This window comes from Mesoplodon mirus (genome assembly GCF_964341445.2).
Source record: "Mesoplodon mirus genome assembly, chromosome: 19".
NCBI classification, from domain to species: Eukaryota; Metazoa; Chordata; class Mammalia; order Artiodactyla; family Ziphiidae; genus Mesoplodon; species Mesoplodon mirus.
In genome coordinates, this window is record NC_138995.1 from 45,566,268 (window position 1) to 45,854,625 (window position 288,358).

Genomic DNA, 288,358 nt, shown 5'->3' on the forward strand with positions numbered 1-288,358 from the left:
GGAGACTCAACCTGGAACACTTCCTAGCTCCTCCCTACTGATCCATGACCAGCCTTCAGGATGAACCCTTTTTTTCTGTTCTTTAACAAAGCCTTTCAGAACCACACAGGTCTGTATCTCTCCTGCCTGACTCCTAATGTTTCAAATCTGCACCTTGGAGAACTTGCACCTTTGTTCGTATGTCTTCCTTTCACCGATTGCAGCCTAGAAGTTTATCTTTCCTCTCCAATCGTACCTACTTTAAATACAGAGTCTTAAGCACACTGAGAATGCCCAAGAAAGATGCTGAAATTATCCATTGGAGCAATCCTGGTGTTGGCAGGAAGAGAAAGTGCTGTTCCCAGCGTCCTGGAGGGACCGTAATCACCATGAGGACGACAGTCAATGCATTCCTAGCTCCTAGCACAGAGCCTCGTAGACCCTCAAAAATCATTGTAGAATAATGAATGGCACAGTCAGTGTCAGGGTGGGTGCTGTTGCTTGGTATCACCCAGTTTTTGTGCATCTAGAATCAACAGTCAGCCCGAGTTATCCTCAAGCCTTCCATTGCAAGCAGCCCAGTCTCATCCCTGCCACCACACACATCTTTTATATTTTCACCTCTGCAATATCCCATCTCCCCTGAGATGCATCCCACTTGGAATGCCCTCCCGTCTCACCACCTACCCAATATTCAAGGCCTGCATCACATCTCACATTCTCTAGTAGCCTGTCCTGTTGACCCTAGGCAACACATGTCTTCTCCCACTTGATGACCATAGAACGTTCTCTCATTGTCTGTACCACATAGCTTGACATTTGAAACATCAGCTTCAGCGTTTGCCACACTGCAGTGGAAAGTGCTGGAGCTAATTTCTTCATTTGTTCAAGAAATATGTATTGAGTCCTACTCTGTGCCAGGCACTGTTCCGGCCACTTGAACTATACCAGTCAACAAGATAACCCCCCAGACTCCCCCAGCCCCACAGATCCATCCTGAAACTTACACATAGTCAGATTGCATCCTAGCTCTACCACTTAGTAGCAATGTGTCTTTAGGCAAGTTATAAGACAGTTCAAAGGCTGAGTTTTATTAGCTATGTCAGGGAGCTGAGAGGGTGAATTTGTGGAGCTGGAGGAGTGGCCCTCACGGGAGCACCTTTGAAAACCAGCCCAGAAAGCCACGGGGTTCCTTTCCTTCCTCTCTTCCTCCCTTTCTTTCTCCTTCTGGTGCTGGGTGTTAATTCCAATACTGAATATCATTTTTTATGGGGTTTTTTCTTGCGGTACGCGGGCCTCTCACTGTTGTGGCCTCTCCCATTGCGGAGCACAGGCTCCGGACGCTCAGGCTCAGCGGCCATGGCTCACGGGCCCAGTCGCTCCGCGGCATGCGGGATCCTCCTGGACCGGGGCACGAACCCATGTCCCCTGCATCGGCAGGTGGACTCTCAACCACTGCGCCACCAGGGAAGCCCACGAATATCATTTTTAAAAAGGCTTTCCCGGCTAGCCAGCTTCTTGAGGATGATCATAAACTGGTAAATTATTTGCAATCACTTCTTGAGGCAATTGTACCTTCTGGAAATTAATTACATTTGTAACACATTTAGCTGGCTTTTGGCCTACCTGGAAAATACTGTGTGGATTGAGAGTACCATGAGGATTGTAAAGTATTTAAAATGCAGTATTGTAGCCCAACAAACATTTGTTAACATTATATAATAATCTATGATCAAAACATTAAAACTTGTCAACTCTTGGAGTCAGTTGCATTCTCACTCCATGACTGAAACTCATTTAAAAGCAAATGAAAGTCCAGAAGACGAGATTCAATTAAAATTAATTTCAAGTACAGAAAAAACGATTCCCAATGATATAAATCAGCACACTATTATTGCCCATTTTATCTTGTCCTATAAGGGACACTCTAAAAACAACCAAAAAAGAATCCTAAATGAGTGAAGGGAAAATTGTGTGCAAATAACATGACTTTGGCCACACGTATCTTGGGAAAAGATTTGAAAGGAGTTAAGATGCCCTTTTCCTCCTAGAGCCTCATCTAGCTATTTCCACCATTGCTACTTTTCTGGACTGAGGCGTAGCAGGAATCCAATTAAAAATCTTTCTTTCTTTTTTTTTTTTCTTCAGTTTTTGAGTATGCATGCAATGTCACTGATAGCAGGATCTCAGCAGAGAAATTAACTTCAATAATCTATGGATTACAAGACATATCAAACCTTCAAAGCAACCCAGTGTTAGATCTATTCTCAGAAGGGTTTAAATGACTTTAATAGTTAACAACAAATGATAGAATGCATTTTTCCAACTAAATCAAGACCAGTTGGCATTATTACTCTCCCATTCTCCAAGTCTCTTAACTATGGCAAGCACATTTTCCACCACTCATTGGAAAGCTCTTGAGGTGCTTGCCCCCGAGTGGTGCCTGGCATCTACCTCTGGGAGTAGCAGGCATGGCAGGCTCAAGGCTCTAGATAAGACTGTCCAGGCAGCCTTCCACAGGCCGTGGTCACTCACATCCTTTATTGTCAATTGAGCTATTGATCTTCAGCTTCACAGCCTGGAGAATTCATTCCCTGAATGAATTAACAAGTCTGTGTTTCAGGTAGCAGCATCCTGGAAGGGAGCCCCATCTGCCAGAGGAGTGGCTGTGGGCGTGGCGTCTGCACCGCTGCAGGGGTGGAGGCTCTCTTTAGGCGAGAGAGTGGAGAAGCCTAGAGCATGAACGGCTGCAAACCCTTTCTGACCTGTGTAGTCACCATTCAATTTGCAGCAGCCAGCATCAGTGCTGACTCTGCGGTTCACAAGGTCGAGGTGAAGTTGCTTCTGGAATTGGTGCATTAAAAAGGTCCTTCTGTTTGCTAACTTACTGCAGTTGGTCCATGCACGGCCTTGCCACTTGTGGCACTCTGCTTCCTCCTATGAGAATCCCACTAGATCTCATAGGCCCCAGCTGCAAAGTGCATTCAATCTTCATCCGGTAGCAACATGTGGCTTCCCAGGGAGCTCCCTCGGGTGGCAGCTGTGCCTTGAATTGCAGATGCACCTGCCAGGCTGGAGGTCAAATTGAGGCCTATCTTTACCAGCTCAGGCGGCCATCTGGGGCCATTCTGGCGGACAGCACCCTTGCAGAACAAGCAGGGTGTTCTGGCGCCTGACCTTGGTACCCCTTGCAGCAGTGGCAGGCCGGGCCCAACCCTGAGCCCATGACACTGATGCGGTCGTGCCTGCATCAATAGATGCTGAGTGTCCTGACCACAGTGGTCAGCGATAGGTCCAGGGCGATACCTGTGTGGGCCCAGATACCCCATTTAGGGAGGAGATTGACAAACTGGAGGTCAGGCAAAGGAGAGGAGCCACATGCAGTGTGTCCTGTGTGGGCACATGCCACTCACCGAGGACTCGGTAATAGTTTCAGATGACCCACAGCCTACAGAAATGTCAGGGGAGATGAATTCCCTTTTCAGTTCTCTCTGACCTTTCTGATTCAAACCAAGAAGAAAATATGGGTTTGGTGCTGCTCTGTCTTTAATACCTCCCCAACATTTACTAATTACAGTTTTTAACCCAGAAGGAGAGTGTCTTAGTCCCAGAGCCTTTTGAGCAATTGATTCTAGCTGGAATTGAGTAACGCGCTCCTGTTTTCATTGTTTCATTAATGTGACTATTTCCTAATTACGTCAAGTACTCCTGGGTTTCCATTTATGGTTCTGATAGGAAGCTTCCTTTTAAAATAAATGTAAAGAGTAAAAAGAGCCAGTTTTATTTTTTTTTCAAAAAAAAAAAAAGAAGTAAGGAAATGCTAGTACAAGCGATAGGAGAATATGGCTAGAGTCACAGAGGCATTGTGACAACAGGCGCAGTTTGGGAGCCGTGATGGGAGGTGCAGCTGTAGGAACAGGGCTATTCAAGGACCCACTGAGGTGCTTAGCTTGGTGGTAGGCGCGGGGTTGGTTCTGGACGTGCTGGAGTCCCCAGGAGACCTCAGAACGGGGCCGGGTGGAAGTTGGAGGATACCACATATAGGTTCAGAATAGGAAGGGACCTTAGCCCCTTCCCACTCGGGAGGATGCTTCGATGCTGCTGTGTGGAGGGCTGTTTGCAGAGGCAGCACTGCCTGGAGGGAGGGCTCAGACCCACCCCAGGACCCTGCTGAGCCCGGGGTGCTGTGCAGTTCTGCTCTGTTGCTCTTGCAGACCACGAGGGGTCATGATGCTGACTCTTCCCATGGGAGATGGCAATTAGATTGGCACCTCCACTAAATAGGTCGCTTGAGCAATGAGCAATGAGACGTTTCCGTGACTTTCTTGCGAACTTGAGGGGGTCCAACCACAACTCTTGTTTTGCTTTGACTGTCGTTGCTGTTGAAAGAACTGGTTCTGATATCAAATATCTCCTTCTAGGGACTGTCCCCAGGTTGTGGATGTCTGAGAGTTTAGTACCAGTGGTTTATTTGGGATGATCTCGGGAAGAACAGGTAGGGGTGTGGGGAAGTGAGGCAAGGAAGGGAAGGGAATAAAAAAGGGTATATTCTCAAGCCGGTTACTATGGTAGCCAACTGGAGTTCCACCGGGGGACAGCAAAGGACAATGAGAATGGGCCTCAGAGTTTTCCCAGTTGAGAAGCCAGGAAGCTGGGGCATTTAACCCCTGACTCTCCATTCCCCATTAGCTGGGGGTTTCTTCAAGGGGAATGAACCCTCTGGCACTTCCAGCCAGCCCTGAAGGTAGGCTACACCTGTTTCCATGTCCTGAAAAATGCCTTCTGACAGCAATTCCTGGGCGTCCGTCCCAGCAGCCTTTGGTGGCAGAGGTGCGTGTGGAGTGGAGTCTGGGTAGGGTGCTGTCAGCCGCTGCCACAAAGGATCTTCTTTTAAGACAGTGAAAAGTTGACTATATTTAGAGCCAGCCCTCTGGATCCATCCAGGTGACCCACTTTTGAGGGCTGGGAGAGTCAACCCTGCCTCTTCTCCTCTTCACCCGGTCGGTGCCGACTTGGGGCATGCCCGTGGCATTCTTCACGGGCCCTTTGATCTGCTGCTTGCAGACTGTGACACCCTCAATGAATGCTGGAGTGTTTTCCTCTCTTCCTGGTGACTCGTGGTAGGGGTGAGCTTGACAGTGTCCTCATAGTGAAGCTTGTTCCTCTGGAGCCCTCTTCCCAGGACTCTTGGTCCCTGATGTCTTGGGACACAGAGAATGGGTGACATGCAAATCTTTCTGTGGTGCCAATTGCCTTTCCGTATGGCTCTTTTGGACTTCAAAGCCTTTGCTTTGCCTCTGGTTTCAGGAAGATAAGAGCTCTTATGTTTTCTTTTCCTATCATCTCCCTGAAAATGGTCCTAGAGTGGATTTTAAACCTTTCCTGCCCTGTCCATGCAGTCAGCTGGTACTACAGTCTACAATCCCCTTGTAGAGCTGGTATAGGCACCACTCTTTCTCCTGGATATTGCAACCCCAGAAAGAGCGGAAACATGGTCCAGAAGACTTGGGCTTAGGTGTCACCGTATCAGCTACCTCCAGAGCCCCTCCACCCTCTAGGGCCAGTTTCCCCAGCTGCAGAGTGCGTGGTGTGGATGCGAGTGCCTCAGAGGACCCTTCCACGTCTAGGGTTTGTCCTCTGTAGTTTTACGAAGCCGGCACTTACAAAGAAAGCCTCTGTGATGGCCAGCTCCTTGAGGGAAGGCTGGCCATAGGGAAGAATGACTGAAAACCTTCCCAGGTAGCAGGGAACTGCCAAGTGGCAAGGGGCTGCCTGCAGGAGGATGGAAAAGACCCAGGGCTTCTGGTGTGTCCTGAGCCACCCTGCCCTGTGCAGGTCCCAGCTGTGCACAGAGGGGAGAGCCTGGCACTACTAGGCCTGCTTCCCAGTTAGTGGGATCAGTGCTGACAGACAACTGACAATTCACGGAGGAAAGGCAAAGACACATGCCCCCACCTGTCTGGTGGCAGAGAGTTCAGAGCAGAAGCAGATAACACCAGAGGAGAAATGGCCATTCCTCTTGCAAAAGCAGCGGTCAGGTTTGAGATGCCAGGGCAGGTGTCTGGGGTGTTCTCATGGCTCACGCTCTGCAGAATTGCCACTTTCTTCCCTCCTGCACTCCCTCAGCCACCCCATTCAACTGTCCCATACCGACTCACCCCTCCAAGTCACAGCCAGCTTTGATGGGTCACTGGAGCAACTTGGGAAGGGACGAGAGCCTGTCCTGAGCTTTCCATCACAAACTGTAATTTTATTAAAAATATAAGAGAAACACATCCCTTGGAGAGGGGCCCTGCCCTTCAGAATTTGTTTCCAACATTCACAAAGGTGGCTTTGGAAAACTTTCCCAGCGCGGTTTGGAAAGCTTAGTACTTCCTGAGCAGGTACGGTGCGGTGCATTTTCCTGCACTTTGGAAATCATTTGCATATTTATAAATTTAAGTATTTATTTTCATATTAAAGTTAAAGCTCGATTGTCTTGCAACTAACGTGTCTTGTTCTGCCACTCCACCAAACCTTCTCTGGTGTGATAACCTTTATTTATAGATGGCAATAAGCATATTTAGCAATATTATTATTCATGACCCTTGCACTAAATATCATAATCAGAATACAGATGTGCAGGGTAATTTCCATGCACAAGTCACTATGTATCAAATTCTTGCAAAGCAAAAATAGCATCCATTTTGAGATAAATTATCCACTGGTGTTGCATCAAGGTGTCAAGGGGGCACAAAAGGTTTCAAGGAGTAGAACTTGGAAAGACTGTTTAAGCCAAGGGGTGCCCAACACCTGGGGAATGAGGCGGGATTCTCCTATTTCCCCCTTCTGGTAACTTGTTTGATTGCCTCCTTTTCTTGGGCCCATTTTTAGGATGCGGAATGAAAGTGGGTCAGGCAAGTGGGTGTCTGGATACGAAGTGTGGCGGAATCAAGGCATCCCGCAACCCATTCCCCGTCTCTTTGAATATCTTCTTTACTTTTGGCAGACTAAAGATGCAGATTATCGGGTAAACAGCACACTCCGGCTCAGCTCACTAATTGACTGAACAAGACGCGGTCACACTTTACACACCATTCCATAATGGATTTTCATGTTTGTGAATCCTAACTGGCTGTGGAAATGAAAAGCAAATGTCTCATAATCACAAATATCTTCTGTTTTTTTTTCTAAACCCAAAGATTAAATCAACTTTACCCCTCATTTGCCAGCAAGTTCATGGTTATAGAAGGATGATAAATGATTGGGTGATGGACACATCCGTTGTGCTACTGTTTAGCAAATTCTTATAAGTGATTGCTAGATATAACACATTTCTCAGTTAGGTGTTACATGAATAATTGGTATATTAAAGAAAGTGTGAAATAAACAGGTATAAAGCTTGAAATGCGCTTATTATTTGCTGAGGTTTTTCACATTCATACCACTTAGAAGCCATCGTGAGGTTCAGTATCTTCTCCCATATCTCTGGAGCAGAACCCTTCATTAAACCTGTTGTAAAAAGATCCTTTCCTGCAAATGTTATCAAGTATTTATAACTACAGCCTGGTGGATCAGAGAGAAGATGCTGTGTGAAAACCACGTGGCATAAAACCACTCAGAATACCTGCATCTGTCAGTGTGAGGGTGGGAACAAGTGGAGGGTTGTCCAAATGGATCCATGGGGCCTCCCTGCTCTCTTCCCCTTTCCCAGTGCTTGCTGGGCTTCTGTTCCTTGGTGTTGGATCCAGTTCCAGGCCAATCCCAGTTTTACTGGGCTCTCCCTTGGAGTAACTGCCACTTCCTTGAAAACTCCAGGGAGGATCCTGCTGGTCCGTTAGGCAGTCAGGAAGGATCGTCATGAGGAGAACTCCTGTGAGCCATGACAAAAAGGCCATCTGCTGCCCTGTAGCTGAGTCACCCAGTATTCCAGATGGGGGTAGACCTGGGACAGGTTCCCCAAGCCTTCTGTATGGATGGCCCCATGAACTCTTGTCCATGCTTCTGCAGATAGCCCAGCCCTGGCCAGCATCCCAAAGGTACCATATCTCACGAATGGTTTCCACTTTCTGAAATGGAGCATTTCCTGAAAAGGTAGGCAGGCAGAGCAAATATGGTTGTGACTCTTTGGCAAAGCAAAACACTTCTCGTCTTTGGCAAGGCCAGTCTTGGCTCTGACCCCAGCTGGCAGGTTTGCAGGCAATGGAGTTTTGCTGTCCTTTGTCTTTCCCATCACTCCCCCACCCTCACTTGAGACTCCAAGACTCTAAGAAGGGAGATGAGAAGTCAGTCAAGGGTCAATCATTTGCCCACCTTGCAGTGACCTCCCAGGTAGCCTTGGGCTTGAGATCTGGGTCTGCTGGCCTGGCAAGACTTCAGAGCATTTGGAGGGCATGAGGTAGCTGGGTAGAGCGAACCCTTCAAAGCAGAGCCCTGGAGTTTCCGATAAGAAAAAGAGAAAAAGGCTAGACTTAAAGATATCAACTGCCCCATGGCCCCGTCTTTCAGTCTCATCCTCTCAGCCTTACAAGCTGTGTCTATACCAAATGCACCATCTTCCACGGGGCTACCATGCACTAAAATTGTCCAAGACCAAAGCCCAATCAGTGATCCCGAGCCCTTTCTCTACGTTTCTCCAGACGGGCAATGAATATGGAGGAGGCCATAGGGAGGAGTGTTCAGAGCACTGCTTGCTGTGGAGCTCGTCTTTCCCCACGGCTGTCCATGCCCAGCACATGAGCTTGTCTGACCCAGCCTCCCAGCCTGACCCAGGATCTGTTCACACAACACTAGCAGCTGTGCTCCTTAATGCATATGGGTACCCCATGGGAGCCTCTGCAGAAAGGCAGGGGTCAGGCCTCAGGGCCCATCCCAGCCTGGTCTCCAAGGCTGCCTCCGGGCCATGACCTGGGCAGACGTCTGTGGGCCTAGCTAGGTCGCCACCCTTTCCTTGCCTTCTCAGGCTTGGCCCAGCTCTCAGGATGAACCCAGAGGCCTGCCTGCCACCTTCCTCCTCAGCTTCCTCCATCACTGGCTGTTGCCTCTTTTGCATAACTGGTAACAAATTGCTTGACCCACGTCGTGACACTGACTGTGACAGCTCAAACAGCTGCCTGGACCAGATCTTTAGGCCCTTAGCCCCAGGATGCCCGGTGGAGCCTGCTAGAGGCTTGCTCAGGCGGTCCCTGGCTGGGGTCCTGCTCCACCCCCTGTGGCAGTGACCTGGCCTCTCCTGCTTCTTCACCTCCTGATTTCTTCTTCCTCTTCTGTCTTTCCCAGGAGAGAAACTTACAATTCAATTTAGTGAAAACTGAAGCCAGTATCTGAGTCAGCCTGGCCCAGGGGAGCAGTCTAGATGGACTTGGGTATGGATTTGAGCAGTGGGATGTGAGGCACCCCAGGACCACTTCCAATTTTCCCCAGGAAACCTCTCTCCCCCGGTGCCCTGTAGCCCACGCCGAGGAGCCTCAAGTGTGTGCTCAGGGTTGCCCACAGCAGGCGGGCTCCTCCAGGGTTGGTCTCCTGTGTCACATGCTTCCAGCTAGGGCCCTGGGTGCAGGCGGTGTGGCGGACACAGCAGAGAAACGGTTCCCCAAGCAGGGCCAGTGAACCACAGAGGCAAAATGCAGTTGGGCCGGCCCTGCCTGAGGAGTTGGGTTGGTCTGAATTGCAGGCGTGACCTCTGCTTTCTGACTGAGATCTGAGGGCTGGGTTTCCCCACATGTGATGAGACAATGGGCACGGCCCTCTAAGTGGCCATCCCTCAGGACCTGATGATGGTGGCAGGACCCCCATTCTTGATGGACTGTGTGTATTTGTCCCTCCGATTGCCTTCTCCAGGTGGTTTTTGTGAATCAAATCTTCTCTCTGGCTCTTTCAAACTCCCAAATCTGCAGGGCGTCATCGACTTCTGTGGTCCTGCTGGAGGTGCCTGCCTAGGGCCTACCCCGACTGGCTGCTGTCCTTTCCAGGCAACTGCCTGCGTTACTGGGTGGGAGGAGACCTGTCTTCTTTGGGGTTCAGTGTTCCCTGGGACAAACGTTGGGGGGAAGGAGACAGGAGAGAGGGGAAAGGAAGCACGGGGTCCCGGGGGATGATGAGAGGACCCCTGGGGGGGAGTTTCTCCGAGGGTCACACTTTCAAGGAAGTCCCAGTGACCACTCACTTTCGGGGTGCAGAGCCTCGGGGAAGATTTGTTCTTTGCCTTCTTTACCACGGGCTAATTCCCACCAGGACCAGAGCAAAGACCCTCTGTGGGACATACTGTTCTTTCTTCTTATAGTCCTAATGTGGCTGAGCTATTTTGGGCAACCATTTAAATAAAAGCCAATTTGACTAAAGAGCAAAATATATTCCACCGAATGACGGCAAAAGGGCAGAGCTTGGAAAGGGAAAGGACAAAAAAATAATAATAACAGAGAGAGGGAGAGGGAAGAAAAAAGAAAATGCAAGGCATTCATTTTTCCTTTGTACTTTTTAATAAAAGAAATTCTCTGGCTGCTTAAAGTGACACATTAAAAGATGTATGTATCGTGGCTTTTAAAAACACAATTAGATAACACCTTGTCAAATACTTATATTCTCTGTTGACAGCCTGGAGCAGAGACACAATCCAGGCACAGCCATTGGGGCAGGTGTCTCCCCTGACACGCTGGCAGCCGAGTCAGCCATTTTACAGAAATGTTACTGTTTACCACTTTAATCATCAATCCACATCTAGTCACAACAATAAGTCAGAAGGAGCAGTAAATTATACTTGTTCAGCCCTGATGAGTTTGAACTGTTTTGCTGAAATTAACTGAAGTAATTATCTATTTTTCTAAAGCTGCAAAAAGAAAAAAAAAAAAAAGTAATGTTCCATGGGGGGGAAGAGGCTCTGCAAGTCGTCGGCCGTGCAATATTTAAGGAAACTTTTTTTTTTGGTCTGATGACCACATAGGTTTGATGAGGCTGTGAAATGAGGCAGATTTCATATGCTATATTCTCTCTCTCTTTTTTAAGCTTAAAAAAAATCTCCCTGAAGAAGAAGACTCTCCCATTATTGGACTGGTTTCTCCATCCACCTGATTTGGCCTTTGTGATGAGCCCATTACATTTTGGGGCTGTTTCCTCTTGTAATGCAAAGAGCAAATCCTCAAGAGCAGAAGCTTTCTGCTTTCTGTGATCTTATGTAAAAGAGGCGGGGACATTTGCATTGTGATGGGATCCCCCACATTTCCTCGGCCAGTCGGTCTGGGTCTTTAGTCTTGGAAGACCCCTGTCCCTGGACCAGTCACATGGGTGGTGGAGCCCGCCAGGGTCAGGGAGCAATCCCCACATCCCCCAACCCAGGGCTTGGAGTTCACGGTCCGGCTGACTTTTGTAATGTGGTCTCCCTTGGTCCCTAGCTGCTGCTCTTTCTTCGGTCTCTTCTTCTCAAGTTCACCACAGGACGCACGGGGCTTTTGTCCACTCGTGTTATTAGCAGCACACACTTTGGAAACAGATGGAATGCACGGCCTTGACCAGCTTGGGTTTCTCCTTCTAGAAAACGGGGCCAGTAGCAACCTGGCAGGGTTATTTCAAGGGGTACATGGGATTTTATGAGATGATGGGAGTGAAGGCGACAATGCAAGGCTTGGTCCCTGGGTGATGCTCAATAACTCTGAATTTACCTTGTCTTTGGTTATGCGAGGGAAGGTAACATAGGGTAGTGGTCAAGAGCCTAGGTGCTGGGGTCAGACGCCCGCACCTGACACCTGGCTCCTCTGTGATCTTGGGTGACGTTGCTCACTGCTGTCTTTGTTTCTAAATTAGAGATAATAGTTACCTTCGTGAGTTGAATGGAACCACATCTGTAAAATACACAGTAATGCCGTTGCAGTTGTTATCGTGGTGCACTCGTGCATGCAATACTCAGAACTGGTATGGATACATAGTAGGCATGCCTCATTGATAGAGCTGGCGAAATTCCCACTAGTTTTCTGCAGTTTAGCTGTAACATGACTCAGGTCAGGAAGACCTGAAGGAAGACATAGGTGCCCAAGTACCCATCCTGGGAGACTCACTACAGAGACCCCTGGGACCATGCAAACACCTCCATTCAGAGCCCCATAAGGACTTCTGAAAACCCCTGTTAAAGCCACACCAAGTATATATCCTTGTCTAGATTATTCCAAAACCTAGGGACTCCACTTTCTTCTTAATTTTCTGGGTAATGAAGGCAAAATGAAAGGAAAGCAAATGGTTAGGTGTGGCGGAGGGAGAATGAAGCGTAATTACCACTCCATCTAGCCAGGCGACTCCCAGCCACAGAAAAATTGTTCACTCTGCCATGTTTGGATCTGAGTAAACATGATGATTATCCAGTGGGACGTTATTTTCTATGACTCATTGTGATATACCAGCAAAACTCTAATCGGAAGTTCTAATTTAAAAATACTATATTTTCTATTTAAACTTAGGGATAGCGGTGGTTTGTATTCTTAGTTTACTAGTCAATTTTCTTGGAAAACAGGTTCTTCCCTCCCTCCCTCCCTTCCTTCTGACTTTGCTTATTCATTCCTTTATCCACTCAGTAAACTTTTGCCGATTGACCCTGGCCCGCAGACCGTAACCTAGAAAATGGACGGATCCAGTTCTTCACACTTGGGCCATTTGCATCCCTTCACAGGACAAGGCAGAAATTGTATATTCTTTTCTAATTGTATGAAAAATGAGAGTTACAAGTGAAGCATTGAATTTGGACAACAATGGCAGGACAGACGAGGACCTGATGAGGTTCTGTAAGTTTCACAAAGCATATTTGTCTTCCTTTTCCCTGGCAACCTTGAGGCATTTTGCCCTATTCACGGGCTGTTTTGTGGACTAATGGGACTTGCATCTTTTGGTTTCCCTAAAAGCCATTGGGTTCCCTTAATAATTGTGACAAATCCCCACTCTGGATTTTATTCTTGGCCTTGTGCGTGTCATGTTTAAAATGTAACAATTTTCATCAAGTGTCACTGGAAGAAAAGTGACCCTGGGCCTGTATTCTACTCCAAAATGTTCCGAGCTGTTTACTGATCTTCGTGGGTTTTTTTTTTGTTTTTTGGGTTTTTTTTTTTTTGCGGTACGCAGGCCTCTCACCGCTGTGGCCTCTCCCGTTACGGAGCACAGGCTCCGGACGCGCAAGCTCAGCGGCCATGGCTCACGGGCCCAGCCGCTCCGCAGCATGTGGGATCTTCCTGGACCGGGGCACGAACCCGTGTCCCCTGCATCGGCAGGTGGACTCTCAACCACTGCACCACCAGGGAAGCCCACTGATCTTAGGTTTTACAAACTGCAAACCTAAATGTGATCTGAGGTGCTGTTTGAGGTCAGAGCTGAGGAAACAGGATCAGAGTCCCATCACTCCTTGAATGCATCTAGGATGTTCCTTTGGGTCCAGGCATTCCTCCTCCAGCCCCCATTTGTCCTTCCCCACATACTGAACATGCACTGCTGAAGCTCATAAGAGGAGGAAGAAGGCCCAGCATGTTGCAGGTCGGCAAGCAGAGCCCTGGATGAGGACACAGCCTGGCCAGGAGCCCCAGCAGGCTGAGGTGCCCAGTGTCCTGGGTGCTCGAAACTTCTGGTGTGTGTCCCGTTCCGTATCCCCACTGTCCCTCCGTAGCTAGTAACAGACTCAGATGGGATTGACTTTGTAGAGGCCTTCTCCAAAAAGATGGACACCAGACACCTCAGCTTGAAGTTTGTCCACCGCATTGAGTGTGGACCTATGAAAAAGAGCTCTTTTGTAAAGTGAAATGTTGCTTTATTTGTTGTTGATTGAGCGACTACTTTCTGACTTTTATTTATGGAGTTTTCTTGAAGTTGGGTACAGATGGTATTTAGACCCTGTGTTCTGGGGAAAGTCTTTGGCTAAAAAGTCAGACCAGGCTGAGGGAATAGTTGAGCCAGAAGGGGGCTCTTCCCCAGATTTTCCATGTTCCTTGGGTGAGGACACTGGAACCCAAAATATAAACTTTGGGAGCTGGAATTTACCAGAGAGCTCATCTAAACCTAAGCTTTTATTTGACATATAGGGAAACTGAGGCATGAGAGATAAAGTGAGCTACCTGTGACTTTATTCTCCACTCATTCCAGCAATATTTTCTGAGTTTCGATCGGGTGCCAGGCATCATTCTAGGTGCTGGGAACATACGAACCCATGGCTCTTTGCAAGATTACATTGGGGTTGCAGTCTACAAAGTCACATGCCAGAGTATGTGGGCAGAAGATTGATGCTACAATAGGACCCTCTTCCTCAGCTTGTTGGACACAACCCCTGGGAAGAGGACCGGGTCAAGGTATCTGAACCACCTGAGGAAAGCCCATGCCTGGTTTCAGGGACTGCGGGAACCCCTCAATTGAAGCCATATTGGAATATGGGCATCTCTGTAATGAGAAAGAAAACCACAGATGCCATTGGGTCCTCAGATGGACCCGTGACTCCCAAAAGGAGTTCAAACTAATTCCTGGCATCCATCCCTGAGAAACACAAAGCAATGTGGGAACCTTGTTCTCTGAGTGAGAGTGGGCAGCCATGGGTATAAGTACAGGAGACCCAGAAGGCTGTGGTCAAGCTGCCTTGGTGGGAAAGGGTCTGGGGCAAGGAGTGTTTGCTGAAGGAACTTGTTCTCCCAAGTTCTGCAGTTTGGTTGTGTGATGCTGAGAGGAGGTGGTGATGCAGTGAAGTGGAGAGAGGGTGGTAAGCCTCTGAAGAGCTCAGAAACTCCACTCTAGAGCTCTCTAGCCAGAGGTGAGAACTTCCTTGGCCCAAAGAAGGAAAATGGAGGGTGTTGAAAATACCATGTCTCTGTGGTCATCAGGAAGTGGAGTCCATTCATCCCCAACTCACCTTGGAGCACGTGATTAAAGCTTTATGCATGCAAAGTGCTGTTGGAAAGCTTCAGTCCACCCACAACTTTTATCTGCAGTGGTTACAGGATTGGGGTGGACGGTGGGGCCCTGGGTGCTCACGTATGCGATGATGAGGTGCAGGAAGACCAGTGGATATTAACATACGCTCAGGGGTTTAGTGTTTATATTCATTCTTTCCTCAAAGATATGGAGTGTCTGCTCTATGCCAGGCTCTGTTCAAGTCAGTGGAGACAAAATGGGGAGCAAGGCAGCTGAAGTCCCTGTTCTTGTGCAGCACCATTCTTGGGTGCTATGTGGCATGCTGATACAGCGCAAATACATTTCGTCATACTCAGAAGCTACATTTAGAGCCCTTGGCAACCAAATTCCCGTGGATGTCAGAAGTCATGACTGGGTGAGTGTTAATTGTTCTCCCTGTGAAAATTAGCTTGTGCAAAGATGTTCAGTCAGTGATGGTGAAAACTCAGGGGCCCCATGGTGCCACCAAGCCTGTGTACATACCTTCATCTTGCTTGAATTTAGGGACTTGGTCCAAAGGAGCCAGGCTACTGACTGAACAGTCCCAGGGTTCCAAGAGCAGGTTGGTAGAGGAACCCAGTTAGGAGCACCCTAATCAATATACAGTTCTGTGCAACGTGGGGAGGAGGACTGTGGACTGTGCATGGACTGTGGCTGCTGTGACCCGGGTCCAGGGAGCAAGCTACTGGCTGGGTGCTCTCGTGAGATTTTAATCCTGCCTTTGAAAAGCAGCTTAAAAATAATACTGCTAAATAAATCTTCACACTGGATGGAACAAGCTAGGCAACCATCCCTTAACCCAGACAAGCAAAGAGCGGTTGGAAGCAGTGGTAAGATGTGGCGTGAGGTGGCATTGGCAGTGCGGCCTGCCAGCTGTGCCTGGGCCAGTCCTCCTGCTCTCAGCTCTCCTGCCGTCCTGGGATTCTGCTCTCACTCACACACTCAGGCATCATTGTGATCACACAGGTGTTTGTGGTACAGACACGTTTGATGTCTGCCAAGTGCTCTGGACTGGAGGCTGCAGGAGGATGGCCTGTGCCCGCTTTGGTCATCCCTGAATCCCATGGCCCAGCACAGTGCCTGAAATAGAGGAGAGGCATTCAACAGACACTCACTGAGAACAATAGATGGATGGATGGATGGATGGATGGATGGATGGATGGATGGATGGATGGGTGGATAGATGGATGGATGAAAGAAAACATGGATGGATGGATGGACAAATAGCAGAATTTTGTGACTATAGGGATTGTCAGACCTTCCGGTGCTCAACCTGTCTTCTCTAACTCCACAGGCCCTGTAGAGGTAGCACAGATGGCTTGCACTTATCAAGTCATTTTAAATGAACAAATAAAAGCCATGTGCTTACCTATAAAAATACTGTGGATTCTGTTTTTTGAGCCAGGTGAAGAGTATCTAGATATTCATTTTATTGCTATCATAATCTTATTGATCAGCTTGGATATTATTTTGTATATATTAAATATATAATTTAAAAATTAATTGAAAAAAGAAACACAAGGAGATGCCACTACTCTTGTATGCTGATGATGGGAGTAGAGTTTGGTTTATTATTTAAAAAGGGGGATTTCATAAGGTGATACTGCACAGAGTGAAATCTCTTTTTAAAAAAAGTACACGTGGGCTTCCCTGGTGGCACAGTGGTTGGGAGTCCGCCTGCCGATGCAGGGGACACGGGTTCGTGCCCCGGTCCGGGAAGATCCCACATGCCGCGGAGCGGCTGGGCCCGTAAGCCATGGCCTCTGAGCCTGTGCATCCGGGACCTGTGCTCCGCAATGGGAGAGGCCACAACAGTGAGAGGCCCGCGTACTGCAAAAAAAAAAAAAAAAAAAAAGTATATGTGATTGGAAGCATCAATTTCATTTCTAGAACTGAAAACTAAGTAAATAATTAAATACGTGCCCAGAGTAAGCCACAGGGATGTTCAACACACTGCTGGGTGCAAGAGCAGAAGAATGGAAACAGCCCAGATGTCCAGGGATAGCAGCGTGTTGAATAATTGGTAAAGCACTAAAGTGATAAAATACATTTCTGTGGATAAATATGAAAGTCTGCCAATAATATGTTATTAGGTTTTTTAAAAAGTTACAGAAAATATACATCATAAAGTTCACTTTTGTAAAAATATGTACATTTATCACATTTATATATGCACGGAAACATTTTGAAGTCTATATTACACATTATCTTATATACTTGAGTATTATTTTATATTTTTATAATGAGTATATATTAAATTTATAAGAAGAAGAATTTTTTTTTATTTGGAAAATATAAAATAAACTAACAATGTAACTTTAAAAAGAAGGCTGCTGAACTTCACTAAAATGTCAAATGTTTTTGGTGAGAATTCTATCAGCTCCACTGGTTTCTTCCTTCTTATCACAGGCACTCATTGGTCACCACAACTGCCTTTGATGAGTTAGCTTGGGAAAATGAACTAGTTATTACACAACAGGTTAACTTTTTCTTGGTAGAAACAATCTATCAACAAATTGAGTTTGTGGGGCTTGGGGAATGAATCAAAGGCAATGTTGCTAATTTAAAAGTAGCAAATTGGGGACTCCCTGGTGGTGCAGTGGTTAAGAATCTGCCTGCCAACGCAGGAGACAGAGGTTTGATCCCCAGTCCAGGAGGATCCCACATGCCACACAACTGCTGAGCCTGAAAGAAAGCTAAGGTAATTAAATCAACACTTCATTATTATATGCAGAAACTGAGATTCAGAGAGGGTGAGTGACTGGCCTGAGGTTGCTCAGCAAGCCTGGGGCAGAGCTAGGAATCCTGGTCCCCAGCCCTCCATGTGAGAATGGATTTGCCCAGTGGGGCTTCTGGACAAGGAATACAACCAGAGACAGCAGGCTCCCAAGGCAGGAGTCCACGCATTCAGAGCAGCTCATGATACTGGAGCACTTGATACTCCTTATCTTATTGAATCTTCACTGTTGCTCTGTTGGGTAAGGACTCTGATTATCCCCATTTTACAGGTGAGGAAACTTACTCTTCACTGGGGGGTAGTTACACAGCCTGGCTGTTGATGCTGTGGGATGCCTGGAGGATGCTTTTGGACATCAGAGTCCCTAGCCGACTGGTGGGACAAACTGCTTCTACCACCCGACAGATTCCTCTCCTACTTCTATGGCTGGAACACCCCCCACCCCTCCACCACGACTCCATTCTCTCTTTTTTTCCCATAAGAGGACAAGTATAAAATGATTTCATACAGATTCTGGTGGCTTCATGTTTCAGTGGAGTCAAATTGCTATTCAAGAGGAAAAAGAAGTTGGCTGTTTGAAAAGCCGTGAGTTGGGGGAGAGGAACGAAGTCTCTGAGTAACAGCCCTTCTCTGGGATCCAGAGCTGAGATCATGTCCAGGTTGCCAGCAAACTGACAGAGCATATGTTACTAGGAAAATGTGCCTACAAGGACGCACATATCTCTCGGGGCCTTTAAAAGGTGCCCTCTTCTTTTCAGGCACCAAATGCCTTCTTCTGGGGCCGCTGGGTCTTCATGGCCACACGGTGTGGGCCCTGGGCTGCCGAGGGCTGCCTGGCTGGAGTGGAAGGTTTGCCCTGAGGGCATGGGTGGTGCTGAGACCCCTGCAGTCAGCATTGTTTACCCCACCATCAAGAGACCACATCTTCCTGCCTCTCCCAATGCCTAGTCTAGGGTGGGGGACACCTCACCTGGCAGAATTTCGGTCAAGACTATCTGAAGGCAAGGCGGTTGTCTCCTTTTTCACATAGATCCTCGAGGGAAAGGCAAGACTCAGTGAAGAGTGAAGTGAAGACACCGGGAGGAATGGACCCGAGTGTGAATGGAATTGAAGCCCGTGCACATGGGGAGGGTGGAAGCAGCTTGGGCTCTGCAGGCCAACCTTGTGGATTCCCATCCAGCTAGAACCCTCTCCAGCTCTGTGATCTTGAGAAAGTCAGCCTCTCCACACCTCAGTTTCCTCTTCTGTAAAAAGAAGGTTGCGTGATTACCTGCATGGAAGAAGTGGCTGGGTGGGAGGAGGGTCTGTATAAAGTGCTGGCTGGCTGTGCCAGTCTAGCCAGTGCATCACACACTGGGGGTAGATGTCGGTGAAAGGCCCAGAAACAACTGGGGGAGGTGCCAGAGTGGAGCCACAGGCTGGCACAGAAAAATGAAAGGAAAATGGATGTTAGAGTGGGTGCTTAGGCTGACTCAGGTGTCCCCCAGGGTGACACAGGGCACGCTGACCAGGGCATGGGGCACACCGGCCCCAGGCCAAGCCATCGCCCCACTCTCTGCACAGCGCTTAACCTCCTGGACCAAGTTTCTTCATCATCTGCAAACTGAGTAACTTACATCAAAAGATCCTTTCGCTTCCTTGAAGCTCCACAGTAGAACGATTTTTTTCAAATTTATTTACCAAAGATTCCTGAGTTGAAGACACCGCAAAACACCATTAGATCCTTTTCCATGCTTTTTTGTGTGTGTGACTGAATGCAGCTATAACCTGCTCTCAAATGATTTTTAAAAATTATGTGCCATTTGCTTTGTTTTAGAAAGTACAGAATGAAGCTTTTTTATTGATACTTTGTGAGGAAGATTTTTTATGATTATTTTCATTGTGAAGTTTAGTTAAGCTCTCCTTTGTTCATCAAGATTTTCTTTCCCATCCCCTTTACTTAAATAATTATATTTTTTAAAAAAGTAACATATGCTATCAGAAAAAATTTTTCCTATGCGTATGTATATAATACAGTAGAAATACATATGTTTTGTATTACTGTATAGTCTTACTCTTTTTTTGTAAATATGATCATACAATAATCATAAAATAGATATTTTCTACAATTTGCTTTTTTTTTTTTTTACAATTTGCTTTTTTCACTTAAAAAGAATGAGGTAGATGTAGAAGTATTGACTTTAGTTTCAAGTTATATTGTTACTAGTTGCATAGTATTTTATTATATTACGTGCAATAATTTATTTAACCAGCCCTGTACTGATGCCCATTCACAGAGGATATTAGCTTGTTGTGCGTATCTGTTATTTCAAATAATACCATACCAAGTATCTTTTGTGTACTTTTGTATTTGTTCAATAAATTCATAGAAGAGAAATGACAATTGATTTTTTAAATGGATTTGTTTGGAATAATATTTACAGAATCTTAAATGGTACGACTCACACGAAAATGGACTTTTTCATCAAGTGCTAGACCAGAAGGAAACTTGAAATCTGACAAAGGTAATTATGGGCAGACAAAATGGATTTCTAGGAAGTGGTTACCTGGACCGTTTTTTGCAGGTAAACATGTCCTGGAGGAATGAGGAGGTGAACGCTTGGCTTGGGCATCTGCAGGTGCGGGAAACCCAGGAGGGTTGCCTGGGGTGATCTGATGTGCATTAGAATGAGAGTTTGCTGGAGAGAAATCAACTCTGGACCTTCAAAAGAGTCAGTCAGGGCTCTGGTCCTGCTGGAGCATTTACAAGATGTGAACTGTTTACCCAGCTGTAGGCTAGGTGATTGCAAAATGTGATTTAGAATGAGCCATGCTGGGTAGTGGTCCAGGGGGCTTTAGAAGACGCTGATGCAATACATAGTCAAGTCAGGTGTGGTTTCTGGCTCTAAGGAACTGGGTCCTGGCAGCTTGGGGACCAGGAATCTTGATCACCACAGTTCTCTCTGTGGCTTTCTGAGGGGCCTGAACAGATGGTTTGGCTGAGCTTCTGTTATGGAAAGGCCCCTGTGATCCTCTCTAAAGAAGATGCAGGACCTTCGATCCCCTGACATCGTGACCAGTTTCCTTGATACCTAAGGAATGTGCATCCCAGTCAGAATGTGGCCTCGGAACTGTGAACAGAGAGTAAAACTGTTGTGTGGCCGTGGGAGATGTGTTGACACCCATCCCAAAGCCAGGAGGCAGCCCCAGAAGAGGAGAGGGCCAGGTGATAAAAGGCCCTGTCCACACCTGGCCTCCTCTTGGTTTGCTCACTGTAGCATGGTGGCTGCTTGCTGAGTTTGATGGATAGGGCGACCAGGAAAGAGACCACTTCTGGACAATAAGAGTGTAATTGAATTTTTACTTTTCTCTTCCATTGGTTTCCTCCTCACACATCATAACCCCCTGCTTCAGCCCAGCTCTAAGAAAAGAATTAAGGCAGCTTACAAAATTAAAACAAGATTTTTTGCCCTCCAAGAGGTAGGCTACCGATCAGGAACTGACCCTTCTGGCAGTCAATGTAAAAATGGAAATATTATCAAGTATATGAGTCACCAAGACCTAACAAAATACATCTCGTCCTCTTCCTATGCGATTCCTAATTACTTTTTAGGGGTTCGTCTGTAAGGAGCTTCAAATGTATTTTTGTGTATCTAAGTTCTATTCCTGACTGCATCTTAAGATCTGTGTGACTAGGCCTTAACATATTTAAATCTCAGTTTTCACAGCCGTCAAAGGGCATGACAATTCTTGCCAAGCGTCTCTGACAGAGCTATTGTGAGCATCCAAAGAGACGCAGTCAAGGAAAGTGTTTTCTTTTGAAAATGATTAAGAGGTTTTGAAAATGATTAAGAGGTTCATAGTCATGGCCTGAAATGAGGCTTGTACTTTTAGGTTGGCCAAGAGCTATGATAACTGTAGAACTGGTTTTGCTACACTGCCAGGTAACTCGGGCCTCAAGGTGTTCATTCATTCATTCATTCGCTCATTCATTCATTCATTCATCCATTGATCCACCTATTCATACCACAGATATTTACTCAACACCTACTATGTGCTAGGCATTGTGAATACAAAGATGAAAGACAGAGCACACTCCCAGCCCCTCTTAGTTGTCTTTCTAGTGCAGAGACAAACAGAGTGGCCATTTACAACACATTTTCTCCTTTTTTTAACTAAAAAGAAAAAACTATGTTTCTAATTTATGTAGATCTGAAAAAATGGACCTAAATAATTTGGGGGGACAGGCAACCATATTTATTCCCACTTGGCAGGGCAGTTCCAAGAGGCTGGGGAGGCTGGTCCTCCCTTACCCCTGGGGCTGGGCTGGCCCCCTCCCTCACAGAGACCCCCTCAGTGGCCTGCTGGGACACCCATCACTGTGAGTCTCTCCACCTCAGGGGCAGGGGAAGCGGGGGTGTCTATAGATGGCTGCTTTGTCACCCCTCGGCTGATCTGGTGGATGAAGTATTTCTGTGTAGTTTCTCTCTGAATGAGGAGCAGACTGGAAGCTTGGTTGTTGAAACAAAAGGAAACAGAGCTTCATGTTATCTCAAGCTTTTAAGACAAACTCAGTTTCTGGACCTGCTTCCCTTATGACACCCCTTCTCCAGTGGCCACCTGTTTAGTTTGCCCCTTTGAGGGCTGGATGTTTTCCGTGAACCAAGGGAAGGTCTGTCTGCCCGCTGTCATTGTTGCAGTGGGTGGAGGGGCTGAAGGGGGCTCACCTATGCAAGGCCACACCCAGAGAGAGCTGCACCCAGCTCTGAGAAGGAACAGCATGCCTAAGTTGTTGTATTTGAAACTTATCAAAAATTAGGCTCTACGAAATGCAGCGTCATTTCTCGAAAAGTCTCTATTATTTATTCTCACTGTATTTGCCGACCTGGAAGAGACTGGCAATCATTCATCCATTTACTGTATCTTTATTGAGGGCCTACTGTATATATCCCATGCTCTGCCTTTCTGCCTTTTAAGGCATAGGCCACTCATGCAAAATAGAACTATCATTGCTAGGACAGGGTTAGGAGAAGGGGAGGACAGGGGACCCCTGGAGTCACTGGGAGCCATTCCAAACTCTTGTTGGGTGCAATAAGCTACCTGGCCATTTGACACTGCAAGAAATCTCTCTTCCAAGGGGATGGGAAGCAGCATTAGCTCCTGGAGGCGCCTTTGCTCGCCCTCCCCTTACACTCACGCAACTGCCACTAAGGTAGTAGCAACGTATTCAACTGCAGCAGAAATCTGAAGTGTGGGGAGCATGGACTCGGAGGACCTCAAGGCCATTCAGTTTACAAACAGGCATCACAGAGAAGCTGCCCTTGGGCCCCTCTTACACTTCTCATTACAGTGCATTAGAACCTCTGCTCTGTTTAGTTGACAAAGTCAGAAATAAAAAGGGTCCATTCGAAAATGCAGTCGTATAAACCGTGTTTGTATACTTACCACATAATCCTTAATTACGTCCATACTTTTATGTATAAAGAGCTTTGACCGCATTTCTGGATTCTTAGTAAACTGAATAAATCCGAAATTATTCCTCTGTCTAAATTTGGGCAATCTGTGCAGGGGAGGTTTAGCTTTAAGGTTGGTGGCGTGGTGTGTATTATTTCTGAATAAATTTCCTTGGAGTCATTGATCCACTGAGTGTCAAATAAAATGTGATACCCACAAAATTCATGTATGACCCTGACATTTTTCCAGTACTTAAAGTAATTGCCCTTCTGTTTAATAACAGTGTTTATAAAATTACTTTCTGATTGGCTAGGTCTATGGCACACTCGTGTCAATAATCTGCTGCAAATATATGCCCGTGGCCTTTGGCCTTGGTTTTCAAAATAATTTTCATCTCTTAAGCGTGAACCGGTGGCAGCCCTGGGAGCTAGGAGTCAAGGCTCCAATGCACCAACCTTCTTTTGCTCTTTGGTGCTGAGCATTTTGGAATGCTCAATTCAGATTCCTGGCTTTGCACACTGAATCGAGGATGGGTCTCATGTACTCGGTGATTGCTGTAGCCTCCGAAAGGGATTTGAGATCATGAAACGAGCATCCCATCTTAAGGATTCAGTGCTTTCAGGAGGACTCCTTTAAGCTTTTATTTTCCAGATTTTACAGATTGAGAAATGGGAAACTGTGAATGGCTGAGTTACTTTCCAAGACTGCTGAAGTGGGAAGGAGATGGTTTTAGGATCTTCCCTGTTCTCCAAACCCAACAGGATATTGAAACTCATGCCTATGAGTATGTAGATTTAAGGCAAGGGCTCAAACAGACCCCTGAGGCTACACACCCAACATTTCTATTCCCCAGGGACTTGACTAATTTTTTTTTTTTCCCCCCCTAAGGGACCAATTGTCTCTTTGTCAACCAGAGAAAAGGGGCCCCTCCTTTCACCCCACTGAGATCTCTGGGTATGGCCTTCTCATCTGACAGTGAGGCCCAACTAGTCCCAGGATTTTCCATTGTGATTTAATGACATTGACTGTCAACTATCTTGTATCTTTCATTGCTCATCCCAGTGGGACTTCCAGAAAGAATTTGTTTAAATTATTTAAAAAATTTTTTACCTTCAAATAATTTCAGACTTACAAAAAGAGTTGTAAAAATAGTATAGAGTTCTCTAAATGCTAACATCGTACATTTCCTTGGTTTGATTATCAAAACCAGGCAATTAACTTTGATACAAAATTATTAACTAATCTACAGACCTTATTCAAATCTCCCCAATGTCCCACTGATATCCTTTTTCTGGGCCAGGATCCAATCCAGGACCCCACATTGCATGTAGTTGTCATGTGTCTCCTCCAATCTGGGACGTTCCTCAGTCATGGTTTGTCTTTTGTGGCCTGAATACTTCTAAAGAGTGCTGGCCATCTATTTTGTAGAACATCCCTCAATTTGGGTTTGTCTGCTATTTTGTCATGATTAGATGGACCTTATGCATTTTAGACAAGAATGTCATGGGGGCGATATTTTGTGCCCTCAACGCATCATATTAGGAGGGCTGTGAGCCCCACATACCTATTTACTAGTAATGTTAACTTCTGATCACTTAGTTAAGATGGTATCTCCTTAGCTGTGGAATTATTATTTTTTCCTTTGTAATGAAAAAGCATCATGTGGAAATACTTTGAGACAAAGCTAATGTCATTTTTATTTTCATGCTTTTGCCCACTAATTTTTATATCCATTAGTGAATCTGGCCTATAACAATTATTGCCATGATGTTCTAATTATGATTTTTAAAATTTCCCTCACTCCTCCTACATTTCTTAAATTGGAATTATTTTATAAGGTAAAGCTATTCCTTCTCTCCCATTGAATTTCTTTTTATCATATGGACTCAATGATACTTATTTTATTCTATGGGTTATAAATCCATTACTATTATTATTTTCTTGTTCAAATTGTTGGAGTTTTGGCCATTGGGAGCATCCTCAAATTAGTCCCTGTGTCCTTTTGACATGACTCCATCATTTTTTGAGCACTCAAGAAGGGCTTTTTATTTGTTTTAATACATGTACATAAAACTCAAACTGTACCAAAGAATATACCTGTATAATGAGAATTGAATTTTCCCCTTACCCCAAACTCTTAGCCTAACTCCATTGATAACCACCATAAATAGTTAATGTACATATTTCAACATATTGTCTATGCAAATATATATGAGTACATGTATTAATTTTTAAACACAAAATGAAACATACTATGTACACTATTTTATGCCTTGCTTTGTTCCTTAATCAATATATCACACATATTTTTCCACATCTTCCATATTTTTGTTAATGATTGCACAGAGTTCTTAGTTCTTTTATAGAGATTTACCATAATTTACATAAATAGTCCCCTGTTGATGAATAATTATATACATATGTGTGTATATATGTCTAATATATAATATATATCTACCTAAAATCTATATCTATCTATCTATCTATCTAATTTTTGTTTTATAACTGGTCACCTTAGATGAGAAAGAGAGAGAGAATGAATGAGATTCCTATAAGACAAATTCTAAGAAGTAGAACTGCTCAAGTCAAAGATGCAAACCTTTGCCCATCTGATAGGTTTCCCACTCTTTTTATTTGCATGTCTTTAATTATTAGTGACAATGAACATCTTTCCATATGTTTATAAGTCACTTATATTTCTTCCTCTGTGAATTGGTTTTTCATATCATTTTCCCTTTTTTTTTTTCTATTGAATGATTGATATATTTCTCACTGATGTGCAAGAGCTTATTATATGTTAAGGGAATTAGCCCTTTTCTGTCATTTGTGTTATAAATATTTTTCCCACTTTGTCATGTGTCTTTTGATCTTTTTAATAATTTTTTTATCTTAGTGAGGTTTTAGATTTTTTATACTTAGATTTATCTGTCATATTACAGCTTCTGTGACTTACTAACTCTTAGATTTTATATTACTCTCCATGTTATCTTTGATAATCATTATTATTTTTTGCCTTTAAATCCTTAATCATCTTGATTTTATTTTGGTGTAGGAAGAGAATTAGTTCCAGTGTTACTTTTTTATCTTCCCCCTAATCCAGTGGCCAGCCAGTTGACTAAATACCATTTATTAAATAATTCTTCTTTCTTTCACTGATTAAAAAAGGCACCTTCATCATTTACTAAATTCTCAAATGCATTTACATCCATTTCTATACTCTCCATTTACTCAATTGACCAGCCTACTATTTCTGCACCTGTTCCAAATTGTATTAATGACTATATGTATAATTTAATGTAGTATCTGGTAAGGCTTTCTCTTTTTCAAAATTTCACCATATAGTTTTATGTTTGTTTTACATGAGTTTTAGTCTTAAAATACTCTGGAGAATATTTTTTTTGGAAGGGGGGATGAGGAAATACAATAAACATATGAATGTATAGGGAGAATTACCATTGTTAGGACTTAGAGTCTTATACCCAGGAGAAAAACGAGGCTTTCCATTTGTGTTGCTCAGTCATTGGAAACAATTGTTTGTTTTTATTTATTTATATAGGCCCTAAATTTTATATTTAGGTTTATTTCTAGGTATTCTCTCTCCTCTCTCTTTCTTTCTCTTCCTCACCTTGCATTGCATTGTAAATCAAATCTTTTCTTCAGTTATGTTTTTCTAATTGATTATTGTTTGAGTTAATAGAAAATTCTGATATTTGAATATTCATTTTACAACCAGCCACCTTGCTGAATTGTCCTATTGTTTCTAATACTTTTTTTAGCAGTTTCTCTTAAGTATTCTTATATGGCATCATATTACCTACAAATGATAATAATCTTTCCTTTTTTAAACAAATTTAGAACTTATACTTCTTTTTCCTTCTCCGTTGCAATGACTGACATGTTTGAGAAAAATGTTCATTAATGGTGTGCAGTGGACAGCCTGTTCCTATTGCAGAGTGCATGATTTGAGCATTTCAGCATCAAGCATCTTGTTATATGTATGTTCCAAAAACACCCTGTATGACTATTTGTTGATTATTTATTTTAATCAGGGATTTGTGTTTAAATTCATAAATACCTCTTATGGATTTGTGGAGATGATAAAACATTTTTTCTCTGTTTGATAGAATATTAAAATATTAAAATTGTGGGTCATATTAATTGATTCCCTAATAGTAAAACACCTTTAAATTATTGAATCAACTCTCTTTGATTGAGGCCTGTTGTCCTTTTTAATGTACTACTGCAGAAATCTACTTTTAAAAACATTATTTAGAATTTCTTGCATTGCTATTGAAAGGTATGATTGATTTATGGTTTTCTTGTTTTTTATACCTCTGTCAGGTTTTGATGTCAGTGTTATGACACTTTTGAAAAAGAATTAGGAGATTTTCCTTCTCTCTTTAAGCCCTTAAACAGTTAAAATAGCACTGGTATCATTTGTTTTTTGAGGGCTTGATAGAATTAACCTGTGAAAACATCTGGGCCTCTTGCATTTTTGAGATAGCGCTCTGACAATTCTCTCAATGTTTTTCCTCATGGAAATTGACCTAAGTTCTTTTTCTCTTCTGTTGTTAACTTTGGTAATTTCTACTTTCATAAAAATATATTTATTTTATCTACTTAAAATTATTTGCACAAAATGAAATAATGTATTATTTTCTATATGGTTTAGTACTTCTTTTTTCCTGTGTTTATATCCATATTTTTATTTCTAATTTTGAAAATTTGTGCTTTCTTTCCTTTGTCTTTATTAAGATAGCTCAGAGTTTTTCAACCTCCACATCATTGACATTTTAGCGGGTAATTCTTTGCCTTTGGATTGTCCTGGGCACTATAGGATGTTTAGCAGCATCCCTGGCCTCTACCCATGAGGTGCCCAAGCAGCTCCCTAACTGTGACAACCAAAAAATATCTCCAGACATTGCCAAATGTCACTTGGGGGAACAGACCTTTCCTAGTTGAGAACCACTGAGATAGCTAGAGATTTATCTATTTTATTGTGTTTTCCCTTACAAAGATATATATATTCATTAGATGTTTTTCATTAATGTCTTCTGTCACTCTAATAATTCTTTTTGCTTTAGTAAGATATATTTAGTTCCTCTTTTTCTTCATTGTAAATTGAATGCTTGGTTCACTTATTTCCTTGCTTTCTTACTGAATAACCTAGGTTTTAAAGGTTATGATTTCCCCCCTATTATATCTTTAATTCCCTTGATATGCAACAATTTTTTTTAAAAGAGATTCTGCAATTTTCCTTTTAACTTTTACTTTATTCCAAGTAATTTTCATCTTTAAAAGGCTTTCAATGTACTTTTTTTGTTGTGGTTTTGCTATGTTTTCTGTTTTAGGTATTAATATCTAGATTCATATACATACTGCTCAGACACTGTGATCTATCTCAGGTTTTGGCGATGCATCAAATTTCCCTGTCACTGATTGCTCCGTTCATGTTCTATAGGCATTTGGAAAGAGTGTATGTTTTCTATTTTAAGAGAATGGAGTTTGACAGATGTCTATTAGATTTACTGTGTCAGTTATGCTACTTATATTTTTTACGTCCTTCCTAATTTTTATCTACCTGACGTGTGATGGATGAGTTAAAGTTTTCTATTACTATTTTGTTTTGGTAATTTTTGCTTTTTTAAAAAATTCTTTTGTTGTTATTCTGTTTTTTGGTTTTTGCTTTGTGAATATTTTGGAGCACAATGACCTAACTAGATCTTTGTGTGTCTTCTTCAACTGATAATTATGAAGTGCTTCACTGGTCTGGTTAAATACTTTTACTTTAAACTTAAATTTACCTGATAAAATTATCAAAATCCTACTTTCTTTTACAGTATGTGTTCATATTATATCTTTACCAATCATCATAATTTTAATCTTTCTGAGTCACTTTGCTTCAAATGAGTCCAATATGCAGCATATTTTGTTTTCCTTTTTTGAAAGTTTGTTTTCTCTTAATAGGTAAGATTAGCCCATTTATACTTATTGATGCAAACAGTACATTTGGTTGTAGTACTATGATTTTACTTCAACTTTTCTTCTGTCTTTATTTTGTTTCCTATTTTCTGCTGTATTATCTGAGCTTTCTTTGTTTTGTTGTGTGCGTGATTGTATTTTTTTTTCACCAATAGTATGGAAAAGAAGTATTTTAAATATTGTAATGATTTTACCTTTATATAACTTTATATATCTTAATAATATTCTCAAACCTTTTTGTTGATTTTTTATTTTTGTTTTATATGTTTGTTTACTTTTTATTGTTTTAATATGGGATAGATAAGGTTCCTTTTTTTAATTCTTGAAATCTAAAATGCATCAGGATTTCCTAAGACTTGAGTGCTATTTCCAGCCAAAGATTCCATTCCTTTATTTGAGGAGAGTTTTCTTTTATTAAATCTCTGATTTGGGTGTTACTGTAAAAATATTCTTTTCTTCACTTACACCAGTTATACGCATGCTGAATTTCCTTTGTCTTGCCTATCATTAACTTTAGTTCTTGACTTTCTGGACTTTATTTTGCTTGATTTTCTCAAGCCCTTCCATATCTCTGTGTTGTCAGCAGTGTCGATTTAACTTATTCTGCTTCTAATGAGACTTTTATTTCTAAAGAATGGCTTTATTTTATTTTATTCTTTATTTTGGAAAAGTGGCATTTTTTTTCTTCCATCCCTGTCTAAGTCCTTCTCTTGTTTGATCATCTACATTTTGATTCTTTGTATCTCTTCTTTATACTCTGTGTCAAAGACCTTCTATTTCAATTATTGTACATGCAAGTTGAGCATTATTGCATGTTATGTTCCAACATGTTCTTATCCTTTCCTGGAGAAATTTCTCTCTTGATATATATTCTCTATCTCTTTCTCTTTTTTGTTTATGGTTATGGTTATGGTTATGGTTCTGATGCCTTTTTTTTTCTGGGGTCAGCATTAGCAGAGGCATTTGATGAGGTGACTGACTAGAGGAAATGGAATAGGGGATATTGGGTTGGAAAGAGGCTGAGGCCTTGAATGAAGAATGAGAAACCTTGACTGCATCTTGCTGAGTGTGAGTCAAGGACAGGAGGTGAGTGGAGCAGTGAAGAAACGGGGGGACCACCAGTGCACCTCACATTCTGGTTGCAGGTAATGACTTCCTCTTTGAACTTCGGGTACCACTTTTTTTCAACCTCTTTTATGATGCTCAGTACTTTTTACTTTTATGAGAGTAGTTTATATATTTGCCTCATCCCCAGATTAGATTCAGCTCATGGATGGCAGGGACTCCACTTCCCCCATGGTACCAAGTGGAGGACCCAGGTCCCTGAAGCAGCTCAATGTATATTCTTCATTAGGACCAGTGTGCATGGCCTTTAGTCAGTGCTATTGTCTATCAGAGAAGTTAGAGGTAGGTGTGGGAGAAGGTGGTCATGGAAGACTTCCTGCAGGAGATTTGGTAGGGGTCACAGAGGCAGAAAGAGCAAAGCCCAGAGCTCACAAACTCAAATGCACGTTCAAAGTTGCTATCCACTCCACATACTCCCAGTATTCTTTTCCTACTCCAATTTTGCTCTTCAGCATCTTTCACTTTCTATCATGCATATGAATCCTTTATTTCTCATGTGTATGTATTTTTAATGTCCCACCCTTCCCTGCAGTGAGGCAAGCTCCATGAGGAAGAAAGTTTTGTTTGTTTTGCTAGCTGATATTCCTGGTATCTAGAGCAGTGCCTGGCACATAGTAGGTGCTCAATAAATATTTGTTGAATGAATAAATGCCCAGAGGTGCCAGGCAAGTGACATAAATGAGTGACCTGGGCTTGATATTTACAGCTATACCTATTGGGATTGCCTTTAATTTCACAAAGAAGGGTCCTTTGTTGTATGTTACTTAAAGCATGCTGCTTCACCTCTGCCTTTTCTTCTTCTTTTTAATCCTTTTTTTAAAGTAACAGTATAGGTAAAAAGAAATGTTTCTTTACTATAATAAAAAGAACACTCCAAATGTAAGGATAAATGCTGGCTGACACTTAGTTTCAATGACAAGTCACAACACGGATTGGTGGGTACTGTGGAAAACTGGAGAGCATATGCCCCGCCTAAAGGGGCAGCTTCCACTCTGCTGCTCCAGTGTCACCAGAAGGGAAAGTTGTGGCAGTGTTGCCACAGCTGCCAATTTTTAAAATGAAGCCAGACATCTGGATCATTTGTGAAATTTCATTATTGCTAAATGTTAACCCTCCAAAATAGAATACTATGTGGTCCAAACCAAACAAAGCACACTGGGTCCCAGAAGGGCCAGTGGAGCTGCTTGGTTGTAACTCCTGTTCAGTCAGTGGACAGAACACTTGCAGGTACCAGGTGAGCCTCTGCTTTTCCTCTGCCATCCTGGGATCTGTGTGCACACTCCCTACTCCAAGACTGCTTCTTCCCTGTGCCACTGTGCAAAGTCTAAATGTCATCCACACATAGAGCAGTGGTGGCTCCAGAACCATCGTGGTGAGCTGTCTGAAGGGGTGTCAACTCATTGGACAGGGTATAATTTCAGTCAGTGTGTTCTTGTCGTATTTTAGTTCAACATCATTTCCCAGTTGCAAACCATTTGAATGACACACGAAATGCAAAACAACATAAAAGGTCCTCCCTGAGGCAGATCTGTGTCCATGTAGAACTTTAATTATTCTTTTTGAATCCTCATCATAATGTGCTACCCCAATTCTGGCAACAAAAAAAAAATTAAAAAGTCTGATGGGAAAGATTTGTGTCACCTGTACTAGGATTTTATTTTATTTTTTATAATAGTCTTTATATTTTTAGAAGCACTGAATAAAAGGAAGGGGCTTTCTAATCAAGAGTATTCTTTAGATACAGAGCATCAGACAATATTTGTGATAAATAGAAAATAACTGCTCTTATAGTCTTCTGCGGTGACATTTAGAATATCACGTTTGTCTTTTGAAAGTATTTTTAGTTAAGGTTTGAAGAACAACATCTCACATACTTGTTGGGTGGGGGAGGGAGAGGGGAAGGAGGATCATTTTAGGATACTAGGTTAGGGGCTTCCCTGGTGGCACAGTGGTTGAGAGTCCGCCTGCCGATGTGGGGAACACAGGTTCGTGCCTTGGTCCGGGAGGATCCCACATGCCATGGAGCGGCTGGGCCCATGGGCCATGGCCGCTGAGCCTGCGCATCCGGAGCCTGTGCTCCACAGCGGGTGAGGCCACAACAGTGAGAGGTCCATGTACCGCAAAAAAAAAAAAAAAAAAAAAAAAAAGATACTAGATTAAAAAGCAAAATTTTCACCAAGAGTGAAGCAGCTAGATTTGGCTAGATTATTTCCTTTATAGATCATTACAGATGATTCGAAGGCCTTTCTGGGGGAATTGACCAGGCCTCCCATCTCAAAGTTTCAGGAAGGGGCTGCTGGGGACAATGCTCGGCCTCTCCCTGTTATGAGCAGGGTGTGTGGAGCCCCGTTCCTCAGTGGGGGCACCCAGAGGCCAAAATCAAGTATCCTTTTCCCTCACCAGACTCATCAAACAGTCCATATGAGATGAAATGTGAGCTCAAGAGAGCTCCATTTTCTTTGAAAGCTATCCAGGGTGGCCTCTAAACGCCAGACCTAAAAACAATATCTTTACAACCGTCAGCCGTAATTCAGTGCGATAATGTAACTATGTTTTTGTTTTAAACCTGACAGCATGTGAAGTTATGACAGACATAAAGCCGGGGTGGAGAGCGGCCGAGAGTGGGAGTACGGGTGCCCAGGCTGGGTGGACAGTTGGGGGCTGGGGCCGGGACCCTTCTCCTCGACTGATTTGTGTTGTAAACTAAAGCACTTTGTTTGAAGCGGTCCCCTAGCTGGTGTGCGGTGCTGCCCTCCGATTCATATCCACGCCCTCAAACAGAAGATTGTAAATAAGTTTCTGGCTTCTGCATTTAAATGGAAACCTTTAGTAACCAAAGCTCACCACGGACTTCTCGGCTTGAGACGTCCATTTCTCCTGCAGATGCAAGTGAGAGAGTCAGTTATTGCCATTTGCTTTCAACTGACCCTTACGCAGACGGGAAGAATAGATTCCCTGTTAGTTATTTGGGTGTTTTTGGCAATTTGCTGTATATAAAAGCTGTAAGTACAGCAGCAGCTGTACTTTCCCAAAGAAGGGGCTAATAATGCAGATTTAAATGGTGTTTAGCAGGAGCAAAAGCTCAGAGACATCAGCAAAGTTCACCTTAATTCAGAGTCTATGAACCAACTGTGTTTAGAAGAGTTCAATTTTCCCTTCGTTTGCTTGGACAGCCTAATTCGCAAAGCTCCATCATTTCCCCCTTGGGGCCACGCTTGGCTTAGGGCCAAGAGCAGGCAGGACCTCCTGCCCACCGGTGAACCAGAAGTGCCCCCTCCGTGTCAGTTGTTAGAAAACCAAAGATATGGTGCTTTGCTGGAGAAATATAATAGACAGCTTCACTTTCACACCTCTTAAAAATCTTTTTAAAAATAGTCCCTCCAGCAGGAGGCTTTTTTGGGATGCAGTGCTTTACACCTCTATATTTTCAGACTGTTTGGGGAAGATTTTTATATTTGTTGTTCCATTGGCTACCCTGCTGTTGGAGTCACCAGGCAGGCCGAGGAGGCCTGTTTTACAGGATGCCTGGGGCTGGAGGGTCAGCAAACCGGGGTGGCATTTTGCATTTCTTTTCTGAGAAATTCTTCAGGGGCCTTCCGCTCATCTGCGGGCCCGGATGGGACATTAGCCCTCTGTGATTTCAGGGCCCCAAATGCCTCTGCCTCTCCCTCCCCACAGGCCACAGGACAACACCTAAGAGGCTCCTCCCTGTTTCGTCAGCCCCGCCCCCAGCCTTCCCAGGCTGGATCATCTAGGAAAGCTCCCCCTTTGATCTCTGTTCCCAATGTGAGTCCTGGCCCTGGCCCTGGAATCTAGGGCCTTTCTCTGAGCCTCAGGGTCCTCCCCACACCTCGCCAGGGAATCGGAACCAAAGCCCCAATGATCCTATAGTGCTGGGAGAGCACTTAGTATATAGAGTGATGGTTTCCTAGGTGGTAGCATTCTTTTTTTTTTTTTATTGAAGTATAGCTGATTTATAATGTTGTGTTAATTTCTGCTGTACAGCAAAGTGATTCACTTATACAAGTATATACATTCTTTTTCATATGATTTTTCCATTATGGTTTATCACAGGATATTGAATATAATTCCCTGTGCTCTACAGTAGGACCTTGTAACTTTGCATCTCAGTAGCATTATTTATTTTTTATTTTTTATTTTTTTGCGGTACGCAGGCCTCTCACTGTTATGGCCTCTCCCACTGTGGAGCACAGGCTCCGGATGCGCAGGCTCAGCAGCCATGGCTCACGGGCCCAGCCGCTCCACGGCATGTGGGATCTTCCCGGACCAGGGCACGAACCCGTGTCGCCTGCATCGGCAGGCGGACTCTCAACCACTGTGCCACCAGGGAAGCCCTCAGTAGCATTCTTATTATCACAGGTTCTTATCATTCTTGACTTTGAGATACTATCAGCTATACAGTGGGCCATCTTCTGAGGGAAACCATAAATAAGCCCAATATCTACTGTAAGTTGCATTATTACTTCGGACGTGTTCAGTTTTGAATGTCTGTGAGTCTTAGCACTGAGGAAGCGCAGCATTATGGGTTTGTTAAGGAGCAGAACTGATGGCCCAGCCATCTGGAAGGCAGCCTGGCCCAGCGAGCCCTCCAGTGAGTGCTTGGGATGGGGCCAGAGCTCAGGTTGGGTTCAAGGTGAGTGCAGGTGGCTGGGCACAGGTGAGCTCTGCCCATGATGTGATAAGGGACTGTCGTGGCCCTCAGAGTATGATCCTCTGGGCACCACTGTGACCTAGCCCTGCAGGCAGAGTCATTACTCACTTGACCAATGGATGCACAAGAACTGATTGATCTCAAAACTCATGTGTTTGGATTTTCCAAGTGATAACATCTTTCCAGACTGGGCTTAAGAGGAAAGTCAGTCAACCTGCACCGGCCCTATTATACATCACAGCCAGGAGAAATGATTATAATTATTGTAAACAATTAGAAGATTATCATTACAAACTGTATTATTATCTTATATAGCATACATTATATTACTATTATAACAATTCTTATCACAAATATTAGAAACAACCATTTAGGAAATGTTTCCTTTGTTCAGGGAATTGGGTTGGAAATTTGATGTTATCTGAATTACCTCGCTCCTCATAATAACTGGGTAGTTGGCATGAGCGTACCCACCTTGCTAGTGAGGAGACAGTCTCAGGCAGGTTTAAACTTCTGTTCTAGGTCATACAGCTGAGAGGTGGGGAAACAAGATTCAAAATTGCCTTCTCCCCACTGTACCGCATTTAGGGAGCCCCCAAGTCAGCTTAAACTGTTTCTAGGCAGAAATGTGCTCTGGACCTGAGATCTTCCTGTGTTCCGATTATTTCTGCACCCTTGCAGCCACGCAACGGCCGTGTGCTGGAGAATGGCATGACCTCTGGGAGTGGGGGCTGAGGAGGGTCTCCTGACATAGATTAAACACCATGTCTTAGGACATTCTTGATTTTTTTTTTGAAAGAATAGCAGCTGTGCTAGGGAATTGAAAGGATGGAAGTGGCTAAAATCTTTTTAAATGCTTTTTTCCGCATATAGGCAAGAGGTTATATTGCAAGTTCAATGCTAATTACAGTTATTTACCAAGGAAAAGAATATCCATGTGAAAGAGAAGGAAATTTGGTTCCGAAAGATGCACGCTTGTTTGTGCCGCCCAGCGTGGTCCGTGTCCGCTGAGGGAGCGGGCAGGAGACGTCTCTGGCTGGTGCACAGGGGCGCTAAATAATTCACAGGTGTCAGACACACAAAAGAATTACGCCTGTCTGACCTATGAGGGGATAAATCCTGCGTCTCTGCTTATGGCCAAGAGATGTGTCTTTAAGTGTCATAAAAATTCAGCATTTTTTCCTCCTAATTGTCTTCTGTAATTTTGCTAGATTTATTAAAGTAAGATTTTCTGGGGGGTGACTTTTTTTCTTTTCACTGGTAGAATGTACTCTTTAGTATCATTTTACATAATTTAATACAATTTGTTCCATCCATTGATTTTCATGGGGATACAAGCTGTTCGTTTGTGAGAAAGCTGGCATGGGCGTGAGCGTTGGCAAGGAGACCCGTCGAGGAGTTGATCCTGATTTCAAAGTTCTGGGGGCGCTTCGGCCATTTTGAGGCTGGTTCCGTGGAGCTGGGGCTCCCAGGCCTCTCGCATCCCCCTCGGAGACGCGGGAGGGAGGCCACGGGCTGCCCTGTGGGCTTGCAGGGGACGGCGGGCCCCTACCTGGCGCAGGGGGGCTTTCCTCAAACGTGATGCCTGACCGAGAAACACAGGTGTTCCTTAATTACTTGTGCAGAAGGGAAGGTAACGCCGGGCGGATGTGCCGGGACCCCGCGCTCCGTCCCCAGCAGCCCAGCCAGCGCCTGCCTCCCGGGGCGCCCAGCTGGCTCTGCAGCCTGAAGCCTCATCTTCACGGCCTCCCCTCTTCCCATTGTTCTTTTGTGAAATCAGCCGTGGATATTTAACGAATCAGCCAAACTCTTGAAATGTGGGAAGAGAGGCAACATAATCAGGCTGGTGGTAATTCGTCAAGGCACGTTGGGCCCCCAGGTCGTGGAGGCTCAGCTAGTGCTTTCATCTCGGTGGGGCCCCTCCCTGGGCCCACCTAGGCCCCCTCCTGAGGGAGGGACCTGGGAGCCCGGGGCCCCTCCCCCACCCAACTCCCTGTCGGTCCCTCTGACCATTCTATGCTTCTGGGGATAGATCCCAGGTGACACAGGGACATACGTAGGAAGGTTCTAGGCTGGAAGACAAGAGAACTGGGTTCCAGTCTGCCTCCATTTTGCTGTGTGACCTTGGACAGTTTACTTCACCTCTCTGGGCTGTAGCACCCCACTTAAATTCTGCCTCTCAGGCCCTGTGTACCCTAAAGGGGGTGTCTACAGTCCTTTGGACTCTCAGGTTCTGTGAAGCTCTGAGCTGTCCAAGACCTGAGCTGACAGAGACCAGGGCTTCTGAACAGCCCTGCCCGAGACAGGCAGGAGAAACAGGAGGAGAGTGGGTGGAGTGGGAGCCTTATTGCACAGACACGACCCCGCTCCCCTGTCAGGCGGTTGAGCCCTGCTGCAGGAAGCACACATTCCTGTCCTCGCTGCTGCTTTTCTGAGTGGCCGTCACACCTCCACCCCAAACCAGTGTCACCCTAGCCGCCTTGGCTTCCTGTGGGGAGGCCCTGGGGACCGTGGCTGTCATGTCACACAGACTGACAGGGACACAGCCCCCTCTTGGGTGGAAGCCTCTGTGCACAAGGGTGCCCCAGACAGTGATGAATCATCTCCTCCCCGCACCCCCGGGGAAAGCTAAGTAGGCCAAATGAAATGATCTGAGCTGGCCGCTGGCCAGGGCGGCAGGGCTAATCCTTGCCTTTGTGGGAGAGCCTGGGGCCGGGGGGTCTGCCACCAGTCACAGCCGCCTGTTATGGCGCTGGCCCAGGGGCCCCGCCACCACCCCAGGGGCCTCCGAGGCCTCCTGCTCGCCCCAGCGCTGCCTCTCCTAATCCCTGCGCTCCTGAGCCCTCACAGAGACCGCAGCTGCCTCCGCCTGCACCGAGGAAGTGGAGAACATGACACCGCGTAGCTCCTGTCCATCCAGGAGTCACTATGGGGCACCTACTGAATGCCCATTCCTGTGGGAGAGGTTGTTATCAGAGAAAGAGGGGAGACTGGGGCCCTCTGCAGCTGCCGAGTGGACACTTAGTGCCTGGAACAGGGAGGGCACCAGGTAAGTGTGAGCAGTTCTCACAGTGCCAGGCACCGGGCTGAGCACTCGACAGGGCTTTCCTTCCAGATCATTACAGCAACCCTATGAAGTGGGCATCCTTATTATCTCCGTTTTATAAATGAAAGGTTGAAGCTCAGAGAGGTCAAGTAAGTTGCCCAAGGTTACAGAGCTGGTGAACAAGGCAGCCCTCCTAGGCTTTGGCCCTGCTTGTGGCCCGGAATCTGCTGGGAGTCTCTGTCCACCGGACACTCCTGCACCACTCATCAACCAATGCTCTTATCCAGCCCAGGGCTGGGCAGGCATATGCCAAGGCCAAGGGGAATGAGAGACCCTCCCTGCGCAGGAGCTCACAGTGACCCAAGCACAGTGGACCCTGCTCGGCCCAGACCCAACAGATCTGAGCAACCCGGCCCCAGTCCAAAACCGAAGAGAATGCCAGTTAGTGAGCAGACACCAGGGCACTGTGCCGAGGAGGAGGGCCTGGCTCAGCCTGAACTGTGAGGAAGTGCTGACCTGGAAAATGCACTTTGGGGTGGGGGGTCATTGTCCTTACAAGTTCATCTGTTGAGGTAGAGTGTGAGAGGCACCGTGGGCCTGCCTGAGAGCACCTGGGGCTGCAGCTGCTACCCATGCTGGGCTGGGCAGGTGGGAGAGACTGCAACATTCATTCACTTATTCATTCAGCAAACACCGCATCCTTACTGATGCCCAGCACTGGGCCAGGCAGGGTACACTCCAAGGTGACCTGGGCAGGCAAGGGCCCTGCTCTGATGAAGCTTATATTCAGATGAGGGGAGATGGACCATGAACTCGTAAATGAACATGCAAACGAGGTCATTTCAAATAGTATTGTGTGTATGAAGAAAACAAACAAGGGAATAGGGTTAGTAAAGATCTTAGTCATTTATTCATTCACATATTCATTGAACAATGTTTATTGAGCACCTTGTATATCTCAAGCACTTTCCAGATGTGAGGTACCTCGGTAAATAAAACAGCCAAAAGCCATGCTCCCAATGAGGTGTCCTGCGTGTGTCTGTGTGTGCGTGTGTGTAGTTTGTGTGCACATGTCTGCCTTGGCAAGGCTGTGTGCCTGGGCACACAAGAACATGGGTTTACTGGAAGAAAAAGGAGACCCCAGGCGGGAACAAGAGTGGGGCTCAGCTTCCCTTTCAGCCCTGGCCTGCAGACCCTGCCAGCAGCTTCTGCTGAGAGGGAGCTTTGAAAAATCCTCTGTTCTCCAGAAAGCATTCCTTGCCATAGGCCTGGTCTTCCTATCGGAGGGCTGCTCCCACCTTCCATCATAGCCTAGGTCATTGTCAGGACTTGCCACTGGGCCAAGGTCATCACAATCCATCCCAGGGCTGCAAGTTAGGCTGGCCTAGGCACCACAGGGAGGCTCCTTTTTATTGCTCACCCAGCCACTTGCTGAAAAACTAATTTGCAAATGAATCACATTTACTGAGACCTTCTGGATCAGATAACAGATGCAGCCTGGCCTGTTCCAGAAGACCATCCAGAGAAGAAATCCTAAAAGCTAAAAGCTTCCGTGGACAAAGGGCTCCTGCTGGCCTGGCCGAGCTTCACTCCCGGTGTGAGCTCCTCACTCGAGGTGTGCTGCTGGATATTTGGAAGCCTTTCCTGGAAACAGAGACTACGGGCTCCAGCCCTGCAAGTGCTTCTGGAGTGGAGGCTGGGCGAGGCAGCCGGGCACTCCCGGCCGGCTCTCCGGATTAGTTCTCCTGGAGCCCCTCGGAAGCAACCAGGAGCCGGCTCTCCCCTCCCTGACCATCTGCTTGAAGCATCTGGTGATCAGGTGCAAGCCCCACACTGGAGCATTCAAGCTGAAATGTGCAGTCACCTTGCCACCCACACTGGCTTTTGTTACACCGCCAGGCTGCCCCTCTTTGTGTTGGGGAGAACGGTTTTGGGCTGGAAATCTGACTGCCGGTGCTGGGAGTTCGCCATGGCTGCGCTGAGATCCTGCAGCCCGTGGCAGGTCCAGCCTCCAGGCCTGAGTCTCCCCTCCTGCCAGGGTCTGTGGACATGTCTTCAGCGAAAGGCTGGGACTTTTGACAGCGGAACAAAGATTGTTCTTTGATGTTCCCTTTACCCAGCTGGTTAGAGCCAGTCGCAAATATTTGGATCCTCTTGTAGAGGAGAAAGGCCCATCAGCTTTCTCTGGTCCACCTTTATTGAATAAAGAAAGAGTGGGGGCCTCCCTGGTGGCGCAGTGGTTGAGAGTCCGCCTGCCGATGCAGGGGATACGGGTTCGTGCCCCGGTCTGGGAGGATCCCATATGCCGCGGAGCGGCTGGGCCCGTGAGCCATGGCCGCTGAGCCTGTGCGTCCGGAGCCTGTGCTCCGCAACGGGAGAGGCCACAACAGTGAGAGGCCCGCGTACTGCAAAAAAAAAAAAAAAAAAAAAAAGAAAGAGTGGGTCACTCCCATTGCCACTGCTAGTCTTGAGTGAACTGTGACTCTTTAGGGGATGATTCTCTGGGGCCACAGGTGAGGGGGGTCAGGGGAGAAGGCTCCAGACCTGCTCCTGAACTCACTTCCTTCTGCTGTGCTAACCCGGGTATCCTGAGGGCCACGCAGGTGTCTGCATTGCTGAAAACATCCTTCACCTCAGCTAGAGCTCCACCAGTGGAGCACTCAAGAAATAATGGGGGGCAATTCTCCTCAAGAGAGAACATTTCCCTTTCTGAGCCACTGAGGACTCAGCTGATAGCTGGAGACTCACTGTGAGAAGAGGAGCTTTTGTTTGCTTTTTGGGCTTGTAAAACATGGCCCCAAATGCCACTTCCCAAGGCAACAGGTGGGCCTTCCTCAGGGGTGCCAGAGCCCACGGGCTCTGCATTTACAGGCACCCCTCCTGGAGAGGGTCCAAGGTGAAAGGTCTTGGAAGACCTTACAGAGAAGAGAATGAGCCTCTGTTTGAAATTATTAAGCTGTGAGTAGTAGCTTTTGGAAACCGTCTCCTTCTTTTGGATTTTTAATTGTTTGGTGTGATAGTAAAGATGATAGTGATGTCCTAATATTTGTTGGGGATGCATTTTCTATTCCTCTTTCTAGATTAGCCATGTGCATCACTCTGGAATGTTCTTACAGGAAGACATGATTCTATGAAAACAAGAAGCCCTGCCCAGGCCCCAATCTATGTGTGTTCACTCCTTCCAAGGAGCTTTGCCAATGCTAATCATAACAATCAGTTGCTGAAGCCCCTGCCTGCTGAAATTAGTGTGAGATTTTGTTCTTGAAAGGTACAGAGAAAAAAAAAGAAAGAAGTCAAAATCTCAGTCAGGTTCCATCAGTTGGTCTCAATCCCAAGGTATTTTCAGTAGAAGATGGGGAAGTTGAGTGCATGGGTGTGGGGCTAGGATGTGGTGGGAGACAGGAAGAGGACCAGAAATGAAAGGCCAGCCCAATCATGTCACAGGCCCTGTGATTCCTGAATGACCCATGACTACCACCTGCCGCTATTCGGCCAGCCACCCTTTTGCTTCCAGACACTTTCCAATAAGGTGATCAAAGAGAAAAATGGTCAATTTTAAGGGTGAATTTTTAGAAACTTTAAAAATTTCACAATTAGTTCACTTCCATAGTGGGAAAATACAACAAGAAAATCTTCCATTTTAGATACTGGACTGAAAACTGACATTGTTCAAAGGTAGAGAAGAAGCTGATGCTAGTTTCAGACATAACCTAGCTTTTAAACGTTTCCATATTATGGCTTCAGTATGTCAATAGTAGATTTTAAACACACCCAAGGATCTCTGATTTTAAAGAGGTAACTTTTCCCCCCTTTTAACCAGCACATGCGTGTAACATGTGGTGCCATAAAGCACTGCCATCCTGCACACATGTGCCCTGCTGACATTCCCCTGCCCCTACCCCACCATAGCCCCTTCCCAGGAGCAGGTGCTGCAGGAAGGTCAATTCTGCTTCATCCTTGTGCTAGCTCGGCAGTCTACCTCTACTGGCATCAGAGTCTTAAACATCTTTTTCTCCCACATCTTGGTTGAGCATAAAGACGAGGTCCCACTGACTTAAGGCGCGGTGCTGGCTTTCTCTGATGGTTGTGCCGTAACTTAGCAGGATAAGTTTGACAGTAATTTAATTTTCATTGACAAATGCTGTCATAATATTGAGAAAAAAGTGATATATTGTATCAACAGTAGTGGTCGACGCTCAGCCAGTCATATGGACTGGGCGAGCACCATATGCTTCTTCCAAACTCGCCTTGGAAAGCTCTGGCTAAGAACTTGACAAGCTTAAGATACCAGTCAGGAAAAACGATTACCCTTGAGAGGTTCTTGCCACGTTTCCAGTTTCCTCATTTCCTAGGGGAAAGGAGGGACCATTTCCTGGGGCAGCCACATACTTACCATCATGGGCATCAGCAAGGCTCCGCTCTACCCCCGGTAGCTCCTCTCGCGCATCCCAAAGGCGTTAGCCAAGGAGTGTCTCCCATGCACCAGGGCCAGTGGCAGACAAGCAGATTCCCTGCCGACAACTGGAATAGCCCAGGGTCTTGCAATGAGGAAACACCATTGATTTCCTGTTGGTGTGTGTTTGTCCCCTCTGCGGTTCCCTCCGCTTAATGCCAGTGGATGTGCGTCTGTGTGTGTGAATGAGGCCAGGACCCGAGTCTGGCCTGCATTACAAACTCAAACAATTGGACGAGAAAGGGGATAGGATTCTCATCCTGGGAATGCAACTCACCCTCTCCATATCTCCAAAGCCCCTTCTGGGCCCATCTCAAAAGCAAGTAGATTAAGTGTGAGTGTTTGTGTACCTGGTGCATGTGTGTCTGACAGAACTCTTGGCCAAAATTTCGGTTACATGATTCGAGCAAAAGTGTGATTAAGTCAGTCTCCATTTGCTCCATTTTCTTAGCACCGAACTTATTTTAGTTTGGTTACTGTTCTCAGAACAAGCAATTGATGGGCAAAGTTACAAACAGCCTGGAAAAGAAGAACAGAGCGTGTGTGTACGTGTGTGTGTGTGTGTGTGTGTGTGTGCGCGCGCGCGCGCCTGCATTCAGGGACACAGCATCCCTGTGCACGTTCGGTTGGTGTCCTTGTCTGACTTGCCAAACACGTGGGGACCTTCCATTCTCTGAAGGATTCCCATCCCAAACGGGACTAAGTAAAGAAACAGGCATGTGGTGTGTATTGGACATGGCTCAGTGTTGGCACGGGCCGTCCACCGTGGTGAACAGGTATCTGGAAAAGACGACAGTCCCATCCTGCTCTCCTCTTGTCATTTATGGGGCTTTGGTTGTTGCTGTTGTTGTTGTTTTGTGTTTATTATTATCTTAACAAAGGGAGGGAGAGTGTGCAGTTCAGAGCACTGGGCACCGGTACAACTGCTCTCCAAGATGGCTCCCTGCCGGGGCTGGAAGCTTCCCTCTCCGTCCACGTGGACGGGGTCTTGGATCCCAGGGGCTCCGGCTGGGAGCAAGGAGCGCCCCAAGAATCAGGGGGAGAGTCTAAGAGCGGATGGTTCTCTGAGGCAGTGTGAGTTCCTGGGTGTGGCTGAGGGCGTCCTTGGTCTCCAAAGAACGTGTGGACTTGAAAAAGCAGGCAGATTGGAGGAGCAGCTGCCCTCCTTGTGGATGGCAGCCGCTGGTGGCTGCGTGGAGAAGCGCTCCGGACTGCCTCCCATTACCATTTCATTATGAGACAGCAGAGATCCGTACACAGATCCATACGCTGCCTCTCGGATGGGGATTCCAAACACAGCAGGACACTGCAGAGAGAGCTCACCCCTCTTCTGCCTGCTGGACGCCCAGCTCCCTGCCATGTGGCGCTTTCTGAGCTGGCAGTTTCAGACTTACTCCGGGCAACCCGGCTGATGGGTGCAGCCCTTCTGTGGGCCTCTCACGAGCTGCAAGGTGCCAGAAGTGTTCCTGAGAGAAGGTATTAAGAACGGCCCAGCTTAAGTGCATTTTCTCACCCCAATACCTCTGGCCTTTGGAATGTTGCTCAGTGGGGTCACCCAACTTCAGGATGGTGGCCAGCCCCATAGGAATTGCGGGCTTGGCCACCATCATTTTAGAGATAAAGGAAATGAGATAATCTGGGTCACTAACACACAGAGAAGGCAAGTCGGGGCCCTGTTTGCTGAGTCTGTGATGGGTCGTCATCTTCCTCTGGTGGAGGTGGGACCAGATGGCTGCCCAGGCGCCACCATTCCTGAGTGCCGGCTCCCTCCTCCTTGGGCCTCCATCTCCTTGTGGATAAAACCAAAGGGTCAGGTTGCATTGCTTGTTAAAGGGTGATAATTCTGCATGTTCTTCAAGCAAGGAGCTTCCCTCTCTTTACCAACCAGCAGATTTCTTTCTTTCTTTTTTTTTTTTTTGTGGTACGCGGGCCTCTCACTGTTGCGGCCTCTCCCATTGTAGAGCACAGGCTCCGGACGCGCAGGCCCAGCGGCCATGGCTCACGGGCCCATTCGCTCTGTGGCATGTGGGATCTTCCCGGACCGGGGCACGAACCCGTGTCCCCTGCATCAGCAGGCGGACTCTCAACCACTGCGCCACCAGGGAAGCCCCCAGCACGTTTCTTGATCACCTCTATATTTAAAGAGAAAAGTCTACAAGGTGGAGGCAATGAATAACATTATTCTTTCTGCCTATTTAAACCCATTTTGTGGAGTTAGTTTTCCCCCACCCACGTAGGGTAAAATCTAGGAGAAGTCAGGGCTGGCTGTATGGCCATATTTCCCCTGGGCTGGGTGCTTTCTGGGGTTCTCTGCAGACTGTCTTGCATCTTCAGGGTTCGGTCACCTACGGTTTTAGAATGTTCTCTCTGCTGACTGCCAGCCCCTCAGATACTGAATTCCATAGTAAACATCCAGTCTCTTCCGATTGAGGTTGTCCTTCCAGTGGCTTCTGGGGCCAAGTCTTTTACAGTGGACTTTTGCAGGGGCTCCCTTTCATAGCGACCCACCTCTGGACCTTGAGAAACAACTTTTCATTTGTTCCAAATATCTTTGGAAGTGGAACCACTCCCCCACATGGCTCCTCCCCTCGGCCTGCCGTCTCTGCAGCCTCCAGCCTTTCGACTTTTCTAAGCTGGGTCCTGCAGTGGTCTCATGTGCCACTGATGCCAAGGGACACGGGACAGGCTCACTTTGAGGTTCCATTCACTAAGCTTGAAGGGGAGAAAGCAGCCCCTGTCCCTCCCCCATGGAAGGAGGGCTGATGACCAGACCATACCAGCAACATGCCCCAAGGAACTACTCTACTGTGCAGATCTCTGCCTTTTCAAAGTCAACCCTCCTAGAGACTCAATTTGGGGGCTGGTATGGGAGTTTGGACACTTCCTTGCCAGTAGACATCTCACTTTGGATAAAACAAGTGTTTATCCCTTTTGTTTTGTGGGTAGCCTTTTGGAGTTTCCATCTAAAGAGCAACAGAAATGCATATTTTAACATCCTGCTCACTTGATTATCAAGAAGCTCTTCTTAGAATCCAAAGTCAAATCTCTTCTTCTAGAATCTCAGGCCCTTTTCTCCTTTCAGATGCTTGGTGAGAGCAGCTTATTAGTTTCCACTTTCAGTGACCTTCTGGTATTAAAATTGATGAAGATTGTAACCTCTCAAACTGCTCTTCTGAGGAAGGCTGTGTCTTTCTTTGTGGTGAGGGTTAAACAAGGCAGCAAGGTATTTCCAAAGGTTCTGTGCAAGACCAGAGCTGTGTGGACAGAATGGAAGGCTTCTTCCCTCTGTCCTTTGCTTTTCTGCTGGATGTTTAGGACATCACAGAACAATATAAACATCCGGTGGCTTCCTCATGGACCACCCAGGAGTGGCCCAGCCAAGCCCTGAAGTCTCTTCCCGGAATGTTCCAGTGAGAAACCCTTGTGAGGCTGTAAGGCTGACCTGTTGATGCTGCTCCTGATCTCTGGGGAACATCAAGGCTAAACTTGATGGAAAGCCTGAAAGTCCTGGCCGGTGTGGCTGGTCCTCTCTAGGGCCTGGACCCTGACCCAGACCTCTGTTTGTTTTAGCATGTCTCCTACACCTGTCATGACGGCTTTTAGGGTTGTGGTATCCAGTATCGCTCGGCTCTCTGACCCTCTGAGAAGGAGATCTTGCGGGCTCCTGAGGGAATTGGAAGGTAGCCATGAGCCAGACTAGCACAAGTGCAAAACTTAAATTCTTTAGGGTCAAGAGCAGGGCACACCGGTGTACTTAACAATTGGAATCTTCTTCCAGTTAACGAATTCTTTCTTCAGGTATGTCAAAACTACCTACCTAGCTTTTAATTTTAGATAGTGTAGTTTTAATTCTAAAATTTTCACTTCATTTCTTTTCTAGATTCCAATTTTCTGCCAAAAATTCTTCACCTTGTCATCTGTTTTCTTAACTGTATTAATTACTGTTATTTTAAGGCCTGTAAAGTCTCTCTTTAATTCCATAGCTGTAGCTTCGGTGGGTCTGTTTCTATCACCTGCTGTCTCGTTTTTTAATCCCTATTTTTGTTCATTTGGTCTTATTTCATGGTGTGCCTGGTCATTTTTTTAATTAATTAATTTTTATTTTATTTATTTTTGGCTGCGTTGGGTCTTTGTTGCTGCGCGCGGGCTTCCTCTACTTGTGGTGAGTGGGGGCTACTCTCCGTTGTGGTGTGTGGACCTCTCACTGAGGTGGCCTCTCTTGTTACGGAGCATGGGCTCTCCAGGCACACAGGCTTCAGTCATTGTGGCTCGCGGGCTTCAGAGCACAGCCTCAGTAGTTGTGGTGCGCGGGCCTAGCTGCTCCGTGGCATGTGGGATCTTCCCGGACCGGGGCTTGAACCCATGTTCCCTGCATTGGCAGGTGGTTTCCCAACCACTGTGCCACCAGGGAAGGCCCTGCCTGGTAATTTTTTTATTAAATATCAAACACTGTGTTTAAAACTTTTAGAAAATTTTAGCCTCTAGATCAGCACTGCCAAATAGGAATAGAATGATAGCCACATATGTAATTTTAAATTTTACAGTAGTCACATTAAAGAAATACAAAGAAACAAGATATATTTTATTTAACATTAGTTGTCAAAAATATAATCATTTGAAAATGTAACCAACCTAAAAATATTTATGAGATATTTTATGATTTTTTGTACTAAGTCTTGGAAATCCTGTGAGTATTTTATACTCACAGCACATCTTAATTCTGACAAAGTCACATCCCAAGTGCTCAAAAGCCACTTGTGGCTTGTGACTACCATATTGGACAGCACAGCTGTAGATGATGTTGCATCCTTCTAGGGAAGATTTACTTTTGTTTCCAGAAGGCCATTAGTCTTGGAGAAGATCACCTTAAGTTAATCAGAAATTGGGTTTGTTTATTTTCTATCTGCCCTTTCTTCTAAGTGTGTCCCTGCAGGAGTCATAACTGAAAGCATTGGGTATATACTGGTACCTTCCACCTTGCCAGGCCCTGAATTCTAATTTTTGTCTCTTTGGTCCCTTGGAAAGCTCTGGGTAGCTTCCCAGTGTCTCAGCTGCCACTTGTAAATACACAACTGCCTCCAGGGGAAAAGAAATGCCAAAACCAGGCCCAGCTCTCCTGCTCCCTTCTTGCTAGAATCTGGGCCCCTCAAGTCCTGGCTTCTTGTATAACTTTCTTATGCCTTAAAATAATTTACACACACACACACACACAGACACACACACACAATTTTATGATGCAGTTTTTTCTATTTGTTCTCATTGGGACCATTGATTTGATACAAGCCTTTTGCCATAGCCAGAGTCGAAGTAAAATAACATGTTAATAAACAGAAACCAGATTTTTTTTTTTTCTGTTTGACAATCAGTACTGTTGAGCCTTTAAAAACAGACTTATTTCTCTCCCTCTGATTCAGCACACCCAAATCCCTAGGGAATAAGATTATTATTTTTCCCCCCAATTCTAAGGATTGGCAAATTGAGGCATAATGAGTTTATTGCTAGGAAGAGTCAGAGACAAGATCCAAACCCAGTCTGTCTTTGCTCTCAGCACAAGAGCTTCCCACCTGCTCCACCTTACCCACTTGCATGACGGGGGGCTTGCTGACCTGGCATTCCTCAGCGACTCCCAAATCTCCATCTCCGTGCAGGGCCTCCACTTGAGAACATAGAGAAGTGGCAGACTTGGTAGTTATTCTGGGCAAGACAGCAGGAGGCACACTCAAAGGACACTCGTTCCTCATGTAGCGTTTGTTGAGATATTGCTTTGTACCAGACCCTGTGCTAGGCCATGTGGGAGAGACAGGATGACGTCATTCACAGCCCTGCCACTGAGGGCATGTTGTTCACCTGCACAGGTCGGGTACCATGACCCTATCAGGAGCCTAGAAGCAGAGTTCTGGGAAACTTACCATCCTGTGAGGCTGCACACATTCCCATGTACGTGCAGCTCCTGTCCCAGCTTCAGTTTGGGTTAGTTACCTCTGCATTGGCAGCTGGGACCTGCCCACACTTAGGGCATAATGACATTTCAAGTATAAAATATTTAAATAAAGGATTTTATGAAGTGAGTGAACTAAGATCTTTGACATTAATAGAAATTTTTGTTTTTAACAATAAATATCAAAGTTAATTAAAACTTACTTTTAATTCACTGCTTTTAACCTGATATGTTTTCCTTTTTTAAAAAAGAAATCAACGTGTGTATTCTAGAAATAAGAGCAACCTTTACTTTTTTCTTGTCTGATTATTGAAAAATAGGAGAAAACATTCCCAGCCATTTCTCACTACATGAAGACTGCCACAGTTTGGGTTTATTTCCTTTCAGGTTTCTTCCTGTGCTATCTTTTACATAATTATAATCATACCGTACATATGACTTTGTACGGACTTAACATAAAAGGCCAGGACTTTTATGTAATATATATGTGTAATATGAACATTTTCTCAAATTATTAAAACTCTTTGAATGTACAAAGTTATGGTTGTAATAAAATATCCTATTTGGGATTTTATAGTCATTTCTCCTATTGTTGAATATTTAGGTCATTTCCTGTTTTTTTAGTTTTACAGATATAATGCAGGGAATGTCTTTGGACATAAAGGTAGCCCCCCTTAATCCCCCTGTGCCCTCACACTTTAGATTATTTTTCTAGAGCAGATTACTAGAAATGGAGTTACTGCATCAAATAATAGAATAGTTTTATGCTCTTTAACTTATTTTAAGCATTGAATATACTCCTCAAATGGGCAGTCACTTCACCCCAAATATCAGATATGGTGCGAGGCAGGAGGACTCGGGCAACTACTTGTGGCAGAGACCCAATGTCTGGCTGAAGGTGGGGCACCCCTAGAGAGCCCCGAGCTGTGAGTGGAAAGGGACCCCGATTGCCAAGGGTTAAGGGTAACATTAGTAAACCAACGGAAGGCCAGTGTGTTGAGAGTGAAGATAAGCATGGCGTGCGGGAAAACCTTTTGAGAAGAAAGTAAAATCAAGTCTGCGGGAGTACCTCACTCTTCCAATGACTGTATTGATGGGGGCTGTTGCTGATATGGTGTGTAAATTGAATTTTGGCAACCAAATCCCCTTTTAGAGGCACTGTGAGCTGCATCCTATTTTAGATTGGTGACTCATATAAGGAACCCTGTGGTGGCTCTATAAATCAGAAAATTCGTTTGCAATGCAAATCATCCTTTCCTGAGTAATCTTCAGCTCCTTAATTTTACAAATTGTATATTGTAAATTTTTTATTTTTGTATATTGGTTTCTGCAAAGTATACTTGGAGGTTGCTCAGGGTCCATTCCAGCCATGGGGTTTGTGGGTCTTCGTGGGAGAAAGTTCTATTGGATCAGTCCCTGAGGGATGGCAGCCTGCCCTCTACCTCTGGCTGTCAGTTGAGTCCCTACAATAATGGAATCAGTCCCAGGACCAGCGAATTGAGAAGGAAGTGCCCAAAAGGTTTGGAGGAGACTGACAGGTGTTAGGTGGCTAGAAGGTCAGGGAGACCAGGGAAAACTCAGCTCTGAGAGCCCTGAGCTCCCAGTACAAGGGGAAAGCCGAATGATCCTGAAGTGAGGCTGAAGTTTCAGAAGGAAACCTTGGTTATCACAAGTTCCTGCAGGGGGTTCAACTCTGACAACAGATTAGATCCCACTCAGAAAGAAAACGTGTGCTGCAGAATGTTCCAGTCTGGTTTGAGCTGATGATGCAGAGGGCTTTGTCTGAGGGTGAGGCAGATGAGCCAGCAAATGCCTTCTTTGACTCCTTCCGTGAGGGATCAAGCATCTGTAGACTGTATCTCTTTGCCAGAATGGGAGAGGTAGGGCTTCAGGGTACACTGCCCAGCTCCCTAAGGGACATGACTGAGGCCTGTGATTTACAGTAGCCTCAGCCCTGGGGTTTTCTTTTACCCTTTCATGTCAACACCAAGAAGCCATGGAGTTGGGTCTTAGAAATTCAACAAAGTGCAAAAAGATACATCTTAAATCATGATCATGTTTAAAATATTTCTAATGACTGCCTTGATTTCATAAGTAAAAGCAGCTTTGCATAAATTAATGAAATATTTGCACCGGGTAGCATGGTGATTTCCCAAGTTCTTGGGGACCCTGTGGCAAGGTGGGTGCTTCTTCTGCTGAGTTCACGAGTCTAACCTTTCAACTGAGGTTGTGTCCTTCTTACCAGCCTTGAATGCCGGAAACTGCTAAAATGTTACTGAACTTTGCAAGTTACTGTGTTTGCTGGGGCAAGGTCCAAACCTCCAAACCTAACTGGAAGTAGAAGTGGTAGAAAACCCCAAGACCCAAACTCAGCTTTGGGAAGATTTGGAAAGAGTCCCACGAGCCATGTCCCTGCTAGGGCTTGTTGAAGATTCACACGTGTATCAGTAATTATTTAACAATCAAGGTGTCCTAAACTTTTAAACAGTGTTTAATTTACATTGATATCTTCACTTTACATGTAGTAATTAATTTTGTCTTACTGACAGATGATTCTCAATGACTGATTTCAAGGGACATTCCTGACAGGTACTTTTTAACCCTTTGTTTTCCTTCGAAAGCCTTTTTCTACTCTGGGGTGCTGTCATGGGCAGCACAGGGATTTCTGGAAGGGGGCCTTCGGGGAACAGTTATGTGGAAGTGGGGGGTGTGAGGCGAGTTTTCATGTAGCTCATAGATCTATTTAGAGTCGCTTTGGGGTGGAGCATGCGGATCTGATCGGGGGTGCTTAGAGCTCCCCCAGTTAACTTTTTGCTCCATTTAAGAGTTGGCCCCTGCAGATACTGCCCTAGGCCATACTTGAATAGGCTCTAGGGTGTAAGAAGGATTTTCTAGCTTTAGAAGACAAAGTAGAAATCCCCAAATTTGCTTTGAATGAAAAACTGAAGGATTTAAAGACAATAATTAAGACGAGTATTTTTTTGGTTTCTGTTTATGCCTTTTCCCTTATAACGCATAAGAGTTATAAAAGTCTTCGTAGGGGGCTTCCCTGGTGGCGCAGTGGTTGAGAGTCTGCCTGCCGATGCAGGGGACACGGGTTCGTGCCCCGGTCCGGGAAGACCCCACATGCCGCGGAGCGGCTGGGCCCGTGAGCCATGGCCGCTGAGCCTGCGCGTCCGGAGCCTGTGCTCTGCAACAGGAGAGGCCACAACAGTGAGAGGCCCACATACCGCAAAAAAAAAAAAAAAAAAAAGTCTTTGTAGGGTGGAGAGAGCTGCAAAAATGACAATTACATGGCAGTGGAGCCCAGGTCCTAAGCCAGTCCTGTGTTCCAGTTTTATCTGGACAAGGAGTGCTTGTTCACGTCGGTTATTCTGGGCTAGGTTGGCAGAGGGCCCTTGATGCCAAAACAGGGCAGGTTTCAATTCTGCTATGTTCTTTTTTTTAAAAAAAATTTCCTTCTGTCTTTCATCCCTATTTTGTAGTCGCTGAATATTAATTCATAACTATTGTATTTAAGACATGGACATCTCCAGGGTAAGAATTACAAAAATGGAGAGGGAAGTTACAGTGGACACTTCTTTTTAAAATCTGATTTTTTTTTTTTTTTTTTTTTTTTTGCTGTATGCGGGCCTCTCACTGTTGTGGCCTCTCCCGTTGCGGAGCTCAGGCTCCGGACACACAGGCTCAGCGGCCATGGCTCACGGGCCCAGCCGCTCCACGGCATGTGGGATCTTCCCAGACCGGGGCACTAACCCGTGTCCCCTGCATCAGCAGGAGGACTCTCAACCACTGCGCCACCAGAGAAGCCCTAAAATCTGATTTTTGAATGAATGCTTTGCCCCTTTTCATTGCAGGAGATGACCATTGGGCAATATTTTTATTATTAATGACGGAGACATGTATCCTTCATTTTGTAACTTTCCTTTTCATCCTAAATGACCTTTTAAATTTGGATACTATCCAAGGCACATTTTAATATCAATGAATGATGGAAAAGGTAAATGAGGTTCAAAGTATTCTAACACTCACGTGTTAGAATCTATGTCTATAGCTATATCTTCTCCATAGGCTGGTCGTAACTTTATAACTAGGGAGGGAATTTTAACACCAACCCTGTAGATGAACCTTGTGTGTCGGTGGCTGCATCCCGCTCAGATGGCAGTCACTGCTCTGTAGCATGGAGCTTCCCATAAATACACATAGTTCTGACTCTTGGTCATTGCTCTGATCCTTAGTATTATTTCTGTGTTCCCAAGAATGAAGAAGCATTTGTTTGGCAAATACTAAGACATTTTTGGAGAGTTCCCCAGGACTTTGCCCAGCCTGGTTCTTCCCTGGGTCAGACTCAGGTCAGAGTTCTGAGGACAGCAAGTCCCAGATCTGGGTCACCATCTTCTTCCGGCTCCTGCTACCACATCTGCAGCTCTTCCCTGAGGGTGAGAGTTGGGCCCCTTTGGGGATTTCTGTCATTATCGTTCCTGAGTCCCGTGTCCCTCGATATTTCGTCAGAGAAGGTACTCAGATCTGGTTTGGCTTTTGTAGTAACAAAGGTCTTTTTGTGTCTCCTGGTCCCTCTGCTTCTCCTTTCATTCCCGTGGCATCTATTATTACAGTAATGTGACTAAGGGGGCCTTTTTCCCCAGTGTGCCTCCCAGTATTTCCAGGTGGAAAATAGTTAAGTTCTTCTTTTACACGTGCCATTTCCACCTACTTGTGCAGAACAGTCTCAGGATATGCCTGAGCACGTGCATGCATGTTTCACCACATGTGTGTGTACCCGTAGTGTGTTTGTGAAGGTGTGTAGCGGTATGTGTTGCGGGAACGTGTGCATCTTTGCAAGGCACGGGGTGTGTTAGAGTGTCCCTGTGTAATGTGTGAGTGTGGGTGTGGGTGTGTGGGCACCGGCCAGTGGAGGTGTGTGTGCGCCTGTGAAGGTGTGTCTGTGGCCATCAGGGGGCGCTGCTGTCGAGCCATCCAGATCACAGAGCTCAGACTCCTTAGTCATATCATAGCCTCCATCTTTATTTGTGTTCATTATTCACGGGGCAGTTAGTGGCTACGCCCCCTTGTTGGTCCAAAACCGTCTTATCGTATTTAGGAACAGTCATGTATTCCCCAAATGTCAACAAAATCCTTCCCAAGGCTGCTGTCCTTATAGCACGAACTGGCACCTGCCCTCCGATACTATACCTGCAGGAGGAATTCATCACATTTGGACACATTTCCTAAGCAAGGCTGCTGATGCGCTATGTTAAAAAAAATTAATTAAAAAAATTCAGATCTCGGGAAATTCCAGCAGTCAGTCTCCTCCCTTTATCCTAATCTCTTCATGGTAATGCTCACAAGTACCCTCGGTCCAGACAATCCTTCATTCATTCTCCACCCGCCACCACACTCATACCCAAACTCCCCACCGCTGGAGATTAGCCTTTTGTGAGGCAGTGCATCAAAAGCTTTCTTAAAGTCCCAGTAAATTATACCCCTGGTTTCCCTCTTCAATTCCTTTTTGTTACTTTTTCAAAATATTCTATTAGTTTTGTTACGTATGATCTCCCTTTTGTGAATCCATGCTGAATATCTTTAATTAAATCATAACTTTCCCTATTTTGTCCCTGATTAGTGTTTCCAATATCTTCCCCACCGCTCAAGTCAAGCTTACTGGTGTTTAATTTCCTAGATCTCTCTCAGAGTCGTTATTAAATATAGGTGTTGCATAAGGGCTCTCGTCCACTGCTGCTTCTCCAGTTTCCCAGGGTATTTTTAAAAGGTATTTGCTAATTGTTCCCCTGTTTCCTTGTCTCCTCTTGCACAAATTCTAAGATGGTTCCCATCTGGTCCCAGAGTTATCAGTCTTCAGACACTCTAATTTCTTTCTCACCTGTTCTGCTGTGATGCTGATTTCCTTCGGAAATGTTTTCCTCTCCTTGGGAAATGCTTGTCTGCTGCTGGCATCTGCTCTCGCCTTCCCTTTATGGACATGACGGCAAACCGTCTATTTTTCATTTTCCTTAGCAGTTGTCACCACTTATTTCAATAAACTATGCTCTGTGCTGCGCCTCCTAACATCTTTAGGAAAAGCATTGTAAATTCAGTTCCAGCACTACCTTGCTAAGCCCCCAACTCAGAAGTCAGTATTTCCCTTTCTAAGGGCTGATAGCATCAATAACTTGTAATTTGGGGCAGGGAGTGCTGACCCTTCGGTAGTTAAACTGTTTTTGATGCCCTCAGCTGTTCTAGCGGAAGCATGACGTCTGGAGGCCCCCCTGACAACCAGTACAAGAGGAACCTGGCTCCCACAGTGGCTTTTAGGTGGCTGTAAATTTTCCCACGTGTCATTTTGGAAATCTTCCCTCCCGAGTCAGCTTCAGCCTGGACGATCTCCTTTCCTTGCACCCTGAGCAGTGCTGCTGGCTTCCCCCGTACCTGATGGATGTGCTTCTGTGGCTCCCTCACTCCCAGGCTGTATTCTGGACTCACCTCATGGAATCGGCTTCCTTCTAGGCCTCTGGGACACAGGCTAAAGGGACACAGACTAAAGCACTGCCCCGTGAAGGGTGCACACCCGGTGGCTTTCAGGTACTGGTGCCAGCAGGTGCCCCTGTGAAGGGGTGGCCACAGGGAGGGGTTTCACACCTCTGAGCTGAGGACTGGGGAAGCCTCTTCAGATGCACTTATTCTCTCCTAGCTTGACCTCGTTTCCTTTTACAGCACATACAACCCAGATCTGCACACTGAAACATCGCACTCAGGTTGTAAATTCTACACCAAATCAGAAGGCCAAATCCTCCTGTAAACCCAAGGGCCGCTCGACCTACATAACACCAAAGAGTCTGGCACTGATGGCTATCGTGGGTGCTGTCGGGCAGGGGAAGCAGAGGTGTGAGGTCTGTGCCCTCCAGGGCAGGCTACAGGCCTGAATCAAGTTACAGAAACACCATCAGTCAAAAATTTCAACAAAGTAGGTATGAGTCATCAATAGTCCTTTTGACATTGTTGTATGTCAAAAGGCACACCGCCCATGTCCTGTGTCCCTCGTCATGCAAATGGCTGTAATTTGCACACACAGAGGGATTTGAAATTTTAAAAGCTTAATAAAGGCTGCGTATACACACACTCGAGCCAGTTTTTAAAAACTGCATTTAACTGAGTCAAATAGCGTGCTCCTTTGGGGAAAAATGAAGATCATTTAAACTTTTTTTTTTTTTTAGTTCAAATGTCTTCTTAAAAATCTGATTGTGTGGTGCAGACTGGTTGAGGATCTTGCCCAGATGCAGCGATGAAAAGTAGATGGGCAGGGACACCCCCAAAACTTTGGGCTTTCTTCTTCACCCCTACCATTGTTTCTCCGTCGAAAGGGGTCACTGTCCCTTTGCCTTGGGGCTATGGGACGGGATGTCCTGGGTCTGTAAATCTATAGTTCACCAAGATCCAGAGACCCGGGACCCAGACCCTTGATCCACCCACCTCACTGAGCAACAGACAGCTGCCTCCCCACAGGGTGCGCCATCCTGTGTCAGCCCCTGAGTGCCGTTCCAAAAGCAATTTATAGATGGAATTTGTAAGCGAAAATAAGAGACACAGGTGCTTCATAATAATTACTTGCACATTTACAGAATCGGACATTCTGTCATTTAATAGACCTAAAACTAAAAAGCTTTTGTCTGTGAAAGGTGACCAATAGAAAAAGGGTTTGGATTATATGATATCCCATAACTTAATCATATGGCTCTTAAGAGGTGGACATACACAGCTGTGTCTCGCTAATATGCATGCAATATGTGTAAACTGATACGCTTTAATTCTAAACTTGTTTTTAGCAGGAAGAAAAAAGCCTTTAGATGAGGAACATTAAGATTCAATATTAACCATTTTTTCCCCTTTGGGCAAAATTATTCATCACTTGATATTTATTAAAACAGCATTTTTTGATACAGTGAGATGCATCCTACTGAAAATTTTCCAAACATCCTCAAAGTTATGTGGCTAAGTGAAAAGGGGAAGAGAACAGACAGCAGTCTCCTTTTGGCCACAGAAAGACAATGGACTTGAAGGAGAGACACTTGCTCTTTTGAGGCTCAGAAGCCATCCTAACCCCCTAGACCTAGGGATGGGACAAAGTTTGGAGTCATTTAGGAGGGCTGTCCGGTTATCTGCCTCCCCTATTACGAATATTTGATTTGTCCATGTGCTCTGATGTTTTAATTGTTAGTTTGTACTGGTTTAATCTAAATTATTTAAGTATACTTGTTAAATAATCTTAACCAAAGGGGGGAAAAAAGGAAGAAAAGAAAAAAGAAACTAAGACAAAGGAATTGTAGATTAGAGACGTTATTTTCAGGGCAAAATGATACGGATAAGTGAACATCAACTGACCAGAAATTATTTGCTTCTGTCTGTTAGACACGTAATGGAGTCATTTAACTAGTCAAATTAGGAGCTGCAGAAATGCACCATGCTTCATTACTGAGTTCGAATGGGCACCATTTTACATTTACGTCAAAAATTATCTCATAGCAAATTAATGTTTTCATTGTGCCGAAAAGCTGAAGCTATGCAGTGTTAGCACCACCTAGAGGCTATTGCAAAAATACTTCAAAGGGATCTACACACAAGGACAAGATGATCATCAATAGATTAGTTTTAGGGAATAGAACCCTGACCCCGTTTTCAGGTAGGAACATAGTCATTGACCCTAACTGGCTGGACTTGGCTTATGATGTGAAGTTCTGAGGGTCCCATAAAGATTTCCCTAAACTTGACTTAATACTCAAAGTGTTGAAACGTTTCTGCAATTTTCCCACCCTCTTCGTGTTGCTCTTTAAGTCCTGAAGATATCTGTATGTTTGTTCTCACTTTGCCTGAGTTTTTTTTTCACCTGCGGACTCACATTATCATCATCTCAGATTTTAGCTGAATTAGCATTTCTATACATAAACAAGGACAGTTTTTTTCTCCCACGTTGTAAGTTGGCATCTTTATAATCTTTCTTTTGTTACAGGTAAACCTGCTATCTACAGAAAGAGGCAAAAACATGACATTGTTTCATCTTAAAAAATCCTGAAACTGGCAAATTCTCTGTTCAAACAGGTTATGAAGGTTGGTAGACTTCCTAAGAATGTTGGTCTCTGTTCAATTCAGGGATAAATCATTTAGGATAAAATAGCAAACCCCTCCCCGATAAAAAGTATTTATTAAAATGATGTGTGGGCACTCAGTGACTCTGGGAAACTGGAGCATACCCTCAGAGCAGAAGCAAAGGAAAGGGTAGAAGCATATAAATAGCACTGAGAACTTGAGAATATTGCAAGACAATATTGATGTCTAAAATATATGTGAATGACTGCGTAATGATCGAGGCAGACATATTTCAAAGTACAGTCAGAATCTGGCCTCCAACTCAGAGCTTTAAATTCTCCAAAAGACATCTGTTTTCTGAGAAAGCCTTACCAACAGCTGTTCCATATAAAGGGAGGAGCCCTGGACTAGGTCAGGAGATGGCAGGTACAGGACCCTCACGGTGTCAGGCATAGGACACCAGGAGGGCTACAGTCTACCCTCCCTCTGAGAATACAGCAGGTAGTATTGCTCTGGCCCCAGGTGAGGTAGGCACCTGTGTTTCCCAGAGCCAGGGATGGAACTTTGCCGTGTGTTCTTCTTTAGGGACCACCTCACTTTGCAGCATCTCTAAAGGGCGAGTTTGGTGGTGTACCTCTTAGCTACTGAAAGGAGGGTTGACTTCACCTCTCAGGCCCTAATGTTTGCCTGGCTGCTCTTCTCCTGATACTTTACTCTTTCAGCAAGCAAAAGCTGGGGGAAAACAAAGTGGCAGGTGTGATTTCTAAACAAAATAGAATGCTCTGAGTTAAAAAAAAAAAAAAAGAGGATAAGCGTATAGCACCCATTTTATTCTTAACTGTGATTCACAAATGACCAGTTTTAATTAAAATGCTGCCTGCCAACCTCCTTTGCAGACCAAAAAAGAAAATTTCCTCGGAATGTTATCAACTCTCCAGTTTCTGCAAAGATGCTGTATTTTCAGATTTCAAAGAGAGGATCTCCTTTTGAAAATAAATAATTGTTGATGATCATATGAGCCTGCTAAGTACAGTATTTTAAACCCATGCTGCGTTGAAAAGTTCAAGAATTTTGCAGTGACCTTTGGGCCACAGATAGGATAATGAAAGATGGAAAGATGAGGGCAGGGTCTGAAAGCGAGTTCTCTTTTGTTCTAACGGAAGCTTTTTGTGTGTGTGGCTTAAGCTTGTGGTTCAATAGAATTTCTTTGAAACAGAAACAAAAATGTGAAGAGCTGGTTACAAGTACTCTTCTCTGCTCTTGCCCTTAAAATGCAGGGAGAATTTTACCTCTTCTCATGAATCTTGTCTGCTGAAATGTCTCAGTCTTCATGTTATGTTTACCAAGGCCAGGCCAGAGGACCTGATAATTTATAACCATTCCTTTTGGGTTTTATGTAATAACTTTGGAACTCATATAAAGTAATGATCCACAAACTCTTTTAATGTTCATTATAAAATATGAAATATTTCTCAGAACCACTGCAATTATGTGACCAGACATAACTGTTTCACACATGAGTAAATATAGGGAGGTTTAACATAACTTTATTATCTTCCTGTCTTTTCTTCTCATTGATGTGATAATACCGTTTTAATATTTTTCTAAAGAAAAGTTAAGTAATTTTAGAATCTCTGCTGAGGCCCGCTTTATTGGCTTTTGTAATAGAACTCTCAAATCTAATTGTGTTTATGACTAGACTGACACCAGTAAATGTCGTGAATGAAAGGGAAATGCCCCCCAAGCTGTGTATTCTGTAATTATCGATAGATGTGTCTCTGCTGACAAGGGCTGGGGATTTGGGGAGAGTCGGAGAAGCAAAACCGAGACAGAGGCTCAGTCATCAGAGGCCCTGCAGATGCTGAGAGGTGCTTTTCCACGGGGCAGACGAGCCCGATCATGCTGTACTCACCACGAAACTTTTCCCCTTCACTGCGTTGTGTCTGCCCTCTCTGGGGTCTGGAGCCAGAAACTTCTCATACAATGGAAGGCTGATCTCCAAAGAGAATTTTTCCTGGGATTCTCGCCCTGGAGATTTGAGCCGAGTGGCATCGGTCTGGCTGCCTGACCTTTATCTGGGGTGTGACCTTGGAGGTCAGCTCTCCATGGTGTGAAGTGTCGTGCGTTGGTGGAAGGCAGCGGGGGTTTTTCTGTACCCCCTCTTCTTGCTCTCTGCCTGGGCAGCCTCTCCACAGAGACCCATGTCCTTATGACTACAGTGACTATTTCTAGTCTGGTATGTGGGAAAGATTTAACAAGAGGGTGGGTGGTGTGCTTGGGTCTCTGCATCTTCTGGAGAAAGGAGAGGGTTTCACACCTTTTGAACCCATTCCTCTTACTTAGCCTTAGACAAATGCTTCTCAAAGGCTAGTGTGCAAACCAATAGCCGTGGATCTTGTGACAATGCAGATTCTGATTCAGTGGGTCTGGGAAGGGTCCAGGAAACGGTCTTTCTTGTTCACTCCTGGCTAAAGCCCATGCTGTGGGTTCATAAGCCGTACCCTGGCCTGGATTCCTCGTCCACCTTCTCCTCACTGCTCACCCAGGGTGAGGTGAGGCCCTCTGAGTGGCTCAAGTAGGATAATGGGACTTAAAGTGTAGCCTGGGGGCTGGATCCAGCTCACAGATGTGTTTTGTTTGGCTTGTGTGATATTTATACTTTTGTCTTCAATTAATTGCAAACATTCTAAAACTGTGAGATTTTTACTTACAAACCCAGGTTTCCGGGTTCTCTGGAAAAAGTGGAATATCCAGGACAGGTGACACAGGGGGATGAGGGGCTTGCTTTAGGGAGGCGTGGCTCTCACTTCCCCATGGACCTTCCTGCCCTCGGCTTGCACTGCTCATCACAGGGCATTTGAGAGACGCGCACCAGGACACAGGGCCTGGCCCACACCGGGGGTCTTAGCGGCTGAGGCTGCTGGTCCTTCTCTGGAGTTTCAGGACGAGAACTTGTGCCCACATCAGAACCCAAACTCCTCCCAAGGGCTTTAGCTCTGCCGCGGGCAATTGCTCCTCCTGTTTCAGGAGCTGTTCGGGAGCTCCATTCTCCCAAGCAAGCTGCTGGAGAGCGGGAGATTCTCAGCTAATTAAATGTCTCGAGAACCACCCCCCCCCACCTTCCTGTGACCAACATCACATTTGAAACAAGCAGGCATGATGCAAAGGCTCCCCGGCAGCAGGTGAGATCCAAGGGCAGCTGCCCAGGCTGCAGGGCCTCCAGAGGGCACAGAGCCTGCCTTCCCCTGCCATCCAGTTTCCAGGTGGGCAGCTTGGGGGCTTGTCACAGAATCTGGAATGTTCATCCGTGCTTAGAAAAAAAAACTGTGATCATCTTCCCGCATGGTCCCCGTCAGTCACTCCCCATCCCCCATCCCATATTCACTCATACTCAGTCACCCCTGGAAACCAGTGAGCTGTGTTGGAGTTTGATGTGGCAACAAACAGCCAAAGTCAGCATGTGTGGTTGCTAAGACAAACAATGTGGAATACTTGCATCTAAAGTTTTCTCATGACTGCCACCGCTTGTGTGATGAAATTAAGGGAAAACCAAAAGGGTCTTCTGCTTCCCTGGGCAGTGGCCATCTCGGCCTCCCGTCCCTCTCACTGGGGATGGTCGCTGATGTTGCTACACTGACTGTGCTTGGTTTTCCCCCTGTGAGGACCAGGAGCCCAGCCTCTGCGTCCAAGTGAAAGGCCAAACCTGGCTCTGGCGGATTTGAGAGCTGGCCTCCGTGCAGGCCCTGCTGAGCTTGGAGCAGGCTCTTGGAGCGTCGACCTTTTTATCCCTGAGCAGAATTCAGGGGTAAAATCTCATGTATTTTTTTTTTTTAAACTGTTGAATGCTGGTTAGAGGCAGGGTCTTCCTGCTGCCGAACTCCTCAAGTCATCCTTTTGCAGTATCAACAAGTGAAGGCTTCCTCCACCTGCAACTGAGCTCTGTACATCCAGGGAGCCAGAAGGATTCACACGGGACACTCGGATTGTCAGTTGTCAGCGCTCAGTAGCTGGTTGAGTAAATCTCACTTGAATTAAAATTTCTGCTTTTGGGCTTCCCTGGTGGCGCAGTGGTTGGGAGTCCGCCTGCCGATGCAGGGGACGCGGGTTCGTGCCCCGGTCCGGGAAGATCCCACATGCCGCGGAGCGGCTGGGCCCGTGAGCCATGGCCGCTGAGCCTGTGCGTCCGGAGCCTGTGCTCCGCAACGGGAGAGGCCACAACAGTGAGAGGCCTGCATACCGCAAAAAGAAAAAAAAATTTTTTTCTGCTTTTTCTTCCTTTTACAAGATGGAGTAAAACAATCATTTCCTGGGTCACATATAGTTAGATTTTGGATGCTCAGTGACAGAGTGCATGGAAACAGCCAGCTGATGGCCAGAGGTTCCTGCTCTCTTATTCATCTTCTCAGAGGGTTCTGCTCAGTCCTGTTTGTGAATACGGACACTCAAAGAAAACAGCACCCAGGTGTTGCCACAGGCAAGAGGAATGCCATGCCAACCTCGGGGCGCACAGCTAGGCAAGGGGAGCTGGCAGCCAGGGGGTGGTGACGGGCTGGAGAAACGAGGGTGAAATCAGCCCTCACCCGAAAAGAGTTTGCAGTCTACTCGGGGAAATGAAACAATAGTATAAATATAAATATAAATCAGATGGATATCTGAGACAGTGAATGATAAAGTCAAAATAAATGGTGGGAAGGAAGTGAGGTCAGGGAGGTCCTGAGGAGCAGGATGGGATTGAACTTGGTCTTGAAAAATGGGGAGGCTTTGATACAAAAACTAGTGTTTTACAGCTTCATCCAAGGGAGGCATCAAGCAAGGATTTCCTCTTTCCTTTGGTGTCTTTTTCTCTTCCACCTTCACTCATGTCTGAAAGTATTTGGAACGGCTCAGAAACAAGGCAAGTCCTCTTAGCAGCAACAAGTCATGATGTTCTGGAGACATACCCGGGGGTTCCTCTCCAGTCTGTCCTTGGTATTACTGTACGGGACAATTGCCTGGTCTTCTGAATTGGGAACTACTTAAAATAAAATGATTGTGTTTTATATGATGAATTTAATTCTTTTCTAATGAATTTTATCAGACTGCTCTTCTGAGCACACATTGCGATATGGCAGTGCTGGACTCTTTTCTAACATAAGAAAATAAATGAATTTAGGATTTTTAATCACACTAAAACAATATTAAAACTCTGGCATGCTTTTTGCTAGCCCTTCGCTGGAGCACACTGCTCTGTGGCGGTAACAGCCCAGCCGGGAAATGCACTGTGGGCTGTCCCCGGATGCCCGGTGCACCATCGCTTGTGGAATTGGTGGCAGTGGCTCTTGTTGTGTGTGCACGGGAACAGTAAGCTAGCTCCTCTGTGACACATTCTCCAGAGTCAGGAGGTGTCATGCCATCTCAGCGGGGATGCAATCACACATCTGCTCTCTGGTCTGTGACACTCACGGCCCCTCTGGTCTGTCCCTCGACAGCGATGCCTGTCATCTTGTTACAAGGCTCCACAGAAAGTCGGGCTCACCCCTGACATGGCAGAGATGACACGGGGCTACCGAGCCAGGCTCATTAGATGCCCTGCACTTGGTGGCCTCAGTCTGATTCCTTACTCAAGGGAGCCTGCCTGCTTTAGATGGGATCTGCTTGAACAACGAAAATTGCAGGAGAGACATGAGGGGTGGGCACATGGTCTGACTGGGAAGCGAGAAGCTACTTTGAAGGCTTTCCTTTCCCTTAGCTTGTCTGCTTTGCAAAGCCTCCCTCTCCTGGAGTTAATTAACAGTTAGTCTGTGGCTGGCCCCGACGCAGTGTAGGGAAATATTCCACCTTAGGTACCATACAGATAGTGGCGATGCTGGTGTTAAAAACGCAGAAAGAATATTCAAAACATGTTCATAAGTCCTCCGAGTGGCACGTTTCGGCCATACTTGGCAGACTGGACTGTCAAATCCAGGAATGTCCTAGAAAGTAGAAAGCATATAAATAACAGAGTGGTCAAGAGCTAGTGACGGGTGCCTGATGGGTTCCAACTGGGATGCGATGCCAAGGAAGCCACTGAACCTCATCGAGCTTCTGTCTTCTTCTCTGTATGATGAGGATGGGAATAGAACCTACCCCAAAGGGCTCATCACTCTACAGAATTTCAGCATCCAGAGGCAACAAGTTTCCAGCGATATGAGAAGGCGGCAATGTCCAAGAGGGGCCGTGCCTTGAGTAGACCCCTCTGCCCTCCTGGCTTCTGTGAGACTCTTCACTCTGCATCTTCTTCTCCTTCACTGGCTTCCCCTTCTTGGTCCTTTTTGCTGACTCCTTCTCCTCTGTTTGCCCTCCTTGGGCTCCTTGTGACAGTCCTGGCTCTTCTTCCTTCTGCAGTCTCTTCCTGGGAGATCCCATCCTTATGTATAAATTCTACCACTTGTCTCCTGGTGGCTCTCAGACCCAAACCTTCAGCCCACTTCTCTCCTCCAGAATTTCTACTCTAGTTTTCTATGGGACCTCTCCATTTGGACATCTCAGAACATCAAACCAAGGAGTTAACCTTGATTTGTCCCTTTCCTCAGTATTCTCGTCCAATCCACCAGAAAGCCCTGTCAATTCTAGCTCCAAAATAAATCTAGAATCTCTCTTTCCTCCATCTTCACCCTTTCACTGTGGGTGACCATCATCTCTTAACTAGACCTTCCTCCAAACCATTTTATACTCTTAAGCTAGAGTGAGCTTCTAAAGACATAAATTCTTTTTAACACTTTTCAATGGCTTTCCATTCCCTTTTAATGAAAACTCAAGGCCCCTTAGCTACAAAGTCCAAATGATCAGGTCCCTACCCAACCTGCAACCTCAACTCTCAGGCTCTGCTCCGACTGCATGGATCTTCTCTCTGATCGTTAAACACTTCTGGCTCTCTGATACCTCAGGGTCTTTGAGTACACAGTTCTCGCTGCCTGGAAGGAATGACAACCTTTCCCTTCACATACACGCACACACGCACACGCACACACACACACTGGCTTTGCATGACCAACTCCTTCTCATTCATTAGGTCTCACTTGAAACATCGTACTCTCAAAGAGGCAATTTCTGACCATCCACTCAACAATGGCTCATCACTCTATTATTCCCTCTCTCAGTCCCTCACTTACTTCTTAGCAGTTATTTTAAAATGTGGGTGTTCAGTTTTTTCCATCATTTTCTTGGTCTATTCTCCCACCAAACTGAGAAGTCCAAGTTGTCAGAGACCTTGTCTGTTCTGCTCATGCTTTTGTCCTTCCGGGTACCATAATGTTCAACCCACAGAAGAGGTTCAATAAGTATTTCTTGAATGAGGGAATGAAAAAATATATACAGAGATATAAAATAAAAAGTACTTAAGGAAGCATCAGTTTTCACTCAAATCTGTGTCTTGTGTCCAGACAGTCATTTCTTAGGTGTGCCCATTAGGGATGTCAAAGCCTTCGTTCGGGGGAATCTAACCTTACCAATTGCATGGGGATTTTTCAGAGATTCTTCACAGTTGATAAGATCCTCTGAGCTCCTGGGGAAAGCCAGAAGTGATGCATGCAAGTGTGGCCTCCAGAATGAGCACCTGGAACAAACTTTTTGAAGAGTAGACTCAGACTCTGTCCCTGACCCCCTTCCCCAATTTGACACGGCGGGATGTGTGTATGTGTGTGTATGTGTCTGTGAGCATGGATGGTGATCCTCTTTGACAGATTATTGGTGATTTCAAAATCCATCTCTACCTCCTTTGAAAAAAGCCATAGATAAAAAATCTAAGGGATTTGTTAACAAATGGTAATGACAGACGTGGTCACTCCACTTCTCAGTGGAGATATGATTATTGGCTTTTTCTCTCTGCGTACCCATAGATCTGGTTACTTTTGAAGAGAAACTAGGAGAAGGAAGACCCACATGATACTGATAATTCAAGAGCCAGTGGATAGAATGCAGCTGTAATCCCATCACCCAAACCTCCCTTGCAAAAATGACTGCATTTTGGAGCATGCATATTTCTGAGAGGCCTTGTTTGACTAGTTTACCTGATAGTTGTCACAAAGAAGCTGTTTCTAATGTTGGGAAATGGTTCAACGTTGGCAATCCTGGATCATATGGATTTTTCTCCATCCTGCCATATACACTAAAAATATATGTATCCTTTCACCTTGGGGACTCTGATGTTAAAATATATAAATGAAAGAAATTGACTTTGGGCCTAAAAATAAATATATAATGCAGAAATAGCTGATAAACGAATAAATATCTATCACCATTATATTTCAAGATTTCCCAAAGATATCTGAAGAGCACTTAATTGTTACTGTGTAATCAATTATTCAATTAACCTTCTCATTGAATATATTTTTGATACAACTTTTTGAAGCCTCAGCTTTAAAAGATTCCTATCGATTGAAAGTTTCAAGGCCATATGGCCTGAATATTGGATTTGTGCCGTCATGACTGACAGTGGAGGCTGACCATCACATGCAAATATTTCAGATGGTGTGAGTTTCAATGATGAGGCTACAATGGTGTTGCTCATTTTGTAGATAAATATATTTATGTGCATGTGAGTGTACATATATATGTAGACATACACAAAATCTCTGCCTCTTGTGTGCACTTCCCTGGTCCTGTGCATACACACACAGCACCTGCTTCATTTAATACAAACGCTGACCAAATACAGGCCCCACTCCAGACGTGAGCCCAGTGTTCCGAAGAGTAACTGCGTCATCTCGGAGGCCACCTGGTGATTCAGTGATTCGAATTTTGGAGGTCTTCTATTTAAACAAGATAAGAGACTAGCAATGCTCTCGAATGCAAAAATTAAATTGCATGAGGCTTAAACTTGCAAGTTGAAAAAAATTATTTCCATTCAAAGGAAATCTTTTCTGCTCTGTTTTGTCTCTTTTATTTTTTCTAGAATCTTCTTAGGTAACCTTAGGTTTATAAGAGCCTGCACTGACTACTTCTCTTAATTTATTCTATCTCCCGACGATAGTTTTATGTGTGTGTGGAACTGAACAGTGGTCATGATAATCTTGTGTGATATGTCAGTAGATGCACAGCAGCGTTCAAGAAATCTTTGTGCTGTGTCGCTCGGGCAAAGGCTGAAGCTGGTGTAGTGGGTTCTGAGCCCATCCCTGGAAATATGTAGTCCTGTACACAGTTGTGGCACAAATGAATTTCAAGATCTCTGGAGGCCAAGGAAGAAACATATGTGTTAAATAGATATAAAATGTGCAACCCCTTTACCCAGAAATTCCACTTCTAGGCATTCATCCAAAGAAAATTACCTGATGTGTGGGGAAAGATTTTTCTTTAGACATAATAATTGTCACATCCCTTAGAACGGGGGAAACTTTGAAAACAACCCACACGCCCAAGAAGAGGGAAAAAGTTAAATAAATTAGGTGTCTCCACAGGAAGGGAACACCATGTCGCCATAAAATTATATTGCAGAGGAATAATTAATGACATGGAGAAATATCGACAGTACCTATAACATTTAGTGAAAAGCTGTATTTGACCCATAAATTTTGTGAAAACATATTATATAGTTCTGCATAGAAAAAAAAAAAAAAAGATGGGATGAATTTACATTTGGAATGCCCAGGGGTCATTTCTAGGTATTGAGATGATGGGAGATCATTATTCATTCTGTATTTAGGCTTTTCTTTATTTTCCACATCTTCTATATATTTTACTAATGAACCCCTGAAGATCTTGAAATTAGCACAGCTTAATAGCTCAGAGCTTAAATTATTTGATTCACCAAACTTTCATGAAAATGGTTTGTGATTGTGGAGTCTCTCCCAGCCCCATCTCGGGCCCCTGTTTCAGTGCTCCCCGCCCACCCGCCCCGGCCCCCATTTCACAGCATCTCTCTGGAAGCCACAGTGCTGAGCTGTGGGTGTTGAGATGGGCCCCCCAGAACACAGTCATAATCAAGATATTAGCAAAGAGTTTCTGTCCTGAAAAATACCATAAACAGGCTCGGTTTGACCTCCTTAATGCAGGAGCACTTTAGTAATCTGCGCCTAATGATTTTTTACATTAAGCCCCAGCTTGTGTTGGGCCCTTGTGAGGCGCAGTAATTTAAGAACAGTCATTTTGCACATTCCGATCCCATTATGTTACATTGTTACTGAATAAAGACTGGTATTATGTTGCTCCCATAAAGGGCAGAAGTGGCCTGAATTTTATCTGCTGAACGAATCAATCTGGATTATGTCAGCTGAAAAGAATTGCGGACTGCAGACTCTCCCGCAGATGGGGGGGAAAGGATTTTTTCTTTCTTTCTTTTTTTTTTTTTTAATGTATCTGTTAGTTCTGAATACATGAGCGAAGATAATACTTTGTGGTGACTGAAAAGTAGTTTTTCTCTCTTATTTTTCAGTGAGGAGTGTACCAATTATCATTTCAACATAACGTATTAGGAGATCAATTGGGGACTGAAAGCCATTTCCCCATGTTAATACTCTGCTGTATTTAAGCTGCCCTGACGGCCTGTCGGGGCTGTGGGAAAAAGATTGAGCAAATAATGAGGAAAGAGCTTAGAAAAAAGGCAGAGGGTGGGGCTTGGCAAGGGATGTGAACTATTCATCAACAACTCAACAAGGATGGTGGAAATAATAAGTTCCCCTTAAAGAAAAAGGGGAAAGTTTTTTTTTTTTTTTAAGAAATAGTTTCCCCTGGGGGGGGGGTGAGGGGAAGAAAAACACATTTAACCCTAACTTTGTCCTCCTTCTCCATGAACTGATTTTAAACTTCCTGAAATCAGCCAGGGCTTCCCTTTGAAATGGATAGCGCACATTTAAACAGGGTGCATTCTTTAGCAATCAGTTTAAGAAAACAGTGTCTAATTTCCTGTCCGTTTGTGCAAATTTCTTAGCATGTGGTAGTGTCATTTAATATCGAAGTACAGTAATGCGCTGCTTTAACTTAGGAAAATGCAGACAAATCCTTTGCGTGAAATGATTTGTGTGATCTTTGAACTGACCATGAATAAAATCAAGCTCTTACTATGTGCCCTTATGTATATGGTAGAGAAAACCTTTGAAACCTGAAACTCTTCAGGATATGGTATATGTATCCAGTAAGTTGCTTAAAATAATATAACTCTGTTGCATTTTATAAGTTTCCCCACACTCCTCTAGCCACCATTATGTAACCCCTTCCAAATATTTACCTTAGAAATGAATAGGCTTTTCTAATATTGTTGTGCTCAGAGTTGCTAAATTTCCATTCAGCAGACCTAATTCCGCCATCTGCAAAGTTCCAGATTTTATAATACTTATAAGCTGTTTCTAATCTATTTTTACTGCCCTGTTCTGTCCTGAAATGTCAAGGAGTGCAGAATAGGTCTTGGAATTAACATGACAGTTAAGAAACTTGGCAAGGTTTTACAGCAGATTGTGACATTAACAAAATATAAAGGAGAATGGTGAAATTAACATTAATGTATGCTTGCAGACACTATAAAAATCTATATGTCCATGATCAGGGAATTAAAAAATAGGCATGTTTTTAGGATGATGCTATTAAAGGCAGATCTTTACTATGAAAAGAAATTTCCATATGAAAAGCAACTTACTAAAAGTAATGCCTTAATCCCCTCTCTGGAATGAACAACAGGGTTATGGTCCTAGGTCAAGTAGGCATATGGCTGTCTCCGGTTGCCAATTTTTTTTTTTTTTTTTTTTTGGGGCTTCTTTAATCTGCGATAAAACTGCTTTGAAAGCACGAATAGCATTTTTTCACAGCTGTGAAGGAGATCCTATGATGGATATACCTAGAAGAGAAATCGTTTGTTTAGATTTACAGATTGAAAAAATAAATCACTTAAGGCCCACTTTTAATTTCATCATGGGAAGGTTTCAAACAGTGCTATCTGGAGGAATTCATATCTTCTCTCTCTCAATCTCTCTCTTTTTCTGCTGCTGCCAGAATCTGCCTGTTCTGGTTGTCCCTTGTTGATTGTAGTTGTATACACTGTAATAAATTTGACCTTGGGCTGCTGTTTTAGGAACACTCCGTGTTTCAGGAACATGGAGTCTTGGTGTTTGAATCGTGCCAGGATGCTTCCGAGGACAGGATGAATGTGCGGGCTCTGATCCCATCACTGGGACCAGACCCTGGCCTCACTCTTCTTGTCTGTGTGATCTCAGGCCAGCTACTTAACTTCTCTGAGCCTCAGATTCTTCATCCAAAACTGGGGGAAATAAGAACACCTATGTCCATGGGTAGTTGTCTTAGAACAGCATATATGTATGTAAAGTCCCTGCCACATAGTAACTGTGATTTATGCAGTTGTTTTTATTTGTTTTTGTTTTTAATCCAAGAGTGGGAAAACTCAGGGAGGGTGTGGGTGGGGGAGAAACTCCGGGCCTTTGAACACACTCTGCTCCCTGTGGAGTCGGTGCAGCTGGCATCAAAGAGTGCGTTCTGCTATAAAAGTCTCTGATCCTATGTGCCCTCTGGACACCTCCCAGCTGGGAGTGCTGAGCCCCGGGCTGCCGGCCCAGTCTTAGGCCCAGCAGCTCTTCCCTTAACCACTCCAGGACCCGCTTATCCACCTGTAAACAGGGCAGAAGAGTGCCTCCTGGGGGTGTTGGGGGAGCAAAGCCAGTTAATCAACAGGATATGTTTTTTTGGATCTCAAAAAACATATCAAATTTTTTAAAAGGAGAAAGTTTAAAGAACAGTAAGTAATGCAGTGTTTTCTGAGCTGTCTTAGGAGACTTTGCCCTGCTGCTCTGTGCAGGCCGTGGGGCAGGTCCTGGGAGGAATAACTCAGCCCAGCCTTGAGAAGCACGGTCCCGTGGGGGAGGAGTGCCATTGCTACCCACCCTCCCCTGCCTGCCTGGGCTTGGGGTTCTCCAGATCTCCTGGAGGAGATCCTAGCTGTCCAAAGGCCGTGTGCCTGGCCCAGGAATGGTAAACTCTGGATCTCACCTGGAGACTTGTTCTTCTGCTGGAGCATTGACATGGCACGCCAGCCCCAAGGAAACAAGTCAGGTGTTCCTCCAGCTAGACGAGGGCACTCCTGCAAAGCAGGTGAGGGATTGGCAGCCACGGGGAGCCCTTTGGGGCCCTGGTCTCTGGGGGGGCTCCTGGGCAGCAGGCAGGTTCACGTATGGTCAGAGGGCTGAGGGAAAAGGAGAGATCATCAACTAGAGACAGGCGTGCCTGTCTGTAAACATGTCACAGACACACGTGTGCATGCGTGCTCACTGGCTCCGTGTCTCCAGGAGACACTGTCCTCGGGCCGTGCCCCTCCCAGAAGCAGGTGCGGGCCTGCCTCCCTCTCCTCTCGTGGTCCCAGGGACTGATGCCTTAGCTGCTTCTCGTCCTCCATGCCTTGTGTGGCTCGGGCCCTTCTCTTGGGTTCCTTCCCCCCATCAGGTCCTGGCTAGGCTGGGCATCGTTCTCCTCCTCCTCTCCCTCCCCACCCTCCCCCTGATCCTTTCTGGGGATGCTGGCAGGCACTGGCTGCTCTCACCTTCTTCCACCAGCAGATGGCGGTCTCTGCGCAGCAATGAGGCTCACATGTCTCTTTAGGCTAAAATGCAATCTGTTCTGCTCCCTCTGGGCACCAGGCATTCTGAGCCTTAGTGTGGATGTTCCAGGAACAGCCCTGTGCCTTGGGAGGAGCAGAAGCCCCAGGAGCCCACACCTGCCTCAGAGCTGGGGCCCAGGGACTAGTTTTAGTTGCTCTATTTGTTTAAAAACAAACACACTTGCCCACATTTAAAATCCAAGGTATTGGGCTTCCCTGGTGGCACAGTGGTTGAGAGTCCGTCTGCCGATGCAGGGGACACGGGTTCGTGCCCCGGTCCGGGAAGATCCCACATGCCGCGGAGCGGCTGGGCCCGTGAGCCATGGCCGCTACAGAGCATAACAGACTATCTCTGAAAAAGTCAGAAGGTGTGGTGGCAGCAGACTCCTGTCCCCTGGGCCACAAGGCGCAGGCGCTGAGTGCCCTCTGCCCCTCAGGGCGGTCCAGGTGCTCTCAGAGAGACAGCAGTGAGCGGTCCTGAAGCGAGATCTTAGTTCCCTGCCCAGGAATTGAACCTGAGTAGCCTGGATGAAAACCAGGAATCCTAGCCGCTAGACCACCAGGCGCTAGAGGCTAGAAGCAAAGTGGCCCTAGTTCTTACCCCCGTTGAAAGCAAGAATGTTTCAAGGAGGCAAAAACTGTAAAAACAGGGGTAAAGTTCATTATGGAAGACACAGCACAACGTATGGGAGAGCACACAGAGAAGCAGTCTGTTTACTTAAGACAGAAGCAGGGGAGAGATGCATACCTAGAGAGAAAGGGTACGGGCGTCCTCTCTAATGAGCAGGAGCGCAGTGAAGTCAGAAGCGAGGCAGAGATACATACCTGGAGAGGAGTGCATGCGTCCTGAATGAGGGGCGCAGTAAAGACATGATGTAAATCACTTATATAGGACAGTCCTTCCGGGTCTTTGTTTACCTTTAGCCAATTATCTTGTTTCTTTTTTCACACCTGACTGGTCCTAGGACCCTCCCCAAGATGCGTGCGCAACTTTTTGCTAAAATGGATCTCGCCACAGAGGCCTGTGGGTGCATGTCCACCCATATTATGGAGTGGCGCCCCCTCCTTTTTTTACCCCCAAGGAACCTTCCTGCGCATGTGCAGACAGGGAAGTTTGCCTTGACCTTAGGAGCGGGCACCTTATCTCTTTACTTCAGCAGAGCTCAGCTGCTACCTCTCGCTCTGTCCTTGGAGGGTCTGGGTGAGGACAAAGCTTCAATTGTACTCCCCTTGACAAACGCCAGCTGTCTGGCCCAGGGGCCCATCTATCTCCTACCTTCAGGATGACCCACTTCTGACATGACTGTGGCCTGTCCTGTGAGTCGGGGACCTCATGTCAAGCTACCCTTGTTAGGGCCGTGCAAGATCATAACAGCAATGACTGTTCATTGGACGCCTGCTGTGTTCCAGGCCTCCTCAGCCTCCAGCACTGTCTCCATATTAGTTCATTTACTCCTCGGGCAGGTGTGATTATCCCCATTTCATGGAAAGGGAAACTGAGGTTCAGAGGTGCTGCGGCCTGACCCAGTAGCAGAGCAGGGACTTGTGCCCAGGGAACTCCAGGCCGTCGGGTGCGGGAGGGGCACCTGGACTGTGTGAGTGTGCCCTCCCCTCCAGGGGCTCTCCGCTCCTGTTTCCTGGCCCTGTGTCCATCAGTCTAGGAGGGCTTTTCCCTGCCAAAGCTGCCTGCCAGGGATGAGGTGGAGGTTTAGGAGACCCCAAGGTGACAAAGTGCCCCCGCAGACCTAAATCAAGGTTAATTGAAGTAACTGACGAAGACTGTATATAAAACAATGTCAGAAGATTAGCTTTTAGTTAGTTTTGTTTGTTTGTTTTTGAATAGCAAGAAATAAAATAATCCCAATTTTCAGGTTCCCAGACTACATGAATGCCTACCTGCTCCAGAAGCCTGGAGCATGTCAGGTTGTCTTAGTGGAAAGCGGCACATGAACACCTACCAGCCCACTTATGACAGTGGTAGTGGTAGCAGATTATAACAGTGAACAGTAGAGCATACGCAGCACGTCTTTAGGACCACAGTGTCCTAGGTACTGTGCTGTGAGCTTCACAAACAGTGGATTATATTATCCTCAAACCCTGTGAAGTATGAATTATTATTAGCCTCATTTCGCAAATAAGGAAATACAGGCTCAGAGAGGTTAAGTAACTTGTCTAAGGTCACACAGCTGGTAATCAGTAGAGTCAGATTTGAAATCATGTCTGCAGGGCACCATCATTTCAAGGCATTTTATTTCAATGGGCATGTAATTTGCCTCTGAAATGACTGTAGTGCTCTTTAGAAGAGCTAACTGCCCTGAGCTACCTGGATGCCTCTTGGATGTTAAACGCAATATTAGACAAAAATTTAATTCCTTGGTTCATGGTAATGGTCTTGGACACATTTTCTCCCTCTCCAGGAAACAGTTTTTGCAAAATTAGAATGCTTGCCCTAGAGATGCTCTTCCACGTTTGGCTGAGGGCCCCTAGAGTGACAGTTCCTGACCTTGACCCAAAGATCTAAATAGCTCTTCTCTGGGGGTTGAGGGTTGAGGTTGACTCTCCTTTTGCTACAGGATGGTTCCAGTATCTCTGGGCCAATGATGGGAACTTTCTAGACGTTTTTCCCCAACACACAGCATATCCTTGGCGAGGCTACAGCCACTTCTTGGTGTGTGGAGGTTTGGGGAGCACTTCCTGAGTATAGCCCTGGGGGTTCCATCCAGGATCCTGGGGTCCAGGTTGGAGGTCATTGCAGCCCCAAAATGGTCTAAGGAAAGGCAGCACTTAAGCTGCGTCCCAGTTCCTTGCTTTAGGGTTGACCTAAGTCTGTGCTGGGGTCTGGAGGCCGGCTTCCTCTTCTGCCCTCCCTCTTGCTGCTGATACTGCTCAGAGGCCGTGTGTGTCCCTTCTATAAGGTGGACTCACAGCTGCCCCCCCCACCACTTCCTGGCCATGTGAAGGGACGGCATGGGAGGGCCCAGCTCCTGGCCTGGGAGAAAGCCCTTAGCTGCCATCGTCATGGGGGCTGTCAGCATGCCCACCAAGCCCACCTCCTCAGCCCAGCTCAATTTCCTGAGGGCTTCCCGTGTGCCCGAGTCTTGCTGGTGCAAAGTGCAAGATATCTGAGGAGCTTCCATTTAATTCGGAAAAGGATCTCACCTTGAATGTCCAGAAGAAGAAGCCAGGTCCCTGAAGAGCAGGAGCTGACCACCATCTCAGCTCGGGGAGTGTAGGCTCTGCAACAGCAACAGCAACAGGAGGCTTTGGGGAGCACTTACGTGCTGGGGCATCATTGCCAAGGTAGTCCATGGAGTTATCAATGGGGCGGGCCTGAGGCTCCTTAGAGCCCCGCTAGACCGTTCCTGGGGTGGGGCAGTGCTCAGGCTGTCACTGGAGGTGATGCCCACGCTGGTGGGAGCAAGGGTCCAGTTTTGGAGAGGAACGACGAGCAATTTTGGGAAATGCCTCTTGTCCAGCCAGGTCCCCCCACTTCTGTTCCTCACTTGCTCCCCCAAACTGGACACCTGGCAGGCTGAGCTGAGCAGATGTGTTCCAAGGACCCTCTGAGTCGGCTGGCAGCCCAGAGTCCCCTGCTTGTGGGAGGGGCCACCCACACACCCACTCTCTCAGGGAGGCTGCCTGTCCGCCGTCGGCGTCCCTGAGGACTCAGCCTCAGTGTCCGGCCTGACTGAAGAAACAAGGGACAGGTCCCTGGAGAGTCTGGGCTGCAGGCCACTTGTGCAGGCAGGTGGGGAGGTCCAGACCTCTCGCTCTTCCTGTTCAAAGACGTGGTGCTGGGAATCCAAGTTGGCCACCAGAGGGCGCCCGAGGCACGCAGAAGGCATGGGCTCCCTTTTTTAGAAAACCTGGGTGACTGTTCTGTGAGAGGGGTTGTGAGGGGTAGGTGGGTTCAACTAATAAATAATCCATCACTGGGATGTTGGGAGAACATATGGGGCTAAAACTGCTCTTACTCTTGGAAACAATTAAAGGAGAAAAGACATCAGGTTAATCACTTTGTTCAATTATGTGTTCACGGAAACAAAGTGCATTTATGGATCATCTGCTGTGTACAAAGTTTGAGGGTATGATGAGGGCTAGAGAGAGCTGTCCCCTCCTCTCACAGAAGGCAGGAAAACAGGGTGATGAAAGAGCTGGGCCCAGTCTTCACACCATGTCCAGACCCACATCTGCCCAAAGCAGTGTCTCCGACTCTGGTCATTTTCCACAGGTGGGAAAGGGCTCAGATTCAAGGTGCCTTAGCCTTGGGCCTGGCCTGGGTTGAGTGCCTTGGCGTGGCAGGCTGGACCTACAGTTGGAGTCCCTCTCCATCCTTGGGATCCCCCCAACAAGGATGAAGGGCTTTTCAAGACAGGTGGGGTAGGAGGGAAGTTGGTGCATGCCCTCAGGGGTTGGGCTGCCTGAGTTCGAATCCCGTCCTTGTTAGCTGTGTGTCTTTGGAAGGCCACTGCACTCCTCTGGGCTGCAGTGTTCTGCCTGTAAAACTCGTAGGCTCTCAATTACTGCTCTAGCTTAGGACAGACATGGAGCTTGAGTGAGAAGATCCACGCAGAGAAGGCCTGATGCCTGGTACACAGTAAGAATTTTGCAACAGAGGCTATTATTATTGACATCGTTGTTGTACCCTAGGCCCTGCCAGGTGAGATGCTGGGAGATTCCGGAAGGCTGGTAGAGGCTAGTGGGTTATTCACAAAGAAGAGTTTTGCCTTGTTTTATTGGGGGAGCATCTTCAATACTCTGCCTGTGGAGTCAGGCCCCAGGAGAGCTTTCCGGAGTGGCCCCTGGTTCATCAGTGTCCCCATGGCAGTTCTGAAGGCAGGAGCCATCCGGGGTCCAGTCCCGCCAGCACGTGCAGGTGCGGAGGCGGCATCCGCCTGTCCTGCTGTATCCCTGGGGCTGGCTGCGGGGGCCGCGCACGGACACACATTCCATCAGTTCCTCCCATTTCACAGCCACATCCTGCTCCTCCAGCCTCCGTTCGTCTCCCCCATCACATCCCGCTCACCCTCAGGGCCCACCTCGCACCTCTTCTGAGGCCCCTTCCCTCACACTCACCCCCTTGTTCAATCATTCATCCATTTCTCATTCACTCAACACACATGCATGTCAGGCCCAGGACAGGCCCTGGCAAAATGAGGATGGACAAATCTTTGTTCCTGTCCACAAGGAGACAGTGTGTGCAGGTGTGTGAGTGTGTAAGAGGTACCCTTGGGCTGTGCCCCAGTGACATATATTCAGGCCCGAGATTGGGGAAGGGGGTCAAAGAAGTTTCCTGAAGGAAGTGCCAGCCTGTGTTCTGGAGGGATGAGCGAGGTGACGGTGACGGAGGGCGTCCCAGCTGAGGGCACAGCATGCAGTGAATGGCACAGCTCGGGGCTGACAGGTATGTCCTGGAGCTGAAGCAAGAGGACAGCTTAGCGGGTAGAGGCAGGGACAGGGGTCAGGGCTGCAGAGAGATGTCGGCCAGGTCATGGAGACCTTGTCAACCTAAAGATGATGCTCGTGGCCTCGTCTGAGCGGCTCTGGGATGTAGAGGGGTAGGGCAGGGATAATTGGGGGAGGAGGGAGAACAGGACAGGGTGGAGGTCCCAAGCATGGTGAGGACCTGGCCTCAAACTGGAGGGAGGTGGCTTGTCCTCAGTGACCAGATAGAAGGCGGAGGTGGGCGGTTTGCAGCGATGGTGGGGTGTGTCTAACTCATGAACACCTGCGCTGCCTCGTGAAGCACTAGGTATAAACAGACGTTCTGTAGACATTTGCTGCAGTGATGAACAAACAGCTAAGAGCATCCTTCCAGGTCTAATGCAGCAGGAAGGACCCTGGAAGGTCCTGTGGGCACCAGGCTGGGAAACAGGGCTGCCTTTCCAGCACCAGAGAGGCTGCCCATAACAAGCCTAGAAGTCCGTACTTCAGCAGGACTCTGAGGCCTGGGGTCTGTTGACCCCTGGGAACCCTACCCACCCAGCCAAGGCCACACCACTCACTGGGCCGTCCAGGTCTTCACTTGGGTCAAGAATATTTTATTTCCAAACAAGATTGATTACATGGCAGGAGAAATTGGACCTAGTCAGAGGGAAGCAACTTCCCTTTGTTCTGCAACTCAGAACTTCTGATGAATGATCACCAGTGGGCGCCACCTCCTCTGGAGATATCTGTGTGTCTGGAGAGGCCACAACTACCCTGAGACAGGGAGACTCAGGGTGCTGTGCCCCAGGGCGCACTAGGGCCACCACTGCCAAGCTCCGTCCCTGATATTCCCGACTTGTACCATCAAATGTAATATTTTATACATTAATACACATGTTTGCAGTAGTACAATGAACGAGCATATCTGCTAGGTGCTAAAAGAGTTTTGAGGGCTGGCCTGGCCATCAAGTTAGATGTGGGGCATTCTTTCTACAGAAAAGTGCATTTTGAAGGTTGTACAGAAAACAGGACCAAAGCTGAGAGGTGCAGCCCCCCCAAACTCCTCCGTATAGGTAATGATTTTACAGTCCTGGATCACTCAGTTCCTAGCTTGAGGATCTGTTAGAAAGAGCACTGGAGAGAAATGATAAGAAGCCCTGGCTTGAAAACAAACAAACAAGCAAACAAGTAAAACCAGCTGCCACTTATTACTGTGACCTTAGTCCTTTGCTTGGATTCTCGAAGAATCAGACTCTGAGACAAGGATTCCGGTCCAGGCAGTCTTTTCAGGAAACGGTCCCAGGGAGCCTGAGGCGGGGGTGGGGACATGAGGCAGGAAAGGGAAGGGCTGAGATGGGTGCATTTCGGAGCAGGTGGGGGACAGGGTCCCAGTCCTGCTGGGGACCCTCTGAGGACCCACATGAGGTGTGTGCCCAGGCTGTCCCACTGAGGACCACGGAAGCTGGGCATTTATAAACCCATCCCCATCCTTGCTTGATTGAGGGGACACCCTGGCACTTCAATCCAAGGTAATCTGTGGCTGGAAAGAAGCTTCGGAGACACCGGGAGCCTTTGGCATAAGTGGGAACACGTCCGTGACCCGTGGGAGCCTCACCTCTGGAGCCTCAGTTGCCTCAGTTCCCATCCTTCCAGGACCCTTCCAGGATGGTGCCTGGGACACAGGGGTAGAGATGAGCTGGGGCTGAGGCCGACACTTTGGAGGTGCAGCAGACATCCAGCTTCTTTCATTGTTTTTCTATGTGGTCCTTCTCTTCCCTGACTCAAGTACTCATCTTCCAGTTTATTTTCAAATCTCCATTCTCCCCAGGGGACAAACTTGGATGCCCCACACTGGGGTCCTAAACGCAACCAAGGTGTCCTCTTTGTCTCTTAGAAGCTGACTCTTGCAGCCTGGCCTCCCCACCCAGGTCCGCACAGCCACCACCAAAGCAACGCCCCGCCCTTGCATTGGCTACCTGGCAGGTCCAAACTCAATACAAGTGATGGTAAAAGAGACTCTTCCCAGCCAGCCTCGACCACCTTTCCTCCTCCTTGTGTCTCTGGCCGAGGGCGCTGGGCCCATCTCCTCCTGCCTCTGGGCTCACCCCTCCCACACCCTCACACAGCACACAGCCCTGACAGACACACCTCCCAATTTCAGGTTCCCCATGTTTATGGCTAAAATATTACTGGTGACCGACACACAGCCCCTTTCTCCTACGTTGTCATTTTATGTTAATTGAATGTTCGTGTTAATCTAATAGAGTTTAGATTTATGTTGGGTTCTGTAGCGTGTCATATTTTAATCAATACACATTCCAACGTTTAGATAGACAGATGAGAAAACCCGCTTCATCTCTGCACTTGGGTTCCATCAGCTGTCAATAATTCCTAATCTGAATCCTTCAGACAGTCAGATTTATGGGTTTGAGTATATTGCATTCATCACAGAAATTAACTTTGGGGGGAAATGATGGGAAGGGTCACATGACATCTCCAAGAGGCAGATATTGTGTTTCAGAGATGAAGTACTCTGAAATATTTATCTGGGAAAGGCGGGCTCACAGGGTAGCAGCAGGAGGGTTTGGGGGCCTGGGGATGGAGCTCTGTCAGGCGATGCTGCTTCTCAGTGAGAACTGGCATCACTGAGTCCTGGGAGGAGCAGCTGTCTGGAGTGGTGCTGGCGTCACTGTGCACAGGCCACCCGGGGATGGAGAGGGAGTGGGCAAAGTGTCAGGCGGAGTGGAAGCTATTAACATATACACACTGCTATATATAAAACAGATAACCAACAAGGACCTACTGTAGAGCACAGGGAATTCTACGCAATATTCTGTAATAACCTATATGGGAAAAGCATCTGAAACAGAATGGATCTATGTATATGTATAACCGAATCACTTTGCTGTACCCCTGAAGCTAACACAACATTGTAAATCAAGTGTACCCCCATATAAAATAAAAATTGAATTTTAAAAAAGTGGATGCCATTCACTTCAAGTAGAGGACTCTCTTCCTCTGGAATTCTGCTTCCCCTTCTCTCGCGGAGGTTTCTCCGGAATCAGAAACTGAGTTAAGGATTCACGTGGTGTGGGCTGGTGACCTGTAGGGAAGGGGTCAGAGAGTGCGTTATCAAGCCCCGGGGGGCAACTGGAGCTTTGGGGGAACACCCATCAGAGTCACTCCACGGAGGGGGGAACATGCTGGCCTTCAAATCGCCACCCACTGTGGGTTGAGGGCAACTTCTGGGGACATTCACTCTCGGGCACTTCCTGCTTGTCCTGCCTCCTGGCTAAGCCTGCCTCTGCAGCCAGGGAGAGAAGTGACCGAAGGCTCATGTGCTGTATCCGTGCTCGCAGGAGGTGGCTGTGGGCATTTAGAGCCGAGAGACAAGGAGACAGGGAGGGCACCCTCCAGCCATGCTCAGGGCCCAGGAGGAGATGACAGGTGGCTGCTGGGCACAGGGATGGACCCCCTGCCCACCTTCCTGCCTTGCCAAACCCCTTCCCCCTGAGAAACCATAGCAGCTGAAGGTGGCTGGGAGGCTGTGCTTTCAGGGGTCCCCAAGTGACACAGATAACAGTCCGAAGCCTCCTGGGGCTGTTTCCCTCTCTCGCCTCCTCTTTTACGGTTTTACTTCCTGTAGCATCTATAGGACATTGCCTATTAGTCTTGGAGTCCTTTTGTCCCACATCTGGGGAACTAGAGATGCCTTGAGTCGCTGGGTCCCGCCAGACCCCTGTGCAGAGGTTCATGTTGGGATCGGGACCGTTCATCTCCATTTCTGCTGTGTAGATAAGTAAATGAACTCGCCCTGGAGTTTGCTGACTCAAGTGTTCAAGGTTTAATGAGCCTAGAATCTCCACTGATGGACCCAAAGCAGGTTTCTGTAGCCTCATAGCCAGTGGGAGGAAGACTTGGAGAGGGCCCCGGGGGGAACAGACAGAGCCGGGCAGCTTCTTGACTGCATTCTCTGCTAGAGCCTTCGGTTTCCACTTGATTTTCAGAGGCAAAGGCAGTGAGTGCACTCTGAGTTCTGTGTTTCCTGGCACCCACAGGAAGGATGGGGCATTGGCTGACCTCTGTGGTCTAGCCGTTCTGCACCCAGAGGAGGTACATTCAGGGCTGGAGAGATTATAGTCCTCTGGGAGCTTCTCTCCACGATATGGGTATTCAGTAGTGAGCTCTCACACAGATACATGCTTGCTTTTAAACTCCAAACACTGTAACTGAAAAATTCAGAGCACTCGGGGTCTTCAGTGGTAGACCCTTGTGCTTGTGCGCTCACAGGAAATGGTGTCCTTCTCTCTGCTGTGCATTGATATGAACTTGAACTCTGTGCATAAAATCTTAAGTGTGCTGATTGGACTCCATGGCAATTTGTGGATATGTAAATAATGTGGCTTTCACCTGGCAAGTCCGCTCTCCTTGCCTTGTGCCAGGAAGTCACATGCCAACCAGGAGAGGGGAGTCTTTTCATTGACAGCATTATTTGGGAACATATCTGTATTTGCAAAAATCCACTATAGCCCCATTTTTGTTGGAGGTGCAGTTAATAAATGAAGGTAGCAAAAAATACGATTTTAAATCAGTTTAATAGAATTATTCAAGTAGATTTTTAAATCGTTTTTACAGTTGATTGAACATTTGTGACTGCTTTATAGATTATGATATAGGACGGTGTTTGTATCTTTGCAGTTTTATTCCAATTTAGAAACAGCACAAATATTAATTTTTGCTTCAATAATGGAGCCTGTGAGAATTAAACTTGTCTTTTCTCAACACACATTTTTTCTTTTTTTTTTTTTTTTTGCGGTAAGCGGGCCTCTCACTGCTGTGGCCTGTCCCGTTGCGGAGCACAGGCTCCGGACGCGCAGGCTCAGCGGCCATGGCTCATGGGCCCAGCCGCTCCGTGGCACGTGGGATCTTCCCGGACCGGGGCTCGAACCCGTGTCCCCTGCATCGGCAGGCGGACTCTCAACCACTGCGCCACCAGGGAAGCCCTCTCAACACACATTTTATGAAAATGACTTTAATATATTTTTGAGGAAACTCTTGCAGGAAGTCCTTTTAACAAGGACTTTAATGGAAGTCTCTTCTCCAAAGTTTCTTTTGAGGCAAAGGGAAACAGTTTTCAGGGAGCAGGGTTTGTGGGAGACAGCACCTGATGCTTTCTCTACAATTGAAGAAAGTTTTGAAGCTTCTAGAAATGGTTTCTTAAGGATTGGGAGCCCAATTAAGTAAACATTGATTGGTATCCTTGATCCCTCTGAGGCTGGGGGAGGCTGGGTCTGTGGAGAAACCAGACAACCGGCCGGTGCTGGGGGAGGTTTGGGCTTCACCGGCACAGCTCTGTTCTCACAGTCAGCTGGGGATTGTCCACTTCTCAGCTTTGTCTTAGTTTAGTAGACGTTGTATCAACAGCCAGGTGACCGGGGTGCAGGTGTTACGTGGGTCCTGTTAATTCGTCCTCTCAAAGGCTCCCGGTCAGCTCGTGATGAACCTACAGAGCAAATCACAGGGCAAGAATGGGGCACCGATCACTCACCTCCCTGGGGGGTCCACATGCGGCCATCGGGCTGTCCACACCAGCTGCGGCCACAGCGCTTCTAGCTTAGCGCAGATGATCATGGGGAGGGCGTCTGCTCTCTCCAGTGTGGGACGTGGCTCCTGGCCTTGTGTCTCGGTGGCAACAGCTTCCCTGGGAGCAGGAGAGTTGGCAGCATGCTGACCCCTTAGGGTCCTGTCTGAGCCTGACCCGTGGAAGCTGCAGAGAGATAACTGCACATTTTGTGAATTGTATATGACGGCAGAGACTTAGACAACCAACTTCTCCCATCGTATGTGAATTCTGTCTTCTTTGGCACCAGGAAATCCTTTTCAAAGCCCCCTAAGGACATGGGCACAAAGCCTGGATCCAAGGCAGGGCCCTTTGTGTAGGCCACCCTCTCTGTTTGGGGGGTATCTGGTGAACCCTGAGTGGGAGCAAAGACTCTTGGACAGGGCCTGGGGCTCCTGTCTCCTCTGGGCACAGGGCTCATGAGGTGGGGGCATGGGCGGCCTCTGGCATCACCCTGAGTCACCACGTTTTCTCCCCTGGGAGCGGAAGAGGCACAGTTTAGAGACCTCTCCCGGACGTGGTGGAGAGCGTCAAAAGCTTGAGCAGTCAATGAGAGTTTCTATTTAAGAAACAAAATGGGTCGAGAGGGCTTGAGGTGAGAAATCAGCCTGGGAGGGTCCACAAAATAACAGTATGTGGAGCATCTAGAAAGAATTAACAACTACCAAGAGAAGCCAAGGGAAGGTGTCTTCAGGGGCCCGCAGAGAACCTCGTGAGGATCTGCAGCTTTCTTCTGCAAAAGGCCAGGCCAGTTTCTGGTGATGAGTGGGAGGTGCTCAGGATGTGGTGCACGCTCAGCTCCAGGGCCTCAGGGACACTGGTAGGGGTCAGAGAGGCTCACGAGCTGTAAGGTTTCCCTCCCGAGGCCTCCATCTTGGCCTTGGCCAGAGGCCAGAGGAGCTGAGAGGAGAGCTGTCCAGCCCTTGACTCTGGCCATGGGCACAGCTGTGCACTAGGCTGGGTCCCCCCATCCCCAATTGGCCCTTCATACATCACGTCACCTCTTGGGAACAAGCTACCAGACCCAGTTCGGCTCACAGCCCCGGTGACTGTGGGAACCTGACACAAGAGGAAACCCAGTGCTTTTCAAACTGCAGGTCCTGAGCTGCAACCCCAGCCTCTGCACTGGCTGCTGGACCCTTGGGACGGGGCAGGGTGCTGGGAGACATCAGCATGTTCCCCAGCTGACCGAGCTAAGAGTCACCTCAGGGCTTGGGATACATCCTGAATCCTACCATCATCCTACAGCAATACTGATGCTGAGGGCCTAGGAATCTGCATTGCCAAGTCGGGGCCTCCCCTCCCCCACCAGGTGATTCTTCTGCTCAGGAGTTGGAAATAAGCTTGGAATGAGCTTTCTTCGGCGCCAAAGCCTGGAGGGTGTAACAGGGCCTGGGGCGGCCTGCTGTTCTGGAGCTTCTCCTGGGTTTCTGAGGCTCCCAGGTCTCCCCGCAACCTCCTCCACACACATTCCCTTACTGCCGAGAGATTATTTTTGCTTTCTGCTCTTCAGCAATCTGTCAATTAAATCCTCCTTCAGAACTAAGGGAGGGGCATGTTGTGGATCACGGAGGTCTGTGTTCAGGACTGAGCCAGCCCAGCGGGAGTGACTTCCTTTCCTGGCAACAGGTGATCTATGCTTCCCTGTAGAAGAAAGGGGTGGAATGGCATCTGAGCCCTAAATCCTGCTGCCAAGCGGCTGTGGAGGCCACTTCAATACAGGCTCAGGACTCCCTTTATCCGGGCACCAGACTGATGTTTTATTTTTGAAAGTTAATCCATCCATGAGGTTGATTATCAACAGCGCCTTCCCCTTAACAGCTGCTCTACAGTAATCTCAGAACGAACAGAGGGCAGTTTCGGTGGCTTTGGCTGGATTACTGAGGAGACGCCCAGGGCGAAGGAGAAAGGTGCAGATGGTAGGTGTTCTTGGCTGCGGCAGAAACAAAGCCTACTGGTGAGCACCAGGCCCACGGGTGGCCCGACGGGGCCTGGGGGGGCTCAAGGCTGTGTGGCTCCCTCAGGAGATGCCCCTTTGGAGCATACTTCCTGCACAGAGGATGCTGTCGGGGTATTCTGGCGGGGGCCCTGGGTGTGGACCAGCAGGGAGGGGATGGGAGGGCGTGGCTGAGTGTCAAGGTCAGGGATCACGCCCTGCCCGCAGGTGCAGTAGGAAGGTTACAGGCAGGTGTGTGTTGGATCCTGGTTGCTCTGCACACCCGGGTGGCTTGGCCCCCACAGAGCCTCTGAAAGCCTGGAATTGGTAGTTAACATTTAAAACTCAAGGGATTTCACATAAAAATCTGCATTTCTGGCTCCTCTGGAAAATTTAGAGGTATTGCAACCCTCAGCCTAATTTGCTGCAAGGCAGTGGTCAACCTGAGCTGGGCAGCTGCTGCCCCTTCGGACAGGGCTGGGGTCTCTGGGGTACCCACCACCGTTCCCCCTCCCCCGCCCCGCATCAGGAGCTGGAGTTACTTGCTTGGTGCACAGGTGAGCGGGTTTCCTTCCACTGGGTTACCTGGGCTCGGTTTACCCAAGGTCCCTGTCTCTACTGTGCATTCTCGCAAAGGCCCAGGCCCCTGCAGCAGGCAGGGAGGGACGGGGCCACAGGACAGGGCGGGGGTGGGTGGCACAGCTGAAGGGGGGACCATCCTGGCTCTGCTCTGACAGGAACTGGGAAGGGAGAGGCAGGGACCCATGTGAAGGGTGTGCCTCCTCCGCCCCCAACTTGTTCAGGCTACAATCATCATTTTACAGTTGTTGCGGAACACCTGCCAGGTATGCCCTCTACCCACCCCAAGAACATCCCCTCTTCCCACCCCAAACCTGTACATCTCCCAAGCTCTGCAACAGCCCCTGCCTGCTTTTCTGCACTCTCACTTGCTCTGGAATCCTCTACAGATTTGAAAAATCTATTTTCGAGATTGAGACCCATGGAGTGGGTCACTGCTCAGTTTGCCCTTGGCAAATAACCTAGAAGGGTCTTGATTCACCAGGCTTCAGGCAGAGCTGGGTGCCAGGCCTTTGCGTGGTGCTGAGGATGAAAGTGTAAGAAACAGGCAGCTGTGACGCTGTGTGTGTGCTCAGCGTGGAGGCAGAAGGAGCACAGTGGGCTGTAGAGCACCAGAGAGGGCTTCCCGGTGGAGGGAGCAACTGAGCTGGGAAGGTGGGGGGTCCCCAGCAGAAAGGGCAGCGAAAGGGAGAGCTCTTGTAACAAAATGGAACAAATTCTTTCTCAGTGTCTCTCACCTGCTTATGCCAGGGTGCTGGCCTGGAAGCAGCCTGGGGCCAAAGGGCCCTTCCTCCCAGCTCTGAGGGCAGCACCCCACCTGGCCCAGCAGGTACTGGTGGTGTTGAATGTTTTCTTTTATCTTACTCGCCTATTATCCTAATGTGGATTCCAGGAAGCCAGACTGCAGCCTGGTTTATGAGGTGGGAGACTGGTGCAAACCAGACTCATTTGATGGGTCCTAATTACTTAGGAACAGAGTGGCTGGAGCCCTCCTGTCCATTTCCACCTTCTGATCTCTCTGTACCCCCCTCCCCATCGCATCTCCACCATGTGAGAGAGAACAGCACCTCTGGAGGCCGCCATAGTGTCAGCCCAGCCAACGTGGGATACAACAGACGCTAATTGCGTCCCCGAGGAGGTTCCCTGAAGTTGGGGTCACTCCACTGTGTCTTTCCTAAGTGATTTGCGCATAATCGACAGCGTGAAAGGGAAGGGGAAAGACAGGGCAGTCTCGGCAAGCCAGGCGGGAGGGGAAAGAGGCCTCACTGCGGTAAGGGGCTTGAGGGTCCCAGGGCAGAAAAGCTGCCTCTTCAAATCCCCAAACCACTGGTATCACCTTGACTCTAAACCCCAACTCCTGAGACCAAGTTTGGGGTTTGTACATAGCCTGTCCCCAGTTGCCCCTAGTGTAAACCCACTCTGTGCTAAGGACGTTAGGACAGGTGTGCATTTCCTCAAGGTAGCAGTGATCTATTAAGAGGAATTATGAGATGTACAATCGGAATTGGTTTCTCTCCCAAAATATACATTCATGCTGGTTGTGCGCATACGCAAACACAGTATAATTCACACAGGCAAGCAAACCAGCCCCATCTAGATTCTTGGGAAACGACCAGCTCTCAGATGAAGCTGGCAGAGGGATACAATTCAGACATGACACCCATTTCTTTGGAAAGATGCCTTCCCCACCCCTAGCAAACGTGCCAATTGGGCATAACATTAAGTAACGTTGGCAGGGGGCACCTGGGGTCCCTCCCGGTCCTGCTTCTGGGGTCTGCAAAGATGGTGTCTTTCTTTCTTGCTCTCCCTCTCTGCCTCCTCTAGGCCCCAGGAAGAATGGCATGGGGAATAGGGGCGGTGGCACCCTCTTTCCCTCTGGCCACCATCCGGGCATCACCTCCAGCCCCTGAGATGCCCTGTCCCCAGGAGATGAAAGAATCACCTGTCTCTTTTTGGCACTAACACCCTCCTGAATGCCACGAGAAACTGGTGACCTTAACTCTGGTCTCCATGACGACAAGATGGTATATGTTTAATTAGTTCAGGCTTATTTTTGGACCAATTTTCTTTTATTTTAGGGCAACGCAAGCTATGATAACTGTAAGTATGTTTACGAGGCGCACGAGGCTTAGCTGAAATGTGCCAACAATTCTAGTCAAACAGATGGTGACCCCTGATTCAACTTGCCCTCTCATTCAATTATTCAGCTGTATTTAATTTTCCTCCGGGTGACTCACATGCCATGCTGCCATCTCTCCTCTAGGTGGCAGAAAAGACCACCTTTATGGCTGCAATAAAAGGTTGAAAGCCAGGTCTCGGGGACTTTTCCCAGCCAGGGCTTGGCTGCAGGAGAGGATAATGAATTTCAGCATTGGAACAATAGTTTCTGCCTAATATCAAATGATGTGAAAGGGTGGAAAAGAATTGGGTCAAATTGTATGTGATTTGGCCACAAGCTCTAAGTAATCTCCATTCTAATAAGAAATTTGAAAGACCTTCCAGGCTCAATACCCTCCCAAGTAATCTGTTTGGAGTTCAAGGAGTTTTACAGTGTTAGAGCTGTTTTTATAATTGTGGAAATGTTCTGTTTTCATTTTGAAAACCTCAGCTATTTAATTTTTAGTGGTTACCAGCCCACCTAGTCGGGCTGGGGTGGTCGGTGGGAGGGGGGAAGCTGAGCGGAATTTCTGCTCTTTTCCTCTCCATATTCTTTCCTTTCCTTTCGTGCTGTCAGGGCTTAGCATTTGGAGTTGAAAACTGGATGTCCCTGTAAAAAGAGGAATGGAATTGCTCACTAAGTATCTTTGCAAAGACATGACCTTTCTAAGGAAGGAAATGAAGAAGCATGTGGTCACAACCCATACTCACCACAGACTGGATCTTTTAGAACATTTGGAAGATGAAACAATCTACTCAATTACTGCCTACTCCACTCTGTCCCGCTCTCTCCCCAAATCCTACAGCAGGAAGGGTTGTACCCTGGACACATTGTACTGATGTTTCCTGTTAATGGACATAGCTGGGTTAATTAGAGCATGGAATTCATGCCTGTATTCATACCTCATTCAACTTAAGAATTCATACCTTTAACACTGTTTTTTTTTTAATTCATTAAGACAAGCTCATAGCATGTTACATATATATTTCCCCTCTGAGAATATCTCACTTTAGAAATCCTCTTGGAACATTGTTTATCTTCCCTGTCCTGCATTTGATCAAACCACAAGTAAAAGAACCATGTGTCCAACCAAAACCAAGCGGGATCCACATGTGCGTGAAAGTTATCGATGCAGAGACTGCTACCAAAGACAATAAATTGAATTTCCATGGATTAGTGGGAGAGGTTTCCATAGATATATTCATTCTACCTGAAAATGCTCAGTTTTCCTTTCTGCTTAAGGGCAAAATCCTGGTGATGGAGAGGTTAAAACCATGTGCATGGACTGTATTCCTGGAACTTCATTTTAAAGGCTTGGCTTTGGCTTGCTTTCATGCTTTATTTTATCCAGCCAGGGCTTGGTTCAGTCGTTCCGCATTAAAGGGTCTGCGTGTAAACCAGGAAATCTTTAGTTCAGGCAAGGGAGAGGGCTGTTGCGCTTCACAGGATGACTTCCTAGGGGGTGATGGATGCGGGGGAAGAGTTGTGTGCAGCAGCCGAGACCTGACCCTGCTGGCCCGGGAGGCGGCCTCACCCAGCCTTGGAGGGCAGGCACAGTTGCACCTTATTTATGTCTGGGACACTCACACTTAGCCTTGTGGGGCTATTTATGGTTTCAGCGCAGCTTCCAGGGGGTTAAGTCGGGGGATGGGGTGGGGGGGTCGCATCTCAATTACAGCTACTAAAGCCACACAAATTGACTTTATTTAACACCTTTGCCCTCTGATTAGGCTACCAGATTGGGCTCATCACCTTCCTTGTATTTCCAGAACCCCCTTATCCTTGACACCATTAGAGAACTTTGGGGGGCTTTCCCAGGCCCTCACAAAGAACTGCATAGAGCACCAAGAGGGTATGAGTGCATCCCATGTGATACTCCGGGGTCACTGGGTTCCCCACTCCTAGGGTAGGCATGGCATCTCTGTTTCCCATGTTTCACCCGCCTCCCACAGGGATGAAGGAACAGCGAGACGGGTGCTTTGGAATGAGTCTCTTAGAAGCACTATCACCTGCCCTCATGGTCACCCTATTTGAGCTTCTGGAGATGCCAGTTGGGCAGAGAAGCCCAGACATCTGGGGTCTCTTATGACTGGGAAGTGTTTTTGTTTGTGTGTGCCTGGTGTGTATGTACAGGCTCCCATACACAAGAATCCCTGCTGATTTGTAGGGAAATCGAACTCTGAGATCCCCATCCAGCTTGGCTCCTTGCAGACGACACGTGCAGCAGCATGGAGGCCACATCAAGGGGGAGAGGAAAGGGAGGGCAGCCCGGAGCGGGGGGGCGGGGAGGCAGGGGACATGTGTGGTAGCCAAGTTCGGTTTAAAAAAATAAGTACTGAAAAAATCCATGGCTTCCCTGGGCCTCTGGCTTCAGTCTGGGATTTGTCCATATTACATAATCGGCCACAAAGGTATTGTACGTTAAAGAAACGGGCCCCTGCAATTGCAGCAAAGGGAGGGGGGATGCAACGCCGCCCTGACCTCCATCACCGGCGGGGGACCCGCCACCTGCCCCACGGTCTTGCCATTTTGCTGAGCTCCCAAGTTACTCTGCCGCCCAGAACATCGCTTGTTTTTCTTTGTTCCGAAGACACGCTACATGAGCATTTGCGTGAGGCCATCTGTATCTTTACAGGGAAATAATGGAACAGGTAGAGAACGTGTGTCGGTGTTCAGGATCCTGACCCATGGCTGTGCTCCTGCGTGATGGGGCGAAAGCCAGAAGAAGTTCCTCTTTGGTGGGACACAGAACCCCGTCCGTGGGTCAGTGCAGGCGCCGCAGACCTCCCCTCCTCTCCTCTCCTCTCTCTGGCTTTGCCTCCCTCCTGCAGGCTCTCTTCCCCCCGACAGTCCCGGGGAGGGTCTCTGGGAGGGGGAGCTGTCTCTAGCCAGCTCTTCTGCAGCAGCCAGCCGCTCCCCCGACTCCCAGGGACTGCCCCCCCCTTTGTTTTGGAAAGGGCCACCTCTTTTTTTTTCCTGAAGGTGGCAGTGAAAGAAAAAAAATGACTCCTTTTGAAGGTTTAGGAATTTTATTACAAAACCGATGAAGCACGCATCCTCTTCGTCCCCATGTGCCCAGGGGCGCTGACAATGGAAATCCCAGCCCCACAAAGTGGTTCTCACCTGGGCCAGGCCACCCCTCTCCCCTCTTACTCCCTTGCCAGGATAATTGAGGATCATAATGCCGGGGAGGGAGCTCGGCTCGCGGGCTGTCAGGTACCTGAGCGTCTTCATGTCATCCGTCAGCATTGAGCCCCTCTGTCATCTCTCCTCAGCCTTCAGCGTCCTGCTTTCTCATCGTGTTCATTATCTCGGCTCAGACCGGCCCTCCCCCCCGCTCCCCCCATCCAGTAAATGCATCTTTGTGCAACTCTCAGTCTCCGATTATGAATCGATGATCATGTGGTATAAGAGAGATAGATGGCTTTTAGTTCCATCTTGTCTCCCCTAATTGTAAAATATTAGTTACATTACACTGTGTCTTTTGATTAATGGAACTTATTTGGAGTAGCCTATCTGAACCCTCCCCCTTCTAAAGTCCTCCACTGACTTTTGAGAATTGAGTGATTTCACTTAAAGCAGACAAATAGGCCCTTCAGCGGGGAGATAGTGAGGCTGTGCTACTGTGGGCAAGACAGGCTCCCCACATGAGCCGCCTGTGCTGGGAGAGGCTCCACCGGCCAGGCAAACACTGGGCTGCTAATACATGCCGCGAGAGGAACTGCCTTCCCTTCCGTATTTCACCCCCTTTTTGGCAAACCTAGCCCATCTTGCTGACTTGCAAAACAGGATGTGAAACCAAATTGAATTAAAATTAAATAAATTGCAGATTGCCACATTCCCACACTCAGCCTGCGAGAAGCCAGTCAAATCTGAACTTTGACGGATTTGCGCTCTCGCTGGCTGGCTCCCTTCTCCCTGCGCAGGGCAGGGCGGCCAGGAGCATTCTGCAGACCACAGCTGACACCGGGAGAAGACGTTTGTCCTTTAACGCAGAATTCACCTTATTTGGCACTATTTACTTAAATATGTCTGTCGATAAAGTCCTTGTCATACAAAAGGGAAGTCGGTGGCTAAATCCCTTATAAATAATCACTGCCTATCTTTTCAGTGTAAATTCAAGGACACGTTCACTTTCAACCTATCAGCTCAATTAAAAAGGTCTATTTACTGTCGATGTGTATAATGTCTATATCTCGGGGAAATAGGAAGACTGACTTCATAAACAAACTATCAGAAAAAGGCACCGCAGGTTAGGAATTCTAGAATGCATCTCGATAGGGGCACTTCCAGGACACATGCTGTATAAAATGCATGCAGATATTTCTCTCTATTTTTTTAGGACAGGCTTAGTATTTTATTCTGACCTTTGGACTTTTATTTTTACTTTTATTTGCATGATTCTTGTAGATACTGCCTATTATGTATTTTCTGGGGATATGCTATTTCATTTAATGTACTAGAGGCAGAAGATTGATTTTATTATGTGTATAGGAAGCTGGTAATGTTTTACTTTATTTTATTTTATTTTTTTGAGAGCATAACAATGTGTTTATGGCTGCCAGGAAAAGTGAAGGGAGCAAAACAACCGTGCCTGAGTATAAAATTCACCCTGAGGAGGAGATGCCCAGAAACGTGTCGATCACAGATTGGCAGGCTGAGCGCACGCCACTTCAGCCACCGCCTGCCTTCCACGCCCGTTTGCACGGGGGACCTTGCGGGCGTCTGGAGAACCAAGATACACGTCTGCTCTGGGTTATCACTCAGGTACCCAAAGCGCTACCCCTCCTATCACCCGAGCCTAGATTTCAGATTTTATTTATTTCACTTTTCTGTGTGTTTTGAGTCCTTGCTTTGGGGAAAACGTATGCTTGAGGATTCTTTGTTCTGAGTATCGAGGGACTTTTTAAAATGTCAGCTGAGTTTGGGCTGTTGTGTCTCATAAAACTCCTTAGGGCTTAAGATGTACTTTCTCCAAATTCTCATTAGCGGTGTCGTTCCGTTATGCACATCCGTCGTATTTGGAGAGTATTTTATAGAATATTCTTACTACAGCGTGTAAATGCATATTGACAATTGTTGGCACTTTTATATATTCCACGATACACTTTTATCTGTTATGGATCCATAATAACAAATGTGTAGTAAAAAGCTATATCAAAAGGCAGTTATCCCACATGCATAAAAGGCTCTGACTTGGTCTCTTTAATTTTCTTACTGCAGCTTCTGAAACCCTCACTTCATCCCGATGGACAGCAATCTTTCATTTAAGTAAAGTGCGTGCCTGCGAGGGAGTGATGGTGTTTCTAAGGCCAGCGGTGGCTCTTGTCTAGGGTAACCCCTGTGTCGGGGCTAAGAGCAGGGCATGAGGAGCTGCACACAGCCCTGGCCGCCTCCCCTCTGGCCACCTTCTGCTGGAGATGTGTCATCCCGGGGGACACGGGTTGGAGAGAAAGCAGGCAGGACCTTCAGGGACTGGGGAACAGCAGCCGACATTTATGGTCGAAGCAGCAGGCAACGTCTGTGCTGAACTCTGGGTGGGTGTCATCAGGTGGACCCTGCCATGCTCAGATGAGCCCCTGTGACAGATGAAGAAACGGAGGCTTGCAGATGTGCCGGAGCTCGTTCAAGGCCAGGCAGCTGTTAAGGGCTGGGGTCAGGCTGCATGCCTCCCAGACCAGGCTCTTCTTGTTCCTCAACCCTGTCTGTGTGTTTTGAGTAAGTCTGGGCTTTAACCGACTGCTGGATATCATCCTGTCTGTCGTTCTGAGGATTCAGTGAGATGATGATCCCCGTACAATCCCAACACGTAGTTAGACCTGAGACACCAAGAACACATGTGTGAGGGGTAGTGGTGTGAGAGGCAACTCACCCCCAAACAGAAACCGCTCCCTTTAGGGAACCCTCGTTTCTTCCTTCCCGTTCTGGTTTCCTGAATCATTTTCTGGAGGAGTTCGGAAGCTCAGTCCCTTGGGTAGGCTTTCGGAATGGTTGTGGTTACTGTTGTGACAGTGTGGTTGTCAGTCAGGAAATAAAAATTTGGAGATTTCCTCTAAAAGGAAGACAGCCAGGGCCTTAGGACCAGCAGGAGGTGGGATCATCTGCAGCCCTGACTTCCCCATGTGTCACGTGGGATGGTGGGTGTGGAAGCTCTCAGCCAACTGCAGAGCGTGATGCACGTGTAAGAGAAGAGAATGATAGCGGTGATGATGCAGAGGAAAGGAAAATGGGCAGGCATGCTCGTTGGTTGGGGCTGCAGAATGAGGGCTTGCTGCTAGAGACCAGAAAGTGAACATTTCAATGTGGCTCGCCGTTTGGCATCATGTATTTTGAGGAATAAAATAAACATCTGGTTGTTTGAATGCAAGTTAGATTCCCCTGCTTCCTTCCCTGCACGACCCGCCCCCCCGGCCAATTTCAGCCAAGCTGTGTGTGTAAACACAGCCTTTAATTGATATCAGGTTAGGGGAGTCTGGGAAACATGCTGCAATTCAGAACCCTGGGATGGACATCTTGAGATGTCTCCAGAAACCCAACAATAGGCGTTTATTTGCTGACCACCTACTATGTGCAGGGCTTTGTCAGAGATGGGCTGGCAGCAAATACCAACAAGACTGGGCCACTGTACTCAGGGAACCTCTGGCTGGCCGGGGAAAAAAGTCTCAGTGCGGGCCAATCCTGCCATGGAGGGGGGAGGTTGGGCCCCCTGGAGTGGGCAGGGGGCTCCAGGGAAGAAGCTCAGCGGAAGGGACTGGAACCCGGATAATTAAGCTTGAGATGAATTTGGTAACGAAGGCTCATTTAGTTCCCATTCAGCTCTAGTCTCCCTCTCTGTATAACGACACATCTACTTTGAGACTCAGGAAAGAAATGCTTCAATTTGCAAAGTAAATGTTTGTTTGATTGTTTATTAATAATCATGTAAAGTATTCCATTGGATCCTTTGGCGCTAAATGGCTGCCTCTCCAGTCTCATCCTTAAGGCAGGATCTTGGGGTCCTTTGATGGTTCAGAGAAGAGGGGTGTGGAGTCGGACCCCCTGGATTCAAACACTAGCTGCCCCGCTTCCTGCTTCACCTGGCCACGTCACTGATTGTCTTTACACCGTGGTTTCCACACCGATAAAGTGAGAGGACCTACTCATTGGGCTGTGTGAGGACTCTTTAGATGCGATGGTAAAGCCCGTACATGTGATCAGTGGCCCCAGGCTTAAAACAAGGGCAAGGAGTATCTGATAAAAAAATGCACCTGCTACTAACAAAAACGATATTTTTTTTTCTTTCGGTGATGCTTGGTTCTTCTTTCCCTTCCAGTTTGGTCAATCACTTTAGAAGGAATTTTGCAGCATGAGTAAAGATACTGGCTAATTATTATGAGTAATTTATGGCTTGGGGTCAGTGTGGCTACTTCAAACAGTCTGAGCGAGGAAAGGTAGAAGAACCTATTTCCAGGGGAGCAGATGGTTGGAGGTGGGGAGGGAAATCCATTTGCGAATAGTCTAAATTCCTCCAGAACAAAATCTAGAATATCTTCCCAAAGCGAACCAACCAGCCGACCAGTCCGTGGAAGAGGCAGAGATGATCAGGGTCCCTCTGTATTAAGAGTGGGGTCTGCTCTGGACCACCTCTTCCTCCCTGGTGGCCCAACCCCCTACAGACACATGTGAAAGAGACAGACTCTGCATCTGGGCCAGTTGTCCCAAAAGGTCTGTGGCCGGGGATGAGCCCGCCTCTGCCCGGATCCCAGGCCACGTGTAATAGGAAGATCCTGACAGTAAAAATCTTCTTGTCACTGAGACATTCCTCAACTGTTAGCAATCAGTTTGGAGGTGGGGAGGATGGGGGTGGGAAATACCAAAGGACATCAAAGAGGGTCTCACTCCCAGACTCTGTTTCAAGGCTCTGTAATTTGGGAAGGTTGTGTGCTAAATAATTTGTGAGCCTCCAAACACGCAGGTTATTGTTTGTGGACAGATGGTGTATCACGTTTTATCGCTTTTCCTTCTGTGGGTCCTCATATGTGGGACTGATGTGCATTCTGAAGTCTTTGTCTCCTTGCTAAAATCTCTAATCTGAAACAGGCAATCAAGCACAGAGGCAGGGCTTCAGAAGGCATAATCAGAGTTTTAAAAGCAAAGGGGAGGGGGAAAGCCAGAAATCCAAGTGCAGTTATGAGGCAGATGTGTTTGCAGAGAAGGCGAGAGGTTATTAGGGTATTAAAAGTGGACAAATGAAAGGGACTCTGCTGAGCAGAGGCAGAGGGAGAGCCAGGCCGTGGCGGCAGAGGCACCAGGGCGCGCCCGCCGGGGCTGGTCCCCCACCTTCCCCGGGAGCCCAGGAGCTGGGGCGATGGGGTCTTTGTCTCTGCAGGCGGCCGCGGCGGGGCCTGGGAGGCCCCATCTTGGAGCTGTGGCCGCCCTTAAGAGCTAAATCATGTTGATCTGCAGGAAGGAAATGAAAGAGACGAACTCGCTCCTCTCTTCTTCCTACGGATTTTTCTTTTTTATTCTGAAGATAGAATTACTGTTTGTAAGCATCTGAAAGTCATTAGAGGCCCTGCAGTCTGTCAGGTGCCGACACAAGAAACTGCTGAAACCGAACGGGTGCCTGCACCGAGGGCTGGGAATTTGTCATGTGCTGATGAGCAGTTATAATAATATATGAGCAAATCACAAGCATTCTGCAAATTAATCAAATTTTTTTCCCCTTCTCCCTTGTCTCTGGGAGAGTGGCTTTGCAGGCAGACGTAGGTGAAGCAGTTTTACTCACAGATGGTCGCTCTGGCATCAGATGGAATTTATATAACAGTAATTCTGATTTCCTGCCAAAGTAGCAGTGAACACACCAGGGAGATTGTAGAAGGCGAGTCATGTGGTTTTGCTGAGGTTGTTGTGGGAAGTTGAAGGGGGGAAATCTCAAATTTTCCTCTTTGCCTTTACTGTTTTTGCCTGAAGGGCCAGAAACGGAACGCCATTCTGCCATGGGCGAAATCCATCACATTTTTTCTTGTGACTTGTGCTGAAAGAGTGCTTCGCAGCTGTTGGGACTGCCGGCGGTGACAGAGCCCCAGGACTCCTGACCCTGACCCGCTCCTTACAAGACGGAAGGGGGAGCAGGTTCAGGAGGTAGTCGCACCGCAGGCTGCAAGGAGCCTTCGCTGATGCCTCGAGAGCCGCACTCACTTACCCTCCGCTCCCCGTGGCATTGCTAAACCTACAAGGGCTTTTCTTTTCAAGTGTTTTGTTAAATGAAGAGTCTAACAACCCTCACTTTAATTGCACACAGGCCCCGTGTATAATGCCGCTGGATTTACTCAAGTAGTTGAAAACGATGGTGCTGGTGATTAAACTGATGGTCCTAGTTTAGCAGCTCAAAAACCTGGGAATGTGTTAGTCTGTAAGTGTGCAGGCACGTGGGTGCCGGCCCTAGGTCCCGGGAGGGTCTCCCTGCGAGCTGACTCCCCCTTCTCCCCCTAAACTTCCCTCTCCTGGGGAAACCCTGTTCTGCCTGGGGTGAAAGGGGACGACACTTGACACTTTGGGGACCACGCTTGAGAGTGGATCTCACCGCAAGGTGCCTTCCCTGCAGAGGGGAAATGATACCAAGATGGCGTGTCGACTGCATTAGGCAACAAAGTCCTGCTGTTGTGGGGTTTTCTCCTAATGTAAAGCCCTGCCCATTTGTTTTGGTTTACGTGACTACAGAGAAATAAGTGGATTAGACGGAAACTTTAGCATGCTTCACTGCAGCTGGGTGCCGACATCTGTCATTCCTCAGCCGTATTCTGGATCATGCCAGCCAGAGAAAGCAAAGTCTGACACCTTTGATTTTATAGGGGGAGAAAAAGAGAAGAAAGGAGTAGCATTTCCTTTGTGACTTCATAGGAAAAGCCACCTCTCTCCTGTGCTTTATTTATTTTATTTTTGGCATGTGACAACAGTAGTGGCACTCAGAGAGCGCCGAACGTTGAAAAGTTTACGTTTCCATCTCTCTGTTGTAGTTTGTAATTTTCTATTGTTCACGGTACCAATTTGTTGAATTGGGCATGATAAAATGTAGCTCTTTAAAATATATCCAGGGACTTCCCTGGTGGCGCAGTGGTTAAGAGTCCGTCTGCCAACGCAGGGGACGTGGGTTCGAGCCCTGGTCTGGGAAGATCCCACATGCCTCGGAGCGACTAAGCCCATGCGCCCCAACTACTGAGGCTGTGCTCTAAAGCCTGTGCTCCGCAACAGGAGAGGCCACCGCAGTGAGAAGCCCGTGCACCCCAACGAAGAGTAGCCCCCCGCTTGCCACAACTAGAGAAAGCCTGCGCACAGCAACGAAGACCCAATGCAGCCAAAAATAAATAAATTAATTTAAAAAATATATAAAATAAAATATATCCAGTGTGCCCATCTATATGGATATATACTGTGGGTATGGATCGCAGGTGTCTGATCCATTTACGAAAAGAGGGATGTGTGATTCTCTCTCTCACATAAACTCACATTAATACAGTACAGCAGCACTGAAATTTGATGGCATATGACTGGCCCTGCTGCATTGTTTTTGGTGAGATATTCTACAATCCACAGGAGCCCACCTGCCTCCCTCCCCCAAACCATATGAGCTCCCACCCCAAGAAATGTACTGTGTTTACGAAAGATGTGAGTGGGTAGTGAAGTAGCCACAGATAACCTTGGATACCAGCTTTTAGAGGATCGGCTGTCTGTATACTTACAGCATTTTGTGTTGCGTGATTTTTTGGTTTGCCCCCTCCCCCCATTTCTTTTCTAGTGAGGCACGGTGCATACCACACCCTTGGCACATGCCAAGTTACAACATTGGCCCACCTCCCATAGTTAAATTGTATCATAAAACAGAACCTACAATTAAGGGCTGATGTGTTCATTTTAAGGGACACGATGGAAAACAGGAAACAAACCAGCAGAGACCACCCACTTGTTTATTTCACTGGGTGTGTGTGTACAGGAATGCAAGTTATCTGCCACATGAAAAACCACAGGAAGGCTTCACCCCGTGACCTTGCCTCACCTGGAAGGAGGTGAAGCTCTGGTTGTTGGCCTCAAGACAGTTCAAGGCAGAGGTTGAGAACTCAGGCCCCCTGGTGCCAGGCAGGTGGCTGCCTCTGGGGAGATCTTGCCAGACCTTCTGACTTTCCTAGATAAACTGGTAATCCATGTTTTTACATGAAATTTCTTTGTTCTGAAACATTGGCAATACCTTAAATCTTTTTAAATGTAGCGTTGGGGACAAAATAATAAAAATGTGTGCCTCCAGGTTGTGACTCCTGAGGAGGGTGGAAGCGTGTATGTCCATAGCAGTGATGGAATCCGTGGAGCTGGCCCTGTGGCCACCTGGGCTCTGGGCTCCCGGTCAGGTGGGGCGGTCCAGTCCCAGCACTGCACAGGAAGTGGTGTGGTTGAGGATGCTGGGGAGGGGGCATGGGGGGAGAAGGCCTATTCGTAGAGCTGCGATTGGGAGACTGAGACTCAAGGTGACCCAAGGTGCACCGGAAAATGGTCAAGCTCTCATGTGCCCTTAGTGGACTCTGGGAGGAGGAGTGTGGCAGCCAGGACTGGGGTCCCAAGGGGTCTCCAGAGCACAGAGCACTTGGGTTTTCCTGGTGGCGAAAACAGCAGGGCAGAGGGTATGGTCCAGGTAGGCAGCCAGCCCAGGCATGGGCAGTGTGCAGGGGAGGGTTCTGCAGGGTCACCTGTTGGGAGGTGGGGCTGGCTCTGAGGAAGAATGCCAAGCAGGGTGGAGGGAAGCAAGGTCAGGATATGTCCTCACAAGACCAGAAACTGGGACCAGACTGTTTAAGTCAGGGCTGCCCACCCCCCCGCCACAACCAGGGTGTCCCTAGGCCCCCGTGAAGGTGAGAACGTGGAGCTAGGCAGAGGGGTCACTCACCCAAGGCAGGGGCCAGAGCCTTTCCTAAGCAGCTGCCCAAGGGGAACAACTCCCAGCCTCTAGTATCCAGTCCCTACTCTGTGCATCGCAGGCCTCCTAAGGGAAGGGAGAGACCCACCAAGCCCGAGTCACAGGAGGCCATTAGTGAGCAGTGACTGGCAGAACAGTGAAGTGCCTACTTATGTAGGCCTTTGGTAAGTGCCCATGGGGCTCTGATGGCTGGGTCCCGAGGAAGCCTTCAAGGATGAGTTGAGGCTTGGTGGGGTCTGATTGGAAGGAGATTTGGGGGCTGGGGTGGGCAAATTCCTGGTGGCAATGGCAGTAAATATTAGGTAAGAAGGGACTGCAAGTTGCAAAGCCAGGCTAAGGAGGCAAGATGCCCTGGTAAGAAATAGGGAGCCATTGAAGGCTGGAGAGCAGGGATGGGCATAAGTACAGAGGGGATTTGGGGACTGGCGTGGGGTGTAGAGCATGCCCACTGCCTTTTGGTCTTTCTGGTGTCTTTCTCCTCTTCCTAGAGCCCTTGCTTTTTCTGGGGTGGGCTGTTGACCCAGTGAGTCTGGTGGTGCCCAGAGGTGGGTTTGCATGGAGCAGGGCTGGCTGTTACTGCATCTGCTAAATGCCTACCACCCACCTTATTGATACAGGAGCATCAGATAACCGTATTCAGTCCAATATTCCTAAGGAGTGAAGATATGGGTATCAAAAGTATGACTAGGTATCAAAAGTATGCTGCATTGGCTAATTTTAGAACCCTTCCTATTTTTGTCATCTCTTGAGTACCACCTTAATAATTTTACTTAATATTTATTAAAAGCTTTTTTAAAAAGGTAGATTTATTTTAGTGATACTATCCAACTTTAGTTCACTCTTTTTTTCCTAAGTCTGTTAACCTAAAAAGTGGTCAGCTCAGTTCTATCTAAAATCACCTCTGTTAGTGTGGTGTTCCAAGTACCTCCCTGCCCCAGAAATGCTGGGAGAGAGAAGAGAGTTTCAGGAGGGCGAGGTTTGCTGTGTGACACTGGGTGAGGTTCCAGCCCCTCTGTTCTCTGGCTCCCGCCTTGCACTGAAGGCAGTGTCCTCTCATTTTGGTCTCTCCCAGCATTTCTTTCAGGATTAAGTGAGCTCACCCAGCGACAAACACTGGGTATTGTTAGGGGATTATTATATTACACATCTAAAAATCTCCAAAAAGGAACGTAAGTTCATCCATCGACCCTTGGAAGGTTATTTAATGATAAACATAAATACTTTCATAAAATCTGGGGAATGATTTAAGATCTTGGATCAATAGTTGCCTGTGAGTGCCGGTAGCTGGGCCGGCGCTACAGTCTGGCCCTCCTGACCACCCAGGCAGGCTGGTGGCTTGCTGAGCACATAGGCAGCCTGGGGCAAAGAAATAAACAGGATTTAAGGCAAAATCTGCATGGCGTGGGCCAGAGCATGGGAATGAAGTCACCGAGGAAGGGACCACCGTGAGGTCAGGACCTCCTGAGGCTGCTACTTCTGAGGTCCTGGGCTGCGGGGAGAGGTGGGGAGAGGGCTGAGCTAGGAGGGTCTGGGGGACTCTGACACCCCTGCCAGGTGCTTTCTTCTACAGACATCTCCTGGAATCCAGCCTCATCTTCTCAGCTTTCACACTAACTGAACTTGAACCTGAAGCTGCAGAGAGGCAGCAAGACAGTGGGTTGAGCCCTGGCTGCAGGCTCAAAGGGAGCTGGTGCAAAGCTGGGTTTTCTGCCTTTCTCTGGCTTCGTGGCTCTGGACACACACTGAGCCTCTCAGGGCCTTGGTGTATTTAGCTGGCAAGTGGAGACCCTGACACCTGACTCTAGCATTGTCATTGGAATGACCATTCCAATACAAGACTCCCGTGCAACAGGCACTTAATAGAGCATTTGAATGTGCAAAACCATATCTAGCAAACGTTGATTTAACGCTTTTGATGTGCACACACTGTACTAAACATTTTACAGGCCTTTCCTCATTGAATCCCTGCAACCCTATGAGTGAGTACACCCATTTTAAAGATGAAACACCTGGGCCTCCCTGGTGGCGCAGTGGTTGAGAGTCCGCCTGCCGATGCAGGGGACACAGGTTCGTGCCCCGGTCCGGGAGGATCCCATATGCCGCGGAGCGGCTGGGCCCGTGAGCCATGGCCGCTGGGCCTGCGCGTCCGGAGCCTGTGCTCCGCAGCGGGAGAGGCCACAACAGTGAGAGGCCCGCGTACCGCAAAAAAAAAAAAAAAAAAAAAAAAAAAAAGATGAAACACCTGAGACTTAGAAAAGTGGACTAGCCAGCCCAAGAGTGTGTAAGCTGTAGAGACGGGTAAGGTTTGAATCCAGGTGTCCGGCTTGAGAGCCCATGCTCTTCACACTGTGCCTCAGTAATGCAAACACTGTCTATTGGTAGGGCTGTATCCAGCAGGGTGCTGATGTGTCCCACCCCCTCCTCCAGGAAGAGTTTCCCTGTCACCTGCTTGGCTTCACTGGGGCCACACTCTCAGCTGTGTCATCTCCTGATCTGGGGTGTTGTACTATTACCGTCCACTGCACATCAACCAGGTTCACTTTTTAAGAAAATTTTAAAATAAAAATTTAATTTTAATATAGATTTAGAATTACAAAAATGTTGCATAGGTTGTACAGAGAATTCTCATATATCTCATGCCCATTTTCCCCTATTATTAGCATCTTACATTGGTAGGGTACATTTGTTACAACTAATGACCCAATACTGCAATACTGATACACTATTATTAAGTAAAGCCCATATTTGGCTCAGGTCTCCTTAGTTGTTACCTCATGTCCTTTCTCTATTCCAGAGTACCACATTACATTTAGTTGTCGGGTCTCCTAGGGCTCCTCCTGGCTGTGACAGTTCCTCTGTCTTTCCTCGTTTTTGATGACTTGGACAGTTTTGAGGCGTGTTGTGTAGAATGTCCCTCAGTTGGGATTTCTCATGGTTAGACTTGGACCGTGGGTTTTAGGGAGGAAGGCCACAGAGGTGAAGTGCCTTCTCATCCCATCAAATCAGGGTACGTGCTCTCCCCCTGACCTTGGTCACCTGGCTGAGGTCGTGATTGTCAGGTGTCTGCCTGTACGGTTCCTCTTTCCCACTTTCCACACTGTAGTCCTGTGAACGAGGTCACCATGCAGCCGGCACAAAGAAGTGGGAGTTTCAGCCACCTCCTCCAGGGGGAGCACCTGTGTAGTAAATAGTTTGGAAGGCGTGGGGCATTTGTACTTTTCCACGTAGGTATTGATTCAATCATTTAGTTGTGACAGTGTGACTTGTGGATGCTTATTTTATACTTCGTCATTTACTTTGTTGCTGAAGCTGTTCCAGCTCTGGCCACTGGGGGCTCTCTCACTGGACTGCGTGGGGCTTTACAATACCCCCATCAATGTATGTGTTTGGAGCAATTCCTTGCTTTCTGGCATAAAGTGCTCCAGGATCATCTTGTGTATGTCCTGTTCCAGCCCTAGAATCAGCCATTTCTCCAAGGAGCCCTGGTTCCCTTTTCTTGTGAATGGTATTAGAAATCAAGCTCTGGGCTAAGTGTGATTGCTGCCACTGGGATATCATGGGTTCTGGGCCCTCTCGGCTGACAGAAAAAGGAAATATATGTGTGTCTATTAACCCTTGCCTATACTCACATCTCTACAGTATGTATTAAGCTAAACACAAGTTCACACTGATGTCTCCAGTCTATTACCATATGGATCAAAATTTGCTTTAAAAATACTAAAATATATTTTTCGATAATGTTTTAAATTTAAACCCAAATCACAGGAAATTTAAAACCTAACATTATTTATACTAAGGATATTCCAAAGTGTTTTAGCATCTTAGATTAGATGGATGAATATTTTTTTGAAAACTGAAAACATAAATTATGTACCTGATGAGAATCATTCTTGTCTATTTAGAATTAGGGAAATTTATACATACACACACACACACACACACACATATATATATATATATATATATATATATATATATATATATATATATATATATATATATATATATACACACACATATATAATGTGTGCTACTGAGAAAAGACTCTTACTATCAGCTCAGTGCATGTTTGTGTATATTTTTACCCATCTCACTGTCCCTGCCAAGACTGTTGAAGCTTCAAGGATGGCCGGAGTCCTGGGCAGGGACCCTCCTAGTTTGCAGCTTCAGGTTCAGAGCAGCAGACACTCAGAGGGAACAGCAGTTGAGGGCCAAGTGGAAACCAGGCACTGCCTGGGAGGCCTGACTGGCTGGCCAGCCCGCTGGTACCACCCAGCCTGGATTCATCCCAGGCCTGTGGGGCGGGGTCCACCTCTGGGGGCCCGAGTTTCCAACTTACCCAGTTGGCCCTATAGGTGGAGCCATTTTCTTACCTACCAGCATGCAGTTTGCAAATGTCCTTAGTTTCAAGGGATCCAAAGGGCTCTGGTTGGGGTGCAATAGGGGGAAGGCTGTTATCAAGGAGTCTTGTTGGTACTTCCCAAGCCTCATAGCCCTGTACATGCGAGCTGCCTCTGAGGGCTACTTCTCTCCAGGTCATTACCAGGACCCATCTAGAAAACAATGCCACAGAACATGACTGCGAAAGACCCTTCTGTGGTAGCTTAGAAATACTCCATGATCCTGTGCTCCAAAGAGGATATTGCAGAAAGGAAAATGGGAGTGTCACAGGTGGGTCAGCTGTGGGCTGCTGCAGGCCACAGAAAACAACCATAATGCTGCTGGCCACCAAGATTCTTCCTCGGCCAGCCTGGACTCTCTCGTGCTCTCCAGCCTTCTTAGGGGTTTACAGCCACCCATTATATATGTAAGTGTGGCCAGGGCTCATCTAGAAGCCATAGCAGCAATGTTCCTCTTCATTTACCCACTGTTGTCTTTTTCCAGTTATGAACAATGAAAGGCCCCAGTGTGACTGATCTGAAAGGCTTGCCCTGGTTTGAGAGATGATGGCTTGGCAGTGTGAGGACACAAGGGGATTGTCCCTGTCACTGTTTACCTGGGCCAGGGACCCTACTCTCCACCACTTACATACATGACCCTCTTCTGGACCCTCTTCCTTGTGTTGACCACAGAGAGTGAACCATGATTCTGGGGATTGCTCCTCTCCACGCTAGGATGCCCTTGTTCCAACGTCCAGAGTTGTGCCTCTGTCACGATGTATGGACCCTCTGGCAAACAGCACATGGGTCTTTCCTCAAGAATGTTCTTTCTCTCTTGGGGGTCCTTTCATAACCCCCCATTTTGAGCCATTTTTCAACGGGAAACTGGGGTCTTGCTCGAAGCATAGATGTCCTTCCCTCCTGAATGATTGGCCCCGTCCTCTCTCCACTTGGGTCTCCAGTAGGTTGCAACCCCTAAAGGCAGTCTTAAGATGTGTGGGCAGCCATTCAGAATGTACTGGGTGGGCCTGTGTCAGGCATGTGGAATAGATGCCCTTCCCACCCTCTCGGTGCTAAAAGTACTGCATCATTCCAACAGCAATCTGCTCAGGGCAATGCATGCAGCAGGTGCTCAATGTGTGCTCATGGAAGTGGGATAGGGTCCAGGAGATGTGTGATGCGAGCTTTGACAGAGAACTTACAAAGCCCTGTGGCTTGGTGCCAGCTATGGGCTCAATACCAGTCTTTGACGTGCATCTGGAGGCCACAGTGGTGCTTGTGTCCATAAGGGGTGTGGCATGTGACATGTGTGCAATATCACACATTATAGCACACACTCCTCCAGGAAGTTCATGGATTCCCTCCTGGAGCATCCCTGGGTCTGATCAAAGAAAGCTCTTTGTAGAGAATCTTCCCACAGGTGGTTTGCAGGGAGTGACAGGAGGGAACAGTGAGATGAGAGTCTGTTCTGAGAAAACCCTAAGATGAATTCCTGATCAGGAACTGGCTAGCTGTGTCTACCTGGCTTTGGACAATTTTTTAATCTTAGTTTTCTTATCTGTAAAATGGGGAGACGTTTCTCCACCATATATCCCCACTGGTGGTCATGAGGACCATTGAAGCAATTCCTATAAATGTGCTCTGATGAGTGGGTGTCGGACTGTTTTCTCACCACCCTGGACTAAGCACCAGAGGTTGGTCACTTACCCCTCTCCCCATCTCCTCTCCACCATCCCTCACCTGAGCAGAAACCACCAGCATGGAAAGTCTGGAAGCCTTGTGGACACAGCTCCTGCTCTTCCCCAAACCCAGCTGCCCACAAGTGTGGAGCTGTAATTAATGGATTGTACCCCAAGGTCAGGCATTTTCCTCTCCCCCTTAGATACAGGGAAAGAGAAGATATTTCCATCATAGCAAGTAAGAAAAATGTCTCGTTTCCCCACTTTTGTTATAAACAATGTACGACTTGCTTTCTCCTTACTCCTCCTGACCCTCCACACTGTATACATATTTATATATTATTCATAGTGGATTAAAAATGAATGCGCTCTTTACCACGGCTCTACGGCACAATGACAATACAAATTAACGTATGATGTACTTACTTTTCGCATGGCAGTGATGGGAAATGTTGATGGCCTCAAAGTGAGAGACAGAGAGGGGTGGAAAGTGGGCTGGTGGGGGGAGTGCACATCTAGCCGCACCGTCAGGGCCTGAGGCCCTGCCTGCAGATGGGGATGGGGGCTATTCAGGGCAGCAGCCTCGCTGCAGAGCTGGAAAGGCCCTTTCCCTTCCCTTCTCCCACGGAATGAGGTCCAAGCTCCCCAGGGGGTCCTGTGGGCCCTTCCCCTGCCCAGCTCTCGCCGAGCTCCACCTCCACCATACTGACCTGCTTCCATGCCCCTGCACCCACCCAGCCTTCCTGTTCTTGCACCTAGGGTCAGGCACATCCTCTGTCTGGGGTAGCATTCCTCCCTTCTTCCCTTCTCTTGGCTACCTCCCTCTTTCTTTCATCCATCCGTTCATCCATTCATCTATCCATCCATCCATCCATCCATCCATCCATCCACCCATCCATTCACGTATAGTTTGCTTGAAAAATACTTGATGGATATCTTTGACATCCCAAACTCTGTACTAGGTGGTGAAAAACAGCGGTAATCAGAAAAAACAAAAAACAAAACAAAAACAAAACCCCACAGTCCCTGAGCCATGGAGCTGAGAGTCGGTCTTGTGGGGAAGACAACATAATTGTTTATTTGTTGAGCTACTCTTGTTGGGTTGGATGCTCTACTGTGGAAGAGAAGAGTTTGCTATGATGAACCTCAGTGGGTCTGAGGGGACCCACACAAGGGAGGCCTTCGTGCGGCTTAGGCAGCTGCGCTGAAGGACGGGATTACAGTAATTCGATGGAGTAGGTGAGGAGCATTCTCGTGGAGGGAATGGGACAGGACTGGGCCAAGGTCCTGTGGTGAGAAAGAGTATAAAGTATATAAAGCATCGGGAGAGCAGAGAGGTCCCTGTGGCCAGAGGCAGCAGACTCAGGGCTTTGAGGGCGAAGAGGGTGGAAGGGTGTTCAGGGGCTCACGTTCCTCTCAGCTGAGCTCTTGGAGCCCCCAGCCACCTCTACCATCTCCCACACTGCATCCCCTCAAAATGCCAGCCTTGTACCGGAAGAGGACCCTCTAGATGCGAGATCCTTCCCTCATGGGCCTGTGACCACAGCCCAGCCCAGCCCAGCCCACGTTTGCTGAACTTCGTCCAGGGGAAATGCCCCTGCTAACAACTTGTTTCTTTGGACTGTGGAGGTCTTCCAGTTCCCCAAGCCCCCTCCAAAAGCAGGTGCCCGGAGGAGAGACAATATCTCTGGCTTTAATCCAAGACCATCTGGGACAAGACCACCTGGAACAGGCAGGCTAGTGTGAAACAGTGACACACGAAATGCTGGTCGAATCAGTGCTTTTGATGAAGAACAAAGCATAGCCTCCCTTGACCAGGCTTAGGTAAGGAACACGATGGCAACAATGAAATCAGCAACCATAGCAATGACAGACTGCTGACATTCGTATAGCTCTTTGTCATTTACAAATTTGACACACCGTCTCCTCTGATCCTCACAACAGGCTTATGGTGTCAGTATTAGTATTATCTCCGCATTTCCAAGGTGTGGAAACTGAAGCCTTGAGAGATCAAGTGCTCACTCAAGGTCAGACAGAGGGGAAACTGAAGCTTGGGTGTTAGTAGCCTCCCAACCTCACAGAGAGGGAAAGCTAAGCTTTGAACCCAAGCTCCTGGTCGGACTCACACTGCTACCGCAGGGCAGGAGGACACCTGAAAGCAAAGATGCAAAACTGAGAGAGCTCCCTGTGGTCAGGCATGTGCAGGAAAGGATCTCCTGTGTTCAGAGGGGCCAAAGGACACCCTAGAGGGCAGTGCTTCTTTGTGGGGTTGAACTTGAGAGAGGCCAGTGTTTTGATGCTCTCCTCAAATGGGGAGCTGGCAGGGGTGGGTGCACTTATTCTCTTATATTCAATCACCAAGAAAAGCTGTTAGACTCAACTCTGTCTTAAAGCCTTTGCTACTTCTTAGAAACTGATGTAGCATCTTCATCGCCACCTATAGACCCAAGTGAATGGCCACCTCCATCTCCAGTCTGCAAAGGTGGGCACGGGCAGCATGGCTGCTCTTTCCTCTCATTAAAATGTGATGGATGGAAGTTTGCAGAGTTTGTCACCCTGAGGGCTTCTCCTCAGGGGACAGTTGACTTGCCTCCACCTGGAGAGCTGACTTCCTCAGAGCCCCACATCCACTGCAGCAAGAAGGTAAGAAAGGTCAGCGCAGATTTCCACGGTCTCTCCCGCTGTCTCTGCCTTCAGGTGGGTCTCTTGTTCTGTCACACATATCGGAAAATCACAGTAGAATATTTAGTGGAGCTCTCAGCTTTGGGGTTTGTTCTGAAGACCTTGCTTATGTTCTTTGACCCAAACCTAACATATCACTGTGTTTGTGCCAATACCAGGGACTTCGAATGGATGAACGGTATAGAGAAATACGAAACTTTTCATCCAGATTTAGCTGGACTGGGAAATGTATCAAGTTTCCAAAGTGCTTTGCATACCAACAGCTTTCTGTTTGGGAGTAAATGTTCTCATCACCAAAGGATCAACCTTTCACTTACATTTGAGTCTTGAGAGAACACAGTGCTTTCTTCCAGACTCGTCTCAGCTCCTCACAATCACCTCTCTCAGGATGGACCTCTCATTTCTTCAAATAATTTTCTTCTACATCAGTCTCATGGGAAACTTTCAACTAACCTCTCACAAGGGTGTGTGTGTGTGTGTGTGTGTGTGTGTGTGTGTGTGTGTGTATCCTACAAAAACACATTGTAATCATGGTTCTCATAAGGATTGGAGAATTAGGACATCTGAGTACTTGATACACATTGGAAATTTGTTTGAAAGTCAAACCGTCCAAGTTTGCTATATCTTAAGTTACTTCTCTGTGCAATGGGGTTGATATCCTTAACAAAACTGCCGTAAAACTCAAATGTGAGGTTAAACGTACAAAAATGTATGTGAAAACCTGTGGGACGTAGGCCTTTGGGATCTTCAGGTGCTACCATTATCTACAGTGCTTCTACTTACAAAGTATATTGCAAAATCAGGATTTACGATGATTCCAGTATTGTATAGACTTCTCTCTACAAATGTACACATGCATAACATTATACCTTTACATACAGCTCTCCAGCTCACCTAAGTTAAATTAAAAACTACTTCAATATTAATGGTTTGACCACTGAAGTGTCCAAATATGCCAGAATTACTGTACATCTTTGACTCTACCAAGAAATAGAGACTCAGATATAAACATAGGATAAAATCATGATTAATATTTTAAAATCAATTGGTGGGAAAAATATACTAAGTGCTTTTATGTCAAGTTGGCCAATTCAAAAAAGCTCTTATTGTGAATAAATGTGATACTTGAGGTTCTCTGTTTGGTTTGCTAAGAGGCATGTGCATCCCACGGTGACACAATTTGCAGAGAGGGTGGCTTCCAAAGGTTTTAGCATAGATTCACACAGAAATGTATTATTCAGTAATAATAGAAAATATAATAAACAGCTTTCATAGATGGGAAAAAAAAAACAATGGAAGAATGGAGGAACCAGTGTGAATCCTGGTGATCTGAGGTAAATTTGTTAAATAATACCTTAGTTTGGTAATTTTGCTTCATGGTTCTGCTAGCCTCTTTGGATCATGGTACCAAGAGTTTAACTCTATTTCTTTATTTTTATTTATTATTTGGAGTCCTTAACTCCAAAGACTTGTCAGACCACCATGATTTTCTCCATCAGTAACTTATTGCCATGAAATAAATAAATTGACAAGTTAGCCCCAGCTTTTACTGAGCCAGGGTAATTAGGAGAGTGGTCACCCCTCCTCTGCGAGCTGCCACAGGGCTGCCCTTGGTGGGAACCCAGAAAATATAATCCATTTCTGAGAAGATTTGGACAAAACTTTAAAAACGTTTCTTAGGCTTCCTGAGAGAAGTCTCAGCTCTACTTCTCAGGTTCTCTGAATGACCCTCAGTTGGTTCCTATGCCTCCAGCTACAGATTTGGGTCCTCCTTTCTCCTGCTCAAGAGCTGCCCTTTCAGAGAACCTCAAATCCTCCCTCACTGAGCCCTGGGCATAGCTTCATGTCCATAGGGATGACGACTTCATGAGTTGGATGACTGAGTCTTGGGATCTGTTGGAAACTCACTGAGCCCCAGCTTAGTGCTGACTTAGATTCATGATTACGGTGGGGAGAATGGGCATGGCTTTTCCTATCCCACTGCCACTGATCAGAACCACGATTCTTCCCTTCAGTCTACGCTCTAACTCCAACGTGACGAAGAGTAGGGCTATGTATATTCTTTGTAAATATGCTAAGTCCACTAGAGGTAGAGTCTCAGTTCTCCTTCAGCACCATCCCAGAGTCTTCCCTGTCATCTGTGTGAGGGGCGACCTAGCCCAAAGGGTGGGGTTGGGTAGCAGGAAGGTAAGAAGTGAATGGTGCTCGCGAATCCTTCTCTTACTTGATAATGGTGGTCCAGGCCCCTCCTGCTGACTGTCTGTGCTCTTCTTGCTGTGGTAGGCTATGTGGAAGGTCGAACAGCAAGTGCGCTTTTCTTGGGTTTCATTTGTTCTTACCTCCATGGACTTGCAAATTGGCTTTCACAAGTGGGAAAGTTGATCAAATTCAGCCTTGTGTTAGGTACAACAATAGAAACAAGAGAAAACTCTATCCAAAAATTTGTATTCAAAAAAAAAGGCAAGGTGAAGCAGTAAGATAATAATACAGTCCACAAACGGTTAATGCCTACTTGCTTTGTGCCAGGTAGTGGGCTTGGCACCAGTGATATTAAGATGGCTATGCCTCCTGATTCAGGAACATACAGACAGTCATGGTGATCAACACACACACAGCAGCCCCATAAAACATGCGTTCCAGTTGGGCAGAGCCTTGAAAGAAGAATGGGGTTTGGGTCTGCAGAGAATAGAAGTATTTCAGGGAGAGAGTAGCACAGAAAGGGTATGGGGACCCTGTGGGATGAAGCCTTTTAGCAGAGACCATCCAATCGTTTGGTTTGGAGTGGGCAAAGTGGGGATGCTCCCAGGAGACTTGAGAGGTGCTGGGACTGAGCTATGAAGGTGAGGGGGTAGGTGGCCATCAAAGATTTGGGCAAGGAAATCACAGCTGAGCTTCTGCTTTAGGTACTCACTGTGGTATCCCTGGGGAGGACGGGCAGGAAGTGGGGAAACTAGAAGCAGGAAGCCCTCTTGCAGGCTGCCATGTTCATAGTCTAGCAAGCGTTGGTGTACACTGGACTAAGCTCAGAAGGGGGGTGTTGGAAGGAGAAAGATTCAACAGGTAGAATGGATTTGCCCAGGGGCCAATTGGCTAGAAGGGAAGAAGGAGAGAGCTAATTCCTGAAGCCCACTAAGAAAGAAGCAAGCATCTAGCACTGTGTGCAATTTGGTGAGAAAATGAGTTTCAGCTCCAAACATTTGGTTGGCCGCCAGTTCCTCAAGAACAAGACTGTTTTCTAGGTAGATACACAGGACTTCTGCTATTACCGTTCTAGAAAAAGTGCTGAATATGCTGTTCAGATGTTTTCTGGGGTAAACGGTTGGGCCCATTTATTTACTTGCTTATTTTTCTGAGCAAATGAAACTCAGCCCTCGGTCTTGACCTCTCTGGGTGCTGGGTAGGACGGCTTCCAGGAATGGCATATCTACCATTTCCCAGCATCAAGCAGAATACAACTGTTCCATTATAACTTCCCAAACCAGATGCTTTACTGGTTCCTTAAGATGGCAGACATGTGTGCACGCCTGCTGTGCATCCGAACAGAGAAATCAAGCCTGAAGGAGTACATGGATTTCACACAATCCGTCTTCCGTTCTGATTTATAGCCTTTCTAGTAAAGTTTGATTCCAAGCGTCACTATTTAAAATCAAACTTCTTTAAAACTAGGTTGTCCTTGATTATCTGAATGTCCAGGTTCCTCTCTGATACCTTCTGCTGCCTCCTCTTGAAACCCTGAGATTCCCAAATTCTTCCAGCTTGGCACTTCCGCTCCACCCAAGAGCAAGGCTTGGGTAATATCCCTCTCTCACCCCACCCCAAACACCCTTCCTGGTCACTCTTGATTTGCTTCTCTTAAGAGTTAAGATAAACTTAAAGAGTTAGTGGGAGGATAAGAAAGTGAACTGGCTTGGAGACTTGAGTCAGAATCTCAGCTGGCAGGATTTATGGATTTTTTGTGTGGAGCTAGAGTCAGCAAAGTACAGTCCAAGTCTCAAATCCGTCCCCTGTCTGTTTTCATATGGTCTGCAAGCTAAGAACGGTTTTTACATTTTTAAATGGTTGAAAAAAAAAACCCGAACAAGAATAGTGTTTCATCACATATGAAAATTATATAAAATTCAGATTTCAGTATCCATAAATAAAGTTTTGAATTTCATCAACAAAAATTTGGAAATTTATTTCCTCTCTTGTTATATTAGTACCTACATCATATCTTTGACCTTGGCCTGCAAAGGCTAAAGTATTTGCTACCTAGCCTTTAATCAAAGAATTTCCAGGTGTCGGGAACTTTCTCTTCTGTCACCTAGAAACTCTGAATTAAAAACTCTGGCCACGATGGAAATCCCTGTCCAAGTTATTATTATTTGGTAACATTATTTATCCAAGTAACTTATTACTTATCCAAGTAGTTATACGGGCTGCATCTTCATTCTTTGCCATCTGATTTTTGCAAGGCAAGAACACTGATGATATTGATAATATTGGTAATCACCATCATGGTCCTTTGTGCGCTGGGGGCCGGGAAGGGGGGCAAGCGGCAGAGCTGACCGGCCACTCTTTCTGCCCACAGGTCACAGGCCTTTCCAATGCCGCTACTGTCCCTACAGTGCCTCTCAGAAGGGAAATCTGAAGACCCACGTCCTCTGCGTCCATCGCATGCCTTTTGACAACAGCCAGTATCCCGACCGCAGGTTCAAGCGCTCCAGAGTCGACTCGGAGGCTTCTGGGAATTTCGAAGACCCCACAGCTGTCAAGGCGGGGAGCTCAGCGGAGCTAACGGAGGAGGGCAGCAAGGCCCAGGAGGAGCGCAACTGAGCCAACCAACCCGGATATTGCAATATTATTTTACACAGTTTTCAGATTATGCATCTGGTAAAAGAGTTTGCTAACTGCATTCCAAGGGGAAAAAATCACGTACAACCTCCCCTCTAGTGTATAGAACATTTTAAAAATTTAAAAAGATATCTATATATATATTAAAAAAAAAAAAAAATCCCCAGCCCTTGAAAATGGCTGCTAAACTGTTACCCGGCAACAAGTATTTCCAAACAATGCAGGTGGGAGAAAAGCGATTTCAGAAATGCTTGGTGTCCTCCGAGCTCAAGAAAGCTGGGGGCCCTTCCAATGCTAGAGTCGTCTTTGTTCAAAAATCATGCTCTTAACTGAAAAACGATACCATCTAAATGATTTAGTGTTGCCTTGAAGATGGAGGGGCTGTGTTTTCATTGTTGAAAACACCTCTATAATCTGACACCAGCTGCTGTCATCTGCCTCGCACCCTAATGGGATGTGTTGGGAGGCGGCCGCGGTGCCAGTCAGACTGGAGCGGTCACTGCAGAGAAAATCAATTCACGTGGTGTTTTAACTGCACTCTCGGAGAAACCTTAGCCGGCCCGCAGCCAGCACCAGGGCTGACCGGCACTGCAGAGGATTGCCATCTTCAACGTGCATTTAAAAAAAAATCCACAGCCAAATGAATCAATGGTCAGGAAGTATCTGCAGACAAATGTCCAGTGCAGGTTTGATGAGTAATTCCTTTTTTTTTTAGATCAAATTGCAGTATGGAGGGAAATGCTTTTTTCTTGGTTGTCTTTTTTTTTTTTTTTTAATTTTTGGAGGAATTTACAAGAAGGTTGCTAATAAAAAAAAATTTAGGGGTACATGATATAAAATGCTTAGAAAAACTAGCCCACCCTATCCACAGAAGGTGCTGGTGAGGAATGGAAGTTTATGTAACAATAGATTGTTTTTATTAGGATTTTAAACATTGTACTTGAAAGAAGGCTGCTTTGGTCCTTATTATCAGATTTTTTTCATGTGTTCGTTTTTGTAAGTCTCACAGACACGAAGCAAGGTTTTCTTCTCCAGCAAGCTCTAATGAAATAGCTTGTATTAAAATATGAATCTAAACATCCTGTTCTCCATCACTAATGAAGAAAACTGTTTAAGTTAAAATGTCTGTTTTTGTAAAACAAATGTGTTCTATATTTTTGTAGATTTTAGATTTTCTACTGATTGGATACTCCAAATTTATCAAGTTCTGCACCACCCAGAGGGAGATTGGAGAGCCAGTAATGAAACAACTCATTCTTTTCAAAAACGATTTACGAAGACCAGTTAATGGTTTATTCCTGAATCTGCTAGTGTGGTGTCAAAGTTCAGCCTCTTAACATACTTCCTTTGAGTGACACGAAATTGGTGCTGTTGCTTGTGACGGTGGAGAAGTATTGAAGTATTAACTTCTTCTAAAAAAAATCATTCAGACTTAAAAAGAAAAAAAAGATAGATATCTCCTTGCAGGCTGGGAGCACAGAATAAAACCCCAGGGCCTTAAAAACTTCAGCTCTGCCTACAGCAGTTTACAAAAATACTAAACTGCAATCAATGTAAATAAAATGCTTCGCTATCCTGAGACCAGAAGGAATCTCAGGCTAATAAGGAATCCGGTTTGCATATGCTGTCGAGAGGGTGACATCCACCCGGGCTTTCAGTGTAAACGTGTTCGCTGTACAACGTGGACCCATCTGGCATAGAGCAAGCTGCTTTCTTGTTTTTCTAGAATAGTTCTCACTGCCTTACTTAAATCGAGTTGATAAACTTAATGCAACTGTTTCTATGATCCTAGAGAAAGGACTGAAATGTTATTGAAAACTTTCCGACTGTAGTAAGCTTTAGGATTTTAAATGCACTACTGTGTTTGGTGACTGTGCCAGTCGCTTGCTTTCTGTGTGTTTGCCCTGCCTTTGGTATCTTAGCAAAGAAAAATATAAAAAAGAAGAAAAAAAAGTAAAAAGAGCAAAAAAAGAGGAAAAAAAAGTGGAAAACGAGAGCCACATTCCATTTCTAGCACTTTGGGCGCTCTTTCAGTATCCTTTTGTGTCTTCTGAGCATCGTCAGATGCGACAGGCAATAATTCTGTTTGTGACACTGGGAACATCCCCTCTTCTTTGTGGCGTGTGTGTTGATTCCATTTTGTCCAGTGCTACCGTCCTTATATCCCCCCTGACACAGGCCTTCTTTCCAGAACATTTGTAACTTGTAATACAAACAAGTGACAGCCGCAGTGATGCAGTGTCAGTTTCTGAATGTCATCAGGTTCTCATATCTAAACATGTCAAGTTTTTTCCCTGTAACTTCTGTAGTCTGTGATGCTGGTCATAATACTGTCTACATTCCTACACAAAGAACAAAAAATCTATCTTGGAGGAAATCTGAGATCAATAGAGTAGAGAATTTTGTTGCTATGCTTGTAACAAGTAGAAAACTTTGTATTTAAAGTTTATTCTTGGTCATTATTTATTATTATAATACATCAGTTGACAGAACTTTATTCTGGTATAGAAAGTATTAAAAGTTGTTTTTTCAGCAATGACTGTTTTCTTTCTGCTGTTAGAATAAAATGTCTTTGAAGCAGTCCAGTTTTATCCAGTGTTTTACGCAATAAAACCTCTACCTCTGGGGGAAAAAAATCTTTTCCTAGTCACATATGTTTACTAGGAGGAGGGAAACATATTTTTGCAGCTTTATCAGATTTTGATAAGACTTGGTCAAACCCCACTTCTTACAAAAAGCCCTGCAGTATCCTGGGTGGATGGTTCCCATAACCTGGTGCTTTTTCAAGCCGAAGAGTATCTCTGTGCAGTATGAATAGCATGTGTATCTGTGTGCGTGTGTGTGTGTATGCACACCCATGTGCATTTGTGAACTATGTTTCTTTGAAAGCTTGCAGACATGGGTTTTAGTGAGGTAATACCTATGCAAATACCAATGCTCCTCATATACTAGCAATTATACAAGACACTTAAGGCATTGGGATCTATTATTTCCCTTTACTGGTAGCAAGTTTTAAAAAAATCATTAAATGCAAGGAAGTCTTCTCCCTCTGAATGATCAGAGGACAATATGAATTCTTTCTCCAGAAGCAAAGGAAACGAACAAAGAATAATAAAGTCTACAGTATCCGGGCTGCTGAAAAACAGAATTCTGCCACTGATCTGAGAAGGTTTGGAGTGTGTGCCCCACACTTGATGCGCAGGCTTGCTTTTTGTTTTTTCGGTATGTGGGCCTGTCACTGTTGTGGCCTCTCCTGTGGCGGAGCACAGGCTCTGCAGCCATGGCTCACGGGCCCAGCCTCTCCGCGGCATGTGGGATCTTCCCGGACCGGGGCACGAACCCATGTCCCCTGCATCATCAGGCGGATTCTCAACCACTGCGCCACCAGGGAAGCCTTTGCTTTTTGACTTGTTTTTTTGCTGTCGGTGGTGGTCTGGTTTCAAAACCGAGCTTGCATGGTGCATGCTGTGGCTCTGGAATAGGTTGGCCCACCGAAATGTTGCAAGCAAAGGCATCCAGCCACGATACAGGCATTTGTAAGTCACCGGGTTTCTTTCAGGCCAGACTGTTGGTGTTCCTGGACGGGAGCAGATGGCCTGAATGAAATCTTTGGCAGTCCCGAGAGTCCCTTGTTAGAAACAACAAAGGTGAGTTTACGAGGAGTCAGGCAAGGATCAGAAAATGAACCCATCAGGGAAGGAAGGTTGATTAAGGGGCCGTAACTCCGCATACATGATGGATCCCGATCCCAAATGACTCCAGGGGCCAGGAAGGATGCCTCAGTGGCGAGAGGAGGAGAGTAGAAATTGGGAGGGGGGCGGTCTTAGGGGCCATGGGGGAGCCCAGCCCTGCTCCTCATCACCACGAAGAAGGCGGCATCAGGGCTTCTGACTCTGTAAGAGACACTGGACACCTGGATTTGGGGGGAAGTCTCTGAATTTCACATATTACTTCAAAATGTGTATTTAAAAACTGTGTGATAAATAGGTGATCAAAATGTGGTTTATCCACAGAAGGGATTTTTTTTTTCTTTTCCATTAAGATTTATCACAGGATGTTGAGTATCGTTCCCTGTGCTAAACAGTAGAACCTTGCTGTTTATCCATCCTATACATAGTAGTTTGAATCAGCTAACCCCAAACTCCCAATCCGTCCCACCCCCTTGGCAGCCATAAGTCTGTTCTCTATGTCTGTGAGTCTGTTTCTGTTTCATAAATAGGTTTGTTTGTGTCATATTTTAGATTCCACACGTAAGCGATATCATATGATCTTTGTCTTCCTCTGTCTGACTTACTTCACTTGGTATGATCATCTCTAGGTCCGTCCGTGTTGCTGCAAATGGCATTATTTCATTCTTTTTTATGGCTGAGTAATACTCCATTGTGTGTGCGTACACACCGCATCTTCTTTATCCATGCCTCTGTCGATGAGCATTTAGGTTGTTTCCATGTCTTGGCTACTGTAAAAGGTGCTGCTATGAACATTAGTGGGCATGTATCTTTTCAAATTAGCGTTTTGTCAAGAATGGACTCTTATTCTGCCATGAAAAGGGATGGAACACTGACACAGGCTGCAACATGGATGAACCTTGAAAACACTGCATTAGGTTGACGAAGCCAGTCACTAAAGAAGCCAGTCCTGGGCCTCCCTGGTGGCGCGGTGGTTGAGAGTCCGCCTGCCGATGCAGGGGATACGGGTTCGTGCCCCGGTCTGGGAGGATCCCATATGCCGCGGAGCGGCTGGGCCCGTGAGCCATGGCCGCTGAGCCTGCGCATCCGGAGCCTGTGCTCCGCAACGGGAGAGGCCACAACAGTGAGAGGCCCGCGTACCGCAAAAAAAAAAAAAAAAAAAAAAAAGAAGCCAGTCCTGTGGTTGCTGGGGTTGTGGGGAGGGGAGGATAGGGGTGACTGATGGCTCGGGGGAGGAGCTCTCTTCTCCCAGAAATAAAGATGCTCTAAAATTAGATAGTGATGCTGGTTGCCCAACTCTGAATATATTAAAAACCACTGAGTTGTATACTTTAAAAGGGTGAATTTTATGGCATGTGAATTATATCTCAATAAAGCTGTTACAAAATAAAAATAAAACTGGAAGGAGGCCTTTTTAAGAAGCTTCAATATGTATTTCCATCAAAATATTTTGAGCTCTTCTATAGTCACAGACAATTGGCAGATCAGTCCGTTGTAAAGAATTACAAGATTAAGGTGTCCTGACTTAAATCTGAACCCTGAACTACTTATTGGCTACTTGATCTTGAACAGTTTAAGTGTTCTGCATTCATCGATCCTTACCTGTAAAGTTATGAAGTTAAATGCAATAACGTAGGGGAAATTATATGTAGGTTTATAAAGGACTCTACAAATGCTAGATATTGTCGCCACTGTTGTGTAATAAGTTATGGATAAATTTGAGATTAATTTCACATACACAAAACACTGTACACTAAACCCCCCTGTGTTTTGGAAAAGTCTCCCTGGTGGTCAGGTGGTCATGATTCCTCCACACTCACCCTCTTCAGATAAAATAATCCTGGACAAATGTCTTAAACCTTTTGTTTTCCAATTTTCTCATTTGAAAAATCAGTATTTTAACCACTTTCTTGCCATTCTCAGGGTCTTGGGGGCAGATAGGGAAAGAGTGGGATGCTAGGGGAAAAGAGTTGGTCTTGGGGTTAGATGTTATTCCACTCACTTGTTTGATGAAAGTTTACAGGGGACCTACTGTGTGCCAGGCATCGGGCTATAGGCTGGAGATACACAGGTGAGTCAGAGATCATGCCCACAGATCACTGTCTAAGGAGAAAATAGACTTCAATCTGATAATCACACAAATAAATATAACACATCTGGAAGAGGAGATTCAGGGATAACATGGATTTTTCATGTCACAGAAGACTTCCCTAAGAGGTGACAATGAACTGAGATATGAAGGAGAGCATGCCGGCTAGAGGAGCAGCACGTGCAAAGGCCGTGTGTGTGTGATGGGGCTCGGGAGGCCTGTCTCCACCTCTCTGAGCTGAGGGATCCAAGCAGGTCATTCCACCTCCCCAGATCTGCTTCTTTATCTGTGAAGTGGAAAATGGTGCCCACAGCAAGGCTCTTCCTGGGATTAAATGAAATAGTAGTAGATAGCTGTGTTACAAGCTGCACAGACAGCAAGCTAGGTACCACCAGGTTCCAAGGACTGTTATTGAAACTGACACCAGCTAGGAACCCACTTGAGCATTGAAACGGCGTGCATTCTGCAGATGCATGGCTTTCTGGCTTGCTCAGAAGCCAGCAAGATAGGAGTCGATGTAGCGTGATCCAAATGCCTTCTTCAACAGATTTACAGGATCCCAGAGGACCATCAGTCATAGAGCACACCCAGGGACCTCAGTTTCCTGGGAAGGAGTGGGCGGGAGTCTCCTGGTCCCAATTCAAGGTCTTTGTATGGCTCCAGTCTATCCCTTTGTCGATGGGTTTGGCCACCAAGGCAGCAGCACTATTTGCTGGAGGAGTGTACATAGGATGGTGAACGTCCTGATTTCCCTGGACTAAAAGGTTTCCCAGTACGTGGAACTTCCAGTGCTGAAAGCAGGGCAGTCCTGGACAAACCTGAACGGTTGGTCAACCTGGGTGCAAGGCCACTCCCTCTAAAGGCACATGTCTCGGTGGAACCAAGCTATTGCTTCCCTTAACTCAGGAGGCCAGTACGAGGCCAATCGGGGGAGCCAAGGGGCTCAGAGCATGGGCTTTGCTAACTCAAGACTTGGGTTCAAAACTTCTCTGCCACAGCACCTTTGCTGTAAGGGTGAAAGTTGACAAGGTGCACACAGCACTCCACACAATGCCTGGCACGTGGTCATTGTTTACATACCCTTGCTGAGTGACCGCATGGATCTCTGTTTCTACTTCGACTAGGTGGGGAATGCCTCAAATGTGAATTTCTCTTCCTGGCAGCTGGAAACTGCTGAGCTGCTGATACTCGGTGTTAAGGTAGTATTTTGTGCTGAAACTTTTATAAAGATGACAACCCTGCTGTCTCTTGTAGTTTGGGGTTTGCACACTTCCCCTTCTCTGTTGAACATTTGCATTGTAACAGCATATTATGAAAACCTCACCTGGTGTATTGTAAGCACAATCCCAAGGAAATTAATGTTAAATATTGTGATCTTCTTTTCAAGATAGAAGGGCTGGTCCCGTTCCACAGAACTAGAGGTACGTTTCCATGGGGAAGGAAAACAATTCATAGTGTAATGCAATATTAAAAATGTCGCCCAGCTGAGCATTCCATGTAGGGGCTTGTGAAGAGTTTTAATCTCATCACCTGTTGGTGTTAAGAGAAAAGAGAAAGATGGAGGGAGGGAGGGAGGGAGGCAGGAAGGGAGAGGAAGGGCTTTTGTGAACAGGGAAATCACAAGCAAAGAGGAGGGGGAAAATTTAAATGATCCCAGACCGAACTGTTTTGCTGTTAATACAGAAATACAGTGCAAGACACATTTAATGGGCTCTATTTTTTATTATACTATGCTGAATAATTAAGTTTGAGGCTAAGTGTCACATGGATTTATCTTTTAATTAAAAAAGCATGGTTCACGCATATTTGAGTGGTAGTCCAAATAAATGCAATATAGAAATTTATGTTTGTTTATCTAGGTGTTAATTACCTAGAGATTGTTCTGGATTACTTCTTTTTATAAAGTGTCATAGGCTCGTGTCAGAACGAATAAAGCTTGCCCATGGAACCTTATCAATTTGCTAAGGATAGTGCTGGTCTGACCTGAGGGGGGGAGCAGGGGAAAACTTTGGGGATTGTTATGTATACACACGCCCCCATTCAAACCACACCAAATAAAACAGTCGTTTTAGAAACTATTTCCAGGACATAAAGGCACAAATATATCTTCGTTGTTTTACAGCCTCTTGTCCACAGCTATTTATAAAACATGTGATTATTTATGCATGGGGTTATGAGAAGTTTGGCTGGGAGAAGCCGTGAAGGAGGCTCCATCAATCCAGTTACCTGTACCCCGGAGAGGTGGAGGGAGGGTTTCTCAGTAGAAATGGGGCCGGACAGGAAGTTGGCTGCTGTGATTTGTCTGAAGTGTGTCCCCCTCACTGCCTCTCCCAGAAAGGGCAGACAGTGGGAGAAAGAGGGATAGCAAGGTTGAGGGTTAGAAGTCACGTTTTTTAAAAACGATGCACACTGAGAAAGCGAAACCAGAAGCCCGCACAAATTGCTCCTCATACCTTGGGTCAGTCCCCGCCTTTTTCTTTGTTTACAAGCGATTTTTGGTGGCAGGTTCACTCGGATGGCTTGGAAACCTCCTGAACAAAGGAGCGCACCCAACTTAGACATTCCGGTCTGGGGATGTCTAAGTTGGGTGCGCTCCTTTGTTCAGGAGGTTTGTTTGCCTTGCGTCGCCTGGCCTCTTTCCCCTGCGACCACGCCTCTAATTTTGGCTGCCAGATCTCCAGAAAATCAATAAAAGTAACTGCGGGTCCTGGTGGGCTTCACCCGGCTTGGTGGGCCTTTCTCTCGGGGTGCAGGGAGCGCAGCCTGAGAGACCGGGACCGGCACTCAACTGTGCTTCTCTCCAGCCCAAAGTGGGGGGAGCATCGGGAACCCCCAAACAGAAAACCAGCCTAACGTGGAAGCTCTCCGCTGGGTAGGGTTTCGTTTTCAATGTTTTTTCCTTCCTCCGGAGACCTGGCGGACTGATGGAGCAGGTCACTGGGCAGCGCGCCTGGAGAGGGGCGCCCGGGCCGGGTGGGCACTGAGCGGGCGCGGCGCCAGGTGGGAGCGCCCGGGGTCTCCGTGCCGCCGCGGGTCGGGGGCTGGTTTCTTCGGCGCGGAACCCGCAACCCGGCCTCTGACTCAGCCCCTCGCCCCTGAGGGATCAAAGGAACGTTGGCCGGAGGGGAGAAGGACACCCGCGCCGAGGCTTGGTCTCCAAGCTCCCGGTCCCCAGGGCTTCTCTTTTGGCGAGGAAGGGGACAAATGCTCCAACGGGGCTCGCTATGGCATCGGGTCCCAAGGAGGGCGCGCGGGTCCTGCACGGCGCCAGCTGCTCATGCCATTACCGCGGACAGGGATCAATGCCGCGTATCTTTTAAATTATTGACACCTGAACTCTGTTTTCCTCCCAAATTGCTGCCCATTTCCTCCTCAGAATCATTGCTGTTACCAGAAATTGGGGCCCAGTAGCACTGGAGGGTGGAGTGGGGGCGTTGCTGGGAAGAGCGGGTCACCATTTGTGCCAGGTTCTGGGGACCCAGCAGAGGAGACTCAAAGGAGGGTCCCTGCCCCGGCTTCTCACCCCACCCCCTCAGTGATTTGTTGGAAAGCAGGGGGAGGGGGGGTTGTCCCTTTAGATAAATTGTCAGAGACGGCCCTTTCTTTGGGCCAGAGGATTTGCTGGCTGCCAGCAAGTCCACAGAGCCTTATTCAAAAAGATGATCCTGAATTTGGGGAACCAGCAGTGAGGTGTTTGAGGGCCCAGGTTTCAGAGGCATTCAAAGAAGGGGCCCTGCAGGGCTTTGGTGTCCAGGGCATTGGTCTGGAATGACATGGAAGGATCCATGTTCCCAAGAATATCAACTTCTTTTTTAAAAATTAAATATATATATAATATATATATAATATATATATTATTCACTTATATAAAATTAACTGTTTTAAAGTCTACGATTCAGTGGCATTTAGTAAGTACATTCACTATGTTGCCCAACCATTGGCTGTATAAGTTCCCAAACATCTTTATTACTCCAAAAGAAAACGCCATACCCGTTAATCAGTAACTTTCTATCCCCCCTCTCCCCAGAAATATGCAAAGTCTCCATGGATTTACCAACTCTGGATATTTCATATAAATGGAATGATACAATAAGTGACCTTTTGCATTTGACATGTTTCACTTAGCACAATGTTTTTGAAGTTCATCCACTTGGTAGCATGCATCCGTATGTCATTCCTTTCTATGTCTGAATAATCTTGCATTGTATGTTTATACCACATTTTGTTTTTCTATTCATCCATTGATGGACATTTGGGTTGTTTTCACCTCTTGGCTATATCACATAGTACTGCTATGAACATTCGTGTACAAGTATTTGGGAACCTGGTTTCAATTATTTGGGGCATATACCTAGGAGTGGAACTGCTGGATCAGTGCTTAAAGTTTTGAGGAATCATGAAACTCAATCAGCTTTTTTTTTTTGCGGTACGTGGGCCTCTCACTGTTGTGGCCTCTCCGTTGCGGAGCACAGGCTCCAGCTGCGCAGGCTCAGCGGCCATGGCTCACGGGCCCAGCCGCTCCGCGGCATGTGGGATCTTCCCGGACCGGGACACGAACCCGTGTCCCCTGCATCGGCAGGCGGACTCTCAACCACTGCGCCACCAGGGAAGCCCCTCAATCAGCTTTTTATTCAACAGATCAGCACATGTCACTACACTGCTTAGAACCCTCCAGTGGCTTCCTCTTACATTAGAATAAAATCCATACTCCATACCTTGGCCTTTGAGGCCCTACATGATCTGACTTTGCCAACCTCTCTAACTTCATCCTCCATCTCTCCCTCAATACCCTCCCTCTCTGGTCAGCATGGCTCTTTGTACTTCAGGCTTGCCAAAACCATTCCTGCCCCAGGGCCTTTGCACTTGTTTCCTCTTGCCCCTTCCAAGCTGGGCACCTTCCCTTTCTTAGGTTTCTACTCAGATGTCGCTCAGAGAAGCTTTCTGTCACCACTGGATCCATGTGTTCCTGGCCTCTGTACCACACCACGGTCTATCGTCTTATTTCTATCTTCCTTGTGGCAGTAATTAATTACTCCCTAGAAATACCTTGTTTACCCCTTGATTTACGTGCTTATGGCCTGCTTTCCTTACTGGACTTGTAAACTTCATGAGATCAGGGACCAGTCAGAGCTGTGGTGCAAGTAGAACCTGGTACAGAGTAAGACCTTAAATAAATACTTATTGAATAAATAAAAATTCCCAGCCCAATGATCTTTGATAATAATCGCTGGAGTGTTGTGGAAATGTTGTTAGCTTTTAAAAAAGAAGTTCTTTCAGCAGGCTGAAGAAATGAGGCCCCCAAACAAAGAAGAATATGGACCAAACTCAATGTCAGACCAGCAGTGTCCTTGAGAACTCGGCTGAGGTCCTTCTTACCTGTAGTGTGTGGGTATGTGTCTGTGGGTGGGCGGAGGGACAGGCAGTCCACTGCATTGATAAAACTGGTCTGATATCCCCGTGCATTGGGTTCATCTGAGACCAGCATCCCAAGCTCTACAAAAGGACTCACAGCTGCCAAGTGGGTAGCTGCAATCAGGAAACTTGGTTCCAAGTCTGTATCTGCTAAACTGTGCCCATGTCTTTGTCCCTCTGAGCCTCAGTTTCCTCATCTGTAAAAGAGGCTGCTAACACGTGCTGTGCAGGCTTACTGGGAGCCACGCATGAGAACCTGGGGAAGTGCTTTGCAAACAGAAATGCTACACACATCAGTTATTACCACAGCCACTCATATGAAAAATACATGTGCCCTGCCCATGCTAAGGTGTGGGCAGGGAGGAGAGAGCCCGACAGCCTGGTCACCATCTGCTGCAGCCACCCCAGCTCCCTCTCCCACCCCGTTGACCCTGGCTACACTCATGCCTGTGACCCTGGGGTCAACGCCTCCTCTTAATGTCTTTCCATTTCTCAGTTTGCTGACTGGGGTGATTTTCGGTGAGGTCCACATAAATACTTCAAAAATAATTCACGATGAAGAGGAACACTTCTGGAATAGATGATGGCACGACGAATTAAACTCTTTATAGGGTTGAGCGTAAATTATTTTAATGCATGTAATAGATCCACCCAGGGAGACTTGAGTCCCTGCAGGTCATGCCTCTGTACCCCCAGGGCCCAGAGGGTGGTGGGAGCAGGTGGCTGGGAGCCTGCTCTGCTGGGGTGTGAATCATTTCCCTCTCAGAAGACCTATTCCCCCAGCACTTAGGTCCTCCCAACCTGAGGAAAGGAATGGGAGGCTTCAGGTCTGGCCAGGCGGAGCCAGGAGCCAGGAGCCAGATGAGGCAGTGGGAGGGCACTTGTCAGCAATGACGATGGCCTGACCTGCACCCTGCCTTCCATTCATTGTCTGCTCTTCTTGAGAGGGCTGAGGGATGCTACTATATGATACCAGAGAGTTAAAATATTTTGTCTCCCCTGAAAACGTTGGGCAGCAAGACTAATGTCTCAGTTCAGGTCATCAACCAGCAACATTTTACATTTAGACTCATTGCACTTTAGTGCAGGAAGAAATCTTAGAGATTATTGGGTCCAGCATACCCATTCAAGAGACAAGAAAGCTGAGAGCTCACAGAGGCGCAGGATTTTCTGCCCCAGAGAAAATAAACACACTGTTGTATCCAAGGGCTATCTAAGCAATATTTATAGAGCGATATCTGGAGATTGTTGTTGTGGTTTTGTAATTACTGAAGTAGGTTTGTAACCTCAGACGGAAGTAGGTTTGTAACCCCAGAGGGAAGAGTTCATTGATTCCAGAATGTGCTACCCTGACCCCTTACGGTCAGGCAAAGCATAGTAACAGTGCTTTATGTGGACTAGTTGTCTCATATCTGGGGAGAAGCTTTTATTCACTCAATGTTCAGTGATCACGTATGAGGTCTAAGGTGCGTGCTAGGCATTGGCCGTGCTACTGTGAGCCAGACAGGCTCACCTGCTTGCAGGAAACTCACAACTGCTTGATGACCTTACAAAGGACCCAAATCAGAAAAGTTGCAGTAACACGTGCACCACACTAGTCTGAGTTCTGGGATAAGTCTCCTTCCACAGATAGCTTCTTGATGGCCTGTTCATCTGTGTCTGCAATTCCACCCTCAGGGATTCAGTCATGCACATCAAAGTCGATGTGATTGAGCATAAGAACAGAGGGAACAGAGAATTAGAGAGAGCAACCACTTCTAGGGGAAGCATTAGGAGGTGAGGCGATGGGCCTTGAATGAGGAATAGGATTTGAATGTGAGGGGCTAAGGGAGAGTGGGGGAGGAGGTTCTAGGAGGAAGGGTCAGTAAGCCCCAAAGCAGAGATCCAAAGATTTCTGGTGGGTTCTGCAACTAGAAAACAGGTCAGGAAGACCACAGCCAGAAGAGCAGGACGAGGGGTTGAAGGATGAGGTGTCTATAGGCGGGTACACATAGGATGGCCCCACTGTGTTTTCTGAATATTTCTCATTGTCATGTAGATCAGGACGGGACTGACAGAGTCTGTTGCTGAAAAAAGTTAGGCTGGCTGGTAAGGAAATAAATCACACTATAAGCCAGGAAGACTTACAGATGAAAATTAAAATTGTAGCCCACAGAAGGAATCTTCTGAGGTGGTTGATGATTACCGTCCAAAATGGCAAAAACTGAGCATCTCACCTCCTCCACTAAGCCTTCCCTATCCAACTCTGGGACAATTATTTCTCTCTGGGCTCCCAAAGCACAAAGCTCTGGACAAGAGTTCAGGACTCGCTGCAGTGTCCTGTACTGTCATGGGGGGTTCTGTTTGCTTCCACCTAAACTGGACTTGGTCATCTGAGTGCAGTGGCCTGGGCTGGTTCATTCCTGGATCCATGGTGAACCATGATGGATGGAAGCCTCATGTATGCTTCCTGGTTCCATCATGTAAATGACCCAGGTTTAAAAGACAGACTTCCGGGCTTCCCTGGTGGCGCAGTGGTTGAGAGTCCGCCTGCCGATGCAGGGGACACGGGTTTGTGCCCCGGTCTGTGAAAATGCCACATGCCGCAGAGTGGCTGGGCCCGTGAGCCATGGTCGCTGAGCCTGCGCGTCCGGAGCCTGTGCTCGGCAACGGGAGAGGCCACGGCAGTGAGAGGCCTGCGTACCACAAAAAAAAAAAAAAAAAAAAAAGACAGACTTCCTGAATTTTGGTTCAACATAACCACACCTTCTCCCATTTTAAGTTTCTGGAAAGAAACTACTCAAACCATCAAAAATATAGTTGGCTGTAAACGGCAAGCTGTTACCAAGGCTGTCACCCCAGAATCATACTCCTGCCCCTCCCTTGAATAGAAACCAATAACTCTTATCTAAATTTCAGCAGGAAGCTGCAAAGAAAAAAACCAAGAAGGGTTAGAACCAACTAGGTCCAAGATGGTGGAAGATTCAACTTCCAGTAGACCTTGAGCCTCATTATATGCTCATTGTAATACATTAGCATATGCTAAATGACACACCCACAGGCGCCATGACAGTTGATGATTGCCATGACAACAACCTGAAAAGCCCATACAGGGCCTGAAGGGAGAGTTGCAACACTTCCAGGTCCAAACCACACCCCTGTTCTCAGCTAACTCATGAATATTCCTTCCTTCCACTCTTTCCAGTTCCCTCACTTTTACCTCGAACCTCCTATATATTTGGTGTCACCACCGGAATTGGGTTGAGAAGTTGATTTGTGAACTAGATTCCCGCTTCTCCATTCTTTGGCCATTGAATAAAGCTTATACTGTTCCAGTCTCAGAATCGGTTTCGTTATTGGCTGCGTGAATCTGATTGGAAAAAGAACCTCCCGTCTCTGCCCAGGCTAGGACCCTGGTGCTGGTCTGGTTGGCCAATTCGGTAATGAAGTTGGTTCAGAGCCAGAATGGTGTATCTTTTAAAGCCTTAACACAGCGCCTGACATCGGTGTGCATCTAATCAAGTTCTGCAAAATAAGCACCACCGTGGAGCCGTAGCTCATGTTAATGCTCTGCCCACACCCCCTTGGCTCATTCTGCAGCCGTGGTGTGGGGGACAGTTCCCAACCTCTGACAGCTTCCCCTCATAAAGAACCATAGGAGTGTGCCCAGATGCAGGGACTCCTGACAGTGCTGGGGATTTAATGCCTCAGAGAAACAACCCTCAGTCAATGGGAGAAGAGAGGCAGGGAATAAATACCAGCACTGGGTTCTCCATAGTCCTCAGAGGTCCCTCCCCTGGACTGAGCCCCAGTTGCCTGCAGCAGCAACCTGCCCATCACTGGCCCGTCACTGCACTGTTACTGGCTTTCCTCTCTTCCCTGTTTCACGTCCCCAGTCCTCAAGTGTATTTCTTGGGATCCTCTTAATGAACTACCTGCACCCATGTCCTTGTCTCACCAAGAATCTGCTTTTTAAGGGAACCCAGACCAAGGCAGGAGCGAACTACGTAAACGTATAGATGTTGAATGAAGGAAGGAATATAAATGAACGAGTGAGTGAAATGATGGAGAGATGGAGGAATCCAAGAGCAAACTGTGCCCATTCCACATCTTTCCTGGGCTGGGCTGAGACCAAGTGGATGGAAGGAGGCTGTGTAGGTCCTTCTTGTAGTCCAGACTCGGGTGGAGAGCACTGTCTCGGTGGGCTTGTCCCTGCACTGCCACGAGGTGCCAGGAGGCCTCTGTGTCCAGCAGGTGCACCCTAGTGGGCGACTGGCTCTGACCATGGCTTCCAGGACATTCTATGTTGTGGCCTGTCTCTGCTCCATTCCACCTGGAGCCCAAGGGAACTCCAGTCCCGATGATGGAGGCAAGTCACCTCGGAGAGGGAAAGGAGACCTTGGTGACCTGTGTAGGCAGTCGAGTCTTGTAAAAATAACACAAAGGCCCAGATCACTGGGTGGGGGGCGGGGGGAGATGGAGGAGCTGGGAGAGTGAGTTGAGGATCGGGCACCTCGCCCAGATGGCGCCTGCCCACCCCATCCATCCTGATGCGAGGACAGGAACGCAGCACGTACCTGAAGGCGGAAACAGAAGGCTTCGCCGAAGACTGGACGGAGAAAGCCAGACGCTGCGGAGCAGCCAGGCTTCTCCGGGTACCGGCTGTGAGCGCTGCTAAGAATAGAGCCGGGCGGACAGAATCTCTGCGCAGGAGCCTCGCGAACACTGGGGGCTCCTGCGCGGAGCTCCACTCTGCCTTCTCGGGCTGTGCCGTGGCCTCAGAGTGCCTCTGCCCACTCTACCTTCGGAGCTGCGGGCGGAGAGCAAATGGTTCATCATTTGTAGCAGGAAAATGGCCTTCCCCTCCTGCGGCGGGCTGGTCACTTTGCAGCCACTGTGATTCTGGTTGCTATGTATGCACTGAGCGTCTATCGTGTGCATCGTCTGTGCGTGGCGCTGAGGGACAGAGGGGAGACAGAGGACAGCCCCACCCTTGGAGAGTTTGGAGGCTCCCTGGAGAGACAGGGCCACCGGGTGGGGCAGGGAAGAGAAGTTGCCGAGGAGGGAACTCAGAAGAGGTTACCTCGAATGGAGTGAAGAGGGAACGGCCACACTGAGCGGGGTGTGGCTGGAGAAGTAGGACGGAGACTGGCGCCAGGCCCGGGAGAGTGGGGAGTGTTCTTGGGCTCAGAGCAGCCGAGCTGCCCAGGAGACTGCTGGGCTGGTGCTGTGAAGCCAGCAGTAAACGCTCAGGGGCAGCTTGCTGGGGTGGAGGCCACAGGGCTGCACAAGCTGGGCAGGGGTGCATCCTGCCCAAGAGGGAGAGGAAGGCTGATGTAGGAGGTGGATGAGCTCCTTCCAGAAATTTGGCCGTGGAAGGTAAGGTCAAGGTTGGGGTCAGTGGAACATGAGGTCAGGCTGGGAGGCTGCTTGCGTGGGGTTAATCTACCTCACTAATGGTGTCAGTTAAGAAGGCCCCCCAAGTTACACAGCCTGCACCCTGACCAACATTTAGCAGACACGATGCTTGCCTTTCCCCTCTCAGGAAACCCATAACCTGCTCATTACGTTGAGAAATGGAACTCTCCTCAGAGTTGCCCCTCCTGTGGTTTGAACAAGACAGGAGCTAAGGGGGTGAATTTGTAGAGGGTGGTGACCAACGCCAGGGTTCAGCCACAGATTGGGAGACTTTCTATGGGCCAGGCTCACTGGTCCTCTCAGGAGGGGAGGCTTAGCTGTGCCCAGGGAGCTCTGCAGGGGCCGCCGTGTGCTCCAGAGCAGGCCTGGCTATAGCCCAGGGATGCTGCTCTTTGCGACCGTGTCTGCTTTCTGGACAGAGCAACCTGCCGGCCCTGAGTCTCAGTGAGGAGGGGACATGCTGAGGAGCTGCTGTGCCTGGTGTCTCAGGGTTAGGTGACAGTGTAAGGACACTGACCGTAGTCCAATCTCCAAATGTCCTCTAAAGAGCCTTCTCTGTAATCGATATTTACCCCGGGCTCCTTCCCGTGTGGAAGCTCAGATTCTTGGAAGCGATAGAGAAATAAATCAACATGTTTAAGGAATCCCATCTCAAAGGCCAGAATGAACTGCAGTGATTTTATTGTGATGGCCCCAGACACAGGGCCTCAGGCTCTGCTCACCACCCTCCAACGTCAGGGCCCAAAGGGGTGAGGGCAGCAGGGACCCTCGCTTCCGTCACACCACTCAGCACCTTCTGGTTGGTAGGATTTTGGAACTGTCATCCCCAACAGAGGGACCAGTTTGGTGTCGGCCTGGCAGACACCGTGAATGCCTCATGGGCCGGCTCTGCCTGTGCTCCTCCTTCCTGAATTCTGGCTTGCTGCTTCTGACCGGTGTTAGCCTCCTCTCCCTTACATCTTTTAGAAATCCAATTTTACAAGCTGTTGGTCTTGAGTGTGGACTGTTGCGTTTTATTAATTTGAAAAAAAAATATTTTTAATGTCTCCTATAACTTATGCTCCCTCCCACAGCTGCGCCCTCAGGGAAGGGCGCTTTGCGTTCCTCTTACTATCCAGAGTAGAACTGAGGGCTGCCTTCTAGAGCGTCGCAACTAAACCTCATGGTGCTTCCCTTAGGCTGAATCAGTATTTGTGCATTTGGGGAGTAATCACTGGGCTGTATATAGCACTTTCAGTGACACCCAAACAGCCCCTGGTGTCCTGCACAGAACTGGCCAGTGCCACTGGCCAGAATCATTAAAGGCCCATTACCAAGGTGGCAACAAACTCTCTTCTTAGAATGTCTTTCCTTCCTTTCTGTAAAGGAGGCTTTTCCCCTGCGGGTGGTCTGTGTGGTTGTGGAGGTGCTCCCATCCCTGCCGTAGGGAGGGCTCTTGGCCACGCAAGGCCTGACAACTCAGCCCTTGTTACCTGGGTCCCCAGGCCCACATGCTTAATTTCCTTACTTGCTCCCAAATCAGTGTCTTCAAAGCCAGTCACCCCCAAGAAGCTCTTTCTTGTCTATGCTGTCTCCCCCCAGCAGCCCTTCAAGATTTTGTGTACACCCTTCCCTTCTCCTGGGGACCCCCCCTTGGCTCCTGTGGGCCCCAGTGGTCTCTGCTCCTCTGAGCCCCTAGGTCACTTCTGATCTGAGCAGTATGGCTGGCTCAGCCCCTGATGACAGTTGGCCTGGCTCTAACCAGCCTCCCTGCACTGAAAGAGCTCCAGGGAGCAGGCTCTTGACTCACTCTTCCTGTATATCCTTGGGGTACCCAGCATGGGAGCAGGGATCAGTAAGTGCTTGCTGAGGGGTTGACCAGTTGATAGAGAGATGGCTGACTGGCCCCACAGTCTGTGTAGTTTGGTGAACTGGGAGCTCTTTTGGAATTTCCAAGATCAAAAAGGGCAGGAGAAGGATGAAGTTGCAGGCACCACGGAAGCAGATCTTCCTACAGGTCTCCTGCCCTGCAGCTGTGGTGCCCCACATTTACGATCCCAGAACTGCAGACCTAGTGACACGGAACAGTAAATGCTGCCCACCAGCCACCTATCAGCGCCGTTTAGAAAAGTCCCTTGCCTGGTAATAGGATCATCATTTAACTGATGGCTGCTTTCTATATGAGGGGCCCTTAGCATCTCAAATAGCCTTGTGTGGGCCTGAGCAAATAATGTGCCTTATGCTTATGTTTGCATATTGGCTAAGGAGGCTGACTGGTTTAGGGATTGCATTGTAATTCTAAAGGCCCCTTCTGAGGACACTGTCATTAAACAGAGTATGTAATTTAAAACAGAAATAACAGCAATGGCACAATCTGTTAACTTGCTTACCCTTATTAGACAATGGTCAGTGATGAGTCCATGTGAGTTGACTCCCTGCTTTTTCCTTTCCTATTGTTGCTTTCCCTTCTCTACCAGGTGGGAGTTTGTGTTGAGTCTCAACTCTACCTCATAGTCAGTGTGTGACTTTGGCCAGGTGGCTGACCTTCACCTCTGCAGGTCTGTTGTGAGCAGCTGTGCACCACGCGCCAGCCACTCTCACGGCGGATGCAGTGATGCACACGCGTGTGCGGGCGAGCCGTGATAATGGATGGACTCGGCCTTTCGGTTCACTGCAGTATCCCCTAAAGTAGATCATTATTCTGTATGGAATAAATAGTGTTATCGGACTGATATGCTTCAGGCTAATAAGCCCATGTCTCGCATCTGAGAAGCCAGATAACAAGACATGTTTTTCTCCATTGGCTTCTATTGATGTATTAATTAATGAAATCCAAGATTCCTCTTTGTGCTGGAGGAGTGTTTAAATCACTCCTGAGCTGTATGTGGCTCATCTTCCCTCCTGCTCCCAGATGCTGCAGAGGGCTGGGGTAGGGCAGCCGGGTCTTCCTCTCTGGCCTGGCCCGGGCAGGAGCAGGTCCAGCCAGGAGGCAAGCCCCTCCTTCATCGTTAGCCAGGTTGGACCAGCAGAGTAGCCAGGGGGTCTCGGGTCCAGGCCTGCGTTGGAGCTCAGCCTCCGCTTCATCTCATTTCCTTTGGTATCTCTGTCTTCAAAAGAGCCCCAAGACATGACCTCTCAACTTGGTGTTTTCGTATTGATTGAAAAACTGCCCAGGAACAAGTCTGAGTCCTGGGTGAGGCTATCCCCGCACCGTTTGTTGGTTTGTTTTGAGGGACCACCTACTACCGTGAGTGGCAGCATGGAGAAAGTCACAGCGTTGGTTCTAGACCTGACCCCAGCACTGAGTAGCTGCATAAAATTAGTTGTTAAAAGTCTCTAAGTCTTGGGCTTCCCTGGTGGCGCAGTGGTTAGGGTCCGCCTGCCGATGCAGGGGACACGGGTTCATGTCCTGGTCCGGGAAGATCCCACATGCCGCGGAGCGGCTGGGCCCGTGAGCCATGGCCGCTGAGCCTGCGCGTCCGGAGCCTGTGCTCCGCAATGGGAGAGGCCCCGACAGTGAGAGGCCCGCATACCACACACACACACAAAAGGTCTCTAAGTCTCAATTTCCTTGTCCATGAAACAGAGACAATACTACTACTATACGACTAATGCTAATACTCAGGCTAATACTAATACTAATATATATCCCAAAGCATTGTTTGTGAAGATTACGTGACCTAGCATGTGTGATGAAGCTCCTGGAATAGGGTGTGCATAGAATAAATAATTAAGGGCCACAGGGATGATTATTCTTTGTAACAGTGATGATACATCTTATTAAATATAGAATGGGAGAAATAAGATTGGTGAAAAGGTATTTCTTGGAAAAATGAAATTGCATTATTTTTCATACCTTCTAGTAACCTTCGCTTCTCTTATAATCTGTCAAGAAGATATCTTAAGGAACCTGCTTCAATATTTAAATTCAGTGTTTGATTAGCAGTTTATTTTCCATACAAAAGGAGAAAGGCATTTGAAAAAAGGTGCTGTCCTAGTGGCTTACACTTCTTTCAACAACTTTGCTAGAAACATTCATTTGTATCTTGGCCCCCCAAAGTAGCCATGTACCCCTGTACCCCATAGGGAACTCTGTCCCCCTGCACACCAGTCCAGACCTATAGTCAAGTGCCGGTTTCTTTGCAGTCTGCTCTCTCACACGTGGAAATTCCCAAGACTGCCATCGTCACCTCCCGGCCTGCAGGAGCAAGGCAGCCTCAGAAGCTCCGTATTCCAGCCACCGCTGCTCAACCCTAGGGTTTGGTGTGGCAGAGTCTCCAGGGAGCATGGTGTGGTATCATGCATTTCACTGGCCTGTAATCATACAGCGATGGGCTGTAACACGACCATGGGAGGCGTGTGACACAGGCCCTGGGCCTCCACAGCAAACCTCTGTGTGTCTTCCCCGATTCCACTATTGACGATGGACAGAGGGCACCCCCTACGCATTCCTTCACTTCCCGCACCTGCTGGCGGAAATTCGTGAGGATTAGTGCCCCTCAGCGCCCACCACCACAGCCCCCAAACCTTCTTTTCCCTTCTCATTTCATATACCTAATGTTTTGCAACTCAGACTCTACTTAGAATCAATAACCACTTAGAATTAAAATTCGAGCCAAACTATAAACCATAAAAGCCCCTGATTATTTCATTAGTAATTTGCTAATTGGCATTAGATATTTAATTACACATTCCAAATATTTGATGAATTATTTCAGCTCCGCATAGAAAGCCAGTGATGGGGACTACATTTTTCTGGAAACGTAAACCCGGAGAGATAACACCCAGGAAGCGTTAGTATCTGTGTGTGCCTGAAGCCTGAACAAGTGGTTTTGCTCTTTCTTTGAAGGCACCTACCCAGACAGTCGTGAAGTCTAGCCCGGCATCCAGGGCCGGGCCTGTACCTCTCCCAGGCTTTCTTCATCAACGGCACTTTCTGTTCACCCTTTTCTTGTGGAGACATTATCTCTTCTGCTTTGATCTGCTTCCCACAATGTAAGGTGATCTCCCCACCCCTCACCCCCTTCAAATCCTCCTGATGGGCTGTTTTTGACATGGATAAGAAGGCGTCAGGCTCTCACTCCTCACCCCCAACCCTGCCTCTCGCCCTCCCATCCACCTAGCAGCAGGCCCTGTCTGCATCGGACACCAGGTGGCCCCCACAGCCTTCTTAGAATGGATTTGCATTCCATATCACTCCGTCGTGGCTCCCTCCCTTAAGGTGTGGGAGTGCTGTTTCCCTAGAAGAAAAAAAAAAAGATAATTTCAGTACATGAAAAAATGCACAAATGTTCATTTCTGTTTCTTCTGGGATTCTTCTGACAATAAGTGGGCACTGAATTCATGCAGTGCTGAAAGGGTGTCCTGCTCCTCAAGTGTGCCTAGGAGCCCAGGACCCCGGTCTATTGGTCACCAACCTGATGGACCAAAGTCTCCATGGGACGATTCACAAGTGATGCAGATGAGAGTGTACTTAAGCTGGCTGTATTTCTCAGTCTGCCCGTCCCTCTGCAGACATTGGTTTGTCTCTCTGCCATGTGGATAGACTGAGAGCTGAACTGGACCTAAAATGCACAACAGCACAGCTGTTCCCACACTGCTCTCATCCTGTGCCAGACCAAGGGGAGAGTAAGATATATTTGTCACATTGAATCCTTGGTTATTCTCATAACAGATGGCGGCAGGAGGCCGTATGTGGAACTTCCAATGACCACTGCAGAGAAGGACACCCAGGGAGGATGAACAGATAACATGGAAGAGAAAGCTGCATCCCACTCTCAAACCTGCAATCCGGACCAGAAGGAAGATGTTGGCTCTTAAAGGGCCAGACGTGCCTCAGTGCAGTGCCTGTGGAGGACACCCCCCGTTGTGTACCCACACCTCATCCGGCTACATTTCTCAGATGCAGAGAGGTATGTCCTCAGGAATTAAATCAAGGACCCCAATAGCCCTTACGTGACAAGTGTAAATGCCCATTTCCTCACAGGCAGACTTACTCCAAGTGAAGTGCAGCCATTTTGGAATATCTGTGCAAGGAGGCACATGAATCTTGAAGACAGGGGAACCTTTGTGTCTGTTGACAAACACTCTGGGAAGGAAGTAGAAGGAACAGAGAGAATCCGTGTTCTGAGCACTGGCCCCAGCTGTGCTCCTAATTGGACCTCGAGAGCATTGCTTAGCTTCTCAGGTGACTCAGCCAGAAAATAGGCATGGTGTGTCCCACCCAGCTCATCTGTAGGGGGGATCCACCAGCCATGAGGTCTTGGGAAAGTCAAAAGCACCAAACCCCACGAAGGGTGGGGAGGGGGTGGAGGCAGTGGAAGTTGGCTCACTGGGCCCTTAGCTTTCCCGCTCCTTATCTGGCTTCTGAGCTTTACAATTTATTTGTATTTTAACCAGCCTGTGTAAATAGATAGACCAATTTTTATGAGAAGCTACCTCAAATCCCTTTGGAAATAGGGTGGGTATAAAATAAAAACCAATAACGTAATTTTTCAATAGAAATCTAGCTCTAATGATCAACACAGAGGAGCCTCTTTCCTCCTCTCTGGACCTGGAACCACTCTGAAACAGTGATGCTTCCAGAGAGTGAAGTTTGTCCTGTCCCCGAAACCTCAGGGTGAGCGTTATGGAGGAGAAGGTGCAAATCGACATACAGCAGCCTTAGGGCATGTTCCCCACAGGGCTGAGTCCGACCTCCAAGCTTTGGCCTTAGCTTTGACCTCGCCTCCATCCACACCACAGCCTCAGGGCTCCCCAGAGCATCCTCACCCTAACCCTGACCCTGCCCACCTCTCTTTCTGGTCAGCACTACCATTCCCACCACTTCCCAAATCCTTGGAAGTATCAGGTCTTCGCTGGCTCAAGATCAATGTTTAACAACTGAATAAAAGAGAAAACGCCATAGTTTAGTTGGAAACAAAGAAGGGACTATAAAGAGACCTTTATCATCTGGATAAATCTCAAAGTCAAGGTGTGACAGGTCTGATTAACTGATTAAGCTGATTCACTTTGCCTGGCTTGCTTCCTTCTCCAGCTTCCGTTTTCAATCCTGTAAGACCTTTAGGGACAACAGAAGGGCGATCTCCTATAGGAAGCCTTTCCCGATCCCCAGCCAGAATACACCCTAGGGTCTCTGGCACTTCTTCCTTAGACACTAATTACCCTTTGAGTAATGTTGGCTGTGTATATGCTCCTTCCTTCCAGGGGACATAATACCTGAGCTGGCTTCCTCTGTGTTTGCCCCAAAGTCTAAGACCTGACACAAGTTAGGTGTTCAATAACTCTTTTGGTTTTGAATGATTGGGTGAATGAAATAAACTGCAGGCACCATCTTTGGGAGCTGGAGTGGAAGAGCCTCTTGCATATTGAGATGACATTGACTGCCCTAGAGAACATAGTGAGGTCGGTCCTACACAAGTCCAAAGTCAAAGCTTTTGCATGTGGACCCAGACAGTGTGTGGAAGAAAGTAGCCAGAAAAGAGGATGGGGAAAAGGCACTACTGGAAAGGCCAAGGCAAAAAGTCACTGTCCCCTGAGGGTGAGAGGACCCTCGGTCCTCGGGGCTGGCCTTCCAATCGGACGAGAAGGTCAGAACAACAGTGGCTGGTGAGACTGGGAGATGCTGGGAACAGCTACCCCAGGCCAAACCCCATCCAAAGAGACTTACATGTTGTGTTCCAACTTTGGATCCTTATCTTTAAGGTCTTTGAACTTTTGAAGTGCTTTTCTGCCCCAGAGATAGGCCCTTGAGATCGGGGGCTTGGGTGAGGGAGGACACCTTGGGGACGTCAGGTCCCAGGGGATGCGAGAGCATTGAACAGGAGGTAAGTTTCCAGAGGGGAAGTCTTCTGGATTTCAATAAAAATGCCTGGTTCCAGATCACTGTTGGGTGGGGACCCACATAGAGGCCACCTACTCCATGATCATCTTCTGGGCATGTGCAAGGTCACTGTGTCTAGGGATCTTAACAGACAAGAGTGTATCATTTTTCCCAGGTTGTACAAACACACATACACACACCCACACACAGACCCTTACCTACATACCCTAAGGTTGTGAAGAAGATGAAGGGCTATGATGTGGCCTGTTCTCTTAAAACATCCTCCCTGTCTCCCCCTCACACATATGTACAACTGAACACAGTGTGTCAGACACTGTGCCGGAGGTCAGCAAAAAAAGCAGCATCGTCCCTGCCCTCATGAAACTTACAGCCTAGTGGGAGAGACAGACACCAATCAAATCATGAGACACATACTCATCACCAAGAAAAGGGGACCTTTGCTAGGAAGGGCAAAAAAGGCCCTGAGTTGAGGAGAACAGATAATAGGATATCACCTGATCCAGGTGTGGGAGAGAGAGAAGTCAGAGTAGGCCTGACCAACCATATTTCCATATAATAGAGGAAAATTACATAAAAGTGACTGAGTTCACTTCTGCCTTCTGAGGATGTGTGTTTGTAAGGGGTAGGATGGTGCAATTCATAGGAGCAAGGAAATAACTTCCCTTTTTCTGGGAGCTAAAATTTGGAGAAGTTGGCTTAGCCGGTGGTGCAGCTGCTGACTTTCAGAATAGGTCTGTGTGTGTGCAGATGGTGGGCAGTGGGGCCTGGCGCTGGGCCTGCGGTCAGAGGGAGAGGGGCTAACTTGCTTCACGTAATAAGGTGCTAGGATTTATTATGAATTCATTTACTTGGGTTGTTGGAGTGTCAATGAACTAGGGAGAGAGAGGTGTTCTGGTAATAAGGAAACAAGTGAAATCCAAGTTTGTGGAAAGGATGAGAGCCTTTTAAAGAAGAGAGAAATCTATTATTGATTTTTAAATTCTCTGCTATGTGGAAGTGCAACGCCCCCTTCTGGACATCCCACCCCCCCGCAACTCTACTACTCCTGCATCATTAGTAAAGCTTCCGCCAGGAAATGATACTTTAGATGGGAGGTGAAAGGGAGTTTAAGAGAAACGAGAGGGTTTGGCTGACAGTAGAAGCCGGGTAGAAATAAAGAGACACCAGAAGCTCCTGAATTTGGCTGAAGCTGGAAGTTGGAGTCCTCGGCCCTGGGACTCTTGGGAAGGATTTTGGACTCGCCCCAGGTCACGAGGTTGGGGCTGGGGCTGCTGCTGATGTGCCATCTGGATTACATTAAAGTTGAGAACTGGGGATGGAGAACCTTTTTACTTGTCTACATGGGACTAACACTACTACCGTAAAGGTTTTAAAATCTGAACACTAGTCAGATTTTAAAGGGGAGAAAAATCAGAATTCCAGGATTGTTTTAAACAAAACCTTTCATTAAATCTGAGTATGTTCAGTGACTGGCGCTAATGGCTAAAAAGGATGGACAAGTGGGTGTCCTGCTGAACCGCTTTCTTGAAGGACCAGGACCATTTGTGCTAGCCTGGTGAGTGCCGGCATCCCCAGGGTGGGACTGAGACGCTTGAAAGCTGCTTGTCTTAAAAGGTTCTAAAAATGGTGCCCCACAGTGCACATGGCCCATGCTCAGCAAATCCTTTGTGCAGACAGAGCAAGGTACCCTCTGGCTACTCCTAATCTGAATTTCCACTTATTCCAAATGAATTCGGAGCATATTAATAAAACAACTGTATCAGGAGTCCTGTGGCCCCCAGATCAACCTGGTAGATCCAGCCTGGGGGTGTGCTTCAACTTAGCGCCTTCCGGACGGCTGTGGTTTCTACTGTCCCCCATGGAGTCCAGAGACAGAGCCCGTCTTTGCAAGGGAGCGTCCTTGAGAACTGGAAGAGTGATTCAGTGGGAGCATTTACACAGGGCTTCTCGGCAGTGGCACTGTTGCCGTTACAGGCCCAACCATCTCTTTGTCCCCGGGGCTGCCGGGTGCATTGTGTCTGCAGCCTCAGCCTCTACCCATCAGATGCCAGGAGCACGCCCACCCTGCTAGAGTGACAACCAAAGATGTCTCCAGACTTTGCCAAGTATCCCTTGGGGGTAAATTTGCCCCATGGTTGAGGATCATTGATCTGGCAGAGGCAACTCATAAGAATCTGCCTTCAAAGGGCTTAAAATCTGCAATGAAAGGCAAGCCAGAGCCCAGGCTCAGAGGCCGAGAAGGCAGAGGACCCTGGGGAGAGAAGCGCCTGCATTTGCGATCTTTAATAACTCTCCTCATGATTCCAATTCCAGCCAGTCTTTTCTGCTTTCCTCTTTCCTAAGGACTATATTTCTGAGGTCCCAGGTGACACATTCGACTCATTAAGGCTTCTTAGTTCCCACATGAATTATTGCTGGAAGGGTCTGAAGGCCCAGTATCTTGCCTTATTACACCTGTAGTTATGAGCAGTAACTATGGCCTTTATTACAGCATTCGGCACCAGCCATTAAATTCGAGGCATGAAAATGATTATTTCACACCCAGATCCACTTACCGTTGGCACATTTCCACGCATGTTCTCATACCAAAGCCAGCCTCAGGAGCACGCCCGTCACAGGCCCTCCCAAACGCCAGGGCCTCTCTGCTATGACACCCTGTTTACTGAGGCTGCCTGTCAATCATTCTTCATGACTGTTTAGAGAGTCCAATTTCTAGGTTTCCTAAGGTATAGGCATTAGCTAATATTTCAAGAAATAAAGCAAAAGCTAGTGCTGTCACTCTCTCCCATTTCACCAAAGGATCTTTCTTTTCCCTATAGAAACGCAGAAGGGCTAAAACCTTCCTTGTTTAGCTTGGGGCTAAACACGCCCTACACGAAGCAGAAAAATCGTCTAATTTTTTCAATGAAAGCCTGTGCCAGTCAAAGACATTCTTAGCTACTCACACTTAAAAGGCATCAAAAATGTACAAATATTGGAATCCTCAGCCTCGACAGGCAAGTTACCATGTACAGAATTAGGAAAGGGAACCGAATTAAGAGAGAGTGCAGAATGCCTTCGACATGTCAACGAAAACGTGGATGCGGCTTCATTTTAATGTTTTTGATTTCCCCGATAACAAGGAAATTGTCCTCGTTTTCATTGGTAGATGTTCTTAAAGGTTTTAAAATCTGAATATTGATGCTGCTCAGTTGTGCAGTGTATAAATGACTTTTGACAAATCTGGTGGCTTCCGTTCTGAGTCCACTGTTGAAAATGAAAGAGCAGTGGCCAACGGGAACCTGGGAAAGGTCGGGGACACTGCAAGGAAGGGAAGAAAGAGGGGAGAAGCATCCTGCCAACAAAATCCTCCCCTCCCACGAAAGAGTTAACAGAAAGAAATAAAATCAGATATGTGTAGCCTCCAGACGTCCATTAAAGTGCAGAATGCTGTTTTCTATCACAGATTATATGCCAGATGTTCAAACTATCTCTAATCATTGCAGATGTAATGGAGTAGAATGTTGCAGTTTGTGAGTTTACTGGCATTAATCCTATATACTGCACAAGGGAAAAGATTTTAAATATATAATTATATCTCATTAATACTCAGGTTTTATTCCCTTTCAATGGAACAGGACTTATTAAAGCAACCATTTACCGCATGTTTTCTTTCAGTATTTGGCCCTGGCATCATCCTGTGTGCATTCGACGTGTAAATATGTACTAACCTGGGTGCACAAAAACACCCAGGAATGCTTGTGAGTCCTCTGCTACCCAAATTCACTTTTATATGCATGAGATGTTTTTATATTGTAAATTGATAAGAGGGACTTAACCGCACGCATTCTGAGTTGCTACTTGGGTTTTCTTCATGCCAGAAATATTTGTACTTCTTAATTTGAAAGGAAATTGCCTGTGCTCCAGCTTTTTATGGCATGTTGGGACAAGGTGCACCCTGGGCTCTGGAGAGGCCCTTCGTGAGTGTGGGTGAGAGCAGAAAGCCTGCTTGGAGCCCACATTCTCCCAGGTCCTCGCCGGATGCACCAAAGGACTGAGAAAGTTATTTTTTTGATTTTGTTTTTGTTTTTTTTCCAGAGAATTGCCATGATTAGAATGTACCTCCAGGGGGATGCTGGGATGAGGAATAAGGAACTTCCCTCTTGAGCACCCCCAGTCTTTCTCTCAAATAAAATGACACCCTTTTCACCAACCCACTAAATTGGTTTGAGATGTTGAGTGCTAGCACCAAGCTACCTCTGGGCTAAGAGCCAGCCTCCTCCTTGCTGGAGCACGCTCACGGTGGTGTCTATACCTGCTTCCCGCTGCAATCACTGGCTGTCCTCTCTCGCCTTCTCCCAGTGAGCTCAGCATCTTCTCTACGCCAAGAGGTGGGTTCCCTCAACGGGGGCCAAGCTGGCCCCACGGGTGGGTAGATGCCCACATCCCGAGCTGGGAAATGCTGGAGGCTTGCTTCTTCATAAGCAGAGAGACTGAGTTTTCAGGAGCCCTATTTTTCCTCTGGACTAACACATACAATTCACATACAAAATTCACATACACTTCACATACAAAACACATACAATTCACATACAATGATTTATTGGATTATTCTAGTAATGGACTCCCACACTACAGGGACCATATCCACCTTGGTCTCTGAATCCCTCATGCCAAAAACAGCGCCTGATACATCATGGGCTTTTCCTACCTCTTTCTTAAATGAGAGAGTAAAAGAATAAATTAATGAAGAGTCTAGGCCTTTTGGGAAAAGCTGGGTGGGGCTGACAATTTAATACAACGTCCTTAGCTATCACTTTTGGCGTGGAAGAGAGTTTGATGGATTCTGCAGTAATGAGATTGACAAGACAGATGGTCATTGCCAGGAATTCAGCAGAGGCCAGGGTGATAGAGAGGTGAGAGCTCCGTATCAGATCTGGGTGGTAGGAGCCATGGAAGCTCAGTTGTAGTTTTAGTGCCTTGGGGACTAGATGATGGTCGGGTTCAGGGCCTGCGAGGTGCAAGCCTCAGGTGGAGTGGCCAGAGATGGCTGGGGACCCTGGAAAGTTCCAGAGGGGTGTTGAGGGACGAAGCGGGTGCAGCTGCAATAAACAGGCAAGAGGATTGGGAGAAGGGGGGGTGGTCCACAGGTGTCTCTGAAAAGATTCAGCTCATCAAACTCTTCTGACTTCCAGTTTGTTTTTTCTTAATATTTAAGTCATTTCTGGATACTGCCAACTGGATAGACAGTCTCAGCCTCTCTCCCTCTTGCTTCTCTCCCTCTCCTCTTCTCCTTCCCCATTCCTTGTGAGACACTAAGACCAATAGGGGAAACAAACAAACAAAACAAAACAAAACCCTGAGTATTTGCCTCCTGAGAGAGGGCTGGAATGGGCAGACTCAGAGTGTTGTATGGAGAGAAGTGCCCAGGTTAGAACCATGTTAGAGAAGGAGTTGGTGGGGGGCAGGATGGGGGGCTCGTCTTCACTCTCTTCTCCTGTTTTGGAGTCCTGAGGATGCCAGAGCTCCAAGGCCAGGAGTGGGGCCTGGGCTGGGGAGCAGCTGGGGGCTGGAGCAGGGGTCCCAGGGGAGGCCAGGCAGGATGAGCAAAGTAGGCCACATGCTACGGCTGCCCCCATCCCCAAGGGTCAGCAGTCAGGCTCGAGGACCTGGAGCTGGAGGAGAACAGCTGTCAGGTCCAGAGGGTGGGTGTGGCGCTGGGGTGAGGGAAGTGGCAAGTGGGGGGTGGTTCCTTTAGGAACAAGACCACAGTGATACAGGAAACATAGAAAAGGTAAGATGGAGTGTGGTCACGTCAAACCAATGACAACTGGAGAACTCTACTGGACAGGGATGGAAAAGAAAGTTGACCCGGAATACTGAAGAATCCAGCAGTCTGGAAAAGTGGGCTCATGCATTTCAAAGGAGGACAGCAAGCCTGTATACTTATTTGTCTGTTGCTTTACTTAACACCTGTTTTTAGAACCTTTTCTGTTCCAAGTCGGTCTCCAACACAGGGCCATTTACTCTGGGTGGGAGGGAGCTGTCTCTCACTGAATACCAGCTTAATGCAGAAAGGAAGCATAAAATGAATGAATTAATAGGTAATTGATCAAAAAAGATACATGCCAAGACTCATCACACAGGAGTGTGCGGATGAGACTTGAAAGTTCTAAAAGGTGTGATGTGTCAGGTTGCCCGAGGGGACCTGCACGCAGGTGGTAAGGATTTGGAGCTCCATCCAACTAGTTGTGGGGTGGTGGTGGGTGGCAGGGGACATGGGCTGGCATCTCCTCTACACAGGTGGTCCTGAGGAAGTCACCTTGCCTTGAGGCGTGAGTGGAGGTTAGCCTGGCAGGAGGACACCACGTGCAGCCAGGCTCCAATTCCACAGTGGGGACAAGAGTTCTCCACACAGCCCTGTGCCAGGGTCTGGTGCGGGGCAGGTGCTTCACGTGAGGTGAGTGAGGGATGCATTCACCCTTCACAGTTGGGACTGGTCGGGACACAAAATGAAAATTACCAGGGGATGTTGACAGACATTCCTTTTCTGCCCAGCTCAGCTGAATTCTCTCCTGCTTCCGCACTTAAAAGGGGCCATGCATCTGCATCTGTTTCTCTCCCATTGGACTCTGAGCTCCCGAGGTCAGGGAGCCTAGGATTGTGGGCTCTGGAGCCCGGCTGGCTCTGCTCATCAAAGAGGTCCACCTGCTACTGGCTCTGTGACCACGGGCAAGTTCCTTAACCTTTGTATGCATCCCTGTCATTGGGGCAGTGCTGCTTAGAGGAGTAAATGGACATGGACTCTTAGGGCATGCAGAAGAGTGTCTGGCTCTCCCATGTCACAGGTAGGGTCCCCAGGAATCTGGCTCTGTGATGGAGGTTCAGGTGCAGGAGTGATATTGGGGGGTGCTCTGGGAATCAATGCCTGGGAAGGGAGGGGAAGGAAGCAGGATGGGGCAGTGGGAGAGTTAGGCTGCCACGTGAGCCCAAGGACATCCATGGCCGACCATGCAGGGAGCTCTGGAGCCAGACTGGCTTTTCAGAATTGCCTGGAGTTGGGCTGAGATGGTGGGGCCTTCATGCTCCTTTGTCAGCAGTCCCTGGGCATGACCCTGGTTGAGGTGGCTCTCTGCAGTTGAGAGCATTCTGGAAGGAACCGACAGCTGGAGGGCATCCGCTGAACTCCCAGAAGCCGGGGCAACAAGCCCTTCATTGAAGGGGTCTGGGCAGGGCATCTTCTGTCCACCACCATCTACCCTCAAGCTCTTCAGATCCACTTCTTCATACACGTTCAGGAAGCAGCTCTCACAGAATCTTGTGGGTCTTTTTTCCTGAGGGAAACTTAGAGGAGGAAGGTTAGTAAGATGAACTGTAGCCCCTGCTGCTAAAGCTGGTCTCGGAGTCCCAACTGGTACCCATCATCTACCTCCTATCCATCCTTGATTTCCCTCAGCCTCAGCCAGCACCTGTGCTGGGCTAAATGGCTTACTTGGGACCACTGCCCAGAACTTCACCCTTAAAGGGCCTGGGGGTTTGAGTTTCTGATCACTACATCTTTCTCAGGCCAGAGTCATTGCACGTGTTCATTTACCATCATAATTGGGCAAGGGAATGCCACAAGTGCCCAAATAGATCACCTGGTTGCCAAGCAGATTTCCTTCTCCACTCCTTGTGTAAGTACAGCCTGACATCCCCCTGATAATTAGGGTCAATCACCCTGCAAAGATGGTGACTGCTCTTATCTGCTGGTCCCTTGGCACAGGTGTCTGAAGTGACCAGGGGGCAATCACAGCTAGTGATTAAATGGGGATGTAGTTCATTGCACTAACTTTCCTCCTTTAAGTTTTCCTCCGGAATAAAGACTCTTTCTGTGTCTTCTGGTGGGAGTGTCCTTCTTTGGGAACCAAGATCTTCAGAACTCCAGAGCTTAGGATCACTTTGTTCAAGAAGCACAAATTCTCCAATGGGTGACTGGGGATAATGGTAAGTAAGACTGCTCTGAACTCTACCTCTTGGGTCTCTGGACCCATGTATCTTTCATGTTGGGTACACAGCTTTGTGTCAAAGTATTCGAGCCAAAGTGTATACTGCATCCTGTAGGATGGCTCCTCGTCCTCATAAACTATTGCCCTTAAGTTATCACATCATCAGTGCCTTCAGCAGGCTTGCTCCTGCCTTCTGTGTGGTAGCTTCCAGATGATACACTATGATACAGCCAGAGAGTCCCAGGGTCATGAGCCCATTACCACCTCTCTTTTGTTATAAAATTGGCCCCCTGGTCTGATGAGCTGTTATGTGGATTCCATCTAGAGCTCAAATCCTCTGTATGCCTTCAAATAGTGATGTGGTTGAGGCTCTGTGGGCAGAAAAGGCAAATCCATACCCAAGATACATGTTTATTCCTGTCAGAAGGAATCGCCAGACTTTCCAGGACAGAAGTAGGCTAATGTGGTCAACTTGCTACTATCCAGCTGGTTGGTTTCCTTAGGGGGTGGTGCTATATCTGGGTCAGTGTTTGTTTCTATTGCTGTTGGTCAGGTTGAAGTTTGGCAGTGGCAGTAGCTTTGGTAAGTGGAAAACCATGCATAACCTCCATCCCTGCCATTGTGCCTATGCTATTCATATGGCACCTTGCACAGCACTGGAGTGGCTGATGAGACGCTGGCTGATGCCAGCTGGCCATACATTTTGTCTGCTTGACTTTAGTGTATCTTCTATGGTGGAAGCTCTCTAGCAAACATTAAAGTGGTATGAAGGTCTTCATATTCTCTCCCACATGTTAATCCACATGCCTCAACCGAAAACCTCTTATCCCTGATCTTCTACGTGTTTTTTTTAAATATTTATTTATTTTCTTTATTTTTTTGGTTGTGTCAGGTCTTCGTTGCAGCACACGGGCTTCTCTCTAGTTGCAGCATGCAGGCTTTCTCTCTCTAGTTGAGGCACATGAGCTTAGTTGCCCCATGGCATGTGGGATCTTGGTTCCCTGACCAGGGATGGAAACCACGTCCCCTGCATTGGAATTTATCACTGAACCGTCAGGGAAGTCCCATTCTTCTAAGTGTTTTTAAATATAAGTTGTATTATTATTCAGGTATGGTGAGGCCAGCAGATCAGATGACTGCCATTGAAAAGATAGTTTGTTACCCACATTCCAAGAGAAGGGGCCATGCCACACCATGCAGGGCTGCACGGGGAAGTACCAAGGTCAGTCAGGAGGCAGAAGGTGAGGGGAAAGTGTGGGTGAGAATCTTTATCATGGTTTCCATAGGAAGCAAATTGTGAGGCAAGGTCAGCAGGTGAGGTAGGTTTGTGACTGGCTAGTTTGAATAATTTTAGCAAACTCCAGGGTGTAGGGGCTGCCGGTACCCTGTTTGGTACCTGGCCCTGGGGTGATTAGGGCAGGGGAATATTGGCCCCAGAGAGTAAGAGACCTGTGAGAGCCCAATAAAGGAGGGGTTTGGGGATAGGCTTTGGACTGGTTGATTTGCATATGAAAAGCATGCTCAAAGGGCAATTGTCTGCTCTTTCTAGGAATTAGCCAGCCCTTGGAAGGGCAGTCTCTCCAGGTCAGCAAGAGGAAAGCTCTCATCTCATGATGTAAAAGCAACATAAAGTACAGAAAATTTTAAAAATATGTATACTAATACACTAATGGCTCTCGTTCTGGACCCATGACCATTTAGCCTGGCTATTTGCCACTGCCCGTGAGTCCATATATATTCTGATCTTTGCCCATATAAAGTAGTTGACCAGGTGCACTGCCTAAACTCTGCCCATTGAGAGGATTTCCCCTCACCACTGTCTTTCAAAATCACTTCTGACTCTTTCAAAGTCACTGTTCCTACTCCTGAGTAGGGTTATAGTGCAGCTGCTGTCCATTTTCATCTTTAATCCACATACTGAGCTGAACCATCTGTGAAGCAAGACTAGGCTTTTTCTTCCTCCGTCAGATGGCCATAGGGATACCCTAAAGTCACAGGGTGAGCTCAGAAGAGTACAAGGGTAGTGAATGATGTGGAGGTCAGAGCTACCCACTTATGCAACTTGCTTGTGCCCTCTGGCCCTGCTATGCCTGATTCTGGATTAGCCACTTCCACACTCCAGAGATTATAGCTGGGCTCCCCTGACATTGTGATATGGTGGTATAGGGCAGAGCCCTATCACTTGGGGGCCCATGGTCAGGCACGCCATCTTTATCAGGGCCCAGTAGTTACACTGTGAAGTGTTTTCTCTGCTGCAGATGGTAAAACCGTGATCCAAAACCCCCAAGGATCTACATTGTGATTCTTCCTTTGGGATTTGCCATAAACTCCACCTAGCATCATTTGCCTTCACTGATATCTTAAACTTTAGGGTCTGCCAGATTATAGGGCCCATGCAACAGAGCTGATTGCCTCACAGGCTAGACTTGTTGCAGAGCCCTTTTCTCTTCTGGATGCCATTCAAAGCTAGCATATTTTTATGTTACTTGGTATATCGGTAAGAGCAGTATTTCCAGATGTGGAAAATGCAAAGATTCTAGAACAAGGCATTGTGCTTCATTCTTTTCAGTGGGAGGCAAAATTTATCTTTTATAATGGAAGGGATGTCCTGTTGTGCCCTTTACTGCTCAACTCCTAAAAATGTTACTAATGTGGAAGGACACTGAGTCTTTGAAGGAGTTTCTTCTCCCACTCTTTGAAACACACGTGTCATACCAAAGCCTCCAAAGCCCTGTTGGATATGATTAGCATGATGCCATTGATATAGGAGCTCAATGGGAGGTTCTGTGACATCTCCTGGTTAAGACCACTTTGACTATATTATGACCAAGGGTGGGAATGTCAAAGGAGGAGTCAGGAAAACCTGTAAATGTACCATTGCTCTTCCCAGAATTATTTCTGATCCTTTTCCTAACTGTGATAGAAGATAATACATTCACTAAATCAAAGGCTGCAACCATGTTCTTGAGGTCATATTAATCTACTCCAGTGAAGATACTATATCTGATAAGGAAGCTGCATTTTGGGCAACTACTTGGTTGAGTTTGAGGAGTCCATGGTCATTTTCCAGGATCCATATGATTTTGTGCAGGGGCTACGGTAGTGAATTAGATGGAGATGTGATGAGAACCACTACCCTTGCATCTCTTAGATCTTTAAGACGAGCAGAACTTTCTGTTTCCCTGGGATACAATATTATTGTTTATTTTCTATCTTGATTTGTTGGGGCGGGGTGATTACGGAGACTTCTACTTGGATGCTGGTCCCCATTAGGACAGTTCTTACTCCACAGGCAAGGACTCAGTGTGTCAATTTCCCAGAATATCTATACTGACATCCCATCCAGTTGAGTCACTGTGAGGCAGACTTTGGCCAGAACTCCACTGGTCACACATTTCCCCTATATCTCTGTCTGCCGGGAGACTATGATAACTCTTTGGGTCTCTGGGTATCAATGTCAACTCAAATCCTATGTCCAACAGTCTTCAAAATATTTGAATGTTTCCCTTTCCACAGGGCACAGTGCAATTCTCTCTGGGGAAGGACTCAGGGAACTATTATTGTGTATATCTGCCATGGTGTTGCAGGATCCCCCCTTGTAGGGGCATGGCTTTCTCTTCATTCACTGGATTTCAGGTCTAAAACATGGACAAGGAATCATGGCTTTTTATTGGGGCAAATGCCCTCAATCTCTTTATCATCCACCTTTTTTTTTTTTTTTTTTGATGGTACAATGAGTAGTATCCTTGTTGGCTGCTCTTGTATTTTGCCTCCAGGGACACTGTGTTCTATTAACCATCTTGATAACTCTCTGCAGATCAGTTGCCCTCTGACCTTGCTTCTAACTACAGTGATTACATCCTCTTGGCTTCTGACAATTAAGACCCACATAATGATTCTTCCCCTATGGCTTCAGTGTCTTTTCCATTGTCCCCATTGCCAAGGTCTGTGACAGTCTCCTCTACCACCAGCTGTGGTCTACAGAGGGGTGCTGTCGAACTTCACAATGATCCTGTGCTCCTTTCACCAGGTCATTCTGTAGGCTTTTTGTGAATTCTCTAAACTTCCCCATGGAATATAATCATCTGGGTTTTTGGCCTTACAGGGTATTTCCATCCTGGCATGCCCATTTCTGAGATCCTTTAAATTCCTTCTTCTGCTATCTGCTGTGGCAATTCTGGCATTTAGTGTGGGTCTTTGTCTCTTCCACGCTCCCAGGAGACATCTTAGTAGCACATCTCTCCATCTCCTTGCCAAGGTTTTAAATCTTGGACTCTGAAACAGGACTCCCAAGTTGACAAACTGTCTAATTCCACCTCTTGTTTTGGTTCCCGTGCTCAAGCACCATCAGTGTCCAGGCTTGTATGTAATCTTTTGGCTCCAGCAGATACATGCTGGATAGGTCTTGTAGTGCCTTTAAGGTACAACAAGTTTCCTCTTATCAGACCCAGCATGACCCCATCTGGCTTTTGTTGTAATTTACTCTTAGTGTATGAATAGGGGAAGGAGAGGTCAATGTTGAAGGCCATGTATCTCCTGATCTGGGAGATGACTTTGCATTGCCTGCAAGCAAGAGGAGGAATTACCTCTTGATAGGGAGAGAAGGGGCATTCCTGTAGGTGCAGAGAGTTCTGGGGAATCTGGAGATTGATGATTTTCCAATGCATTCTTCTGATGTCTCCATCCCAGTGTCAGGGTTTAATTTTTTCTCAGCTGGGGCCTCAGCTTGGCATAGCAGACCTGCCAGATTGGGAATTGGGAGTCTAACCTTCTAGGGAGCTCAGCCACTCTAATGACTTCATCCAAGGCCTGGTCCTCAGCTCCTCTATCCACCTGCTGCAAGATATAAGGGCCTTGTGTATGTTTCCAAAGAGGCCCACTGGCTTCACAGTAACTTTCGAGTGGTGATGGATTGCTCTTATCTTTTCACTATCTTTTTCCAAATGACAATCCAGTTTAACTGGATTCCATCATCTTTTCAGTTATTTCCCTCATATTTTTCAACTAACAAATACATTGCACCAGCAAATGTACTCCCTTATGTAAGTATATCATCTCCATCAGCACCTATGAAAGTTTTATCAATTGGCCCAACACCTACCAGGAGTGATGGGGTCTTTATTGCCAGTGGAGTGGAGACTGAGTGATCCAGCTTCAAAGCCCCACCTCAGCACATGTTTCTTCTTGGACCTCCTGTTTCTGGTTGTCACAGGTTGAGTTTTCTGAGGATCAGACACTGAGATGGAGTTTAGTGTGCCTGATGTTTATGAAAGTGTGCATTTGGTTTCAACACCTGTAGAAGGAAGGGAGGAGAAGCATGATGAAGCAGCAGGAGAAGTCAGGCTGCAGCCAGGCAGAATGGCAACCCATGGGGAGCTTCAGAGCTCCAAGAGCCCTTATGAGTTGAACTGGGATGGCCAGGCTTTCCTACCCCTGTGGTCATCAGTCACTGAATGTGGGATGCTGGGAAGGGGCATGACCTTGGGTGAGGCAATTCCAGAAGCAGCTAACAGATGAAAGCCATCTGCTGACTACACTCTCAGCCTCTAGGGCACAAATAATTCATTGAAGGGAGATCTGGACACATCACAGTGTCCTCCAGAATAAAGGTTTTGATTGCTTTTGTTGGTATGATTGTTTCTCTCTCCCAGACCTTCAGACAATACCAAGCACCTAGCAGGCACTCAGTAATGAATATTGTTAAATAAATGGAACTAGGCAGAATGTTTCTGGAGCATGCTTTATGGAAACTGGCTCTGTGTTGAGTAATAGTTGGGGCTCACTGAATTGTGGTTGATTGAACAGCGAATTCAGGGGCTGCCAAGTCAGGCAGCCCTGGGTCTACTATCTGGCTTGTCCCTTCTCAGCAATGTGGCCATACCAGGCTCACAGGGAGGCAGGCTGGCATCTAGGGTGGCCAGGATTAGAACATCGGGGTGGGGGTGATCAGGAGAGAGACATCTGCATGCACTGGAGCAGGCATCCCACAGGACCCACAGTTGGGCCACAGAAACAGGAGACATCTCTGTTTCCTACAAACAAAAGTTGACCGTTCTGCAGTAGAAGCTGGTCAAGAAGCAGATCCCACAGAGATAGGACTCCAACATTTAAATAACCTATTAAATGGCTTTCATTGTCAATAATCTGATTTGCACTCAGGCAAGACAAGTTGGATGCTTTTGAATGGCCTCAAATATGTCAATATGTAACAAGAAGATAAGGAAGAGAATTAGGTTCAGAACCCAGGCTTTTGCTTTACATCTTTCCATTTTCTTGGCTAGATTGCTAAATAGTTTTATATGGAACCAGAAATTGCTGTCTAATGCTAATTTGCGGACGATACAATCAGTGCTGAGGTAAACGATATAGAGAATTGATACTGGAATAAATTGGGATGTGTCCCTTTAAATAATGATATTGACAGAAGTTTGGCACAAAGGGCAGGGGTCTTCGTTAAGCAAGAATGCTATTCCCGAGAGAGGAGGCTGGATGCAGAGAGACAGGCCTCTGGATTCAGAGGCAGGCTAGCACCCTGGCTCCTCCCCTTGCCAGCCCCGTGACCTTGGCAAGTTACTGTACTTCTCTCAGCTTTCGCTTCTGTGAGATGAGTAATAAATGTCACAGGGTTGTTATGAGGATAACTTGATATATAGCCTGTAAAACACTTAGCACGGTACTTGGCACAGAACAACCAATAAATGCGAGCTGTTATTATTTATTAGAATTGCTCAGCTCTTACCTGAAGGGCTGAACATTGGCCTCCAGGGAAGGTGGAGTTGGGGGCAGTCCTGGTGGGGTAAGTCACATCTGTAAGTGTTTCTAGCTCATTGCATGGAAAACCTACCTCCACTGGGTCCTCTGGGATAGGTAAATCCAGACGTCACGGTGCTCACCTTGTTGAGGGAGGATTATGGTTGAAATCCCAGGAAATCTCATAAAAAGCTCTTTGAAAATTTGGGGAACCTCATGTTCTTATTGACTTTCCTTAACCCCACAGGCTGCTCCTGCCTCTCAAACCACACCATAGGCCAGATCTTCTTCAAGGCTGGGAGCCCTTCTGATACAGCTGCAAGTCTTGGATATTACACAGCAAACCCAGGTGGTAAAGCATCTTGCACTTAGATGCTCTGAGAATGGAAAGCCCTACACCTGCTTAATGGTAGAAGAACCTTCTCACCTCCAAATCTTGCAAAGCACTTTGGGCACCATATTCTATTTTTGTGCTATCATCATTTGGCTACTTTATTTTCTGATTAGTCTGTGAGCTCCCTAATGGTGGATGTGGTATCTTTCTCATCTTTCAGTGACTAGCAACCATTGGGCTACTATATCAGTCCATGACAGAAAATTGGGCTTGATGGGGTTTCACCTTGCTCCATTGCTTCTTTTTTCCATGCGGTTGGATGGGTGTCTTAAGGCTGAAAGATGGCGGTTTGGTGTGGTTCCTGTTAAATACTGGTGCTTTCTGAACTCTGAGATGATGAAGGTATTTCAAGAAAGAGATGGCCTCGGGAATGGGCTTTTTAGAAGGTACTGCAATGCTCTGCAGAGAAGATTCTAGCCCTAAATAACATTAAAACTGCTACAGGCATCACTCCTGAGTGTAGACAAATTCTGCAGAGGAGATGTGTTCCCTGAGAGACTCTGAGATTTTTAGTTACTATTGGTTTTAGGTTACTTATTTCAGTAGCAGGAGTCACCCTTGGCTACTGGCGCAGAGCATTACATGTCTTGTTATTGGCGTTACTGTTGTTTTTTAAGAACATGGCAATGTACACATGGAACCCAGTGTTCCTTTGGATGAGAAAAAAGTAAGATATCAATATGGCCTAGAGGTAATAATAGGGTCTTCATGAGCATCATGGCCCGAGCCAGCTGACCATAGTTTTCTCAGCCTGCCTGCCCCAGCCTTCCATTCCTGGTTCTAGCATCTCTGCCCTGGCTGATCCCGGGTCTACATCTGTGTGGCTCTGGCCTTTCTCACCCTTCACATTCCTGCTTAAATCTTGCTACATAGTGCCTTCAGGTTACTTCTTCCCACAGATATCACCAAGAGTATAGCTGAAGACACATAGCCCATAGAAATGAAGGGAGGGTCTTGGTGACTGTAGTAAATACTCATTAAACACGGGCTAAATAAGGGGGAGAAGTTCTTCAGTACTTTGTGGTCCAGTCTTTTGACCATCTCTACTTCCTGTGCAATATAAGAAAATGAGGTGGGCCAGTTGCTATTGGTCACTGGAACCAAAGACCTTCTGATCCAGGAAATTGATTTCATTCATTCATCTTTAGTTGAACTGGAGCCAAATGGTGGTTTGTAATAGTCATTTTAACATGTTGAAATACTATTTCTAAAATAGTCATTCACCACAACCTGTCTGGAAGTTTTCTGGAGAACGGATATTTTTGGAATCCTTTTGACAGCCAGGCCAGCACAATTGTGTAGAGAAAGACTAATGAGGAGCCAATTTGTCTCTTAGCCCCCTTTTTGCTAATAAGCTTTATTGAGTACCTACTGAATGCTTGAGTGATTTTGTAGTGGACAAGCCCTGTTGACCACGATACCCGAAAGGAGGCTCCGGGTGTGAAAGGCCGTCCCGTGTTAAGAGATATTTGTTAGTCTATGACTAAAGCCCTCTCGACAGCCTTGCTAGCTGAAGGGAATTTAGGGGCAAACACAGATCCAAGTAGCGATTGATGTACATGAGGTTTTCAAAAATGTACATGAGGTTTTCAAAAGTGCTTGGTTTTTAAAAATACCTCCTGACTCCATTTTTTCCTCTATGAGTAAACTGGAGTTTTCCAAAGTGGGCCTCGTGGTCTTTGATTATTATTGCCTTTAGCAGCTTCCAATTGAGTTGCAAGCCTAGCAGGGAGATGGCTTTCCCCCAAAAGGAGCAAAACCCTGGCTGGGGAGCTCTGGGACTGTGCCTCTGAGGCTGTATGGGTACAAAGACCCAGCACTCAGATTTGCACTTGTGCCCCTGTGAAGCCAGAGAGCTGTAGGCCATGGCCAGAGCTGGACACCACCCAACACTAACTAAATCCACCCTTCTGCTTGGGGCAGAATAAGTGTGTTTCTGAATAAGCTCTCAAAACGGTGAGCGATGGAACTCCCCACCCTGAGGGGGATGAGGAAGGTGGGGACCGCTGAGCGCAGCTGACTGATGTCATGTTCACCTCATAAATGGTGAGGGAGCAGGTGGGCAGCAGCAGATGCATGTGCTGCCTCTGATCTCAAGAAAAGTGGCCTCATCAGGAGGGGAGAAGGTCAGCGAGGTTTCCCAGGCAGAGACCCTGTGAGGCCTGATAAGAAAGGGAGCAATTTTAAAAATCAATGGAATATTTACTAGGATCTGAGTGTAGTCCTCAATCTATTGCAAAGGATGCTTTCCAGGTATCTATAAATAAAAGACACTTGCCCTTCCATGCAGGTCTCCTAGAAACTGGAGAAAGTTGCAAGGCAGAAAAAAGCCCTCTCCACATCAGAAGCATCTGTGATAGACGGCATCTCCCCCTGACATTTTCATTAGCAGGAAATTTATGTTCCTATTTCTGTCTGTTGTAATGGCCATTCTTAGGCATTGTGTGGTAGCAGCTAATGGACAGGCATGGGTAAAAAATTCTTTAATTAATGCACAATTGAAGCATTTTCTTTCTACACTTCAAGAAGTCAAGTAATTCACAGCAATTCTTGGCACTAGAGTGGAGGTAAAATAATTATACACAATTTCTAGTGATTAAAAGATTGTAAAATAATTTTAGTTACATCTTAACATTATTTATCTTGTAAACGAAAAAGAGTGAAGAGGATGGGAATGATGTTGCGAGGTTCAGAGCAGATCCTGCCAAAACTTCCTCCTGGGCAGCTGCCTGTATGCTGGCATCCAGGCTCTGGGTTTTGGGTCTGGACCCTGTCTCTTACTTGGGCTGACTGGGGCTTTGCTGCCATCCAGTTGTGGTCATACCTCTCTCACATCCTCTCCTTTTGCATGCTATTTTTTTTTTTTTACCTATGAGTGTCACGTTTTTATTCAGTTCCTGCGTGATTATTCAGGCTTGGCTGGAAGGGAAACTGGCCCAGTTTCCCTTCCTCTGCATGGAGACCCCTGCCCTCCCCCACTCCGAGTTGCTAAATCCTTGGTGGATATCCTTGGGCACTGCCATGAAGCACGACCCTTCTCTGTGGAGTCTGCCTTCAGGACGCTACAGGATTTTCTTTTTTGAAGCAATGCTCTTAAAAGAGTAGTATTTTTAATTTTTAGAGTTGCCCTGCAAGAGAGTTTTTTGTTTTGTTTTGTTTTTTTTAAATCAGAAGTCAGGTATCAGAGAGGCCAAATAGATTGCTGAAGGGAGTACAGCCAACAGGCCGAGCTGAGTGCTTGACGGGCCATGGGACTCAGCGCTCTTTCTGCCGGCCCAGGCCTCTGCACCAGTGTGCAGACATTCCAGCCCCTTTCTCCCCCTGATAACACACTCACAGAGACACCTGAGAGAAAGCAAGGGCGAACAGGGAGCAGATTAGCCAGGCAGACAAATCCTAGAGCTCGTATCTTGGTTTTCTGTGCTCGGGAGAGAAACTGTAGACAGCTGTCACGTTGTCCCTGGGCAGTGGAGCTCAGCCCACTCGCACTGCCCTGTAGCGTCCTGGCGGCAGGCCCCACAAAGAAGGGTCATGCTTCATGGCAGTGTCCAAGGATATCCACGGAGGATTTAGCAACTCGGAGTGGGGGAGGGCAGGGGTCTCCATGCAGGGGAAGGCCCTCTCTGTCCAGCTCATCCTGTTAGGTGTGGGTGCCTCTCTTTACACGGCACGCTTTTAAAGAAATCTTGCTAAACTCCTAGACCAGAAAGTGCTGGGGCTGCAAGATGTGCCATCAGCCCAAGCCTAGTGACTGAAATGACCTCAATTTATAGTGAATTGTGAACTTTGTTTATCGTAGGTGTTCATTATAACCTGAAAAAGATGGCATATATATATACACACACAAACTGTGGATAACATTGAATATACAAAAGCAGGTAGACTAATTTACAAGTGATTTCAAGTATTTTGAAGGGTCTTTTTTTTTTTTTTTTTTTTTTTTGCGATACACAGGCCTCTCACTGCTGTGGCCTCTCCCGTTGCAGAGCACAGGCTCTGGACGCGCAGGCTCAGCGGCCATGGATCACGGGCCCAGCCGCTCCGCGGCATATGGGATCTTCCCAGACTGGGGCACGAACCCGTGTCCCCTGCATCGACAGGCGGATTCTCAACCACTGCGCCACCAGGGAAGCCCTAAGGGTCATTTTGACAATGTGACTTTTTCATGTTCCAACTGCAGGGCCCGTATTTCTAATAGGAATAATCTTATTTTTATTAAAATAGAGTCATAACTATGGTTTTCATTGATTGTGCCCCTGCTGACACTTTGATAAACACTTGAAATCTTATAGAATCCCTACAACTACCCTTCAAGGTAGATAATATTCTCATTTTCTGAGATGTAGAATTTGATGATTAGAGAGCTAGGTATGCATTTTGGAGCCTGAGTGATCCGGTTGGAATGGGAAATGGATCACTTCCTGGCTGTCAGAATGCAGACAGCTTACTTAACTTCTCTGAGCTCAGTTGATGGTAACCATAGTTACAAGTGATTCCTGGAGGTCTGAGGTGTGTCCATACTCCTCCCCTCTGACAGCTCACCCTTGTCAGGCTCCTCCTTCCACTGACTTGCCTTTGTACCTTGACCATACTGGTGTGGGTCTATTTCTAGAAATTATGCAGTTCCATCGATCTATGTGTCTATCCCCTTACCCAAAACACATTGTCTTGATTACCTTTATAGTAAGTTTTAAAATCAGATAATGTTGGCAAACATGCATAAGTATTTATTTAAATCATCATTGATTGCTGTTATCATCATTTAACAATTTTCAACATACAGATACTTACAAATGTTAGATTTATATCTATTTCATTTTTGGAGCTTTCATAATTGATACTGGTTTTAAAATTTTGGTTTCCAGTTATTCATTATTTGTATCTAGAAGTAGGATTAATATTTTTGTGTTGATTCTTTATCCTGTGACCTTGTTAACCTCACTTATTAGTTCTGGAAAGCTTTTTTGTAGATTTCTTGGGATTTTCTAAGTAGACAATCAGGTTTTCTGTGAATAAGGACAATTTTGTTTCTTTCTTTCCAATGTGTATGCCTTTTATTTCTTTTTCTTGTCTTATGACACTGCCTAAGACATCCAGTAAGATGTTAGATAGGGTTGCTGGAGGTAAACATTCTTGCCTTTTTCCCTGTCTTGGGGTAAGCATTCAGTCTCTCACCATTAAGTATGATGTCAGCTGTAGGTTTTTTGTACCTGTCCTCTATACAGTGTTATTAGGTTGAGGAATTTCCATTCTATTTCTAATTTGCTGAGAGTTTTAAAAAATATATAAACGGGTGTTGAATTCTGTCAAAACTTCCTCTACATAGATTTATTTATGTTTTTTTTTCCATCTTTAGCCTGTTAATAAGGTGTGTTACATTGATTGATTTTCAAAGATTGAACCAGCTCTACATTCCCAGGATAAATCCCACTTGATCGTGGCATTTTATTATTTTTATATATTTCTGAATTTAATTTACTAATATTATATTGAAGACTTTTGCATCTAGGGTCATGACGGATATTGATCTGTAGTTTTTTTCCCTTTGTTATATTGCTTTGGTCTGCTTTTGGTATCAGTGATAACCTAGTTGGAAAGAGTTCTCCTTATTTTCAGGAAGAGATTGTATAGAATTGGTGTTGTTTCTTCTTTAAATATTTGTTAGAACTTAGTGAGATCATCTGAGCCTGTAGTTTCCTTTTTCAAAAGTTTTTCTTTTTAAAGTATCAATTCAAGGTCTTTAATAATTATAAGACTATTCAGGTTATCTGTTTCTTCTTGGATAAATTTTGGTTGTTCATGGTTTTCAAGGAATTTGTTCATTTAGCCTAAGCTGTTGAATTTATGTGCATAGTTTTCCCATAGTATTCCTTTATGAGCCTATTAATACCTGTCTGGATCTTCCCTCTTGTCATTTCTGCTGTTTGTAATGTATGTTGTCTGTCTTTTTTTTTTTCCTGGCTGAAGATTTATCTTTCCTTTTAATTTTTTTTTTTTTTTTTTTTTGGTGCCGAAATCCGGGAATGAACCAAATTTGTTTTTCAAAGAATCAACTTTTGTTTCCTTGCTTTTTCTCTATTGATTTTTAATTTTCTTTTCTCTTTATTATTTCCTTCCTTCTGTTTGCTTGGGGTTTATTTTGCCCCTTTTCTAGTGTCTTATGTAGTAGCTTAGGTTGCTGATTTGACATCTTTCTTCCTTCTAATGTAAACTTTGAATTCATAAATTTCCCAAAGCACTGATTTAAGTGTCTATCACAGATTTTATATGCTGTCTTTATATTTCTTTCAATTCAAAATATTTTCTAAATTTCTCCTTGATCCATATAATTTTTTTTTTTTTTTTTTTTTTTTTTTTTTGCGGTACGCGGGCCTCTCACTGTTGTGGCCTCTCCCGTTGCGGAGCACAGGCTCCGGATGCGCAGGCTCAGTGGCCATGGCTCACGGGCCCAGCCGCTCCGCGGCATATGGGATCCTCCCAGACCGGGGCACGAACCCGTATCCCCTGCATCGGCAGGCGGACTCTCAACCACTGCGCCACCAGGGAGGCCCGATCCATATAATTTTTAATCGAGTTTTTAGAGTGATTTTATGTTTATAGAAAAATTGAAAGGAAAATACAGAGACTTCCAACATCTTCTCCCTATCCTCCCATAATTTCCCCCATTATTAATATCTTGCATTGGGGTTACAATTGTTGAACCAATTGACATATTGTTATTAATTAAAGTCCATAGTTTATAACAGGGTTCATTTTGTATTGTAACAGTTTTTGCCAAGTACATAAAGTTATGTACAACCATTACATTACACAAAAGGTCCCCTGTGCTCCACCTATTAATCCTTTCACAATCTCACCCCCTCAACTCCTGACAACCATTGATCTTTTTACTGTCTCTGTAGTTTTATCTTTTTCAACATGTCATATAGTTGGAATCACACAATATGTACTCTTTTCAGACTGGCTTCTTTCACTTAGAAATATGCATTTAAGATTCATCTATGTTCTTTCATGGCTTGAGAGCTCATTTCTTTGCATCACTGAATAATATTTCATTGTATGTATGTGCCACTGTTCATTTATCCATTCATGTATTGAACAACATCTTGATTCCTTCCAATTTTTGTCAATTATGACTGTTATAAACATTTGTGTGCAGGTTTTCACGTGAAGTGTGGACATAAGTTTTCAACTCATTGGGTAAATATCTAGGAGCACAACTGCTGAATCTTATTATTAGTCTATGGTTAAGTCTGTAAGAAACTTCCAAATTGTCTTCCAAAGTGGCTGTACCATTTTGAATTTCCACCAGCAACTAATCAAAGTTTCTCCACATCCTCAGCAGCATCTGGTGTTGTCAGTGGATTGGATTTTAGATATTTTAATAGGTGTGGAGTGGTATCTCATTGTTTTAATTTGTAATTCACTAATAACACATGATGTTGAATACCTCCTATGCTTATCTGCCATCTGTATATCTCCTTTGGTCAGGTATCTGTTCAGATCTTTTGTTCACTTTTTAATTGGGTTGTTCAATTTTTGTTGTAGAGTTATAAGAGTTCTTTGTGTATTTTGGATAAAAGTTCTTTATCACATATGTGTTTGCAAATATTTTTTCTCAGTCTGTGGTTTGTCTTTTTATTCCCTTAACAGTGTCTTTCACAGAGAAGTTACTTTAATTTTAGTTAAGTCCAACTTACCAATCTTTTCTTCCAGGGGTCATGTTTTTGATACATTTAAAATTCATTGCCAAACCCAGGTCACTTACATTTTCTCCTATGTTATCTCCTAAAAGTTTTATAGCTTTTCATTTTACATGTAGGTCTATGATCCATTTTGAATTAATTCTTGGGAAGACATAATGTCAGTGTCTAGATTAATTTTTTTTTCACATGGCTGTCCAGTAGTTCCAGAAAAATTTGTTGAAAAGATTACCTTTTCTCCATGTGATTGTGTTTATTCTTTTATGAAAGATCAGGTGACTATATTTGTATGGGCCTACATCTGTTCTGTTGATCTATTGTTTATTTTTTTGTCAATACCACATTGTTTTGATCGCTGTAGCTTTATAGCAAGACTGGAAGGTGGGTAGTGTCAGTCCTTTGACTTTGTTCTTATTCTTAAATATAGTATTGACTACTTAGGGGTCTTTTGCCTTTCCATATAAACTTTGAAATTAGTTGGTTGATATCCACAAAATACCTTGCTGTGATTTTGATTTAGCTTTCATTGAATCTGTAGATCAAGTTGGGAATAATCACTATGTTAACAATATTGAGTCTTCCTATTTATGAGCATGGAATATCTTTCCATTTTTCACATTTTCTTTGATTTCTTTCATCAGAGTTTGGTAGTTTTCCTCATATAGATCTTGTACCCATTTTATACTTAGATATTTCATTTTGGAGGGCACTAATGCAAATGGTGTTGTGTTTTTAATTTCAAATTCCACTTGTTCATTGCTGGTATATAGGAAAACGAATTTCTTCCCTTATTGGCTTAGCTAGTATTTCTAGCACAATGTTAACAATAATGAGAGGGATCCTTGCCTTATTCCTAGTCACAGGGGGAATGTATCTAGTTTCTCACCATTAACTATGATATTAGCTGTGGGTGTTTTGTAGATATCCTTTATCAGGTTGAGAAAAATCCTCTCTATTCCTAGTTTTCTGAGAGTTTTTATCATAAATAGGTGTTGAAGTTTCTCAAATGCTTTTTATGGATCTACTTGTGTGATTATATGATTTTCTTCTTTAACCTGTTGATATGTTTGATTATGAATATGATTTATTCCAGTCTTGCAAACCTGGAATAAATCCTCTTGGTAATGGTGTATAATTCTTTTTATACAGTGTTGGGTTTGATTTGCTAATGTTTTGTTGAGGATTTTTGCATCTGTATTCATGAGAGATATTAGTCTGTAGTTTACCCTTCTTGTTGTGTCTTTCTCTGGTTCTGGTATGAGGTAATGTTGACCTCAGAGAATGCATTAAGAATTGTTCCCTTTGCTTCTGCTTTCTGGAACAGGTTCTAGAGAATTAGTATGTCTTTCAAGAAATTGATCCATTTCATTTAAGTTATCAAATTTGTGGGCATATAATTATTTATAATAATTCTTTATTATTCTTTTAATGTCCGTGGTTCAGTATCTTTTCTCTTTTTTTCTTCGTTAGCCTGTCTAGGGTTTTTCAATTTTCTTGAAACTGCTTTTGGTTTCACTGATTTTCTCTGTTGTTTTCCTGATTTCTATATCACTTAATTATTTTATGAGTTCTGTTATTTCTTTTCCTCTGCTTACTGTGGATTTAATTTGCCATTTATTTTCCAGTTTCCTATGGTGAAAGCTTAGATTATTGATCTTATATATTTCTCCTTTTCCAATATATGCATTCAGTGTTATAAATCACAGCTTTACTCCACCCCACAATTTTTAATAGATTGCATTTTCATTTTCTTTTAGTTCAAAATATTTAAAAATTTCCCCTGAGACTTCTTTGACCCATGTGTTATTTAGAAGTGTGTTTAATCTTCAAATATTTGGGGATTTCCAGTTCTCTTTCTATTATTCACTTCTAGTTTATTCCATTGTGGTCTGAGAGAATCCTTTGCATGCTATCTATTTCTTCAAATTTGTTAAAATATGTTTTATATCTTAGAATGTGTTCTATCATGGTGAATGTTCCATGTGGGCTTGAAAAGAATGTGTATTCTACCATTGTTGGATGAAGTAGTCTATAAAAGTCAATTAGATACAGCTGATTGATGGTGCTGCATATTCAACCATATCCTCACTGATTTTTTGCCTGCTGAATCTGTCAGTTACTGGTAGAGGGGTGTCAAAGTTTCTAAGTATAATAATGTATTTGTCTATTTCTCTTGAAGTTCTGTTAGATTTTGTCTCACATGTTTTGATGCTCTGCTGTTAGGCATAAGAACATTAAGAATGGTTATGTCTTCTTGGAGAATTGACCCCTTATCATTATGTAATGCCTCTGTTTATTACTGATACTATTCCTTGCTCTAAAGTCCTACTTGTCTAAAATTAATACATCTACTCCAACTTTTTTTTTTTAAGACGTTGGGGGTAGGAGTTTATTAATTAATTAATTAATTTTTGCTGTGTTGGGTCTTCGTTTCTGTGCGAGGGCTATCTCTAGTTGTGGCAAGCGGGGGCCACTCTTCATCGCGGCGCGCAGGCCTCTCACTGTCGCGGCCTCTCTCGTTGCGGAGCACAGGCTCCAAATGCGCAGGCTCAGTAGTTGTGGCTCACGGGCCTAGCCACTCCGCGGCATGTGGGATCCTCCCAGACCAGGGCTCGAACCCATGTCCCCTGCATTGGCAGGCAGATTCTCAACCACTGCGCCACCAGGGAAGCCCTACTCCAACTTTTTTTGATCAGTGTTAGTATGGTATATCTTCATCCACCCCTTTACTTTTATTCTAGCTGTGCTTTTATATATAAAATGGGTTTCTTATAAACAACATATACTTGGGTCTTGATTTTTTTAACCACCATGATAGTCTGTGTCTTTTTGTTGGTGTATTTAGACCATTCACATTTTTTTTTTTTTTTTTTTTCTTTTTGCGGTATGCGGGCCTCTCACTGTTGTGGCCTCTCCCGTTGCGGAGCACAGGCTCCGGACGCGCAGGCCCAGCGGCCATGGCTCACGGGCCCAGCCGCTCCGCAGCATATGGGATCCTCCCAGACCGGGGCACGAACCCGTATCCCCTGCATCGGCAGGCGGACTCTCAACCACTGCGCCACCAGGGAGGCCCGACCATTCACATTTAAAGTGATTATTGATATAACTGGATTACCATAGTTATTAACTTTTAAAAAATTCATTGTCCTTGCACTTTGTTTCTTCCCTGTCTTCTACTCTTTCATTCTGGCTTCTCTGGTGTTCACAGACCATTTTATATAATTCTATTTTTTTCCTCTTTTCGCATATCAATTATACCTTCTCTTAAAATTTTTTAAAGTGGTTGCCCTAGGGTTTGCAGTATGTTTTTACAACTAATCCAAGGCCACTTTCAATTAACATTATAATGCTTCACTGGTAGTGCAAGTGTCTTACAAGAGAGTATTTCCAATTCCTTCCTTATCATTCATTTCTCTTATCCAAACCATATTCACTGAATTCATTGTTGTTATTATTATTTTGAACAAGGTATTATCTTTAGATCAAGTAAGAAAAATAAAAATAAAAGATTTTACTTTATCTTCATTTATTTCTTCTCTAATTGATTTCTTCCTTTTTTAATGTAGATCTAAATTTCTAAATTATATCATTTTTCTTCTCTCTGAAGAACATTTTTTCACATTTCTTGCAAGGCAGGTCTACTGGTGACAAATTCCCTCAATCCTTGTTTGTTAGAGAAAGTATCTCTCTGTCACTTTTGAAGGATAATTTCATTGGATACAGAATCTAAGTTGGTGGTTATTTTCTTTCAACTCTAAATGTTTAACTTCACACTCCTCTTGCTTGCATCATTTCTGAAAAGAAGTCTGATGTAAGTCTTATCTTTTTTCCTCTGTAGGTAAGCTTTCTTCAAGATTTTCTTTGTCATTGATTTTTTTGCAGTTTGAATATGATATTCCTTGGTGTAGTTTTGGTATTTATCTTACTTGGTGTTATTTGAGCCCCCTGAATCTGCAATTTGGTGTCTGTCATTAATTTTGGAAAATCCTCAGCCATTATTATTTCAAATGTTTTCTTTTCTCTCTCTTTTTCTTCTGGTATCCACATTACATTTGTGTTATTTTTTTCCTGTAATTGTCCCACAGTTCTTGAATATCCCATTTCGTATTTTTCATTATTTTTTTCTCTTTGCATTTCAATTATGGAAGTTTCTATTAGTATATCTTCAAGCTTATTGTTCTTTGCTTGGTTGTGTTTAGTCTAGTGATAAGCCCATCAAAGGCATTTTCTATTTGTTACCCTGTCTTTTGTTTCCTAGCATTTCCTTTTGATTTTTTTCTTAATTTCTATCTCTGTGTTTACATTATCCATCTGTTATTTCATGTTGTCCATTTTTTCCATCAAAGTCTTTAGCATATTAATCATAGTTATTTTAAATTTTCTGATAAATCCAAAATTTCTGCCAAATCTAAATCTGGTTCTGCTGCTTGCTTCATCTTTTTAGACTGTGTTTTTTTAAATTTTCTTTTTGGAACGATTGTAAATTATTGTTGAAAGCTGAGCATGATGGTTTGGGCAAAAGTAATTGATATAGTATGGTCAGAGAACATACTTTGTATGATTTCAATTAAAACAATTTTTTTGACCCAGGATATGGTCTATGGTGGTGACTGTTACGTGTAAACTTGCAAAGAATATGCATTCTGCTGCTATTGTGGCAAGTGTTCTATAAGTGTTAATTAGATCCAGTGGGTTGATGGTGTTCAGTTCTTCTGTCTCTTTGATGATTTTCTGTTTGTTGTATCTTTAACTGGGAAGGATATGTTGAAGTATTCAACTATAATTGTGCATTAGTCTATTTCTCCTTTCAGTTCTATCATTTTTTGCTTCATGTATTTTGAAGCTATATAGTTAGGTACATACATATTTAAAATTGTAATGACTTATTAGTGAACAGACCTTTCTACCATTTGTACTGCCCCTTTTTTATTTCTGATAATTTTTCTTGCTTTTATTATTATTTTTTTTTACTTTGTATGATATTTATATAAGCATTCCAGGTTTCTATTTTTTTTTTAATAAATTTATTTATTTATTTATTTTTGGCTGTGTTGGGTCTTCCTTTCTGTGTGAGGGCTTCCTCTAGTTGCGGCAAGCAGGGGCCACTCTTCATTGCGGTGCGTGGGCCTTTCACTGCCACGACCTCTCTTGTTGTGGGGCACAGGCTCCAGATGCACAGGGTCAGTAGTTGTGGCTCACGGGCCTAGTTGCTTCGCAGCATGTGGGATCTTCCCAGACCAGGGCTCAAACCCATGTCCCCTGCATTGGCAGGCAGATTCTCAACCACTGTACCACTAGGGAAGCCCTCCAGGTTTCTTTTGATTAGTGTTTACATGGTACATTATTTTCTGTTCTTTTACTTTAATCTTCCAATGTCAATATATTTACAGTGTTTTTTTTGTTGATACCAGATAGTTGGGTCTTTTAAAAATTCATTTTGACAACCTCTGTCTCCTAATTGGTGTCTTTAAAACATTTATATCTAATGTGATTTATTGGTAGGTTTGGATGTATGCCCACCATTTTTTGTTTGCTTCCTAAGTTTTTGAAAAGTTTATATACACATGTACATGCATATATATTTGTGTGTGTATTTTTTTATTGTGGTAAAATACACAGCAAAAATTTTTTTAACCATTTTAGGTGTGCAATTTAGTGGTATTGAGTACATTCACAGTGTTGTATAACCATCACCACTATCCATTTCCATTACTTTTTCACCACCCTAAAGAAATTCTGTACCCATTAAATAATAACACCACATTTCTCCCAATTTCCAGCCCCAATAACCATTACTGTACTTTTTGTCTCTATGAATTTACCTATTATAAGTATAGGTAAGTGAAGTGATACAGTATTCCTTATTTTGAGTCTGGCTTATTTTACATAGCATAATATATTTAAGGTTCAACCATGTTGTAGCATGTATCAGAATTCCATTCCTTTTTTTTTTTTTTTTTTTTTGCGGTACGTGGGCCTCTCAGTGCTGTGGCCTCTCGCGTTGCAGAGCACAGGCTCCAGATGCACAGGCTCAGCAGCCATGGCTCATGGGCCTAGCTGCTGTCCAGCATGTGGGATCTTCCCGGAACAGGGCATGAACACGTGTCCCCTGCATTGGCAGGTGGACTCTCAACCACTGCACCACCAGGGAAGCCCTACATTCTTTTTTAACATTGAATAATATTCCATTATATATATAGAATACATTTTTAAAATTCATTATTCTGTTGATGAACATTTGACTTGTTTCCACATTTTGGTTATTATGAATAATGCTGCTATGAAACTTGGTGTATAAGTGCCTGTTTGAGTCCCTGCTTTCAGTTATTTTGGGTACATACCTAGAAGTGGAATTTTTGGATCACATGGTAATTCTATGTTTAACTTTGAGGAAATGCCAAACTGTTTTCCACTGAGGCTGCACTAATTTACATCCCAACCACAATGCAGAAGGGTTCCAGTTTCTCCACCTCCTTGCCAATGCTTTTTACTTTCTGTGTTCTGATGAATGTGAAGTGGTATCTCATTGTAGGTTTGATTTGCTTTTCATAATAACTAATGATATTGATCATCTTTTCATGTGCTTATTGTTCATTTGTATACCTTCTTTGGAGAAGTATCTATTCAAGTCCTTTGCCCATTATTAAACTGAGTTGTTTGTTTTTGTTGATGTTGAGTTGTATATGTTCTTTATATATTCTGGATATTACTCTTATCAGATATATGATTTGAAAATATTTTCTCCCATTCTGTGGGTTGTCTTTACAATCACTAAATAGTATTCTTTGATGCATAAAAGTGTTTAATTTTGATGAAGTCCAAGTCAACTTTTTTCTTTTTTTGCCTATATATTTGATGTCATATCTAAGAAATCATTGCCAAATGCAATGTCATTTTTTTTCCAACAAGTTGTATAATTTTGGCTTTTTTTGTTTAAGTGTTTATTTTCAGTCAATTTAACATTTGAATTTCATTTTTTTGGCATGTGGATATCCAGTTTTTCCAGCACCATTTGTTGGAAAGACTGTCCTTTCCCCTACTGAGTAGTCTTTGTACCCTTGTCACAAATCATTTGATCTTATACATAAGGGTTCATTTCTGGGCTCTCTATTCCATTCCATTGGTCAGTATGTCTGTCCTTATGCCAGCACCGCACTGCAGTGATTACTGCACCTTTGTATTAAGTTTTGTAATCAGGAAGTGTGAGTTCTCTCTGTTCTACTTTTTCAAGATTATTTTGACTATTTGGGGTCCTCTGAGATTCCAAATTAATTTTAAGATGAGTATTTCTACTTCTGCAAAAAGCACCATTGGGATTTTGAGGGGGATTACATGAACTCTCTAGGTGTTTTGGGGTGTATTATTATCTTAATGATATTAAGTCTTCTTCATGAACACAAGATATCTTTCCACTTATTTATGTCTTCTTTAATTTCCCTCAGAAATGTTGTTTTGTTGTTTTCCGTATATAGCTCTTTTGCCTCTTTATTTAAATTTATTTCTAAGCACAGTTGACCCTTGAACAATGTGGTGGTTAGTGCACCAACCCTCCACACAGTAAAAAAATCCATGTATAACTTTATAACTGGCCCTCCATAACCAAAGTTCCATATCCACGGATTTGACCAACCATGGATCATGTAGTACTGCTGTAGAATTTACTGAAAAAAAAATCCATATGTATGTGAACTCACACAGTTCAACCCTGTGTTGTTCAAGGGTCAACTGTATTTTATTTTTCTGATGCTTTTGTAAATAAAATATCTCAATTTTCTTTTTAGATTGTTCATTATTAATATATAGAAATACAACTGACATGGGGGTTTGATTTGTATTTTGCAACTTTGCTAAATTTATTTATTAAGTCTAACATATTTATTTGTGGAATATTTAGGGTTTTCTATTTGTAATATTATATCATTTGTGAACACAGATAACTTTACTTCTTCTTTTCCAATTTGAATACCTTTTATTTATTTTTCTTGCTTAAATGCTCTGGTTAAGATTTCCAATACAGTGTTGAAAAGAAATAGTGAAAGCTGGCATCCTTATCTTGTTTCTGATTATAGGGGAAAAGTTTTCAGCCTTTCACCATGATAATTGTGGGGTTTTCATATATGGTCTATATCATAGTGAAGAAGTTTTCAGCTATTACTAATTTAAATTTTTTTTATCATGAAAGTATTTTGAATTTTGTTGAATGCTCTTTCTGCATCAATTGATATGATCATGTGTATTATTTTCTTTTATTTCTATTTACATCATGTATTACACTGATTGATTTATGTATGTCAAAACATCTTTGCATTCCAGGAATAAATCCCACTTAGTCATCATGTATATTCCTTTTAACATGCTACTAAATTCCATTTGATAGCATTTTGATGAGGAATTTTGTATCAATATTCTTAAGGGAAATTGGTCTGTAGCTTTCTTTTCTTGTAGCATCTTTATCTAGCTTTAGCATAGGAGTAATGCTGGCCTCATAGAATGAAATAGCAAGAGGTCCTTCCTCCGCAAGTTTTTGGAAGAGTGTGAAAAGAATTGATGTTTTCTAAGTTTTTTTCATTCTTCTCTTTCCCCTTCCCTGCTTTCCTTTGGATATTTGAATATGTGTTTTTATTTCACTTTACTTTTTTCTTACACTTAAAATATTGAAATGAAATTTATATAACAAAATTAATATTTTGCTATAGTAATCAAAACAGAGTGTTACTAGCATCAGGACAGACTTGGACAAGTGGAATAATGTTGAGAGTCCAGAAATAAACCCATATTTTAACGGCCAATTGTTTTCAACAAAGTTGCCAAGATTATTTAGTGGCGAGAAGAATGGTCTCTTGAACTAAGGGTGCTGCAACAACTGGATAGCCACATAAAATGAAGTTGGACCTGTAGCTCATGCCATATACAAAAGTTAATTCAAAATTGATCAATGACCTAAATATATGAAGTAAAACCATAAAACTCTTAGAATTAAACATAGAGGTAAATCTTTATGACCTCGGATTTGGCAAAGGATTCTTAGATATGACACCAAAAGCATGAGCGACAAAAGAAAAAAATAGATACATTGTGTATCAAGGTGTGTTGTAAGGGATAATTATATTACTTAAATTTTTTTTTTAACCATCAGTCAGGAGTGGCCATAAAATAACACTGCAGAAAGACATACAAAAGTAAAAGAGTTTTATTATATTCACAGGTCCTAGGAGAGGGAGAAATGGCATGCCACTCAGGGGCCATATGGGAGGAGCCCCCTAGGCTCAACCAAGAAGCTGGGGAGTCAAGAGAGAGAGTGTGAGGACCTATGGGTAAGTGCCTTTATTGGGGTCAAGATGGAGTATACAAGCAAAAGACATGAGGGTATTCCACCAGTGTGTTCGAATGTCACTAGGTTGCAGTGAGGGGAGGGTAAGAAGGGGAACTTGTGTCAGGGGCTAGCCTTATCACAGTGGTGCATCTGGTTTCCTGGATGGGTGCTTATAGCCTGATGGTGGGAATATTGAAGCATCAGGAAAATATGAAGTTTAAAAATTACAATATAGAAAGGCATTATCAAGAAAGTGAAAAATCAACTTACAGAAGGGAAAATATTTGCAAATCATATATCTTGGTCTAGCAAGTGTCTCGTAATAAACTCATACAACTTAACAACAAAAAGACAAATAACGTAACTATTTAGCTTTGTGTATATTTTACAGTTTTATTTAGTGATTGCTCTAAGGATTTAAATTCTCATTGTTTAATTATAAAACTAAATAACATTTTGTCACTTGAATTGGGATATGGAAATTTTAACCTTCCCTCATTTATATTGTTTTCATATGTATTACATTTACATACATTAGAAATGCTATCAGACAATGTTTTATATTCTTCTCTCAACTTATGTATATTGTAAGGAACTTAAGAGGAGAAAAATAGCTTATTAATTTATTCAAGTATTTACCATTTCTATTACTGCTCCTTTATTTATGATGTTCCAAATTTCCCCTGATGTCATTTCCCTTCTTCCTGAAATGCTTGCTTTAGCATTTCTCTTAGTTCAGTTTAGTCCCTGTAACTCTCTTAGGTTTCCTTAATCTGAGAATGTTTTTATTTTGCTTTTACTTTATGTCTGAAGGATTATTTTCACTGGATAGAATTGTAGGTTGAGAGTCATCTTTTTCAGCCCCTTAAAAACATTAAAACATTGTGCCACGTTCGTATGGTCTCTCTCTCTCTCTCTCTCTCTCTCTCTCTATATATATATATATATATATATATATATATATATATATTATTCTTTGTTGGGTGCCTTCAACATTTTTTTCTTTGTCTTAATTTTTTAACAGTTTAATGATATATCTGGGCAAGGATTCCTTTGAATTTATTCTTTTGGATTTCATGAGTTTCTTGAATCTATAAAGTTATGTGTTTCATCAAATTCAGGAAGTTTTCAGCTATCTATCTACCTATCATCTATTGTAGTACCTTCTTTTTCTTATTCTTGTGGAACTTTAATAATATGAATATTAGACCATTGGTATTTTTCCACTGTCCCTCTGTCTCTATTTATTTTTTTTCAATTATTTTTCTCTCTGTTGTTCATACTCATTAATTTTTATTGATCTGCTTTTGAGTTCAGTGAATCTTTCCTCTCTCATCTCCAGGCTAGTAAGCTAATAAAATGAATTGGATTTTTTTCTTTTGTATTGTTTTAGCTGTAAAAATTTCATTTTATTCTTTTATTTATCTTCTATTTCTGTGCTGAGACTTTATAGCTTTCCATTCATTTCAAGAGTGTTTCTCATTATTTCATGGAACATAGTTATAATCGCTGTTTTAAAATCTTTGTTTGATAGTTCCAACACTATGCCACCTCAGGTTTGGTGTATGTTGTTTTTTTTACCTTGAGTAATAGAGAAATTTTCCTGATTCTTCATATTCAAGTAATTTTGGAATGTATCTTGGGCATTTTAAATATTATTCTAGACTCCAACTCTTGTTTAAATCTTTTGAAGAATGTTTATTTTTGTTCTGGTTTATTTTGTTTCAGAAGGCAATCAAGCCAGTTATCTTCAGACTGAAAGTACATAGTTTGTGGGTTCTGGTTCCAACTTAAATTCTGTTTTTAAAGCTCTTATAGGTCTATTCAGATCTGCTCTCCATGTGTGTCCAGTCTGGCACCTGGGAAGTAATCTATTCTGTAGTGTAGTTCTCAAAGCTTTTGGTGTGTTGCTTAAGGTCAGATCCATGCATATGCAGCTTGGGTGCAAGCCCAGAAGTGCATATACAACTTCATAAGATCACGTTCTTGAGCTCTCTTGTCTCCACAATCTTCTCAACACTTTCTTGCCCCCAGGGACTTTCTCTCCTGGTCTTCTGACTAGTTTCCTTGCTCTGCTGTTCACTTCTTGCACCTGCATCTACCTCAAGGGTCCAGTGGCAAGGTGATAGAGAGGAAAAAAGAATGTGGATTCTCCTCATGCTTTTGGGACCACAGTTCCACTGGTCAGAGAAGAAGGTTTTCCCTCCTTCCTATTTTTATTCACCTTACCAGCCACCATTGTTGCTCTGTCACTGTAAGATTGCCTTGCACTGGAGCAGAAGAAATGAAACACAAACAAACAAACAAACAAAGAAAAGTGGGGAAATTTCCCCACTGGCTTTGATTGTAGGATCCTATTTTAGGCTTTTCTGATCAGAAATACAGAACTTACCTGGGACCTTTTTCTGACTGTACCTGGTGCACAGTTCCAAGTTTTGGACTGCCTTTGAGTTCAGGCTGGAAAAACCAAAGTACAGGAGGGAAATTAAGGATATTTCCTACTATTTTGGTGGCATTTTGATATCTTTTTTTCTTCTCTAATTTGCCTGGTACCATTATCTTTTCAAAATCCTAAGATCACTGCTCTATCTATCCTGTTCAGGGTTTTAGCTGTAGTCAGTGAGAAAGACAGGGTGGAATATGCTTATTCCATGTTAACTAGAACTGGAACCCAAGTAGTTCTTCTTATACCCATTTTACAGCTGTGAAAACTGATCTTCTAAAAGGTAATTTTACTTTGTGTTCTTCTGTTTTCTTTCACCCTAGAACCCAATAGCACTAAATAGCAGAACTAAGGTATTAGCCTTTATTCTGTCTTATTTCAATGTTCCTAATCTACCTACCAACTGCCAGTTCAAGAAGCCTAGATCCAATCTGGAGATATGGGACAGAAGCTAAAGTACAGATAACCATGAGCTGCTTTGGCTCATTCCTAGGTGAATTATGGGAGCAAGATCTCTTGATTGGAGGTCAGGAAGTCTATATTCTATTATTCATTTGGCTTCAATCCTCAGTCAATACCACTTCTATCTCAAAAGTCTCAGTTTTTAAAAAAAATTATACTTAAACTATCTCTGATAAATCTCCCTGCACTGACATTCTTCCATTCTGTGGCAGATGTCTTCTAGAAACTCGGTAAAGGAAGAGACCTCAGGAGATTAGGTTATAAAGGTATTATTCTTGTGTAAGATGGATGGGACTCAAGTTATGTCCTACCTAATGATTAAGCAGGAATTATTAACATAGGGAAAGAGTAGGGCTGTGTTAGCCAACTCTTGTTTTTATGGCTTCTGGCACTCCTTTTTCCTCCTGGTTACATCTGACTCAACCATCCCACCCACACATTCTATCCTTGTATTTCCATGAGGCTGTGCTATCCTCCAGCTTGTGGGTGAACAGGAGACTCACTAGAAAATTGACATATTTTATCCTCTTTGTCATAGGGATTGGTGCAGGGGTGGCCACATGACTCAAGCTTACCTAATCACAGCCTTTTATTCTGGAACAGTTGGGAAAGAGGAGCTTTATTTTTCTACAGCTTCTATTAAGTTCATAAATTAAAAGCCTAATGTTCTCAGTAGTCATCTTTGCCATATGAGGGAAGAGCTTCTGGAGGGTGGAGCCAATGCAGCAGGACCTGGAGCCAAGGAGATGGGGAGAGACAGAGTATTAAAGATGTTATTTGAGACTCTAGATTCAGCCATGACAGAAGTCAACTACTTTTTTAGCTTTTATATTTATGCATATCAATAAAGTCTCTTTTGTGCTTAGATAGGCATAAATTGAATTTCTTTCACCAGCCCAGACTGGTACCAGGGTGGCTAAGAGGAGAAATAATATAGCAATGGGAAGAAGCTGAGAATGAGCCTGAAACTTTTGGAGACTGCAGAGGAGACACTGAGGTCCTTACAGCAGAGGTGATTTTGCGGGAGTCATGAGAAATGAAGTCTTAAGAATAGAGTTCGGTGAGATCTTGGACTATCTGTTCTACCAGGCCATGACATTTGAATTTTTTCTTCAGACAAAGAACTGAGACGATACCTCAGCTGGGCTGATGCAGCATCAGGATTTATTTCAAAGGATGCCAGTTGAGCTGGTATCAAACCTTGTGTAGAGAATGGAGCAGAGATTCCTTAAAGTAAGGAGTGAGTTATCCATTGGTTCCTCTGATTCTGCTGTAGTAGTTTCCTAAGTGACCAAATCTTGCACCAGGTGCTGGGACAGTGGACTCTTCTCAGGCACCCTGGAAAAGCCAATATTTCCATTTAGAACTTGGGTAGAGCAAAGACCCAGGCTTTAATCCCACCTATGCCTTGCCTTTACTAGCTGTGGGAACCTTGGGACAAGTCATTTGGCTTCTTGGCCTTAGTTTCCTCAGAGATCTCAAAGTTTTTTTTTTTTTTTAAGTATTAATGCCTGACCTATTTAGCTGACACGATTCTTTGACTTTTAAATGAAGTACTCTCTGTGAATGGACTTTGTGAATAAGGTGAGTTCAGCCAGTCCAAGGGAAAGTTCCTTGAGAGCTGCTCAGGGTGCATCTGTTCTCCTTCCCGGAGTCCTGTCACACTGCGGACTTGGTCTCCAAGTGCTTCATGGGAAAATGAAGCTTCCTGCTTCCAAAGAGCTCTGTCCCTGCTCTGGGTCACCTTGACGAGGAAGGTGGCTTCAATTCCAGTAAATCTAGGATAAGGCAATAGATCATAGATTGGTCCTGGCTTCCCTACGAGGTAGTGAGCTCTCCATCTCAAGGAGGATTCAAGCATCTAAAGAAATATCTGTCATAGGGGCTATGGAGAGTTCTATCTCCTTCCTCTCCAGAGAGAAGCTCAGGACCTGACTGATTTTGGATGCTATGGTCAGATCTGCCTACTCCCTCAATCCTCAAGGATGTGTATTTCCGTCTGTGATCTGTGCAATACCCTCCCATTAAAGAATTAAAAGTGTGTTGTTTTATGATAGGTTTGCTGTTGGTTTTTAGTACTTTTTTGGATTTTCAAAAGCCCAGCTGTACCCCTCCTCCTCATCACTCCTATCCCCAGCCTTCTGGTTCACAATAACCAAACACATTGTCCTGCATAAGTAATAATGAAGAAATCTATGGGAAAAGATTCATGCCACTTGCTAATCGGTTTACTAATGGAGGATATCTCCACTGCATTATAGGGAGACTAATTAAAAGGGCAGGGACAGCTCCCAGAAATCATCTGTTCCTGTTAGCAAAGTGAATATTAATGAAGAACAAAATTGAGCTCCTCTTGTGTCTGATTTTCATCCGATTGTACAGGTATTGAGAAATAGCTATAGAAATCCTGTTCATTAGTAGTTAATTCAAAATAACTTTGGCTTCTGCTCCATTTCTGACTATTACGTCTCTTGCGGGCAGGAAAGCCAGTCACCTTGCTGGGCCCAATGTACCAGGAGAATTGATAATGGAGCTAATTCAGTTCTCTTTATGGACCGAGTATCCAGGCAGTGGAAATGGGCATCAAGTCAATGATACACTTGGATGGGAGGAAGAGAGAGAGGGGCACTAGGCCATTGGGCTTTCTTCTCCTGGTAGGGAAATTCAAGTTGTCCAGGGGAACAATGGTCTCAGTTCTGTAGAACTGGGGTCCTTCTAGAGAAGAAAGGGTACCGGGGCGTGTTGCCCAGTAGAGGAGTCACATCTGGCTGCTCTGTGTGCATCTTCTGGGCCTCTCTCTGCCTCATCCCTGCCGTGAGTGGCTCAGCAGGGGAGCTTCACAGGATGAAGAGGGTCTGAGATGTCCTGAATGCACCCAGACATGAATAGAGAAGTGCTTCCAGCCTCCCCACAGCTCATGAAGACCACCTTTAGTGCCCTCCTTTGGGATTAGAGGGAAGTCTATGGCTAGTGCCATTATTAGATTGCTAGGATGGCAGGGCCCAGAAGGAACAAGAGGCTCCGGTGGGGAGGAGGCAAAGGCATTCTTTGTCTGTACAGCTCCCCACTCCCAGGTGGCTCTAGGACACTTCTGGTTTCTAGGGACGGGAGAAGTTTCTACAAGAAGGAAGGGAAACTATGGGCTCAGGCAAGGTACCTGGGCAGACCCCAAAGATAAACATGTCAGATCCCCCACGTGAGGGCTAACCTTTTTATCCACTGGGACCGCTGCCATCCAGATGTCCCCAAGTGTCACCAGGCTTTGGGTGGAAAGGAAGCGCTGCTAATGCCATAATGAAAAAGCTCATCTCTCACTGTGCCAACCGGCCCTCTAGAGTTCAGCCCCCTGCAGATTTTCCCGAGTGTTTCTGGCATCTTCAGTGGCTGCCCTGCTTGAGCTCACACAGTCCACCTGTGCCTGGCCCTGTCCCTCTCCCACTTCACCAATGTAGGGGATGGTCATGTCCACTGGACACCTGTCATGTCTAGCCAGCTTCTATCAGGTATGACATCTGACATGGCAGGACCCGGGGAGGAGCTGCTCCAGCCCCTGGGGTGTGGTCAGGGTCTCAGGGCATGGCTCCCATCCAGGGCCTGGCTCTTGGATGCTCCTTGCTGAACCCAGTGACCTGAGGGGACATCGTCAGGGAATGTCACCCTGCCCGAGGGAGTGTCTCTGGAGCTCCTGGGGTTGCAGAACGCCAGCATCACACTGTGGTGTGTGCAGAAGTGATAGAGGTGCCTCTCCATAGGACTCAGCTCGAGTCCCTGGGGCTGGGCCGGGACAGAACCAGTTCTTGGTCCCTCCTCCCTGCTCCAAGGGCCTGGGTCGCATGGATCCGCAGGCCCACTGCTTCCTGCAGGCTGCTCTCTGCAGACCAGTCTCCTGGGCTAACTCACAGCTTCCCTGTCTGCCTACAACATAGGCCTTAGGGGTTCGTTTGCATGGGGCTTTGACTTGAGTCCTTACTTTCACTAACTTAAGAGTGCTTCCAGCTGCAAAGAACAAAACACAGCAACAGGTGCAGAAACACAGGGGGCTTATTTTTCTCAGGTAGCGATTATTCTACATCTAGACACTTCAGTGTGTCAACAATGCCATCAGCACTCTGTTTTTCTATCCCATTCTCCTTAGCTTGTTGGTTTCGGTGCTCATCCTCGCTGGTTGGTTGCAAGATGGTTGCTAAACCTTCAGGCATCATATCTTCATTCAAAGAAGGAAAAATGAAAGAAGAGCAGTATCAATTGTAATTTTTCTATTTGTCTGGGAAAAACTGGCAGTCTTCTCTCCACTGGCTAAGATTGCTGGGGACCGCCCATGTGTTGTCTGAATTTTTATTGATCAGCCCACTTGTGGCAGGTTCAGTGCAACAACCCACTGAGTGCCAGACCCAGTCTTAGGCTTTTCAGGGAAGAAGGGAACTGATGTTAGTGGAAGGCAGGCGCATTTTCATAGTAACCTGGGAGAGGCTGTGGGCCAGAGTGCTGCAGACCCACACAGGCTCCTCCTGTCAAAGTCTGCCAATCCCCAAAGCAGCAAATGTGGATAGTCTGGCACTAGGACATGACTGGATTCCATGCCCTGCTAATGATGCTATGACCAGGGTTTGGGGTAGAGATGACCAACACTGGGTTAGGCTGCATCCTTCCAAGTCTGCCTAGTCTGAGTGCCCCTGTCTTCCTCCAAACGTCTGCTAAAAGGGGTTGAGAGGCCTCCTCTTTCTGTATCAGGCCGCTTTCCAACCCGCATCTTGCATTCAGGCCTGGCTCTGAGGGCAGCTAGCTGGCAGTCACTACCCACCAGATGACCAATGCAAAATAGGCGGGACCTCTGCAAACCCTTGGAAGACATGCTATTTTTCTCTGCCTGTGTAATTGTTGAGAAGGGAGCCAGAGAAGATGCTCTAATTAATTAGAGCAGGTATTTGAGGATGCCACTGCCTGCTGGACTCAGGACTCGAATCCAAATGCCCCACTTATCCGCTTCCACCACGCGACCCCGAGGCATCCCTCTCCTTCCTTGCATTCGAATTTATGTGTAAACTGCAGCCTGTGACGGAAGCCTTATTAGCTGGTCAAAATTTCACTTTTAAATGGACCATTAACCTACTCGGAAACCGGGAGTGCACTGATAATGTAACACCGCGGCATCCTGTCAGGTCTAGGAATGAACCAGGTCAGAGGCCAGATCTGCTTCTCTCCATTTTATCCCTTGGATGTCCTCAGCCTGGAAAGACTTTTAAAAAAATCTTGCTTGTTAATCCCAGTGATGCCGTTGACTTGGACAAGTCACTTCACCACCTTGGGCCTCAGCATCCCCACCAACAAAGTGAAACAAGTTGGCTTTCTTTTTCTTTTTTTTTTTTTTAATCTCTTTGACCATCAGGGAGGTGAGAAGATGCAGAGCTGAAGTGGAGGTAGTCTGGACTCCACTCTGTCCTGGGGCACCTCCTTTTGGGTACTTCTTGTAGCTCCTACCCTGAGAATGGAGACATGGGTAAAGGTCCCCAAGACTGAGATAAGAGGCCCTTTCAGCCTCTTGGGTCTTCTTAGTAGCACTCCTGCTTGGCTGGAATTCCACCCACTCTTGGCAAGGCATAACTTCCTGTCTCCAAGGGAGAGGGGCTTATAAAAAGGCATAAAAATGAGGCTTCTAAAGACATCCTGGACATCAACTAGATGTTGCAAAATTACATTTTGATGAGTTCAGTGTAAATGAACCAGAAACATATGGATTCGATTTCCCTTGGAATCCACATGGGTTTAAAAACCAAGGGGGTGGGGGAGAATGCATTTGGGGAAGAGCATTTTAGGTCTCACCAAACTCCCTCCATTTGTAAACAGCAGTTTGAGGTTTGTGATGATTGTGTCCTGGCCTGGGTTCCTTTCCTAATAATAGAATGTACAGGATGTCTTGCAGCAGCCTCACAAATGTGTCCAGGGAACAATACCCCAATGCTGCTCTCCCCCGTCCCGGCTCCATGGGCCCATGAGACTCTATGACGGCCTCTTAGATCGAGGTTTGATCCAGTGAGGGCCCTCTGTCCTCCTACTTCTGCAAAGATATAGTGTGGCAATAGCACAATCGGATTCACAAAAGCAGTGCCTGTCAAGTGCCAGGCCTATCCTGGGAATTTCAGCAAGAGCTACTTCATCACAAGACGGGCAGCTTCACCCTAGCTTTAAAATAAAGGACTTGGGGCTTCCCTGGTGGCGCAGTGGTTGAGAGTCCGCCTGCCAATGCAGGGGACACGGGTTCGTGCCCCGGTCCGGGAAGATCCCACATGCCGCGGAGCAGCTAGGCCCATGAGCCATGGCCGCTGAGCCTGTGCTCCGCAACGGGAGAGGCCACAACAGTGAGAGGCCCACGTACTGCAAAATAAATAAATAAATAAATAAAAATAAAAATAAAATAAAATAAAATAAAGGACTTGAAGTTCAGAGATGTTAAGTCCAAGGTTACTCAGCTAGGAGGTGCCTGCGTTAGAACTGGAACCCAAAGTTTCTGAACTGAGGCCCAGGGATGTCTCTACCATAGAGGATGCTTCCCTATTTCCTAATTTCAGAGAAGGCTAGGAGAGGCATCTGCTCATCTGGCATTGCTGCAAGGCAGGTCTACCAGGAGGCTGGCACAGGGGCTAATGGAGAGATTTTCAAACTGTGCCCAGAGAAGTTTTAGGAATCCCCAGTGGTTTTTCTGGGCATTCCATGGGAGAAAGAATGGAGATGCCGAGGGAGAGAGTGAACTGACTAATATCCCAGGCCCCTTGTCCCATCCAGGCAGCCCCTTCCCTGAGCCTTCAGGTAAGATTTCGACTCTAAAAGTTTTCTGTAGTTAAAGTTTGAGAGTCATGAGTTTTGAGCAGCTTCCCGTCCCTTTCCCTCCAGTCCAGATTTGGAGCTGACCCAGTTATTCGGCGGCCTGCTTCTTGGCTTTTCTCTCCTCTTTGTGCTATGGGGTTCCATGCCCACTCTCAGATCGCTGGAGCTGTAGATGAACCCAGACATTGGATACCTCTTCTGTGCCCAGTCCCGCCACCATGCAGGGGAGAAAATACAAGATGGAGGCCCCACCTCCAGGGAGCTTCAAGTATGTTTTTGCTGAGAAGACATATCAATTCCTAGGAGTCACCTTGGGAAGAAGACACCGTGAGAGAAGGAGCTGGCAGGCTCTGGGCATCAGAGACTCAGGCCCTGTTTATCAATGTCCTAATCAAAGGATAGATCAATAGAAGCCAATTGGAGGAGGCTCCCTATGGGCCAGAGCTTTGGAGGTGGTACTTCCAAATGACTTGGGCTAAAGCGCAGACTCCTGACTCAGGAAAGGGACAGAGCCTTCTTGGCTCTTGGCTGATGGAAGGAGCCACAAGACTCCACTGCACTGGGTCCCCCAGGAGAAGAGCTGCCTGGATCCGCCTAGGTCCATCCTGCAAAGCCCAGCCAAGATGAAGACGGGCTGCAGAGCCATCTGACTGTCATTAGGCTGCGTGACTTTCTTTATTGGCAAACAGTCTGTCAGCAGCTTCTCCTTGCAGAGCGGCCCAGATGTGCTTACAAAGCGTTCTGTGTCCTTCCCATCCACATCCAGCCCCCACGCGCATTGCCACTTTGCCAGACTGTGTCCTGGCCCCGGGAGTCCAGCTGCAGCCAAAGCAAGGCTTGGTCTGGAGTCTGAGGAAGGAGTCCAGCCCCTTGGGGGAGCCTCCATGCCAGCCACCCCCTCACTTGACGAGCTTATGTCTCGTTCCTGCTGGAGGTGTGGGGGGCGCCCTTGGGCAGAGGCAGCCTGGCCTTATGTACTGGGGGCCGTGTTGAGGTGGGGCAGACAAAGCCCCATAAATGAACTTCCTGTTGCACATGGTCTTTGGCGCTTTCTCCGTCATTTCTCCACACTGGGGGGTGACTTTCATCTATGGCTAGGTCTAAATCTCCCATTGGAGAGAATTCTCATGGGAGAATTTCAGAAAGCAGGCAGGCTGTCAGCCTTGGCTTCAGTCCTTGACAGTTGGGGCTGGCCCCAGAAGCGGCTCACATTATTGTCCAGGCAGCCTCGGCACACTTGTCCCTCGTGTTAAAAGCCAGGATCAAGGGTACTTTCCTTGTCTCTAGGTGAAAGGTTGGGAGGTCAGGGCAAAATTATGCCTAAACACACCGCTTCCTGGGGGTAAGTTTTGGAGCAACTGGAGTCCTATTATTTGGATGTTTGTGGATTGTTTTCTTCCCATCCCAAACATATTCTCTTTCTTTAGGTAACAGAATGCTGTATTTCCTTTGGGGGAACCATGGTCCCTTGACTTTCATATCCTGTGGTTATATGACCCAATAATTCTCTTTTTTACTGAAATAACTCTCCCTTGCTCATCTATCTGTTAGAGCCAAGAACCTAGATTGCTCCAAGCCCTCTGACCCCTTTCACACAGGTCTGGACTTCCCCATCATTCCTGTGTGTGAGGAAAGAAGCTCTAGTAAAGAAGGATGAGGGGAAGTGTTTCTTGGTTTTTTTTTTTTTTTTTTTTTTTTGCGGTACGCGGGCCTCTCACTGTTGTGGCCTCTCCCGTTGCAGAGCACAGGCTCTGGACATGCAGGCTCAGTGGCCATGGCTCACGGGCCCAGCCGCTCCGCGGCATGTGGGATCTTCCTGGACCGGGGCACGAACCCGTGTCCCCTGCATCGGCAGGCGGACTCTCAACCACTGCGCCACCAGGGAAGCCCGGAAGTGTTTCTTTTATCACCTTTGCTCTTCTTCCCGAAGTCTTTAAAGGCAGGGAGACTGTCCACTGAGCCACCCAACACATGAAAAGTGTCTTCCTCTTTCTGGCTATTCTGAGGAGTGTGAATGAAAAGGATCAGTATTTCAGTCACAGACTTACTTCATATTGGCTATTATCAGACTTAGAGATACGCTTGTCCTTGTCCTTGGTGTTAGAGGAGAAACTGAGGTCTAGAAGGAGGATGGAAGTTTCTCAGGGTCACGTGGAAAGTCCACAGTGGAAGAAGACTTCTGAGGGCAGCACAGACTGCAGGGCATCATCTCGCCCATAGGCTTCTGACACTCAGGCAGATCTCATCAAATCATGCCTTCTTTGTTCCAAAAATACTTTGCTACAAACATGGTTCTCTTCTGTAGTGGTCTGGATGGTTAACTTCCAACATTCATCCCCCTTGATCTGATTTATCTAAGCCAATCATGCTAATAACCTCAGTTCACCAGTCATTGGTTGTCTTAGAAATGGAAGTAAGACTCCCTTCTGGCGGATATGGTGTAAGCGAGTCTCTGCCAGGAGTGGAGTGGGGGGTAAAGGGCTTCTAAATGAGGATTCCCCACTCTTAAAAGGAGATGTAAGAAGAAGGCAAACCTTTTCTTCCTCTAGACCTTATTATTTCGAGGTGCCATTTTGCTACTTTGGGGGCAGCCATCTTGAATCAAAAACTGTTTGCACAGAGACAACAGATTGGTGAGATGAAGAGACCCTGGGGTGGTGATGATGCTGAGTTACTAAATCATCCAACTCCAGGATTCTCACTGTTTCTGGACTTCTCCTCATACATGATACAAATATTGTTTAAGCCCGTCAGAAATGGGCTCCTCTGACTTGATACTTGAATTGCTCTGACTGGTTCCTCCCCATGGGGTCCAGGTAAGTGACCACCTGCCTTTATCCCACATTGCAAGGCAGGGCAATCACTGCAAGAATTGCCCTCTTTATTCTCTCTCTCGTTTGACTGCCTTCCTCTCCTCAGAGTGGTAAGCTGCTGGAGCCAGGAGCAGCCTTAACCTTCGTCTTGCCTTACCCCTGACTCTATGGTTGAGTAAGTGAAGTTTAGAGGGAGGAGGTGACCTGATGACTTGCTCATGGCGCACAGAAAAGGCAGAGCCAGGAGGAGAATCCGGGTCCTCCGCTGCCCACTCTGAGCTCTCTCCTATTGCTTAGTTCTTTGCTGTCTTTCTCTGTGTCTCATCCAGGCATCTCCCTAAGCCTCCTACTCCCTCCCTCTCCTCTAACCAAGCTAAATGTACCCCTTCATTTAGACCTGCGTGGGGCAGCTCTACTGGGGCCTGCAGGGGCTCTGGAGGAGGCTGTGCTAAGGAAACCAGGCTGGGGGCTGCATGAATGGCCATCAGGCGGCAGGGCCCACAGATGGCTCCCCAGCACTGGGAGCTGACAGAATTCCATGGCCCAGCTCCACGGAGCAGGCTCAGCTGGTGCTCCTTCCCATCGCATCCTGCTTCCCACTGACTTGGAGAGACAGCCGTTTGGTAGGGATTTGTGTGTGTTTATTTACTCTTAATAACAAGCTCATATTTTAGATATTCCTCCCCAGGTGTTTTTGCTCATTTGGGTTAAGTACAAAACTAGATCTAAGCACAGAATGCAGGGATCTAAAAATTAGGTTTACAGCCCAGCCTCCCTATAACAGAACTAGGTTCCCTTTGAAGAAACCAGCATCTAGTGTCCTGGCCAAAGCAAAGCCATGATGGAGCCATGTTTGTTTTCAGCAACCTCCAGACCCATCCACAGTTCTCAGTGTTTGCTCTCCCCTTGTGTCCTCCTCAGTTCAGGTCGGGAAATGTTGACTGAGCAACTCCTGTGGCCGGACCTGGTGCTCTGACCAGAATGAAAAATGCACAGTTTTATGTTCCAGAAGGTCCCAGTCATGTGAGGAGATGAGAAAGACATCTGCGCTTACCATGGTGTGCCGTAGGCTCTGCCATGGAGCGTAGGGCTGGGAGCTGAAGGAGGTCTCCCTGCACCATCCAGCCCCTCTGGTCAAGGTCAGGAAGGCTTCCTCAAGGGAGTCTTGGGCTCTGCCTCAGCATACCTGCTCCTGGGAAGCCCCGCTTCCTGTTGCCCACAGCTCTACTTCACGCACACACCCCTCCCCTCCCACCTGCGGTGCGCAGCCCATGAAGGTGTCTCTCACACCCGGCTGGGAGAAGCAAAGACATCGTATGGATCACATTTTTCTTCCTACCACCAAATGGCGAAGGACCCGTCTCAGCATCCGTGTTGTCTAATGTGACTCCTTTCCCTTTGGAGGAAGTGTCCTTCTTCCCATCAAATGTCAATCCCCTTCCATGTGCCCTTGACCCCACCCCTTCTCACTTCCTCAAGGTCACCACCTCATCAGTTAACCCCTCTCCCACCTTGCATTGCTGATGTTTTCCTCCCTCTTGGAACATTCCTACACATCTATAAAAGGCTTCACCCTCCAACTTACTCTAATCCAGTTTCCATTCCCCAACACGGTCAAAATTTATTCTGTAAGGTTACCAGTGACCTCTATGAAGTAGCCAAAGACAATGGATGTTTTTGATTTGTTATCTTACTAGAAGGCGCAGCAGCTTTAGATGAAGTTGTCTTCTCCATGTTAACACACACACACAGTCTCTCTCTCTCTCCCCTCAGCTTCTGTGCCCCCACACTTTTCTGATTTTCATCCCATCTCACTGCACCTCCTTCTTAGCCCTGTTGACTCAGTCCCCCAGCCGCACCCCCAACTTCAGGTGTTGGGTCTTAAGGGCTCAGTCCCTGGACATCTTCTCTTTTCTGCTCACATGCATTCCCAGGCAATCCTACCCAGTCTCATAGTCTTAACATAATAATTGCTACCAAATGTATGTCTTCAGCCCAGACCTCACTCATGCAACCCAAACTTGACTTTTCACGTCTTGACTGTTCACTGCTCCACAATCATATCAAAGTGACTATATCCAAACTTGAATGCTTTTTTTTTTCTCTTTTTTTTTGTTTTTTGCGGTACGCGGGTCTCTCACTGTTGTGGCCTCTCCCATTGCGGAGCACAGGCTCCGGACGCACAGGCTCAGCGGCCATGGATCACGGGCCCAGCCGCTCCGCGGCATGTGGGATCCTCCTGGACCAGGGCACAAACCTGTGTCCTCTGCATCGGCAGGCGGACTCCCAATCACTGCTCCACCAGGGAAGCCCCAAACTTGAATTCTTAACCCAGCCCCAAACAACTCAAGTGATAGGCAGAATTCTAAGATACTGCCCAAGATTTCCCAACCTGCCAGTGTCGTCCCTGGGATTGTGAGCGTAATGGATTTCATTTCCATGATTAGGTTATGGTAATATGACACCAATGAAAGGGAGCTTTTTCAGGTGGGACTAACTTAATCACATGAGCCCTTTAAAAGCAGAGAGATTTCTCCAGTTGGTGGCAGAAGAGGGTTTCGGAGGGATTCCACTTGAAGTGGATGCTCTGTTGCTGGCTTGGAGGTGGACGGGGCCACCAGGCAAAGACCTGAGGGCTGAGCTCAGCCTTGAGAAGCTAAGAGTGATCTCTGGCTGTGAGCAGCAACTAGACTGGGACTTTAGTCCAACAACCACAAAAAGCTGAACCAGTGAGCTTGCAAGAGAACCCTGAGCTCCAGACGAGAACTACAGCTCAGTTTCACCTTGATTAAAACTCTGTGAGACCCCGTGCCAAGAACCCAGCTCAGTGCCAGATTACTAACCTATAGAAACTGTGAGATGGTAACTCTGTGTTGCTTTAAGCTGTAAAGTCTGGGATACAAACTAACACTCTTCATACAGTCTTTCCAGCTCAGTAGACATCACCATCACCCAACCACTGATTGGATTAAACTAGAACTCAAGTCCTTACTTTCCCTCGTGCCCACATCCAAGATGTCAGTGAGTCTTCCTCTTCTACCTTCAAAATACGTCTTGAACCTCTCTCCTTGCCCCCCCTTTGCTGCAGCCACCCTACTCTAGGCCCCAGGGCACTTCACCTCATGATTCCAACAGGCTTTCACCCTATCCCTGCAGCCGCCAGTCATTTCTGGCACAGCAGCCAGAGCACTCTTCTGAAAGCATCAATTGACTCATGCCAACCCCCCTAGTTAAAATCCATTAGCAGCTTCCTGCTACCCATCAAGGAACATCCGAGCTTCTCACTGCATCCTACAAAATTCTCCATGGCCTGGCTCCTGCCTGTTTTTACAGACTAATTTCATATCCTCTTCCCCTCAACCTGGCGACACTGGTTATCTCCTTCAGAGCACATATCACCATTTGAAGCTAGTTTATTTAATGTATGTGTGTGGGGGTGGGTTGGGGGTGGGAGCCTGTCTTCTCTACTAGACTGTGGGCTCCTCAGTGACTGAGATCATTCGTGCTTGTGTTACCCTTATAGCCATATAGGGAAATCCCGTGGGGCTGAGGTGGGACAAATGCTCTTCTCTAGACCCTTGATCCCCTTTGTGAGGTGCAGGAACTCCCCGAGAAGCACCCCCAGGCTAAGTGTACACCTGGGGACCTGGGAAGAGGGTCGGAATGGCCATGGAGGCCTCCGCCCCTCACTGACCACGCTGCTTACCCTCTGGGATCCACTAGAGGACAGTTCATGGACTTGCTTCTGTGGGGCGTTGGCTTCTGTCTTGGGGTCCCCCGTCCCTGGTTCCCATGGGGATCTGTAGGGAGCTAACTGCTTCTCTCCCGTCTAATCAAGACCTCAGAAAGAAAGATGTGAAAGCTTCCCTCTTCCCCAGAGCCAGCTGTGACCCAATTCAGTAACACTGGTTGCTGGGAAATACAGACCCTGGTTCCACCTCACACTGGCTGACCCATGTCCTGCTGTGCACAAGGTGTTTCTGGGTGAAACTCAGTCTGGATGGCCCAGGAGATGAGGAGCTGTCCTGGATGAACTTGTTGCTTCACGGGTGGCACCAGCCTGAGCTGCTCCTCTGCTGATGAAGAAAATCAGCTTCATTAGAACCTGTACAGGGTGCCGCCACTGCCTGGCTGAGGGTGGGGCCACCAGAAGCCTTACTGCTGGTTCTCCCAGTCCATGGAGCTGGTCAAGGAGGTCAAATGGAAATCCCCAGGGGTTTGGAGCAGGCCTTCCCATTGGCTGGCTGTGGCCTGTGGAAAAGTTCTGGTCCTCTCTGAGCTCAGTTTCTCCACCCTAAATGGGGTCCACCCCACTCTCCCTGTCCCCCTGGATCTTAGAGCTCTATCTCGAGAAGTAGATGATAGAGCAGAGGGGAGGGCCTGGCACGGTGCTTTGTATCCAGCAGCAGAGCAGGGGCTCTAAATTAGGAGCCGTTGGGACTGCTGTTATCAGTGAATGAACTCTGCTAAGGCAACTTGTTCTAGATCCACAGCTCAAAACCTGTTGAAATGACAGAAATAGTAATAAAAAATTAAAAGTTCGGGGCTCTGGAGTACATTTGTTAAAGTGTCAGGCTGTGTTTTTTTCCCCACGTACGTTGGTTGAGTGTCTGGAGGTCACACTGCTCTGGACTGGCCCCTGGGAGCAGGAAAGCAAGTCGGAGGCCCTTTGGGACAGTAGCCTGGGCCTGGGAGGGGAGGTCCTGCCCTGCCCTGGCCCCTGTGGAGCCTGGGGAGCTGTGTGCCTGGCTGAGGGCCCCCTTGGGGGAGAAAAGCAGGAAGGGAGAGAGAGGATGTGTCGGTGTTTTCCAGGTCTTTGCAGAGAGCTGTGGCATTAAAGTACTGAGAAAGCCCATGGGAGAACTGTTCGGCCCTGGCCAGGCTCCCCGGACCAGCACTGAACTAAAACATGGCCTCTTTAGCTGCTTCGCTTCATCCCCAGGGCTTCTCTCCTGGCAGTGCTGCATGCCTGCAGCCTACACAGCAACTGCTCCAAGAGTCATCCCAAGGAGTCTTGTTTCAGGATGGGGTTCACCCAGGGCTGAGGCAGGATCTCTCACATCCCAGCTTACACAGGTGCAGTGGCAGAACATTTGAATGGGTAACATATCTGCGTTTTTTTTTTTTTTGCGGTACGCGGGCCTCTCACTGCTGTGGCCTCTCCAGTTGCAGAGCACAGGCTCCGGACGCACAGGCTCAGCGGCCATGGCTCATGGGCCCAGCCGCTCCGTGGCATGTGGGATCCTCCCGGACCGGGGCACAAACCCGTGTCCCCTGCATCGGCAGGCGGACTCTCAACCACTGCGCCACCAGGGAAGCCCAACATATCTGCTTTTGCTACACACCTGTCCCCATCTCTGGTGACAGGCGCCCAATACAAACTTTTTTACGTATCCAGTGTGGTGTCGGGACTGTGTCTTGAGAAGCATGTGAGAAATGGGGTAGAAAGGGGTCACAAGAATACTTCCTGGAGGGGAGAGCTCTGTATTAATTAGAGAGAAAATACTAGTTGGTCTTGTGACCTTAAGGGCAGGACCCCAAGGACCTGCAGAGAAGCAAAGCTGGGCCCAGGCTTGCTCTGAGTGAGACAAGGGATATGGTGTGTTGTGGTCCCCAGACCAAATGCAGCAAATGGAACAGGATGGTTGGCAAATGTGAGATACTGCTTAAAATGACCTCGCACCATGACCCCAGGTCCTCAGCAAAGATGACTAAACCCAAAAAATATCTGGTGTGAGTGGAGTGGAGGAAGCCATAAATAAAGTCATGCTCCAAACTCAGATTTGACTCAGAGGGAGCCAGGGCCATAGGGCACTCTGAGAGCATAAGCCCCGCTAAGCTCACAAATCATAGGGTGTGTTTTGGACTTTCAGAGACTGTGGAAGCGGGGTGAAGATATGAGTCAAGGATGGCTAGATGTCCAAGGGACAGGAGCATCCCTGGTGCGGGGGTGGGGTGGGGGTTGTTGTCTCTGGTTCTGATATTGTTGCGTAATAAAGAACTTCATTGGCCTTTGTCTCTGGTTCCTGGAAGAGAGACTAAGTTCTTGGAATTTCCCAAGTAATGAGTGTCTTTGTTCTTCATGAGCTCCTGAGTTTATGCTAATGAGATGACTCAGGATGGGGGCTGGTCACCAGAAAGACCAACTCTGGTCTTTGAGCCTGTCTGACCTTCAGGGAGTACTGAGTTCTGTCACCTGACCAGTGACTCATTCACTCATGCCTATGGACGGAAACCTCAGTAGAAACTCTGCACACCAAAGCTCCATGGCTTTCCTGGTTGGTGAACACAGGATGTGCTACCAAGGTGATGTGACTGATTCCACAGGGAGAGGGCATAGAAGCTCCATGTTGGGGACAATCCCAGACCTCACCCAATGTGTCTATATTTGGCTGGTCCTGGTTTGTATCGTTCATAATAAAATTGTAATCATAAGTATAGTGTTTTCTTGAGTTTACTGAGTTGTTCTAGGGAATTATCAAACCTGAGGGGGTCATGGGACTCCCCAAAACTTGTGGTCAGTTGGTCAGAAGTACCAGTGATCTGGAGACCCCTGAACCTCTGGCTGGTGTCTGAAGCGAGGTGGGTCTTGTTGGGGTCTGTGCCTTTAACCCGTAGGGTCTCTGCTAACTCCAGGTGGTTGGCGTCAGAACTGGATTGTAGCACACCAGCTAGGTCATACCATTTGGTAAACACTCAAACTACAACCTTGAAGGAAACAATCCTCTGGCCCTGTAACCCGGTGGAACACAGTCTTTGTCATGGCCCGCTTGTTTTGTGCCCTCATCATGTCCCCTCGCCAAAGATGATGGTGGCACAAGTTCATGGCAGGGCCGCCTGCTCCGAGTTCATGGTTCTTTGGAAGGGCACATGGGAACTATAAACACAGCTCCACTTTTGCAAAGGCAGCAGCAGGACTTCTGTTTGGGAGGTCCTTGGGACCACAACCTGGTTCTGAGGCATCTTCAAAATGCTTTTGCATAGTAGGCATATGGTTTTGACTTTGTATGTTTGTTTGACGAGGCTTGGGGTGGGGGGTGCTCAAGTCCAGTCCAACCCAGGCCACCCCTTAGCCCGACCATCATCCTTCTGGTGAGACACAGAGCCCTGAAAAGGTATGGATGGAGAGGTCAAGGTTATAAGTCTCCCTCTCAGAGTAATGAAATTTCATTGTACTTCAAAATAATTAAACAAATCTGTAAACCTTGCTTCCATTGCATTAGTTTACTTCACTTGGCCTCGCAATGTGAGGATCATAATTACTTAAATATTTCCCTTTACTATTTTTCAAAACATTTTTCTAAATTGTCAAAAAACATTCTGGAGACAGTTGGATAAAAAACATAGTGAACATGTGTCTGATTAATTTTTTAAGACAATCAAGATCAAATGCAAAAAATGATTGGAAATGGTTTCAGTGCAACAATAAAAGACGGAAATCTCAGAGTGGGGAGTGTGGTGAGTCATAAGGAAAAAAGTATTCATCATTTTTACGACGGTATCTATTGGAACTCAGATGACAGTGAACCAACTGGCCTGGCGTATAAATGGCCAAAGGTGGAGCATGGCCTAACGAGAGTGGTCTGTCTCAGAGGGGCGTCCTGCTGAGTGCGTTCCCCCATGCAGGGCCTGCCCTGATGCTGAGCTTGTAAAACAAGAGATCACTCTGAGACGCCATTCTTTGTCGCCTATCATTACAAACGACTTGAGGGCAATACGCTGGCATCCTGACAAGCGGATCGTCCCTCATCTGCCAGCTGACAATCAGGCCACCGTCTCGAGGCCATCGATGGAGCTGCTGGTTGATGGAAAGCCACTTGTCAAAGGAGTGTTTATGACGTTAACTCACAAGCACTTCCCTGGCTTGAACTGAATTTTGTTTTACTTTATTCGATTTATTTTGTTGAGTCCGCTTCTTAAACTTATTTTTTAAGTTCCAATGAACAATTGGGATCAGAGAATGTGATTTCTTTCTCTAGCAAAACATGTCTTCCCCTCTGCCTTTCTTCTCTGGCACCACTGCCTGGCAGACACCATGAGAGGAGAAGAGGCAGGAGCCCTTTCTGAGGGCTGCACCCGTCTAGAAGCCTGGAGAAGTTTCCAGGCAGGGTAGACTCTACAACCCCTATTTTGCTTAGGCGTTGAGAGCACACACTAGGGCTCTGTACTGAATCCTAAATGGGAAATTCTTTGAAGAGAAGATAGCACCCTCAGAGTCATAGCCCTATTAATTGCAGTCACATCCTCACGGCCTTCCTTTGTTTTATATTTTAAATATTTTTAAACATTTTTTACTTCTTTAATGTTGTATCTATTTTATTTATTTATTTTTGGCTGTGTTGGGTCTTAGTTGTTGCCCACGGGCTTTCTCTAGTTGCGGCGAGTGAGGGCTGCTCTTCTTTGGGGTGCGGGCTTCTCATTGCGGTGGCTTCTCTTGCTGAGGAGCACGGGTTCTAGAGCGCGGGCTTCAGTAGTTGTGGCACACGGGCTGAGTTGCTCCGCGGCATGTGGGATCTTCCAGGACCAGGGCTCGAATCCGTGTTCCCTGCATTGGTAGGCAGATTCTTAACCACTGTGCCACCAGGGAAGCCCCCTATTTTAATTTTTTTGTATTATTTTTTATAGTGCAGAGATTCGTGCCTTTTGGTTTTAAATGACAAAACATTGGGGGTGGTTGTCCCAGGTTCTTCATCACAAATTACAGTCTTTGTCTCACTAGCAGGTAAAGGGCAGGTGCTGGTGGAGGTCTTGCCTGGTGTGGCTCATGCCTTCCTGGGAACTGGGGTCAGTTTGAGTGGAAACTTTGGTTCCTGGACCCCGAGGCAGGACCAGAAGCCAGGAAGACTTGCTGCAGCTTAGTTAGATGTTGTCTGTCAAGATCTGGTGCTTTCTATAGTCCCAAGCACAGAGCGTGGCTCAGGAGAAGTGGGAAAAAGTGACTCTTCAGTGGGCACACACCAGCCCATAAGCTGTCGCTTGGAGGCCCCCTTCAGGGTGGGGGTGTTGGCTCTGTTCTCTGGTTGCTCATCTCTTTACTGCTCCTGAGCGTACGGAATGAACAGCTGCCCTGGGCAAAGAGTAAGAACACGGTCATGGAAGTGGATTGACCAGTTAGAATTATGCACAGATCATGGCTTTGCATCTTGATGTTCATTCTACAAGTCAGGCAGAGGACCCTCTAGGAGCTCCCGGCAGTGGGAGGTAAAAAGTAGAAGAGAATAATGTGCAGAGAAGGCGGAAGAATAAGCCGAGCGCGTGCATATTCCCCACTCGCTTCTAAGGAAGACAAGCGGTGACGCAGAGGACAGGAGGAGCCTTAGTGGGTGAGAGCTTCTGGGAGAGCTTCAAACCCACTTCAGCAATGTCGATTCTGTACCCTGGGCTGTTGATTCTGTGCCTTGGGCAGTCCTTCTGCAAGCTTGTGTAGCACTCCGCTTTATCTTACGGCTCCCCACCTCCAAAGCTTTAGGTTCTAAGCTTTTAAAATGTTCAAGTTATAGTGATTTTGACATATTTTGCACCCAGAATTCGGTGGGGATTTCTTGCCAGTCTTGGTAATCATCAGAGGAGCCTGAAGGTTTAAGAGTGGTGGCCAGAAAAATAAAAGAGCGGTGGCCAGGACCTGCCCCAGAATGCCGTGTGCTGTGAAGGGGGCTCTGGGCAGGGAGCTGCAGTCTCACTCCAGGTGCCTCTGCCCTGTGTGTTGAGGCTCCTTCTCCTGTCAGGTCTCCACCCACTGACTTATAGTTCATGGAAGGGAACCTTGGGTTGAACTCCATCCTCCAGTGGCATCAATCATTTGATGCCTTTGTCAGGGAATCTGAGGGCCTCCTGAATAATTCAGAAGTGCTACATAGAATATTTGCTGCTCCCAAGTGGTAATAAAAATATCAAGGGAATTAATTAACAGTCAGTTATATCAATTTTAGATTTGGACATCGATTCTGACGCTGAAACCTAAATCTGCATTTTTGCCACAGTTCCTTTCTCCAATTCTCAACTTGTCTTCGTCATTTCCAATCAAACTTATAAGAGGGAACATGCTCAAATTATTTCCTTTCCCTCGCTCTGTTGCAGCTGGCTTCAGATAAATAAAGGTAGAAGAATCCTTTCAGTAATATATATTTTCTACTACCTTAGGTGTACAGGTGCTCATTTGATCTCTGTATTAAATGGCTTTGGGGAAAAGGGAGTTTGACTCTATGGATAATAAATTACCAACAAAGGCGAAAATGAAAAAAATAATGTGCATGCTATTTGCATAGATATGTATATTTTGCCCAGACCATGGCACAGAAGAGCTTACAGAGATGGGGAGACGGCCAAGGGAACCACAGGTAGTGTCTTCACCACCTGTTACTAGAAACGGAGCCTGGGAGTTTGTCCATTCTGAACGCGTGACATGTTTGCTAGACATTTGTTAAGCGTCACATAGGAAGAGATTTTTTTAAAACCCTGTATGATCTTTGATATTAAGAAAAGGCATTTCATTGAAAACAGTCTTTGCATGATTTGGCACGAGACGTCTAGACTGTTTTATGAGAAATGACAGCTAGTAGGAAAGTAATTAAAGATGTATTTTGCTGAAAGCAAAAGTATTTTTGGAATCAATACCAACCATCTTTAATTTGCCAGCTCTTTCCACAATCATTGTGCATCATCTGGAGGATCTCAATTCGAGAGAACAGGGCATCTCAATTCTAGAGCTTGGGGTGCCAGCCCCTTTCTGGTGTCACTTTTGGGTCCTCCATCTGCTTGCTCGCCATCCTTAAGTTGCGTTGGAAGAGGTCTGGGCGAGGAGAAGGCACAGTCAGTGTGGTGGGCAGGGAGCGAGCAGACTCCTCACTGGAAAGCTGTCACCTCATTTGGCTCCTGAGGCAGAGGAGATATTTGAGAAGTAGTAGCAGTGGGGCCAGATAAGTGGAGCAAAGGCTGGGGTGGACGATGATGGTGGTGACTGTGGTTTTGAGTTAGAGACAGTGGGGCAGAAACCTTCATTCATGCTTTTTAGAATTCTCAAGGCAGCAAGAAATCTGTCCTATCTCTTCTACCTTTTTTAGAGGGAGTGTTTTCCTTAGCACCACAAGGGCTCTCCTTGTGGGCCAGGCTTGCGCCTTCCACGTCCCTGTGAGGTGCCAGTCACACTGCACATACCTCACATGTGTCTGGCCAAGACTTGACTGATGACTGCAGTATCAGACTCCCAACCTGGGGGAACGTCTGTCTGGCTCTGTTCTCCTCTCCTCTCCCCCACCCATCCTTTCACCTGTCTGATTCCTACTCATCTTTCAGGTGTCAGCTTAGACAACACTTCTTCCTGGAAGCCTTCTTGGAATGCCTCATCCTCCCAGCTAACATCAGCTCAATTCCACCTGGTTCCATCACTCTCTAATTGGTTAGTGGCCTGCCTTCCTTACCGTCCTCTTGGGGACACTTTCTCACCAATGTATGCCTGGTTCCCAATCTGGGACCTCATATATATAGCACCTTGGGTTTGGGGATACAAGGTAACATATTGCAACCAGTCACATTTCTGCACCTACATCATTTTACCCCTAACCTAGAGATCTCTGGGTTTAATTTTGGGTGTGGTCCTAGGGTATGAACAGGCTGGCTTGTCCTATGTCCTTCTGTGTAAGAGACGGAAGACCTCTTCCCTCTCTTACACTGAAGAGGAAAGCTGGGTCAGTGGGCAGTAAGCCCTACACAGACTAGAGAAACTTATGCTCTTGAGGGCTGAAGGTTGGGTGGATCTGAAGGGTTGAGGTGACCGAGGGAATGAGGATCGCTTTGGGGAGCAGCATGGCTTTAAGAGGCCTGGCTCTGCCATAGCCTTTGAGCCTTTCCGGGCCATTCTTCATGCTACAGGGGCCATGAGCTGGGCAGCCTTAGAGGGGTCACTTAGAAAAGTCAGAATGTAGAGCCAATGGTCTTTGTTCTCTGATTCTGGGGCTCTAGGGTGCCTCTGGGGGGCCTCAGAGGGTACCAGGTTGGAAATGGAAGTGAAGGGCACCCTACCGGGCCCTCTGCTCATGCCTCAAGCAGAACATGTCTGCTTCTACGGCTTTTGTTTTAACGAAGTATATATGTATATAGATAGATAGATAGATTATAAATTAAAATATCATACATACATGTGGTATACGTATGTAAGTGTGAGCACACATACAACAAACTACTGCTCACTTTTTGCTCACAACCACTTCTGTGCAGCAAGTGCATCGTGTCTTACTGCGAAAGTTGTGTCAGCATATTCTGAGCCACATGGACGGCTGTGCTGAAAAGTGGATGCCGTCTTTTGGCCCAATTTTCAATGTCTAGGTGCTGTGGATTTTCATTGCTTTGGATCTTAATGAGGCATTAATTTTTTCCTTCATTGATATGCATAGTCAGACATAGTTAATCTTTGGGACACCTGCTGGTCAGATGCTTGGGATAAGCCTGGCTTAAGGGAATTCTGATTACCAATCCTCCCAAAGTACCAGGCAACTTGGGAATTCAGGGTACAGAGAGTGTTCTTGAGCACAGAGCCGCTCATGGCAAGGTGGCTGGGTGTGTCCAGAAGGGACTTTGGTCAATGGTAGTCTCCATGGTGGCAGCATGTGGGAATCACTGAGAGTAAGGTGTGCCCATGCCTGGTTTTTAATCTGTCTTTATACTGGTGTGGGATCTGAACTCAGAACACTTGGCCACAGTTTTGTGGCTGGGTGCCACATCCAAGGAGTAGCACAGCCCCTTCTCCACGACTGTCCTTAATCTACTGTGGAAGAGCTAGACTTGGACCAGTCCAGACAGAAAAGGAGTTATGGGAATCACTACCTACTGCAAACTTCATATTGTCAGTCTTCCCCACTAGATGTCAGCTCTGTGGAGGTACACATTGAAAGCATTTGTGGGATGAATGGCTTCCCATTTATAAAGATACATCCAGGTCTTAGCTGGGATGGACGCCTTTTGCAAAGTCCTCCCTGTGTTCACAGTGCTCTCCACAGTGTGCCAGCCCCTGGGTGTCTGAGCAGAGCTGGGCAAGAGGGACCTCTCCTCCAGGTCTGGCCTTGGGCACATCACCCACCTGTAGGATGGTTGTTCATCCATGACTGGATGTCTTAATGGAGCTGCACGCACTTGACTTCAGCCTTGCCTTAACCAGAGACAATCCCTCCAATCACAGAGGACCCCCTTTTGCTCACACACAGCATCAGCGAGGCTATCTTTACCTGAGTTGGCTGTGGCATTCTCTAACTTAATTTCCAAAGTCAGCCCATCGGGCTTGGTGGAAAGATGCTCCAACACCTGCTGGTGAGTGTGGAGGCTGCTTGGGGTCTTTTGGAGGAGAATGTGGGACTGGATTTAAAATTGAAAATATACATAACTTTGTGACCCAGCAAATCCACTTTTTGGCATCTCATATACTTTCTTGGGCATATGAAAATAAGTACACGAATATTTACTGCAATGTATTTGCAGTAGTGAAAAACTGAAAACAGTCTACATGTCCATTAACATAGGAACAGCCAAATAAAATTGGATGCAGCCATACTGAAGAATACGATGCAGCAATTAGCAAGGCTGAGATAGAGCTATGTGTTCTCACATGGATAAGGCTCCAAGATATATGTTGAATAAAAAGAGTTTGCTATGGAAACCTGTATTGGTTTGATCAAATTTATGTTAAAGAACATCAAAAATTTCCCCAAGAACATACATGTGAATGATTACAGAAAGTCCTATGAGAATATGCACCAACTTATCCTAGCAGACATTATTTTAGGAAAAAGAGGAACAGATTGCAGAGATGGACAAAGAGGTTTTAGACCCTAGCATACAAGAAGTATGCCTCCCACCTTAGGAAATCCAGCACTCTGTGAGAGTAGAAGGAGTTCAGTCCATCTTCAGGTCATTTGTGTGTTTCCTTTACACACGCCGAGCCTTTGTCCCATCCCACAGAGGACCACGGGTAGCAGCGACCATTTGTATAGCATCAGCTGTGAATGGATATGCTGTGGAGGAGGCGGGGCAAGTCCAGCCATTGCTCTGCGGGAGCAAACAGTTGAATGAAGGAACCAAGATTCGGACCCAGGAAGTAGGAGCAGAGAGTCACGGCAGTTTCCAGGTTCCAGATGGCTGCTCCTTGCCAGCCCAGACTCCAGGCCCCTCTCTCTGCTGGTTCGCTGGTTCCCCAGGGCAGGGCTTGTCTTTGGGCTCTTCGTGCCTGGGAGCTGCTCCTAGTGTCCTCCTCAGAGCACCTCTCCCTTAAAAGCGTGGATTAGTTGGGATGGCAGGTTATGTAAGGTAGGCTTCACCAGGAGGGCCCCTACAGGGGAGGTGGCATTGGACCTTTAGATGGGTCCTTGTTGGAGAGGTGGGGATGCTCGGCTGGGAGCTGGGGGCAGCCAGGGATGGAGTGGCAGCTCTCCTTCCGGCTAAGGCAGACATTATTTCCACCAGCCAGAGACTCTGCTTTATAGCAGATCCACATAGCTGCCCCATGGGGGGCCTCGCAGCCACTCCAGCACTCAGCGAAACCCTCTTTCTTGGAGCAAAATCCTTGGGAGTGGCTCTTGTGCTGCTGGACCTAGGCTTGGGCTCATGACCTCCTGGTGTCCTGCCTTCGGTCAGAGTCACTAACTCAAAGGCACTTGGGACAGACGACTGATGCTAGCAAGTGAAGCACCTCGGAGAGTGGCAGAGATTGCATCAAAGAGGTGTGCGTATACACCATCTCAATACACACATGGCAAACAGTTGTCAGCCACTGTGGTCCACAAATACATGTCATGAGCCTAACTTCTCAGGGTACTGAGAGTCAGTGAAGGGCACAGAGCTGAGTTTGGAAACCCTGGGCTTGATTGCTGATGCCCTTTGTAAGTGTCATTGGCAAGCACTCAGCCTCCCAGAGGAGCCTCAGTTTATTCATCTGCAAAATGCAACAGTAGTAGAACCTGTGTAGCATCGTCACAGTGAGCAATCACACACAGGTGATGGCTGTAAGATGCCTCACACTAATAAGGGGCGTAATGTCTGATGCATAATAATAATTGATAACACTGCGCTTTGCTAGGGACCAATAAACACCGTGCTCTTCAGCGGCCTCATTCCTCTGCCTTGTATCAGCTGCAGCCAGCTGCTAGCTCTTTGCCTCATTTTCTCCTCCTAATGAGGGGAAATCTAATATCAGCTTTAGGCTGGATGTGGAAATAGTCCAGTTCATCTGATGTGGGGAGGGGACGGAGCAGCAGTGGAGGGGGCCTGACTCCCACCATCCCCGTTGGAGGAGGGGGTGGGGAAGGAAGGGTTGTTAGCCCCAGTCCCCACATCCCCACGTCCCCATGTCCAGCTGGCCGGAGCCCCACCTGGCTCCTTCGGCTGACTTCTGTGAGCTGCTAGCGAGGGTTGAGACGCCCCCCACCACGCAGAGAAAACTTTGGGCGGCTGACCCCAGCCCTCCTCACGCACAGCCCATCTCCTTCCAATTGTTTCATCAGCATTGGGGCTGTCAGCTCAAACCTGACAAGTGACAAGTCTCAGGCTCATGCTGACTAGATAATCAAAGTCTTGTCAGGGCTGTCAATACCCTGCAGATAGGAGAGGACAAAGGGAGGAAAGGTTTCTACAGAAACCGCCTTCCCACAAACGCTGGCGAAGCCTCTTACCCAAATCACCTGTTTGTTCCTAAACCTCACTTACTACTGGATCTGTGGGCTCCAAAGCACACACCCTGGGATGAAATAATAGCCTGATATCATGCATTAAAAATGCAGATTTTTATATGTTGTGGAAGATTATTTCATAATTTTACATATCAGAAATACATACTTTTTGGTAAAATCTAACAGCAGCACCTTGGTGAAAGAGATTTTTCCAGTAAAAATATATTTTAAAAAGTCTAAGGTGGACAATGCCAATAAAGTGACACAGACTCACCCCTATCGCATCTCGCCAATAACACAGGTAAGTGAATAGGTATCATGGAGCCTGAGGCACACAGCAGCTCAGATGCACAGCCATCCCCCATCCGCACTTGGGCCCCCTTTACAGGGATGTGCATATGGCAGCCTTGGCCTGAGAGTGGTGGCCAGTTGTCCATCTTTACCCAAAGCTAAGAGAGGCTGACATAGGCCAACCAGTGTGTGGAGAGGAAGCAGATGCTATGGACCTGAAGAAGCCCCAAGAGCACTCAGGGCCTAGAGGCAGGGCCTCAGGGGAGCCCAGGACATTGACATGGGTCTCTTTCCTCTTCTCCTCTTACCACACCCAGCTCAGCGTCTAGACTTCACCATCCATGAAGGAGCATGGTTGTTAAACTCTGCATGTCAAGATTCAAGTGTGAGGCCAACAGGCACATGAAAAGATGCTCAACTTCACTAATTATTAGAGAAATGCAAATCAAAACCACAGTAAGGTATCACCTCACACCCATGAGGTGACAGTCATCAAAAAGCCTACAAATAATAAATGCTGGTGAGGATGTGGAGAAAAGGGGACCCTCCTACACTTTTGGTGGGAATGTAAATTGGAGCAGCCACTGTGGAGAACCGTACTGAGGTTCTTTAAAAAACTAAACATAGAACTACCATATGATCCAGCCATCCCACTCCTGGGCATATATCTGGAAAAGAAGAAAAGTCTAATTCGAAAAGATACATGCACCCCAATGTTCGTAGCAGCACTATTTATAATAGCCAAGACATGGAAGCAACCTAAGTGTCCACTGATAGATGAACAGATAAAGAAGATCTGATATACAATAGAATACTACACAGCCATAAAAAGCATGAAATAATGCCATTTGCAGCAACATGGATGGACCTAGAGTTTATCATACTAAGTAAAGTCAGTCAAAGACAAATATCCTATGATATCACTTACATGTGGAGTCTAAACAAATGACACAAATGAACTTATTTACAGATCAGAAACAAACTCACAGACGTAGAAAACAAATTTACAGTTACCAAAGGGGAAAAGGGGGGTGAGAGATAAATTAGGAGTTTGGGATTAACAGATACACACTACTTTATGTAAAATAGATCAACAACAAGGTCCTACTGTATAGCACAGGGAAATATACTCAATATCTTGTAATATCTTCTATATATATATTGAAGATATTATATATATATATATTCAATATATATATATTGAAATATATTCAATATCTAGGTTTAGAATGGAAAAGAATCTGAAATAGAATATATATATATATATATATGTATATGTATGAATATATATATCTGACTCACTTTGCTGGGTACACACAGACTTATGTGCACACGTGCAAATGGAGTAGCTGGGTGAAGAGAGAACTCTGGAGAGTTCCCGCAGGTTCCTTCCCGAGCCCTGTCTAGCTGTCTTGTGGCCTGGCTGCCCTGGCTCAACCAGGGGAGGTGACAGTCCCCAGCCAGGGGCTCTGCGGAGGAAGGCCGTGAGGCCTGCACTGATCTCTGTTCTCACTCAGGACAGACGGATGGCCTTGCCCTGGCCTAAGCTGTGTGTGCCAGCCTGGGCCTCCGTGGTCTCCCCTTACCTGCTCTCCCTGGCTTTGCCATTCCAGCCACATCAGTCATTTTTGTTTGTTTGTTCGAGACTGTCCATCACCCTTTATTTATTTATTATTTTTTCAATCACCTGTTTACACTTTCTTTCAGCACTTACCAAGCTCTGACATGTTTCTGCTCCTGAGCTTGTGTCCTCATTTATTGCTTTTCTCACAGAGACAGAGCACAGGAGTCCAGCAGACAGTGACCTGGAGCTGCTCATGGCGGTGCCTGGAGGGGAGTGGGCGCTGGAGAGGTAACTGGCCACTTTCTGCCCTGGTATGGAATTGGGGCTGAAGGTACAGGGGGTCCCCGCCAGCCACAGATACGTGGGGACCTTCTCATCCCAGGGAGGGGCCGACAGCATCTTGTCTTTGTGAGACTGGGGCCAAGGCCTCCCATCTTGGGCAGCCTCCACCACTATGTGGGCCCTGATACTCAGGCCTACGGGAAGGTGCTCCCCCCTTAGTACTCATTGCTGCCCTCCCTTCAGACTCCTAGGGAGAGGATTTTCAGGACAGGGTAGAGATCCCACAGGCAGGTGTCCGTTGCTTCATCCCATGACAGTCATTGCCCACTCTGCTCTAAGACCTGCATGGGGCCCCTGGAATAAGGCTCCATTCTTGCCTTCATGTAGTCCACGGTTTAAGGAAGGTGAGAGAATGCAGTGAAGTTAGGTAGTAATAAAGGCTGGGGAAGCAACAAGAAGGGGCTCACACTCAGCCTGGAGCATCATGGAAGACTTCTTGGAGGAGGTGACCCCTGAGATGAAATTAGAATTTAGACTGAAAACGAGATGAATAAAAGGCTAGGTCTCCCTGGCTCAGCACATAATAGTGGCTCTCAATGAGTGTCAGGCCTGGGTTGCATCTCTCAGGAGCTGGTATAATCCCTGGGAGCCTGCACTCTGCTGGGAATGGCTTGGTCCTTATGTGCCAGGTTTTAGCTCTCAGACAGCAATGCTTTTGGCCTGTGTCAGTGTACATCATCATCAGCAGGTGGGGAATAGCCTTATGCACCAGCATTTCTCGCTTGAGGCCCCGCCTGAGGCCCTCTCTGTGGTACTTCTGCAAAGCCTTTTAGAAAATTCTTCTTTTCTTCATTGCTGTGTCCTTTCTCAGTCAGTGTGTACTTTAATCCCCCAAAGCTAAAACTGACTTTCTTTCTCCCATCTGCACCAGCACTTACTCTGGCCTTGATTTTTATGGTGCCAGGGATGGCAGGAGTTTCTTGCTGAAATATTGCTCACCATCCCCAGCCCCATCAGTGTGCAGGCAGCCATATTTCGAGGAGAGCCAGAGGTGGGCAAGGGGCGGGCGTGTGTGGAGGCCAATATTCCCTTGTCTGATTTATACTTTACATTTCTGTAAAATCATGCTTAGAGTATTTTGGTAATCTCTGCTGAGATTAAGAATAATGCTGTACCTTTAATTGACATAAGTGGTTTCAATTCTCCTTAATATGACAAATCTCCAGTGTGAAATATTCTTAGTTAATGATCAACATAAAACAGAGTTCATTTTTAATGTGAGTATAAGATTTGAATTAATTTGGAGCCAGAGCAGGGTTATTAAATTTGGTGTGCATTCTGTGCACAGGCACACGCGCAGCCATACGTGTGGCCTGGAGCACACACAACATACATGCCTCCGCTGGGTGAGGATAAGAGACGCGTGCTTCTTCCGGTTTGAGCTTGAGGGTGTATGTGTACCCTTGACTCTCCGTCTGTCTTGGAAGCTGCACTCCAGCACCTCACACATGAAGGAGCTGCCCTGCTGGGGTCCCCGTCTCTGTATCTCCTTAGTGTTTGGTGACCCAGGTTGCCTGGCCAGACCCAGAAGCATTGTGGTCGTCCTACCAGAGCTGGACAGACTCAGCGCAAGTTGTACCAAGGTAATCTGCCCCTCCCAACTTGGTTTCTGACGCAGCATTTACTGGCCTGAAAATTTGCATATTGCTTTACACGATCAAAACCATATGATGGCTAATGTCATCCAGAGAGTTCAGTGAAAATTTCAAGTTAAAGAAGTTCCTTGCAAAGTCATGTCCAGGGGAAAGGCCTTGGGGGCAGACCCCAAGCAGAGCTAATCAGAGCGAAGAGGTTTGCATTCCCTTGCTCACTGGATCCCAGGCTCACACAGGCAGGCGCGTTTTCCCAAGGCACCAGGGTTGAAAAAGCATTTGCAGAAAGCCAGGGCCGAGGTCTTTGGCCCTCCGATTCAGGGCAGTCAAAAACCACCACTGCCTTTACTGCTTTGAGATGACAGAGACCAATTTTCTTACAATTGTTAAAAGAGAAAGGGGGAAATAAAAGCTTCAGGATACGTGCCGAGTGGAATTTGAATATTGTATAAACTATGCGTGGGATGGAGACAGCAACTTGCAGGAAACATCTGTTCCTACTGGACCCTCCATTCCTCTTGCAGCTGGAGCACAGGGCACAGGCGCCTTACACTTTTCCTTTGTGATGTAACCATTTTGGAGACAGCCAGGCTTCAATATGCAGGTGGACCGTGCAGCCCTTAAATACTTCGTTTGTAGTCACCTCTTTAAATAGGATGGGATTTGAATACCAATAACCATGAGGCCTCCCCACCCCCTCCAGTAGCTGAGGCAGGGGTGCTGGAAGGAGGCTGTAGTCTGGCAAGTTCAACTTCTATTGGCTTAAGCGGCTGGGGAAAGAATCTTTAATCACATATACAATATTATTGGCAACACCATGCAATAAAAGGGCTGAATGCATCGTTTTTCTAGATTTCCTTTTATATTTCAAAATCGCTTTTCTTTCAAATTAGTGTAGCCTATACATTTTCTTAAAAGAAATTACTTATGGCTTCACTTTTTTTCTTTTGTTGGCTTACCATTCCTTTTCCTTTTGAAATTACCACCTCACGGGGACTGCAGACTCTCAACTGCTTTGCATACGAAATGAACGGCTTGAGTGTATTGTGTTGCGATTTTTAAGAATGGCATAATTTTAACTAGAAATGTATAGATGAATAAAAATAATGCTGCTGCACATTACTAATCGAGTATTTTATTACTCTTTGATTGAAAAAAGAAGTGTGCCTGTTCTAACAAGGCAGCACAGTATGGTTGTTTGGAGGTTTCCACTGGGCTCCCTGGGGGTAAGTGAGCACCGGGTAACTGACTGCATCCTGACCAAGGAAGGCCGGGGGTCATCTCCCTGCGAAAGCTTGGGGCTGAGGAGGAAACGTGTGCCCAAGAAAAGACAGATGAAGAGACACTGCCGTGTACTGGGAAAATAATCTCTTTTTGAAATTTGGTGTCAAGAGGCAGCAAATACTTGCTACTATTGTGAGCATTTCAACCTATAGCCGAGTAATTATCTGGGTGATGCTACTGACTAAGCTTTTTTTTTTTTCCCCTTGAAATTTCTAGGTAAATAAGTAAATAGTTGACTCTGCAGCACCTGCTACATTTCAAAAAGAGTCCTTCTTTGTACTTTAAGGGGAGACATGTTGTGTAACTCTTTTTTTTTTTTTTTCCGGTACGCAGGCCTCTCACTGTTGTGGCCTCTCCCATTGCGGAGCACAGGCTCCAGACGCACAGGCTCAGCGGCCATGGCTCACGGGCCCAGCCGCTCCGCGGCATATGGGGTCTTCCCTGACCGGGGCACGAACCCTTGTCCCCTGCATCGGCAGGCGGACTCTCAACCACTGCACCACCAGGGAGGCCCTGTTGTGTAACTCTTGCCTTTGGGCAATCCTTACTCCCTTGGTTTGGCTTCAAGGGGGGCTGCGCTCTCCAAGATGGCCCTTGAGCTCCCTGCAGGGATGAAATGCTGTGGCTTTGTTCCAGTCCCCTGAGCCTGCTGGCCACCCCTCTACACCTGGGCTGGATCTGGTGACTTGGACATGGCTTGAGGTCCAGAAGCCTCTTTTGATTGCTGAAGCTATGAAGCTCTGGACCCCCTGTTCTGTTCAACAGGCTCCTTTCTGGGAATGAGAGCAGATCCCTCCCTCTTCTCTACCTTATCTGGCTTTGTAGCCCGTGGGACCCAAAGAGTGGACAGTGGCTGTGGTCAAGCACATCTGTGCTCCTGGAACAGAGCCACACTTTCTGTACCAAGAGAGAGCAGAGCCTTTGCCCTGGACCCACCAGCTATGTGTGGTCTGAGCATGACCCAGTGGGCCCTCCACCATGATCACTGTTTGCCCGCCCAGCTCTGCTCTATCAGTTGCTGTCATCTATTTCACTGAGTTCACTGCAGCAAACGTGGGTCCTCACAAAGACATCTCGCCAGGCAACACCAATGGATGTTGAGTTCCTGTGCTTAGCAACTTCAGGCTACCAACCTTGGGTCAGCTTTCCTGAGCCCCCAGATCTGTGGCCAGCTGCACTAGAGGAATTATGGGGTTAACAGAGGAACTTCCAACATGGGGAACTTCTGCAAAGGGGTGCCTTCCAAGAGTAGCAGAGCGGCTTCCCCCATTAGGAATGGTTTGTGGCCAGGAATCTCTAGGCTGTCACATCTCATTATGCAGCCCACTAATCAGCAGAGAACTTGGGAGCATCCTGACTCAAGGAAGTCAGCATCTGTTCTAAATCCTGCCCTGAGAGCAGGAGCAGTGCCAAATGCTGCAAAGACTGCTTAGCTGGGTACAAAAGATGCTGTCAACAGGCCAAAAATGGAAAGGAGTCCTGGTTTGATTTGAATGAGCTATTTTTTTTATGGGATAGAAAAAAGTAACTGAATTACATCCAATAAAAGTAAGTTCCCACATTCTTTGAGGAAAAAAAAATATAGACAAGTTGTGTCTGGTTAGAAATAAAGATATTCACTACTTTGGTTTTAGCCTACATGGCAAAATCCATGACCTCCGATCTGGCTCAGGTAATAGCTGGTAAAATCTAGTTCTTGAGACTGTGCCTGATGGGTGCTGCATATTTCTCAGGAACTAGGCTCTAACCCACCTGTCAAACTTTGATCCTCCTTCTTTCAGTTTTCACTAACCAGGAGGACACATGCACGTAGGGTGACGGAGAGGCCCCTTTACATCTGGGGATGTGAGCACTGCCCTGTGCCTCAGCGTTGTCTCCAGCAGGAGACTGGACCCCTCACCGTCACTGGCTGCGCTTCCCCTAACTTTGCCTTAATCTGTGGTCAGCAAGCCTTTAATAATGCAACCAGTATTAGTTGAGAGCCTTGACTGCGCTAAGGCCATGTACGGGGGCTAGGAGATCACAGAGGCAGAGAAAAAGGATCTTCTTCCTTCCTGGAACTTGCAAGCTACTTAATAAGATAAAATGTGCCTGGGAGGAAACCTTTTTATTTTTTTTTAAATATCTATTTATTTGGCAGCGTCTGGTCTTAGTTTCGGCACAAGGGATCTTTCGTGGTGGCGCGTGGGCTTCTCTCTAGCTGTGGCGTGCAGGCTCTACAGCATGTACCAGCTTAATTGCCCCTCAGCATGTGGAATCTTAGTTCCCCAACCAGGGATCAAACCTGCGTCCCCTGCATTGGAAGGTGGATTCTTTTTTCTTTCTTTTTTTTTTTTTTTTTAACATTTTTATTGGAGTATAATTGCTTTACGATGGTGTGTTAGTTTCTGCTGTATAACAAAGTGAATCAGCTATACATATACATATATCCCCATATCTCCTCCCTCTTTCGTCTCCCTCCCACCCTCTCCATCCCATTCCTCTAGGTGGTCATAAAGCACGGAGCTGATCGTCCTGTGCTATGCAGTTGGGAAGGCGGATTCTTTTTTTTTTTTTTTTTCCGGTACGCGGGCCTCTCACTGTTGTGGCCTCTCCCGTTGCGGAGCACAGGCTCCGGACGCGCAGGCTCAGCGGCCATGGATCACGGGCCCAGCCGCTCCGGGGCATGTGGGATCCTCCCGGACTGGGGCACGAACCCGCATCCCCTGCATCGGCAGGCAGATTCTCAACCACTGTGCCACCAGGGAAGCCAGGGAAGGTGGATTCTTAACCACTGGATTGCCAGGGAAGTCCCTGGGAGGAAAGTCTTTTAACAACACAAAGAAACAAAGGGATTTCAAAGCCTCAGAGCCAGAGACCTCTGGAAGGCTTCATCCCATGAATGAGAGGGAGAAAATGGGTTCCAAGGAAGAGGGTACCTGCCGGGAGGGTTTGCAGAAAGGGGACTAGAAGGGCTGGTAGAGCGTGGCCAGGCGGGAAGGAGGAGGCCTGCCATTTGCAGCAACATGGATGGACCTAGAGACTATCATACTAATTGAAGTAAGTCAGAAAGAGAAAGTCAAATACCATATATCACTTATATGTGGAATCTAAAATATGGCACAAATGAACCTATGAAACAGAAACAGACTCACAGACATAGAGAACAGACTTGTGGTTACCAAGAGGGAGGGGGGTGGGGGAGGGATGGACTGGGAGTTGGGGCTTAGTAGATGCAAACTCTTATACATAGGATGGACAAACAACAAGGTCCGACTGTATAGCGCAGGGAATTATATTCAGTGTACTGGGATAATCCATAAGGGAAAATAATATAAAAAGGAAAGTATATATGTGTATATTTGAGTCACTTTGCTGTATAGCAGAAATTAAATCAACTATACTTCAGTAAAAAGTAAAAATAAGTAAAACTTAAGAAAAATGTAACCTTTAAGTTTCTCGGAAGCTTTCATTCTTAACCAAAGAGCTTTCAACATCACTCAAAACAAAAGATCAACATATGTAACCAACAGTGCAGACTTTAACTAAATATTTGTCATGTCTATGTAACCACAGGTCTTTTGTGATCAAGTGTTTTGATATATTTGTCCCTGCCCTTCTTGGGTTATTTCTGCACATAATTAAAAATAAATTGCTAAAGCTAAAAAAAACGAAAAACCAAAGGTCATGTGCTCTTCCCCCACAGGCTCCTGGGGAGGGTGGTAGAGAGAAGTACTCCAGTTGGTGACAGAATTTCCAAATTTTCAGTGATAATCAAAGTAAGAGTCAGTACCAAGGGATCTTCTTCCTGGGCCTCATCACATGGCCAGCCTCCTCACTCCATCAGCATAAATGAGGCTGTGCCTGTGGATACAATTTCACATACCTTGATTATTTCCATCAGTAAAGAGGGACTGGAACGGATTTTTCTGGTTTCTTGATTTGAGCAGAAAGGTGAGGCCCGAACCAAGAGCCATAGGAGTACCGCTAAGCTTTGTGCCCTGCAGACGCACAGTGGGAGAAGAACCCTCATAACCCAGTCCTGGGCGTTTGGGGCATCCAGCCTGTCCCTGGTCCTCCCTGGTTTGTGCTGAAGTGCCGCTTGCCCCGGTTTGCAAACATTGAGTCTGACAGCTCCGTGGTCTCTATGGTCCAAGTGAGACTTTGGGACTTTTCCAGAAGCTGCTGCAAGGGAATAGGCTAGGCGCCAGCCCTCCCTAGACTTGGGGAAACTGCCCCTTTTTTCTATCTCTTTCTCTCCATCTATCTTGTTCAGAAGTCCACAGCTATTCCCGTTTCCCTCCCACACAGCCAGCATAAACTGGTCGAGGGGCTTGGGTGTCCTGAGAAGAGAGCCTGTCTCTAAGCTGCTCCTGCTGTCTGCACTGCAGCCGTCCCACAGTAGGGACCACTCAGAACAAAAAACACTTCGGACACACTGATTTCTGAATCATCTCCCTGGATTTTGTCCTGTAGTTTCACGTTCTCTGTTTCCCCACGTTTTTCATCAAGCCAACCCACCAGATAACTGACTGATGTGTTCCGTGATCAGCAAGCCATCTTCCAGGAGCCGGTCTGCATGGCCAGCCTCTCTTCCTGAGGCCTTTTTACCCTGAGGACTGAGGCCAGGGTCTTCTGGAACACACTACTTCCCTTGCAGCCCCTCCTTTAAAAAAAATTAATTAATTAATATATATATATTTTTTGGCTGCGTTGGGTCTTGTTGCTGCGCGCGAGCTTTCTCTAGCTGCCGCGAGCGGGGGCTACTCTTCATTGCGGAACACGGGCTGTAGGTGTGCGGGCTTCAGTAGTTGTGGCTCGAGACTCAGGCTCAGTACTTGTGGTGCACAGGTTTAGTTGCTCTGCGACATGTGGGATCTTCCCCGATGAGGGCTTGAACCCATATCCCCTGCATTGGCAGGCGGATTCTTAACCACTGAGCCACCAGGGAAGTCCCCTTGCAGCCCTTTTCAGTGCTGGCTCTGTGTTCTTCCATCCCCTACGAATCTCAGCTATGGGAGATGGGTGTGTGGACCTTGTTGATCACCATCACCACCTCCAGAAAATTACAACTCCATCCCTCTGTTTATAAAACCAAAACCTTGTTCTATTGATGGCTCTGCCTTCCAGCAATACCACCTTGATCCCCTGCTTGTCACTGTCTCTACATTCTCTGTCATTGTAGATTTCAGCTCTTGATTCACTGTCGTCCTTATCACCCCAACCCTTCCCAGGATCCACGTGAATTTGGCATTCTGTAGGGATGCTCATTTCAATACTTGGGACTTTCAGTTCCTCAACAGGCTAAACAACTGTGGCCATTCCTTCCATTCACTCTCCAGCCGCCAATTCCCCCCCACACACCTCAACAGTCCTTACCTACAACTCCAACCACAGCCTCTTGACTTCCTAATCGATTTGCTTCACCACTCCCACCTTTATTGTGATCGGACCTTACGAGGGTCTCCAACCTACTGATTCCTTCCTCTCTTTCTATAACTCCCTCCCCCCTCACCCTCCCCCAACTTCAATCTCAGAGTTTATCATTTCCTCATTTTCCTGAATTGCCTTTAGCTCCTTTGGTCCTTTGGCTCTTCATCTCGTTTATCTGGAAAAACCCTTATACCAGAAGGATCCAAGTGTTAGTGTTTCTCTCTCTTAAAAGAACAGTGAATGCTGCTTGGGAAAATCACAAAATGAGATGGACTCTCAGCATAACAGGGGCTGCATGACAAAGAGCCTCAGCTGGGCCTCCCCTACTCCTTGATATCCTACTATATTTGACTAGTCAGTTAACTGCTACTGTATCACAAAATTTATTTTTGCTGAAGTGTCTGAGAGATGCCTGTTGAATAAATGACAGTAAATACCAGGAACATGCCAGCATGGTCCTTTGCTATCTCTGGTGGAAGGGAGGATTGCCCAGTCTGTAACAAAATGGTCTCACTCCTCTCCAGGCCACCTCCATGGAGTCCTAGAGAAGGCATGTTAGTGTTTTCCCTTAAGTTCAAGCCAAGTATTTCAAACTATTTCAAGTCCAGATGAAGGCAGAGATCCCGTTACTTCTGTCATTGATCTAAATCTTCCCTGAGCTCCCTGCATGGAGCAGACATTTCTCCTGCTCAGCGATCCCCTGTGCTCTCCTGCTGGGCTCATGGGGGAATTATACTTTTCTCCCCCCTTGAATTTAGGGGTGGCTGTGTGACTGTTCCTGATCAATGGGCTGTGGCCCCGGAGCACTGTATGTCTGGTAGGAGTCCACATCCAGCTGTCTTGTGCCATGACACTCATGGAGACACACAGTGAGATGGAACCCCCATCAGCCAGGGTCCTCTGTGAGGCCAGAGTCCCTGCCAATGTGCATGGATACATCCTAAGAGCAAGACATGTATTTTTCTGGTTGTGGTTGTCACTGAAGCATAACTCAGACTAACTGGACTGGGTCAGAGGCTTCAGAGTAGACCCTCAAGGAGTGTCATGGGGCTATCTTCCATCAGTCCTGTGTCCCTTTCTGTTTCCAGAGACCCTCAGTGCTCCCCGCCCCCCACTCCTGCCCCGTGGTCCTGCTTCCTCTGTATCTCTCCTCTAGCCTGAGCTGGTAGTCCTTCTTTCCTTGGTCTTCCATGTTGGTGGTCTTTGAAGAAGGATACTGTGGATAAGGTGCAAGAAGAAGGAGCAAAATTAGGACCTGACTCCAACTGTCAATCATAGGGATGCCCAATCCAGGAGACAGTGAGCTGCAGTGTGATCCTCTGTCTCCCTTCATGGGGGTTGCAGGGGTGGGGGTGGGGGGGCTGATGACAGGAGGCAGGGCAAGAGCGGGGTATGGCCCTAGGAATGAATGTCCTCGTTGCTGGAAGTGCTGTGCCCACACCTGCTCTCAGATTTCCCACGAGCCCTTGAAAAGGGCTACCGGGTCTCCCTCAGTCCCTGCTCTTCTTTGCCCGTCCTCCAAAGAGAAGCTATTAGCCTAGGTAAATACTCACTCTCCCAAGGACTGACTTGATGTCTGTACTCCCTGATTCAGTTCCTTTGCAAGGTAAATAACTATAAATATTAAAACATGTCAATAGCTTTATTAATAAATGACTTCTGGCTTCCTAAGAGATTGTGACTGTGGGCTTTTGGTGGGCCTCTGGTACATACTTTCACATATTTCATATGGCTTAACTGTTGTTGGCTGAAGGATGCATGGGATCTGGCTAGCCCATCAGAAATCATACTATTTGGATTCCCCAGAATGTTAAATACCCAGAGTGTTAAAGAATGCTCTTTTCTTGGTATAATTTTCTTTTTTCTTTTTGTTTGGAGCTCATACAACATATATAGCCCAATATTAATACCAAATGAGGCTTAAATAAGAAATATGACTCAGTAGTACCCATGCACATCTTACTCTTAGAATTTTAAACTTCCAACCTCTAACATCTCACCTACATAAAGCTTAATAAATTCTTCTTACAAGAACATTACAAAAATCCTGTGATGAAATACATTCATTTCTCATTTGCAGTTAGCTTGATATAATTGTCATATTATTTTCACAAAACCTTACCCTAGTCTCCTTTCCGGATTTGTCTTATCAATTTTTCTCCAAGAAAACTGTGCTAAAATTGTTATTTTTAAAACCAAGTCAGTTACCTAGATATTGCATTCTGGAAAAGCCAACTCAAGTTTGGTCTCTTTCTATCTGGTTTTGAATCTCATTCCAGAATAAGGATTCCAAGGAACAATAGTTTCAAAATTCTACAGAATGTGATTCTGTATTTTTTCCCCTAGTGCCATTGAAGTCTTGGAACAAACACTGAGAACCTTGTGAATTTTTCTTGGAAGATGGGCAACTCTGGCCATGTGGGGCTGAGACTTGGAAACACCTTGTCTGATGCCAGTGGCAATGCTGAGAGCAGCTCAGACCGCCATGCTTCTCTAGGCCAAAGGAAACTTTTCATCCAGTGTTTTCACTGAAGACACTGAGGCTGCATCTACGTTTTCCCTCTTCTCTCCCTTTGCCCAACAGGTTCTCCTAACCTCCTCCCAGGAAGGGAGACTGAGCAAGGCACTTACCATGGGTGGGCTCTTCTGAAGAGTATTCAGAGCCACAGCACTGCTCTATCCCGCCCATCTCTAGAAGGATAAGCAAGGTGCAGTGAGGAGCAGCGATCTGGGCTGGGGTGACTGACCCCACCTATGCTGGAAAAGGTCACTCTGATGGCTGGGAGGATAACCAAGTGGACAGTAGCAAGAGAAGAAGCAGAGAAGTCAATGAGGAGGCTGTAGCAGTAGAACAGGGGAGAGATTGTGGTGGCTTGATTTGGAGTGATAGTGGAGACTTTGGAGAGAAGGAGAAGAATGATTCAAGGCTGACTTTGGAGATATAAAGTATATATAGAATAGACTAGGTGTAGGGTATGAGGGGAGGGGAGGAGTCAAGTGTAGCTTGTACATTTTCAACTTGACCAACAGAATGAATGATAATGTCATTTACTGAGATGGGGAAACTGGGCAAGGATGGGTTTAGGGGGAAAATCAGTGTTCCAGTTGGTTAGGGAAGATTTGTGTAGCTGACAGTGATACTTTCGGTAGAGAATCCAGTCCAAATAGGTGGGTATAAAAACACATCTGGAGCTCAGAAGAAAGATCTGATTTCTAGGTCTAGAGACACTTTCAAATAGATGAGTTTTAAGTCCTTGAACTGCCTGAAATCACCACTGGAGAAAGTGACAAGAGGGAGGAGAGCTATAGAGTAAGCCTAAATGTGCATAGTAGTTATTTATAGTGATTTTTTAGTCTTTAATTACAGGAGACATGGTTCATTTTCAAAATATTTATCAATAGAGATAAAATGTATGCTCCTTTTGAGCACCCTGAATCCCTGTCATTTCCTCCAATTTATTTCTCATACCCAGCATTGTGTATACCCATCTTTCAGATCTTTTAAAATGCATTACATACATACATTACATACATATGTACACAGAGATATATACTTAAATAGTATCATTCTCTGCAGTGATGTCTTTTATTTTCCCTTAGTATATGTCTTAGAGATCTTCACAGGTCTATATATATACATATAGATTTAATTTGTTTTTTAAACAGCTCTTTGGTTCCATAGAATTAAAGTGCTATGGTTTACTTAACACTTCCCTTATCAATGGACATTTAGGTTGCTTTTAATTGCCTGTCAGCATCTAGAGGTCATGTAGAGGTCATGAGAATATGATGGGCCACCAAAGTATCCTGAGATAGAGTATCCTGGAGAGGAGGACAAAGAGGAATGTGCAGAATTCTGGAGGCCAAGGGATGAGGGTATTGAGGAAAGTGAAAGGGGACAAATATTTGAACACTGCTGAGAGGTTCAAGTTTAAGACCTAGAAATATCCATCGGATGTGGAAACATGGAATTCATTGGTGACTTGTCAAAGCTGTCTCAATGGAACAGTAAACATGAAAAGTAAGGAAGAATGGGTCGAAGAGTGATTAGGAGAGGAAGTATTCAGCAAGTGTAGCCATCTTTTTGTCTTTCTAGAACAGTTGCTGTGAAAATGAGCAGGAAAGTAGGAGCAACGATTGCGGGGGGATGTGGGGTCAGGGGAGAAGACATTCCCTTTCTTTCTTTCTCCTCCCTCCCTTTATTTCATTCTTTCTTCTTTCATTCTTCCTTCCAGTTGGGAGATACCACTTTATGTGTGGCATTAGTCAAACCACAACTTCTCAGTGTCTCTTTCTGGGTTTCCAGTTGGAATAATGACAATGTCTGCACAATGGCGCATAGCAGGCACTCTATAGATAAAGCCTGAATGAATCAAGGAATGAAGTGTATCTTCCTGGCAGAGTTATTTCCTAATGGGAAAATGCGTGACAAGCCCTTGGAAGAGTGTGGGAATCCTCAGTACTCAGTGCAGTGACCACCATGGGAGAGAAACATTTCAGCGACTGTCCTTGCCCCAAGTACCACCTTCCTTTGACTCACAAACTAAAGACACCGAGGCATTGGACCTGAGGGCCGGGAGAAGCACCTGGCTTTCTCTGGTGGCCTTTAGCCTGATGCTGTGACATTTATTCGGAGCTGACACCAGCTGAGGGATGGCCGTTCCTGCGGCCTCTGTCCCACCGTGTGATCACCACCTCTGCCCTCTGTTGCTTAAGCGTTTCTCTTCAACAGCTGTGCTGGGTTTGTAGAATCGGCATCAGGATTTCAAAAATGCATTTACTTGTTAGGAAAGAAAAAGGAGGTGGCTATTTTGAACTTTTTGAGATGCACTTGTGTGTCTGGAGTATGAGTGAAACTTTTCATTATAAAAAGTGACCAAATAGAGGCTTCTGGCAAAGGGGCCAGCGGCAGGGAAGCTGAGCCCAGCTTCCAGAGAGATAATGGTCACTACCTGCCACTTGCTGGGGCTGACCACCACGTTCCAACCCCAGCTGCTCAGAACATAAATCGTCTTTAAACACCCAGGACCTGCCGGCCACCCACTGCCATCTTTGGGCCAATTTGTCAATCACCGCTCATTCCATGGTTCTTTTTTTTGAGCCTTGATAATGCTTCTGAAAAGAGCTGGGGACACTTTTGCCATTCATCACAAAACAATGCAACATTCTGTACATTTATTACAGTATACATTATGACTGCACTATTAACTTAAAAAGAACTTTCATTTCTCTGAAGTTTTTCTTTATCTTTACCAAACAGATACCCAATATGACTGGGAATTTAATACCTTAAAGTTTAAGACCAGTTTGTAAACACAGTCCCTGGTGTCTGCTATTGATCTTTTGCTATTTTAATGCATTTTTACTGACCAATGTGTCCTGCGGTAAAGAATATTGCCTAAATTACTTATCTGATTGGTTCTTTTGATTAATGATGGGCCTGTGCTTCATTACACATGACAACATGATCAGAATAATCACTATTGCTCTACAAGCCAGGCTTGGCATTTTTTATTCCTTCATTTTTAAAGTTCATTTATAAAATTATTTAATGTATACGTCCTAAGTTGTAATTTGTTTACATGACACTTTTTTCGATGGGAACTGTTGTACTGTGTCACAAATGGCTAAGAAAACAAGGTAAACTAGATGTACAGATCAATGTCTCTTGGCTCAAGGGGGAAAAAAACATAATCAAGATTCAGGAGCTGACCTTGTACCAAAGTCCAACTTGTCACAGAACAAACACTGAGATACCCAACAAATCACCAGGCACAGTAGGACATGTTCTCATGCAATCTTTTCTCTCTGTCTGTCACCTTCCATCTGCTGGGACTTTGAGCCTTTAGAGCTCTCAACTTCCTTCCTTCTGCCCATGGAATAGTCCTGGCCCTGTCGGCCCCATCGGCCAGCCTGCATGGATCAAGTGACCTTCTCCTCCCGACGCCAATTCAGCAAGAAGGTCTAGCAGGGATTCAGGATATTCAAAATCAGAATTTGGACCAGATCTGAATTAAAAAATTGTGTGTGTTTAAGCCATGCTATTATATTAATTCCAGAGGAATATAAAGATCCCAATTGAGTCTAGTACGCTATTGGTGATACCACTCCTCAGGGTTCCTGCTTTAATCATGGTTTGGCTTGATACGAATTAGCTGGATAATCAGCTGTAAGTTCCGGTAAATCTGGCATATTTGGGGCTGCTCAAAAATATGGCTCTCTCCATAATTTTTCTCTCGCCCATATCCTGCTGGCCCTCTAAAAAAGACCAGGAAGTAAACTTCTGCCTTGCTTTTTTTCCGTTATGTTGTTTTGTGAATTTCTGGGGTTCAGGTAAATCTTTTTTCCTGGGAATTGTGCTGGAGTCAGCTGTGAACCTCAAACTCAGACCCCTCTGTCGTCTTTCTTACCCGGCTCAGAGGAACTTGACAAACCTTCTAGTCACTCCTCCCTCAGAAAAATATTACTTGGTTGGAATGAGACAAGCCTAGGTTCATGCTAGATTGCATCTTTATTCCAAATAAAACACAGTTCCTTCCTCTCCTTGCCTTGCCTGCTCTCACCTCCCTCAAGTTATCTGATCTGTAAGGAGCCTGGTCACCCCCCAGCTTCCCTTCTGCTCCTAGAGCTCACTCCAGCATTGGTCTGATGGAGTGCACAGAGGCACCTGTGCTACATGGGTTCACGGCGACAAATAAAGCACAGAATGAGCTCCTAATCCGGTACCTAATGTGTGAATGGTGTCAGAGTCTGAATAAAATAGAGTTTTTCCTTTCATCCTTCAGAATCCTCTGCTATCCTGTGCGTGTGATTTTGACAGAGACTTCAGCATTCACCAATGGACAAGTCAACCTCTTTTTAACTTGGGCACAATGTGGGTAGGAAGGTCGGGTGGGTGGCAGGGTCATAAGAGGTTGTGTGCTGGAGAGTCTTCCAGAGTGGAGAGCACATACCTTCCCACGGAGCCCCCTCTCTCTCAGGACCTGGGGCATGTGGACTCAACTTCCCGCCACACACACGAGAAGCCCCTTTCTTCTTAGGTGGGTTTCAGCTCTCTGCTTCCTATGATCCTTGGTAACTCCTGGCACCTCGGGCATGTCACCACGTTACAAAAAATTACAGATCCAAAGCACCCCACAAAACACAAAAAGTTAAAAAGTTCAGCATCCTGAGCTCTACTTGAATGTTGAAATAAGTAGAAGAACAAGACATAGGTTCCCAAGCTAAAGCACTTAAAGTGAAGTGTGTTTATATAGTCCTTTTTTCCCCCTGGACTTAATTAATGTTGTAAATAATGCCTCCTATCTTCTGCATAATGATTTGCTCTGTTATGCTATTAAAAAGTTCCGTTACGTCAGTTCACAGAGACGGTCACTGGCACAGCCTAGACATTAAATAGAACTTTGGTTAAAAGTCTACCCCAGGAAATGAGTGTGTGCACACTCACAAACGTGTGTATGTGCACGGCTGTCGCCTTGTGAGAATTTCTGTGGTATAAGATAAGCAAGCGAGTGAGATTATGTTGCATATGCAAGTTATATGTTAATATGATTAAATGACTACTGGATCGCCCAACATAATCAACTGAAATATTCACCAACTTTGTGTTGAAATTGGAAGAAATTATTACGTTGAGGCTGCCAAACACATTTTGTAGCTTTGCATTTGCAATAATGCATGTCTCATTTAGCATTTAAAAACATACTTTTGACTTTAATAAAGCAAGATGAGTCTATTAAAGAGATAATCACCAGAATGGAAGGAAGATCCAACAAGAAGGGATGAACCACCCAAAGGAGAGGCAGCTGGGCAGAGAGGTGCCCGCTGTCCCCTCCCTTCCCCCGGCCTCTCTCCCTTCCTTCCTTCCTTCTAGCCACACTGCGCACCGTCGTTGGGGACTTGAGGCTGAATTTTCCAAGGAAAAACATCCTATTCCAGACCATTCACATTAATTTATCATTGAATTATTTGCCTTCACTCTCAAAATTCTACAAAATGATTTAGTCTCTTGATGTGATTTACTTTGTATTTTGAAATTCCATGTCACACCATCCAGATCACAGAGACGTAAATGTGTCTTCTCTCCCACTGAACAAGCACAGCTAAAACAAATAAAATCAAAGATGCATATTCCTTCGCTGGGGCTCTGCAAAATGTAAGTGATGGGAGGACGGCAGCCGTCATTCTGCTCCGGTCTGTTATTGGCAACAGCAGAAGTAAAAATTAGAAAACAAATCCCCTTTTAAATGAAACGGAGTCAGAGGCCCACCTTACTCAGAGGAAATACTAATTGGAACTACCTTGCTAATGCTAGCGAGTCACAGGAAGGAAACATTAAGTTATTATTTTTAATAATGTTTACAAGTATATCCAGCCATTTCCAGCTGGTGAAAGATGTCAGCCTTGGCCAAACGTGGCAGATCTACTTTTCACCAAAGATGCTCCTCGTCTTCCCCCTGATAGCAATCATTAATTTTATTTTTTAACTCGGTCTTCAAATGAAGACAGATGAGCTGGAGAGTTTTAAATGCAGGCTGCTTATGTTCAAAAAAATGGCTGTGAGATAGCAGATCAGGGCATCTGAGCCAAGGCCAGTTACTGTTTGGGAAGAAAATAAAAACAAACGTAAGGTGAACAGCAAAGCCAGCCTCAGAAGAGCTCCCATTGAGAGGGGCAGGTGTGTGGGAGAAGCTTGTGAGCTGCTCTTTGGGTCCGGGTCATTCCCTAATTGCTTTGGAGGCTTAGAGATATAATTATTGTTAATTGCTCTTGATAATTCTAACATCACATTTTAATATTTATTTCTTATTAACAACCTTCTTATGTGTCAGAGATCAAAATGCCTCTTAGATATCACATCACTGATACCTTTTAAAAAAACATTTTTCTCACTGATGGAATTTCATCTAAGCTGTATTTTTAGTCAAATATCAATTAGTCTTATTTGATGCTATCATTTTAATTTTAAGTCAAAGATGTTGATTTGACCTCACTACAGGCTGCTCCAGGAAGATCTGTAGACACTTTCGTCTTAGAGGTTGTGAGGGGAACTTCTTACTTGCATTCAGTAAATCATTTGACTCTTAGAGATAATCTGATTAAGATGTTTGTGGTTCCATTTTGTGACTGGCTTGAGGTAAGAACAACAAAGAAGGGGCAAAAGAACACAAGGTAATTATGACAGAAGCACTTCCAGGATGGTGGAGTGTGGATCTCTGAAAATCTGCTCTTCCATGAAGGCAATGAGAATACTGGCAAAAATTGTCAAAATCCATTTTTTTCAGAACTCTGGAAATTAACCAAAGGCCTCCAAAAATCTGAGTAGCATCCATTCAAGAAAAACAGCTGGGTCTTCGTAAGAATGACAAGCATGAAGACCTTTTAAATGGCCCTATTTCCACCCCCTCTCCCGAGCTCTGTGGTGGTCTCAGAGCCACAGTAAATGTGAAAGCTAACAGAGTAGCAGCCACTAGAGGGGGCAGGGTGGATGTGGAGCTGCACCAAAAGCACCCACCTGACAACTGTCGGTGTTTTACCTGTTTGGCAGATTCCCAGAAAGGTCCCACTGCCTTTATCTGACTCAGAATTCCTTTAGTGGGAAGAGCCCTATCTCCAGGGCTGTTTGTTGAAAACAATCAGCAGGAATTATCCAACACTGCAGTGGTCTGAGGCAGTGATACCAGTCGGGGCAAACAAGAAGCCGACCAAAAAACTTACAGGCAATATCTGGGAATGAGATAACCATAGTAGTCTTTGAAAAGCTCTAGCTTATTCTGAAAAGCTCTAGCTTATTCCTGGGGCTCTAGAAGACCATGTGCATGCAGAGGGATGTGCATGTTTCCAGAGCTGTGGCATGGCCAGGAAAGACCTGAGAAAACCCCGGTCACTCCCCTTGGCTGTCCCTGAGGCTCTGCACAAGCAGGAAGTGAAGACTAAGGCAGAGTTATAAGCTGCTGGAGCATTGAAGGAGTGCCTCAACACACACACACACACACACACACACACACACACACAGAGTGCCTTGGCAAAGGGAGGGAGACATATTGGTTCAAGGCATTTAAGGAAATCTCTGTTCACACTAGCTGACCACAAAGCTAGCCAAGCAGAGACTTCAGTGGCTGCACATAATAAAGAATACAAACTTTACAGGACTAATTCAGGAAAGTCACTAAACAAACAAAAATATTACCATAAACAAACCTTGGAAGGGGGAAAATCTGATATTCAGAGTTGCCACATTATAATATTTTAAATGGCCTTTTTTCAACTAGAACAAAAGAGACATGCAAAGAAACAGAAAATTATGCCTCATAAAATTAGAGCATAAATAAATAAAATAAGTAAATAAAAAAGAATAGAGAAAATAAATGATACCAAAACTTGGCTCTTTGAAAAAAACAAAATTGACAAACTCACCAAGACAAAACTAAACTCACCTAGCAAAAAATACCAAAACAACAGAGAAGACTCAAATGACTAAAATCAGGAATGAAAGAAGGGCTATCACTACTGAATTTACAGAAATAAAAAGGATTATAAAGGTATACTTTGATCATCTGCATGCCAACAAATTAGATAGCTTAGATGACATGGAAACAGTCCTAGAAAGATGTAAAGATATATGAAAGCTGACTCAAGAAGAAATAGAAAGTCTGAATAGACGTATAATAAGTAAAAATGATTGAACTGGCAATTAAAAAACATCCCACAATGTAAAGCCCAGGCCCAGATGGCTCAACTGGTTGATTCTACCAAATGTTCAAAGACAGATTAATACTAACCCTTATGAATATAGACATAAAATTCCTCAAAAAATACTAGCAAGCCAAATCCAGCAATACATGTGCGTATATATATATATATATATATATATATATATATATATATATATGGATTATACATGATGACTAAGTAGAATTTATTCCTAGAATGAAAGGTTGGTTTAACATCTGAAAGTTAATCAGTGTAATACATCATATTAATGGAATAAAGGGCAAAACCACAGGATTATGTCAACAGACTCAGGAAATTAAAAAAAAAATAGCATTTGAAAAAATCCAACACCCATTCACAAGAACAAACTAGAAATATAATAGAACTATCAACCTATACAAACCCAAGGTGATGTTATAGTGGTGAAAGACTAAATGCTTTCCTCTTCAGATCAGAAACAAGACAAGAATGTCTACTTTTGTAATTTCTACTCAACATTTTACTGGAGATTCTAGCAGGTTAGGTAAGAAAATAAATAAAAGACATCCAGATTGAAAAGAAGAAGTAAATTGATCTCAAGTTAAGATGATAAGATCTTGTATTTAGGAAATCTCAAGGAATCCACTAAAAAAACTATTAGAACTAATAAACACATTCAGTGAGGTTGTAGGTTACAAGCTCAATTATATTTCTGTACGCTAGCAATGAAAAACCATACAATAAAACTAAAAAAGCAATTTCATCTATAATAGAAAAAAAGGATAAAACACTTAGAAATCAATTTAACAAGTTATTGAGAGACTTGTATACTTAAAACTATAAAACATTGTTGAAAGAAATTAAAGTATACCTAAGTAAATGGAATGAATAAGAAAACAGTTGGATTAGGCAACAGTTCTCAAATTGATCTACAGACTTAATACAGCCCTTATCAAAATCCCAGCTGCTTTCTGGCATAAATTGGCAAGCTAATCCTAAAATTCATATGGAAATGCAAGGAACCCAGAATAGCCAAAACATTCTTGAAAGAAAATGAAGTTGAAGGTATAATATTTCTCAATTTCACAACTTACAACAAAACTATAGTAATCAATAAAGCATGATACTGGCATAGGATAGATATATAGATAAATGTAATAGAATGGAAAGTCAAGAAGTAAACCCTTATGAGGGAGATCAAGATGGCAGAGTAAGAGAATGTGGAGCTCACGTCCCCTTACAAAGACATCAAAAATGCATCTACATGTGGTGCAAGACTTATGGAAAACTAAACAGAAACTGGCAGAAGGACTCCTATACAACAAATGCTGTAAGAAAGATACACACGTAACTGGGTAGGATGAGAAGAGAAGCACTGGGTTGGGACCTGTGCCCCTGGGAGGCTGCTAAGAGGAAAAGGGAGATTGCATGAGTGGATATCCACCCTGTGAGTGAGCAGGTTGAGCCAAAGACTAGGAATCCCAGTCCTGGGGTCCTACGCGTAGGAGACAAGCCCCCTTGGCTATTAGAAGAACTGCTGGGACAGATATAAAGGCTGGAGAAGCCCAGGCCTCTCTCCTGAGAAGTGTGTGGATGCTGGCTTGCCCCCAGGCAGGGTGGAGAGGTCTGCTCTAGTGCCTGCTACCTCACCATGCTCCCCAGTCCAAGCTGAGTGAACACTCTGGCCTGCTCACTACACACCACAACTTGACACTGGATCTAGGGCAGCCAGGACCTGTGAAAACTCTCTACCTAGAGATGCAGAAGTGACCTGGGGACCTGAGGCCATAGCGCAGGTGGGGTGGTGGTAGCCATTGCTGGCGATTACTCAAGCAGTGCCCCAGAAGCAGGCCAGACTTCTGATGGCAGCATAAACACCTGAATTCCCGTCACCACCTTGCCATGTGCTCACTCCACACCACAGCCTAGAACTAGATCTGGGGTGGACACAGCAGGGGAAAAGATGTGATCATGGGCTACAGATGCCTATAGAGGCAGAGCCTCAGACCTCTGTAGGTGCACAAACCCCACTTGCTTCAGCACACCCCTCCTTTGGGGCAAAGACCCCAGCACAGGAGGAAGGAAAAACAACACTTAAAGGGAGCAGAGCCAGCTAGAGCTTGACACTCAGGGCTTCAGCTCCAGCAGCTTGGGAGCCACCTCCACCCCTGACAGGGCAGTGACAGCCACTGAATAGAGAGGAAGTCATGTCTCACATCCTGCACAGGCTCTAGCTTCTCCATCACCAGCAAGACCTGCCTACCAAGGTGATAGCTGTCAGCACACCCTGAGCAAAGATATGACTGGTGTCCACATGAAATCCAGCTCTCCCACCAAAAGCACTGGGTATACACAGTCTTCATAAGGATACTCCCACATAAGAACACCCCTTCAAGACCACAATAGTTAACGGTTTCACCTAAATTCACAGAGACAGAGAAAGTTAAATAAAAGGAAAAGGCAGAAGAACTACTCTCAATTGAAAGAGCAAGAGAAAAACCCTGAAAAAATAAACAGAAATAAACAATCTACCAGACAAAGAATCCAAAGCATTGGTAATAAAAATGCTAACCAAATTAGGAAAGAGAATTGATTTAAACATAGATCATTTTAATAAAGAACTATAAAATATAAAGAAAACATTCAAAAGTAGATAATTCAATATCTGAGATAAAAAACACTCTAGAAGCAATGAATAGCAGACTAAATGACACAGAAGAATCCATAAGTGATCTGGAAGACAGAACAATGGAAATCGCCCAATTAGAAGAGCAGACAGAAATTAAAAAAAAAAATAGAGTGCGATATATGAGATCTCTAGGTTACCATCAAGTGTGCCAACATTCGCATTATAGGGGTTCCAGAAGGAGAAGACAGAGAAGTGTATCAAAAATATGTTGAAGAAATTATGGATGAAAACTTCCCAAACCTAAAGATGGTAAAAGATATCCAAATACAGGAAGCACAGGGCATCCCAAACAGACACACATCAAGACATATCATAATTGAAATGGCCAAAGTTAAAGATAGAGAATTCTAAAGGCAGCAAAAGGAAAGCAAAAAGACGTATATAAGGGAATCTCCATAAGGCTCTCAGCTGATTGCTCTGCAGAAACTTTGCAGGCCAGAGGGAGAGACATAATATATTTAAAGTGCTGAAAGGGAAAAACTTGCAACCTAGGATACTCCAATTAGGAAGATTATAATTTAGAATAGAAGGAGTGATAAAGAATTTCTCAGACAAGCGAAAACTAAAAGAATTCAGCAATAATAAACCTACCCTAAAATAAATGTTAAAGGGTCTTCCCTAAATGGAACAGAAGTAAAAATGTATAGGAAAGGGAAAATCCCAATAGGAAAGACAAATATATAGTAAATATTCAAGATCATTGAAATAAGCCAGTGGGTAGATTAAAAGAAACAAAAATTTGTAAAAGCAACTATAACTTCAATAAACAGGGATGAGCATGAAGATATAAAATATGACATAAAGATCACAAAATGTGGGGGAGAAGAATAAAAAAAAGTAGATCTTTTAGAATGTGTTTGAGCTTAAATGATTATCAGTTTAAATCAAGTACATATAATTATAGGTCAACATACATGAATCCATGGTAATCACAAATCAAAAACATACAACAGATACACAAAAATGCAAAAGAAAGGAAACCAAGCATACTACAAAAGAAAAATCATCAAACAATGGGAGAACAAAAAAAGAAGAAATGAACAGAGGAGAAGTATAAAAACAACTGGAAAACAAGTTATAAAATGGCAATAAGTACATATGTATCAATAATTGCTTTAATGTCAATGGATTAAATGCTGTCATCAAAAGACATAGGGTGGCTGATTGGATAAAAGAAAAATACCCTTTAATATGCTTCCAACAGGAGAGTCACTTCAGGACTAAAGACAGGCACAGACTAAAAGTGAGAGGATGGAAAAAGTTTTCATGCAAACGGAAATGACAAGAAAGTGAGGGTACCAACACTCATATCAGACACAATAGACTTTAAAGCAAAAGCTATAACAACGGACAAAGAAGGGTATTATATAATGATAAAAGGATCAGTAGAAGAAGAGGATAATAGACTCGTTAACATATAGGTACCCAATACAAGAGAAACTAAGTATATAAAGTAAGTACTAACAGACATAAAGGGAGAAATCAGTAATAATACAATAATAGCAGGGGCCTTTTACACCCCACTGACATCAATAGACTAATCAGCCAGACAGAAAATCAATAAGGCAACAGTGGTCTTAAATGACACAACAGACCAGTTGGACTTAATTGGTATCTACAGGATCTTACCTCCAAAAACAGCAGAATACACATTATTTTCAAGTGTACATGGAACGTTCTCCAGGATAGATCACATACTAGGTCATAAAACAAGCGTTAACAAAGTTAAAAGGATAGAAGTTATATTAAGCATTTTTTTGGACGACAACAGTATGAAACTAGTAAGCAACTACAGAAAGAAAATGGGAAAAGAATAAACACATGGAGACTAAACAACATGCTACTAAAAAACCAGTGGGTCAATGATGAAATCGAAGTGGAAATCAGAAAATACATAAGACAAATGAAAATGGAGACACAACTTTCCAAAATCTATGGGATGCAGCAAAAGCAGTTCTGAGAGGGAAGGTCATAGCAATATAGGTCTTCCTTAAGAAAAAAGCAAAAAAAAATCTCAAACAAACAACTTAATCTACCACCTAAAAGAGGTAGAAAAAGAACAACTAAAATTTAAAGTCAGAAAAGGGAAGGAAATAGTAAAGATCAGAGAGGAAATAAACAAAACAGAGATTAAAAAAGCAATGGGAAGGTCAGTGAAATTAAAACCTGGTTTCTGAAAAGATATAAAATTGATAAACTTTGACCCAGGCTCACCAAAAAGACAGAAAACCCAAATAAACAAAATAAGAATTGAAAGGTGAGAAATAACCGATACCACAGAGATACAAAAAAATCATAAGAGAATACTATGAACAGTGATATGTCACTAAATTGAATAACCTAGAATAAATGGACATATTTTTAGAAATATAAAGCCTGCCAAGACTGAATCAAAAAGAAACAGACAATTTGAACAGGACAATCACTAGAAGTGCAATTGAATAGGCAGTAAAAATCTCCCAGCAAAAAAAGTCCAGGACTGGATGGCTTCAGAGAGGAATTCTACCAAATATATCAAGAAGAACTAATATCTATCCTTCTCAAACCATTCCAAAAAACTTAAGAGGATGGAATAATCCCAAATTCATTCTACAAGGCCACATTACCCTGATTCTAAAACCAGACAAAGAAACTATGGAAAAAGAAAATTACAGGCATTATCTTTGATGAATATAGATGCAAATATTTTCAACACAATATTAGTAAACTAAACCCAACAATATGTAAAAAGGATCATACACCATGATCAAGTTGGATTTATTCCAGGGTCACAAGGATGGCTCAACAATCACAATTCAAAGGATAAAAATCACATGATCATCTCAATAGATGCAGGAAAAGCATTTGACAAAATGCAACATCTATTTTTTATAAAAACTCTCATCATAGTGGGTATAGAGGGAAAATATCTCAACATAATAAAGGCCATTTACAACAATCCTACAGCCAACATAATACTGAAAGGTGAAAAGCTGAAAACCTCCCTGCTAAATTCAGGAATAAGACAAGGATGCTCACTCTCACCACTTCTATTTAGCATAGAAATGGCAGTCCTAGCCATAGCAATCAGACGAGAAAAAGGTATCCAAATTGGAAGGGAAGAGGTAAAACTGTTTGCAGATGACATGATACTTTATATAGAGAAACTTGAAGTCTAATAATAAATTAGAACTAATAAATTAGTTTAATAGAACTAGTAAATTAATTCAACAAGATTAAAATACAGATATCTGTTGTACTTCTATATACTAATAATGAAACAACATAGAGAAAGTTAAAAAAAAATCCCATTTAAAATTGTATCAAAGGGCTTCCCTGGTGGCACAGTGGTTGAGAGTCTGCCTGCTGATGCAGAGGACACAGGTTCGTGCCCCAGTCTGGGAAGATCCCACATGCCACGGAGCGGCTGGGCCCGTGAGCTATGGCCGCTGAGCCTGCGCGTCCAGAGCCTGTGCTCCGCAACGGGAGAGGCCACAGCAGTGAGAGGCCCACGTACCACAAAAAATAAAAATAAAAAAAAATAAAAAATAAAATTGTATCAAAAAGAATAAAATACCTAGGAATAAACTTAACCAAGGAAGTGAAAGATCTATACTCTGAAAACTATAAAACATTGATGAAGGAAATTGAATATGATGCAAAGAAATGGGAAGATATCCTGTGCTCTGGGGTTGGAAGAATTAATATTGTTAAAATGGCCATACTACCTACAGCAATCTACAGATTTAATGCTATCCCTATCAAAATACCCATGACATTTTTCACAGAACTAGAACAAATAATCCTAAAATTCATATGTAACCACAAAAGACCCGAAAATGCCAAAGCAATCTTGAGAAAAACAGAACAAAGCTGGAGGTATAACCCACCCAGACTTCAGACTATACTACAAAGTGACAGCAATCAAAACAGCATAGTATTGGCACAAAGACAGATACATAGATCAGAACAGAGAGTCCAAAAATAAACCCACCAACCAATGGTTGATCTACAACAAAGGAGGCAAGAATACACAATGGAGAAAAGACAGTCTCTTCAACAAGTGGTGCAGGGAAAACTGGACAGCTTCATGTAAAACAATAAGATTAGAACATTCCCTCACACTATATGCAAAAATAAACTCAAAATGATTTAAAGTCCTAAATGTAAGAACAGAAACCATAAAACTCCTAGAAGAGAACATAGGCAGAACACTGTTTGACACAAATTGTAGCAATATACTTTTTTGGATAAGTCTCCCAAGGCAAAAGAAATACAAGCAAAAATAAACAATGGGACCTAATGAAGCTTAAAAGCTTTTACACAGCAAAGAAAACCATCGACAAAATGAAAAGACAATCTACTAACTGAATGGGAGAAAACATTTACAAAAGATGTGACTAACAAGGGATATATATTCAAAGTATACAAACAGGTCATACAACTCAATATTAAAAAACAAATAACCCAATCAAAAAATGGGCAGAAGACCTGAATAGGCATTTTTCCAAAGAAGAGATACAGATGGCTAACAGGCATGTGAAAACAAGCTCAACATCAGTAATTATTAGAGAAATGCAAATCGAAACAACGAGATATCACCTCGTACCTGTCAGAATGGTTATCATCAAAAAGTCTACAAATAACAAATGTTGGTGAGGATGTTGAGAGAAGGGAAATCTCCTAAACTGTTGGTGGGAATGTAAATTGATGCATCCACTGTGGAAAACAGTATGGAGTTTCCTTAAAAACCTAAAAATAGATCTACCATATGATCCAGAAATCCCACTCCTGGGTATATATCCAGAAAAAATGTAAACACTAATTTGAAAAGATACATGCACCCCTACATTCAGCACTATTTAAAATAGCCAAGACATGGAAGCAACTCAAGTGCCCATCAACAGAGGTGGTATATATATGTACAATGAAATATTACTCAGCCATAAAAAAAGAATGAAATACTGCCATTTGCAGCAACATGATTGGACCTAGAGAATATTATACTTGGTGAAACAAGTCAGATAGAGAAAGACAAATACTGTATGATGTATGTGGAATCTAAAAAACAATACAAATAAATGTGTGTAAAACAGGCAGGCTCACAGATATAGAAAACAAAATCATGGTTACCCGAGTGGAGAGAGAAGTAGAGAGGGACAAATTAGGGGTATCTGGGATTAACAGACACAAACTATTATAAATAAAATAGATAAGCAACAAGGATATACTCTATAGCACAGGGAATTATAGCCATTATCTTGTAATAAGCTATAATGGAGTATAATCTGCAAAAATACTGAATCATTATACTGTACACCTGAAACTAACATAATACTGTAAATTAACTATACTTCAATAAAAAAAGAAACTCTTATATTTATGATTCATCATCAACTGATTTTTCACAAAGATGCCAACACAATACACCATACAGAAAATTTAATTCAAAATGGATCGTAGTCATAAATGTAAGAGTTAAAATTATAAAACTATCAGAAGAAGACAGGAATAAATTTTTATGACCTTGAGTTAGGCAATGGATTCTTAGGTATTCTTCTACCAAAAGCAGAAGCAACCAAATAAAAAAGTATTGATAGATAAATTAAACTTTATCCAAATTAAAAGGATTCCATCAAGAAACAACCCACAGAATGGGAGAAAGTATTTGCAAATCACATACTTTGTAAGGATCTTATATACAGAATATATAAGTACTCTTAAAATTTTATAATGAAAAGATAACACAATTAAAATGGAGAAAATATTAAAATAGACTTTTCTCCAAAAAGATATGCAAATGGCCAGTAGCTCATGAAAAACTGCTCAGCATCATTAGTCATTAGGGAAATGCAAATCAAAACCACAATGTGGTACCACTTTCCACCCTTTAGGATGGCTAAAAGTAAAGAGACAGACAATCTGAGTATTTGCAAGACTGAAGGGAAATAGAAATCTCCTATATTACTGATGGATTGTAAAATGGTGCATGAGGGCACTTTGGAAAACAGTTTGGCAGTTCATCAGAGATATAAACTGAGAGTTACCATGTGACTCAGCAGTTCTACCCACTGGTATATATTGAAGAGAAATAAAAACAGATGTCCACACCAAAACTTGTCCACAAATATTAATAGCAGCATTATTTGTAATAGACAAAATGTGGAAACAACCCAATTATCAACAACCCAATTATCAATTAATGAATGGATAAATAAAATGTGGTATAACCATACAGTGAAATGGCAAGAAAAGGAATGAAGTACTGATACACACTGCAAATGGTGAACCTTGAAACATCATGCGAAGTGAAAGAAACTAGTCCCATATTGTATAATTCCATTCATATGTAATGATCCCATTTATATGTGGTATCCAGAACAGGCAAATCCATAGAGACAGAAAGTAGATTAATGATTGTCAGGGGCTGGGGCTAGAGGAGGGGAGAGTGACTGCTAATGGGTGCAGGGGTTCTTTTTGGGTTCATGAAAAGGTTCTAACATGAGATATTGGGGGTAGTTGCATAACTCTGTGAATATACTACAATCCACTTAATTGCACAATCCACTTAATTGTTTAAAAAGGTGAATTTTATGATATGCGAATTATACTTCAATAAAGATGTTATTTAATACATATGATGATAAAGAGGAAAAAGACAGTCCCCTAATCAATTTGCTTTTTGTAACATTATCAGACTCAGAGAGAGTAAAAAATAAACAAACAAACAAAAACAGAAATGATATTTTGATGTATCCGTCTTGAAGTTCAAGAAACCTGGCTGTTCCCTTTTGTGTGCTGTTATAACTGTCCTTGCCATGGTGGGAAGCTCATTCCACCTTCCCAGTGAGTGTGGCAGCTTGTAAAAGGCAGGGCTGCCTCACTCACCTCTATGTCCTCCACCATTGCCCCACTCCCAGTACTTGCCACAGAGCCTTAATAATATGAGGACCTCAATAAATAAAAGGTGAATACATTGATGAACCAGTGAATGAATGCAAATTCTGAAAAAGAAGTGTGACGTGATGATGTTGATGATGGTAACAATTAGTAGTATTGAAACTGAGCAGGACCCTGTGGGGTTCTCCCAAGTATAAAAGCCTTTCTCTATCCCCCATATTTTGCTTGTAAGAAAAAGGTTTCAGCTTCCTAGACCTTCCTTGAGTTCCAAAGGGCAGATTCAGTTACTAATTAGAGGAGTGAGGGAATGCAGGAACAAAGGAAAGGCATCAAGAAACAACAGTGTAGAGGTGGGACAAGGTCCTGGTTCCTCCTGGGGCATGTGCACAGCAATCTGATACATACCTCTGAGTTCTTCTCCAGGAACTGAGGACCCCATTCAGGTGGAGGGTGGTAACTTCAGGCTGAGCACTAGCATGTGGACCTGGTAGGAGCCAGAAGGCTGATGATTGAGATTCCTGGAACACCACCCTGTTACCTTACCACCAACCAATAAGACGAAGGTCACACAGCCAGCAGGCCTCCCCACAAATTTTTTCTTTCTTTCTTTTTTTTTTGCCGTACCCGGGCCTCTCATTGTTGTGGCCTCTCCCGTTGCGGAGCACAGGCTCAGGACGCTCAGGCTCAGCGGCCATAGCTCACGGGCCCAGCCGCTCCGCGGCATGTGGGATCTTCCTGGACCGGGGCACAAACCCGTGTCCCCTGCATCGGCAGGCAGACTCTCAAACACTGTGCCACCAGGGAAGCCCCTCCCCACAAATTTTACCTAAAAAAACTGTTCTCCAAAAATCATCAGGGAGTTCTGCTCTTTACAGCATGAGCTTCCGCATTCTCCTTGCTTGGCCCTGCAATAAAGCTTTCTCTGCTCCAAACTCCGACTTTTCGGTTTGTTTGGCCTCTGTGTCAGGCACACAAACTTGAGTTCAACAGCAGTGTTATTTCTGGAGAGGCTAGCAAAACCGGTTTTGAAGGAACTTTCCTGAGGTGAATTCTAGAAATCGCTTCTTCAATGGATACATTGCTGAAATCAGCATCGAGCTTCCCAAGGGTACTACTGTGAAATTCAACTCTTGTATGGTGTCTGTTTTTTTTAATGTTTCTAATACTTTTCCAGGTAATATGTAAGAGTTGGCAAAGAAGGTGAGAACAGAATGTAATTTAAAAACCATCCTCAAATTTTATTTCTCTTTGGGACTTTTTTCGTATTTTCCTTCCCTTATTATTGGTCTTGGAGGAAAGAGCTTTGGTAAGGACCACGGCTAGTCTTTCTGTGCTGCTGGGTTGTGTCTGCCTATGCTGCTAGCAAGGCCCCCTACTATTGGTCAGATTTCTGATTTACCATCTTGGTCCTTCCCGCCCTCTGATATTTTGATAAGAGTGAAGGGAGAGCTCCTGAATCTGCTTGATTATTTCCATCAGGGGCCCTACTTCCCACGTGCCTCAAGTCAAAGCTTCTCCTCATTTCCTCTCTCCACCTCCTTTCTCTTCCCCCATCATCTTTTTCTATAGGTGAGAGAGATAGAGGGGGCAGGAGGTCAGCACCCTTTCCTGAATATAGGAAGCACAGCTTATCAAGCATATAGAGAAGAATTTTTAAAATGAAAGAGGCATGCGTTGGGGTGTCTGGGAAAGAAAGCAGCATCTAAAGTGGAGAGAAGATAAACTTTCTCCATATTAACATTGTCACTGGTAGTAATTTAATAGCATTCTGTCCCATATCTATAGGAAATTCCTTAGATTTTGCAGCTATAGAAATGATTGAAACAGAAAAGTAAAACTTGGTGTAAAAAAGGGACTACAGGTGGGCTTCCCTGGTGGCTCAGTGGTTGAGAGTCCACCTGCCGATGCAGGGGACACGGGTTCATGCCCCGGTCCGGGAAGATCCCACGTGCCGCGGAGGAGCTGGGCCCGTGCGCCATGGCCGCTGAGCCTGCGCGTCCAGAGCCTGTGCTCTGCAACGGGAGAGGCCACAACAGTGAGAGGCCCGCGTACCTCAAAAAAAAAAAAAAAAAAAAGGGACTACAGAGGTAAACAGGTTGAGTTGTCTGGCAGCCCCCAAAACAGGTGAGAAATATGACCCCGGATTGCAATGAATTTAATCTACGAGCAGGTTTATTATTTATCAGGCTTCTGTCTAAGGAGGGTTCGTTGTATACAACATTGAGATACAGTTTTGCAGAGCAGATTTACTCAACAGGCTTCTTCTTTTACCAGGTCTCATAGTATTTCACCACTAGGTATGTGGGATCTTATTCATCAAAAGAGTTTATGACTTAATCAGTTATGAAGTTTAAAAAGTTTTACTAATAATGCAGGATGTGTTGCGATTTATAGGCAGTGCATTTATTCTATTAAGCGTTTTATTTCTGAGCTAAGATACGCTGGAGGTGTAACAAAAGCAAATTGTGTGGTTTATTTGTAATGAGCAGGCATGGTCTCTGCAGAGCCTCCTGCTGTGAGCAGTGGATTTTACTCTCCATCTTAATGTGGCCTGAGGTACTCTAATGATTTCCATGACTCAGGTCATCAGCTGGTCATAAAGCTTGGTTTAAAATATCTGTGGTCCCTTTTCCTCACAGTACGGCAGGGCTCACTTCATCCTGGTGGAAGCACAGTGTGAGGCTGGCCTGCGCAATCACTTTGTTCTGTGATTGTTTAAAATCACCATTTCTTAAAGTAGAGAAGACCAACATGGCAGCTGTTTTCTGAGGTCAGTCTCAATAATTTGCCCTTAGTGGTCATCCCCAACGGAGAGTTGGAGTCAGGTGAGATCCTTACCTGGGCCAAGAGACATTTTGCCGATGGGAGCCTCTGCCAGCTTAAGGTTAACTGCAGGTGTTTCATCATAGTGACATGGTTAAGCCCTTGTGCGTAATGCCAGCAGCCGGACAGCTTCTGCAGTCCTGACCTGCCCAGGTATACTTTATGATTTATTTGCGGCATTTGCCATGATCATCACCCCCGTTCAGGGTCATCACAGAACATTTTCTCTAGTGTCAGTATTACATCACTAAAAAAATCACCTTCCCATAATCTCTGTTGAGCAGACAAGTGAGTGCAATCCCAGCAGAGCTGCACCTGTTTCAATCACTTGGATAGAATTTGCTGGCAATGGGACAAAATCCTAGTAGAAGTGACTTCAGCCAATGATTCCAAAATGGGAGAACTCTATTCTTACGATTCCTAGGGGAAGTCAGCTCGGCGCGGGGAGACACTGCTTTCAAGAGGCAAGGTTAGCAGTTGGTTTTCTGATCCTGTTTCAGAATGGAATCACCCATTCCTTGAGAGCACAAACAGACTCCTGGTCAATGGTCAGTTAAAACTTATTATGCTGGCTCAACGTGAAGTCTCAAGTCTCAGATTCACCATATATGTCCTTTAACTGCTGACTCTGGGCCCACCTCCTAGGACCATTCTCTGTTTGATTTGTATTTACTTTTCACAAGAAGAGAACTTATTGGGGTTGTTTCCACCCATTGCCTCCCAGTGGGTGTCACTTCCCCAAGCCCTGTCTGACTGTAGTTGGTGCTCAGGACTCTGCAGTGTCCCTTGTCTTTTGAGCCCTGCGGTGAGGGCTGAGGCTGGCTCCACCCACAATTCACCAGGCTAGCAAAGCAAACAGTACAAGATGTTTTTTGGATATGTTTCCTCATGAGGTTACTCCAGCAGCGGTCCTCCAACAATTTCCCCATAGTCACTCTTCCTCTCTTTTGGCTAATTTCCACACTGAAGCCAGCAAACCTTTTAAAAATGAAAATCTGATCATGTCACTCTTCTGTTAAACCTGCTAATGGCTTCCCATTTCCCTTAGGACAAAGCTGAAAACCCTTAACCTGGCTAATTAGGTTCTTCATGATCCCGGCCCAGCCTGGCCCAACCCAGCCCTCCAGCTTCATTTCAAGCCACTCTCCCCTCCCCCTCCATTGTTCAGGAGCTCTGCCTTTGAGCTCCTTCCCAACTCTGGATCTCTCACTCTTGGTTGTTTCCATCTCTCCCTCTAATTCTCTCTCCCCCAGCTTTTCACCTGGCTCTCTCCACAACATTTCTGTCTTTCCTCTGGAAAGTTCTCCCAGACTGGTTGCAGCAGTCACACCAGTGCCAAACCCTTGCTTTTTCTTCAAAGTCCTTGTCAAAAGTCTACCCAGACACTGCCCAATAGGCAAAAAAAAAAAATGTTTTCTTAACATGGTTGTGAGTCCCATGACGACTGTACCATGTCTTATTCACATCAGTGTCTCCAGGGCTGGTTCAATGGTATTCAACAAACATTTCTCTAGTGAATGAATGAAAAAATGAATGAATGTTTCTTGTCTTCCCCCATAAATTTTTTTCTTTTTTTTTTAACATTTTTATTGGAGTATAATTGCTTTACAATGGTGTGTTAGTTTCTGCTTTATAACAAAGTGAATCAGTTATACATATACATATGTCCCCCTATCTCTTCCCTCTTGCGTCTCCCTCCCTCCCACCCTCCCTATCTCACCCCTCGAGGTGGTCACAAAGCTCTGAGCTCATCTCCCTGTTCTATGCGGCTGCTTCCCACTAGCTATCTATTTTACATTTGGTAGATATGTATGTCTATGCCACTCTCTCCCTTTGTCCCAGCTTACCCTTCCTCCTCCCCGTATCCTCAAGTCCATTCCCTAGTAAGTCTGTGTCTTTATTCCCGTCTTGCCCCTAGGTTCTTTATGAACTTTTCTTTTTTCTTTTTTTTAGATTCCATATATATGTGTTAGCATATGGTATTTGTTTTTCTCTTTCTTCAGAGTGACTTACTTCACTTACTTTCACTTACTTCACTTCACTTACTTCACTCACAGACTCTAGGTCCATCCACCTCACTACAAATAACTCAATTTCGTTTCTTTTTATGGCTGAGTAATATTCCATTGTATATATGTGCCACATCTTCTTTATCTATTCCTCTGCTGATGGACTTAGGTTGAAGCAACTTAGGTTGCTTCCATGTCCTGGCTATTGTAAATAGAGCTGCAATGAACATTGTGGTCCATGACTCTTTTTGAATTATGGTTTTCTCAGGGTATATGCCCAGTAGTGGGATGGCTGGGTCATATGGTAGTTCTATTTTTAGTTTTTTAAGGAACCTCCATACTGTTCTCCATAGTGGTTCTATCAAGTTACATTCCCACCAACAGTGCAAAGGGTTCCCTTTTCTCCACACCCTCTCCAGCATTTATTGTTTGTAGATTTTTTGATGATGGCCATTCTGACCAGTGTGAGGTGATACCTCATTGCAGTTTTGATTTGCATTTTTCTAATGATAATGATGTTGAGCATTCTTTCATGTGTTTGTTGGCAATCTGTATATCTTCTTCAGAGAAATGTCTATTTAAGTCTTCTGCCCATTTTTGGATTGGGTTGTTTGCTTTTTTGATATTGAGTTGCATGAGCTGCTTGTAAATTTTGGAGATTAATCCTTTGTCAGTTGCTTCATTTGCAAATATTTTCTCCCATTCTGAGGGTTGTCTTTTTGTTTTTTTTTATGGTTTCCTTTGCTGTGCAAAAGTTTTTAAGTTTCATTAGGGCCCATTTTTTAATTTTTGTTTTTATTTCCACTTCTCTAGGAGGTGGGTCAAAAAGGATCTTGCTGTGATTTATGTCATAGAGTGTTCTGCCTATGTTTTCCTCTAAGAGTTTGATAGTTTCTGGCCTTACATTTAGGTCTTTAATCCATTTTGAGTTTATTTTTGTGTATGGTGTTAGGGAGTTTTCTAATTTCATTCTTTTACATGTAGCTGTCCAGTTTTCCCAGCACCATTTATTGAAGAGGCTGTCTTTTCTCCATTGCATATTCTTGCCTCCTTTATCAAAGATAAGGTGATCATATGTGCATGGGTTTACCTCTGGGCTTTCTATACTGTTCCATTGATCTATATTTCTGTTTTTGTGCCAGTACCATACTGTCTTGATTACTGTATCTTTGTAGTATAGTCTGAAGTCAGGGAGCCTGCTTCCTCCAGTTCCGTTTTTCTTTCTCAAGATTGCTTTGGCTATTTGTTCCCCCATAAATTTTAAGATCCATTTGTGCCGAGATTGTTTCTTAACATTCTCATCTCTGCCTAGGGCATCTTGCCCAGGTCTGTCTGGCTGACTGACTGGTCAAATCCAGAAGCTTGATCTCATTAGCACTATCCCCCAGTCCTCCTAGAAGTACTTGAAGGGGTAGAAAGCTGCAAGTGCTGGTTCTGAGATCTATTGCGGAAGTCTCAGAAGGGTAACACTTTGTTTGCTGTTTATTTGGCATATAGAGTTCTATCCAGTAGGATTGTGGTAAACATTTTTGGTTGCCTAACCAACAGCTATTTCCCACTTCCTTCCTGCTGTCAGGGACTATGTTTGTTTCTATACCCAGCCCCTCATGTAATCATGTTACATGTTTTTAACAGAATAAAGTTATCCCAGCTCCAGAGAAAAATCTCAGTTGGTAAACTAACAGTTCTTGAAGTGTGGTCTACAAAACCCCTGAGGTCCCAGAGACCCTTTGAGGGAGTTCTTAAGGTCAAAATTATTTTCATGATAATACTAAGACATTATTTGCTTTTTTCCATGCTGACATTTGTTCTGATGGTAAAAACACAATAATGAGTAAAACTCCTGGTGCCTTAGCAAGAATAAAAACAGTGGCACCAAACTGTACTAGTATACATTGTGTACTTCACTGCCAATACAGTAAAGGAAAGGAGGGAAGGAAGGAAGGGGGGGAGGGAGGAAGGAAAGAAAGAAAGAAGGAAAGAAGGAAGGAAGGAATTCATTTTATTTGAGAATACCCTTGATAAGACAGTAAAAATTATGGGTTTTTAAAATTAAATCTCAACTCTTAAGTACATGCCATTTTATTATTCTGACTGAAGAAATGGAAAATTTGCATCAATCCCTGCTGTTGCTTACCAAAGTGCAATGAACATGGACAACTCAAGGTAATGCCCTTGGGCAACAGTTTGAGTTTTAAGCTAAACAAGCTGGCTTTTTTCACGGAACACCATTTTCACTTTATAGAATGTCTGACCAACTATGGTAATTCTGACATGGGTATTTGACATGGGTATTTGACAGATATTCTCTCAAAAAATGAACAATGGAAAACAGCTAACAGTATTTGTTACCAATGATGAAATGTAAACTTTCAAACGAATATTCAACTTTTAGAAAGGTTGTATTTGCCACTATAAGCTTGACAACTTCACAATATTTTAAGAATTTTCTGATGAGATCAGTGGAGATATTAAGGAATATAATTTTTCAATTTTGTGTAATAAAACCTGTTAACATTAGAAGATCTGCATAATTCAGTGAACCAATATTATCCAAATGATCAATGCATGGCATTATAAAATAATGCCTGGGTTCAAATCCATTAGAAAAGTAAGAGTAGACTGATGGATATTAATGTAATAGAATATGAAAATTTCTTTGATGTGGCTTCAGAGTCCACATTGCACTTAATCTTTAAAACGCTACCACTTGTTGAGTTTTCATAAAGTATAAAAGAAAAATATCCACAATTATCTGAAGAGATTATTAAAATATTCCTCCCTTTTGCAACTACATATCTGTGTGAGGCCAGATTTCTTCATATACTTCAACCAAACAACATATCCTAATAGATTTAATGTAAAAGCAGACATGAGAATCCAGCTGTCTTCTACTGAGCCAGGCGTTAAAAATTGTACAGAAGTATAAAATAATTTAAAATAATCTTCTCACTAATTTTTTTCATTTTGGAAAATATAGTTATTCTTCATAACTCTATGCTGTTTATATGAAGATATAATGGGTTTTTTAAATAAGGAATTAGTATTTTAAATTTTCTTGGTTTTTAATAAGATATATACTGATAGATATTATCTGTGTAAACAAAAGCTTGAAAACCTCTGGTCAGGGCTAACCCTCATGGTTCTATTTTGCTTCCTGGTGATTGCTTTAGTCATGGGCCTGTAATGAGATATGAAAGAAATTCTGCTAAGAGGAAAGGTCGTGTTACTTTTAAAGTGTGTGAAAAGAAAGGATGGTCTCTTTTCCTCTCCTGACCATTTTTAGGTGTTCATGTGACAGCTAGAAGTAAGGCAGACTTCATGTTCGGTTGTCAGCTGATGCAGAGAAGGAATGAAAATCGCTTGGATCCTGGTCGACACAGTTGAGCTGTGGTTAACCAGCCCTGGAGATGTCTTGGCCTTAGGCTTGTTGATAGCTGAGAAAATAGGGTTCTTCTATTGCTTAAGCCATTTGGGTGAGGTTTCCCTTCACTTAATAGCAAAGAGCATTCTGATACAAGAATTCCCCCCAAACTTTAAACATATAAAGTAACTCACAGCCAGGATGAAAGTCTTTTTTTTCTTTTTGACTTTTTTCATTACAGAGCTCAAATTCACATCTGCCTCAAAGATCATTAGGACTATATGCCCAATTTCTTGGTTTTATATATTACAGTTCCTATGTGGGTATATGATTTTCCCACCTCCGTATAAAAGAGGTGAATGTTATAGACAACAAAAAATTGCCAGGTTCTAGGCCACGTTTCCCCCAAAGAGTCATTTCCATCTATTAGGCACATAATGCATGTTTTCAAAAAGAACCCATTGTAAATACATATTTGTTTAGATGAATTGCAGCACAGAAGAGAATCTCTGGGGGAGATAGTATGTATTTTACAACCTGTCAAAAAAGACCCTGTGAAAGGTAAAACAGGACAACCAGAAGGGCATAGAACCCCTCTCCCTGCCGTTGACAGCTGCCGTGGCTGGCCTGATATTCAGACACCTTGACCTCTGTGGCTGCTGAGGTCCAGGAACCATTGTCTCACTGAGGTCCAGGAACCATTCAGGCTAAACATGGGATCTTAGGAGAGATGACGGAGTAAGTCATCCAGCAGAGGTACAGGCAGAGTTCTTAAGCCCTGATCCTTCAGGTGAAGCTGTGTTTCCTTTTCCTGGGTGTAGGGACATGAAGAGAAACAAAGTATACCAACTCATTTGTGCTTGGTTCCAACCGCCTCCATCAAATTCAGAGTAGCTCAGGACCTGCTTTTTGGGTGTGAATGAACTGTTCTTATGTCAGACTTGTGCCTGCTCTCATAGGTTTAAATAATAGCTACAGCCAAAACCCTGCTGCCTTATACTGCAAGCTGCAAGGGGAAGTAGCATCAGCCCGACAATTAGTACCATTTAGGAGGAATCTTGAGAGAGAGAAGCAGGGTGCCTCATACTAAATTTCAGCCCCAGAGAAGCATGGGGATGCTCTTCTACCTTCATTCTGCAGTTGTACTGTTTCCTTCCTCTGTATTTTGCCAGGCTACATCAGCTTTTGGGTACACATAGAATCTCCCACAACCCCTCCCATAAGAATAATTACTCAGGTGATGATATGCACTTCCTATGGCGTCACATCAGGAGGAAGGGGACGTCAATTTGCTCCATTAATTAGTGATGCTAAGGCTGTTCACCAGGTTATGGTGGTGACTGCTGAGTCTCTCTATTAAAGAAACGCCCTGTGCTTTTTGTAATTAGTAAATAGTCTGTGTGCGCATACTTGGAAGTCATGTACATATCCCATTTCCTAAGGATTTTTCAACCAAAGATTTTAGAGCAATCCATGACTGAGTCAGTTATTACATTTGTGTTTGTAAAATAGTGATTCTCTAATTCAGTCATCACTTCTACAATTATTAGCTTGTGTTGATATGTAAATAATCTATCACCACAGATTCTTGTTTTCATCAGTATGCTGTAATCCATTACCCTCATTCTTTTTGATGCCCAGATTGTGTCAGCTTTGACCAGTAGGAAACCCTTCAGCTTCTAGCACTTTCTTGCTTTCTGTCACAAGCTGTTCCAGCGTCAGCTTTCCCCTTCCTGCCCCAGACCTGGAATCAGCCATTTCTCCCAGAAGCCCTTGTTCTGTGTAGTGAAGAATGGCGTTTGGAAACCAAGATCGGAGTTCTGGATGTTCTCCTTGCTAGTGGAGGGTCATTGCTTCTAGGCCATTTCAATGGACAGAGCTAGAAAATGTAGTGTTTCTTTCTTATTTATTTTCTTTCTTTAACAAACTCATGAGTTCATGCTAATCCCTTCAAATCAATTCCAATACGACAGTCATTTTCCTCACTTTCCCCTAGCCCACACTTGCATCTCCTTTCTCAGTGAAAATTCGAGTTCCCAGGAACACTAGTATATTTATATTTTTGCTCTGAGCTACCAGTGTACACACAATAATTTCAGAATTACTGATTATTGATGCCACAGCTGACACCAACCTGCTAACTAAAGTTCAAAATATCGTTGCAGTAGGCTTGGCGTCTTTGTAGTTGTCTTACCAATATGTCTAACCTAAATCCAATCATGAGGAAATGTTAGAAAAATCTAAATTTGGCGATGTTTCACAGGATAACTAGCTTGGATTCTTCAAAAGTGTCAGTGCTATGAAAGTAAGAAAAAAAAAAGGTGGGAGAAGTGTTATATAAATTACAGAGACAAATGCAAATGTAAGGTCCTTGAGTGGACCCTGAAAAAAAAAGCCACAAGGGCTATTTTTAGGACAAATGGGTAAATATAAATATGGGCTATATATTACAAAATATTACCATTTTCAGTGTCTTGGGTTTGATAATGGTGCTATGGGTGTGTGTTGCATATACGGGGCAAGCCTGCTTTGGTGCACATGACTGAGTCATCAATAATACTTATTTTTTTCTCCATCTTCCTTTTAAAGACACAGATGATGAAAAAAAATAAATATAATTTCTACTTTATAACTCATAGTTTCATGCTTTAAACTTTTGATGTTTTAAACTATGTCTAATCCATTCCTTAAAGCATCCATGGACATCACTGACTATCTTGCTCATTTCTAGATGCTCTATCAATTTGGTTCATTTTTTAAAATCCATGTGTTTTGTTCTCAAAGTGTCTTGTTTCACCTCCTCACCCTCAGAAGTTCAATCCTTTAAAAAATATCTTGTGTTAAACATCATTTAAACAAGTTTTAGACAATGCCTTTAAAATTGACATTCCACTTCTCAAATCTGGTGCTCTAGCACACCTGTTGATTGTTTCTCTTTACTTTTGTTCCTAATCTGCAGCTTTCTTATCTGCTTGGTAATTTTGGATTGTGAGCCCATTGTCATGGAGCCTGGTTTCATTTGTCAGAAATCCAGGTGGACCATGTTATGGGATCATCTTCCTGCAGAGATTTTTCTGTCCTTTGCTTCTTCTGATGCCCCAGGATTATCACCAGCCCAAGACAAATTTTATATTAATTTTTGGGCACTGAAATTTTGTGGACCCTTTAGAGATTGCAAATTCAAACCCTAAATAGTTTTAGGCTGGGATTTTGAATTCTCAAGCAACTGTTTAGACCCAACCATTGGGAAGGCTTCTACCTCCTTTTCCCATGATGGTCTGAATTTTTTCACAGAGCCTCCCATTTAACTGAGGGTGCAGCTTTTCCAGGGTCCTTTCTTGAGGGAGACATCATGTTCCAACTCCTCTCCACACTGGCTAAGGCTCCATCTTCAGTCTCCACAGAGCCTTTAAAAGCCCAGCCCTGGATTGTCCCAAGGAGTGTTGTTACAGGTTGAATGATATCCATTTAAAAAAGATATGTTGAAGCCCAAACTCCAGCACCTGAAAAATGGGACCTTATTTGGAAGAAGTGTCTTTACAGAGGAAATCAAGTTAAAATACATCATGAGGGTGGGCCCTAATCTGACTGGTGTCCTTGTAAAAAGGGGAAATCTGGATACAGAGATACACATGCACAGAGGGAAGGCAATGTGAAGACACACAGGGAAAACACAATGTGAAGACAGAGGATGGAGCTGAGACAGGCTGGGACCTGGGGACCTGGGACCCTTTGCTGCAGTGCTTGCACCTGGACAAACATCTCTTGGAGCAACAAAATACAAAGAAAGTATAAGGGACTAAAAATAACTGCGTGCATGTGCAGTTGGGGCAAATTATGGACAAGATACAAAAAAGACCAAAAAAAACCCAACTGCCACTTTTGAAGAGCTGGAAGAAAAAACAAGGTGTCAGGAGCAAAAGCACAGGACACTCGCTATCACCAAAGGGGTGGGCAAACGAGCTAAGCCCCCACTATGGCCTGACCCCTGGGCATACCCCTACCCTCATCCCATATAAGGTACCAGCTCACCCCACCCCCACCCCCCTCGTCTTGGGGAGCGAGCAAGGGAACCTGTTACTTGTCTTTGCTTCCTCAGCAGGGGTCCCCATAAAGCCTTGCCTGAATTTCTTGTCTGGCCTCCTATCAGTTTATATTGATTAAGGAAGACCAAGAACCCTGGTCGGTATCAGAGTGATGCATCTATAAGCCAAAGAATGCTTCAGGCTCCAGAAAGCTAGGAGAGAGTCATGGAACAGTTCTTCCCCAATGCCTTCACAGGGATCATGAGCCTGCTGACACCTTGATTCCAGACTTCTGGCCTCCAGAACTGTGAGGCAATAAACTTCTGTTGTTTTCAACCATCCAGTCTGTGGTAGTTTACTATGGCAGTGACAGGGAACCAGTACAGATAACTTCCCCTATCCCTGCCCACACCCCTAAGGTGGCCACAACAATAGCGCTGTGCTTCCACTCTTGTTGCCAGCTCCCTCTTCACTTCTGACCCTTGAGGATGTCCTTTCTTCAAGCTCAGCTTTGTATGTTTAATATTTTTTTGGTTGTTAACTCTTATCCAGTGTCTCTCTTCCTGTATAGTGAGAGAGATGTCATGCTACCTCAAGTTCTCCATCAGCCCCCCATTGTTGACCTTTTGGGCTGCTGGGAACCTCAGGGAAAATGACATTCCCAGACGTTCCCAGGATGAATTCTTCCCACTAGTGCAATCCTGAGCCTCCCCCAAGTGTAGAGCCTAGAGCATGTTGCTCTGTGCTTGGAAGTGGTCTGGAAGTGACCGTGAACGCCAGGCTGACAGGCCAGGTGAGTAATGTAAATGAATAAAATAACCCAGCTGGGTGTAAACTATACCAATTATTTTGAAACCCTCAGACTTCATGGCATAGCTTTTATTTTTCCACTTTGGTAGCAACCTGGGTATCACTTTCTTTTTAATTCTACTCTAAGGAGAACCATCATGCAGACTTAATGCTAAGTGGCAACTGCCTCCAAGGTCCTGAGAGGCGGAGACCCTGGTGAAATAGGATGCCTCCATCGAAGGGACAGCTGTCACTCGGCGCCAGCTGAGTTTTGTGAAGTATTGTCAGGTCTTTATATCTTTCAACATAAAAAAAAGGAGTTTGGATCTTTTTGTGAAATTTCCTGATTTTAAAATGTTGACACTATGAAAGAATTCAAAAGTTTAAAAAAATGTTTTCTGGTCAAAAAAAAAGAGTCATATATTTCATTAGTTTACTAAATATGATTTGATGATTGCTTTTTCAAAATTTCTAGTTACATGACTTTTCTGAGAAAGAAAACCATTCTATAAACAATAATAGACATTTATAGTTTTCTTGAAACCTCTTTGTTACAATTTGTACATTTCTCGGTGGAAAAGCAAATTCTAGATGATGGCATTTTTCTTAGTATTTTATTTATTTTTTTAAATACAGAGAAGCTTTTGACTCCAAAGTCATGTTTTCCTTTAAGGAAAATGATGAAGAATAACATTAATTAGAAACAGACGTTGCTTGACCCCCAAGTTCTGAAAACAGGCAGAATACTCAAGGTCAACACTGAAACTCCGAGTTTAATTTATTCTGTTGTTTTTTATCCTTCTCCCTCCCAAGAACATCCCATATTTTGTTAGTTTCTGTCAGAGAAATATAGCTTCATTTGATCTGCCTCTTTGCCAGGGTGTCTTGGGTAATTGTGATTCTGAGGAGGCCATTTCAGAGATGCACCTGCTAGGTGCCTTGTACTGCACATCAGAGTGGCCTGGACATTTTGTTGTTGTTGTTTTGAGTGATAGGACAGCCGACTTATCCTTGAATCTGAGGGACCAGCATGCCTCTAAGAAGACAGCTACTCGGACAAACCTTAACAAAATGCTTGGGTCGTTTGGTGTTTCAGATCCAGGTCTGTCCACTTGTCCTCTACTGCAGGGGGGAGGGGTGGGGCCAGTGGCAGCATGGAGAGACTGTATCTGGTGTTTTTGTGCCACTTGCATTTCTTATGGTTCAAAAGGAAGCTGAGAGTTCTGTATGGGTCACCCACTTGACCCATCCAGCCCCTCAGATGTGATATCGACACTGCTCGCCTATCTCATTGTCTGTTTGGGGGCAGTGCCTCAGATATATTTTGTCTTTCCTAATCACCAAGTGTGGGTTCATCATTTATGAACCTGTTATGCCATTTTGGAGTTCCTCCATGTTTTCCGACTGAACTGCCCCTCCAGGCTGAGAGTTTCATAATCCCTTCCTTTTCAGTGAAAGTCTTTCATCTTCAATACTGAATACCTGAGGTCTCTTAGCATCTTTGCCCACAGCCTCCATGGCCAGTTAGCCTGCAGGATCTGCTACTCTGTGAAGTGGCTGTGTGGATGCTAAGTGTTGGTGAAGAGTATGTTTTCAAATGTGTGTGCTTTCTTTTCTATTCCCATTCATCTTCTATATTCAACTTCTCTGGCACCTACTGGCCCCTCTCTGGCTCTCAGTTTGTCTACTCTCTCACACCATCATTCTCATAATTCAGCTAGAGTGATCTTTCTAAAATAAAATTTGACCATGTCACAACCATGATGAAACTCTTTGCTGACTCCATTACATAGAGAACAAAAGCCAAGACCTACAGCATGGCACTAATAGGCCTTAATAATCTCTTACCTAATTTACCAAACTTTTCTCTTGGCCAATGCCTCCATTAAGGTTGCATCAAACTATTCTCTGTCCCTCAGGTAAAAGTAACGTGTTGGACAAGAGCCAACTTGTCCACTTTGTAAAAGGTGTCTTTATATACCCAACACCATAGCTTTAAAACATAAAAAGTAATAGAAAATAGGAAGAATGTAATAAATCCTCACTTATACTGGAAGATATTTGCCTGACCTCTCTCAGAACTCAATAAATTAAGAGCACAGAGGTTAAAGGAAAAATGAGTAAGTTATAGAAGAGCTATATGTATATGTGTGTATATATATATGCATACACTTTTTCTAAGCAAATAGAAAACTCACACTATTTTAAAACACACATTAAATATTTATAAAATTTACCATGTACTAAGTCACAAAGGAAATTTCTATAAATCTCTCAAGTCAGGAATCACAGGGATCATAAAGACAGATCACATTCAAAATCCAGACTTCTAAAATAACCCTTGAGTTAAAAAGGTTTAAAATAAGACGATAAATTCATGATAACAAGTCACATTTATATTTTTTTAAAAACAAATGACAACCACAAGAACCTTAAGTGTATCTACTAGAAAACAAAATGGTTGAAATTAAATGAACTAATCATGCAAGACTCTGAAAGAAAGGATAATAATATAAACCCAAAGACATTAGGACAAAATTGTTGATAATGACAAACCCCAAATTAATGAAATAGGAAAAACACCATTAGCTTTAATATCTGGTTCTTTGAAAAGACAAAAATGTCTGGTCAGTATGGTAAAAAAATATATATATATATACAAAGATAGCTAGTGTTAGAAATGAGGAAAAGAATATAACTTTAGATAATGAGGAGATTAAAAAATTAAATGAATGTTATTGCATTCTAAAATGTAGACAAAATGGAAATTTTTCTTGTAAATAAATTCACCAAGATTGACTCAAGTTAACAACCTTAAAACACTAGAATTTGTAGAAGAAAAATTTTAAAGTAGTAAAAAATCTTTCTTAAAAATGCTACCGGAGCTAGACCATCTGTAGATAAGTTGTACTAAGCCTTCAATAAAACAGAAAATTCTTGTATTCCACAGAAACCTCCCAACTCATTCTATAATGGTAAGATTTCCCTGACAGTAAAAGAAGACAAGAGCAGCATATAAAACAAAACTGACATTTTCATGTATGAGCACAAATACAAAAACTCTGAATAAGATATAATCATGTTGCTTGTTGCTAGGTTGAATTAAAGGAATTAGGAATTAAAGGATAGTTAAACCTTCAGAAATCTATTGCTATAATTGATGAAATTAACAGATTAAAATAGAAGTGCAATATGAACATGTGTTAAATAAAATTAATCTCATTCATGATTTTAAAAGCCATGGTAAGGTAAGAAAGGAAGAAAACTTCTTATCCCAATATAAAGGTTAAGAAATCCAAATTAATGATGTAAAATTAGAACTATTTTATTTGATTTTGTTAAGAAATTAGACAAGACACCCAATGAAATCTCAGCCACTAAATACAGAAATAAAATTGAGCAGATAAAATATTGTAATAGAAGAAACAAAATTATCACTATCTATAGTTAATATGTTTGCATACCTAACATATCTAAGTAAATTTCTTAGAATTATTATTTGAAGGTAGTTCAGTACAAGATAAATAAACAAAAATAGCATTTCTAAACAACAACAACTAGGAAGTACACTGTGAAAATATCCTGTTTGATATAACCTCTGGAGATAAAGCTAACAGAAAATGTGCAGGACTTGTATAAGTAAAACTATAAAAGTTTATAAAGGACATGAAAGAGATTATATAACTGAAGTGTCCTCATAGATAGTAAGACTCAATAATGTCAGATCTCCCCAAACAAACTGTCTATTCAATATTTAATGCTCTCCTGTCTTGAGCTGGGGGCTTTTTCCCCAGGAAGCAAGTCTGAGACCAAGACTTACCTGCAGAGAGTTTATTTTACAAAATTATCCAGCAGGTTCTGGAATAAAAGGGGTTGCTGAGGAGTGTGTTTAGGGCACAATGATCACTGGCAAATCTCCCAACCAAATCTCAGTAAAGGATTTTTTAAGAAATGTGATAAGCAGATTCTAAAATCACATGGGAGAGACACTGCAGAGGAATCATGAAGACAGTTTTGAAAAAAGAAAATTTATGTGGAGGACTAATTTCTCCACCAAATTTCCACACAACCCAAGGGTATAGCAATTACAACTGTGTGGTCTTAGGAAAGAAAGAGATCAATGGGATAAACTAAAGAGGGAAGAAATAGAATCATGAAATTGAGAGTTGAATTTATGACAAAGGCAGCAGTTTGATTTGGAGGGGAAAAATGGTCCAATTAGCCAACGATGAAGATGGTTGGCTATTCATTTGGAAAATTAGACCTCTAGTTCATAATATACAAAATTTCAACATTGATCAAAGAGTTCATAAAAATAATTATAAAATAATTAAAAGAAAATATAAAAAGTATTCCTCAATAAAATATGAAGTCCAGAGTCTCTGAACAAATAGGTTGACATATTTGACTACATTAAAACAAAGGTCTTCTGAGCAAGAGACAAATGATGTACTGGGAGAAATATTTATAACATATATAACAAAGAATTACTATCTAAAATTTGTAATACACTTCTTGAAATCAGTAAGAAAAATAAAAATAACTCAATAGAAAATTAGACAAAGAAGATAACTGGACAATTCAGAGAACAGGAAATACAATTAGCCAATAAATAGATTTTAAAACATTCAAACTTTCCAATAAACAGAGAAATCCAAATGAAAACAAGATTATCTCTTTTTATACCTTAGAAAAGTAAAATTTTCAATGACTGATGTATCCAGATCACGCAAAGATGTAAAAAATAATACCATGCCATCTACCATCAACTAGTCCTTTTAAAAGGGCAATTTGGTGAAGGCATCTGAATTTAAATGTACATACCTTTCAAACAAGTAATTTTAATTCTATAACTCTAGTTTATAGAAACATTTCCATGAGTGTTCAAAGACTTATGTACAAGATTGTACAACAAAGTCTTATTTGTAATAATGAAAAATATTAGAAGAACCTTAAATATTTTATAATAAATTATGGTATGCCCATACTATAGAATACTAGACAGCTGTTAAAAAGAGTAATGTGCTTTAGTTTTGAAAGATCTTTGAAATGAATTAAATGATAAACAGGGTAGAAGATAATATCTAAAACATATCTTCACTTATGTGAAAATCCATACATATAAAACATATATATGTATTATATAGAAGTATATTATATATTAATATATTGTTATTATTTATTAATATATTAATTAATATTGATATATAAATATTAATATATAATATACTTCTATATAATACATATATATGTTTTATATGTATGGAAATGGATAAAAATTGACTAGAAAAATGTACATCTAATTGTTTCAAGTGCTTACATTTGGGGGGGTGGTTTTAAGGGTGGGTATATTTGGGATTCACACATTTATTCTATGTATTTCAGTGATATTTGAATTTTTTCCAATTTTATGTTGATGTATTATTGAGATAAAATGTTAAAATAGGGCTTCCCTGGTGGCGCAGTGGTTGAGAGTCTGCCTGCCGATACAGGGGACATGGGTTCATGCCCCGGTCCGGGAAGATCCCACATGCCGCGGAGTGGCTGGGCCCGTGAGCCATAGCCGCTGAGCCTGCGCGTCCAGAGGCCTGTGCTCTGCAACGGGAGAGGCCACAACAGTGAGAGGCCTGCGTACCACAAAACAAACAAACAAACAAACAAAAAATTTTAAAATAAAGGTATACAATTTTACTATAAATATCACTTTTTTCCACCTTCACTAAATAAATGCTGAACAAATATTTAAATATATCAGTGTGAAGAGGTCCTTAATTATTGACTTGCTGAGGGCACCTGTGTGTCTCCATCTGCCCTTCTCCCATCTGAGTGCCTCCAGGTGGGACAGGAGAGAGGTATGAGGGCAGATTTGAGCCCTGGGGGGCATCGGGCTTCTGCAGCTGCAGACAAACACATGGGAACACATATGCTCATGGGACACTCACAAGACAATGTTTCATGCACTCTCAGTGGCCCAGGGTGTCCCAGCTCCAGGCATGCTGGGAACACAGGGAGGCACCATAGTGGAAAACATCTTTTTGTTGACTGAGGAAAAGTAGTACATTCCAGGAGTCACGTGTGAGAGGTGCCCCTCCTTACCACTCAGCCCCCGTGGGGTGGCTGTGCCAGCCTCTCTATAAATGCAATGTTGGCATTACCTTCGGAGCTATCCACAGCGTGCCGGGGGGTTAGCTGAGTGGAGAGATCAATGACAGCACTTGGCCTGGCATACTGGAGGAGCCCCTGCTTCACGTGGGTCCCAGCCTTGAGCCCTGTGCCATCCTAGAGCCTCTAGCAGTGCAGACTGACACAACTGAAAGCTGCTGACTGTTCTTTATAGCCTGTGTCATTAAAGAAGCTGGGAAGCCACTGTTCTGCAGAGCGCCACGGTGCAGACTGCATTTTCTGAGCGCTTTAAACACTGTCTTTCTCGAGAGCACTCGGCTTCCATGCCCATTCATTGGTATTTGAGTGCGGGATGGTTTCGGCGACTACAGATGTGTCGCACTGGCATTTTCTCCAGCAGCCTGGCAATCGTAACAGTCACACTTCATAATGAGTTTCGCCAATAGAATGAATAAAACCGTATTTCTGACCTTAGCACCTATCTGAATCTTACTCAAGTTCTACTCTCCAGTTATTGTCCCAGTAAGTCTTTTTATTTGCTGTCAGCAAAAAAAAATAAAAATAAAAATATACCTTGTTACACAGAAACTTGTTGCAAAAGCTCACTGATAAGGCATTTGTACATCGAGGAGCTGCTCTGCTAGAATCTCTAGAATCTCCAGATGGTTTTGGATGAGTGAATTCTGCCCATTGCCAGGTCTTGAACATTCAGGGGCACAGCATGACATCATGGCAGTCAGGGACCCTGGAGCCCTTGAGACCAGTGCTGCATTCTGACTCTGCCACTTGCAGACTCTTGGGTCATGGAAATCATATAGCCTTTCTGAGCCTCTTATGAAAGTGGGGATACTAATTTCCACTTTGCATAGTTGGCATTCAGAGGAGAGACAGCATTCAGAAGGTGCCGGCGTCACCTGGCTCTTTGAAGACCCAGTAAACCGTAGCTTAATATGGCATCATCCCCAGGGCTGCTACTTGCACCGTTGGGCCTCCTCCCGTGGTCCAGGTCAGGGCATCAGAATGGAAGACCCAAACAATCTGAGCAAGCATGATTTTTCGTCTGAGAGTTATCAACAGGGGCTTCTAAAAGCTACAAAATGTTTCAGTCCAATGAACTTGCCCAGCTGGAGGTTTCCAGGCTCTTAGGCACCCCCAACAAACCAACTAACAACAACAACAAAAAAACCACCAAAAAAACCCGTTCATGAGAACTGTATATTTTTAATATTAGTATCATTTATATACAATTTTATTGAAAATCACATTTTTGTTCCTAAACTATGTTCTGGCTGGGGGGAAGGCAGTGATGCTGCATTTGAGGATAAAGTCTTTTACTGTCACACATCTCTAGCCTTATACTGAGAGACAAGGAAGACATGAATTAGGTTCAGAGGACTGAATCTTACAGGAGCCTCTCCTGAATGGAGGGGTGCCTGCCTGCCTATGGGGTTGGGGGAAGCTAGGAGACTTCTCTAGATCTTAGTGAAGAAGTTGAGATATTCACTTCATTTCTTTGATTTTACAGGATTTTTACTATTTTTCCTATAGTATCTTTTGAAGGCAGAATTGACATCACACTTATTATATGTTTAGTCTACTGAATGTGAAATAACCCATTCTTTTCTGATTATCTGAGTCATTCCAAGGCTTGCTTAAGCAAGAAGGGGGGTTAGTTGGAAGGTTATAGGGCTATTTCCCTGGAGTCCGTGGGCCCCTGGGCAGCAGGAGGGACTGGAATCAGGAAACACAGCCACCTGTTCTCTGAGACCACCTGGTCTTGTCTTGTATTTATTTCAGCCCCTCTACACATCTGTATTCTCTCTCTCTCTCTGTCTCTTTCTCATCTTACCATCTCACCCTCTTCTCTATTCTCAAGGCCCAATCCAGCCCTCACCTTGCTTGTCCTTACAACCAGGAGCCATAGAGACCTGACTTAGACATCCTGTGTTCCAATTCTGAATTCCCAAGAAAAATAATTCCCAAGAAAAAGCTCAGCCTATTCTCAGGGTTGACCCTCACTGAGTCAAGGGAGCTGCTCTATCTAATCAACAGTCAAAAGCAGGGAAGATGCCGTTCTGCTTTCCCAACTATCTGAAGGTCATGGAGGGCAGCCACTAGTCTTTCCACTTGGCCTGGCACCCAGTAGAATTGGGTAAAACTGATTGATTGATTAATTGATTGATTGACCTATCATATACTGCACATCAGGCTTGAAAATTCTTACAGTGTGAACATAGCTTTCAAATTGTCACTTGTCCCATTTAAGAATAAATGTCAGATGATCAGGCTGAATAGAGTGTTGAATTCATTTATTTTGCTTTCTGTAGAACTTCTGGGTGAAAGGCAGGCTCATAAAACGTGTATGAGCTGGAAAACTTGGGGTACTTGCAAAGATGAATTGTAAAGTATAATTTAACATTACTTATATATAGAATCTGGGCTCTTGGTAGGATACGGTGGGTACCAAGCTGCTGTGGGTTCTGGTGCCTTGGCAATTGCAGGTCTTTTAAGAGACACTATTTTTTCCCTAGCCAAGATATTGAGACAGAGGAAAAAAATGAATGGTCTTTCACAGTCATCAAAAGGGACCACATGTTTCCCAACCTGACTACCTCTTCCTTCCCTGACCTTCTGAGCTTTATGGAGAAGGACGGAAAAAGCTAGAGGAGAGAAAGAAGTGGCAGAGAGGAAGGGGGCCTGAGAAACCTCTGCAAAGAGACGGGTTTGCACACTGACCTTTTGTCCTTGTCCTGGGAGGCTGGGTACATTCAGGTCCCCCTGAATGGGTACATTCAGCCACAGCCCTGGTCCCATCCCCTCATGTCACCCTCATGTCACCCCAACCTGATGTCTCCACAGTGCCCACTGAACCCGAACATTGGTCCAGATAAATGGAAGCAGGTCATGGTGGCATCTAAGAGCTGGTTAGATTAATGGTGTGCTTGCTTTCCATTCGGAAATCCCAAAGGAAATATCTGCAGATTTAATTCTCAGTTAAAGGTGGAAGTGTAGGTTTGAATCTTGTATTAGGTTTCATCCCCTTACTGCTCAGCATTTCTTCAGAAAGGTCAACTCTGGGAAAGATTGGAGTGTCGGAATCTTCTCCCTGGTGCTGTATAAAGATTTCTGACCTTTCGGTGCTCTTAATTCCTTCCCTTCCTTCCCTCTTAATACTTCCCCTCCGCCCTTTCTTTTTAAGGGCTCTTATTCACTGAAGTGTAAAGGATGTTGTATTCACACAAGCACATATACACACAAATTCCCCATTTGAAAACACAACTAACTTATCAAACATGGAACATGCTAATACTCCTCAAAACTGTCAAGGTCATCAAAAACCAAGGAAAATCTGAGAAACCTAAGGAGACATGACAACCAAGTGTAATGTGGTATCCTGGATGAGATCCTGTAACAGACAAAGGATTTTAGGGAAAAACTATGAAAATCTGAATAAAGTATGGACTTCAGTTAATGACAGTGTATCAATACTGGTTCATTAATTATAACAAAAGTACCATACTAATTTACAATGTTAATAATAGGGGAAACTGAGTACAGGGTATATGAGAACTCTCTGTATTAGCTTCTCAACCTTTCTGTAAATCTAAAACTTTTAAAATATAGTCTATTTTTAAAACAAAATCACAAAAACAGTGCATGCTAAAACCACAACTCAGCTAGCCCATCACAAAGCATCACCTTGGCCACTGCGGCTGAACTGGCCAGGTGGGGGTGGGGGCCTGATTAGCTAGTCCTTCTTGGTAACCAGGAGGTAACCGAGCAATGAGCTCATTACACAAATTCATTTCGGGGCTTGCTTGAAAAGCGAGACGTTAACCATTGAAGATGACTCCATATGGTTGGTTTCGTTAACCTGTTAAGTTCCAGACAGAAAACATTGCAGAAACAGTGCCTCAAAGGAAGAAAGTCTAGGATGTACCGGAAAGGAGGGGCCGTCACCGCAAGAGGGTGGCTGATGTCCCTGAAAATGAGTGAGGCCGTTGCAAATGCATCAGACAGACAGCTCAGATGGGTTTGGGTGGCCCGAGGCATCTGAGCCACCCAACCTGATTTTATGTACTTGGGATGTTGAAGAGGGTCGTGAGGGAAGATTCATTTACTTATTGTCTTTGGATATTATATTTGAATACCTCGCTGACCACAGGGAATGAATGGACTTTGCTCCTGACTCCTTCAACCTCTCCCAGATCGAGGCCTTGCCCTGTGGCTCAGTCAGGCATCACCAGGGAGCCAGGCCGGTCACCTCCTCAGAATTGCGCTTTTGAACGTTTCCCCTCGGTGTCTTTTCTCTCTCATTGACATTCCAGCCCTTGAAACAAGGTCTTGGCTCCTTTCTCATTTCAGGATTTTGTTTTGGGGGAGCTGGAACACCTGTCCGCTGATCGCCTGCCACTCCGCATCTGGGCCCGGCTGACAGGCTCGTCTGCTTTGACTAATGATGTGATTGATGGACAAAATAAGGAAGAACATACAAAAAAACATTTCTGTCTGGTCTGGTGTGTCAGCAAGCCTTCATCAAGTGGCTGCTGAAGGTATATTTTGCTGCATGCCTCATTACACAGTAATGGCATTCCCAGGCAAAGCTGTTTCTTTTCATGACACAAGACAGCAGGCAGCTTTATGGGCGCTGGGCCCACCAAGCCCGGAGGAAGGAGCAGCACTAAAGAGCGGTCATTTCCAAAAGTGCCTCAAGTTGCTTTTTTGTTGTCATGAATTTAATATGAATCAACACAATATGAAATGGGCATGAGGGATTTTAGTGACTAGTGATATTTTTAAGACTGCTGTCTAAACAGCCATCAAGAAGAAAGGGGAGGGTAGCACCACCACATTTCCCTTCTCCAAACCTGTTGCAAAAAAGAGTCATCTGTCAATTTTATTGCATTAAAAAAGTACACAGAAGCATATAGTCCAAACAAATGTCTTCTTTCAGGCTAAACATGTGGAAAATGCCACAGAGCTGATGCCAGAATCCTCTCACTCAGCAAACCAAGTGTTGGTCACCCCCATGACAGTGGCCTGCTGTGGATGGTGTGACATTTGGGAGAACCACACCTGCCTCACTGTTGCCTCGGTGCATATAATAATCCCCTGAAAACCACTTCTGGCTGGAATGTGAGGGAAGCAAAGAACCACTTCATGCTGCTTACAAGATACCTATGAGCTAGAATCCAGCACTGGAGGATGCAAAGGAACCATGAATAAAAATAAGAGAGAGAGAGTAGGTAAATTCTTGGCCTGATATTTTTTTCTTTCTCTTTCTTCACTAAAGTACACTTAGAAGCAGGCACATGAGTTGGGTCGCAGAGTTCCTACTTTATTTTTTGCAGAGTATTTTGATTCTCCCTGGCATTAATTATTCTTTCTTTTTTTTTTCCTGGCAAATTTTCTTTGCCAAGGTATTTTATTACACATGTTCCACTTTTTTTCTTTAACATGTTGGACTGTCTCCAAAGAGAGATGCTTAAAATGAAGTTTCATTTTAGAACCACTCTTTTATTCTTTCTTGCTACCATGATGAGTCTTTAGCGGTGGGTTATGGTGAATAATATGTGATTTTAACGAGTTGTGATTAGACAAAACTCTCTCTTCCTACAATAAATACTAGATAGTAAATTAGAAAAGGTATATGAGATTTTCATTCCTATTTAAAAAGAGAGAAAGACATAAACGCCAAATCTCGTTCTGATAAATGTAGGCGATAATCTTTTAACATGCATTTAATTTACTGTGAGAGTAAGAGGCAGCTCTTTAACTCCTGTGTCCATGTTGATACTGCTTTGCACCAGCCAGTCTGGCACTGGGGACAGTGACCCCTTTCTAACCAGGGTAATTATAGCCAGTCCCCAAGAGGGTAGAGGCAGGAATGCAGGGCAGAAGGATGAAAGTTTAAAAATAAACATGTTACCAAAAACAAACCATCAGATTACTTCCTAGATGGACACTAATGAGTATAAAAAAGAAATGAAAGAGGAAAGGGTGTTCCGGTTTTTGGCTGAACAAAGGTAAAAGTCGTTGTCAACACCTTTTGTTAATTTCCCACATCTATTCGTATTGTTCATTGAATTTTAATATCAAAATATCCCACTCTAAAGCAAAAGGACCATGGAATTCGGCTGACTCAAAAGTAGAAACACAAAGCGAGAGAGAGGCATGGACATATATACACTACCAAACGTAAGGTAGATAGCTAGTGGGAAGCAGCCGCATAGCACAGGGAGATCAGCTCGGTGCTTTGTGACCGCCTGGAGGGGTGGGATAGGGAGGGTGGGAGGGAGGGAGACGCAAGAGGGAAGGGATAGGGGAACAGATGTATATGTATAACTGATTCACTTTGTTATAAAGCAGAAACGAATAAAAAAAAGTTTTCCTTTAAAAAAAGTAGAAACAGACTGAAGCATCCATCGACAGCAGAGCAGGGTTAGCTGGACAGGCCGAATACCTGCCCACGCCCACTGACTTAGCCGCTTGGCATTTAGAAGAAGGCGGCTCTTGTAATGGCAGAGGCCATCTTATCAGGAGCCCTTTTTTCAGCGGCTGTGCTCCGCGAGCCTTGGAGTGGTTGGGACTGGAGGAGTTGCTGTTGCTCTCGATTCCTGCCCTTCAGGCCTGAGAGCCAACAGCCAGCCCCAGGTTTCCTGTAAACCAGCACCCTCTCTGTCCTCTTGGCCTGGCAGGCTGTTTCACTAGCACCTTCTTGATTTACAACTTCAAAGCTAAGCGATGAGTTGCTTTAACCTAGACATCTCCTCCCCCAGCTTGGACCAAAAGCAGGCCTCCTCTCCAGAGGAGGGCCTCACAGCCTTGGAACCTTTATCCTTGCCTTGACTTTCCGTTTTAGAACCAGAACCTTTTCAAAACCTCAGGAGCAGACAGCGGGGTGGGGTGTGGGCTCTGTGCTAGGGCCTCCTTGAATGCCAAGGCCGCAATCCATCCGTTTTCCAGCGAGGTCGTTTGTTCCAAAACTAGTGGCTGCAGGAGCCACTGGGGAGCAAGATCATTTAGCAGCAAAAATATTCTTTCTCAGCAAATTGCTTGGAGCCAGGGAAGAATCTTCCAGGTGGGTGATGCTAAGCACAGAGTGGAAGCAGGGGAAGCCCTAACCTCAGGTTGTTTTCTCGCATCTTGCAGGAACCAGCCACCCGTTCACGGGCTGCTCCATGTATTACAACATACATTTTTTCTTTTCCTAAACAAGTTTGTGTATCTTTCTTGATTGATTTTCTTTCACAAAACTCTTAATATTTTTTCAGATGCCTCTACCTTTTGTCCTTTCAACTGCCACTCACTTAGAAATGGCTCTTTGGAAAAAATTCAGACGAGAAGCATATGTATTTTCTATTTCAGTCTCTAGTTCCTTTGTACAATTTTAACTTATTTTATCTTCCTGTTATTTTTATCACTTTAATGAAGTGGTGGCACTAACCAATTTGCAAAGAACCCCTCAAATCTAGTTGGCTCTTCTCTGTAGAATATAAAATATGTTATTTGATGGTATATGATTAAGAAAAGGAACATTAGGATTTATCTGCTTAATTTGTGGGATTGACTTGGTAGATGCTTTCATACTGAAAGAAGGCTCATTGGTTTTGATTGCAAGATGGAATTTTCTCTTGCATTCCAGAAAGTTTGCCATGTAGGTTAGGCAGCTTCCTGGAGACTCTTTCTGTGCTGCAAGCAAACCATAGGTGTTGTCTTGGCTGCCTGTTCCCTGAAGTGCAGGGCCTGGAGACTCTGAAAACTGCTCCAGGTACTTCACCCACAGCTCCTCTGACGTCCTCTGCCAGGCAGCATGGCCTGAGGGAGAAAAGATCTCAAAAAAGATCTCCTATGTGAACCCACAGGAGGAATCTGCGGTGAGAGACTGACATGCCCCCAGAGCCATTAAAATGTGGTTTGGGGTGAGTGGATGCAGAGCAGGCTCTCCAGGACCCAAGGGCCAATTTCAGACACTTCCCATGCACCACTCAGATCCTCTTAGCCTCACTGCCTTATCCTGGCTGCTGCTTCATGGCCAGGTTTTTGGGGCTTCTCCCTGTCTTCACACAGCAGTACCTGACAGCACCTCACAGTTGCACTGGCCTCTAACTCCCAGGCCAATTATTCCCTGTTTATTCCAAGTCATGGAATGCCTTGGGACATGCCTCAGTGCCCGTGTTTGTGCAGACAAGAGGATGGGAGACTTAATATCCTATGGAGCATATCTTTGACCACTGGGTGGATAATTTCTTCCACTTTTGTCTTCATCCCACCCCTGCATATGGTTTCTCAGATGGCCATCCTACAAGGCTAAGTAATCAGTTGCACTCAGAGATGAGTAGCTAAAGAGTGCAGCTCCTGTTAGCTTTACCTCCCTCTTCCCTCAATTCCCTTGGCCCTCACTTCCGCTTCCTGGGTCTGCGTCCTCTAATGAGGGTAGGTAGCACGTGTGCTTTTGCTCCAAGTTATACCTTATGTGGAACCCAAGCTAAGTAATAGGTGCTGTGGGGATGGTACCCAAGTGGATGCCCAACAGAATCAGGACAACTGGGCTGGGCAATCTCTCGTCAGCTATCTTATTGGCGCATCCGATGACTTCTAGGTGAATGACTATGCCCTGCGGTGCCTTAGGAAGGGCTTGCAGATTTCAGAGAATGGGTCAGGGAATGGGATACAAAAAAATCCATTGTTTGTACCCAGGACAAGATGCTGCAGACCCCAGGGCCGCCTGGATCAAACACATGGCTTTGTCCCAATGGTATGTCAGATGGAGGGTGGGCCGAGTCTGAAGAGGCCACGACCCCCTCCTGCTCCAGTTCTACACATCTGCTTCCCACCTTGGAAGCACCATTCTCATGGCTGCAGTCTTTGAACTCTGATGAGGTGTGTGAAACACCCTATCGACACATCATATCAGGTATCTTTTGAAATGAAAATCGCTTAGATCAGTTCCAACTCATTCCAAATGTCATATATATCCTCCAGGCTGAACATCCATCTTCCCTCCACCCTTGATATTGTTTGAAATGCAGTGTGGGTCTTTGGGCAGAAAAGCTGACAAAATGGCAAGCTGGGGATTGAGTTGGGGCTTGGTTGTACTGATGCTGTGCTTATCCGGGCACTAATCTTCCTTCATCCTGTTTGGTTTCCCGCTAGCTTCTCCTCTCTTAATCCCAGCCTCCTCTGCAGCATTGTCCTCATCTCTCCTCTCCTCTCCAAATTATCCTTGTTCTCCCAAGACCGACTCAAATCCTGCATTCTGCAGCAGACTAAACCGGATTCTTGCATTCCATTCTGATGCCCTCAACACATACAAATGTGAACCACATAGCCTAGCCCTGCCTTGCAGGGTCCTCCAAACTGGTCCATGTGTGTGAATCTCCTCTCTCTAATAAGCCTCTTCCTTCTGTGTGCACCATCAATGTCTAGCTGACTGCCAGACTCTGGAAATTTGGTAAATCCTTAAGGATTAGCTTAGGGGCTTTGGAAAAAGGAAAGAGATATTCTCAATATTCGCTCCTCTTTCTCTACCCCATTTCGAATCCATTCCCTCCCTCTCCATTCCAGCCACACGTTTACTTGTATGGATTTATGCAGACCCACCCTGTGACCCCGGGGATGGCAGTATCATACCCATTGTCAGAGGGTTTGGTTAATCACCTGATATTTCTCCAAAGGCACTTGACATAAAACAAAAACAAATCAAACGTGCAAGTTGTGTCATATATAAAACAAAATGAACACCATAAAAATGGAGAAAAATGTAAGCTACCATGAATACTAACTCTAACGTATAAATAATACCAGGACTATTTTCTGATCCTATTTTGAACTGGGAGCTACTGTAAAATGAAGAAAGAAACCTAAAATAATACCAATTTGAGGCAAAGTGTGTGTTATTAAAAGTTCATGATGTTGAAGAACCAAACTCCTATCCTAGTGCTGAGATTTAATATGTACTTCACACAAAAATAAATCATGTAATATTTTAATGGCGGACATAGAATTTTATGGCTTTTATGACTATCATGGAATTGGGATTCATATTTTATAGACAGCTCTAATAACATCAAGAAATGCTCTGGGAAAAGTGGGGGCTTAGAGAAAGATGAGTGATCACTCAGCAGAAACTGAAATCAAGCGTAATTAATGCCCAGAGGTAAGGCTGTTCCCCATCACCTGGGTTGCTGGCAGGGCCCCGGCAGGTGCAGCTGGCGTGGTGGGGTCTGTGAAGACGGTAGCTCTGTGAAGGGTGATCTTGGCAAAATAGGACTCCCTCAGTGCTGATGGTGAGATTGTCCATCTCTGGGGCGGGAGGATGAGCAAAGCGTTCAAGAATACACCAGGAAGGATATTCTCAGGTTGGATGTCCCTGCTGGGGGCACAAGCTCTGTTTTTGCAGGGAGCAGAGGCAATTTTGCAGGGGTCCCTAGGACTTCCTACCTCACCCACCCATCATCCCAGCAAACTACTGTCCCCACTGAGCTGGACTTTTTAGAAGTTATAAAAGCTGAAAATAATCTAACGGTGACCAGCAGCTGTAGGCGCTTTGTTGGGCTTTTACAAGGATTACTTAGTTGCATCCTCACAGCCACCCATCAGGTGGAGAGCTGAGGGGACTTCTCTGTTTTCCTTACCTGGGCACAAACTCCCTGAATGCTCTACTGGTTGGTGAGCATAGTGGAGAGTGTGTGTCCTTGATGAGCTACAGTTGAAGACATCATGCTAACTGAGCCACAGATCACAAAATAGTTTCTACTCCTGGGCAGGCCGACACACATGCCGGCCTCCAGGTCTCGCTTATTCCAGCCACAGGCTGACCCCAGCTCGAGGCCTAACTCAGAGTCTCCCCCAGTCGCAGGGTGACCACCAGCCCTCTGTCTCCCTGAGCTCAGCCCCAGGCTGACCCCCTAGCGCAGTCCTGGTACAAGGGCAATGCTGATCCCCAAACGACAAACAGAGACCCATTGGAGGGCTCTCTGTCACCTGGGCTACTACCACCCAGGTCCATCCACAAGGACGTCATCTCTCAGCCACTCTCAGGAAACGTGCCTCTCCAAGCCCTCAGATACATGCAGCTACTTCATGCACACTGCGTGCCGATCTTGTCTTCCATTCCCCCTTGGGTTCCAGACCCAACTCTGGGGCTGTGACCTTGGGTGGTCCCCTCCACGGGCCCGCTATCTCACCTGTGAGAGGGGATGAGTGAGCTTCCTACCTGCCGGCCTTGTCTTCCTCTGAGGCATTGTTGTGAGTACCTGGAGTTAGCAGGAGTGAAAGGTCTTTGTAAATTGTAATGTACTTCAGGTGGGGAAAGTGCAAACATACCTGTGTGATCCTTCTCCCGGGGAACCGAGGCAGGCATGAGCAAGGCACAGGGGCAAAGAGGAAGTCTGCCCTGGGGGCTGTCACCTGCTCTTTCAGCCTCCCCACACCTTTTACATGTGACCTCTGTGTCCTCTCGGAACTGATATGCATCAGGGAATAGTATTTTGCAGCAATAGTTCTGCTCTGCTCTCAGAAATACGGGACGCCTGCCTAGGACAGCATCTGTAGAGGCTCACGGAGGTGGGAGCCTGGACTCTGAAGGGATGAGGGCCAAAGAGTCCACTTTCCCAGGCTGGGCCCTGGCCTGTCTTCTATGTGGCCCTCTTGTGAGGCCTGACCTCTCTGTAACCTGAACGAGCAAGCTGTGATGAATGGGAAGCCACAGTCTCAGCAGAGGCACTGTGCCCGAAGGAGAGCCATGGCCCAAGCCCCTGAACCTGCAGATCCCACGTCCTTGTGAATCAGGTCCCAGGAGGGATGCGGTCCTGGCTTGGGACTAAGGCTCAGGGGCACTGCCACCACCGAGAGGGCACCCTTCTGGAAGCTGTGGCCCCAGGCCTCTGACTTACTCGAATCCTGCCTCTTTTTAAATGGAGGAACACATTTCCAGTGCTGCCTGGGAGGTGAAGCTCTTTAGGATGCTTAGAAACCTCTCTTTAAAGGTTTATGGTCATTCACATTCTTATTAAATTGCTTTGATAAAATATTCAGCCACAGCCCCCTCCATTTGACTCTTAACTTGGTAACATATAATTTGCAATTGATTATTGCTCAAACATGCCTGGCACCACATTACGATGTGCTCATACATCGCATCCTCTCTCCACCAATTTGGGGTGGTGGAAAAATGGTTTCTTTGACCTTTGACCTGTTTGAGGTGGGACATTAGGTCATCAGGGCCATGGAGAATCAAACACTCCCATCTGCCGCCAACAGAGACAGGAATGGATGCGTGCAGCTCTCAACTGAGCTTGTAATTTTTTTTTTTCCCTCTTGGTAAGATACAGGTATTTTTCAGAGTTGGAAAATGTCTTGAATAAATGAGCTTCGTATATATAAGTTTTTAATGTGATTTGCCTGTATTTATTTGGGTGATCACAATTTATGCCAAGTGAAAAGGTTAAGAGTCCTGGAAACTGAATTATTCCATTTATTTGCAGACATGATGCAGCGCAGGACAACAGAAGGGTGCATCCTCATCTTGCCCGGCCCCTGACCTCACCCCTGACCTGGATGTGGGCAGCACAGCTCTGAGCTACCTCCCCCAGGCTGGGGCGACCACCCTTGGGAGATGGTTTAGGAGTCTGGCAAGTTGCTATGGTACGTGGGGGTATCCCTTGTAATTACTTTAAAAAGCATTTACTGAGTGTCTTCCGTGCATCCTCTCCTCCTGTTCCCAGGTTCCCAGAGGCCATTCTCCCAGGCCTGAGCTTTTGAGATTTTGCCTAAAAAGGAGCAGCACCCTTACCCTCGATCCTTCATCACCTCAGTTTGCAAACTTGTCTTCTCATCAGTGATTTCCTCACATCTAGTTAACAGCCCGGGGTGAAAGCAGGCAGGGATGGGCTCCCACTCCATGCCTTGCTGGGAGCTGTCATGACTTGCTGGGGTGAGGCCTCTGGCCCCCGGTTGGGGGGCTGGGACCCAGGTCTCGGAGGCCCTGGTGTAACACTGTCCACTCCCTCTCCCCTTACTCTGGCCGGTCCATTTCCTTGGTGGCCTCTGGCAGAGACTGAGCAGCCTTACAACTCCAAGGAAAGGCTCTCCTAGTGAAGGGCCAGCCTGGGGAGGAATCTGAGGAGGGGGCTCCCTGTGCCCCCCAGCTGCTCTCTATCCCGCACACGTGGCCTGTCTCATGGGCCCGACTGTCCTGGGCCACGGCCTCTTGGCTGGCTTCCCCATCACTTTCACATTACGCCAGAGTAATTGGATATTGGCAACCAATTACTGAATTTTTCACGTCAGCTTCATCGGTGACTCTTAGACAACCAACTGCGCCAGAGTCTCTTTCGATGAAGAGAGGAATGATAATAATTCTCATTAATGTTCTGCGAGACATGGAAGGCAGAGGCACGGGGTCTGTGGAGGATGGGGAGGGAGGAGAAGAGGCAGTCCTGGCCCTTGGTGCAGGGAATGAGCCTCCCCCCAACCTGCTCACATCCTGACCCCAAAGCTGTGTCCCCTCTGCCCCTCCAGGTGTGCTCATGTGTCTGTCTCTTCATTAGGAAAGAGGGATGTCCTGCCTCTGGGTAGAGGAACTGGGAAAACCTTCGTGAGGTGAATGTGGACTTGCAGACCTCATGCAAGAGGATCTCAGTGGTGGTAGAGGATGTGGATGGAAGGGAGAGGCATGCTGAGGAGGTAAAGGGAGCTGACCCCTCTGGCCTGGCGGTATGATGCCCAGGCTTGCCACAGACACCACTAGCAGACACTCCCTCTGCACGCTGATGGCTTCCTGTGTCGCCGGTGGAGGGCATTCTCTGGCCAAGGGAGCACAGTGACCCAGGCCCACGGCAGGCCAAATGTGCAGGGCTGTAGAACAACCTAGGAATAAAGGACAGGACCTAGTGGATAAATACCACAGGGCCTCGTCCCCCAGTGGGACAGTCTCAACGCATGCCTCTTAGAGCATGCCTGGTGGCATTGGCTCTGAGTGTCCACAGAGGAAAGCTTCCCCAGAACTCACACTTTGCTGGATTTCTTCTCTTCCATGGCTCTGTTCCCTACATCTCTACCCTCTGGGATCACCTCCCAAATCAACACCTTGCCCCATTTCCTTGTCTCAGGATTTATTTTTGCAGAAATTGAAAGGATGGTAGCTGGTGTTTGAAGATGGGACTGTTCTGACCGGATAGCAGAGCGCACCAGCATCCTGCATGTCCAGGCTGCACACCGCCGGTCGGTACCCCGAGCGACCTTCCCACCTTCCCACCCTCTGCTCTAGCCCTCAGCCCACGCGTGCTCTGTGTGGTGGGCAATCTGATTTATCTGGAGTGTCTGGGCTGAGGAAGGAGATGAGCGCTTCTCGCTGGGAGGGATTTTCAGCTCATTTCACAGATAAAATCAATCAGATCTAAACCGCACTCACTGTGGCCGTGAGAGGGAAACCCAAACAGCAGGGGCCAACGGGAGGCTTTTCCCTCCCTTCCCATCCGGCTCCACCTCGGCCTGAGAGCAGCGGGGCCCACGGGCCCTCAGGCTGTGGAAGCTGCAGAGGCCTGGCTCCTCTCGGAATAACTGGCACAGGCCTGACTCAGAAGGTCAGGTGGAGGATGGGCTGCAGCTAGTGGAGAAGGAAGAGGCCCCCAAATGCACTTCCTTTGTCGTCTGGATGGTGTTGGCAGAGGTGAGGGGATGGTGGGGGCACAATAATACCAGTTATAAATTTACCTGTTCCTTTTGTTTTCCTTGGTGATATTGAATGGAATAAATTGGAAACAGAAGGTGGATGGATGAATGGCAATGCCTGGATCCAGCTCTCCTGGGCTGTCTAAGGCTTCTGGCCATTGGGTGGTGCCATTTTCTCTGTGTCTCCAAACTGTCCACATTGAGGAAAAGGGTCTAGACATCAGACCTTTCTAGGCTGACGTGGGGTCAATCCTGCCACCAGGAACTGGGACCTGTGTTGACACTGTATCTCCCAGCCTGAAATCTACTGGTACTATCCACCTCTGGCATTCACACATCTGGAACATGGCCTTCCTCAGCCTGCAACGTCTCTGTAAAGCTGGACAGAGCTAAAACTCAGAGCAAGAAGTTCTGAAGAAGTCTGAGGGAGCAGGTACCTGATTTCCATTTCTAGCTTGAGGATGGTGGCCTTGGTCTCATCCCATTTTCCCAGTTCCTGGCAGGTAGGAGGGAGACCACTGCTTCCTTATGCTTGGCCATTCTTTACAGTCTCTTTACAGACCCAGATAGGGTATGTTGAAAAGACCTGTATCTCCTACAAGTGTCTCCTGTTCTCATCCAAGGAAGCAACCGTGCTTGGTGAATTGCAGAGGTACCAGGGTTGTGCCTTTGTGAGCATCAGGCCAGCTCCTTCAGGGAGTGAGATGAAGTTGCCTACTCAGCATCCATACCCCTTCTTTTGGCATCAGTACCTCCTTTACTCTAGAGAGCACTCCTTCTCCTTTCAGTTCATGTGGTTCAACTGGACTAGTTCAAATGATGGTCACATGACCTAAGCCAAGCCAATCAGAACATCTAAGTCCTTTTAGGGAGAAACACTTGAAAGAGAGAAGTCATCTCTCCTCCAGTTACTGAAAGGAGTGGATGTAAGCCTGGAACTTCTGGCAGCCATCTTGGCACCATGAGGAAAAGGCCTACCTGAGAATGGAGCCAATGCAGAGGGAAACAGAGGGAGAGATGGAGACAGACAGAGTCGGATGACATTATTTGGGATCAAGGGTCCAGCAGGGACTGAGACCAGATCTAGCCCTGGACTCATATGAGCTTTCAAATTCTCTCTCTCTCTCTTTTTTGTTTTTTTGTTTTTTTGGTCATGCTGCGCAGCATGAGGGATCTTAGTTCCCCGACCATGGATCGAGCCTGGGCCCCCTGCACTGGAAGCATGGAGTCTTAACCACTGGACCACCAGGGAAGTCCAAATTCTCTTTTTTTGCTTTAAACCAACTTGATTTTCAGTATTCTTTTCATTTGCAGCTGACTTGAGACAAATACCTATGGCTCAAAGGTGGCCCATCATGGTCGTCTTTCTCATCTATTGATTTCAATTAAATTCATTCTATTTAAATCAATTTGACAAACATTTACTCGGCTCTTTTCAAGCCTTGATCTACTTGTTAAGAAAACAAATCTGATTTTTGTCCTTAAGGGGCTTACAGTCAAGACTGGAAAAGAGATACCTTAGGAACTACTTTCAATTTAAGGAAGTAAATACTCAAAAGTTCTTGTTAAAAGAGGGTATACAAAGGGACACATTAATACACGCTAATTAGAAGTTGAAAACAATATGAGGTGGGGACACAAGGAAGTGAGAGGTTAGAATTAATCTCAGAATTGATGAAAGAAACCCAAGAAGGCTCAGAGGAGGGGATAGTGTTTAATCTTGGCTTTGAAGAATAAATAGGACTTTGCTAAGAAGAGAATGAATGCATAAACAAACTAATAACTTAATGCAACACATGTTTATATTCAGTGATCTACTACGTTCATGGGCACAGTGCAAGGCACTGGCAATTAAAAGTTGAGTCATGTATAGGTCATCGCCCTGCAGGCTTCCTGTCTAGCAGAGAAGGTAATTCCTGCAGATAACTTATAATGGGAGATGGGTGTAGAGGAAGAACGGCTTGCGGCTCAGGCCTAGGGAAGTCATCTAGAAGGAGAACAAAGAGCGATCAGTGATGCAGAGATGGAGTCACCCTAAGAATAGAAAACAGCCCAAGAAAACACACAGAATTGGAGAAATGAGGAAAATGCGTGGCTACCTTGAGCCAGGAGCTACCTGTGGGGAGTGGTGGGTTGAGAAAGTCATGGAAAAGCTAGAATGTTTGGCTAAGTACCTGTGACATTATGGGATGGGTAGTGGGAAACCACTGGAGAGTGTGTCCAGAAGTGTGATGTCAGAGTTGGCCTTGGGAAGATTAATCTGGCCTGGGGAGAAGAAGGTGCTGGGGCACGTACTTGGGGTCCTGAATGCAAAAAAGACAAACCAAATGAGCCAAACGTGGTGCTCAGTGTCAGGAAAGGAAGTGGTGTGGTTGAAGACCCTGGGACTAGGGTCAACCTTCCTCTTGACCAGCAGCAGCCGGCTTCTTCCACACAGGGTTGGGGGATGTGCCTTTGGTGTTTCCAGGCCCATGCTCTTGTTTTGAACAAGAGAGAAGAGGATTCTTCCCCCTGTTCCAGTTTGAAACCATTCTGGAGGGAACGTTGCCTGGCTTATCTTAGGTCTTGTGCCTACTCTGAACAATTACTTAGACCAGGATGGAGAATCGATAATTAGCTCAGCTTGAATCAAGTGATTCTTTTCAATCAAGACAGAGTGACCAGGGAGGGACGGGGAGGCCTTACCAGAGTAAAGAGCCACACTCTCTAGAGTGGCAAATGTCCCAGGGCTGGCCTCTGAGGAGGTCCTTGTGGTTTGTGAATCCCAGGTGATTTGCTTCATAGATCTGGGCGTCCTCTAGGAGAGAGCAGTTGGGTCTGAGTGACATTTGTGGGAGGAGGGCTGGAGAGATGTGAAGGGATGTGGGAGGGGCAGGGAAAGTAACAACATGGGTGAGTGCTGAGTCAGTGGAACCATGGTTCATTACCTACCTGCCCACACAGGTCATTCAACAGCTCGTGGTTGAAGGTGGGCCTCCACGCCCACTGCAGACCCTCCCCAGGTGACTTGCTCAAAGCTGGAGTATTCTACAGCTGCTGTCCTATGCCCGTGAGTGTTTAGATCTGCTCCAACAATTTTAGGAAGGGAATGACACACTCTTATTAGATGGTTCAATATTTTATAATATGGCCTGGATATTTAACTGACAAAAAGCATTGAGGGGAAATGAAATTTAATGGGCCACCTCTTCATCCCATATAAGGCTAATTTCCATTAAAAAATGAAACAGTTTTAAAAAGTAGGAACGCCAGAGGAAATGTGCCCATGCCTTGGGTCTTACAACGCACCAGCTAGAGCTCTACCCTCCATGTGAGGTAACAGCAATTAGGTTGGCGCCCCCAGCTCGGGCCCCGGCAGCCTGGCTGACAGACACGTCAGATTAATACATCACCAGGTATGAAAGCGCAGTTAGAATTTGACTGAGGTACTTCCAGCCTGAGAAAGGGAACGATTTATCAATGCAAACTTAATAACATCTATTTGAATCTAACTAAAAATCAATATTTCATTACCAAATTGTTAGTGAGAATGAAGAAAAATTGCGGAAGTCGGGCAGTTTGGTGCTAGGGAAGCGTCAGGAGTTCAATGTGAAGACGGGATGATTCATGAGGCCGCACTGGAGTAAGGGTGGAGGAGGACGAGTGCAGAAAACTTGGAGGGGCCCCCTCTCTCATGACCTTGGCCGTGAGGGGGGGGAAACACAAGAAAATGAGAGTGACTGTCAGTTCCCTTCAGGGATGGAGCCCTCCATAAATCACAGGGAGCCAGCCCAGGGAGAGGAGAAGTGCAGGGCTCGGGTGCAGGGGCTGGCGATTTAACTCTTAGGACCCTGACGTCGGAGTTGTGCTTCCCAGGATGGGGATGGGTAATGAATGGATACGATCCGGGGTGGGGGCTACCTAGTGGTTATATGTGCAAATGCAGAAAGGGTAGGTGGACAGTGAAAGGTTAGCGTCCACTGGGTACAGCGAATCCCAGGACCAGCCCACTTTCCACCCCCGTCAGAAAACGGGAAACAACAGCTTGTGTCTGGTCAAACACTAACATAGATCAGTTGGCTGGAGGTCTGCTCTCCAGGTGAGGTTCGGGGGAAGATTTTCAGTCTGAACATACAGACCAGAAAATGCTTTGTAGTGCCGTGACGGGAGTGGAGTCTCAATATGAATAAAATCCTTGAATTTGTTTCAAAATCTGAGCTAGAAATGAAACCTGAGGGTTTGTCTTTGCCCTTATTCTTCATCCCGTTCCTCTCTGTGTTTGGTTTCCTTGTGCTGGCCAAATGTGGCTAGCAAGACATTGAAAAAATATGCATTCGTCCTTTAGCAAGAAACAAAGGAGAATCGCGTAAGATGTGACTCATATGTATAACCCCATAAATTAAAATCGAGCCTCTGCTCACTTCATTCACTGAGGAGCTGTGCATGGGGACCCCGCAGCACCTGGCATGGGGATCACGGTCCTCCCCAGCCTTGCGCTAACGTTTTGGAATCATGGGAAAAGAGATGTTTGACATTAATGCCCTAAGTTTCAGGCCCTAATTTCAATATGATTCACTTTAAAAAGTAAGGGTTAGCCTCTTACTCCCCAAAGAAAATGTAATATATTTTGACAGAAGATGGGAATATGCTTGTTTTACTCAAGACTTTTTCTAGAGCAGAGCTAGTCTGCTTGGGAACCAAGGATTTGAAGATGTGGATTGGGAATAAAGTAAGCTAGCATTGTCTTGGAAATATGATAGGCAAGGGCAGAAAATTCTTCACATCAGTACTTTATGGGAATCAAAAGTACCATCCCCCGGTCTTCCCTGGTGGTGCAGTGGTTGAGAATCCGCCTGCCGATGCAGGGGACACGGGTTCGTGCCCCGGTCCGGGAAGATCCCACATGCCGCAGAGCGGCTGGGCCCGTGAGCCATGGCCGCTGAGCCTGTGCGTCCAGAGCCTGTGCTCCGCAACGGGAGAGGCCACAACAGTGAGAGGCCCGCGTACGGCGCAAAAAAAAAAAAAAAAAAAGTACCATCCCCACCCCAAACTCCTGGGGGCATATATAGCCATATACCCGGGCATGCGGTGCTCATCAACACTGGGGAGCACTGCTGTTATGCCAGGGACACCACTGAGCTCTTCGGTGAATTTCCTCATTTACAACCCTGTGAAGTAGGTACTCTCGCTGTTATCTCCATTGTACACAAAGGAACCAGGGCTAGGGATGCCTAGTGACCTGCCCCAGCTCAGACAGGAAGTGGCAGAGCAGGATTCAAACTCAAGTTCACATTCTGTGCACATCACCCTAACATCCCCACATGCAAGTTTGCTGTGAGGTCCAGATAAGGTGGTTTTGGGTGTGATAACAACCTTGTTGCATCTGGATCTCTTCAATAGGATGCTCTCTTGTCCTGAGTCAGCACCACATTGCAACATGAGCCAGCAGCCCATGGGGTGCCATGGTCCTCCCTGACGTTGAGTGTCTGTGCTCATTTATTTCACCATTTGCAGTGGAGCCAGCCCAAAGCTTGTTGTTGAAAACCTCAGGGCCCTGTTTGTATACAACATCTTTGTGACAAGGACAGGAGTCCAAAAGAGAGTTGAAAAACTGCAGTCTTGGCAAAGCCACCCCTGGGTACATCTTGACAATGGAATGGTCTGCCCTCCTCTGAGGCATGAGCAAACCCTCAATTTAGGGTGAGTGCCCAAGGGCATTCTGCAGAAATCAACGTCTGCCACCTTCTTCCTAGGATTCATAAGCTGGGAGGCATTCCTATGGCAGGATTTAGGGAAGATATCTCAGGTGTTGGCAGGACTAGTCATCGTGCGCACCAGAGCTCGAAAATATGAGCTGGAGTTGACTCCAGTAATCAAGAGACGTAAGTCCCTACCAGAATATTGTCTCTAAAAGTCCTTTGCAAAATTGGGGGTCCCGATGTATTTTTAAAGATGGCAGAAGTTGCCTGACTGGGAATGCCAGTGGGGCCCCTGCAGGGAGCCACTTACATTCACCCTTATGGGACCGTCTGTGGGGAGTCTGTGGCGAAGTATGTTCATTGTTCCCAGTGTCAGGGCATGGAGTCCAAACACTTATACTATAGGTATAACCATAGCTGAAAATTGGCTTTTATAGAACTTCCATTTGCACTGGAACCGTGACTTGCTGGCTATAAAAGTGAAGTGGAAAAATGCAAAATACCTGTTAAGTGTCATCAAACAGATTCACCTCAAGTCATCTCATGTGCACAGTGGGCCACACTAAGGACACTGAACAGAGAGGGTACATGGGGGTGGGTTGGGGTCGATACCACACACTAGCACAGCTTGGAATCAGCGGCTGCAACACATCAGCTCCTGTCTGAGCATGCTGAAGTGTCTTGGTGAAACTTGACCTTGCCCAGGCTTATCAGCACCTGTTTGTCAGTGATACTCTAACTGTACTCATCACTCACCAAGGGCCATTTTGAGTTAAGTGCCTTCAGTTGGGAATTTTTATGGTCCCTTGATTTTTCCAAGGCTTCACAAAAAGTTTCAGAGAGTCTTAAATTCCAGTGAAATCCTGGCTTAGAATTTACTAGATAAGTTTACAGAAATGCTTGGGAAAGTTTGGCTGTGTTGGGTATCACTGAAAAAAGGATCACTTGAACTTAGAACATTGATGTAGTGTCCATAGGCTGCTATATCCATGTGGCAGAAGGTAGGTTTCTCATGGTTCATTCATAAGTTGTGAAATATTGCAAGAAATCAAAGTATATGAGGTGATAGACACAAAGTACTCACCCCAGTTCCAGGCACAGAGTAAGCAATTCATACACAATACTAATAATAATTGGTTTATTATTTCTATCACTACCACCTCTAGACTTGTTTCAACTATCCTCATCTAAATATGCAACCAACAAGGCTGAGCCTTGTATATACTTCATGATTTGTAACTTTTCATTCTAGATGGCTTTCTTGGTACTTAAGAATGAGGGGGATGTCAAGAAGAAGTACTCTACAGCTGTAAGAAAGATTCAGGTATATCTCCATATACTGTGATGGGTGATCTCCATGATTTATAGTTTTGTAAAACAAAGCAAGAGAGAGAAAAAATGCATATGGTTGGTATGCTATATTTAAGAGGAGGGGGATACTAATATAGATTGTATATTAAGTAAGTGAAGTTATAAGCCCTAGGTATAGTTATAAGAGGAGGGAAGTAAAAGAGTTGAAGGGAAAGAGATAGAAGCTAGACTTGTCTGAAAAATTGATTTTGGAACCAGATAAATATTTTACATAATTATCAAACACAACTTACTCAAAATAAAAAAGCAGTTCCTAAAAACCAAGAGCAAAATGAAACAGATGAAACTGAATGTGTGTCAAGTTGGTTACGTAATCTGCAGAGAAAATTTATTTAGTTGAATTTAAAATAGAGTTCTTAGTGGTTTGTATCTTAAGGAAACACACACGAACCCAGAAAACATGCCTTTCAATATTATACTGTTGGTAATATCATTGGTATTGCTATTTTGAAACTCACTCTCTCTCTCACACAGACATGTATATATTAGGAAAAAGCAGTGAAGTGATTATATCAATGCAATTAGAATGTTATTATCATAAGAAAAGAGATACAAATATAAAATCAAAATGAATACCTAAATTGAAATTGAAAATGTCAGTTTGAATTTGTAATGTATTTTCTCTGGGGGAACGAGAATTATTCCCTATCTGTTCACTGAAAAGCCCGAATATAATGATCAGCTCAGTAGTACTGAGAATCCCTACCACCGGACTGTGGTCTCTAAATACCATTTTCCACCAAAATGGCTGATTCAAGATTGTTTGTAGGGCTTCCCTGGTGGTGCAGTGGTTGAGAGTCCACCTGCCGATGCAGGGGACATGGGTTCGTGCCCCGGTCCGGGAAGATGCCGCGGAGCGGCTGGGCCCATGAGCATGGCCGCTGAGCCTGCGCGTCCGGAGCCTGTGCTCCACAACGGGAGAGGCCACAGCAGTGAGAGGCCCGCGTACCGCAAAAAAAAAAAAAAAAAAAAAAAAGATTGTTTGTACAAGGCAAGAGCTGTATAAGACAGACCTAGAACATCTTGTCATATAAGAAAGCAAGAAAACTGTCAAGGATGACTGGGGTCACGTGAACGAACATAGGAGCCAATTTGAGGCTTTTACTGGCCAGAAATGTGACAAATTCTGATGACCAGAGAGTGTTGCTATGAATACTAACTGAAGTGGATTGTTCATTGTGATACTTAAAAAAATCAGATTGGTCACCTTTGGAGGCCCGAAAATCTACTCATTCTGAAAATTGGCAAATAGAGAGAAAGAATCCAACATTTAACCTGCCTTTCCCTTAAGAACTGTACTTCCGACAGATAGTTGATAAGAGAAAATTAGCCTTAATAGAAATATTACAGCTAATCAAGGAAGAAAGAATGATAGAATTTTCAGTGTTGAAAAAAAAAGAAGATTCAGACAATGATTTTTAGTGGCTTCTAACACCACAAGAAAAGAGGCAACTGGGCATCATATGCCTCATATAGAAGTACACAGGGTCACCTCTGCAATGGTCTTGCAAAAAAGAAACTAAAAAGCCTGAATTATAGCCAGCTTCTAGATCTAAGTGCTAGTTTACAGGAAGTACAGGGAATAGAGAAACATGTTAAAGGACACACTGTCGATTCATTCAGCATAAAGCAAAATCCAGCATAAAAAAAGTCTCCAGGACAAATGTCATGGTTTCTTCAACAATTAAAAAATATAGGGAGAAAAAATAGAAACAATTTAGAGATTAAAGATGGAATAAACTAATTATAAACAAATAAGTAAATAAAATATCCCCCATTGTCTATTACATGTTTTAAAACTGACTGGATATTTGATGATGTTAAGAAATGATTCTCCTTGTTTAGGTGTGAGGATGTTGTTTTAGAAATATGAATGAAAATATTTATTGATTAAACTGAAAATCAATATTTTTTATCAATTTCTATTTTTTGGAAATACAAACTGAAATACTTCCTGGGATCTGTGTGTGTCACAGGAGTTCACCTTGGTGGTGATGGTGAGGTGTGTGAATAGGGGGGCACAGGCCATGATGATCATTGTCAGAGCTGGGTGGTGTGTAAATTGGATCTCACTAAATTACTCTCTTTATGGAATTGTTCCATAAGGCAAGTGAGAAAAGAAGTGTGTGTTAATGAGATAAGCCCTGTTTCTCACACATCTATGGAATACATATATTTTGTCTGGTGCTGTGCTAAGCTCGGGGATGAAGCGTTGTCTCTGCCATGTCCTGTCCTCTGGGAACTTGTTGCCAATGGAGAGACAAGCCTAGGGTCAAGGGAAGAATGGGGCACGCTGGGGGTACAGGAGAGGATGCTGCTGGGCTGCTCTGCTGGTAGTGTGCCTTCCAGAATGACCTGACATCACTGAAGCCCCTTCTCTGCAGCCGTTTGCCTCCTGATAACTCAGCAGAGTCACAGAATGAAGGAGGTTGAAATTTCCCTTTTGAACACCCCCTAATATAATTACCTACCACACCAGATGTAACCTTTCTGACCACTGAAAATGTGTATTGCTGAATCAGTTTGTATGTGTGCCCCTCAAGCTCCCAGTACACTTGGAACCCTTCCCTTCATGGGTGGGCCACAAAGCCATGAGGAGTGAGGACACCTAGCATAGCACCTTAGAGTAGGCAAAGATCATGTGCTCACTGGGACTCCCTGCTAGGCTGAGTCAAATCCTTCAATACATCCCAGGAGACAAATGCTACCTGATGCTTCCAGGGGACCAGGTAGGCAGAGGAAAACCTACCAATGTAATTTAACCCCTTCAGCGGAGTTCATGATAATTCTGCTTCAGGGAAGTTTGTCTTGAAATAGATAGGTGAAGAATCACTGCATCAGGTGACTGTGGAGGTAACTATCATGCACTTCAGGGGACACTCTTGTAAGGGAGGAAAAATAATTTTCCCCGTATCCTTCCAGGTTCTCAGCTGCCTGCATAGCAAAAGACATATTAACAAGAGCAAAAGAAACAGAAGTTTATTAACATATGTATACCTCATGTGTACGTGGGAGATGCCCAGAGAAAATGAGTAACTCTCAGACATGGATTAGAACTCAGTCTTAAATACCATCTTCAGCTGAAGACAAAAGAAAGGTGTGCAGAGGTTGGTTATGGGGAGCCGGTTAGGAAAGGCAGAGGTGCTCTCGCCACTGATAAGGGTCTTAGTTGTGTCCAGGGATTAACCTTGGTCCTTCCTGGTAGAGAGAAGAGGACGAACACCTTTGTAACTTTATGTCCTGCTCTTAGGCAAGTAGGGGAGTGATGCTTACACCAAAGTGGGATGTTTCCAGGTAGAGTATTCTGCCACCTTTCACTGTAATATAATTAGGACACTTTTAGTCCTTTGTCCTAATGTGTGTCTATACCCTCAGGCTGTTGTTGTTGTTGTTCAGGCTCTGCTAGAGGCTAGCTGTCCTTTCTGGCTAATCTTGATTCTTGGGAGAAACTCAGGAGACAAATTCATAGGTGGTGAAATGACAGGCAGCTGGGAAGAAGCGTGACAACACAGCCCTAGGCTCTGCCTTGTGAAGGGGACCGTGAGATTCCCAGCAGATTCTTGAATCAGTGATGTGGTGGTTTTGTGGGGAGCAACACATCTAGCGTGGCCCCAGCAATATCTACTGTGTTCCAACTCACTGGCTGTGCCCAGGACATCGTTTTGTGTCTTAGACCCAGGAAGTACAAAGTGGCCATTTTTCACATTTCTTCTTACAGTGAGTCTAGGCTAAAGTGATCAATAAACAGCCATGTGCTTGTGTCTGCTCTTTGGTCCTCAAGGACATGCTTTTTCCTTAAACCTCGCTTTCTATTAGAGGAGTCTGTACAGGGTAGGGGAACTAAAGCACCCTGTAGACAGAAGCTTCTGAAGAAGCCCATCATGTTCCTTTGCCTGCTGAGGATGGACTTCTGTTGTCTACACATGGCTGCTTGGACTAGAGTCTTTACTCCAGCAAAGAAAGGGTGCCTGGAGAGCTCTCCATCTCCGGGGCTCACCCCATACCCACAAAGGGCTTGGCGCAGAGAGCAGGCATGCAGTGACTGCAACAGTGGGATCTGGTTCTGCCCATGGCAAGAACCCACCCTTGGGGATGCAGGGGGATGAACCGGCGGCTGCCCAGCACGGCCTGGGATTATGGAGCAGGTCAGGGAAATGGACTTTCAGAGAAGAAGAAGGAGAGTGGGAGATTAACACAGACTCTCTACCAAGAACTTTCCAGAAGTGTTGAGGGGAGAATGCGTTCATCTGAGGTATTTGTGTGTAGCTCTGTGTGTTCCGGCTACACAACCAGTTTCTGCTCTCACTCTGTGCTAGCACCATGACGGCACCAAGGCTTTGACCCTAAAGCTAGCCTTGATTGTGATATCGTGGAGGTGGGCTTTGGTTTTACATAATAAATGTTTAATAAGGAAAATCAGTGAGGAAACATTAGGAAGAGACTATAAGAGTCTAGTAGTCTAGTGGGCTCTCTATCTTTGCCTTCTTTACCATTGTTTTCTTTGGCTAGTTAAAGCAAAAAGAACTTTACTGGACAGCATAAAAGTGGAGGCCCTTTCTTGATCAATAATGAAGAATCTCATGTTCAAGTCCTATGTGTTACCTATGTAAATGCCTTTCCACAGACAAAGAGAAGATTTCTTGGGGATTTTATGTGATATATTTATCACTTCCACATGCAAGTCACAGAAATCTTCTGGCTTTTTCTTACTACCAGTTTCAAAGATGTCATAGGTCATCATCAACCACTTTAATGTCCTCTAAGGATGTAACAACAGGTTTCCACAAATAGACAAAAAAAGGGCTGGAGTGAACACTGTCTCTATAGCTGCTCTGTAGAACACGTTGGGTTATTTAGAACACAGAAAAATGTGTGCATGCACACGTGTATATATGTATACATGTGCACAGCGGACATATTTCATGCTCAAGGCAGACCCTGAGATGTGAGATTTTTACGTGGGATTTCAACACTTTCCTGTCTTACCTTCAAAGCTATATAGTTTGATCATCTGTGTACGTGATGCAGAATGTACCTTAAAACCCTTTGACTCCAAGCTTCATGGTATAGCTGTCTTAATTTAGCTTTAAAATACAGAGACACAGGAGCTTCCATGACATCAAACTCCAGAATTATTTGCAAATTTTAGAATATGCTTCAATTTTGCCTTCTCAGGGATCTGCAGTTCAGAAACAATATGAAAAATCCAGTTAATCATGATGAGATTAAAGGATTTTTAAAAGCTGAATTCCAGCCACATTAACATTCCCCGATAATTTCTTAATTTTCTTTCAAATCACCTCTCATCTTCATAAAATGAACTGTAAAAATCCTTCTGAATTCCATAATGTGCCAAGAAAATGGGGGAAAATTAAGGAGGCCCCTACCTTTTAATCATTCTGTTCAATAAAGTGCTTTCACTGCACGCCAGGAAAAAAATGGAGGCTCTGGTGTCTGAGGTATTCTGTGCCATAAACTCCCATAATAGAAACAGATGGTGAAACTGCCTTGGAAGTGAAGAAACTAGTGTACACGCAGCTCACCCTAACATATGAAGAGATTCAGGGCTGACACATGAAGGAATGCGTTTGGCGTGGCGCCAGCGGTACACTCTAATTCAGCCGCGAGTGCTCAAGCTTGAGATGGGAGACCCACAATTTCAGGATCTGGAACGCCAGGAGCTCCAGGATTTAGAACTCTGTTCAAGGCTCCTAGGGTCTTTCTGTCCTGCCCAACGAGGACCACATTCTCAATGTTTCAGGTGGCCGCAAACTCCACTAGGGAGCTCACTCTGGCTTTTCTAAATGGTTCATAAAAACAATAGTGGAGAAATGCCAGCTTTGCTAGAGCTTCCTTTAACTAAGTTCGGATTTGCTTTTTACCTAGAGCTGCCACCAGTGGCTGCTGAAAGAAGGAAAAAATCTTCACTACAAAGAGACATCAGTGAGAATGACCGTAGATGGGAGTGAAGTGACGTGAGGTACCAGTCTTACATGTGGCCCCTCTTGACTGGATGACACGATACATGCAAAGGAACCTCTCCTGGGTACTGTATTTTCCAAGTAAAGCCTAACACAATTTCCATCATCATATCCCAATGACATTAATACATACATTTTCTGCCTTGCTATATTAGGGAGGACTAAAATTCTGTTACAAACAGATCCCAAAATGTAACGACACCAACACAATAGACTTTTCTTTTTCGTGTATAGAGCCGTCTAGGGAGTCCAGGTGTTGGGAGGCTGTCCTTCATGGGGGGACCCAGGCTCCGTCCACCTTGTAGCTCCACCATCGAATGGGGTCTTGTCACCTTCACTGCTGTCCTCAGAGCTGTGCTTCAGAAACATTCCCCGTCATCTCATATTCTGTTGGCCAAATCACTTGGCTGCCATGTGCCCAGGATATGGAGAGAGGGACTGTGGGGTCAGCTGCAGTGCGGGAAGCTGATGGAAGAGCCTCAGGCATCCCCAGGGGTGTCTTGCGTGGACTCTGCATATCAGGCCTGCCTGCAACTGCTGCTCTCTCTTCTCTCCCAAGAAATGCAGTATCCTCTGATCTTCTATCCCCGCTGAGAATCATGGTCCTCGCAGGTCTGCAAAGCCCAGAGGAGCCCGGGGGTTCTGCATTTCCCTCAGCCATTTCCTTCACCTGATTCTCATAACAAATGAGAAGAACGTCCATCCCTCTGCAGGGCTCAGCCCTGGTGCCATGTGGGGCCGGCGGAAGCTCAACATTCGTTCTCTTTTTATCTCTGACCCCAGGCACTGAGGTGGAAACATTTTCCTCTTTACTTGTGTGGAGATCACATGGGTAATTGGAAACCCCTCTTGGGGGATGAGGGCAGACTCAAGCTCTACCAGCCATCTCAGTTTAGGCTCAGCCTGGACCCCCCGGGCCCCTTTAAGAATTCTCTTTCCAAGCTCTGGCCAATGCTCTTTGTTTCCCAAATCCAGGCCATGTGAGAGGAGCAGATGTGAGTTCACTCAGGACAGGGGCTTCTGGAAAGCAGGATTTACTTCCTGACATTAGCGTTCCTTGGTCCAGAAAGGAGGCAATTCTAGTCTCTGCAAGGCCTGGTCCTAGGACGCCTGCGTGAGGATTTGGGAGAGGAAGACAGGCTGGACCGCTCTGATGTCATCCTGTGATGCCTCCTGTGCCCTCCCTGTGCTGTGACCAGGGACACTGTGAACGGGAGGGAGGGACAAAAGGATGTGGGAAATAGGCCCCTGCTTAGCCTGGCTAGTCTGGAAGAAAATCCAGGTTTGGGGGATCTGAAACTTAAACAGTTTGGGGGCCCTTAAGAAAAAGAACATAAAATTATGGATATGAAATTGCTAGTGTTGCTCCCAGACTTGTGTCTAAGTGGGGAGCTGGGGGTGGGGAAAGGCAGGCTGTGTGTCTATGTGGTGCACACCAGCCAGTTAGCCTGGCTGGAAACAGGAGGTAGTGGAGGGCCCCGAGGCTCAAGGCCTTTCTGAGAGCAGCTGATGGAGGTAAAGGAGGCCGTTCTGGAAGAGGGGCCCCTCCTCTCTGATGGGGCAAAAGGCTGACTGTATAGATGCCGCACCCTTGCAAAGCTAACTCAGCACATGGCACCTGCTGAAGGAAAGGGGAGGGTACCCGATGTTCTTTCTGTTTCTCCTGCCAGCTTTCCCTGACTGACCACTTCCTACCCTGGTCGCTCCTGAGCTACAAGCCCCCCTTTCAGTGAGATTTGTAACAGGCTTTCAGCTGAGCTTATGGCTTCCACCATGGAGTCTCAAGGGTAAACATAGCATTATCTTCCCAGGAAGTTCTCTCACTCCTGTACCTGGAATGGTGTGAGGAACAGCCTGTGTGCAGTAAGTGTTGAGAGGAAGGTGATTGGATGTGTAGAAGGATGAACCGGTGGAAATCCTTAGAAGATTCTTATTTAGTGGGAAGATCAGACATTGCCTTCCAGTTTCTCCTGTGTTTGGCTCTTCCTCTTTCACTTGGATAAACTGCGAGCATCAGCATTGTTGACCCCTCGTGCCTGGCAGAGGGCTCAGCAGGAACTGAGTGGGCTGCTGTCGACATTTGTGTGGCACAGGAAAGGTGGCGGTCTCTGTGCACAAGGAAAAAGTGGGCTTACAGAGGGCAGCTCCTATGGCCCTCAGAAGACATGGGCGTGCCCCGGCCACCTTTGTGGGCCCGAGGCAGGGGCAGGACTAGCAGCCTCCCCCGCTGGCCATTTCTGCTCCTCCCAGCCTCTGTTCACACCCAGCTCCCCTGAGAGCCTTATTTAAGCCCCAGAGGCTCAGCCAGCCTCTCGGGAAGCTCCCTTTTCCCCATTTAGAAGCATCGAGTATGGAGGGTGAGGGGCCAAGTTAGTGCAGAATGTTGGGGCTCAGAGGCCCCAGTAAGATGTTTCCCAACTGATTCTCCAGGCCCACAAACAGATGGGTTCCCTGAGGGCCCTGCTCTGTGTCTGGGGGAAGGCAATACCCAGGACTGGTTGAATTCCTGTGAGAATGTTGCCGGCGTTGATTTGCAGTTTGACAGTCAAAAATAATCCAAGCATTGCTTTGCATGTGATTTATACAAGTATCTTAATTGGCATCTTGATTATATGATTGCATGAAGTGCTGTTTTCAAGAAGGTGTATCTCTAAATAGAAAAAAGAAGAAATACACAGCTGCAACGTGTATGTAAAGAAGCTCCCCGTGAGCTATGCCTCCCCCTTGCTTTTTGGCACCAACACCATATTTTCCAGTTTCTGCCCCTGTGCTGGACCTTTAGTGGGAAACACTTCCCCCAATTCCATAAGACTTCCCTGCAGATGCGGCGCTGGGTCTGCAGTTTCTCTCTGAATCTGCTCTATTTTTCTCTGCTGCACCATCTCAGAGACGTGGCCTCTCCTAGCCTGATTACAGCTAATTATTTTAGAAATACATTTTAAAGGCAAGTTATCTTAACTTTATGACTAATCCGATGGAGAAGATCTAAGGAAAACCTGAAAATCATAAAACGTTCCAGAACATTATATTTTATGCAGTCCAGAATGTGACACATGGGGTCTTTAATAATTCACTGCTTGTTAACATTAGACAACTGTTAACATGCTCAAATAATTAGTTATGCTTGCTTGACATGTTTGCATCTTTAATAATTGATGCATTTATCTTAATTACTAACAGTATTATGATCGTAATATGCATCTTTTTTCTATCTTAAAATTTTAACAAAAACTGACTTTTTGCCAAAAATGATTATGCTCTAAGTTTTAATTACTCATTGTAATTAAGTTGCAAGCTGCAGTACTTTACTAAAATATCTTTCACAAAGATATTTAATGGAAAAGAGGTGATTTGTTGTTTATGCTGCCAAGTTAGTAAATATTTCATAAGTTTGATATTACCCTTTCAGTGTGGATATAAAATAACATAGCTTTTAAGATATGAGTCAATTTAAAAGTCCTCCAGAGCTGAAAATGTTTCTATCATTTCTACCCAAAATGTTATTCCCCCTCCCCCTAGCCTCATACCACTCTTTGTGTGTGAGACAAAGTTTTGTTAACCAGCCAGGGATATCTGAACCTCAACATCTGTTACAGGAGGTGGTGTTGATTGGAAATCAATGGAAGGGTGATGTCCACACTTTTCCTCCATCTCCTCCCCGCAACCCTGTTTGACTGTGCAAGTGAGCTCAGAAAACAGCATTGGGGTGATGTTTTATTAAAATGTTTCTGTATGGGGAGGCAGACAGATGTCCCATTGGCCAGGCTTTGTTAAGCTGCCCCACACCCTGCTGGAAGATTAATTGACTCAGAAATACCCATGGCTGTAGAGAACATTAGTCCCAGGAAAGTTCTGGAAGACGATGAGAAACAACTGCCTCATTTTACCAGTGAGGAAATTGAGACTTGAAAGCCTTTAGCCTAAGTGCACACAAAATGATCATGGTAGGAAGGAACTCAGATCTTTAGATGGCAAAACCAGAGCTCTGTCTATCACACCTGGGGAGCTTCCCTTTGACTTGTGGTGTGTCCTTTAGAATTCATCAGGGCTTCTGTCCTAGGCAAAAATCACTGTTAGCACACTGCCCAGTTCCATGGAAGGCAGGGTCATGGGCCAGGACAGGTCATTCCTAGACTTCCTGGGTCCTTACTGGGATCCCATTCATTTGGACTGGTTCTATACTTTCCTTGCTCTGGGGTTCACCCAGGCTGGAGGAATCAAAACATAGAATGGCTGGGACTTGGGAGAAGCCCCAACAAATTCCCTTGGTTGGTTAGTCACTGCTGTGAGTCGTCAGAGGTTTTCAAGATGCAAATCAAGCAATTAATGGGGCTCTTTGGAAATGACAAGCAGACCCAGAGCAAATCTGAGTTCGGGCAGAGAGAGGCCTGGTCAGCTGAGGACCAAGACTCATCCCACACCCTTTAGCATCCTGAGCACATAGATTATGTTCTTTGTCCGTGAAGCTGTTTGACTTCTTGGGGACCCGAGAAAGGGCCAGGGCTAGGGGATTTCTACAAGGCTAGCTAGTATGGGGAAATAGCTGCTCACCATCAGATTCATCAGTTAAGATGCATTTAGTTGCAAGAACATTTTGACTTACACTGGCTTTAAAATGTAGAAATTCATTATTTTATGAAACCAGGTCCAGAGCTGCAGGTGGTGGGGTGGGACCCTTCATGCATAGTATAATAACCTCATCAAGTCAAGGACGCTGATTCTTTCTGTCTCCCCACTCTACCACCCTCAGAAGCTGCTTTATCACAAGCCTGGGCCCCTTGGGTCACATGATGGCTGTAGCTGTCACATCCCAGCAGCTGTCACGTCCAGACACAACAGACAGAAGAAGGATGGGCCCATCTCTCCCTATGCCTTCCTCTTAGGAATGAGGACACCTTCCCAGAGGGCCCTGTATGGCTGGGCCCATCTCATTGGCTGGATTTGGGTCTGGTGCTGCCTCCTGAACCAGTCACTGGTGAATGTGATGGAATGACCAGGATTGGCTCCGACTTGTCATCCAGAGGTGGACTTGGCATTGGAGAGTCCATTATATCCAACATGTTCCCCCAGGTCAAGCTTCCCATATTCAGCAGTCACATGATGAGAACAGTCTCCATGTTTGTTGTCAGGCATTCCAGGCTAGATAAAATGAATAGACACAGACTCTGCCCTAAGAGGGTTTCAGATAATAGGGAAATGAGACATGTTCATAGAAAAGAAAAAAAAAAAAACCTAAATGGAAGCCAACTGCAATCGTTTAGAAGAATAACTAACAAACACTTGGCTCAGCACAATTCATCAGGAATTTTCTAAACATCTACTCTGTGTATAGATATAGTTTAGGTGTTACTGGGGAGACAAAAGAACATAAAAAACGCATTCTTCCTGTTAAGGGGCTTAGTTAAGGAGACAGGATATGCAGAGAAGGGGGCTGTCTTTGTCTTTCCCTGACTCCAGACAGAGGTAGGGAGGGCTCTTGGCTAGTTTAAAGGGGTATTTATGGGGATACATTTCAAAGCTTCTGCTGGGCCTTTGCATGGCTAAGAGAGAGGCCGTTAAGAGGCATCTATCAGTTGAGAAAGCTTTTCACTCTAAGTAACATAGAACCAGATTAACTGTGCTTGAACATCAAGGACATTTATTGTTAAGAAGTCTGGAGGTTGGCAGTCAGCTCAGCAATGTAATCAAGGTTTCAGGACTTTTCCATCTTTTCATTCTCTCACCTTTAGCTTGTTGGATTTTCGTAAGTGATTTTTGCCTCACAGTGGCACAATGGCCATTGCAGCTCTAGGCATCAAATCTGTGTTCAAAGCAGGAAGAAGGAGGAAGGCCTTGCTGGGTTGGCACACTCTCCTTTTGTACATGTCCCTTTTGTCAGGAGCAAAATGTCATTCTCAGATGTCTACCAGCTGACCTCCCTCATAACTCACTGGTCAGAACTGGGCCTCCTGGGCACCCCACGTGCAAGGAGCTTGGAAATCCACAGTGAGAGAAGGAAAGGAAAGGGGGGGTTGGAAAGGCTGGGGCTTTGCCACCTAGTAGTGCCTGCCATGGGAAGTGTGGCTCAGCAATGTATCTTTGTCTTATTTCTGGCAGGAAGACCAGAGGGGCCCAGAGCGAGAGCAGAAATATGAAGGAAGGGACCAGAAGTGCCATTCAAGGTGTTGTGAATCATTGACCTCACTGTAAGAGAGTTTTTGTGCAAATGATGGAGCTGGTGGGCAAGTTTTTCTTCCGTATAGTTTAGACAGCACTCTCTTGAGAATGGATGCTGGTTTGGGTTAGTTGTGCGTGTGTATGTGTGTGAGTGTTTGATTCAACCCATTGGACAGTTAGAAGAATCCAGAAAAACAAAACACAAAACAAAACAACAGCTACCCTTAACTCCCATCTCTGGGAGATCTTTTTTTTTTTTTTTTTTTTTGCGGTACGCGGGCCTCTCACTGCTGTGGCTTCTCCCGTTGTGGAGCACAGGCTCCGGACGCGCAGGCTCAACGGCCATGGCTCACGGGCCCAGTCGCTCCGCGGCATGTGGGATCCTCCCGGACCGGGGCACAAACCCGTGTCCCCTGCATCGGCAGGTGGACTCTCAACCACTGCGCCACCAGGGAAGCCCTCTGGGAGATCTTTACATGGATGGCTTTGGTAAATCTGGTGTTGTGCCTGCTTTCCACCTGCATCCCTCTCCTTGTCGCAAGTATAGGGAAGAGTATGTAATATTAGGAAAAAACTGGGGGATGGGTGACTGAACTTGTGTGGAGGCATAACCTAGAGCCTTCTCTTTCAATGGTATATCAGAGAGAAAGCTGAACCTTGACCAAGAGTAAGGCTGGTGCTCAGATCACACAAGTGACACTGCATTTAAAATGTCCCTGGTCAGTGGTTTTGAGAAATTATTCTTATGACTGTAAACCTTAAGAAAGGGTTCCACAGGCAATCCCATAATGTAAGGTGGATTTTGGCAGAGCTGCTCTGGTTGAGGCAGGGGGAACACATGTGCACCCCCCCACCCCCCGCCTCTCCTCCCACTACCAGAAGCAAATCCTAGGCCCAGGGTTTGTGTGCGTGCATTTGGTAAGGCAGTGCTTCCAGGGGAACTGGGAAGGCAGAAGTTGAAGCAAAACAGGGAAGAGGAGAAGGCTGAGCACAGGTGGAATGCTAGGCAAAGTCTCACCAAGGGTCGTGCGTGCCTGATCTCACAGGGGACCCTGGAGTGTTAGTTAAGAGAAAGATCTTTCAATCCTAGGCAAAGGGGCTGTGGCTTTCCTACTCGTCAGCTTTGGGTTAAGGATGACCCTCACCCTCACCCTACCTGGGGCAGTGAGGAAATTTCCAGGCATTTCATACTCAAAGGGGACAAAGCATGGCTCCAGCCTCCCAGGGGCAGGCTTCCCCAAATGAGCTGTTAGTTCTGGCACACCCAAGTCAGCGGTGCACAGAAAACAATAAAATGGGATCTGCGGGGATCTGGGCGGAGCAATGAAATCCTGCCTTTGTGGGAAATGAGACTGAAACTGGGGAGAGGAGAACCCAGGGCAGGGAGAACTCCTGGGGCCAAGGGAGTGAGCTACCTCTCCCGGGAGCCCACCAGCCTCTTTCCCTGAGCCTCATCCCAGGGACCTGCAGAGAAATAGGAAGCCTGTGGTGAAGGAGGGGCAGGGGAGGGGAAACAGAGTCTGTGGCACCGCTGAGCACTTTTCCATGGATGTGTTTTTCTTTCAGACTTTATAGTTAATTTATTTATCTGACCACTCGGGAAGGGAAGAAAAGTACCATTTTATGAGTCTAGGACAGAATCAAAACAATAGCACATTTAGGTGCCTTAATTTTTCTGTTCCCACAGATTTATTTCATTTTATTATATTTGACAGCAGTCAACAAACAACAAATAGGGGGCTGAGTGCACCTCTCTCAGCACATAATGGTCTGTATTCTCTGCACACAGGGCAGAGATTTGTTTACCGCACACATTATTTGGAACTTGCTGCATTGATCCTGAAAGTAACATATAGAACTTCATTCTCCCGGCACAAGCCATCAAAACACATCCAGCGGTGGAGGTGGGTGTGGCCACGTGAGAGGGAGGAGGGAGCCGTGAGTGAGTGTTCGTGGGACCTAGTTTCAGGGCTTGGGCGGGGTGGGGGGCGGTCGTGTGGGAGCGTGGTGTGCGTGCACGAGTCTGTGGCGTGACTGGGATCGCGTGTGAGGGGTGCAGGGAGAGGAGAAGTGCAGGGTGCGGGTAACCTTGCTGGGAGGCTCCTGAGAATGTACGGCCTGGGAGAGAGGGTCCTTGTCTTTGGGGCGGGCCAAGCACCCTGAATCTGTTAAAGCTTGCGTCAGTGTTGAAGGAGGGCTCTGGCCTCACAGGCGTGGCCACCGGGGCCATAATCTGGGCGATCTTTATGCGCCGGGCGGTCTGCCGGAAGTCTCATGGAGGTGGTATCTACATCCGTGTTTTATTCCCACTTGTTCCAAGTCCACATCCGCTTATGCTGGGATTCCAGTCTCCACCTTACATCTCCCTTGGTTGTCTTAGTGAGTTCCCAGGGTGCCAGCATCTCTCGTGGGTTGCTGCAACCCCTCCACACCCCGTTGCTTACTGCTGTTGTCGCCTGGTCCCACGGGAGGATGTCTGCTCTGCCCACTGACTCCCCTGGAAGCTCAGAGGCCACCCACCTCCCCGGGTGGACACTGTGTTGGCCACCAGGCAGGAATGGGGGGGGGTCCATTTACTAGTCACCTCCGACACAGCTGAGGCCAGGCTGTGACCCTGGCAAGACTCCACTGAAGGCTTGGAAGAGCACCAGGAAATGCAGACCTAGAAGAGCAATAGACATGGCTTCCCCCATAGCCCACAGGCCCGGGCCAGCCTCACAAGGTGTGTCCAGGGCCTGGCGCAGCCTGCAGTTCCCTGCCAGCGAGCCTCTGTGCACCACCAAGCGGCTTATCCTTGACAAAGGCAGTGTCCACACACGTGCCTCCATTGCCCTGAACCCAGATCCAGCCTACAAAGAGGCCTGGAGAAGGAAAAGGTCCCCAGCTTGAGTCCAGTCTTGTTAATTTCTGTTCCTTGATTGCCTCTGCTTTGATGACTGAGAGTCAATGAGACTAATCCTTTCAGGAGAAATTCCCCCGCCCCCCCACCTCCACCCTCCTTGATTTATGGCTGCAGGAAATCAGTTGCCAAAGAGTGCCAGAATCCACTGGAGAGGCTGCACTGTTTGAACTGACCTTCCCCACTTTGAGGCATCAATAGCACAGAGCAGGCTGGTCTACACCCTGTCTGGCCACAGGGAGCCTCTCTGGCCATCTCCTTCCTGCAGCTGGAGGGTGTTCAACTAGGACCCACAGTGACGGCTCATCCCTGGCATGTGACCATTTATAGGTACTCTCCTATCTGAGTCCAGAAATATAAAAGCTACCTCCCCGCCCCCCAGGGCAACAGCAGCGTTTGAGATCCAGGGCTGGATTAATCTCAAATGCCAATTTCCTTCCCCTGACCAAACCCCAGTCCCTGCATTCAGGGCAGTCGTGAATTCTGCTTTTCCTGATCGCATTGGGAGAGTAAGGGCTTTCTGGTCACACCCTGCAGGGCCGTTCAGGCGGGTTTCACCAGAAAGATGGAACAGTTTTCTCTAAAGGCATTTTTAAATTTCCACCCCCTTTGAGAGAGAAAACTTGGGGAAACATTGAGAGAGCAGTTATTCCAAGGTTTGTTCTTCCCATAGAAGTGAAAGCAAACATTATACATCTCATCCCAGGAACCAGGGGATGTGTGGACGGATTTAGTCAAGAATTCAGTTAGATAAAAGGTGTAGAGCGGCCACAGCAGGCCCAGCACACTGTGCAGAGCCCTTGACCACATGGAAGGATGGGTCAGGGTCCCGGCCCCCCAGTAGTTCACAGTTCCAGGAGGGTACAGGAGCATCCTCAGAGGCCCCGTGGTGAGCAGCCCAAGACAGACGCCGGCACCGGGGTCCGAGGGAGTGGCAGGGGTGGGGGAGGCAGACCAGCCCCTGCTGGGGAGAGATATTCCCAGAGGCTCCTCATCATTCTTTCTTACTGCTCAGTACTTTAGGGAAAAGAGATGCATAACACGCTGGCCTGGTCAAATCTGAGAAGTTAAAGAGGATCTCTGAGTCTAGTTGGAAATGAAAAGGGCTCTAAACACTGATTCTACCTTTTCATCTTAAAGTGAATACATAGAAAAGGCCAGAACCTGGCTAACAAGGACAGGACTCCTTCACTTTCTGCATTAAGTGAGAGTGGTACAGCACCTCAGACACAGACACAGGGGGTTTACAGAGCAGCTCAGCCTTCATCTAATATAGACCCTCCTAGCAACGGAGGGGATTGCAGAAGGGTCCCCCGAACGTGCACTCACCCTGTGACCTGTGCAGGGTCCCACGTTGCAGGTGAGGGCCCTTGAGTCTCCATGCTCTGTGCCCTCCATACCTGCCAAGGTCTCATGACCTTCCAAATGATGATCCGGCCCCTGCAGGAGGGTCAAGCAGCTGGGACAGGTCTCTCCACCGGCCCTTTATCTGCGGGCTTTGCCCTGTGCCAGGACGGGACAATGTGATGTGCAGGTCAGCGAGAGAACCAGGCCCCACCACAGCTGGTCCCGGGAACTGCACGAGCCCCATCTACTTGGCTGCGGGAAACGAGGGGCCCACGAGTGTGTTAGAGCCTGTGGACTTGATGTATCAGTGGGGAACATGTGGAAGCACTATTAGGTTTACTAGGGCAGGGAAATAAATTCATGGCTTTCATTCTGTTTAGTGTTGAATGAAACCCCAGAGAACAGAGCCCCTCCTCTCCCGAGCTCCCTCCCTGTGTTTCATCAGAGCACGTGATGCAGGAAGGACCCTGAGGGCCGGGCGTGACTGGTGCCTCCAGGGGGGCTGTGGGGAGCACGGGCTGAGCTCACGCTGGAGGTCAGGCCCTGGCTGACCATTGACACCACCCCATCTTGGCCTGGCCCCCCTGGGGACTACAGTCAGAGGAGAAAAAACCGTGAATTGGGGTCTCAGAGCACACACTAGCCGAGCTTCAGAGCAAGCCCGTTGGCCCCTGTGTTCCTACAGAGAAGCCACAGAGCGCGTGAGACCTTTACTTCCAAGTCTCTCTGTCCCAAACAGCCCAGGCCAAACGGTGCAGGTGAGTTGGAGAGGTGGGAAACCAAGGCTCCATCCTGAGCTTCTTCAGGGATCCTGTGGACCAGGGATGGTCCCAGACTCAGCAGCCTTAGGGTGATGGGACACAGTGTGGGAGCGTTTCATGAAGTGGGCACACGCGGTGGTCTCCACCCAGTCACCTTGGGGCACCCAGGTTATTCACGGAATCACACACGGGGACCAGTGACTTTGCTTGGATCCCAAGCCCCCTCTGCATTCCTCTCTGCAAAGCAGACCCTGGAGGGGAAGCTAACAGGGAAGCTCCAGATTCTTCCACTGTTGAGTGCCCGCAGCCTGATGTCTTTGGGACCCATCAGTGTCTTTTTGAAGGTTGGCCATCAGAACGTGTGTGACTTAGAAAGGTACTCTGGGCTTCCAGCCCATCTCAAGGAGGGTACTCTGAACCCCAAAGTCAGAGGCTTCCAGGAAGAAATATTTGTCTGTCTTTTTAATAGAGAGGCTGAAGTCTGTGCCCTGGGGGCCTTGGGGATCACGCTTGTACCACAGCTCCCAGCCTGGCACTCATGGAGTCCAAGACCTTAAGATGTAACTTTAATGGTCTCCACTGATTCATGGGCTGCCTTCACGCACTTAGAAAGAGAAACTTCCTTCTCATGACATGCCCATTTATTCAGGATTAGCATGTAAAACCCTAAATTAGGCAACCCACACTCGGGTTCTGACAGAGCCATTACTTTTTATGCTGAGAGAGTTGAGTTCATTTTAAATTATTGAGGCCCAGCACCTGAGTGAAGCTAGCATCTTCAAACAGATTGGGCATCTGTGGGCTCCACTAATGCAGAAACACAAACTGAATTAAAATCCATTTCTCCTCCACTGGCCAGATGCATATATACAGTGGTGCTCAGAGAGACCTGGTGTTGCTGTTAATTCTGCCAGAGCCGGTTTTCGGCAGAAATCGGCTGGGTAACCAGAAGGGTGAGTTTCAGGTGAAATCTGTCCCCATGACCCAGGTAAGGAGTGGGAGACCTCATGGGTCCTAGTCCCTTTTTGCCAGTCATGGTGCCAGGCACAGAGGCCACATCCTCAAGGAGTCTTGAGTGGCAGAGAAAAGCAAGAGAAATGAAAATCACGTTACAGTAAAACAGGACAAGGAGGCAGCCCCATTGCTCGTTTTCTCAAGGCTTCCCGCTTGCGTTCCCACATGCCCACGGGCAGGACGTCAGGCAGTTGTCCATTGACGTCAGAGTGGCTTCCGGGATCTGCAAGGCGTCCTTAATGCTGTCCTTAATGCTGTAATGCTGTGGCCAGTACTCTCTAAAGGGCAGTCACTGATATGCTGCCTCCTGTGACCTGAAGTGTCTACCACCGCCCACCATCCTGGGTGCCCCCCATCCCGCTGCTAGATTGCTTTAAGATCAAACTTGCAGCCATTGGATAGAAACTGGCAACAGAATTGGCCAATCAGAACAGGTGAACTGCCTCTCTACCTGCCTGCAGGGAATAAGCGGTGTGGGTCACCAGCCAGCAGTCTGGGGCTGCCTCTCTCCCTGAGTGTGGGGTCCGTTCCTGGTGCTCCCACACTCTGCTGGGGCATCCATGCTCCCAGGAGACCCCTCGCCTCTCCCAGCAGTCCATGTTTTCCCTGAGAAACCCCCATTCTCCTTGACCCCCTACCTCTGCCCCTCCCCCAGCCCGGCCAGGGCAGCAATACTCCTAGTTACCTGCCCACGCTGTCCCCAGTGTCATTTAAGATGATGTGTGTGACCACTCTGACCAGGGGCTAAATAGTTCTGAACTTGCCAATAATCAGGCCATTGACACGAATTGCTGATTCTGTTGTCTGCAGACATTTGAGCTTCTCTCTGAGCAAATATAACAAATATATTGATGAGATCAATGGGGCTGCAAAAGTGTCGGTGGCAGTTTTGATTTCCGGCCATTTTTCTGTTTTTTGCAGGCCTGTTCTCTCTTAACCACAGCTCCTCTGGCCAGAGTGGAGAGGTCAAAGCATGAGAACTTGTACCATGGGTAGGGGTGGTGTTTGCCTCTGAGAATTGGGGACCTTTGGGTGAGAGCCCTGTGATTGCTATATACCCTGGAGTCTGGGCCAGTGCAACTCGGGGCTTCTGGGAACCTCAGAGACCCGTGTGGGGATCAGCATTCAGCAGGCTGCCTGGAGCTGTGCTGAGCCTCCTAGGAGCCTAACTTGATCAACTTTCAGCCTGAGCTTGAGCTAAATCCAATAGCGATTGGGTTGGAGCAAGAGACAGCTGGCTGCCTGGGGCCTGTGGGCTGCAGCCGCTGGGGGTGGCAAACAAGGAACATTTGAGAAGAAAAGCCCAGTCTCACCCCCTCACCCTGGTGTGAAATGCAAAACTGACAGCACATTGCAAAGACTCCTGTAGGTCTCTGTTCCTGACCTCGGTAACAGGAAGAAGCCAAGTTTCCCACTGTGCCTGTCCCAGGATGACCGGAGCCCAGCTCAGCCAGGACTCCAAAGGCCGCCTGGCCACCCCGTGCCTGCAAAGGACTCCCATTCATCTGCCGGGAAACAGGCGGCGGCACCAAGTAGTGTCGCGTTCAGTTTTAAAATGCCACAAATAACAGATTTATAGATTTTTCTAAATACATTATTTTAGCTTGACAGCATTAATCATTCATGTTTCCTTCTTTCATTTTTCTACCTGCAATGGATTATTGCAACAGAAAATAACAACGAGAAAGGCTAGCAGCAGTATCAAAATGTCAAGTTTGTACTTACAGTTGTATGGGCCCAGACAGGGTCAAGAGCCCCAATT